Source organism: Labrus mixtus, chromosome 23 (assembly GCF_963584025.1).
Source record: "Labrus mixtus chromosome 23, fLabMix1.1, whole genome shotgun sequence".
Classification (NCBI taxonomy): domain Eukaryota; kingdom Metazoa; phylum Chordata; class Actinopteri; order Labriformes; family Labridae; genus Labrus; species Labrus mixtus.
Window position 1 is genome coordinate 5,074,031 of NC_083634.1, and position 228,435 is coordinate 5,302,465.

General features: G+C 41.4%; 3 protein-coding genes and 1 long non-coding RNA gene across 4 annotated transcripts; all 4 read left to right on the forward strand.

The window, feature by feature from the left end:
* Positions 1-15,028: 15,028 nt before the first annotated feature.
* Positions 15,029-16,287, forward strand: LOC132958906 (L-selectin-like). Its single transcript, XM_061031988.1, has 2 exons — positions 15,029-15,156; positions 15,872-16,287. The coding sequence occupies exons 1-2, from the start codon at positions 15,120-15,122 to the stop codon at positions 16,285-16,287; spliced, it is 453 nt and encodes a 150-aa protein (XP_060887971.1). The 5' UTR covers positions 15,029-15,119.
* A 326-nt stretch (positions 16,288-16,613) lies between these two features.
* LOC132958603 (putative C-type lectin domain family 20 member A) lies at positions 16,614-17,657 on the forward strand. The gene is made up of 3 exons (XM_061031550.1): positions 16,614-16,959; positions 17,094-17,185; positions 17,390-17,657. Exons 1-3 carry the CDS (start codon positions 16,647-16,649, stop codon positions 17,525-17,527), a joined length of 543 nt encoding a protein of 180 aa, XP_060887533.1. The 5' UTR covers positions 16,614-16,646; the 3' UTR covers positions 17,528-17,657.
* Positions 17,658-22,631: 4,974 nt separating this feature from the next.
* LOC132958841 (uncharacterized) lies at positions 22,632-23,448 on the forward strand. Its single transcript, XR_009666843.1, has 3 exons — positions 22,632-22,978; positions 23,105-23,226; positions 23,313-23,448. It is a non-coding gene; the product is annotated as an uncharacterized LOC132958841 (long non-coding RNA).
* A 7,822-nt stretch (positions 23,449-31,270) lies between these two features.
* On the forward strand, positions 31,271-224,202 carry ank2b (ankyrin 2b, neuronal). The gene is made up of 50 exons (XM_061031352.1): positions 31,271-31,949; positions 152,116-152,217; positions 157,487-157,585; positions 159,225-159,323; positions 160,107-160,205; positions 161,738-161,923; positions 169,041-169,139; positions 170,382-170,480; positions 170,753-170,851; positions 171,248-171,445; positions 172,602-172,700; positions 172,938-173,036; positions 173,186-173,284; positions 173,403-173,600; positions 175,668-175,766; positions 176,146-176,244; positions 177,430-177,627; positions 178,341-178,439; positions 178,581-178,679; positions 179,686-179,784; positions 179,878-179,976; positions 180,374-180,446; positions 180,909-180,971; positions 181,606-181,747; positions 182,970-183,054; positions 183,627-183,730; positions 184,163-184,201; positions 186,180-186,404; positions 188,164-188,262; positions 190,400-190,554; positions 190,649-190,860; positions 191,115-191,319; positions 191,412-191,508; positions 191,596-191,824; positions 192,398-192,523; positions 192,618-192,740; positions 193,918-193,950; positions 194,986-195,007; positions 197,870-200,302; positions 200,414-202,471; positions 202,997-203,074; positions 203,190-203,321; positions 203,412-203,561; positions 204,390-204,624; positions 205,063-205,123; positions 220,820-220,903; positions 221,004-221,168; positions 222,068-222,247; positions 222,376-222,467; positions 223,655-224,202. The coding sequence occupies exons 1-50, from the start codon at positions 31,863-31,865 to the stop codon at positions 223,875-223,877; spliced, it is 10,377 nt and encodes a 3,458-aa protein (XP_060887335.1). The 5' UTR covers positions 31,271-31,862; the 3' UTR covers positions 223,878-224,202.
* The last annotated feature ends 4,233 nt before the right edge of the window (positions 224,203-228,435 follow it).

The window sequence follows — 228,435 nt, forward strand, 5'->3', positions numbered from 1 at the left end:
GTACAGCGTGTGCAGTGTGTTCAGCGTGTACAGCGTGTGCAGTGTGTTCAGCGTGTACAGTGTGTGCAGCGTGTGCAGTGTGTTCAGCATGTACAGCGTGTGCAGCATGTACAGTGTGTACAGTGTGTTCAGCATGTACAGCATGTAGACTGAGGCATTGTGGGGAATTATTCTGATTGGCTGCATTGAATCTGACAGGCCTCATTAACGTCAGCCCTTTTGAGCCCTTTGGTTTCAAAAGTACCGAAATTTCTCCGCTCTGCCCTCTGTCGGTGGTCGGATGTTATCACAGATCGGGAGGTGAAATGACGGCATGTCAGATTTCTTATTTCACACTAAAAAAACTAAAATATCAGCTGTGGCTTTCGCTATCTCCAGGATCATTTTTGTGTGGAGGTAAATGAGACACTCTTATTTTCTCTGTAACACGGATAGCTTTGACCACACTTACAGAGACGTTAGAGAAACAAACAAACCGGTCTGAAATCTCTCTGTTTCAAATGAGTGCTTTCGCCCAGCCTCGGTTTAGAAAGATTAAAAACAGGGGCCATTCTTCAGACAGTAAATCAAGAACTGATCAGCGTCGGTCGACAGACAATATGTGTTATATATTTAAAAAACATAGAACCCTGTAAAAATGCAGCCGTTTCGCTGGCTGGTATACAACAGACATGAAGGTAAAAATAGACAATATGAACACAGCCACCAAACCGCAGGTCTACATCTGCACCTGGCCAATCCAAACAGAGAATTCAACCTGTTAGAAACTGTTGGAGCTCGTCCAGTAATTCTCTCCATCGTGTAGTAAATAATAGATTAGAGGGAAGATTTAGAGCAAAGACAGAATGGGTGATGAAGAGAAAGTAGAACAGGATTTTGTGAATTAGATTTAATACCTCTTGGTGTCTTTAACTCTTTCTTTTTGTTTCTCTAGACCAGGGGTGGGCAAACTTTTTGACTCGCGGGCCACAATGGGTTCTAAAATTTGACAGAGGGGCCGGGCCAGGAACAGATGGATGGAGTGTTTGTGTGAACTAATATAAATCACATGTAAAAGCCATTACATGAAAGGATTTGGCCTTTAACAGGTAGCAAAGCATGAATATGCAAGGCTCATTGTACAAATTGATTTCCAAATGCATTCATTTAATTACACTCATTCATGTGTGAAAATATGTCCACAGCAAATGCAAAGTCACAAAGCCAGTTCTTGTCGCTTAGCTCAGGAAATTTGTCGGATTTCCCCATTAACTCGCTGATCTCCTCTTTCAGCTCCCACACTCGTTGAAACACTTTGCCCAAACTTAACCAGCGGACACGAGAGTGGTACAGTAAGTCCTGATGATCCACATCAGTTTCCTCCAGGAACATAATAAACTGACGATGCTGAAGTCCCCTTGCTCGTATAAAGTTAACAAGTTTTACAACTGGATTCACGACATGATTAAGCTGCAATACAGACTTACGCAGAGATTCCTGATGGATGATGCAGTGAAGAAAAATAACATCCTGGTCAGGGTTTTCCTCTTTCACTTTATCCTGGATTCTTTTCAGCAGCCCAACATGTTTTCCAGTTAAATTTGGCGATCCGTCCGTTGTGACATTGGCAAGTTTACTCCAAGGTAGCTTCATTCTCTCGATGACAGCAGACACCTGGTTATACAAGTCCTCTCCTCGCGTTTTTCCATTCAGGGACTCCATGGTCAAAAACTCCTCCGTTATCTCAAAACTGTCATTAATCCCTCGGATAAAAATTAAAGGACACTGAGCAGTGTCTTTTGCGTCATTACTTTCATCCAGCGCTAGTGAATATAACTTAAAGGACTCAGCCTTTTTGTTTAATTCATTGCTATATCTTCGTCAATCAGTTCCACACGGCGAGTCACAGTCCTGCGTGATAAACTGATTTTTTCAAACTGGCCTTGGCTCTCCGGACACAAGAGACCTGCTGTCTCTACCATGCATTCTTTTAAAAACTCGCCTTCAGAGAAAGGCTTGCTAGCCTTTGCTAATTTGGTAGTTGACTCTTGAATCGCAGTTTGTTGGTGAAAAAAATGTTGCTGAGTCTGTAAATTAGCCTTCAACCTCTGAGCCGTAGCCGCCCATTCTTGCGGGGACTGCTTGCTAGCGTAGTTAGCATGCTTCGTTGCAAAGTGACGGCTGATACTGTACTCTTTGAAAACTGCGACAGTTTCTTGGCATATCAGGCATACAGCCTTTGATCGGAATTCAGTGAAAAAATATTCAGTTGTCCACTCCGTATTAAACACTCGGCATTCACTGTCCACTTTTCTTTTCTTTGGTCCGCTCATTTTGACAGAAGGGCTCATACGGGTTCATAGGGCAAAGTGAAAAAGTGAAGAAGGGAATAATACGCCACACTCTGAAGTGCGCCATCTATTGGGGAAACGCGGGCATTACAGGGGAAAACGAACGAGGTTTAATTATAATAAAATTTAATTTAATAATATAATTTGGACAAGTTCGGCGGGCCGGATTAAAAAGCCCAACGGGCCGTAGTTTGCCCATGCCTGCTCTAGACTGTTTCGCTTCCTGTACATGCTGTTTATTGTTTCAATGAGTGCAATCAATTTGTTGAACAAGAGGGTTTAGAGAGACATGTTTTATCTCAGGTCCCAGATGGAGTCAAGGCCTTGAGATTTCACTGCAGCTCTTCCACAGTGTCAGGTTTATATTAGGCTGACATGTGGGCAGGCCTGGGAGATTAATAAACACTCACACAAACATGTCTTCCCTTTGAGAGGAAAAGGTTACACAGTATGCTTTTTAATCAGGCTGGATCAAGACTATTTGTAGCACGGTGCTCTTTGAAATCTTTTGGTAAACAGCCGGTCTAACACATGCACGATTTTCATCTGCCGAATAAAATATGAAGGGTAGAAACCAAAGGTAGCTTTTAAGAGATCAGTTTGTTGATGTTCTTTCTTTGTCTGAGGTTGATGGATGGTTGAAACTAACACAAAGAGAATATATAGCCTTCCATTCAATACCTCCATTGCTTGTCTCAGACCAGAGGCTGAGAGGAAGCCAAGTCATCTTCTACTGTGCATTAAAAAAACCACATTCAGCACAAACGCCGTCCATAAACTATTTGTGCTGTCAGGAAATCAAAAGTAGAGCAATTAGCCTCCCACATGGTTCTTATGTGCCAAAGGAAAGATGTAATCGCTCAAGATATGAAGCTACAACTTTGTCTTAAAGGGAGATTGCTTGATTTGGGAACTACTACCATCTTCTTATTGAGGATAAAACGTAGATAGAAATGCAAAATATACATTCACAGATCTGGCCAACATGTCCTTTCTTTGTGAGGTTTTACATATAACGTAGCTGAAGTTTATAAAGTAAGCATATTTTCAAAAGATGTTGCTGTATACCTTTAACTAGCTCTACTGCTACACTGTCAAACCCATTATCTCCGCAGGTTGTGAAATATTCGCTGTAATAAAATTTGTCATCAAAATCTAGACATGTAAGTTGATTTCCCAAATTGACATCCAATGCATTTCAATTAGAAGATTTTTTTGAGCAGGGAACATGTACGTGGAGCCTACAATGTCCTTTATTCCCCTCCAAAATAGGTAAAATATGTTCTTGGGGTTTACCATCCATGTTTGAAGATAGATAAGTATCTATGGATTTCTATAACTAGTGAAAAAAAAGTTCCAGGTCTGAAAGGTGAAGTCTGTGAGAAAATGAGCCTTCTTCTCAGGTGATTTATTCCCTCAGGAAACATTTTCTAAAGAGTTTATGGTCTCGATCTCTAGTCTTCCTCAATACAGCATGATGTTCATTTTGTAAATGATGGTCCCATTCAGAGTCAAAGAGACCATTCGGTTGGGAGAAGGAATGGGTGGGGCTCCCCGTGATTGACATGTTGCTACCTAGGTTACTCTTAAAATGTAGTTGTAATAAAATACACTCTGTGGACTGTTTACTTTCTATGGGAATACATCCTATCTTTGACGGACAAAATGAGCATCCAAAACATCACAGCTTCTCTCTATTTTTAATGCAGCTTGCTAACCTGGTAAGCACCAATGTTCAGTGGTATCTTGGTGATTGCTAAAACCCTTTGCTCCCCTCCAGCTCCACCCCTTCGTCCAAATATGGCCACTCAGACATTTACTGAATTTCCATTCTGTCTCTTTTACTGTTTGGGTTTGTCAGTATTAAAAAATAATCAATACATTTCTTGAATGCACTCTAACATGATGCTCTACTGTCCTGCACATACTGTTACATCAAACGGGGACGTAACAGCGGCCTACAGACGGGCTCTTCTTGATTGTGTGACTCAAGAAAGCCAAAGAAAGCAAACCTGTGAGTAGAGTTACCGTGTGTCTTTATGTGCTTGAACGCACAGTGATCACAGCTAATCATTATCTCTAACCTCGGCGGGGTTAAGTTTCACTCCTGTTTAACGCTGACACTGGATAACAAAACACAGGGGAGACATATCACCTCCCAGGAGCAATTTGTTCTCTGTGTCTGATTGCTCGGCCTGCTCAGCTGCTAAAGAGGAACTTTTCAGTAAATAAGAGAATTAAACTAAGAGTTATTGCTGGTGTCTACATGGGTTGCAATGTAGTGCTTATATCAATTTAAAAACAAATGAAAGGTTTATTTTTTGGGCTTTTCATGGCTTCATTTTTAGAGATAGGACAAGAGGTAGAATCAGAAATAGAGGAGAGACAATTGGGGAATGACGTGTGGGAAAGGAGCCGCAGGCCGGATTTGATCCCGGGCCGCTTGCTTGGAGGACTATAGCCTCCGTACAAGAGGTGTTGCACTAATCAATAGGCTACCAGCGCCACCGCATTAATCACAAAAGTGTTGTTCCACAGCCCTAAATTAAGTACAAGTGACAGCCCTAACTATGGGTAGGAACTCATGATAACAACCATACACAAGACATAGCCCACAATATGATACAGCTACTCTGTGGTAAACCATATATTGTATGACAATTATTCAACAATAGATGTGATATCTGAATAACTGAATAATATGAATAATGGTACTAACAAGTAAGGTGCAGGATTTATGTATTTAGTCACTGCAATTTGGTGTCAGTTTCACCTCTTATTAGATCCCTAGTGAACAGAAAAGTAGAAAAATATATTTAATATTTGTATTTTTACACAAAAAATTGTCCAGCAAGTAAAAACAAATTTGAAATATTAGTTTTCAGCACCACCCTGTTGATTTATACCATAACATTTTAAAACATTTCTTTAGAAAGGGGGAACCATCAGGTGAGGGGGTCTGGGGGGGATTTATTTCACTGCATTGTGCTCGATTTTATGTGCAAATTTATGTTCTTGTGATTTTGTCTTGTGTACTCTTTTGTGTCTTCTGTTATCTATTTTGGTGTTAAGACACATTATCACATCAATGTTACATACATTTATTTTTATACTTTCATGTTGTATGTAGATTGTTTGTTGGATGTATGAGTTTACTGCTGCCTGAAAAACAAATTACCCTCTCACAGCGACAAGAAAAACAACCTTGATCCTTTTCGGAGGTAAGCATGATTTGACTGTCTGAGATTTGCATATTCATTTGCATAATTAGTGCCTGAAGCACTGACAGTGCGAAGGACCATATTGTAATGCAAGTAATTATTATTCTTTCTCCCTAAACAAACACATTTTTAAAAGCCTGAATGTGCATGAAAACTCAGCAAAATTTGCACGGTCATCGGACCTGGTGAAAAATTTGATATTTTGGTGTATTCATGAACAAAGTTTGCAAATTACCTCAACGGCGCCCACTATTGATTTTTACGAATAGGTTTTTTTGCCTACATACATGAATTATTTTTTACATATTAGAGCAGGCCGAGACCTACAAAAAAGTCAGTAGAAGTCATTGTCTGATGTCAACAGGAAGTCCGCTATGATTTTTTACAACAGGGCTATTCAGTTGGCGGCCCTGGGGCCGGGTCTGGCCCGCGACGTCATTTTTAGTGGCCCTTTAAGAAGTCTTATTTTACTCTTAAAAATGTAGGCTATCACTGTATGTTTTATTTATTTTTTAATTGCCGACGTGTATGATATCCGTATGACCATGTGACAGAGGCACAGATTTTTTTCCCAATTTGTGTGTCTCACCTCATGATGTCTCACCTCATGGTGTCTCAATTATTCTTGTTTATCAATCTCCTGCTCTCGTTCCTGCTTGACGCATGCACTGCTCTCATCTCCGCGGTCTCAACGCACTCATCAGCAGCGCCAGAGATCCGGTTGTTGCTAGCGCCATTCATAATGTCTCTTTCTACTTTAAAAAAATGAAAAGTGGACTCAGAAAACAGACAATTTAAGACCGAATGGACGAAGAAGTATCTCTTTATTTCTGTCTGTATGAGGCCCGTGTGTTTATTATGCAACAAGTGCGTATCGGTGTGCAAGGAATACAACTTGAGAAGACATTTTAAAATGACCCATGCTAACTTTGACACCGTTTTCCCGCTGGGGTCTGATGCTCACCACTAGAAGATATCGGGGCTGACTGCATGTTATGACCAAAGACGTTGCACACTTTTTTGGGGATTACCGAACAAGAGAGAGCTTCATCAGCATCGCTACGAGTAGCATGGCTATTAGGCAAAAAGAAAATGCCATTTACACACGTAGAGACTGTCAAGGAGTGTATGCTTGCATCGATTGAGGAGATGGTAACAGATGAGAAAACTCGAAACAGTTTGATTCAATCAAAAAAATTAAATTATCAGACACTTCAGCCATAAGGAGAGTGGAGGTCCTCGCATTGGACGTCTTCGAGTCTCTTTTGGACAAACTGAGGAAAGCAGAGGTGATGTCGCTAGCTGTGGATGAATCAACGGACAACAGTGATATAGCACAATAGAATAGAATAGAATGTCTTTATTGTCATTATACAATTGTACAACAAAATTATTTGGCTTCACCTTAAAGTGCACACACATGCAAGCATCCACAGCCAAAAACAACAAAAGAAGAAAATAAAAAAAAGGAACTCTCATTCAGGTAAGATGGGCATTGTATGGTAGGAGTTATTTACAGGTGGTAGCATAACAGAATATAAATAGATATTGCAGAAATATAAAATAAATATTGCACAGTATGAAATGTAAAATATTGCAGAAATATAAAAATAAATATATCACAGTATGAAATGTAAGATATTGCAGAAATATAAAATAAATATTGCATATGTGTGGTGAGGGTGGGACGGTCAACGCATGTCCAGGTTTAGTGTGGTTATGGCTCTGGGGAAGAAGCTGTCCTTGAGTCTGTTTGTCCGTGCTCTGACAGACCTGTAGCGTCTGCCAGAGGGCAACATGTCGAACAGATGAAAGCCGGGGTGCGAGCTGTCCTTTACAATGTTTTTTGCTCTGTTCAGGCAGCGGGAGTTATAAATGTCTTTAAGTGAGGGGAGTGTGCAGCCGATGATCTTTTGTGCTGTGTTTATTACTCTCTGAAGCCCCTTTCTGTCTGCTTCAGTGCAGCTGGCGTACCACACTGTGATGCAGTACAGCAGCAGGCTCTCGATGGAAGAGCAGTAGAAGTTCACCAGCAGCTTCTCATTCAGGTTGTTCTTCCTGAGCACTCTCAGGAAGTGCAGGCGCTGCTGTGCCTTCTTGGTGATCTCAGAGATGTTGGGAGTACAGGAGAGGTCAGCAGAGATGAGGGTGCCCAGGAACTTGAAGGTTTGGACCCTCTCTACACAGACACCGTTGATGTGGAGGGGAGCTGGGTCTGCGCAGTGCTTCCTGAAGTCAAAGATGATTTCCTTTGTTTTCGTGGTGTTCAGTGCCAGGTTGTTCACTGAACACCACCTTGTCAACTTCAGGATCTCATCCCTGTATGCAGACTCGTCTCCCCCTGAGATTAGTCCAACCACAGTGGTATCGTCTGCGAACTTGACGATGGTGCTACCGGGGTGGGTTGGGCTACAGTCGTATGTGTAGAGGGAGTACAGTAGTGGGCTCAGCACACATCTTTGTGGAGAGCCGGTGCTGAGTGTGCGGGTGGAGGAGACGTGGGGTCCAAGTTTAACAGTCTGGGGACGGCTCAACGCAGTGTGGAGAGCTATGGCTATGGCGTCCTCTGTGGATCTGTTTACTCTATAAGCAAACTGGTGTGGGTCGAAGGTCTGAGGAAGGCTGGCTTTGATGTGGTGTAAAACCAGCCTCTCAAAGCACTTCACGATGACCGGTGTTAGAGCCACTGGACGGTAGTCGTTGAGGCTGTCCGTGGTTGATTTCAGGCAGGATGGAATGGTGGCTTGTGACAGGGAGAGGTTGAAGATGCAGGTGAAGACTTGTAAGAGCTGGTCTGCACAGGCTTTGAGCACCTTCCCTGGTACTCCGTCTGGGCCAGCTGCCTTCCTGGGGTTTACTGCTCTTAGCACTCACTTCGTGCTCCTGTGAGTGTGACGGTGCTATGTGCTGGTGGAGGCTGAGGTAGTGTGGCTGTGTGGAGCTCAGTTTTCTCAAACCTTGCGAAGAAGCAGTTCAGCTCCTCTGCCAGCGAGGCGTCCGAGTTCCCAGGTGATGTTGCAGCCCCTGAAGTTTGTGATTTGTTGTATGCCTTGCCACACCTGTCGTGGGTTGTTGTCAGAGAGGTGGTCCTCTATCCTCCTCCTGTAGGCCGACTTAGCATCCTTGATTCCTCTCTTCAGGTCGGCTCTAGAAGCACAGTGCTCTATCACCTGACCTGAAGGCAGAGTCGTGGTTTCTAAGCAGCATTCGGACCTGGCTGGTCATCCAGGGTTTCTGGTTGGGAAAAATCCGGATGCTTTTTTCAACAGTGACATTTTTAATGCAGTACTTGATGTAGGTCAGTACTGTCTCTGTGTGTTCTGCCAGGTCCTGATGTTCAAATACATCTCACTGGGTGTTAGCAAAGCAGTCCTGTAGCTGAGAAAGTACATCCTCAGGCCAAGTTGTAACAGTCTTTGTAAGGGGTGTAGTTCTCCTCCTGAGAGGGGTGTATGCCGGGGTAAGGAGCAGAGAGAGGTGGTCTGACTGGCCTAGGTGAGGGAGAGGTATGGCTCTGTATGCGTGCTTGATGTTAGAGTAAACATGATCAAGTGTGTTTGCACCCCTGGTTGGACACTTAACGTGCTGAAAGAATTTCGGGAGAACCGTCTTAAGGTTTGCCTGATTAAAATCCCCAGCTATAATGTGAACTCCATCGGGGTGAGCACGCAGCTGTGTGTTTACTGTGTTTAGCAGGGTGGAGAGAGCTGTGCTAACATTAGCATCCGGAGGTATATATACAGCCGTAACTATCACTACTGTTAGCTCTCTGGGTAAGAAAAATGGTCTGCATTTAACTGACATGAATTCAATGTCGGGGAACAGTATTTATCTATGATTATGCTATTGTTGGACCAGTCGTTCTGTACGTAAATGCAAAGACCCCCTCCTCTGCTCTTACCGGAGTCTTTGTTTCTGTCCCAGCAGTGGAGAGTGCGGCCTGCTAGCTGTACTGCAGCATCGGGGATCCGCGGGTGAAGCCAGGTCTCAGTTATAATCATAACACAGCAGTTACGAACATAGCGATTCCCAGCCATTTGTAGTTCCAGCTCGTCCATCTTGTGAGCCATTGATCTCGCGTTTGTGAGGAACATACTGGGCAGAGGAGGCTTGTGTGGCTGTGTTCTGAGTTTCACCAGAAGGCCTGACCGGCGTCCTCGCTTCTGCTTTCTCTCCCTCCGCTGTCTCCGCCGCCTCCGCCGCCTGCTGGACCTGATAACAATCCACGGAGAGCCCAATGCTCTCGCGATGTCGTCGGGTATATTGTGAGTGCGTTGAAAGTCGCCTGTGATAGGTAACTCGTGCCGAAAACCAATGTCGAGTAAGTCCTAGTGGCTATAGCAGCGATTTGCACAAGTATTCACATAAAACATTAACGATAAACACAGAAAATAGCACAAAAAGGGAGAGCCGTGAGCCGCATCTTGGATCCGTTCCCTGTGTCTGTGTACAATTGTGTATTTATGTCAGATTCTATGACGGTGAATGTTTTCGGTAAGATCTACTTGGATTAATTCCTTTGGAAGGTCAGACGACTGGTGAGATATTGTTTTAAAAAATTATCTCATTCTTTGAAGAGAACAATTTAGACGTGGGACATATTAACATGCTAGTAACGGACGGGGCACCCGCGATGGCGGGCAGGACTCAGGGACTGTCAGCAAGGTTGGCGGTTGTTTCTCCACAGCTGAGATCATTACATAGTTTGATCCACCAAAGTCTTCTGTGTGATAAACTAAGCGGTGAGTTAAAAGAAACCATGGACTCTGTCATGGCAGTAATTAACTTTATTCGTTGTACCTCCAGCTTACAGCACCGCCTTTTCAGACAGTTGTTGACGGACATGTCATCACAATATAATGACTTGCTTACACATAATGACATGAGATGGCTCAGCAAAGGAAACGCATGGAAACGTTTTTGTGAACTCAGAGAGGAGATACTGGTGTTTCTCCGTAATTCAAAGCAGAAAAAGCCAATACTTTTGTGTCTTATGGAGAACGAGGACTTTTGTGCTGCGGTTTGCTTTTTGTGTGACATTTTTCATCACATGAACCACCTTAACACGGAGCTGGAAGGCAGGGATAAAACAGAGATTCAGCTTCTGGAGAGACTTAATGCTTTTCAGAGAAAGCTCTCTCTTTTTTCTGCTGATCTATGTCCAGGCTAAATGCTTAATTTCCCCACACTGTGTAAATCAGGCCTACCTATCACAGAGGCAATGACCAGATTCATAGATGCTTTGAAAATAAACTTTACCTCAAGATTTGAACATTTCAGTATTCCCACAGAGGTAATGACATTTGTGAAGGACACTTTCTGTGTGGATGTCGATGGAGAGTTTGCATTTTATGCAAAGGAACTGGTCACCTCACTGGATGAGGCATCTTTGCAACTTGAACTGATTGACATTCAGTCATCTGATGACCTGCGACAGTCATTCCAGCTGACAGGTTTTCAAAAGTTCTGGACTCATGCAGTGAGCAAGGAGAAATTCCCTCATTCAAGGAGTCTGGCGCTTTTCATTCTCACTATGTTTAACTCAACTTACACATGTGAATCCTCATTCTCACACATGAATGCCATTAAGACTACTAATCGTGCATCACTCACTGCCCAGCATCTGCACCACTGTCTGCACATTGCTCTGACAACCTACACTCCTGACTTCAGAAATTTCTCTCATTAAATGTCGGCTACATGATAAACAACAGTTGTAAGTTATACGTTTTGATATTTGCAGGTTGTTTGTACCAGTTAGAATATTACTGCTGAATCTTTTATATCAATAATGCAATATTATGCACTTAATGTGGCCACTGGTGTGGACAGATTTTTGATAAATAGTGCATTTTAAATACTGAAGGATTTTCCTTGTAAAAAAAACTCTGCTCTGTCATTGTTGGATTTCTATCCATAGTTAGCAACTGCTGGCTGAGCAGACTGTTCTTGGCAGCAGTATTGTTAGTATTTAGGATTAATTTTAGCAGGTTGTTTGTTACAATTTAAATGTTACTCAGGTGCCTTAATATTCACTTAATGTTATATTATGCACGTAATGTAGCCATAGATGTGGCATGGCTCACATGGACTGTTTATTAAGGTGTCTGATGATGCAATATTTGCCTTGATACTTTGCACTTTTATTGTTATAATTGTTTGTGATTCAAAAATGTTTTTGTTGGTAAGATTGAGTGCACTTAAGCCCATGTTGTCTGTTAATGAAATGGCTAAATTTCTAAATGTCTGGTATTGCTCACTCAGATTATTGCTTACGTTGTATGGTCATTTGAATGTAGATATGACTTTTTCATGTTGTGTCATGATGCAATGCAATGTTGCTGTTGTGCATTTAAAAATACAGTATGCACTTTCCAATATGTTGTTCCTAATTGTATTCAAAAAGCTGCTAAAATGATTACCCATATTTGGAGCGATATATCTCAGGCCCCTCATTTAGTATCTGTTTTTGGTATCTGGCCCTCAGTAAAAACTAAATAAATAGCCCTGGTTTACAGGGTACCTGTTTGAAAGCATCTGCCCGAGAGCGTTTATCTGATCAATTCAAGTTTGGTGTCAAATTAAAGTAGACAAGTTGAAGAATAAAAGTTAAAATCATGAGGTTTTGAAATAAGGAGTGGCCGTGGCGTGATGTCAAAGTTTGATGTCGTCTTTGGCATCGTGCCAAAAACAGTAAATGCTTATAACTCTACTATGCAGTGTTCAATCATCACCAAAAAATGCATGCATGACAAAGAGCCCGCCCTGAACACATCCATGATTTAATTTTTTTAATTAGTCACAGCGCCACCTGTTGACAACAGGAGGTCACTCCGTCTGAGCACTGTTTCCTTTGCACTAGCCATTGCTACACTGCTACTTGCTTGTATCTCCCTCAAAATCACTGTTGACCATCAGAAGACCTTCACCATACGACCTTTACAAGCACAAAGGCCTGCGTGAAAAGCTGTTCCCTCACGGACACGTCATTCGCCATCAGACAAAAAAATGTTATTTGAGGGGCTTAAAATTGCTTAACATGGTCGTATACACACAGCACTTCATATACATCATCCCAGTGGCAAAGTCAAACTTTTCTTGTGGGTGAAGTGAGTAGGCGTGGCTAAATGGTTCAGTGGCGCCCCCTTGAAAATTTCAAAAAGGCCTCCCCATAGGGTTTTTTTTCTCCGAAATGCATAAAAATGATTCTGTATATTAAACATGTCAGGACCTACATAAAATTCTGCATTTCATAGGTTCCCTTTTTGAACGAACTTGCCAGAGAGTGTCATCCCATAATGTAAATTCCATTTCTACACATTCAGGAGTGAGTTGTGAGTGCATAAAATACTCTACTCACCATAATATATGTAGCCTACAGTCTAGTGTTTTTTTTTTTTTTTGAAAGATGAACACATCTGTGATCGGGCTGAGTCCAGTGCACAGTCTATTCACAATAAGTCCAGCTTCAGAAAACACTCTCTGCTGACCGTCTCATTTTCTCCTCACTTTTTTCCATATGTCTTCTTCTTTTAAAGCTGACACACCAAGGAGATCGTCGGCCGTCAGTTCTAGTTTGACCATCGGTGAGCGGCCGTCGCCCTAGTTTTAGTTTCTAGCGGTGTGTCCGTCTGCCTTTTTTTGGGCGATTTGACATGTTGAATCGGCGTCGGTGGTCGTTGGGACGAATCTCTCGGCACAGGTTCAGGAAAGCCCCTTAAGCATGCTGCTGTAGTATCCATGCTCTCACTCATTAGTGTGGTTTCTCCTTATTTGTCTTACTTGTCTCTCTTCTTTTCTGTGTTGACCGACAGCGGTGTGAAAATTGTCTTCTCGTATCATAACAACAGACTACCGCCGCCTGCTGACATGGAGAGTTATTTCCTCTCACGCATGCGTGGTGGTTGCCGGTCGGCTGTAGTCTTTGCGGTGTGTTCAAGTGCAACTTTTTGGCCAGGACTTGACCCTGGCCCTGCGACTTGAGGAGCACTGGCGGCTTGTCGGTTCATACATTTTTAATCGATTCAATTCATAACAGCGATTAATCGATTAACGATTAATCATTAACATTCGTAGTTTCTACTTACTTGGTCCATTACATTTCTCCTGACACAATGGAGGTGATCATACTCAACAATTGTCAACAATTTAAATCAAAGGGAAATTCATGCAAACATCGAAGCCAGATGCAAACTATGAGGCTCTGTTTTTCTTAGGAAGCAGAGAAGAAACACTGCACATAAACAACACCTTACATCAGACTTTCTTCTATTTATTTAACATTTTTTATACACTTTTTTTTGATAAACATTTTATAAAGAATATTATCATTATGCTTAAGTTACTGAAACCCCAATTAATCTGGTAAAGAATAGTTTTTTATTGCAACAGTCAAACATGGGAGGGGAGAGATTTTGAGGGAGAGGGGTGTAATGAGATTGGGAGAGGGGAGGTCACATCCTGTCAGTGCATTTCACCCTCTTCCTATGATAGCTGCTCTTTTGCTTTAAATTGTGTTTTCGTTTTACATACACATTTGTTTAAGTACATTTATTTGAGTTACTAAGTTATTATGTCAAATAATCACAGATTTAAGTCACAGATAATTTGGATCATTTGATCAGATCAGGAAATTGAGAAATTATGAAAATATATTTGCTGGCTATAACGCAGCGCTGTTTGACAGTCTGTGTGGAGAAGTTCACAGACTACAGCTGGCTGACGTTACGATCGTTAAGTTATCGATTGTTAAGTTATCGATTGTTAAGTTATCGATTGTTGCTAAAAGCAGACACGGTGGAAGTGAACGGAGAAAAGTTGAACGTACGTTCCCGACTCGGTCCATACGGATAGCGGATATACAGTGTTCCGTTGCACAGTTGCACTACAAGTAAACAGGTGCGCGTGGTGGTTGGCGTTCCGGTGTGTGTTTGCAGCCATGTATGTTGGTGTGTCTATCGTCTCAGCGTGCCCCCGCGATGACCCGTCTGCAGACAGCAGAGGAGCAGGGACAAGAAGCCGCAGCTACATCATACGCGGTTTAGTTTAGTTTTAACATGACTGTTGGGATAAATATTTACCGCCATGAAGTGGATTGCTCGTTGAAGTTAACTCGCCAAACGGAAAATCAAGCCGCATTTAGAGCTTGTGGGTGTCAGCGGAGCGTCCGGAACCAGTCAAAAGAAACGAACAGTCAATCAGCTGCTATCTAGTACAAGCCACATAAATGGATGAGAGGGGAGATGACTACTAGAAGTCAGAGACGTTGTATTTAAGTTTATGTTCTGCTTGTTCAACAGTCGTTTGATGTATTGATATTTTGAACACACATTCAGAGAGGATTTGATTTGCAATTTGAATCGTCTTTTTTTTCTTTTGGTGCTCGTGATTGTCCTTTGGCGCTGGGTAAAACCTCTTTGGGTACTTGGGTCAAAGAATTCTCTATGCAGGAAAAATCCTGTGTCCACAGCTGGGATGAGGAGCTGGTGTTGAATTTCTTTAGATTTGCATATCAGTGTCAGTGATATAAGTAGAGACTGTTGTCGTATTCAGTTCACAGAGCACCACGATGGAGAAGTTCTGGCTGGGTCTCTTGTGTCTCTCAGGTCAGTAAACTCTGTTTAATTATAACTGCTTATTTTGTTACAATCCACAATGTCTTCAGTAATCAAGTGTTTTAAGGGGTTGTCTTTATGATTATATTGGTTGGTCTGAAAAAAATGTTAACCTTAAAAATTCAATAAAAAGCAATATATAAAATAGAATAATATAATAGAAGGCAGTGTACATATTATTTTTAATTTTGTTCGACAGGTGCATCTCCACATAAACAGAGACTTTGCACATTAATAGTTAATAATTTTATCACGATAAAAAATGTCATATCAGTCGATATCGATAATTATCACGATAATTGTCAATCATTATTTCTTTCAAATTTAAAATCTGATTTGAAAGTTGAAGAAACCAGATGGTTAATTATGGTTTAATTATTCTTTATTGTCGGGGAGCTGGAAATACTGATACGACAGTTTGCTGCTGGGGAGTCGCACTTACTGGCCTGCTGCTTACTGAGGGTCCACACCATAGACTGTTTATATTATTTACAATACGGTCCACACTAACACTCGTTTGGGACGTTTGGTCATTTCTTTCCTTCGGTGTGTTATAACGGGTCAGGTTTGTGGTGTCACCGTTTTAGCTGCACTTGTCTTCGGCACAGTTAACAGAGCACTTTACTCTGTTTTTTTGTCGCGCAGGCCTAGGTGCAGCAAAGCACCTGTTTATTTACTCTTTACTGTATGTGTGTTCTCCTCACAGGCTGGAACATCTCCTCATGCCTTCCCTCTCAGTACCACTATGTAGCTGAGCCTATGACTTGGACTGAAGCTCAGACCTACTGCAGAGAGACGTACACAGACCTTGCCACTGTTGAAAACATTGAAGAAATGGATCAACTTCTCTCCACAGTTCCATCTCTGCTTGATGAACATTTTGTCTGGATCGGCCTGTACAGTAAAATCGAGTGGAAATGGTCAGACGGCTACACAGAGAGTGGGGCTGATTATAGGAACTGGTCCCCTGCAGAACCCAACTTTTACGGACGTGAATTCTGTGCTGTAATTGGAGATAGTGGAACATTGTTCGATGACTTCTGCTCTCAGAGATATTATGTTATGTGTTACACAGGTAAGAGAGCAAGAAACAAGGGGCATGTCCAGGCTGTTTTGCTTTGATTGGCCCAACTTGGGCGCTGATTTATGAAGGAGTGGAATTAAGTTTTAGTGCACGCACACAGTAATAATAGGGTCGGTAATCTTCTAGTTAAAACATATACAGTCCATCAAAACTTTGATAGAGGACATACTGGCTGCTGCGTTGTTGTCAGAGAAGCCAGCACTTCAACATAGCATGTTTCCTTAATGTCTGATCATATAGTAAGGTCATTTAATGATTTAATTCATTATATATCTCACATATCTTTCTTTCAAAGAGGTTTAGTGAACATTTTACTTGGATTAATCATTTCCTTTTTTTTCTAACTCTAACTGCAGGGACACAACAGGATCCTGAGTTTGTCTTTGTCAATGAAAGAATGTCTTGGTCCGATGCTCAGAAGCACTGCAGGGAGAACTTCATAGACCTGGCCACTGTGAGGAACTTCAATGACACCAAGAAGTTCCTGAGCTGGCTGCCAAAAAGACTTGTGGTATGGATTGGTTTGTACAGAGATCCTGACATTAACTGGTCTAATGGGAGTCTCTCCACATACACATACTGGAAAGGCAGTTCAACTCCATTAGGCTCCATGAGCGTGGTTTGTGGAGCTGCGGAGATGCCAACATCAGGAAAATGGATTTTGTCTGACTGCGAAACTAAACTCCCGTTCGTTTGCTACAGCCCTCCATGTAAGTGATAAACTGACTTTCACTTGAACAAAGAGATTGTAGAATTAGATGATTATAATTTATGCTACACTGTCATTAATTGTAATGAAGCAGTAACTCAACAGCACAGTTTCTTCTTTATTTCTGCATGACAGCAAAACAGCAGGTGATAAAGCTCAGGATGAAGCCAGAGGACTCCACTGTGGATCTGAATGACCCTGCTGTGAAAGCAGACATACTGAAAAAGGTGAGTCTCCAAACTTTTTTTAGTAAACTTGAATTGCTTGACCAAGTGAGTGATGGGGGAATTTCTGTCTTCATTTGTGTGTTTGTTTGTTTGTTTGACTGTGTTTCTATCCTGTTAGCCTGCCAGGTGAAACTAATGCAAGCTCCCAGCAACAATACAGATTTAAGAACATGTTTAGAAATTGTTTCCATATGTATCTTTCAGCTCCAGGACAGGCTGAAGGAGAAAGGACTGAGTGGAGTCACCCTGAAGTGGAAAGAGCAGCCTGATGGGAAAGTTTTCCACAAGGAAGAAAAATGTTCTCAGAAGAAAAACGATGAAAACTTTAAGCTCTGCACATGAAATGTACCCGTGTTTAGCTGCACAGTAATGTGTGTTATCAATGTTGGATGATGATTCTATCTGAGACGTGCATTACAATAAGTGACTAAGGCATTCAGTGTGATAAATAATTATTTAAAAAGTGTATTGTAACTTTAACCCTTATCAATATCAGCGTTAGTGTGTCATTAATTTGTATTGCCATGAATAGATATACCTGCTTACAGTTACCAATGGGGGAAAGGGGATACAGGATTGATTATAATCTGGATCTGTTATAATCTGTGTTCTTAAAAAACTGTGTAATGTTATAAGATTTGTGTTTGTTTAGAAGACTGTTTACTTTAAAGTGAATCTCTGGCTTGCATGAGGAGGAGAGACGGTAAATGAACAGCTGTTAGATAGTACACTCATCTTGACACAATGCTCTGATTTATGTTGTGACATTAATGCTTTTTAGCTGACATCTGTCTCTGGAATTTGGGGATGTTGTGTAAGAGGGAGGCACCAAGCAGGTAAACATGAGGAGAGGCTTGTTGTCCATGTGCCGGGACATTAAAGGCACTTTTTAAGATTTTGGTTGAAACTGTCTTTAGGTCCTGACAGAAATTAAAAATTAATGTACTCTGAAAAAGGAACGAAGAAAATCCGTCATCATCTCATATCGGTCGGCCCGTACTTTCTATCATTATGCAGTATAATGAGGAGGGTATTCAGGGTAAAGTCATAGTTAATGACCTTTAAGTTATAGACTATGGTCATATAGAGGAAGTTCTGTTTGTGCATGTGATTGTAATTCATGCCTGTGTGTGTGAGAGAAGCATTTCTCTGAATAACAAAGGGAAAAATAAAGTGTATCAAATGAAAAAAATTCATTAAAATATATCATATAACTTATTTTCATCAGTGTGATGTCCCACTGTCATCTTCTTCTTTGGCCAATTATTGATTAATCAATTAACTTCCTACCATTTGTTAAGAGAGGACAGCTCTGTCTATGTCAGGGAATTACAAAGAATAGATCGATAGATCTTTAGGTCCTGACAGAAATCTCAAAATTAATGTGCTCTGAAAAAGGATCAAAGAAAATCCATCATCATCTCATATCGGTCGGCCCGTACTTTCTATCATTACGCAGTATAATGAGGAGGGTATTCAGGGTAAAGTCATAGTTAATGACCTTCAAGCTATAGACTATGGTCATATAGAGGAAGTTACTAATAAGCACTTCATAATGACTAATAAGCAGCCAGTATGCTACTAATTAGCATGCTAATAGACAATTAATAAATTAGGAATATTTTGACCTCAATTTTATTTTATTTTACAAAACCACATTCTGTGACATAAGAGTCACACATAAGAGTTTTTATCAGAGTTCAAGTATGTGGTAGAATTAATTAAAAGCTACTTAAAATAAGATGGTTGATCACATGATAACATTTTCTATAACACAGTTCTGTTTCAAATACACGCATCACTTAGACACCAAAATATATATTTACACAGTTCCACCTTCAGGTAAAAATGTAAATCTTCATTTGTAGACTTGTCATCTGTTCCATTGTGTAGACCTGTTGACGTCTTTGCATCCACTGAGCTATTGTTGGTGGTTTTGTGTGTCCGTCCAGTTCACACCATAGACTGTAAATATTAATAGACGAAGTCTGAGTGACATGACCCGTCTTTTTCAGAAGGGGGCTTTTGAGTCTCATTGATCTCCATGCTGGAAATCCTGACCCTTTCTGAATAGTCACAGTTCAGTATGCAGTACGTACAAATTGAATGAATCAATTAATCATCTCAATTTGAGGAGAAAAAGATGGCGACCAGGCCATTTTTCGCATAATGCCAAAAACTTATTTTTCTTGTTCCCCATGGAGACGATGGAACTTAAACAAGCCAGGGCCCGTTTCCGTGTGTGGAGGGTTCATTTAAAAAGCCTGGTTGTTGAAGTTTCGTCACAGATGTATTAATAAGTAATTTTAAAATATATTCAGAGATGATTGAGGAATGTTTTCTCCTCAGTCATGTTGTGTTCAGACAGTCTGAAACGCTCCGTCTCCTCCCAACATGATGTGTCTGCTCCTCTCTCCTCCACACGCGTTATCTGTAAGAGAACATGTTTATCCTGACAGGAAGTTCACACCTGTGTATTTAGTGGTTCTTTCTCGCGCTAGAGTTTATAAAGGCACTCTCGTTTGGGCATGCGTAATGACGCTGGGAGCTCTGTGGCACATCTGGGAACTTTTTACCACAGCTTATAGCTTATTGCAAACTAAAGGTAAGTGGGCTCCTGTTAGAAACTCCACAGTGTCCCATCAGAGAGAAGCGTGGGGTCAAACATGATGTAATGTGAGAGGATGTTCTGATTATATTTGATGAAGGTGAAAATACATTGTCATTGTTTTATTTATCTGATTGATGTACTAGATGTTTCTTATGTCTCTTCACTGCTGTTTTTTATTTGATGGACTCATAGCCCACTCTTTTTTGTAATCCATCTGGTTAATTGAGTGTAGTTATGGGAAAACGAGTAAAATTGATCAATTAGATCTGTAAGCCTAATGTTTCTGTCTGTTTAATGGAAATACAAATTTTAACTTTTTGATGTTTGTCCTTCCTCAGGTGGTGCAGATCAGCCTGCTGCTTCTGCTGGAGCTCCTACTCCTACTCCTGAAGATACTCCTTCAGCAGCTCCTCCTGCTGCTGCTGTTCTTGCTGCGCCTCCTGTCGCTCTTCCTGCTTATCCCTTTGCTTATCCTCCTGCTCATCCTCACCTGTATCCTCCTGCTCATCCTCACCTGTATCCTCCTGCTCATCCTCACCTGTATCCTCCTGCTCATCCTCACCTCTATCCTCCTGCTCATCCTCACCTCTATCCTCCTGCTCATCCTCACCTGTATCCTCCTGCTCATCCTCACCTCTATCCTCTTGCTCCTCCTCACCTCTATCCTCCTGCTCCTCCTCACCTCTATCCTCCTGCTCATCCTCACCTCTATCCTCCTGCTCCTCCTCACCTCTATCCTCCTGCTCATCCTCACCTCTATCCTCCTGCTCCTCCTCACCTCTATCCTCCTGCTCATCCTCACCTCTATCCTCTTGCTCCTCCTCACCTCTATCCTCCTGCTCCTCCTCACCTCTATCCTCCTGCTCCTCCTCACCTCTATCCTCCTGCTCCTCCTCACCTCTATCCTCCTGCTCCTCCTCACCTCTATCCTCCTGCTCATCCTCACCTCTATCCTCTTGCTCCTCCTCACCTCTATCCTCCTGCTCCTCCTCACCTCTATCCTCCTGCTCATCCTTGTGCTCACCATCCAGCTTTCTCTCCCTCCTTCCCTCGGGCTGATCTTAGCTCTGCTCATGCTGATCCTGCTCTTCCTCACCCTGACCTCGTTTTCCCTCACCTTGACCCCGACCCTGCTCTGCCTAACCCTGATCCGCCTATTGCTGCTGCTGAACCTTACCCTCAACCCACTCCTCCTTTTGCTAGTGGTGGCCCTCTTTTTGCTCGTGCTGACCCTGACCCCGCTTTGCCTGACCCTGCTTTGCCTGACCCCGCTTTGCCTGACCCCGCTTTGCCTGACCCTGACCCTGACCCTGACCCCGCTTTGCCTGACCCTGCTTTGCCTGGCCCTGACCCTGCTTTGCCTGACCCCGCTTTGCCTGACCCTGCTTTGCCTGGCCCTGACCCTGCTTTGCCTGACCCCGCTTTGCCTGACCCTGCTTTGCCTGGCCCTGACCCTGCTTTGCCTGGCCCTGACCCTGCTTTGCCTGGCCCTGACCCTCTTTTCGCTCATGTTGACCCTGAAGCTCTCATTGAGCTTCGTAAGCTAATCGAGTTCCTTGAAATGCATCTTTATCGGCGTCGTGATGAAGACGAGGAGTCTGAGCCCTACAGTGACCATTCACAGTCCATGGATGAAGATGATGAAGATGATGAGGAGGCGGAGTCTGGCAGCAACTTTTCACAGTCCATGGATGAGGAAGACGAGGAGGAGAAAAGAAGATTCCCAAAGAAGCTTTTGCGTCTGGCTGGGCTTTAAAACCCTGAGTAGCATCTTGCACCAGGAGCATTTCTTTCTTTCTTGATGGCAGGGACAACGGACCCTTTTTTATTATGTTTGCCTTTGCGTCTGGCTGGGCAGACTAACCCAGGGGAAGTCTTTGCGTCTCGCAGAGCTGTCAATATCCCAGGTAGCGTCTTGCACCGGGTCTTTATTGGACTACCACTTTTCTTTTTTTAGCACGAGGGCTGGATTGACTTTTCTTGGATCCTGAGGACCGCTCTTTGCGTCTGGCTGGGGCGGCGATGCCTTAGGTAGCTCTTGCGTCTGGCAGGGCTGTCGACGCCTCGTGCATTCAACAGGACAGGAACCTTCAGTGTAGACGTGTGGACAGAAGACAGAAGACGGACCAAAAATCTGCAAAAACTAACAAATCAACAGAGGATATATTGGACGAGCTCCTCTAAGTCATGCAGTGTGGACAGAAAAGGTAAGTATGGAGCTCTGGTTCAGCTCAGTCTGTAGAGCAGACGCCTCAAATACGGAGACCACAGTCCTCGACACACTGGTCCCTGGTTTGACTCCCGAGCTTGCCACTCGCTCTTACAAAACATTACCTCTCTTTATCCAAAAAAATACTGTTTAAGAAGAGAAGGTAGGTATGAGCCTCTGGATCAGTAATGTCTCTTATTTAAATATTCAAAGTCTGTCTTGCTAACCACTCTGTGTGTCATTTTGTCTTTGATCGAACTCCATCTCTTGAGCTGCTCCTCGTCGCTAAGGACGAGGAAGGTAAGTACCAGTTTTCAGATCGTGGGTTGATCTTCGATACAGCTTTTCCATCACTGGTATCAGGATCCAAACACTAAACCTGCTTCTTACATGTTAAATCATATTAATTTACTAAGATGATTTATCTGTCTTACTAACCTTTTATATCTCTCTCTCTCTCTCTCTAACACATGAGCTGCTGTGAAAAAGGTACGTACGAGCGTCTGACAGAGAAAAGACTCCAGTGTCGTTAACCGTCTCTAGACCTCGTGTTTAGGGTGTGAACTCTGCCTTGTTTTAATCCTCAAACAAAGACGGCTTTGGATTTTTTTACTTTTAGACCGATGGAGTTCCGATCTGTGTCTGATTTATGAGGCTGTTACTGTGATTGGATGATAATCATCCTCCTTCAAATACAAACCTTCGCTTTGTTGTGAACTTAATTTAACTTTTTCAACTGACTCTTAAGAGGCTGTTGACTCACCTTTATGTCAAACTCAGCCTCTTCACTTCACAGCTCGAGGACGAAGAAGGAAGAAGACGAAGGTGAATGTGACCTTGATTCATTATTATCACATTTTTAATCACATTAATCTGTCTTCATCCTCGTGGTATTATTATTCATCTTACTAACCATCTTGTGTCTCTCCTCTTGTCCTACTCGGCCGCCTGTAGGATCAGAGGACCAGTCGAGGTGAGTGTCAGCTTCTCATCGAGTGTTTTTATAAAGACAGGGACACAAATTCATTATCCAATCATATTAAAGATACATGTTATACTGACTATTCTTTTGTTCTCTTCTCTGACTCCATCTCCTCAGCTGCTGCCCTTCACTGCAGGTGACGACGATCCAATAGGATCCGAGGACAGCAGGTGCAGAACATTCAGAGTTTCCATGAAGAAGAAGTGTTGAGATCCGACCTGCAGGAGGAGCAGACAGAGGTAACGACAATGACAATATAACTTCAGGAATAATCCAGAGACCATGCATCTCACTCTCTCTGTTGGACTCTGTGTTTGTTTTACAGACTCATCGTTCCTGCAGGACATCCAGGGTTACCGCGACGACAATGAAACAAACGGCAACTGCAGAGCGGATCATTTTTAGAGCGACGACCACAATACGAGCTGCAGAGAGAAACTGAGCTGTGTTTTCATCGTCAAGGTAAGTCCCAGTTTATAAAAGTAACACAAAGAGCAACGTTAACATGTGATGCAGATATGTCTCATTATAGACCATCAACTTTTTCTTTTAGCATAATCAAAGTATTTTTTCTGTTTCATGGGGAAGGACTGCCGATTCATTTGTGACCAAACCTGGGACCCTTCAGAGAGAAGATATCAACCAATCAGCATCCAGCTTCTGTTTCAACCAACCTTCTGAAAACATCTGGTTTGGTGTTACATTCAATAAAACCTGCAGACGTGCAAAGAAAGATTATGAATTTGGAGTTTTCTTAGACTTTAAGTAATTTTGGGTTGAAGCATTCAGTTTATTATAAAAGCTTCAAAGTTTATTTGGTTTATTACCGCGTTACAGACATTGTGTTGGATCTGAACTCACCTTTAAAATCATCAAAGACAAATAATCAAACTCTCTAATATGTTATTCTTTAAAGAAAGTTCAAATAAATATCTGTTAGAACTTAAATAGTCTGAGATGATTTATCTGAAGTTTATTAAACTCAATTAGAGTGAAACTGTCATCTTGATGTTGGATGTCTGGATGCAGTTAACTAAAACGACCACTAGGTGGTGCTGCTGCTGCAGAGATAACAGCTGATTCTAAGGAGCTGCGGAGGTTTGACCTTTGACCAGATGGTGCTGCAGAGAGGTGACCCAGAGGGGGGAGAGCACGTGTCGGGTATCTCTTCAATCTCTGTTAAATAACTGCATAAGAGTGATGCAGTGATTTCTTCTCTCCTGACATCTTTCCCCAGAGTCAGAGTAAGTCATATCATACTCTGTATACATTATGATCAAACATTTTTGGCCGATCTATTCCACAATCTTTCCATTTTTCCCCTCATTATTACTGCACAAATGGAGCCCTGGTGTACAGCGCCCCCTGCAGGACAAACCATTTTAGATCAATGTGCGTGGTCATATGTGCACCGCATACATGCAAACCTTTTCTGGCTTCAGAAATCCCTGTTTTGAGTTATTGTAGCGAGCTGTCTCGACGTATTAAACTGCTAATCGAACAAAGCAGTCAGATGTTCTGCTAAGATCCTCTGTTGGAGGAGTTTGGTTCAACGTGTGATTGTCTGTGACCTGTCTCTGATGTGTTTCAAACCAGCTTATAGTCCCTCTGACTGCACGTAAAAAATAATCTGCACCTTCATTTATGTTATATTCCTGCATGGCGTCTGTGTATGTCTGTACTGCAAACTCATTGTCCTCTGTGTCAATGTCAGAGCAGGCAGGAAGGTGACAGAGTGATTGACAGCTCCGTCTGTTCCTTTGACTGAGACATTTTTCCATCGAGCCGCACAGTCTGCACTGACAATGAACACACACACACACACACACACACACACACACACACACACACACACACACACACACACACTGTTCATGACGTCAGAGGAGGCTCGTTTCAGACAACAGGCTGTGATTGGCCGTCTGGAGGTTGTAGGTGTGGTCAAAGGAACATGAATGGATTCTGAGCAAAGGTGTTTGGGGTGTGTTCGAATTGTCCCTCCTATCTCCTTTCACTATCCACTTGACCTTAACCCCAGAAGCATTTAAGTGGCGGCCATGATAAGAGCCGTTCGAATTCTCTAAAAGTTAAGGAAAGGTGGGTCAGTGTTTCCTTTATAACCTCCTTTAGCATAGGATACACCGGACCATCCTTTACGAAAGGAGATGAGATATGACGGCCCACAATTCTTTGCGGCCGCAACATTTAGAGCGAGTCACACATCCGACCGTTCACGAACATTAACGATGACTGTAAAGGGGCTCAGCTCACATAAGGGATAAAAAGATAAGAGACATTTTTATCAGATGATGTTTTATTCAACATATTTCATTCACTTAAGAATGCTTTGTGCAGTTGTACATTTGTATGCTGAAAACATTATGTGTAGGTTATATCTTACATAAATGTAACAATTCATTTCATACAATCATATTTATGTTGATTTATGGTGGACAGGAAGCTGATGGTTTCACTTTTCTTACTTGTAGCCTGGTAGCCTATATTAATTTATTTCAATCCCAACCTTGTGGTATTAAGGATTATTTCACTGGTATGAAGGCACAGGGGAAAGTTTTTTAGATGCGTTTTTTGTAGTCCATTTTCGGAACATTGTAGTTTCAACACGGCAGACCCACGTCATTAACCTCCTCCGGCCCGTCGCATTTAATGACGTCGCCTAGTGGAAAATGTGGTCGGATTGTCAGAGCAACGAGATCGCCTTTCCCTAAGTCCTTTATGAATTCTCCTAACATCTTTCCTTAACCTCATGACGTTTTCCCCAGGGTTAAGGTAAAGTGGATAGTGAAAGGAGATAGGAGGGACAATTCGAACGCACCCTTGGTCATAGCATGGAGACCAGACACAAAGATGGTGACCATTAAGTCCGATAAGACCCGATTACCTGAGACATGTCACAGCGTGATAAACACCTGCAGCCTGATTTCTTCTATGAACGTGTCTCGACTCTCTGACTTGAATGATGTTGTTGAAATAGTGTTTCTCCTCACCTGATCTTATAGAGAAATCTCTTCACCTTTTGGATTCTATTAAAACTAAATCTTAATCATTATACTTTATACGAAACAGAAAATTTAATTAACTGCTAATAATAATACAATTTATTTAAAGGAAGAATGTGCAACATGTTACGCAAATGATAAATCCAGTCTCTCCTGTGTAAATGTGTCTCTGAGTCATGACTGTCTACAATGAGTGAGAAGCTTGAGTCCCGCTGGCTGTGTTGTTGTCAGAGCCGTGTTTACATGGACGGGACGGCCAGCTCCTCCCCTTGAGTTTAAAAGCTGTTTTATGGCCCTGACACACCAAGGAGACCATCGGCGTTGGTCCGTCTGTGAGCAGTCGCCCCCCTACTTTTTGAAGTGTGTCCAGCTCCGTCGCTACCCGTCTGCCCCAGTTGGCCTTTTTTTGGCTGATTCCACATTTTGAATTGGCGTGATCCGTCGCCGGCGAGGTTGGGGGTAGGAATCTCTCTGATTGGCTGTTCAGCTAAGCGAAACAGGTGAGCTAGTGCACGAGAAGAAATACGGAAGCGCCTCTTCTATTCTTGTTCCACTAATAAAAGACCAAGGGCTGACAACGCCAGCGCCATTTTCAACTTTCTATCAGACATGATTCTCCATTAGAAGTTCCTTTATTAGTGTTGTAGAGTGTTGAGCGACAGCGGTGAGAAAATTGTCTTCTCGTATCACAACAACGGTTAATTTATCCACGTCTTCTTCCGGTTTCCCCTTTTTGGAATGACGATTACAGACTACTGCCGCCTGCTGGCATGGAGAGTTATTTCCGCAGAACGTACATGGTGGTTGTCCGTTGCCTGTAGTCTTTGCGGTGTGTTCAAGTGCAACTTTTTGGCCAAGACGTGAGGCGACGCCACAGGCGACCTTCGTCGCCACTAGTTCTTTGCCGTCTGCTTGGTGTATCAGGGTCTTAAGTCAAGGACTGGAGAAAAGAAGAAGAACATACTCACTGCTTATTTTGATGTCACGTAATAATTTTTTGATCACGGTCATTCCGTGTCAATGTATGTGAAAAGGGAAGCTACGAGCTAACTAAAGAGCGCTAACATTAGCATGCTAACAAAACAATTCAGGACACAGGTGATTGCAGCTCGAGCAAAGGACAATTTTATCCACGGCTTACTATTAATGGTGCTTAATTACGGTGCGTTCTTATTCATAATTCCTTTATGTGAATGTGAGTGGAGGGGGGTTGGAGGTGTGTCTCTGGAGGAGAGCGGAGGCTTCAGTATGGAGGTGTGGCCAAACAGCAGTTTGTTTTGGTTTCATGCTGGTGCTCAAGGGCGACATCTACTGGATCAAAAAGTTGCACATTCTTCCTTTTAAAGGCGTCTTTCATCAAGCAGCACCTTATTAATGTATTAATAAATAATTTAATTATTCAAGCCAAAATGTTTCCTCGTCTTTTTTGTTGATGGAGGGTTAAGTTTGTGACTCATTTAAGACAAACTGAAGTGAGCCCTCCGTCTGACACGCACACACACACACACACACACACACACACACACACACACACACACACACACACAGTAAAATGGATGTTTGACGTCACATCAGCAGTTAGTCACTCTGCCTGCAGACAAACACAGAGAAGCCTCATAAAGGACGTTTCTGCATGAAAAGATGTGAAAGACTTCAGCGGGCACAAGACAGTTACATAAACACGGTTTAGTTCTTTTTTGGTCACAGGCAGACACCGTACCTGACATTCTCAGAGGTTACAGGTGACGGCTCAGCGGTGGTGTGCCCCAGGGGACGTGATGTGTGAGATAAACATGTCACTGATTCACACCGCTCTCACCCCGGGCACTGCTGGAGTCTCAATTTGGTTTTATTTATGAATAGAAATAGAATCCAAGCAACAATAATCATCCAGCACTGGACTTAAAAGTTTGAGTGGTAGGGTAGGCTTGAGCTTTGATTTTAAAATGTGCCGGCTGGATTTATCTCTTAGACAAGGCCTTAGGCAAACATGAACAAAATAATGTTTGTTGTTTTCTAAACTGGAGACTCATTTTATGTTAAGCCTGCAGCAGCATAACTAGGAGCTGGTCTATACCTGCAACAGCCCCTAACTATAAGATTTAACAAAAAGGAAAGTTCTATTCTAGTCTATTCTTAAAAGTACAGAGTGTGTCTGCCTCCTGGACCCTGACCGGTAGATGATTCCAAACGAGAGGGGTCTAAAACCCAAAAGCTCTACCTCCCATAGTACATTTAGAGACTGTAGGAACCTGGCCTGCAAAACAAAAGCACTTTGAGTTTTGAGTCAACAGCGCCTTTCTGAAAAGTTTAAAGATTTTCAACTTGAGTGCTCGGAGCGGCCGCACACAAACGGCAGAGCAAAAGACGCTGGGTGCTGCGCTTTTCATCCAGCTTTCTGCTGCGAACGCCCTCTACCCATTGAAAACAACTGGACAAAACAATGGTGAATAAAAGAAAATCTCCTTATTTATATATGTTGACAATCGTTTACAAAACAACTACTAAAAATAAATACATTAAATTGAAATCAGTTCACTTGAAAGTGAAAACAACAATGGCTGAGATGATTCAACAGACTCTCTGCGTGATGTTTTACAGTGTATGAATCTCAAACTCGGTATTCTCCGAGCAGTAAAACACATAAACAGAGCAGTGAGTTGTTGTTGTTTCTCCCTGGGAGGCTACTGCCGTCCTAATGCTGAAGGTTTTCACCCAGCTGTGATTGTCTCTGACAGGTGAACTGAGTCATTCCTGCACAACGCTAAAATAACCTCCGTGCACGCTCACACAAATAACCACACACAAACATCCTCGACTGGACTTAACCTTTGGATTCTGGTTGGTCTGAGCTGATCCATCAGTCTCTCATTAACAAGGTTTGAGACATTTAAACCCCTGATCCTACTCCACTCAGAAATATTACATCATCCATCTGGCTCGCTTTGCTTCCTGAATCCCTGATTGAATCAAAAACCCCACCCGCCGACCGCTGGGTGTGTGTGTGTGTGTGTGTGTGTGTGTTAAAGTTCAGGAACAAAAGGACGTCTTGTCTGCTCCAAAGCTGGATTTTTCTGACCTTTTTTTGATTGTTGGGGCCATTAAAGGTCAACAGGATCATGATCTATTTTCTACATTTCAATATTTAAGCTAATTCTGACATGCCTTCAATCTGCAATTTATAAAATGTCCAGCAGGTGGCAACTCCATCTGTGATTATATTGAAGTCTATAGCCATTTTTATAGTGGCTGATCTGGTTGTTCACACATGCACCTCATAGCGGGAGAGTCTATGGCCGTGCACCAATCACAGGATATAAACGTCACCACCACTGATTATATACTGCTGCTTCCTCACAACAGCTCACTCTAACTTTGTGCGGAAAAAATACTCTGAGAAACTCCGTCTGAATGAAAACTGTGGCTGTTTGCGTTCACACATGCAGCTCAACCCAAACATTTTGGGACACTTTCAATGCACGTGCACATTAAGACAATTACTGACAAGATGTTCTACCATTATCTATCGTTTCAAAGTGCAATTTACTTTCTGATGTCAACGAGGAAAAATCAATCCAAGATTTCATCCTCTTAAGGTTCTTGTTCAGTCACTCTGTCCATCGTTTTTGTTGTCTTCACCTCAAGGTCAAGGCCAAGGTCATACATACTTGGCCAAGACGGGTAAATTGTCATGTTTTCCAAAAGGACTTTCTGCCTGAAAGCTGAACGTATTTCTCACAGTGAATTGTAGATACATAACCAAAGCAAAATTCGAGATAAAAGGCGGGAATGAAATATGTATTTTTCTTGTTCTTCATTCGTAGGTAGTGTGATGTTGAAGCAGTTATTTTGAGGCAAAATGGGAACATAATGTTGCTTTAATTGGTTTTGATAACTTAATTTGAAGCTGACTGATTGCTTAATTGACCTTCAACAAACACCTTCCAATTATCTTCTTCTAATCCTTTAGATCTCATTTACAGAGACGACATGATTCAGGGTCGTTTCGTACAAATTTAAACACAAACACGTCTCCTGTCTTTACTTTGGGGGGTACAAGAAAGCCCCCTCTCCTTCTCGTCTGTTCTGGGGTCACTCAGAGGGGCAGTCAGTGTCACCTCCCTTAACCAGTTTAACCAATCATCTAGAACCAGCTGGGACACCCCCCCCCCCCCCCTTCCCCCCCTCCCTTTACTCTCAGCATCACACCCCCTCCTCAGCATCCCCTGTGACAAATCGGATAGCTGAGTGAAGGTCCCCTCTCTTCTCTTGGTACCCCAACCCCCACGAAACAGGCCCCCATCCCCCACAGACTTCTGCAGGCGTTGTAATAAGCAGGTGTATTTGATATGATCAGTTAAGGCTTGTTTCTTTTTTTGGTGGTGGGTTTTTTTTGGAAAAAGCATCAGACAAGCATGCGTCAGCGTGCAGAAGTGTAAACCGTCATGTTGTCATAGTTTTATAAGTGGGCGTTCAAACAGAAGCAGGGGGCCGAGGATGCTGCAGGGAGTTTGACTGTGGACGTGCACATTTTCACACATTTTCTCTCTCTCAAATCTGTGAGACCTGACATGATGAGAACAACAAGTGCAACATATTCCAAAAGTATTTACTCCCCCTGATGACTACAAACACACAATAACGTGCAGTGAACCACCAATGAGGTATCTGCCCCTTTAAAAAATCAGGTATCCCTTTAAAAACCCAACGTTTTGGTGCCGTTAATCTCCGTTCAAGGGGGGTCTGGATTTTAATCTGAGGAGTGTTCTGGTTTCTGTTTGGTGTATGTTTCTAGTCTAAACTTTAAGGTGTATGCAGGTAAAAACAGTCTGCATGGAGAGGAAGAAAGCATGCAGAACACAATCCGCCGTGATGACATCCAGGCTCCAATCAGCAGTAATCTGACAATCGTTTATTTATCTCAATACACAGATATCTGCATCCAAGTAGAGCTAACAATCCTGTCCCTTATACTTTGATTGTATGTGTTTCAAAATGCAGAAAAAGGCATCATTCTTCTCAATAAGGTCTACATGTTGGTATGTTAATTTACAGTGCAGTTTGTGTTTCATGTTTGGAAGCTGTTGTAATTGGTTATCATCACAACATGAGACCAACAGTATATCAAAGTTGACTTTCACTGCATGTTCAGTTAATACTGGCATTAGACATGACCCGGTCTGAGGTCATCTTAACATCTAACCACATTGGTGGACAGCTGGGTCTACAGTGAACATATTGTGGCGACAACATGGGATTATGTTCTGTCATGCCAGTGAAATGTCGCACTGAGCTGGAAGAAAAGAGGCATGCTGTATGAGAGGGTGTGCTGGAGGAAGAAGAGCAGCAACCCAGATTCATGAAGACACAGAAACACACACACTGAAGAAGGAGAGAGGAGAGAGATGTCAGGGAATATGAGACTCTTCTTTTGCAGCTCCAGAGCTCAGTGAAGTGGGACGAAGTCAAAGCCAGAGAGGACAGTGTGACACAGAAGGAGAGAGAGAGTGTGTGTGTGTGTCTCTCTCTCTCTCTGTGTGTGTGTGTGTGTGTGTGTGTGTGTGTGTGTGTGTGTGTGTGTGTGTGTGTGTGGAAAAGTGAGTGAGAGACCCGGGGAAAACGTCATCTGCCCAGACTGGACTACCGGACTGCGAGCATACGAGCACCGTCCGGAGGAGGAGGAAGGACAGTGGCTCCACTGTGTAGCCGGACAGAGAGTCACTGTGCTCGGACAGCAAAGCGTTGCTGTAACCGGTCCTCTCTCTTAGCGGCAGCGGGGCTGAATGCTGGAGGACACCGCGGAAAGTGACACGAAGAGCAGGCTGTTAATGAGTGATTGACGGCGGGGGGAGAACATGGATACTTCTCCGGTCACCCCAGCGTCGCTAGAAGGAGGGACACCTTCACCCATGGAGAATGAGGGGCCCGCTACAACCCGACAGGTAAACACACACACACACACACACACACACACACACACACACACACACACACACACACACACACACACACACACACACACACACACACTTCTGTGCCCCGATTGCATGCCCGATAACGTGCCTTTCACGCATGTCGAAAAAAAACATCACCGAACCTCATTTGAAAATGTACTAATTTAAGACTTACTCGGGCTTCCGCCAAGTAACATGCGTGCAACGTCATGATATCAGACATAGATGGATTCAGCGAAACCTGCCCTTTAATTCGGTAGTAATTTCATAGTTTATTGAACTCTCAATTTTAAATAAAATACAAATTGGGTATCGTCTTTTCGAGTAGCCGCGCGCCACAAAGTAAACAGTGACGGTGTTTATCGAGCCGTATGACGGACCATAAAAGTTAAGATTTTATTAAAATGAGAGAAAATCTGTTCATACAGTACACGCCGAATTATACACAACCCCTAAAGACACATGCTAGCTTATAAGTCAGTGAATGTCGATTACGTACGTTCACTACTGACTGAGGAAAGGTGAATCTATGAGAAGTTTGAATGGAGTTTGGTTTGACCTACTCTCGCTGCTGCCACTCGTGTTTCTACGTCGTATTTGATGTTTAAGAGCTGGAGGATAGTTTGTCCCATAAAGAGACTACATGCTGTAGGCTTCTGTAGCTGGGAAGGCGTTTCCCTGAATTTGACACTTGCACTGCTTTTCATCCACAGCCAGAGATGGTCTGTGTATGAAGATGATTTCCCCTGTGTACTGTTAAATAACCCCTGCCTTGTAGTTACAGCATGTTTTCCCTTCAGTGCTTGCAAAGTCCTTATTTTTGCATATTTGAATCATAGTTCTGCACACGTTGAGCTAAAAATGAGATCCATTTCCCTTTCTGCAGCCTGCCAAGCTGCAGGTTATGGTGCTTGTGAATGAGTCATACTCGGCACAGCCAACATGTGCGTCTGTCAGATAGTATTGAACGCTCTGACACTCATATTTGACAGTGGGCAGCATGTTGTCTCTGCAAAGGTGATTGTGTTTACAGCCTGCTTCACACACGGAGGCCTTCACAACAGGTGTAGGGCGGTATCAGTGTCACCAGTCTGGCAGCTCTGAGGTCCTAATGTGTACTCATGGCTGGAGTGACAGGAATGCAAAGTCAATGCCAGGTTAGACTGCTTGTTCTCAGACCCACTTACAGGGAGCAGGAGCGAAAGAGAGAAATGATCTGCAGCTGCATTTTCAATTTGGAGGATTTTAATACCCAGAAAGTCAGTAGCATGTTAATGAGTATCCTGTCTCTCCTGTTATGTGTTAACAACCCTTTGCTTAGGGAATAAAGAATTACGGCCGGCCACTTTAAGCGCCATTTTTATGAGGAGCCTTTTATCAGGTCATGCAGGATGTACTATCACCCCAAGTAACCCACTACAAGGTCACCTTACACGTTCTGTAAATGTGCAATTTTAATTAACTTGACAGATTTGAAACTGTATTCCTGGGCAAAATCAAAGTGATTAGATTTGCAGTCCGACCGATATATCTGACAACTGAGATATCGAAATATGAAATGGATATGGGCATGTAACAGATTGATCTGTATCGGCATTATGTTTTTTAAGATATGCAAAACTATCAGAACAGAACAGAGGCGAAGTGATTTAGAAATGGTGTCACCATGCAGAATGTCTTGCAGACGGTGCTCATGTCTCATAAGCTCTTTTCAGACTTTGTTCAAGGTGCATTGTTTACGCCCCTGTGACGTCTCAGAGGCATAATTGTGGGAATTGAAGTGATTCCATATCTGTGCCGTCATCGGAGGTATAGTACCAGTAGGTGAGTCTGGATACACGGAGCCAGCAGTGCTGTGTCTGATTGTTTGAGTGTGTGTGAATGTGGAACTCCCGCTGTGTCTTCCACAACGTCGTAATGCAATGTGAATTCACAGACTGGGACACCAAAAGTACGCCATGACAGAATAAATGAATGATTGAAAGTCCAAAGACGTAGTGATGGCGGAGCTTCATTGCGCTGCTGTTTCAGAATCACAATCTGAAAACAACTAGATTATAATCCTCTCTGTCTGCAGCACTTGTTGTAGCAAACACCAGAGTTTTATACTGTTTAATAAAGTTATATAACTTAGAACGTAGCCTATTGAAAACATTTGCATATCGATTTTGTTGGAGAAATAGGTGTACAAAAGTGCTTAAAATATCAGTGCTAAGACTCTGACTTTTGCACCAGTCAAGCTCCCTTATAAACTCTCTGTCGCTGTTTTTTTTCAGTGTAAATAATTTGTGTTGGATGCATCGGTTCAACATCGGTATCGACCTAAATCGGCCTAGTTGACAGATATCTGCAAATAATGTGACATGAAGCGATGTCAGTAGCCGATGTTTATATGTTGTGCCAAATCAATTTCATGCTGACATCTAGTACACCTCACTACGGATTCAGAGAAGAGGTTTTATATTGGGTGGAGGAAGTCACCTGTGGGACAACCTCTGACTTGTCTTCATTGTCAAACTCGAGGTGGTATTGTTGGAGTCCTACACCTAAAGAAGTCATGAAACGAACATCGGTATCGGTGCATCTCTAGTTGGATGTTTGTCCTGACATTTCATTGGATTGATCGGTGCAGTGATGGAGACTTAAAGAAACGCTGTAGCTGCAGCCCTTTGCAATTAGCCCGGTGAACTCATGGATAGAAAATGTGGCCAATTTTTAGATTCATGTGCTGAAGATTAAATTCTTTGTTCTGTGAGTAGTCACACTCCATCAGAACGCTTCAGGCACTAACTATTTCACAAAGACACCTGGATGAACTCTGCTTTTCTCCCCTTTGTTCCTCTGTGCTTCCTCACAGTATAACAGCTGAATATCTGCAGGTCACTATCGGACTCTGACAGAGCGGAGGTTTGCACACAATGTAAATGTTGTGTAGAGCAGTGGTTCTCAACTGGTGGGTCGGAACCAAAAATGGGTCGCGGAGCCTTTTTTTTTCAGTGTGTCGCAAACGTGTGCTAGGAAATAATAGTTGTGTCCAAAAGTTTATGGAGAGCTTTTTAAACATGCTGGTTGTTTTCTGTATCTTTGTCTATCATGTTTGGTGCCATCGTGGTCCAAACCTCCACTTTTCAAAAAATTAAGTACATCTAATTGTTTGAAAAATATCTAAATTTTGGGTCGAGATTTATCAGTAAGGGGTCTAGCCTCAGGACCCACCACCAAATCCTTAATAAGCAACCCATGACCCAAATTTTGGATATTTTTCAACCTATATTTGTTTTATAAAAGAAATGGTGCAGTTTGTACCTTAGACTGTACGAAACATTTAACTGAACAAAGAAATGAAACAAAACTAACATGTTTTAAATATAGATTTTTAGACTTTTGACACTTTTTTTTTCCCCAGGCACACTTTTGCAACCCACTGCAAACGACTCCACGACCCACTGTTGGGTCCAGAGCCACCAGTTGAGAACCCCTGGTGTATGTAGAGGGTTTCAGAGGTGTCCTTTTAAGTCGTGTTTTGGACGTTACAGTGAAGATGGAAAAGGCTGAGCAACAGAGATGAGGACTATCTCTGTCATGTTGAACCTTTTTATCAGTTGACCTGTGTTTTCTTTTCAACCATCATGAAGAACTGCATCTTTATCGACCTGTGGTTATGATATCGACACTGTGGTTATGTGGTTTGAATCCGTCTTTGCACTTTTTCTTCTGGTCCAAGAATAACCTGAGCATCTAAACGGTGTACACGAGTCTGAATATAAAACAGGACAATCTACCTGTTTACTCGTCATGGCTGTTTGCTCAAAGATAACAACCTGAAAGACTTCAATAATCGACATTTGATTGATGAAGTCATCAGAGTCAGCTCCTTGAAGGTCTATCAGGGTGAAGCCACTAATCATGAGAAGCAAATTGGTTCTTTGAAAGCCGGCCGTTCAAAGGACTCTGCTTGAAAGGTTTCCCCTTCCAGTCTGTGTTTATACAGATTTTACATAAACTGAGAGTGGAACCTTTTACTGCAAAAGCCATATAATAAAATATTGAAGGTTTATGTGACCTTGCAACGTCTGGTTCATGCTGTTGTTACTTCTGTTTTGTTCTTGGATTTCACTGCGTCATAACTTGAGATCTGATCGAGTTTTTTGCTTTCATGTCTCAAATCAAGTGAAGCTTTCAGGCTTTAGATTCTTCATAAATTACTCTGTGTTTGTGTTTACAGCAGCAAATATCAGAAAAATCAACAACTACTCCTGAGCAAACAAGGGTGTAGACAATGCAGTTTCAGTTTGAGAAAACAGGTTTTAAGTGAATTAAAATGCTTCCTCCAAATGTGTTTAGACCTCAGTGAACACCCCGATGTCCCTTTAAATATGATACAGGTTTTAAGAAGCAAGTCTTTACTAGCTCTGCCATCTATCGCTCTAAAAATCTTTGATTTTATATAATTCTGTTAATCCTAACAGAAGGAAAGTAATGCCAGTTGATGTCAAAACAAAGGTAGTAGAAAACCATCTATCATCGTTGTTTTTCTCTCTTCTCTCCTCTCGTCCTTCATGAAAATGAGGGAGTAGGTGGAGGTAGAGCGATAGCCTAGAGACCGGCAGGGGTAAGTGCTAGACCCAATCAGTGCATCTCATCTTAGCCCTCGTTCTAAGATCTCTCGACAGACTTTTCTGTGGTCTATGTTTAAACCAGGAATGGTGGCATTTTGGTTGTGGGGGCCATTGGGCGCCATGTGGTAGTATCAGCTTTGTCACTACCTGGAGCTTGCGTGTACGGAGCCTGGGTCTTTGGAAAGTGACAATGCTGTTTTGGCTGTGACAGCCATGTGGGACAGGTGATAAGATATGGAAACTGTGTGTGTGTGTGTGTGTGTGTGTGTGTGTGTGTGTGTATGGTGGGCGGTGAGAACCAGAAATGCGGGGGGACGAAGGGAGGATTTCCACTTGACAACCCCGGTGATGTCCTGGCTCTTGCCGCCTATCGGTCTTCTTCACGGTTGAATTGTGGGGGCCGAGAGGGACCATGTGGTAGGGTAGGTAGTATCAACGTTGTCACTACCTGGAGCTAGCATGTACGGAGAGCCTGGGTCTGTGATAGCAACTAATGGCCATAGGGAAGGTTATGTAACTTATGAGTATAGGATATAGAGGCATGACTGGAGTGAGGGGTGTCTTCACTGAACACTTATCCTTTCATTGGGGCACAAATATGTTGTGTTTGTTTCAGACTGTACAAAGCTTCATGTTCATGAACTTGTAGATTTAGTTGGATTCTGCATCGTGTCATATTCTTAAAGAGAAAGATGATGTGAGCTCTCATAAGTAAGCTCGTTTCAGCTGCTGTCTCTTTAAGACGCCCCTCCCCTCTTCTGTCTTGTCTTCTGATTGGCCAGCTCTCTGGAAGCCTTCTGGGGGGCAGAACGCTGCAGGGCTGCCAGGGGAGGGCTGCTCTCTAGAGCTCGGAGAAGAGAGTCTATTCAAGAGGTTTCACCGGCTTACGTAGAGGCTTGAAGTCGTCTGGTGAATTTCTTTGTTTCGTATCCTAGGTGATTATCAGAACAAGCTGTTTGGCGCCCTCTGCAGACTCATTGTGGGATTACTCCAACAAACGTTTACCTCATGATCTGAAACTCTGCCCACGTTTAGTTTGAGCATCCAGCATTGTAAAACCAAATGTGAGTTTGAAAATGGGGATCAGTATAGTAGGTGAACTTAAAGCATATTCCATCAAACTAATTCAATACATTTGATCATCTGATATTTCTACATATGGAGGCTTTAAGACTCCATTCAAACAGGAAGCCTTTGACGTCCTCGAGGGCTCACGGCCAAGAAGATCAAATGAGTTTCTTCCCTTCGTTTCACCTCAGAAGCTTGTATCTAAAACAGACATGAGATCCTGTTCACAGCTTTCAGTGCTTCTATGTCTGGATGTGTGAAAGGGGAGAGATGAACACGGCAAGGAAAAAAGAGTGTGAGGCTGTGATGACGGACGGGGCAGCAAGAGGGGGGTGAAGGCGTAGTTTGCCATCTACTTTGCTCCTGCAGAGGAGGACATCTGCCACTCGATCTTTTTTTTCTGTCTGAGCCAAGGTCAGACTGAGACCGAAACATATGAGATCTGTGATTCTGAAAGAGAGGGAGACAAGGGAGGAAACAGAAAGAGGGAGGAGAGAAATGCAGTCCGATGGTTGTAATCAATTAAAGGATGTTAATGTGAGAGTCACTAAGGCAGCACATAGGGTTTTATGTTTCCTCCTTTGCAGCTCGGGGAGAAAAAAGGATGGATGGGGAGAGGTTGAATTAGGGTTTGAGTTTAAGATATGTTAGTGGGTTCAAATCCAGAGCAGAGAGATTTATTTGTGAGGAAAATGCAACCACACAATGCAACTTCAGAGTGTATTTTTTATTACTCTGTGATTTATATTTGCATCTTTTGGATCAATCAAGCAGATCGTCTAATTTAGTATTCTGTGATCTGTCCCATATGTTGCAGGTCACTCTTCATTTAGTAATAACCACACAGTTTCCTGCACGATGGGCGATTGTTACAAACATTTCAGGTTTGCTTTCCCTTTGATCTCCAAATGATGGTTTCTGATTACCACTCTTCAGACCTCAGTGATGATTGAACCTTAAAAGGGTGCAGCCGTCTCCTCCGCTGTGACGCTTCACCGAGGTGTTTTTGTTTGATTGACAGGACGGACTAGTGTCTGAGATTTGAATTAAGAAAAACACATGGCTGAACACTGCAGGCCTGCCAGAGGGGGCTGCTCTCCAGTGCTGGGAGAAGAGAGCCTAGAGGTTTCCACAGTGTCTATATGTTTACTGCTTGTACCTACACAGCAAGCTGCCTGAGAATATTACATTTATTGTAATGGAAAAGACGGTTATTCAGAAAGCTAGCACAAGCTAACCGCCTGTCCAACAGAAGGCAGGCCAACGCCACGTCCACGGGTAAAAGCCAACACAAGGTTCATCTCGTTTTGGAATGAGCTTTCGCCTCACTATGATTACATTTTCTTTTCTTTGTCCAATCACTGAAGTTGGTCAGCTCCTACACTCACCTGCACGCTGTCATTGGCTGGAGGAAACACACCAGCTCCCCAACCAGAGATGTCCTAAGTCGACCAAAAAAAAACTGAACAGTAAAATCCAGTCAGAGGACAGAGTCTCTGCAGACACAGTCACCACCACACATGTACGGAGGCCCAGAAGGGACGATGGAGCAGCTTCACTTTTGTTTAAGTCTGTATTTTAGTCTCAGGGAAAATCTACTGACTCTGTCTCAAAGTATCACAGAGGCATCATGCTGCAAAGTTTGGGCACCAAAAGTTAAAATCTGTCAAACCCATGCAACGCTTTGTGAATCGACGGAGCTTTAGCGCCATCAGTCACTTGACAGTTGTCATTTGACGCAAGAATCAAAACGTGGCGGTTCATTTGAGGGACACGAGCTTCAGAGCTTCGGTATCGTTTGCCCATCACATTTCAACATCTTCAGAGCCTTTGGCTGCTCATGCACACACACACACACACACACACACACACACACACACACACACACACACACACACACACACACACGATGGTTTGTGCTTTAACTTGTTGTGTTACTGTGTGTTTCAGAGAAAAGAAATCCATTTTTAAGAGTTTTGGAGTTGATACATTTCTGATAGCGTTAAGCTTGTGAGAGCTAATAGTGGTGAGCTCAAAGCTGCCTGTGAAACTGGAATGACATGGCAGCCTATTTTTGATGCCAGAGAGGTCCTCCAGTTACAAAAATCCTGTTTTCTGAAAGCCAACCAGGGTGTCAATGCAGAAAAAACTATTATTCTCCCTTTTCGCTTTTGTAAGTGAACCAGTCAAAACAAACACCAATGCTATCGTAAACATATTGACTTCTCTACAAAGCGTATTTGGCAGAGATGGAGGTATGAGGTGTGTGTGTGTGTGTGTGTGTGTGTGTGTGTGTGTGTGTGTGTGTGTGTGTGTGTGTGTGTGTGTGTGTGTGTGTGTGTGTGTGTGTGTGTGTGTGTGTGTGTGTGTGTGTGTGTGTGTGTGTGTGTGTGTGTGTGTGTGTGTGTGTGTGTGTGTGTGTGTGTGTGTGTGTGTGTGCCAGTCCCTGTGACTCATCACCTGGAGTGTTATCACAAAGATCTCAATCTCTGAGAGCTGAGCAGAGTCTCTTCCTTATCACAGTTTCTCCATCAAACCTCTCGTTTCCACGAAAACAAATGACCTTGTTGAGAAAAGCAATTATAACTCTGCAGGAAATAAAAAATGTGATGCCTATTTATTTTTGCTCTTGGCTTTGTATTTGCACTGCAGCACAGAAACTGGTGGTTGGTTTAGACCATCTCTGTCTCTGGAGGAGCGGTAGTGAAGGGGTCACAGTGGGTATACGTGGCTTCATCCTCTGCACTCACACCACCCAGCATCCCTCTTGCTCTCTCTGCCTCCACCTTGCAGGACATGACTGAGCACTTTCCCAGCAGAGCAGACACTTAAGATTATGTAAGGTTAGCACGCTGTTCATGGCATTACATATGGGAATAATCGGATTAAGCATTTATGGCGTATTCTTAAAAGGTATTCTTTCAGTTTTTAGTCATCGTGTTCAAAGCAGAATAACCAGAGCGGTATGTTTCTTATATTTTCTTTGTTACAAACGTACAAAGTATTCTCTCATGAACAAAGTAAGCATGTACTGTAATACGTTACTGAAGCAATAAATGAATCCTGCTTGAAAGGTCATAGTGCATCAATTCTAAAAAAATAAGGTGGGCTGTACAGATTTTTAGTCAATAGTATGAAAACTGAGGCCGTTTTCACACCTATAGATCGTTTGCTTTGGTCTGAATCATGGACTAATTTGTTCCATTTTTCGTAATTACCTCAAGTTTTTTACCACCGTGTTTACACAGGGACATTTACACGCGGACCAAAATGTGTAATAATTGAGGAAATGCTCTTTGATTGGTCGGAATTTCGTGCAGGAAAAACCTGAAGTAAACAAATACCATTTTCACACTTGCAGAAATCTCCTGAAAAACTCAGGATAGTAACCAGAGGAGCTGTATGTGAACGCAAACAGCCAAATGTTTTGTTCATACTTCAACTGGAGTTTCTCCTGCCAGACCCCATTTCGATTCTGTAACATCTGCATCGATACATGTATTTTCAAGGAGCACATGACGATATATTGCCATATTGATTTTTTGCGCACAGCCCTATTATCATGACAGTTCAGGAGAAGGTGCACATTAATCCCCATCCACGATTGATGCTGCTGTTTTAGTGAAAGGCTAACAATCCTACCCATAATGCACTGTGCAACCGGCTACAGTTTAAGCCAAAAAAGCACAATGCTTCCTGATGTTAGGTCAGACCCAGGTCCATTCATGTTCTACAAATGAACCGCATCAGAGTCCGATAATAAGCAGATCAAGACCCACTTTTTAAGAGGTCTCAGTACGGTTGTTTGGTCTGCACCAGGGTTTGATTGACAGCTTTCATACCAGCACAAACAAATCACAAAAACTTGGCAAACGTACTCGAGCTCTTTTGAACTGAACCAAACAGGTCAGGTGTGAAAACGCCCTTAGTATAACCGTTTAGTAGAGAACAGAACCTTGTATAAAATCAGACTCCAGATAGTAAGCTTGTGAGATTGTTGTTCAAAGTCTAGACCGTTCACTGACATGATCTGAACATGTATCTATTAGGCTTGATATAGAAAGAAGAAATCTGTTTTTTAACATTAGAAATTAGCCAACAGTATAATTACAATTACATAACTTACTAAACATCCAAAGAACACAGCCACGCTTAAGAAGGAAGCTCACAGACATGTCTGCAGGTTCTAAGGTGAAAAGTTTCAAATCATGCAGCGGGATTAGATTTCTTAAACGCTAAATCCTCAGTAATTCTTTCCATTGAAGGTGCAGAGCAGCCTGAAGGCAGCCTGCCAAAGTTCAGATCTGACCTGAGAGAGACAGAGTCAAAAAGAGCTGAGATCTGCTCTGTGGTTATTTCTCATGGTATCAAGAGCAAAGCACAGCAATAAAATGTTTCACGTTTTGGATCCACCTACAAATGTTGGCTGACAGAATTCATCAGATGTCTGTAAAATCTCATTCATCACCGTGCCCACCAGCTGCAACAAACAAACACGTCTTTTATTCAGACAACTCGGTCAATAACCCACACATCAGTGCAACAGAGAGGGGGGGGGGGAGTTTTTTCACTTCAGGGTCAAGCTGCATTTGTGAGGAAGTTTAAAAGGTTTAAGTTCACCTAAATTAAATAAAATGTTAAAATATCAAGTGTTGGCTCTATGAGCTGTATCAAATATCTTTAAAGCTGCATGAAAGCATCAGTCACATTCAGAAAAAACCTCCTTATTTATCTGATATACTGGTGTCAGTAAAAACACTCATTTCAGCCTCTGCTGTCCCTTTAAGGCCCCCCTCCCCACGTGCCCACTTTCTTCTGATTGGCTAGCTCTCTGGAAGCTTTCCGGGGGGCAGAACACTGCAGGGCTGCCAGGGGAGGGCTGCTCTCCAGTGCTGGGAGAAGAGAGTCTATGTAAGAGGTTTCAGCGGCTTACGTAGAGGCTTGAAGACGTCTGGTGAAATTCTCGGTTTCATCTCGGGGAACAATGGCGTGATTTACGAAACAAGCCGTTTAACGCCCTCTGCGGAGTCATCCTGGAGTTACTCCAGCAGAAGTATACCTCGTAATCCGAAACTTTGTCCACATTTAGTTTGGACATCCAGCATTGTAACACTAGATGTGAGTTTGAAATTGGAGATCAGCAGAATAGGTCAATTTTAAATCTCCTTCATAGAGATGAGATTGACACCATGAAAATGAACACAGAGAATAAATCAACTGAGAAGAGGGCTCTTCTTCGCATAGACCTCCTTAAAATTAAACTTCTTTTTGCGAATCAGAACGAGTGGAGTCGCCCCCTGCTGGTCAGGTTCAAGGCACCTCTGTATTGGCCCTGGTCCATGTCTTATGCAGTCAATGAAAAATATGTTGCTTGACTCAATATTATGAAAAAGATTTCATATTTGCATTGAAGCTTAAATTATAAACTGTGTGTTTGCTTTCTGGCCTGTTCAGTAATCACTCAGTAATCAGATGTTATTCAGTCACTCTGGTGTGTGTGTGTGTGTGTGTGTGTGTGTGTGTGTGTGTGTGTGTGTGTGTGTGTGTGTGTGTGTGGATTATTGGCAGGTTCATACCACACAGATGTGTCGCTCATCCGGCAGTAGACAGCTCACTTTGCTGTGTCATGCTGCTGTTTGGACAGCACTCATAAATCTGTCTCTTTCAGTTATGTCGTTACATTTTTTAAATGATAGTTAATCTCCTCCCCCTTTTCCTCTGCACATATTCTCTTTGTTGCTTCTCCTGATTTGAACTCTCGCTCTCTTTCGCTGAGTTCTTTAATAAGCAAACATAATGTCTCTTTCTCTTCTTTCCATCACAAAATCCCATTACATGCTCCTTCTGCAGACTCATGGGCTAATGACAAATCAACCGCGAGTGTGGTGGCAGCTTCAGGACAGCAGAATGAAGATCATTAGCCGGACAAAAAGCTTTATATTTATATTTGTTCACTCACTTCTCAATTTGAAAAATGAGATCAGGTTACTGTAACACCTTTTACAAAACACCTACAGTACACTGCCTGTAAAATACTCCACTCTGACTGAATGTCTCCTCACGTATTAGATCTGTATTTCTATTTTAAGATTCATACGACATCACAGCCGCAACCAAAGAAACAAAGATGTTTTGATTTCTGGGACATGTCAGAGTCAGTCTTCTATTTTTTGCCTCATTAGTGGAGAAGCCTAAAGCCTTGTTGAACTCAAATTCTTACTTGTGTGAGTTTGATTTAGGGAAAATCTGTGTTTATTCTTGTTGGACCTGCAAAATATGACCCCCTCCCAGATACATCAGAAAACAAGACCACCGTCATGTCAGGGTTCTTCACATCATCCTGAGTCCATCACAGCTCAGAGAATGTCACCTCTTTCTGTAGGAACTATGACGGGATGTACTTCACCGCTGCTTCCAGGGAGCTTTTAGTTTATCTTTGAAAGGCCACATGCTGCTGCAGCAGAGTGTTGTGATTTCAGTTCATAGTATAAATAGTATTGTCCACTCGTGGTCTTGGGCTGTATGAAGAAGTCCATTTGGAGAGCAAAAGAGGCGGAAAGCACCATCCGTAAAGCGCTCCTGCCCACCGGTGCTCATCAAATGACAATTCAATTCAAGCCTTTAAAGCGATATCTATGAATGCCAACAAGGGCAATCTCGCTGCAACGACCCAAACCATTTTGTTAACCCTAACTCTCTTCTTCACTTTTTCCCTTTATAATAAACTGTCTCGAGGAGCGCCCCTACCGGCCCGGACCACTTCTTTTGGGGATGGCTGAAACGTTTTTTTTTTTTTTGTTTTTTTTTGTTGCTATTTTCTGTTTTTGTGTGTTTATTATTTTTGGGGCTTTTTTGCCTTTATTTGATAGGACAGTGGATAGAGTAGGAAACAGCAGAGAGTGGGGAATGACATGCTGGAAAGGGGCTACAGGCAGGACTTGAACCAGTGCCGCCCACTTAGAGGACTATAGCCTCCTAAAGGGGGCGCGCCCTTACCCCTATGCCATCTGCCACCCAAAATTTTAAGTGGTCTCACAAGAATCACTGATGAAACAAATTACAGGAAAACAATGAGAAGTTATGAACTATGGGTCCCTGATGTGATAAGGCAGAATTTTAACTTGTCCAAGCGGGTCAGCGGAACTTACACTTAGCTAGCCCAGAGTCTTTCAATCCTGTGTTCTGGCCAGCGAGCCGGTGATGATGAGCCCTGCTGTGTTTTTTTTTATTTGGCATCATTATATTTGCAGCCAGTTTGCTGTTCATGGAGTTGTTTCGCCTTATCACAACACATTCTTTCAGCATGTTTCCATTGCTTCATTTGTTTTGGACATTTGCATGTTTTTGAATTTACAGATCGTTTCTAATGCAAATGGTTTTGGCAATTGAAGAGTGATTTCCCTTTTGGTCTTGTGTACAGTAGATTTGCATGCAAGTGCAACTAATAATCATCTCCATAATGTTTTTTTCTCTTAAACAACTATAAACAAATGAAGCCACAGAACAGGAAGTGTGGGCTTGAGGTCCTTTATCGCTGACTGCTGGCTGTGCTGGAAAGTTGCCCATCACTCCCAGAGCCATGTATCACAGTCACGCAAAAGCAGACAGGTTCCAAAAGTAGTCTTGTGGATACAAGCTACAACTAGAGTGAGGAAAAAAGGTTGCTTTAATGATGGTTAGTGTTCTTGAGCTCACACTGTGCTTGTTCTGTCCTTGGAGTTGTGCACAAGCCCAACAGTTCAGTGGATTATAACAAATCCTGGTTAACACCCTGGATCTGGAGTGATAAGGACAGGGGCATTCATGTTCACGTGTCTCATCTTACCTCAACCTTGTTTTCCAACATTGGTGAAATGTGCGTTTAGCTTTGTTCTCCTTAGACGCTCTCTGACTCCTTTTGATGTGAATCTGAAGGCGCTGACAGCACCTTAGTGCAGATGTGGGCTCATAGAGACTTTTCAGACCCGCTGCAGTTGCTGGGTGGTGGGCATGTGTCACATTGGTCGCATGCCTTCACTCGGCCTCCTGCAGAGCTTCATGAAGTCACTGTGTGTGTGTGTGTGTGTGTGTGTGTGTGTGTGTGTGTGTGTGTGTGTGTGTGTGTGTGTGTGTGTGTGTGTGTGTGTGTGTGTGTGTGTGTGTGTGTGTGTGTGTGTGTGTGTGTGTGTGTGTGTGTGTGTGTGTGTGTGTGTGTGATGACTTTACATTAACAAGCAGGACATTTAAAGTGCAAAGAGGCACACAGCAAGGACAGAAGAAGGTGCAAACTTGAGGCTCCTTTCGATATGTCCGAGTGTGTCTGTGTGTATCTGAGTGTGTGTATTAGCAGGGTGAATAGCAGGCAGTGTGTGCAGAGACAGTCAGCAGCCTCCAGAGGACAAAGCACCACTTGTGTTCAGACAGAAGAAGGCGGATTTTAAGGAGCCTTTTCCCAAAAAAACACAATTGTCCACTTTACCAGACAGCTCGTCTTCACTTCTTTCAGGGTCTTTTGAGTCTCCGGCCTTTAAAGAGCCCATATTATGCCCTTTTTGGGGTTCGTATATTTAATCTATGTACCTACTTTTGTACGGTCACAATAGCTAAAGTCCGAAAAAAGTGTGTTTTCATGTACTGCTCCTCCTTGCTCCCTCTACGCTCTGAGTCCGTCAGCTATTGGTCAGTTGCTCAGCACGGTTCTCGGAAATGTCCCGCCTCTTTTACCATATTGGGAATGCAGCCACTGGCTCCGTCCAAGGGGAGCATAAACATTAGCACCTTAGCACTACTGTGCTACCGCAGGCTCCGGCATATCGTGGGCGTGCTACAGAAGTTAACGGGCGTGCAACATGAGCTGCTGGGCTTGCCACAACGAGCCAATGGGCTGAGATCAGTGATCTCACACTGACAATGATGTCGGACTGACAAATTTTTATCGAGGGGGGCTAGAACCGAGCGTTACATGCGGCTAATGCTACAGCTAACAGGAGGACGTAGGAGAAGCCGTGTTTCCACAGACTTTGAATTTTTGCACATAGATGTGCCTAAACATGCACAGGACACTTGGAAAACACACTAAAGCGCATATAAAACCAGAAAAAGCATAATATGGGACCTTTAAACTGCCCCATCCTGCCCCATGTCTAGAGCCAGGCCAGGGGTCTCATTTATAAAAGAGTGGGCACAAAATGATTCAGATTTAATGTTCCCTTTATAAATCACGATCCACCTGGAAATGTGCGCACATAGATTAGTCCCATGTTCCGCCCTCTACACGCCCACATTCAACCATAAACGGTCAATGGAAAGCAGCTCGTGAATGAAAATACATACAAACGAGGGGGCAGATCAAAGGTTTCCAGCGCTGGATCCCGGCCAAACCCGGAAGTTTCGACAAAGAAACGAAATTTTCTGACCCAGAAACGGAGGAGTTTGTGAATGAAGTGGAGGATAAAATTGACATATGGGTAGTTTGCTGCAGCAGGAGGATCACAAACTGAAGAAAAATCAGAGAATGACACCACATCGCTGCTGCATTCACCCTGTCCTATGTGCCAAAACATCCACCGTTCATCATTACGCACGAGTATATCTGCAATGTTTACATGTTAACGGGACCCACACTGACTTCTTCATATTGTCAGAGTGCTCACGTCAGTCAGCAGTCTGTCTCACTCTATCATATTATTAATAAAAAGTTTGATCAACGAACAGAAACGTTTGATTGCTGGCCACATTTTATTCGTGGGAAACTCCGGCTGCTCTGTGACTAATTATGAGGATATATAGACCTAATGATCGTGTCAGAGATGACCTGACTTAATGTCCACACTTGAATCATTTACAGAATAAATACGTGCAGCTGATGAAGACGTGCTGAGTATGGAGGAGGCGAAATGTGTGAAGCCACCGCCGTGTCTCTGTGCGCTCTGTGCGTCTTGACGCAGGCATCTTTATTAAAACTAAAAACCACACTTGATGATAAATGCACGATATTGAAAGATATTAATGAAAACTGGAGGCTCTATGGTCTTTGTGTTAGTCTAATGTTTAACTCTAATCAGTGATTACATTAGTGTTCAAGTCCAGTCCTCTGAGGTCCGTCCAGGATAATGAAGGCGAGACGGCGCTGATGCAATATGTATGGGGCGGACTTTTATTTTGTTTTTTATTTTATGTTTATATATTGTGATAATGAAAGTTACTTTCGGCTCACTACATGCGCGATTATAGCCTAAATAAAACCATCGGTTTGAATGATTATGATGACGTGGATCTGTCAGTAAAGTTTGATATTTAGTGAAATAAATTGTGGAAGAGGCATCAATATGTATCTGCTGGCTTCAATTCACCACTTCACCGTCTGTGTCGCCAATTTCCCATGCTTCCAAAATGTACGTAAGCCTGGGTCAGAGTTTGCTTACCGGTGCGCACATTTTACCGTCAGGTTTGTTTTTATAGAATACAATAGAATAATAATAATAACCCAGTTTCAGACCCCGTTTTGTGCGTATGCAAAGGTTCTAAATGAGACCCCTGAAACTGTATATTGTCAATTTAAACGCCACTATTCCTGCGTTCTGATTGGCTAGGGGGCGGGGCTAATTAATTCAGAGGTCAGTTAACCTGCTCGAGCGGTCAGCAACGAACGAAAACCGAAGAAAAAGAAGTTGAGAAATTCAACCAAAAAATGTAGTTTTAAGGAGAAAAGTGAGTTTAAAAGTTATTTAACCTGTAAAATCTAAATTTTAAACGAGCGAAACCAGCTGAAAACAGTGTGTGTGTGAGTGTGTATCTAACGGCTGTACCTAGGGTAGTTAGCATCAGGTTAGCTAGCCTAGCTAGCTGTCAACGGGACATTCTCAGCAGTCATGATGGACTCTGTGAAGTCTGGATTAAACCTGGTACCTGTTGGATGGAGGGAGGACGAAGACTTTTCTTGTTGGTCTACCACGGTCAGGCATCTATGTAAGTGAACCACGATTACATTTGTTTCACTTTAAGTAAAGTCGCTCTGACTGTTTCGGTCACCATGTTCCTCACTATTGATTAAAAAAAAACACCAGACTCCATTTACAAAACCTGTGATTTTTGCCTCGCAGATCACATGTCTTGCTGGTCTACCGCTGCTGCCATCCACGAGTCAGTTTGTGTTATTGTGTTTCACAAATACTTAGTTTATTCTGAACTAGCTTTTTGATACAAGAGACCAACAATAACTCAGACAAACTTACCAATGAGACAGCTGAAGGTGAGCTAGTATAGAGATGTTAAATTAAGGTTTTTGTCAATGGAGTCTGGTGGCTGAAGAAAGAGCAATCTAACAGCGGTTCCTGGTTATAAAGATAATCTTCCTCTTTTACTAAAAAGCAAATTAATTTATTAAATGTTGTCAGACATTTTCAATTACAATATTAGCCTGTCAATAGCAAAAAAACAAATTTCCAGAATCAACCAAGTTTGTGTATAAGCTGTTCTTTTTGTCACCCTTAGCGTATAACCTTACATTTCCTAAGTATTATTTATTTTCTTGTTTTGGCTTTTTGGAGCAAACTTTCTAACCGAAGCAGACAGATAGGTATTATAACAAAACCATTAAACACTGACAGCTCCAAGAGGACCACTCAGGATCTGATGCATTCATATTGAGCTGTAACTAACTTCAAATCTAATGCTGATGCTTTATAAGCCTCTGATGCATTTGGTGTGGTGGAAAATGAAACTTCCCGTGGAATCCCTCGCAGTGTTTCAGTGTTTACCACAGAATGACACTGTACCTGGGTGGTGGAGTTGGAGGGGGAGGATATTAGATCAGGTTAGATCTTAATACTTCATGTATTTATTGCTGCTCCTCTCTTCACACACTCCCGCACTCGAGATCACATCACCCCTGTCCTTCATGACCTCCACTGGCTCCCCATCCCCCAGCGTATCCACTTCAAACTCCTCATCATCACCTACAAAGCCCTCCACAACCTGGCTCCCCCCTACCTGTCCGAGCTCCTCCACCGACACACTCCCACCCGCACTCTCAGGTCTGCGGATGCAAACCTCATGTCCCCCCCCTGCAGGACCAACCTTCGGTCCTGGGGGGACAGGGCCTTCTCCATTGCAGCTCCCACCCTCTGGAACTCTCTCCCTAAAAACATCAGAGACTCCCCCAGACTCACTTCCTACAAGAAATCCCTAAAAACTCATCTTTTCATCACTGCCTACAACCACTGACTCTCATCCTCTTCCCTTGACACTATTTCTATTTTGTATTGTTCTCTTAGTTTTTGCTTTGTTTTTTTTGTTGTTTCCTGTCAAAGCGTCTTTGAGTATTTAGAAAAGCGCTATATAAATCTAATTTATTATTATTATTGTGCTTGTTTTAGTTTGTGTTACACACACACTTGCAAGTCTCTTTTGTGGATGTATTTATTGTGTGTTTCTGCTCTTTTGACAGTGTTCCTCAGCTGCATGTTTCTTAAGCATTACTCCAGTTTTTTTATGTTTCACTGATGTTCCGTTATTTCATCAGGTGAGCCGCATGTGTGGAGGTTTTTTAATGATGAGCAGGACAGAATCGACAGCAAGCAGCTGAAGAAAATATTTCAGAGAGTCTTAAGTGAGAGTTTACAATTACAGTTTAGGAAAAGATAAATATGCAATGTCTTTGGCGATTAGACTGTCATGCAATCAGAGGGGTAGTGAGGCCGACAGCAGAATAGGATTACCCCCCTGATGGAGTCCAGACCCTGGTGGTGGTGATGGGGATAGGCAAATCCAGGATGTGATGAGAAGTGGATTTCTGAGCCTGTATCTTAACTCCGCTGAGCTGGCGATCGTACTGAAATGACAACCTGACTGCTGAAGAGAGAGAACCGATTTTAAAGTTTGACGGCAGCAGGATGATTTGTTGAATCAGGGTTGGATTATTACTTAAAGAGTAAACACCCAAAATCAGCTGATCACCAGAGAAGGGAGACGGAGGAAGTGGTAGAGAGGGAGGGACCAAAAATGGAGGGACTTAGTTGAATGAAGAAAATTGAATGAATGTGTGAGAGAATAAAACCAGTCTTCCTGCTTGAATTTACGCTGAACTCCATTAAAACAACAGCATAATGAGCTTCAGTTTTCGCACGAGATGTAGCACCTCAGTCAGTTAGGGTGTTTACGGGAGGGACATACCTGCCACTCTCTCTCTCTCTCTGTCTCTCTTTCACTCTCTCCAGCTTGCTATAGCTCGCGGTGGCGATTACGGTAAATAGGCTGTGGATAAAAGAGAGGTTCGAAACTATACTTGGGCGGCCATAATTATACCTGGTGGGACCGCGTATCGTCTGTGCTTAAGACACTGCATCGTACAGGACTCTCTTAAACTAACATAACAGTTAAGAGTGAAGTGTCAGCCCCCCTCTTTTAGCCCCTTTCTTCAAAAGCTCAGCCCTCGATGCTCTTACTTGAGCCTGAAGCTTAATCTGAAAGTGTAAGCCTCTTGAGTTTTCATTTGTCTGTGGGATTTCTTTTATGGCACGCGATAAACAAATATCACTAATGAACACTAGGAGTTGCAGCTCATATTTTCTCACATCAGTGTTGTAAGCTCTTTGTAGTAAAAGTGAAAATTAAAGTGAAGCTTTAAAGCAGTAAAACCTCTTTTTATTCAGTCTAGATTAAAGTTTCTGGTTTGGATCCTGATTTTAGTCTTTAATAGGTCTCAAGATTAATGCATACCCTCTCTCGCTCTCTCTCTCTCTCTCTCTAGAAAAACAGGTCTATTCAAAACAGAATCTAAATAAAGGTTTTTTTTATCATCTGACCTGCAGCTATCTGAGAGGTCAGTGGAAGTGCCTCCCTGTCAGAACGGAGGCTCAGGAAACAGCAGACGTGATGTATGTACAAAAGAAGCTATATTTGAATACACGTTTAGTTTGGTTTGTTTTTCTTCCTGGAATGAGAAATGAGAAACAACAAAAGAGGAGCAATGCAGTATGTTGCTTTTGTAGTTTTAGTATTCTATATGGTTCACTCACAGTCACAAGACTCGTCCTCTGATAGTAAAGATGTGAGGTGCATTGAAACTGAAAGCTGCATGGCTATATTTAGATTTGAGCCTGGAGACAGTTTAAGCTGCAGTGTATAAATGTTTTATGTAAAAACCACAACATTTACCATATTTAAAGCCCCCCACTCCAGCCAGTTATTAAAATAATTTTAGCAATGTAGATGCAAACACTCCCATGGTGCTTCGAGCTCCCACAGGTAACCAATCTGTCTGACAAGAAACTCTGTAAATAACAGAGAATTCAGGCAAGAAAGGTAACCAGAAAATATGTGATTCATAAGAATTGATCGAGTTTATACACAATCAGAGAATTAAGTTGTGTTTATTTATTGTAGTCAGGGAGTTTGGGGATCCAGAAACACTCTAATGAAGTCCATCAACTTAAACCTCAGAGGATAAGTGACATTAGGTCAGTAAAATAATGTTTTTTCAGCTCTATCAGTTTGAAATTCCTCTGAAAACAAGTGTCATTTTAGGCTGTTGTTAGTCTTTGAGTCCTCATTGTGGATGAACGGCTGTACCGTAGATGCTGGAGGGTTGATGTGATCGACAGAGACGCTTTGAAGCTGTTTGTTTTGAAAATGAAATGAATTAATGTCACTCAGGACATGGCACGTCTTCTAAATTTGTAGTCTGATATGTCCATTCCTGTTAGTGTGAATACAAAGTGACACTTTCTCTCCCTTATGTCGGCACCCTCTAAAGGTCAAACAGTGTCATCTCACACACTCTGCTGTGTTTTGACTGATAGTGTGGCTGCTGGCTCGCAGTAGAGGAATTGAGATGGTGCTGTTGATTTTCTCCATGGCCTCCTGATCCACTACACTAAATATAAGAGAGGTGTTTTGATACCTGAAGGATGCTGAAGGAGGATAAAATGTAATCCTTTACCTTGTTCTTCTGCATTGTATGCCCCAACCATTGTACCATAATCTGATTTCCCATAAACTGGATGGCTGGAGCTGTTGGTCTGCATATAAATCCAAATGAGCTCAAGATTATAGGGGCCATTTCCAAGTTAGCAAACATTACCTTTCTTTCTTGTAAGTGACTGAAGGGGAGCAACCTGGCTTTCATTGTTGGTGTTCTGTAAATTAGAACCATTTAGTGTGGCCAGGAATTTGGAGGACAATTCTGCACATACACAGCTGCAACACTACCCACTGTCCCCTCTCATCCATCTCTGTCACATCAATCAGAGCTATTAACCTCCCTCCCACTCTGAGCTGTCAGTGAAGGGGGATTGACGCTCCGCAGACCTTGAGGTGAAGGTTGTTGTGGGTTTGAACCCCCATTACGGCTGCTACTCTGTATGCCGTACACCACACGGAGGATCAATAGCACTGATGAGGGGCCTGTCCTGTCGGCAGGATGCTGCATAAGCACAGAGATGAGACACATGCAGTTTGTTCAGGGTTCTCTCTGAACTGAAAGTTGGTTCAAATCAGACCTGGAGGCGAGAAAACAAAGAATTTAAAAAGTAGAAGAATCTGTCAATAGGTTTACTCTTTTCATCACACGCATGCACACTGGATTCATCTTGAGTTTGCATGCAGACATCAGTGAGACTGCGTGTGTGTGTGGGTAACTTTGTAGGAAATGTTTTAAATTTCTGCAGATTGAGTGCATAGAAGAATTTCTTTGAGGATTTCATGCTTCCTATCCCCTCTTTATTGTTTCACTGTCCAAGGTATTGGAAGTATGTTTTGTTTAGTGCCTAACAGCTAGAATGAGTAAATCATTCTGGAGATGAAAGGAACAGTATGAGAATTATATTTTGTGGAGGTGTAGGTTATCGTGACATTTTGTAATGCAGGATTGAGGGATGTCTGTTAGCGAGCACGGAGAAGTTTTTAATACTCCTTAACTAAACTAAACTTTTAAATGGTTCAAATAAAAGACCCCTTTTGAAGTGCACCATGGTTCTTACATTTAAATTTGATTATGAGTAAAACGACACCGCTTGCTCGTTACCTTTAAAGTAGGACTAATGCGCTCCCGCAGCCAGCCTGGTCTGTGTCGCTATGTTTCCCAGCACACCTTGCAATACACAATGAATGGGATGAATTTTCAATCGCTTGCAGTGTGTGATGGTGGCGGCTGCACTCTCAGTAATGATGGCGCGTGTGTCTGCATTTTATTCTGGTATATTTGTCTATAAGACGCAGCACACTTTTTCTAGAGAATTAGTGATGAACTTGTTTAGGAGATTTAATAATATACACTGACTTTCAGTTTTAAAATCCACAAATAAGGACTCTTGATTCTCTTCTGGATCTGACATCACTGAAACATTTTCAGCATTTTTCAGAACAATGTGTTAAAAACACATTTCTATGACTTCAGCTCATAAAATGTGACACATCTCACCCCAGAGAGAGAGAGGCTGTATGTGGGTGAGGTCGAATGAGCCTCCCTCTGAGGTGGACTGACCCAAGAAACTTTAATTCTATCTACTTTAATTCTTTCATTACACTGCATTACATGCCTGCAATGTAATTAATCAATTACACATGGTTGGATTAAATAAAAAGAATAATAAAGAAACGGCATCTACGAAGGGAAGGGAAGTTGGGGACTGAATTCTCGGTTTTGCAGCTTTTCTTGATAAAGCGTCTCAGGCTTGGAGCTGCTGGTGCTCTAATCCCACGATGGAATATTCTGAGCAGAAATTAGATTAGCATTTTAGTAGCGCTAATCCAGGCCAGGTTTTGGCTCGAGGCTTAGCCTGGGTGCTGCTGCAGAGCTGGATGTACGGTGAAGATGACTCAAACACACAATCAGTAACAGTTGGGTGGAGGCCAAATGTTACTTTATCAGGACTGAGCTGGATTTTTTTTTCTTCCTTTGTGCTTCATTTAATGTGTCCACCCTAAAATGTGCTCACTGCAACAATCTGTTATGTCATTCGGACGCTGGAAGCAAGGGAGAGGCTAACAATGATTTGATTTTATTTCCATAGTGGCTGCTCCATTGGGTGTTTTCCCTCTGATGGATTTATTTGATTTGCTTATTGCATCATTGTTTTGGGATTTTCTGTATTTTTAAAAATCCTAAACACTGGCACTGCGATCGGTAAAAAACCCTTGTACTTAAAAAATGAATTAAAATGTGACTGTAGCATTGGCAGCAAATCATCTTAAAAGTAAGATTAAAACCAGGGATGCCCCGATCCATCGGTTCAACATCGGTATCGGCGGATATCGGCTCTGTTGACAGACATCGGCACATCTGCAAATAATGTGGCATGAACTGATGTCAGTAGCCGATGTTTATTTGCTGTGCCAAATTAATTTAATGCCGACATCTAGTACACCTCACTACTGATTCAGAGAAGAGGTTTTTTATTGGGCGGATGAATACATTACGATAAAATTGGGGCATTGTGGGAAACAATCATCTGTATCTGTAATCGGCTCAATAATTATTTCTAAGTTCGGTATTGGCATAGGCCCTGATTTACCCATATTTTTACCTTATTAAAAAACATTTAACCCATTTTAGAGTGTTTCATGGCTACATGTCAGAGATAACTTGTTGCTTTTGAGACAAGAAGAATTTTGGTGGGCAATTATTTTTTGATTGGCAATGGCAAGTAAATATATTTGAGTAAGCTATAGATTCCTATTAAAGGTAACTGCTAGAAATTGTTTTTTAGTTGTAGGACAGTTGTTATCATCGTGCATATGATTTGAACTAATCCAGTTTCCTTTCTTCTCCACAACTGGAACTTTAATCAGGACCTTGATGTTAAAAACAAACAAACACACTTAAAATTGCAAGCAAATTTTCATCTTTAAGTTCTTATCTGTTTGCTGACCAAGTTTTAGGTGGATTGGCTGGAAGTGTTCAGTCATATCTGACCTCTGTTTAGGACAAACAAACAAAAATGTTGAGAAGAACTGAAAATTTAAAACTTACAGTTCAGTTAACTTACAGTTCATGGCATGCCTACCGATTTTTTTTGTATATCTTTCTGAAACCTATAGGAAGAGCTTGTGTTGTTTTTGCTTTCGAATCAATGTCACACCACACAGAAGATCTTAAAAAAAGATTTTTATCACTTTGCATCCTTGTACAAAGTTTCAGGATTTGCAGGTACCTTTAGCCTCTTAAAAAATGTGACTCACTTCTCTAAAAATGAGGACTATCAGATACTATCAATTCAAGGCTTAAATCTCATTAACTACACAGCTCAAAGTTTGTAATGTCTTCTGCAAATAACGGCAAACATACGCACCGGTACATATCTCATTGAAACAGGATTTCAGTACATTTTATGTTCCCATCTCATCTTGTTAATCGATCTGTCCTATGTTCCTCTGTGTTTACATGCTGACACGGGGCTGATTTTAAACATCTTGACATCAGGACATTTGCTTGTTTTCAATACCTCCTGAGCTGATGCAGCTTAAAAGCTACCGTTCCTTTTATTGGAAGACTCTTTTTCTTTCTACACTCGTCTTTTGCCTCCATACACACACCTCATCTTTGTCCCTCGTCTGTCTGCACCGATTCACAGGCTGATGTGAAGCTGTACTGTTTGTGTACCCGGAGGCCATGTTGTTTGTTTGTTTTCTCTCTTCATGTTAAATCAGCTCAGACACTCATCTCTGGTTCTTCTCTGTGTTTCTGTGTTTGCGGCTGTTTGCTCAAACTGATGTCATGGTTTGGACGAATGAGCAAAAGCTAATTAGCTTTAAATAAACTCAACTACAATTCACTTTATTTAAGAAAGAGAGAGGTCGAAAGTGCCACATGTCCCTGTTTCGCTCTTTTTTTCTTTACTGGTTTAAACTGTGCAGTTAGTTTGAAATCTGCATTTTCATTATTCTCAGAAGTTCATTTCTGTGAGTTTTTTTTTACTTCATGTATTCATATAGTTAAATATCATGTGGGATATGTTAATGTGGAATTTAAGTACCGTAAAATCCAGAATATAAGTCGCACCAGTAAATAAGATGCAGTCTGATTTTGGAGGTCTGTCCACCCTGCATAAAGATTTTTTTTGTGTTCTGCAAAGTCCACAATGTGCAGTTTCTGTACATCTGTGTAGCTCTGTTAGTCAGGTCTGTTTTTCCCTTTGTGGAGTTTGCACTCCTACTAGCTACACTACGGTAGTTGAGCTCTCAGCCTGTAGTGAAAGTTGTGAAGTACAGACCCCACAGCCCGCGAGTCATACTGCCCACCTCCGCTGTCACTCGTGACCTAATGAGGGAGAAAATATTCACCCCGCCACCCATCGTACTGCGCGTTCTGCCCGCTCGCCTCATAGACTGTAAATATTACGTTCGCCTGCCTGGGAGCTGGAGTCTGACGTCACTTTCCTGCGTCGTTCACTTTGCCATTTCATTTTATGAGAACTTTTTAGCACGGCAAGTTTGAAAACGAAAAGCCAAAGACCTTTTAGTTGTCATTTGAATGATGTCATACAATATGCAAACATATCCAGTAAACTGGATGACTGAATATTCATTTTAAATATAGGTCAAATAATGCACCTATAATCTGAAAATTAAAAAGTGTTTCTGTTACTGTACTTTCATTTAAAAATTAGCTTTTTCATTTGAATTATGATACAAATTTAGCGGGGCATTTTTTGAAAATGATAAAGCAAAGTTCATTTTCTTCTTCGTTTTAATTTAGTGAAAGAATGTGCATTTTTGAAGTTGAAAACTAAAATTCAAATTAGATAAATTAATCATCATTTTATTTTTGAGTCAAATAATACACTCATATTCTGAAAATTAAAAAGCATTTCTGTTAATGCATTTGAATTTTCAAATTAGCTTTATCATTTGAATTTTGATCACTAATCGCTTCCATACCTAACAGTCTCTAATTAGTAATGTGTCTGTTTCACCACGTATAGTTTTGCTAAGTGCTACATTTGCATTTAATTGAACCTGCCATCATCTGTAAAACCTTTTAAAATTGTATTTGTTCACATAAGTTTGCCACACCCAGGCCACCGTAGTCTGACAGTGGTAAGGTGAAGATGTGCTAGCTCCCTGATTGCAGGGAACTCTATTCCATTTAGCTCTGTCACAGCACAGATAGTGTGTGTGTGTGTGTTTGTGTGTTTGTGTGTTCTCATGTAAATGCAGACATGGGTGTATGAGTATGTGCTGTGTAGTGTTTACTCTCTTTTAATAGTGCATGAGATACTTCAGTAGTAAGTTAGGTTTTTTGCAGAGTTTGTCATTGACCTCACATTTGTGTTAACATCCTTTTTATAATAACAGAGATCTGTGGACCCGATCTTTGGACCTGGTCCTGACTCTGGATGATTTCCCAGAGAGAGACAGATTGTTGGATAAAAACACCAAATGTCTCTCTCACTTCTCTCCTGATTTTGGTGCTTTTATTTAAGGGTGGAGACACTTTCTGTTAATTTTTTGGAGTGTGTTAACATTACAAATAAACACATTTTTAGGGAAAATATGTTTACTCAGTATCAGGGTTTCACTTCTTAGAAAGTGGGAAATGAGAACCATATGTCTTTGTCATGCCTGACATTTCTTTGGTCTGACTCTGTTCTGCTGTTTTCAGTTGCTCTGTTTGAACAAATAGAGCCTCACTGGGCTGAGAGAAAACATCTTTTTACTGTTTCAGAAGCTCTGTCTCTCAGCAGAGACATGAATCCAGTCTGAAACTGTACAGATGCTGCCTGAATTCAAAATTGGGAAGGGTTTTACTTTCCTGCGGTATGAGCCAGGCTTTAGTGACAACAGATAATCATATTTTCAGCTCTCAGTTTTTGCCTTGAAGAGACGTTATCATACGACCTCTATCAACAAGGTCAAACAGAAACCACAGTCTCCTTCTCAGTCTGCTGCTCTCTGCACCATCGTAGACCTCAGCCCCATTATATCTCAACACCTCCACTTAGTCCTGACAGAAGCATTATCTCAGTGTTTTATTATGGCTGTCACGTCTAAGGCGTGAAAAAAGGTGAAATATAGCATGACTTTACCTGAGCTATGAAAGGAGAAATGTAATGTCGGCTCAGGTTGGTTTGTCCCTACAACTCCAGGAAAAAATAAGAAACAAAATTTGTATTATTATTTGCATTAGTCTGCAACATAATTTCATCTGCTTACATTAGCATAGGACGTACTAGCAAAGTGTCTTACATAGGCCTGGAAGTCTTTGGGTGTCTCACGTTTCGATTCGATTTCAATTCTTGGGGTCACGATTCGATTCAAAATCTATTTTTTTGATTTAAAACGATTCATGATTCATGATTCAAAGTCTATTTTTGAATTAGTACATACTCCAGAATCTACTCCAGTCATCTGTGAGACTGGCTGAATTTCTTGTTGCTCCATTTGGCTTTCTACTGAGTTAAAAAGCTAGCCTTAGCACTTAGCAGGGAGTGACTGATTAGCAAACAATTTTTTGCACAATTTTTTGCACAATGCACAATGTACAGCTTTAAAGCGTACCTGCAGATTGCCTCGTTTCAAATGATTTGTATTGACAAGTGCAAACAGGTGTCTATTAGCCTCTTTGCATTGACTTTCTGTCATAATAATGCTATGCTAAAAGATAAAGAGTGCTCCGCTTTTTGACTTAGTCCACTAAGGAATTGAATTCAGTGCAGTCCCATTCATAACTACACTGCTAGTTCACTGCTAACGTTAGCATGCTGATCTGCTGAACTAAGATGGTGAACAAAGTCAACATTATACATTTGATAAGTTTATCAAACTGTTTGCAAGAATGTTTTCGACTTCTTTTGCTTTGGGGACAGTTGTGCCAATTCATAACATCTCTGCAGCTTTTCATGCAACTGCAATGTGTTGTCCACATTTTCCTGTAAACTTGTATTCAATTGCACCCCCTCTTCAATGCAGTCTCTTAGTGTTTTCTGTTAACTTTGATCTAAACCTTAATCAGTCTTTTACAACCTCAAGAGTATTTTTTGTAGCTGTGTGTCCCTTTCGATGCTCTCGTGTTGAATTAAAGATCCCATATTATGCCTTTTTTGGGGTTCGTATATTTAATCTATGTACCTACTAAAGTATGTTCACAATAGCTAAAGTTTGAAAAAAGTGTCTGTTTTCATGTACTGCCGCTCCATGCACCTGCTCGCTTCTGACTTTCTCTCTAAGGCTCTGAAGTGCCCACGTTCAGAGTCCCCACGTGTGCCAAGTCTGATCTGATTGGTCGGCCTGTCGGCTCTGCCGTAATTGGTCAGTCGCTCAGCACGGTTCTCGGAAATGTCCCGCCCCTTTTACCATATTGGGAATGCAGCCACTGGCTCCGTCCAAGGGGAGCATAAACATTAGCACCTTAGCACTACTGTGCTACTGCAGGCTACGGCATATCGTGGGCGTGCTACAGAAATTAACGGGCGTGCAACATGAGCTGCTGGGCTTGCCACAACGAGCCAATGGGCTTAGATCAGTGATCTCACACTGACAAGACGTCACACTGGCAAATTATTTTCGAGGGGGGCTAGAACCGAGCGTTACATGCAACTAATGCTGCAGCTAACAGGAGGACGTAGGAGAAGCCGTGTTTACGCAGACTTTGAATTTTTGCAAATAGATGTGCCTAAACATGCACAGCACACTTGGAAAACACACTAAAGCGCATATAAAACCAGAAAAAGCATAATATGACCCCTTTAAAGAGTAGAAAGGTTTGTAGAGGGGAAACAGCAGAGAGAGACGGGAGCCTCTGTCAGAACATTGCCTTCATTAACCTGCTATAGTAACACCTTGTACCTTCATCCTTTAGGACTTAAATTAATACAGCTGCTGTAATAATGAAGCATCTACAAGAGCAGAGCTTTGTGTGCTGGAGACCTGTCTCTGTTCTAGCATGACATAGTTTAAAGCTGACTGTCGCAGTTAATGGCAAGGGAGATTTAGTGTTTAGTATTTGCGTGTAGTGATAAAGTTTTCAGCCTGGTTGGAGGAAGTCAAGCACTGTAAAAAATTATCTTTATTTATGTCACTGGGAGCCTGGTTCCACAATCCTGTTTGTCAATGAACCAAAGAGGCTGTGGGGTATATGGCATCAACATTTCTGAGCAGAGGCAGCCAGACGTGTGTGAAATAATCTGTGTCAATTCAGAGCTGCAGTTTTTCTCTCCTGAGAAAGTGTTGTGTTGCTGTAAACTTTTTTTCAACCCTTTTTAAAATGCAGCTCTAACATCTGTTGTTGTCGAGTCCTGTTTGAGCGTCTGCCTCCATCGGAGCACGCAGCTTGTTAGTGTGCACTTCAGACGAAGATTTGGTCCCATTTTCACCACCTTTTGTTGTGCCAATCATTGTATTGAGATTATTATGTGCTTACATTGAAGAGAAGGCCTTTAAGCAAATCTTGTAAGCTTGTGAAGATGTCAATTTCAATGTTTATCCCCTGAATAGAGCCTGTCAATGTTTTTGGTACCAAAGTTATTCGTTTTTTGGCATGCTATTGGACAAGCCGGTGCCAAAAAATCATCATTAACTCAGAGATACAAAAGCTGATGCAGTCAAGTTTGAGTAGAAATGGAAATGGACCATTTTTAATGAAAATTGACCAATAATTTTGCACCGATTTAACTAATTCTAGTCCCGATAACTTCTCTGCTCAGTTGTACGTCTGCTACATGAGCTGCAGAAACTGCTAAGAGTTTTATAATCTATCCAGTCAGAGAACACTCTTTCAGACAAACTACTTGATGACTCTATTTCTAAATCACACAGAGGATTTTCTGCATTATAAGTACTTTTATAAAGTCTTCCCATTTGCTCATTTTGGTAAACATGCCTATGAAAATGTCTCTGTGCCCATCCACCTTTTAATGACCTCAGTGAGTTCAGGACAAACACTCACAGAGACAGAGCTTCAGGTGTTGTTTTCTTTTAGCGAATCTGCTCTAATCTCAGCAACACACCACCACCACTGCCTAAAGCTGTTCTGCAGCCTGAATCATACTGTCCATTAATTAGTCATTGACTTTGTTTAGTTCTTTGTAGAACTCTAAAATAGTAATGACTATAAAAGAAGGAATGAGCTTTAAACACCTCCTCTACCACTAAATTAGTAGGTCACACTCTTAGCTCTCAGGGCTGTTCTGTGAGGGTATTATTTCCAGAAAGGAATAATATCCAGGTTTAACAGCACTGCGATGATGGAAATAATGATGGTGGAGTTTCTGGTGAAGAGTTGCCTCTTTGGTGCCGTTTTAAGGAAGTCATTAAACCTCAAGAGGTGCAGATGTCTGTCGAAGGCTGGGGAAATTTGACCACATTCACCATTCACTTTAGGAGAAAGAGAGAGACAGAGAAAAGGCCAGTCAATGGGAAACACTTTATTATTTGGAAACAATTCATATACTGTAAAAATACAACATGTTGGGTCCTGTAGTCTTGTATGTTGAAACTAGACGCTGAGTTGCTCAGATGTCTGTTGGAAAATAGTAGAAACACATAACAAGTCATCCAGCAGCGGGCTCACAATGTAAGGAGTGCTGACGGACACATGTCAAGTTGGAGTTGTATAGTTTTAAACATGTCTTCTACATATAAAAAAAAAAAAAGAATTCTGCTTTCTCTCCCCTTGTGTCCCTTCTTTCTTTGTAATAACAAATATCAACATTACCCTTGAAATTAAAATAATATCAGTTAGTTCGTTCACAATAAAGACCCAGAACAAGACGAGGATATGGTCACTTCTGGTTCGAAAAACCAAGATGGTGACTGCAATTTGGCAAATATGCTGAGCTCAATGCTTCTTTAATCTAATTCACATATTGTGTACAGTTGGAAGTTAAGATGATGCTGCTATAGCTGAAAAATATTCTGCTCAGGTTTCTTAAATCTTTGTTCAGTGAAACCCCTACAAACTGTGGTTTACAGTTTCCACATAGATCAATATTAAAAAATCATACTGAAGTTAAGTTGAACATAAACAACAGCATCAATAAGTATCTACTAATGCGTTCTCAGACTTTATATGTCAGTATGAATAAAACTGATGTATCGATGTTGGAGTGTCAAAACTCAGCATTGCCGCCTTGCTATTGTTTAAGAAAATGAAGGAAGTCATTCATTACTGCAAAGTTGTTTCCAAGGATCTCCAAAGTATGAACTTGTAACCCACAGAAGAGCCATCTCTTCTTCAGTCAAAGTGATAACAGAAAACTCTCCGGAGAGCACTTCTGTTTAAAGGTCACAGATCGCTTTCCCTTTGCTGTACTGCATCCACATGTAGATGACTTTTATATCTGTAGGAGACATCTTCTCCCCAGAGGAAGCTGTCCTTGTTTTCATGTTGTCAGAGAAACAAAACACTCTAAAAATACAGACTGTGTGACAGTGGGCTCTTACTTTTCTTTCTGTATTTCTTTGTTGTTTAAAGATTTTGTGGGGCTATTATGATTTTATTTGAAAGGAAAGGGGATAAAGTAGGAAATCAGGAAGAAAGAGCGGGGGATGACATATGGAAATTAGCCAGGGGTCGGACTTGAACCACCAGCTGTGCCACCAGTTTAGAGGACTACGGCCTTCGTACATGGGCTGCGACCTACAGTATCTGCTAGGCCAACCAGCACCTCTATCTTTACTGTTCTATGTAGTTAAGATGTGGCTCCACAACACTAAGTCAGTCATGTAGCAACATTTAATCTTATTCTTTATTTTTCCAGTCATCGTCTATCACACACTTGCTCTGTCTCACTACTTTAATCCTGGATGTCCTGAGAAGCTTCTGCCCTAATTCCCTGGATGTCAAACTGTCTTTGGTGTGTGTGTTCATGTGTGTGTGTTTATTTTCTCTCAACTGTAAGGGAACATTCAGGATGGAAAAAAAAGCCTCTGTCCTTTTTTGTTAAAGCTGTCCTTTTTTTTAAGCTGTCGCTTTTTTTTACTCTGAGCTGTCTGTCCTTAAAGCCAGTGAGTCACATCCTTTCTCCTCTTTCTCCAGCCCTCCCTTTCAGTTCTTGACAGTCTGGTACCTAATGTTGATGTTCCTACAACAAAATCGTTCTTTTGAAATATCCCTGGCCAAGGTGTTTGATTTTTATTTATTCCTGAAATCTTTCAACATGCAACATAGATATTACAAAGTCTATGTGGAAAGTATCAATGGACACATTATTAACACGTCTCTCAGACATCAAAAGCCGACATTTATTTCTATAAGAGGAAATATATGATCTGTCAGGTCTAGTGTAGTAACGTAAAAGTTTCAGCTTCAGCTCAGTGTAGAAACAAAACAGCGTGGCTCCAACCATTGATGTTTTTCTGTTTCTTCAATGAAGACCTTCAAAGGATCCAGATTCTCTCCCCCTCAGCTCGACTAAATAACTTTTTGTTTTGCACCTCTTTTCCTTACTCTCTCTCTCTCTTTAGAATCTGAGCTCTATGTAGCAGACCATCTATCACGTCAGGGAAGTAAAGGCTGAAAGAAACAAAGGCAGCACACAGTCAGTATAGAACCCTTGTCACCTTTGACTTGTGTGTTGATGCCACTGCTGTCGTCTCTCAGCGCACTGCTGTGTGGAGGAGTATGTGTGATTAGACAAAAACAACTACTTGAATGTTTTGTTGTATGTGTGTGGGGTTTATATCCTGACCACATACTTTCTTGGTAGCCATAGTTACATACAGTATATCTTTTACTAACTCTCTTTGTTGATCAAAGAAGTTCACTGACTGGCTGCAAGCTAGAGGCTCCAGGCTACGTTAGCCGTCACTAGCATAACAAATAATAACACAGCACAGGCTGTTCCAATTCAGTCATCATGATTACACAAATCAAAATACTAAAATCAAATACTATCGGGCTGCTTTTGCTCAGTCGGTAGAGTTGTCTCTCAACATCAAGGGTGGGGGTTCGATCCCCAGCTCCTGCAGCCACATGTCCGATGTGTCCTGGGTAAGACACTTAACCCCCAGTTGCTCCTTCTGCTTTGTCGGTGGCGTATGAATGGGATTAGTTACTTCTGATGGTCACTTTACACAGCAGCCTCTACCATGAGTGTGTGAATGTGTAGGTGTGACCTGTGGTGTAAAAGATCTTTGAATAATCATCAGACTAGAAAAGCGCTATACAAGCTCAAGTTAATTTCCCATTTATAATCGACACCCAAGTCTAGTTAACACAACCTAATTTGAATCAGAGTCTAAAGGGGTTTAAAACGATGTAAGAAGCTACCTTGAAACTGCTGTTAAAGGATATCTCAAAACTTAAGCTAAGGAAACCTTAAAATGCACTGAGGTATACCTTTAGATAGACTGCAAGGGTATCTTGAAAGGGATAAGGTTATATTGAAACAGGTACTAAAGGGTTCCTCAAATACAGAAGCATAAGGGTGCTTTGTTACAGCCACTAAAGGTTACCTTGATAACGATATGAAAGAGTACCTTAAAACAGGTGCTTAACAGACGCTACTCACTTTTAACTCATCATTTAAACCAATAGTTTTTATCAGAGGATGTTTTGCACAGCATGACACTCATGAAACTCTGATATGCATTGAGGGTAATATGGGCACAAGGTGTTGACAAACAGGAACATATTGTGGGATTGTTACAATTAATGGATTATCCAAGAACTAAGCTTTGCATTTTAAGGTAATTTGCAACTGTCTAATTATCACAAATGCAATTTAACACACCTCTCAGCCCTTTTACGACTGTATTGTGTTTGCTTTATTAGCTCCATTTACAACTTTGAGATTTTTTTTAAGCCAATGTAGGCAAGACTGTAATTGCAAACTCAACATGACACAATTTTTTTTATGTATTGCCTTGTAACGCCTTGTACTTCTGCAGCTTTTCATAGCAGACATTTGCGTGCACAGATGAAGTTATGAAATCAAACCATCACAGAGCTTAAATCTCTCCTGTAGGAGCGAATCCCTAAAGTTTATACCTCCTTATTTTATGGAACAACATTTCCCTGAGAACATGCTTCTTTATTCTCTTTGATGTGGCTCCATGAGGACATTGTGTATTCTTATTGGTCTATTATACATGAGCCTTCCTTCTCCAATATCTCACTGTTCCCGAAACCAAAAGGCTTTATGTGGGGGAAAAAAAGTGGAGAGAAAAACATTTAGAGAAATAAAAAGACATTTTCTCACAGGACAAAATGTATCAAGAACCATCAGATAGGTGGAAGAACAAGGGCTTAATGAAGTTTCACGTGAACAAAATGCATTAAAGCGCTTCAACTTGTTTTCAATGCCCCTTTTCCCCTTGGAAAAAAGTTACAAGGGGTAGTGGAGAAATCTTCCTCTACAGAATGGGAAGACCCTTCAAGATCCTGTCATGTCATAAGAGCAAACAGACATGACAAGGTTACGGGATAGGAATCTTTTTTTTTTTTTTAAGATTTATTTTTGGGCTTTTTGGGCCTTATTTGAGCGATAGGACAGTGGAAAGAGTCAGAGAGGGACGACATGCAGGAAAGGAGCCACAGGTCAGATTTGAACCTGCTTGGAAGACTACAGCTTCCATACATGGGGCGCGCGCACTAACCACTGCGCCACCAGCGCCCCTATGGGATAGGAATCTTAGGAGATTTCATATAACACTTGTGTGCCTCTGAAGAATCTCTGTTTAAATGAACCCCTAACACTTCACCCTAAACTCACATTAGCATTAGCTTGTAACTTAGGGTTTTGTAAACCTGTCACCCCTCTCCTGCTCCACCCTCTTATCCAAATATGGTAATTTCTTGCTCTCAGTTCAGGAACCTCAACATCCATTTCTAATATTATCAGTTTTCTAATTTTTTATTTTATTCAAAGGCGTCCAATGTCGTTCTAAATCCTTACAAGTCATTTTTCTAGCAGTTTTCACAGTTTGTTGACTGCAAAGGGAATTTCAGGAGGACTGCCCCTGAAATGCTCCTGATCTGGTTGTTCACACTTTCACCTCACAGCAGGAGACTATTCCGGCTGTAGGAATGGGAGGGGCGGGGTGTCTCTATACGCCTCTATAAAGAGAATATCAGCCTTTATATCAATGCTATGTGTAGTTTGAGAGAATCACAATATCCACAAAAGAGAGGAGAAGAACATACTGGAGAGCGTGCACAGAGACCATAACGGGTGCGTGCAGACAGTCTATTTGCACCGATCACAGGATATAAAATTCAGCACCCCCTCCCACTCGCTCGAGGTGAATTCTCCTGATTATATCCTGCTGCGTTCTCACATCAGCTCACTCTGACTTGCTGCGTAAAAAATTCTCAGGGACTGGCAGGAGAAACTCCGGATAAAGTCTGAGTGAAAAATGCAGGTTTTTTTAGGAGTTTTGTGCAAGTGTTAAAGCACTTTATGAGATGAGATGTTCCTGTTACACACGAGGCCTTTGTAGTCTTTAATCAAATAACTGGTGTTCGATATGATTAAAAAGTATTTTCTTTAAGTCTGCACACATCATGTCTGTTTATAATTCCATTGTCTGTCTCTTTCTTTCCTTTAAAGTAGTGTGGAGCTTCAGACACACCAGCTCATTGCAGTATTACTATACTCACACTGTCCAGTTCGACAGTCGGTGAATTCTCTGAAAGCAGATTATTGCTTTCACAAATGATATTAAGCCTCTCCTTGCAGTGTACACACCCTCTCCAGTGATATACAGTAGGACTACTTCTGCACTCCATGTTGCAATATTCAGGGACCTGCTTATGTCGTTGTTGACACAGACCTTTAGCTGCTTATTCTGCTCTGCATTTATGTGTGGTCTATTAAGAACCGTAAAATTTGTCATAAGACACACTTTTAATACCTATTTTTTAATTAAATAATTGGCTGCATCCTATATACCAGTGCATATACCAGTGGAAAATGCTGATACATGTGCCGTCAAGTGTTGCAGCCATCACCCACTGCACTGCGATTGAAAATTTGCCCCCATTCATTGTGTATTGCAAGCTGTGGATACATGGCAATGGGAGAAGGCTGGCAGCACCACTTTATTACCATCTTCTCTTCCATATTTGGTCATAATCATGCCTTTAAAGAAAACGGTGGTATTCTGTTAAGTACATAAAGCTTCTGTCGTGCGGGTTTGACTGAAAGACTTCTCAATTTAAGAAAGCAAGTGACCAGTGGAGGTGGACAGCACGACTCGTGGACCGTGGGTCGGTACCTCACAACCGTAGGACGAGAGCTCAACTACAGTACTGTAGCTAATAGGAGTGCAAACGCCACAAAGTGAAATCAGAGGGTTCTCAAAGACAGCTGTACAGAAACTGCAGGTTGTGAGCACAGAGGCAATCATCACGCAGGAAGACAGTTTAAACCTTTTTTTCCTCTGGGAGAACCCAAAACAGACGGTGTCTTACATACCGGTGTGACTTATATTCTGGATTTTACAATCAATCCTTTTTACATCAAGCTAAACTTGAAAACATAAAAATAGCTGTTCTTACGAGGGGTAGTAAAAACTAGAAAAAGGCAAGAGTATTGTAACCCCATATCACATGCAAAGGGTTAAGATAAATCCTCTTATTCTCCTGAATTTTAAAATGTTAATGATTTCTTTCTATCTTTTGCTCTTTTTCAGGTAAGTTGACATGGATTTGTACAGACCAGAAGCCTGACAGTAGGTAACATGTAACCTTGATGTCTCAGCTTCTTCAGCGACTTTAGTCCCGGTGGCTTTATGTCTGTTCTCTTTGCTGGGTTCTCACATTTTCCTGATCGATACATTGTTGTTTCTGGTCTTTACTTAGGAAGCAGAGCCTGTCTCCTCTGATTATTTGTTTTGATGCCGTGACAGAAACCATCAGTGCAGATAGATTTTATGATCTGAGAGGGGACTTTCATATTGCTTCCCATCTGAGTCATACATTTGTCTTTGTTTCTGCTCACACTTCACACACCTGAAGTTTGATTTTGTGATCTCAGATATATTTGAGATGGGTTTTCAGAATAATACTTGGTGTAAATCTCAGTCTCTCCTCTTGTTTGTGTTGTTCTACGGTGAATTACTGAACATTGTGTGTCTGTTATACTGAGAAGTTGTGTCTTGAGAGGCCCGTGGACTTGGACTGAATGTTACAGACTCTATAAAACACATCATGTTAAACGTTACTCTGGCAATTGTCAAGCTGAAGTCTTGAGCTTTCTAACTCTGCGTAAGATCCTAATGCAACATGCAGGAGTAAAAACTTGTGCTGCGAATGGAGGAATAAACAATGTCATGTTATAAGGTTAAGTTGGAAACATAGAGACCTTAAAGCTGAGTAATCAGAGGAAATGGATTCATAGGTACGTCTAATTACAGAAAATCTGATAATGAATCTGAAAATGTTGATCTATTCAGGTAATGTTTGTGTCTAAAATCACAAACATTTCTCTGCTTTCTGACCTTGTGGCAGTAAATTGAAATTTCAGTCCCAAGACACCCTTATGATCTAATTAATTGATTTATCATTCTATTATAAATTCATAATTTGAATCACAGCATGTTGAATCCAAAGGCCTGCATGTCTTTGAGACTGAAGCTGAGGAAACACACATAGATCTGTTTTGTGTACGTCCAATGTGTGCACAACATCCTGCTCTCTAATGAAAATCAATGGTGACTGAGAGCTGTCTGTGTTTGTTAAAAACAATCAATGGATCCTGAACAACACATACACACTGTGTGTGTGTGTGTGTGTGTGTGTGTGTGTGTGTGTGTGTGTGTGTGTGTGTGTGTGTGTGTGTGTGTGTGTGTGTGTGTGTGTGTGTGTGTGTGTGTGTGTGTGTGTGTGTGTGTGTGTGTGTGTGTGTGTGTGTGTGTGTGTGTGTGTGTGTGTGTGTGTGTTCCCTTGAGGAAAGCTGTTAAGCAGATGCATTAATTTCTTATGAAGATGCCCTCAGAGAGCCGTGATATGTTTGAATGTGTGTGTGTTTAATATTGTGACTATCCATAATTCATTTGATTATAAATACCTTGCTGAGATAATAACTCACACAGATGACCTCACACTTCCTATATGATGTGATTTGATCCTTTTAAGTCAGTATTTAAATGACTGTGTCAATATGGATGAATTATATGTCATGATAGTTTTAATGATCTTCTCTACTTATTTCTCAGAGTAATTATTATACTCAGATTGTCACTCCGCTGCAGTAATAAAGTTACTTAATGTATAGTTTTTAGTGATGTGCCAGTATTGTCTCTTATCCCCCCCTCTCTCTTTTTAGAGCAAGGCAAAAAGTCTGATCCTCTAGCTACTAACTACTGCCCTCTAGCTGCAGCTCAGGTTTTAACTCCTGAAGTTAAAAGGAATTTTTAGGATAAAGGTAAACAAAAAAATGAGTGTCTACAATTCTACAATTCACTTAGCAGGCGCTTTTATCCAAAGCGATGTACATCAGAAAGTAAGTACAACACAAGCAAGGATCTAGGAAAAAGGGAATGTCAGTAAGAGCAAACGATCAGCTTTGAGTCTGATTGGACACACAGGTGCTGACAGGAAGTGACCAGAGGCAAAGCACAACATTGACAGCAGTTCTTGAGCGCTCTAATCAGTATAGAAACCATCTTATAAGTCGTCGTTATCAAACAAAAACCATCGTCACAAGCATCATCATCATCAATAATATCAAGATGCATAGACGTAAAAGTAAACAAACTAAATACTTGAGAGTTACAGATAATGACGAAAAAGTATTTTTTCTTTTTAATTTCTGTATGTTTACACCTCACATCTCTTTAGAAAAAGAAGTATGTGCACATGCACGACGTGCATTACAAACTCACACCGCCAACTACTGGCCTGGCATTTATACTACAGTGTTTAGTGGTTTTTCTTCGGATCTGTGTGTATTGAAAAACATTGTCGTCTGAACATGGAACTTTTTTGAAAACGCAAATGGCAATCTAATCCATTTTCCGTAGATCGTTCACAGCCTACGTTTCGCTAATCATTTTGCAAACTTTGTAGATTTTCAGTGCAAGGCTTTTCAATATTTCCATCACCTTCAAAGTACCTCTGCAATCTCTGTTAAAAAATAATCAGTATCAGTGGTATAAAAATGCTGCAGCTGAGTTGTATTGGCTTTCAAACTCTCTCCACAATGAGTGTGAAAATGTGTTTTTAACGTATTCTGTGAAGGTTCATGTTGGCACCAGGACACCTGATTTTTATCCTTTCCCCCATTTTTATTATTACAGCTGTTGGAAGTCATGGCTAAGTTATTGACGCTGATGATCTTTACAAATTCAGTGATGCAGAGTTGCAGTATTAATATTGCAGGCATTCTCATAGCTCATGTGAAGTAACCTGCACTTTCCCTCGAGCTCTTGTGTTTCTACTTCAACTGAGTCAAAGGTGATCTTACAGTGACTCTATCTGTCTGAACACACACTCTCAAACACACACTCACACTCTCTAAGCATGCAGTAGATATCTGCTGCACACTTTTATTTATAGCAAACTGTCAGCAGGGTTATTTTAGACGAGGACAGTGAATGTCTCTCCTGTAGCTCCTCTGCGTGTGTCTTTGTGCATGTGTGTGTTTGTCTTTGATGAATCACTTTGACACATTAGCGAGTCATGTGAGCTGCTGCCAGGAATAATACTGAACTCTCACGGAGGTGTGAATACTGTAGAGGTCGGGAGAGGGAGAGGACACTGGACACAATGGAGTCATTTTCAAAGCTCTTTAGAGATTTAGAGATTGATATTCCTCTTCAAGTAACTGCCTAACTTAATGTGTAAGCCGTTTCACCAGGCTTTAGTCACATGCAAAGTAACCATGGCCATGTAATGTTAGAAAACATCCTCAAGAGGGCGCCATTCACCAGTTAAGAGTAGTTGCAACGTTGAGACGACCTGCTTTATGTGACATGTAAATGAGAAATGTATTTTCTTCATTTCACTTACTGGAGGAGATTGAACATTTTCATTAACCTCTCAAGTATCTATTGTGCAAAAATAACAAAAAAACAAACATGCAGAGCACGTACAAATAACTTCAGACTAAGTTTCCTAACAGCTCATTTAAATCAACCTGGTAATTTATGACTATAGTTATTTTATTTGTGTTGCCTTGAGCCAATGTAGTTTGATTAAATCTGATTTACAGATTAAATACAACAAAAGTGATTTCATTTTATGTTTTTTTCACACTGTACCCCTCCTATTTAAACCTGTTAACGAGGGCAGAGAGGAGATATTAAACTAAGAAGTATATCCGTAGAAGCTGAACATAAATCTTCCAACTTTGGCCTGAAAAAGTGTATTCATGTGGGATGCAATATCTCGTAGTAGAAGACTATTTTTAGGAAAAAAGCTTTCAGGGGCTTGAATGGAATAATGATTACACCTATAATGTTCTTAAATATAAAGACATTCAGAGATGTTCACCCCTCCATAGACTTATATATTGTACCTTACTTATGTAATATGATATACATATTTGGTCGATACTCCTTGCCTTGAAGTACCCCCCCCCCCCCTGTTTAAAACTAGGCCAGCATTTGCTCGTTCTCTTTTCATTTCTGCTCCTGAAGATGTTTTACACACGTCTGGGGATGGAGGTGGGCGGGGCCAGGGGCTAACGAGAAACAAGATTAACAAGCACAGAACAGGAAATAATAGATATCTATAAGGAATTGGTCTCCAGTGAATTTTTCTCCGTCTCATGGCGGTAAGATAAGATTGGATTAATTTTAAAGCAACATTTTGGACCCGAAATTAACAGCATGAATGCAGTTCCACACAGCTACTCATGGTGTTTGTATTCTGACCATGTGTGTGCATCTTTAATGACTCTGAATCATCGTAGTCTGCGGCCCCGCCTGTCTTTGTCGTCTCCACATCAGCCTTCCTCTAGCCCCCACGTCTCCATTGGTATTTTTCAGTCCAGCGTTTCCCCTTTGCCCTGTTGCCTTGACAACAGACAGACACCTAGGCGAGGTGTTTCCTTGGAGACGGGACAGATGAGGGTTTCCCCGCCCCTCTGGTCTGACAGCTTGACTGTGTTTCTCCACCTGTGAAATCAGATTGAGATGATAAATACAAAAACCTGAGGCTGTTTCTTTTTATATCCTCAGCATTCAGACAAACTGCTCTGAGTCTATTTGTTCAAGATGAGTACTCGGGTAGTTTAAATGCAGCCCAAGGTTCACATGTTTTTGGCTTCCTTGGTAGAGATCATATTTACGAGCACACTGGTTGGAAGGCAGATTGTGGATTTGGATTTAAGGACTTGAAGGGTTGAGGATTAAGAGAATCGTCTCCTCGTTTATTCTTTCTCTTAAAGTCTTAAAGCATCAGTCACATAACAGGCAACAAGCTGTCAGTCACATTTCTGCATCGAAGAAAAGCAACTTGTCATGTTTGAATTTCAGAAATTGAGAAAAATAGCCATCTAGATGATTAAAAAAGGTCTAGAAAGGAACTGGGAAGTCATATTATTTTCTGCAGAAGAAAGGAAAAAGGACTGCACACTGTTCAGCTCTCGTAATTGGGCAATTTTGTATTTTATTTAACCTACAAAATCTTGACATGGCTTTTTAACCTCAGGCCTTTCTGCAGTTTGTTCATTTCATGCTGTGCACCTGAATGTCTTCTGCCTGGATGTGTGCACTCTAGTTTTCTTTAAGTCTTATTATTTTAAAGATGGATGAGGGAGAGATGGACAAACAACATCTTTGAGGAGTAGTCTGACTTTTACCTGGGTAAAAGCTGAGTCCCTTTCCTTAGCCCTGTCTGTCCCTTCAACACAGCCCCGCATTACTCCATCAGCTGCTGAGCGAAGAAAAACTATGCTTCTGGTGAAGCTGCATATTTGTTCCACACAAAGGCCCTGGAGACATGGTGTCACACTAGCCGGAGGGAAATGAATGCAGCCAAGACAAAAGAACTTACTATCTGCACTAAACAAGATCTCAAAACCGAGCCAGTTTCACTCGACGGCCAACTTGTTGAAACTGTGGAAAACTTTAAATACCTTGGCACAGTTCTGGACAGCCAGCTTAGCTTCTCTGAAAATATAAAGAATATTTCCAAGAAATGCTCGGAGCGGCTTTATCTCCTTCGAAAAACTCAGTTTTTTTCAAATTTGTTGTTGAGTGTGTCTTAACTGTCGATCCTCCTGCTTGTAACGGTCACTTGAACTGTAGATCTAAGAATAAACTCTCTAAGATTGTGTCAACGACAGGCATAAAAGTGGGAAAACCACAAAAACCTTTGTCTCAATTATTTACTGATAGGACAAGGAAGAAAGCGAGGAGTATCCTAGCAGATAATTCCCATCCTCTCTTCTGAAAGTTTGAGCCTCTAAGCTCAGGGAGGCACTATAAAGTCCCTCTGGCAATTTACAATGACCCTAACAATAAACATCCTTAATCTCACAACATGCATGATGAGATGTAAACCATGATCTGAACTGTTGTGTACATGTGCAATAGCTGCTCTGTTTGTCTGTGTTACTGACTGCCTGGACGTTTTTATAAGAGCAAAAGATTTATTCTATTCTGTTAACTTGTGAATCAGCAGTAAATTCTTCTTGTGGATTGTTACAGTTAGTGTCTGATCTGTACTGGTCAGCTCGAGCTCTCTCACACACTGACTTTAAAGTTAATGATGTCCTTTACAAGTCATTGGCTCTAATTAGGCTCTGCACTAAACTGAAGCAGTCATGGAAACAGATTTTTATCACTTCCTCCTTTAGCTCCGCTTGCACAGTATATACCTTTGACAGGTCATTATTACAGGAGAGCGATTGGGAAAGGGTGGCAGTGCCTTTGGGGAATGGCTCTTTTAATGAACTTTTCCTTGTTTATTTCAGTTCCTTCTCCCCTCCTCTTTCCTTTTAAAAAAATCCTCTTACAAACATCCAGCCTGTTTGATCTCCATCACTGAAAACCAGCAGCTACCACTGTGCCATCAAAAGCATCTCTGTGGTTGCTATGGTTATTCACTTAGATACAATTACTATAGCAACACTGTTTCCGAGTGCCGAGGAGGAAGTGGCTCAGCAGGAGTGAAGGTGGAGACACACATATACACAACAAAGGTACACACACACACAACACACTTTGGTGGATGTTGTTCGGGGTAAAAGGGTTATTTTAGGTGAAAAGAAAGAAATGACCTCTCTCTTTGTCAAATTGAATTATTTGCTACAAACATGATATGTGTTGTGTTATGATAACTTGCAAAAGTCATTCTTAAACACCAATTTGCATGGCTTTTGCTTAGACGTCAACCAAAATAACATGCTACAAGAACAAAACAAACAAACAAAATTAACATGTGTATTATTATATATCTTCTAATTCTTCTTTAGAGAAAACATTTATGAGCCATCTTTTGGGCGTACAATATCAGAATAAATCTGTGTCCCTGCAGTGTCCTCATTTGACCCCATTCAATCAAAACCTTTAAATATGATTTACAGCTGGGTATCATTATCGTCCCCGTCTCCTTTATATTCTGAGATGGATCGATAGATGGCCTATCTGACCTTGTGTCATCAGTCACTGCTGCCTGTTCTGCAGAATCACAGGCTGGATCAGATGTAACACCATCATGTTATGGATCTGTCTGTTAGCTTGATCGATCCCTCATCAGAGCTTTATTTAGCCACCGTCCTGTGCAGGTCATTAGCAGAGTGTCCATAGCCTCATTAGACCCTGCAGCCTGTAGTGATACTGCCTCACTTAGGTCTCAGTGTGATTGGGTGTGTCAGTGTGGTACTGTATGCTGTATATTACTGGGCTGCAGTATTTACTGTAGTTACTCTGAGGACCATGATGATCAAACTATTAATAATTAAAATTCTGCCACCTCTTCTTCTTCTTCTTCTTCTTCTTCTTCTTCTTCTTCTTCCCTACTTAGCTGAGGGTCCATGCATTTTGAAAACTAACAGTAGAGGGGGCACATAAACATTGATAGTCTTATTTTGGTACTCATGACCACCAAACGATCTGTGATCAATCTGTCATATTTGCCATCTTGGGAGAGTTAACATGTTGATACAGGAGAATATCCTAAGTCAATTTTCTCCGATTCAAGGTTATGGCTTCTTCTTTTCTGTCCCATGATTCCCCCTCGCCCTCCCTCCATTTAATCCCCCATCACCCCTCCCTTGATTACCCCCCTACCCACTAATAAAATATTCAGAGAGCCTGGCGCTCGGCCAGATGCCCCTCTCTCCCCTCCTCATGGCAGGCGGCCAGCTGACAGGGCACGTGGCTCTCTGAGGGGCACCGAGGGGACACAAAGAGCAGGTTGGGCTTTGAAATGCAGAACAGATGATGTTTTCCTGTTTGTAATGAAGCCAGTTACTTTTAGTTAGTTTCATTTCATTTAAAATACAGCCATAAACATGTCCTTAGGTGCTACTCCTTTATATCAGCTAACTAAATATCAATGAATTACATCTTTCACAAGATCAAGATCTCTTTAGGATCTGTCCATTCAGGACTCAAAAATATCTGCTGAGCTTCTTCTTCTTTCTGCCAGTTGTCACAAAAATTACGTGATTCAATCTATATTTTCAGCGGCCTTAATTGTAAATTAAGTGCTACCATTTGTCATAATCATTGTTCCTACACACTGCTACACAGTAGTTCGGTTTAAGTAAGGCAAACATTAAAATATTAGCATTTATCATAAAATCTGGCTTGTTTTAAAAGTAGCACATTTATTTATACAGCAACTTTAAAAAAAAAAAAGAAGGTAATTCATAGTACTATGCAGTGTGCATAAATGTATACGTCCTTAAATAATCAGGTCCTCCAAAAACATTAATATTGCATCTAAAAGACCATAAAAGCAAACCAACACAAATAAATTGCAATGAAACTAGAGAGGAAAGACAGACAGAACCCAAATCAAAAGTTAGGATAATTAAAATAGGTGGAAGTTTTGTATCAACTTGATTTGAAAGCTGTGGAAAACGTGAATGTTTTAAGTTATCTTGCTTCACCATTATTGCTAACTTACCGTAGAGAGCGTTCTTGTTCTGATGTAAATAAGATTGATTCGAGTTAACTATGAACATGGATTGCATTGAATTTGAATGTGAATAGTTCTGATAATAGTTCTAAACTTGCTAACAGCACTTGAAACATACGTTACAAAGTGCCTCATGAGTCAATACAAAGAGAATAATTCTGCAACACTTTGGGCTGCACTGGGTAATTACATTGCAGTTTATAAGTAACCCTCAACACACAAATGCATTTTAATACAAAAGCCCTGTGATAAATCCTCCGCTCAGTTTTTGTTGAAATAATGTAGAGACATTTTATTTATATCTCAGAAGGTAGAACACAGTAGTCTGCACAGACCCTTAACCCTAACACTTTTTTCTCTCTCCTCTAGTGAGCAGTAGTTTAATTTCTCAAATGTTTGCACATCTTATTGCATCGACTTGTTCTTAAGGTTCTTTAAAAATGAAGTTTGATGATTGATAGATATAAAGGCTGCACATTTTATACAAATACAGTGCAATCTTATTGGAATGTCCTCTAAAATCCACGTTAAATTCACACTTTTGCATTTGCAACCTTACATGAATGCGTCTCTTGCAGCTGTATAGATTCTTAACTCAACATCATGTCCTTGTGAATGTAATTCCTTGTAAGACTGAGCCGTGTGAAATGGAAAACTCTGGATTTTCAGGGCCGGTAATGGTTTGAGGCCCCGGGGTTATTTGCCCCACTTGCCCTTTGGGTAATCCACACTTGTGCATAATTAGGGTCTTTCCTGAAAGCTTATCCCCCCGTTGTTTAAAAAAACAAAAGCCCTTAGTATTACTTGAGGAGAAGAACAGAAGCTCAATCTCACCTTAAATCTAGCTAGCCGAGGAACTGAGCGATGGTCTTTCTATAAAACTCTGAATCTCTCTCCTGCCTGATCTGCCTCTGGTCTCGTTAAAGTGACAGTTAACAACTCTGAGCCGTTTGCTGCTAAATCACTCTGATGGGACTGAGAAGCCTTTATACGTGTATGTGTGTGTGAGACAGGAGGCGTTCAGTGTCTCTGAGGAATGTGGGAGTTCCTTTTGTCTTGCTGTGTATTTGTGTGTCAGGCCAGGTCAGTGTCACTGCCGTCCTGTGTGTGTGGATGTGTGTGGATGTTCCTGTTCTTAGAAAGACTTTGAAAAGACGTTTTCTTCGTCAGGTCATAAAGTTAGGAATTTGGGGTTCTCCTTTTCTGTTTCAATTAAAAAGTGGAACAAAGAATTCCCTTGTTTCTGGCTTTATTACACAGTTGTCATGCATGGACCCACACAATCACACACATACAAAACACACACTCAGGCAGATGTGTATACTTGTTTAAGCTAAGCACGGAGGTTATAAGCCATAGTGGTTATTGTTGGTGGTTGAACTCCAGTTTCATTTTGTAGTACATGTGGTCGACCTTTAGAAGTGGGAGACATAGATGTACCCACCTTTCAAAGCAAACAACACACATGCACGTACTACACAGCGCACAAAGCTTCAAAGCTGCGATACACAATACATCAATGACTCACCAGTATGGAGCTGCTGGTTTGTGAGCAGGAGCCGGTTTTGATTTGAGTCTATTAGGCTGAATGCAACGGAAGAATTTACACTTTGCCTTCATCTTTCAGAGACTGTAGAATTGATTCCTACGGTAAAGTAATTAGTCCCTAACTTAAAGGGGAATTTCAGTACTTTTGGACCTGAATCCAAATTTCACATATAATGAGGTCTTAATGTCTAATGTATACAAAACATTTTTGAATTTCTTAGCAAGTTGCTTCAAACGGACTGGCTGCAAGAAAATGCACCAAGCCAAAGAACGCTGCTGTGTTTGTCGCTCAAAGATTTTTATTCCCTGCTGCAGGCTGAAACAGTTCCCCAAACTGATCCTATCAGACATCTAGACCCCAACATATGGAGAAACAGGGCCCAGGTTTAGAATAAAAAGTTTCCTTTAGGTTCTGGGCTGAAAATCTCTACTAAAGAGGGACGTCTTTTCTGATAGACAACCTACAGTGGATAGAAAGCACAAATAAACCTAAGTCAGCCAACTGCAGTAGACACTGTCAGCTTTTTTTTATCTTGTTTTTCTCCTGTATCAACTCCTCTCTCTGTCAAAATGAAAGATCAGGACAATCGAATGTAATACAGAAGCTGAATGGCCTTGAAATACAGAAGTCTGATTATTGCTAAGCGTTAAGGCTGTACTTTTATCTGATGTCTGAAGTGATGTAATGTCATGTATTTTATGGTTGGCTACATGGATTGTGCTGTTCTGTGTCCAAACATCACCCAGAGGGGAATTTAAACGCTGACTGTGTCTCATTAGAAAATAATTGTGTTGCTTGCTCGGACAAATTGCCGTTGTAAAATGTTTAACGACTGGTCCTGAGCTGTGTTTGCAAAATAAAATCTATTTCACTTATTGTAGAGTTTGAGGAATCTCACCAAAAACATTCAAGTCATGGGTCAATTTGGTGTGTTTTCTGTCATGGATCGGGAGATTTAGTTTGACAAAAAGTGCAGATCTGTAAGCTTGCATTGTTTTAATAGCTCAGTGGTTAGCTTCTGCTTTGGGGCAGTATTAAGAGATTTATATCTTTAATATCAGCACAAGGAAACTCTAGATCTCTCCTCTGACACAAACAGGACTGTTGAAGCATTTTAATTAGCTTGTCATCCACAGTGACCTCATGCCTGCTGGAGCCCTTTGGCTTCTCACAAGTTGTATTTTTTTCCCAGTAACATCACCATCTGATGAATTGACCTCCCAGATAAAGACTGTATTGTTTATGCGACATTTTGAATGATGCCTGGTGAATCAGACACAAAGGAGGTTGGGGTTTCTTCCATGTTGTGGTAATTACGTAACTTACATTCTTATGTAAGTGTTTGCAGGACGACCTTTGAAACATAACAGGTCAAAGATTACCTACAATCGCAGAGAGAACTCCCATGATTCCCCGCTACGACGTCATCTTTTGTTATTGCAGAATTGATTGAGAGCCCCCTGGTGGAATCTCCATACCGTAATATCCGGAACATAAGTAGCACCGGTATATAAGACGCAGTCCGTCTTTGGAGCTCTTGCAGAGGAAAAAGGGTTTCTATATCATTATTCATAATTTTAAAAAAAGCGTGTGCAAGTCATTTCAATACTACTTGAATTTATTTTCATTTTAAATTAATTCACAAACAACGCACACATAGCGTACCGCTACATAACGTCAAGTATTTTCCGACATGTCGGGTGCAACATTTGAAAGAAAAAAAAAAACATTGCCTGTCATCACTTCAAATGTAAACTCAGACCAACTCTCTACCTTGATCCAAACTATTTTACAAATGATTTTCATCAATAAATTATATGAAGCAACCATCAAAGCCATACAATAGGCTACAGTTTATTAAGAGATACCGGTAGTCATTAAATGAATTTGTCCGTCAGACATTTAACGGCAGGGTAAAAACATTTCCACAATACTTCCGTAACATTACAGTATTTTCAAATTCTTTACCAAAGAAAAGTGCAACACAGAGCTTCAGCTAATTAAAAACACCACATTACAGTTACTGCAATTTAATTTAACTTAATTAGGCTAATTGAACTACAAAAAAGCTCCAACACAACATTTAACATTGTCTATAGGCCTACATTGAACAGTCCTACGGATAATGGCAAAGCCAATGTTTTTTGTCACAAATATATTGACTTATTACAGAAAAACGATGATTTGCAAAAGCATCATCCTCTGTGCCATCAAGCTTGTTAGAAATTGAGCACTTCAAGAATGCCCATGTAATAACCTCTGCCGGAATGTCATCCCAACTGTCTTTGATCCACCTGCACACAGTGGCCAGTGAAGGTCTCTTCAGATTCCCCTGAGGTGTGAACGAGTGACCATCCGATGCAAGCCAGTCCACCCATTTTTGCCTGATCCGATCTTTAAAAGGCTTATTCACTCCTACGTCCAGACGCTGCAAAATTCCGGTCATCCTGCCGGGAATGATGGCCACATCTGTGTTTAAAACCTTCAGCTGTTTGTGCACAGATTCATGTAAATGACCCCTGAACGAATCCATCACCATAATTTCCCTTTTCTTTAAAAGTGCACCCGGTCTTCTCCCCCAGACGGCTTTTATCCAGTCGATCATGCCCTTAAAAAAAATTAGGAATTTAAAAGGCGCAACTTAAATGATTACCATAGGCTATAGTAGTTTGAGCATTAACAAAACACATTAACAACACTTCCATTTTCTCTTCGTAGTCCTTAGGCATCTTTTGCAAAATACGAGTTCTTCTACGAAGTGAAAGTGACTTTCTTTTCATGAATCGGTTGCACCAGCTAATTGAGCCACTAAAATGAATCACTTGGCCACTTCAATCGCTTTAATGCGAATCATGTTTTTTGATACAGGGATCAGATTGTTTCTTTGGTCGGCAATCCATTCCGCAACAGCATCCTCCACCCTTGGCCACGAACATGTTCTCCCTCTGTTGGCCTTCTTCTTTCTGTCCATGGCCTCAAGTTTAGCCTTGTCTCGCCGCCAGTACAGAACCATTTTCTCATTTACAATGAAATGTCTCCCTGCGTGACAATTTCCACTACGTTCAGCGAGATCCTCAACGTGCAGTTTCTGTGCTGCTGTACAGAAACTAGATCTTTCTAGTTTTACCGGTATTTGTTTTCAACACTTTGTACAGCGCTAGCTAGGCACAGTAGTGTAACTGTGAGGGTAGCGGCAGCACTGACTGTCATGGCGGCACATGACGAAGCTTCAGCTAGATTAGAGCGCCACCTCCTGGATAAAATACAGCATCACAATTCAATACCTCACTCAGCTATTTAATACTGGTAGATTGGTGGCACCGGTGTATAATACGCAGCACACTTTTTAGATGAAAAAATAGGTCTTAAAAGTGCATCTTATACACCGGATTTTACGGTAATGTATCTTTAACTGGGTTAGGTCTTCTAATAAAAGGTTAATCATTAAGTACCATTAAATAAAATACATTTTGAAATGGATGAAGGATGAATACTAAACACTAGATATTTTTCTTCGACATTCACTTCTTACAGACATTTATACAGACATTTAGTATGAATATTGTAGAATAGTGGATGTATTTAGGGGGCCGCTGCCGGGTCATATTTGGCTGATTTGAAGGGGCCAGTGTGGGCCAGACATGGGCCAGTGCCAGGGCAGATCTTTTGTCCCAGTCCAGCCCTGGGAATATGTGAGTAGTGAGGTATATATGTTTTTAAAATAAACAATAACAAAAATGGTGATTAATAATCGTGATTATCATTTTGGGCACAAATCGTGGAGCCCTACATTCAAGTGTACTGCCAAACAAAAGCAGCGACAGAGACGATTTCTAGGAAGCATCTTACAGCAGAAAAATGTGTTATTTTCTTAAAAGTGTCAGTTTTATGTTTTTGTTTTTTAGATATGTAAACATGAATACAATCAATAGCATATGAAAACATAAACAAACATGGCTGAATATAAAACCCATAGACAATTGATAGAAATACTTCTAACAAGAACTCTGATGTAAAAAAATACACTTAAAATTAAAAAATAAACTAAAATGATCCAATGCAAAACTTTACTGTCAATATTAAGACTTTAAAAAAAGAAGAAAAAACAACAACATCGCACAGATATCATGAGTTTTAGAGGGACCTGCTATTTCCACTCCGTTAATCTCTTGCATTAAAAAATAATCGTACTGACGTCTGGTACCAGTGCTTGACTCTGACAGCATGATGACCATTTCTTCTTTTGTTTCTTTGATGTTTCCCTGAAGTACAAGTGGCCCTGTCACAAGGTCTTCAAGTCCACTTTTAGAATAAATAAGTAGCAGCTTAAAGAAGACCAGATCTGTTCTGTCTTCAATGATGTCTTCTTCAGAGGGATGAGATGATACAGATACCGAGAGACCGAGTGAGTCTAGGGGTAAAGTGAAGTGAAGGAAGATGTAAATGTGAAATCTGTTGCACAGTACTGCAACAGATGGTGTCGGGCTAATAAGGTGTCTAATTAACATATCCACCTGTGTCTGATGATAATGACAGGCTCTTGTTTGGTCTGCTTGGGTCTGGTCAGGAAAACTGATTTGAAGCAAGTCAACACATGAACAGGAATATATCTCCCCATATGCACACCTCACGCTGTCATCTTCATCCTCTGATTTCTCTTCATCTGTTCCTGACTTCACCTGGCAGAGAAAAGCAACATGGGATCATATTTCTTTTTAATCTTTTGGCAATTTTGGATGGAAAAAACTCAGTGTTCAAAGGCCTAAAGATTGTTATTCTAAGTGTCTGATGACATTAGGGAAAGGACCTTTTCTGTTTAAGAGCAAGAATCTTGTTTACCACAGAAACAGACATATCATCACTTGCATAAATCTACCAGACTCCAATGACAAGAACAAAATGTTCACCTTGCAGATCACATGAGTTGCTGATCTACCACTGCTGCGATCAGTTTCATTTTTCTGGTTTATTTTCTGTTTCTTTGTTATGATGACAATGACAACAAGGCTGGGTTACTGAGGCTTGAAGCAGAAGAGCAGAAAGTGGAAATCTGGACCTCAGTAAGCGCTTACAGAAGGGGGTCTTTCCTTGCTTGCCCAGAGCCAAAAATCCACAAGAAATCCACCATGGTTCTGCAAAATGATCATCAACAGCAACTAATATTAGAGTGGCTACTACATGTATCTTAAAATTTCAGTCTGGCTACTTTGTAAAGGATTATGTCAGACTTACCCCCCCCCCCCCCCCCCCCCCCCCCCCCCCCCCCACTCACTTAAGGATATTAACCCAACAAGTTGAAGATATAAGGGGGTGGAGTAGTCCTGAAGGGCTTTAATGGTAAGATATGAAATTCTCCTGTTTGCAGAGGTGTGAAGCTTGTGTCACTACACTGATATGAAACAGAGGGCAGCATGTTCTGGATCCTCCTCTTCAGATTCAGTCAATGAACGTCCACACAGTGAGGATTACACACCAGACACACTCAGCAAATCCACACCGCCCTGTCAGTCTTTGTTGTCTGAAGGCAGCCAGCTCTTAAATCCATGTGTAAAGCGCCCCCCCCCCCCCCCCCCCCCACACACACACACACACACACACACACACACACACACACACACACACACCACGTACACCACTACATACACACACAGGGGCAGCTTCATGAGTTCCTTTGAAAAGCATTGATTGCTGTATCTTAATGATGGCCTCTGGCTGTTGGCTAACATCATAGCAGATTGAAGCAGCGTCTCTTTAATAGTGATGAATAATTGAGATATTTATTGTTCATATTTTGCAATCAGTATCTCATCCTTTGCTCACATCTGCACTGTAAAACACATCCAACATTTTCCTCTTGTTCACAACAGTTGTAAATCACCTCAGTGCTGTATTACCTGTTGTTCAAGCGGCCTCTGTTAATCCCAGTCTGGCTGTGTTCCCTGTGAGGCTGACGAGAGGGATTCTTGTTTGGTAGCTGAGGTCACCTGCTCATTCTGTGGTCGCTTCCTGTCAATTTCCGACAGGTTCAGAGACCTCCTTCACCTAGTGTTTCAAACAGGCTTCAACCTCCGGTTATTCAAACTGAAGCCAATGGCTGAAGTGCAGAAACATGCAGTTGCTCAAGTGTTGACTTGAGGCTGATTGCAAAAGCAAAGAAAACCCCCTCAGATCCCACATGAAAATGTTCATGTTTACAGCCTTATGCAAAAACTGTTTTGGCCTCTATAGCTTAGTTTTTTATTTTGTTGAAAACAATAACTCACAGTTTTTATTATGCAAGGCGGAGAGTTTTGCATAATTAGGAATAATAATAACTGACTGATACAGGTGGGCAATGTGATTTATATGCTAGTTATATTGCCAGTTTCCTGGTTCTGCCATATTCTCTGCTGGATCGTGTACAAGAAAAACCATGGCGACTCAAACTGAGGGTATTATGTTGGAGTTGGAGCTGATTGAAATTGAGCAGCAGTTGATTATACATAAATTATTAGCTTCTAGCGTTCTTCCTTCTGCAGAATTTTGAAAATGGCAGCAATACCAGAAATGTTTTAAATTAAGGAAATAAGATGCTTACCATCAGAGCAATCACAGGGCTTGCTTTCTGCGTCATTTTGACTTGTGAGGAGCACATCAGGCTTAGTGCGTAGGCTTCTGCGTAGGTAAATGCGACGCAAACCTACAGCTTATAGATAGTCACAGGATAAGGTAATATCTGCGATATTGGAGAAGCTGATGAATCGGTCGGGTGCTAATTTTTTCATCTTTTTTTTTACAGTTTGATTTTCTTCTATTTCTTTACACTCTCAAAGTGTGGGATAAATATCTGATCCCATTTTTGTTTCATGTTTCACCACTTGTTAAATGTCATATTCGAATCCTTTTCTGCTCTGTGGTTTGGTTGTAAAGGCTGTCAAACGAAAAGCATGTGCAAAACACACTGGCACACACACATGTGGCTGCTGTGTGTGTGTGTGTGTGTGTGTGTGTGTGTGTGTGTGTGTGTGTGTGTGTGTGTGTGTGTGTGTGTGTGTGTGTGTGTGTGTGTGTGTGTGTGTGTGTGTGTGTGTGTGTGTGTGTGTGTGTGTGTGTGTGTGTGTGTGTGTGTGTGTGTGTGTGTGTGTGTGTGTGGCGACTATTTTGGTTCTCCAACGAGGGTTACCAGATAAACACTGGTGGCAGCTGCTGCCATAGCAACACCATTGTGCGCCCTCCCCGACCACTCCCCCTCCCTTTTCCCCCTCCTCCTCCCTCTCCACCCGGCTCGCTTGCTCGCCCCTCCACACATTCAGTCAGAGTGTGAGGAGCAGAGAGGAGGAGAGAGGTCGGCTCGCTCTGCTTCACTTCAGGAGGCATAAAAAAAGAGGAAGTCAATAGAAAAGAAAGAAAGAGGAGGAATTAACCGGAGGGAGACGTGTTTGTTTTTGAGGGGGGAAAATGAGTGAGGACAACCACTCCCACTACAGACTGGACCCCAGCGACCGCCTCAACGGGCTGGGACAGAGGAGAAAGAGACCCAAGAAGGTAAATGAACAGATGGAGCCACATGGAGCAGAGGGTCAGGGAGCAGGTGGAGAGAAGTGGAGTGTGTGTTTGTCATCTTTTATTTCTTTTTATTTAAAGGTGTTTTTCTGAAGCTTCATTCCAGCTAATTGTGTTTCCAGTTCTCTCTCCATCTCCATACTCACCCCTGGAGTAAACCCCCCCTCCCCCCCGAGGGAGCGCTCCATCTCTGCTGATTCCACCTTTTTTCCCCTGATGATGGATCACTCCTGTGCTCCCCTTGCTCTCTCCCTCTTCTTCCTCTTCTCCCTCTTCTCCCTCTTTTTCTTCTTCCACTGCCTCTTCTCTCCATGTGTCTTTCTTGTTGTGTCTTTGTGTGTGTTGTTATTGTTGTGAACACTTAAATGTACTGAGTAGTAGGAGGAGGCTGCTCTCGCACGCTGACAGGGTGGGTCCCTGCTCCGCTTCGCTCTGCTCTTTGTTGTTGTGGACGCTGTTGCACACACATCTCAGGAGATTTCTGTGATTACAGTCTCAGCCTCAGTAATATTTGAAGTAATTTCTACATTTGTAAAAGAATATTTCTGTTTTGTTGTGTTAGTTCCCTGACCTCAATCATGAGCTCACACACGCCCATCAGCTTCTTTGGCTGCTGTCAATGAAGGCACAGATTTAAAGACATGGCATTTTAGGAATATCATGAGCTGTCATTATCCATACAAGCAAGCTTATTACAGAAATATTAATTAATAATGACTATTACTACATTATCATTTATTCTATAATCAACTCTTAGCCATAAATATCCACCCTTTGGTTCAAAACATTGTCACTTCTGGCTCCAGAAAAAGCAACATGATGATGCAAAACTCAAAAGCCAGAAAGCCTCACAAACCAACGGGTGGATTAAAGATGGCTGCATCCACTTCTTTTACAGCCTACGCTCAGTCTGTTTCATGTTCATTATTTAAAAAAATCTAAGGATTTTGTTTGTGTGACAAAACATCCTTTTCTCGATTTTATCAAACTGAAACTTAAAAAAAATCAGAAGTTGAGACTCGGAAATCCAGAATCAACCAGTCATTGAGACAAGTTCATAGTAAAGTGGATAATTTTGAGCGCTTAATACCATATTTTACACAACCATTGTCGGCTAAAGGTGCTCAACAGATGTATGGCTATTTGGAATATTTATATTCTAATTAGCTTTCCAATCATCAGTTCACTTATCTATAACAACTAGCACAACTTAAAATCTGTTCTCCTTTTATTGGACTAACCTACTCCATAAATTAGCTTCTCATTTTTTTCCATTTCCACCTTAACAAGCATTTATTTTGTCGAGCACTTTGGTCAAGATTTGGTTGTTTGGTGGCACCGGTAGCCTTGTGATTAGTGCCACATGTGGTAAGGCTTTGGTCCGAATCCGACCTGTGGCTCCTTTCCTGCATGTCATTTCCCCCCTCTTTCTCTCTGCCAGATTTCTCTATCCACTGTCCTATCTCTAAATGAAGGCATAAACAGGTTTGGTTGATATAAAGGTGGTTGAACATGCTTGGTTTACGTTAGAGAGCGATCGGAGAGATTACAAGAGACTCTTCTCCAACTATCTACTTTTTACCTGAAGAAAAATTATTCTGATTGCATCACCAAAAATGATTAAAATGATTTGTGCCTGTGACGGTTTGACTGACCACTATTCTCCTCTTAGGCTGGACTCAGAAATCCAGATTGAGACCTGATTGCATTTCTGTGTTCTCCGTTTGTGGTTGTTTTAGGGAATTGATGATTATTAAAGGAGACAGCTCTGCTTGTTCGTCCACATCAGGATCAGGATTTTTTTTAACCAAAATAGTGATCTAGGGATGTCCATCAAGCTTTCCTGTCAAATTCAGTGCTGTCATGCTCAGATGGCTGACAGTCTCTGAGCCATGTTTTCTTGCACTTGACTTCCCTCAAAAATCCTCAAACTATTTATATCTCACTACTCATACACCCGGAGTATCATGAACTATACTTTTATGTTCGAACACTGGAGTTTTGACCACTTCCCCCCCGAAGAATGAGACTAAATAACAGAAAACCAAACACAGTAGCAATTAGCATACAGACACGCCTCCATTGATGATAGAGCGGAGTTCCTGCTGCCAGAGGGCGTGTCTGCTTCCTTAATGGGCTGGAAAAACATTAAGAACCAGCTCATCAAAACTGAACCTGAGGATATGTTTATGTTAACTAGCTTTATAACTGGCTAGCATGTAAAGAAACAATAAGCATTTACATACAACATTAACCACAAAGATCTCCTCAGTTTGCTTCCTTTCTGCCCAATGGCTCTTCCCTCCTATTCTGCTATTGGAAGTATTACAGTCGGTCAAGTTTGCAGCCAATCAAGACTATGGCTTCATGGTAAAGCCATTGGATAAGAATGAAGTTTCAGTTGTTTGCAAGCTTCAAAGAAACGCAGCTAATCCCACCTCGAGTTATACTGCCAAATGTTTAAAGGGACAAAATAGTCTCAAGGAAGCGGCATCACTTCACTCACCTTTAGCTGGTTATGAAACAGACTGAAACTAATACAGGTGTCACATGACCTACAATAGCAAATGAAATCGAGGACAAGGTTGGTCATTTCTGTGAAGTTATTTTATCATGCTTGCTACTGTCGCCACAGGGTAGGTGTGAGACGAGGCTATTTACAGCACGCTGTTGAAACAGCCTTTGTTTCCATTTTCCACTGAAGAGATTCAGTTATCATTACGGTTTTACTTTGTTATTTTTATGTCAGAAAATATGATGTGCAGGACAAGATAATAAATAAGAGACACCACTTTGTGTTTAGGGGTCGCCAATATGAACCAAACGTTCCTCACAGGAGCTTTAACTGCATGATTTGGGTGAGATTTATGGACTGCATTTAAAAAGTGAATGCTGCCACTCTGAACTAACAAGCTAGTCTAACTATTCATTCGCATACGGCGCAGAGGAGTGGGAAACATTGCCATGGTAACAGCAAGCTCCACTAATCAAAGACATCACTGTGACACTCTACGGTTGTGGATTGTGTAGTTCTTTTCCCCGATAATGCAAATAAACCATGTTTTTCTTATAACAAGGTTGATATCATACCAACTTGTGTCTCCTACAGGAGCATATATACCGAATATATATATATTTATTTATTTATTTATTTATTTTTAAAGATTTTTGGGGGGCTTTTTGTGCCCTTATTGTAGGGATAGGATAGTGGATAGAGTCGGAAATCAGGGAAAGAAGTCATTTAAGGATACCTTTCCGATAGAAAAGGACAACTGTCATAACAAACACTGGAAAACACTGACCATCGTTTCACACTCAGGTAGCTCGTGGTAAGTCTAGCTTGGATGGTAATGACATTAAGGGAGCTATGCACAGACTAGTTCCCATAAACAGTACTACTGGAACATGGACTGATCAGTCTATTATCATGCTTCGCTGTCTACTGCAAATACTTCCTGTACTTTGACCATTATTACTGACTCTGTAGCTATAAATCTCTATTATTAGTTTGTCTCTTTCCATTTCTTTCTTTCTGCATCTCCCTCTATCCCACTTTCTAAGCCCAACACAGTTTCAGCAGATGGCTGTTAATCATGAGTCTGGTTCTGCTCGAGGTTTCTGCCTCTTAAAAGGAAGTTGTTTCTTACCACTGTGACTTTGTTAAGTGTTGCATAGTGCTCATGATGGATTAATGTCGGGTCTTTGTAGATAATATAACATAGAGTGATGTCTTACCTGCTCCTTTGTAAAGTGTCTTGTGATAACATTTGTTATGAATGGCACTTTACAGATAAGGATTGATTGATTGATTGATTGATTGACAGTCTGTGGTCAGATTTTCACTTTTTTTCTCTTATTGGTTAGTCTGTAAAATATCAAACCAATGCTGCAAGTACAACATATAAAACTGCTTTTGTACTCTACCTGTGCTGCCGCATTTTATACAGCAGAACAAAAGCATAAAGGAAGAAAAAGAGAATCCAAAGCAGGCAGGTGTCCTCGTCAGTATTGCTGAATCTACAAATTAAATTGTTGTTGGAAGCAGAGGCGAAGCATTTGGCAGCAGGGGGCCGTTCAGAATCAATGCATGAATTATTGATACGCTCCCTCCCCCCATGCTTAGACACACATACACAAAGACAGATTCACACCCTCCTGGTGACCTATGGGAGCTGATCTGTGCAGAGTCAGGTGTTGTGCTTTAAATGTCATCCATGTCGGACACAAACGCACACTGCAGTCGATGTTTGGAGCTGGAGAAAGTCGTTTTAATACAGCGTGTTCTTGGCTCTTTGATGGAAGCTCTAAGCACTTTAATCTTCCACAGCCTCAATTAAAACTCCCCCCTCTCACTGATCCAGAGGAGGGGGTTAAACACAGCTGACTGTATCCATACAGCTTGGTTGTTTTTTTTTGTTGGTACAGTTACATTGAAGCTGAGGGAGACTGTGGTGGTGATGAAGAGGCAGGTTTCATTTTCTGATGAGCGCAGGAGGGTTTCAGGTTCATGGCGTTCTGCCCTGCAGGGTAAGACACTTTGGGAAGTCAGAGTGGTGTTTGTTTCTTCCGACAGGATTTCAACCCCTTTGCTTTAGTGACTCAGCCATTTCTAATTTGGAAAAAGAAGTTGAATCATCAGGATTTGCTGGCCTGACTCGCTTGTCCCTTGTATTCGTTTCAAAAGATGTCTGTCAGTAATTTACAGTCACTTGTTATTCATGATGAAATATTGTACCATTAATATCACAAAGCATGTATTTACTGTATTTCTAAACTAGTTTAAAAGATGAAAATTTAAGAACTATTTGAACATGCTGTTTCTTAATGTTATAGAGCAATAAGAGCAGGTGCTTTAAAAAGTATTTGGCACAAGAAAAATCATTGGCTTAGTCGGTAAAAATGTTGGAAAACTTTCACATTAGACATTAAAAACATGAATGAATTATATTTAATTGTTGGCATCCCATATTAAAAGGGAATGTTCCAGCTTTGCCACTTTTCAAGGGTCATCTGAAGCTGTGGCTCAGAACAAATGAGATCTTTGAGCATGTCTAAAAATCCATTTTTAATTATGCCTACAAACATACATCTGTGTATTCAACCCCAGTGCAATAGTATGAGCATACACGTGCCTGTGTACAAACTGTGCAATCACACCAGCACTTTAACGGTACAGGCTCCAGGGCAAATGTGCAATCTACACCAATACCTCAAAATCACGTCCAATACTCAGAGACATTAAGCATTTAACTCTAAAGGTCACTTTATCCCGGTTTGTTTAGGTGGGTTACAGTTATGTCCCTATTTTAAATAAATAAATAAAATGTTGGCAGCAAAGTGATGTAGAAGTCTTGATAATCTGGCAAAGCAATATGGGAACATATTTTGCATGAAAAAAAACAAAGTGGCAAGAAAGACAAAAAAAATCCAAAGCAATTGGATGTACAAAAGAAAGTGTTGGCAAGCAAACAAAAAATATTGTAAGAACATAATGAAAAACATTGGTTTTGAATGTTAGAAATAATTATTTTCAAATGTTAAAAATGTTGCCATTGGGTCTGATATTGAAACTGGATATTGTAATTATGGTTGTAGACAACAGACGAGAATCTTTGCTGATAAATGTTGTCAACATTGTGCAGTGTGCAGAAGTTTGTCTGCATTTTAAGTTAATAAAAAAATAAGAAATTACCCAATATTGGGGGCCTAGGACTTGCTATTTTGTAGCTGTGGAATTGAAACAGGTAGAGATAATATTTGATAATTACTAGTATCAGATCAAAGTTTAAAATTTGAGTAAAGTAAAAGGAAACTCTTGCCCTTCAGTCGCTCTGCAGATAGATGTCTGTGTTCTCAGAGAAGGACATTAGACGTTCAAATTCTAATTCAATGGACTCCTTCCCTCAGACAGACGTGCGTTGAAATGTCAGTCCTTTGCACTAAAATAAATTTGCCTTAAGTGATTTGTGTGCTCGACAGTACTTTCTTTGGATTTTGCTTGACAGAAGTAGTCCATTAAATTATAAATTAAAATTCTAGGATTGTATATCAACCTGCCATGCCTCAAACACTTGTGATCATTGGATACATTCATGAACTAAACTTTCTTTGCAGAGTTACATTTTGTCGCCCTGAATACTCCGATATGAGAGCAGATCACGTTATAGCCACATCCATCCTAATCCTATGTACTGTGTGATTAAAATTGTATTAAACCCACTCCCAGATGATGCTCTATAATTATCTCATGACTCATATCTGATCAGTCAGTTAATAAAGGCCAATTTCCTCTGCTGTCTACACAGGAGACCCGGCGCCCACCATGCCGGGCAAACTGTCAAAATACAAACTCTTTCACAACACAGTGAGATAGAGAAACACCTCCTGGGGGGCTGTTGGAAATCCTGCTATCACACATCGCATTAGGAACACAAATACAACTTTTATTGACTTTTTTTTTCATCTATCACACTTGCTCACTGCTTGGGTTTCCTCTCTGCTCTGAAGAATATGGAAATATAAATAGAAACACATGGATTTTTCCCAGGAGAAGACCCAAGTGGGTTACCGAAATAGGAATTGTTTTTGGTAAAATGCATCACTGACGTGCTGAATAAAAAGTTATGCACATGAAATCTCTGTTTATAAGAGTGAATGATTCCTGATTCTCTACATTTGGTGGCAGATGGTTTGCTTTGTGAACTAAAATGTCACTTTTCAGGGCTCCCAGTGTAGCTGGCAGTGAGCGTTAAATGACTGGAGTCCAAGACTTCTGTGCGTTGCCTTTTTTACATTCTGACTAGAAACTTGAGCCGCAGATTTAGTTGGTTTTGAGAAACAACATCTTAAGAGTGGATTGTTAGCTTCACTTGCATCATGCAGGTGTCTGTTTATCGTGATTAATTCAAACTAAATTATTATCGGATGACTGTCAGTGGTTTCCAGGATTTCGTTTGCTGATGGTTTCTAACAGTTTAAATCTTCACACAGACTGTTTTAAATGTTTGATTTAACTGATGCAGACTTTTTATGTCTAACATAAACCTTCTCTTGTTAATATATCTGTTGATAGGTTTAGTGCATGTATGAAGGGGGCCTTAGTTTTCAGAACAGTAAATAGGCTGTTTGACATGACTTACCTGAGCATGTTTTTGTTCCCTGCAGGATGAACCCTGTTGATTTATGTGACTGTAGACCTTTGTTTAACTACTCTCTTCGGATAGATGTTCACATACCTCAAACACTTGTTGAGCTGAACAAATAGCAAAATCATGAATTTGTTGTTTTGTCCATCTAACTCTGGAGCATTTCTTAAAACACAGAAGCACCTTGGGGCTGGTTGAGACTTCTTATTGCTTTTAAAGATAGATGTGTAGACGGGGGTCAGAGGAGGTGGAAACAGAGAAAGTCAATCCTAATAGGGCAACTTTTATCGACCAACGTGACACAATTACTTCCTGCTGTCTGCTCTGATTCGTCAGGAAATAACTCAAAGGAAAAAAGAGGGAGTAACAAGAGTGTGTAGATTATGTGGGGATGGTTGTGATTGTGACTCGGCTCAAGAAAAGAGAAAGAAACTCAAATCTGTTTCATGTTTGTGTTCATAGACTGAACAGAAAATCTTCAGCCTCTGCAGTTTTAGTGCTGAGGCAAGGGATGCTGGGAGAATTAGGATTAGGTTTAGGTTATGGTCAGGGTTGAGATTATGCAGGCTGTGTGTGTGTGTGTGTGTGTCTGTGTGTGTGTGTGTGTGTGTGTGTGTGTGTGTGTGTGTGTGCGTGTGTGTGTGTGTGTGTGTGTGTGTGTGTGTGTGTGTGTGTGTCTGTGTGTGTGTGTGTCTGTGTGTGTGTGTGTGTGTGTCTGCATGTGCATTCATTTTATCTATGAGTATCTTTTCTTAATTTTCTCCAGTATCATATTACACTGAGTGTGTTTCCACACCTGCTGTGTTTGACCCGTCCATGCTGCCTCCTTTCTTTTTTTTTTGGACGTCCGACAACATCACAGATGGTGTGTGAGGATGACACCCAGACATCACCATAACGACCAGCAGCCTTGCCGCCAAAAAAGAAAAACCTTTTAGCTGAAAACATCTGAGGGGACATCTCAGCTCCAGCAGCAGATTCTCTCATCAAGATTTTGATTCTTGTCTGGAGAGTCAAAATTCTATTCAGCTCTTTAGTAATCTTTTTACTGTTGTCGTACTAAATATTCTTCTGGGACTTTTTTATTTGTATCGATCTATTCTTTGTAATTCCCTGACATAGACAGAGCTGTCCTCTCTTGACAAATGGTAGGAGAGTAAGGAATATTTAATCATTTCGGCTGACTGGTGGCAATGAAATTACATTTTGATATGACAGAATGTCCAAAAGTTTAGTCTAATCAGGACATCTTAAAACAATGCTGACATGTTGTTAAATTCAAAACATGTGAAATTTAATTTTTAATAGTCATAACCTGTTTCCAGATGGCTTTAGTTTAATTACAGATATCAATAACTCATTTAATCTGTGAAAATCATTTCTGCTTGTCAAAATATATATATTTTTAACATTTTAAAACTCAAATTTTAATATTTTTATGTTCAATTTTGACAAGTTACAAATAACCACTTTTTGAAGAGTCAAAGCTCTTTTACAGATATTTTTCATCCTTTCAGTTATAAAGATATCATTTTTTTTACTTTCAGGAATAAAATTTACAGAAAATAGTTCAACATATTAAAGGTATTTGAAGTTACACTCTCACAATTTACTCATTTTCAATTAGTTTAATTATTGGATGCTTACAGAGTACTCCATTGTTCTGAAATTTTAGTTGTCAACTACGGCCCGGCCGATATGGGACTTTTGGGGCCGATATTGATATTAGGGAGAAAAACAATCTGATACCGATATATCGGCCGATACATTTCCTAGCTCTAGTTAAACACATTATTGCGTTGATCCCTCCAATGCAGTTCTCAAACACTTGTGGAAAAGATGCACAGCATAACGAAAACCAGATGGTCACTTAACTGGACGGTAACTGTGTATGTATGTGCATCACAACTTGACACTCTTAAGAGTGATGATGCTCGTTGTAATCCATACAGCGCCCTCTGCTGGTGAACGAAAACTGCTAGTTTAATACAAGAAACTCAAAGTAAATGCTATTTGACTGGTGAATAGATCTAGTAATATCGGCACACATCTGGGATTAAATTAGCCGATACTGATAGTCACTTGATATGCTAATATCGGCCGGCAGATATTATCAGCTGGCTTTAACGATTAATGGGTCGGCTCTAGTGCACACAAAAATTGCAAGTTTAAGTAAGAAACAGCTTAATTTGAGGCACAGTGACTATTTCTTACATACGCTTAAAAATTGGATATTGATTTTATTTCATGGACCAGAATAAAGATTATTATGATGTAGCTCAGAGTTCTGTAGGTTTTGTAATAACCGCTTCCTGATGGATATAGAGTGAAAGGTTTGAATGTTCCCTCCTAGCTGAAGTTTCAGTGCTCAGTCTTACGCTCAGCAGGCATCCCCTCTCTCTCTCTCTCTCTCTTTCTCTTATGGACCCACAGATTCAATGATTTATTGATGAGAGGAGCTATCCATTAGTAATGCCTGGGGACTCAGGGTGGCATGTGGATCAATGGAGCATCTCTGGTTCAGATGATGCGAGGCGTTTTGGGAAAGTCTGAGGATTTTGGCCTCAGTGAGAGGTCACACAGCTGAACACCATGGATACTTCTGTTTGGTGTCACTTTCAAAAATTTCCTCAGGGAAGTTCTCCATCGATTTAACACTCAGAATCATGAACTTGATCGTCTTGCAGGCTGCTTTCCTGACACATTGAGCATCTCAGCTTGTACCCAAAACACCTTTTTCCATAAAGGTTCTGGAAACATTTTGCTTTCAAAAGACGAAAATGTACATTGATGTCGATTAATTAGATTGTATTTCTTCTTTCACCTTTTTTACATTCTACATAATTTTCCCTAGCTGTTTTTTATTTTATTGTCGCTGTCTTTTTTATATTTCTTCCATGAGCAGCCGCATCTCCAAATCTCACAGCCCCCTCTTCCTCCGTTCAGATTTTCGCATCTCCTCTAGTTTTTTTCTCTGTCTGTTTCCTCTGGCTTGTTTCCATGGCACCTGTGGCCTACATCCTGTCTGCAGATAGAGACTTTTTTATGAATGTATCAAAAGAGAGGAAGATAACAAATACCCTTCTTAGGTAAAGGGATTTTTTTTCCAACTGTGTGGACATGCATGATGTGCACATTTGAGCTGTTTTCTAAAACTGACCATTTTTTAAAGTATGATTTTGGTGTTTTGACTCAAAACTTTAAATTGGCAAAGAATAAAGAAGTGTTAGGGCTAGGCAAAATATCAATAGGGCGCTTATGATACGGATGAGGGCAACTTTAACTGAAGTTAATTGGCCAAAGAAGAAGATGACAGTGAGACATCACACCGATGAAAATAAGTTATATGATGAATTTAATTATTTTTTTTCATTTGATACACTTTATTTTTCCCTTTGTTATTCAGAGAAATGCTTCTCTCACACACACAGGCATGAATTACAATCACATGCACAAACAGAACTTCCTCTATATGACCATAGTCTATAACTTAAAGGTCATTAACTATGACTTTACCCTGAATACCCTCCTCATTATACTGCATAATGATAGAAAGTACGGGCCGACCGATATGGGATGATGACGGATTTTCTTTGTTCCTTTTTCAGAGTACATTAATTTTTAATTTCTGTCAGGACCTAAAGACAGTTTCAAACAAAATCTTAAAAAGTGCCCTGCCTTTAATGTCCCGGCACATGGACAACAAGCCTCTCCTCATGTTTACCTGCTTGGTGCCTCCCTCTTACACAACATCCCCAAATTCCAGAGACAGATGTCAGCTAAAAAGCATTAATGTCACAACATAAATCAGAGCATTGTGTCAAGATGAGTGTACTATCTAACAGCTGTTCATTTACCGTCTCTCCTCCTCATGCAAGCCAGAGATTCACTTTAAAGTAAACAGTCTTCTAAACAAACACAAATCTTATAACATTACACAGTTTTTTAAGAACACAGATTATAACAGATCCAGATTATAATCAATCCTGTATCCCCTTTCCCCCATTGGTAACTGTAAGCAGGTATATCTATTCATGGCAATACAAATTAATGACACACTAACGCTGAAGGGCTAATTTCCCAGCAACAGGAACAAAAACATTTCAGGGGTCACTTAAGGGGTCACAAACTTTAAAAAGTGTAAATGTTTTTAAATAATTATTTATCACACTGAATGCCTTAGTCACTTATTGTAATGCATGTCTCAGATAGAATCATCATCCAACATTGATAACACACATTACTGTGCAGCTAAACACGGGTACATTTCATGTGCAGAGCTTAAAGTTTTCATCGTTTTTCTTCTGAGAACATTTTTCTTCCATGTAGAAAACTTTCCCATCATGCTGCTCTTTCCACTTCAGGGTGACTCCACTCAGTCCTTTCTCCTTCAGCCTGTTCTGGAGCTGAAAGATACATATGGAAACAATTTCTAAACATGTTCTTAAATCTGTATTGTTGCTGGGAGCTTGCATTAGTTTCACCTGGCAGGCTAACAGGATAGAAACACAGTCAAACAAACAAACACACAAATGAAGACAGAAATTCCCCCATCACTCACTTGGTCAAGCAATTCAAGTTTACTAAAAAAAGTTTGGAGACTCACCTTTTTCAGTATGTCTGCTTTCACAGCAGGGTCATTCAGATCCACAGTGGAGTCCTCTGGCTTCATCCTGAGCTTTATCACCTGCTGTGTTGCTGTCATGCAGAAATTCTACAATCTCTTTGTTCAAGTGAAAGTCAGTTTATCACTTACATGGAGGGCTGTAGCAAACGAACGGGAGTTTAGTTTCGCAGTCAGACAAAATCCATCTTCCTGATGTCGGCATCTCCGCAGCTCCACAAACCACGCTCATGGAGCCTAATGGAGTTGAACTGCCTTTCCAGTATGTGTATGTGGAGGGACTCCCATTAGACCAGTTAATGTCAGGATCTCTGTACAAACCAATCCATACCAAGTCTCCTTTTTGCAGCCAGCTCAGGATCTTCTTGGTGTCATTGAAGTTCCTCACAGTGGCCAGGTCTATGAAGTTCTCCCTGCAGTGCTTCTGAGCATCGGACCAAGACATGCTTTCATTGACAAAGACAAACTCAGGATCCTGTTGTGTCCCTGCAGTTAGAGTTAGAAAAAAAAGGAAATGATTGATCCAAGTAAAATGTTCACTAAACCTCTTTGAAAGAAAGATATGTGAGATATATAATGAATTAAATCGTTAAATGACCTTACTATATGATCAGACATTAAGGAAACATGCTATGTTGAAGTGCTGGCTTCTCTGACAACAACGCAGCAGCCAGTATGTCCTCTATCAAAGTTTTGATGGACTGTATATGTTTTAACCAGAAGATTACCGACCCTATTATTACTGTGTGCGTGCACTAAAACTTAATTCCACTCCTTCATAAATCAGCGCCCAAGTTGGGCCAATCAAAGCAAAACAGCCTGGACATGCCCCTTGTTTCTTGCTCTCTTACCTGTGTAACACATAAAAGTACGTCTGTCAGAGCAGAAGTAATCGAACAATGTTCCACTATCTCCAAATAGAGCACAGAATTCACGTCCGTAAAAGTTGGGTTCTGCAGGGTGCCAGTTCCTATAATCAGCCCCACTCTCTGTGTAGCCGTCTGACCATTTCCACTCGATTTTACTGTACAGGCCGATCCAGACAAAATGTTTATCAAGCAGAGATGGAACTGTGGAGAGAAGTTGATCCATTTCTTCAATGTTTTCAACAGTGGCAAGGTCTGTGTACGTCTCTCTGCAGTAGGTCTGAGCTTCAGTCCAAGTCATAGGCTCAGCTACATAGTGGTACTGAGAGGGAAGGCATGAGGAGATGTTCCAGCCTGTGAGGAGAACACACATACAGTAAAGAGTAAATAAACAGTTGCTTTGCTGCACCTAGGCCTGGGCGATAAAACAATAACGATAATTATCGCGATATAATTTTTGTCAATATAAATATGAAAAATGTAAGATAAAATTTCCCGATATGAAAGAGAAGAAGAAAAAGACGATGAACAGCCAATCATGTTGCAGGGATAGGGACGTAGGCGGGCTTACAGATGTTAGGAGTGGAATGAAAACACAGCTGAAATAAGCGATAGAGACCCTGAAGAAAACAGGAGAGAGCAGGAGAAAACATCGTCGACAAGAAAGGCCGCTCAATTTCTGGAGTTTAGAGACAGTTTGGATAGTTTACAGACCGACAAAAAACAGAGTAAAGTGCTCTGTTAACTGTGCCGAAGACAAGTGCAGCTAAAACGGTGACACCACAAACCTGACCCGTTATAACACACCGAAGGAAAGAAATGACCAAACGTCCCAAACGAGTGTTAGTGTGGACCGTATTGTAAATAATATAAACAGTCTATGGTGTGGACCCTCAGTAAGCAGCGGGCCAGTAAGTGCGACTCCCCAGCAGCAAACTGTCGTATCAGTATTTCCAGCTCCCAGACAATAAAGAATAATTAAACCATAATTAACCATCTGGTTTCTTCAACTTTCAAATCAGCTTTTAAATTTGAAAGAAATAATGATTGACAATTATCGTGATAATTATCGATATCGACTGATATAAAATTATTTGTCATATCGCCCAGGCCTAGCTGCACCTACAAAATGATTTATATAAAGCTGCTTTACCAAACTATTAATGTGCAAAGTCTCTCTGTTTATGTGGCGATGCACCTGTCGAACAAAATTAAAAATAATATGTACACTGCCTTCTATTATATTATTCTATTTTATATATTGCTTTTTATTGAATTTTTAAGGTTAACATTTTTTTCAGACCAACCAATATAATCATAAAGACAACCCCTTAAAACACTTGATTACTGAAGACATTGTGGATTGTAACAAAATAAGCAGTTATAATTAAACAGAGTTTACTGACCTGAGAGACACAAGAGACCCAGCCAGAACTTCTCCATCATGGTGCTCTGTGAACTGAATATGACAACAGTCTCTACTTATATCACTGACACTGATATGCAAATCTAAAGAAATTCAACACCAGCTCCTCATCCCAGCTGTGGACACAGGGTTTTTCCTGCATAGAGAATTCTTTGACCCAAGTACCCAAAGAGGTTTTACCCAGCGCCAAAGGACAATCACGAGCACCAAAAGAAAAAAAGACGATTCAAATTGCAAATCAAATCCTCTCTGAATGTGTGTTCAAAATATCAATACATCAAACGACTGTTGAACAAGCAGAACATAAACTTAAATACAACGTCTCTGACTTCTAGTAGTCATCTCCCCTCTCATCCATTTATGTGGCTTGTACTAGATAGCAGCTGATTGACTGTTCGTTTCTTTTGACTGGTTCCGGACGCTCCGCTGACACCCACAAGCTCTAAATGCGGTTTGATTTTCCGTTTGGCGAGTTAACTTCAACGAGCAATCCACTTCATGGCGGTAAATATTTATCCCAACAGTCATGTTAAAACTATACTAAACCGCGTATGATGTAGCTGCGGCTTCTTGTCCCTGCTCCTCTGCTGTCTGCAGACGGGTCATCGCGGGGGCACGCTGAGACGAGAGACACACCAACATACATGGCTGCAAACACACACCGGAACGCCAACCACCACGCGCACCTGTTTACTTGTAGTGCAACTGTGCAACGGAACACTGTATATCCGCTATCCGTATGGACCGAGTCGGGAACGTACGTTCAACTTTTCTCCGTTCACTTCCACCGTGTCTGCTTTTAGCAACAATCGATAACTTAACAATCGATAACTTAACGATCGTAACGTCAGCCAGCTGTAGTCTGTGAACTTCTCCACACAGACTGTCAAACAGCGCTGCGTTATAGCCAGCAAATATATTTTCATAATTTCTCAATTTCCTGATCTGATCAAATGATCCAAATTATCTGTGACTTAAATCTGTGATTATTTGACATAATAACTTAGTAACTCAAATAAATGTACTTAAACAAATGTGTATGTAAAACGAAAACACAATTTAAAGCAAAAGAGCAGCTATCATAGGAAGAGGGTGAAATGCACTGACAGGATGTGATCTCCCCTCTCCCAATCTCATTACACCCCTCTCCCTCAAAATCTCTCCCCTCCCATGTTTGACTGTTGCAATAAAAAACTATTCTTTACCAGATTAATTGGGGTTTCAGTAACTTAAGCATAATGATAATATTCTTTATAAAATGGTCAGAAATAAGAGGAAATGCACAGATTTCTGTCAAATAAGGTAATAAAGACTCATAGACTATACTGTAATACGTGGGTCGACCGTTTACTACAGCGTGCATAGTCACCCCCCAAAGGTCCATTCTGAGCCAGGAGAAACCCTGACTTTTGCTCATTTTAAAGTTGATGAACCAAGTTCATCCGTTCTTTTAGACCTGGATCGGTAAATGTGATACACAAATGAACTAATGGCCTGGTTGTAAAAGTTATGACCTGATTTATAGATACTTTGTAAGTTGTTCTGCATACTTTCCTCAACGTTGCCACTTGGAGAAATAATCAACTTTATTTTAACTCTCACTCATACATAAGGGTATAAAAAATGTTAAATAAATAGAAGAAAGTCTGATGTAAGGGGTTGTTTATGTGCAGTGTTTCTTCTCTGATTCCTAAGAAAAACAGAGCCTCATAGTTTGCATCTGGCTTCGATGTTTGCATGAATTTCCCTTTGATCTAAATTGTTGACAATTGTTGAGTATTATCACCTCCATTGTGTCAGGAGAAATGTAATGGACCAAGTAAGTAGAAACTACGAATGTTAATGATTAATCGTTAATCGATTAATCGCTGTTATGAATTTAATCGATTAAAAATGTATGAACCGACAAGCCGCCAGTGCTCCTCAAGTCGCAGGGCCAGGGTCAAGTCCTGGCCAAAAAGTTGCACTTGAACACACCGCAAAGACTACAGCCGACCGGCAACCACCACATACGTTCTGCGCATGCGTGAGAGGAAACAACTCTCCATGTCAGCAGGCGGCGGTAGTCTGTTGTTATGATACGAGAAGACAATTTTCACACCGCTGTCGGTCAACACAGAAAAGAAGAGAGACAAGTAAGACAAATAAGGAGAAACCACACTAATGAGTGAGAGCATGGATACTACAGCAGCATGCTCAAGGGGCTTTCCTGAACCTGTGCCGAGAGAATCGTCCCAACGACCACCGACGCCGATTCAACATGTCAAATCGCCCAAAAAAAGGCAGACGGACACACCGCTAGAAACTAAAACTAGGGCGACGGCCGCTCACCGATGGTCAAACTAGAACTGAAGGCCGACGATCTCCTTGGTGTGTCAGGGCTTTAAAAGAAGAAGCCGTATGGAAAAAAGTTAGGAGAAAATGAGACGGTCAGCAGAGAGTGTTTTCTGAAGCTGGACTTATTGTGAATAGACTGTGCACTGGACTCAGCCCGATCACAGATGTGTTCATCTTTCAAAAAAAAAAAACACTAGACTGTAGGCTACATATATTATGGTGAGTAGAGTATTTTATGCACTCACAACTCACTCCTGAATGTGTAGAAATGTTCATTTGCCTACAAAACAGAATAATTAAGTGTATTGAAGAGGCTCAAATGGTTTTATTCTGTATTCATACAGAACTGTATGTTGATTTTCTGTGTTGAATGAAGTCATTTCTTGGAATTTACATTATGGGATGACACTCTCGGGCAAGTTCGTTCAAAAAGGGAACCTATGAAATGCAGAATTTTATGTAGGTCCTGACATGTTTAATATACAGAATCATTTTCATGCATTTTGGAGAAAAAGGCTTGTTTCCTAATGATTAGCTGTGATCACTGTGCGTTCAAGCACATAAAGACACACGGTAACTCTACTCACAGGTTTGCTTTCTTTGGCTTTCTTGAGTCACACAATCAAGAAGAGCCCGTCTGTAGGCCGCTGTTACGTCCCCGTTTGATGTAACAGTATGTGCAGGACAGTAGAGCATCATGTTAGAGTGCATTCAAGAAATGTATTGATTATTTTTTAATACTGACAAACCCAAACAATAAAAGAGACAGAATGGAAATTCAGTAAATGTCTGAGTGGCCATATTTGGACGAAGGGGTGGAGCTGGAGGGGAGCAAGATACCACTGAACATTGGTGCTTACCAGGTTAGCAAGCTGCATTAAAAATAGAGAGAAGCTGTGATGTTTTGGATGCTCATTTTGTCCGTCAAAGATAGGATGTATTTCCATAGAAAGTAAACAGTCCACAGAGTGTATTTTATTACAACCAAATTTTAAGAGTAACCTAGGTAGCAACATGTCAATCACGGGGAGCTCCACCCTTTCCTTCTCCCAACCGAATGGTCTCTTTGACTCTGAATGGGACCATCATTTACAAAATGAACATCATGCTGTATTGAGGAAGACTAGAGATCGAGACCATAAACTCTTTAGAAAATGTTTCCTGAGGGAATAAATCACCTGAGAAGAAGGCTCATTTTCTTACAGACTTCACCTTTCAGACCTGGAACTTTTTTTTCACTAGTTATAGAAATCCATAGATACTTATCTATCTTCAAACATGGATGGTAAACCCCAAGAACATATTTTACCTATTTTGGAGGGGAATAAAGGACATTGTAGGCTCCACGTACATGTTCCCTGCACAAAAAAATCTTCTAATTGAAATGCATTGGATGTCAATTTGGGAAATCAACTTACATGTCTAGATTTTGATGACAAATTTTATTACAGTGAATATTTCACAACCTGCGGAGATAATGGGTTTGACAGTGTAGCAGTAGAGCTAGTTAAAGGTATACAGCAACATCTTTTGAAAATATGCTTACTTTATAAACTTCAGCTACGTTATATGTAAAACCTCACAAAGAAAGGACATGTTGGCCAGATCTGTGAATGTATATTTTGCATTTCTATCTACGTTTTATCCTCAATAAGAAGATGGTAGTAGTTCCCAAATCAAGCAATCTCCCTTTAAGACAAAGTTGTAGCTTCATATCTTGAGCGATTACATCTTTCCTTTGGCACATAAGAACCATGTGGGAGGCTAATTGCTCTACTTTTGATTTCCTGACAGCACAAATAGTTTATGGACGGCGTTTGTGCTGAATGTGTTTTTTTTAATGCACAGTAGAAGATGACTTAGCTTCCTCTCAGCCTCTGGTCTGAGACAAGCAATGGAGGTATTGAATGGAAGGCTATATATTCTCTTTGTGTTAGTTTCAACCATCCATCAACCTCAGACAAAGAAAGAACATCAACAAACTGATCTCTTAAAAGCTACCTTTGGTTTCTACCCTTCATATTTTAGACGGCAGATGAAAATCGTGCATGTGTTAGACCGGCTGTTTACCAAAAGATTTCAAAGAGCACCGTGCTACAAATAGCCTTGATCCAGCCTGATTAAAAAGCATACTGTGTAACCTTTTCCTCTCAAAGGGAAGACAGGTTTGTGTGAGTGTTTATTAATCTCCCAGGCCTGCCTACATGTCAGCCTAATATAAACCTGACACTGTGGAAGAGCTGCAGATTTACAGTATTATCTCGCCTCCGTCCAATGAAATCTCAAGGCCTTGACTCCGTCTGGCACCTGAGATAAAACATGTCTCTCTAAACCCTCTTGTTCAACAAATTGATTGCACTCATTGAAACAATAAACAGCATGTACAGGAAGCGAAACAGTCTAGAGAAACAAAAAAAGAGTTAAAGACACCAAGAGGTATTAAATCTAATTCACAAAATCCTGTTCTACTTTCTCTTCATCACCCATTCTGTCTTTGCTCTAAATCTTCCCTCTAATCTCTTATTTACTACACGATGGAGAGAATTACTGGACGAGCTCCAACAGTTTCTAACAGGTTGAATTCTCTGTTTGGATTGGCCAGGTGCAGATGTAGACCTGCGGTTTGGTGGCTGTGTTCATATTGTCTATTTTTACCTTCATGTCTGTTGTATACCAGCCAGCGAAACAGCTGCATTTTTACAGGGTTCTATGTTTTTTAAATATATAACACATATTGTCTGTCAACCGACGCTGATCAGTTCTTGATTTACTGTCTGAAGAATGGCCCCTGTGTTTAATGTTTTTAAACCGAGGCTGGGTGAAAGCACTCATTTGAAACAGAGATTTCAGACCGGATGACCTTCTCCTGTAAATATCCAGGCGGAAATATTTGTTGTTTGTTTCTATGACGTCTCTGTAAGTGTGGTCAAAGCTATCCGTGTTACAGAGAAAATAAGAGTGTCTCACTTTGCCTCCACACAAAAATGATCCTGGAGATAGCGAAAGCCACAGCTGATATTTTAGTTTTTTTAGTGTGAAATAAGAAATCTGACATGCCGTCATTTCACCTCCCGATCTGTGATAACATCCGACCACCGACAGCAGGCAGAGCGGAGAAATTTCAGTACTTTTGAAACCAAAGGGCTCAAAAGGGCTGACGTTAATGAGGCCTGTCAGATTCAATGCAGCCAATCAGAATAATTCCCCACAATGCCTCAGTCTATACATATGGCAGGCTGCTAACATACCATCTGGGCTCTGTTTACAGAGGGTTTGCAGAGGTCAGTTCTACTGTTTCTAAATGAGCTAAAGTTAGGTTTGAGTTGCTGTGGACAATTCTGAAGTATGTTGCAGCAAGGCCTTTATCCTTCTCTTAATGGAAACGGTCAGCTAAGTGCTGCTCGATTTACTTGATGGGTCATTTTGAACAATTGTTAAGTAATTCAATTTTGATGACTCAAGTTAGAGAGTTTTTCTGCACAATACTGATTCGATTCATCCAAGAGGAAAACCCAAAGAGCTACACTCCTCTTTTACAGCAGAAACTAAGGGCGTTTTCACATCAGGCATCAGGCTGCCTAAAAAAACAAAGTTCGATATTTATTAATCCAGTTCAGACATGCTACGACTCAACTAGGAGCAGTATCGGGTCCAATATTGGGCCTGAAATTGTCTAGTGTGTAACCAGCCTTACATGACCCTTAATCTAAGATTTTATAGATGCTATTTATATGAAGCATTTGAAGAAGCTTGAAGAAATTACTCTATAATCAGCAAAAATAACAATGTAGACGTATTTGTAATGTAGAAATGTGTGAACAACAAAAGTTGCTCTCTGCTCATGAAAATGAAGATATATATATTTTTTAACTTACAAACTTTTTGCTGAGGTTGTAAAAATTCTAGGACCATGAAGCCATTGAAAATACTCAAAATATAGATTTTACAATAAGAAAAAAATTCAAATGTAGGGACGTGTGAACTTTTTCGACCACAGGGTTTAAAGATTAAGTAGTTAAATAATTAAAAACATGATGTTGTCCTTTACATTCATTGTATCTGGAATCCTAAGCCCAGGCTTTGTGCCTCAAGTATTACAAATCCATGAATAAAGACACTCAGAGAACAGAGAAGAAAGAGGTTATTACCCAGAAGGCCTCCTTGATATATCCACTCACTGAATCAGCCTGTGACTGCCTGTGGATGTGAGCATTTGACCTCCGCCTCACTACAAACTGCAGGTATGAAGACAACACAACGCCCACCCCCCCCCCCCCAAATACCCCTAAACCCCCACCCTCCCTTTATCAAAAGATTTCATTTGGAGACTCTAACCTCCCCCCAACTCCCTGATTGAAGATTGACCTTTCTGTGGAGGCTGAGGGGTTCACTGGGGATTTGTTCGGATTTCATGCGGTGTGTGTGTATCTGATTTTTTTATTGGACTTGGCCTGCCTTTAAAGGACTGTTCTGCTTTGGTCCCACATTCTGGACTTTCCATTCTTTCATTATTTGCAGGGTTTTTAACTGAATCACGAAACCTCAGGCTCTCCTGCTGAAGTTGCTTGTTAGCTGTTAGTGTTGGCAGGTGCATACATGTGTGTCTTGTTACCCGCCCAAGCCTGGACGGATCACTTCAAAGGCCTCGTCGTCTCGTTGGCCCGGGGCTGACAGCTCAGGTGTACCGATAAACAATCAAGGAGGATTTAGAGAGAGTGTGTGAGAGCTCTCCTGCCCGAAGTCTTCCTCGAAGATTTGATAAAAATAGAATTATGGGAATTTTCCTGCCATGCTTTGATATACGGCTGTCAGGAGATTAAAACTGTCTCCTGAGTGGAACAGACCCGTTCAATAGGTTCAACTGAACATGTTTTGGTTTCTGGATTTTATTCTGGGGAAAAATGTTCTCAAAACATCTATTTTTGTATGTCAGCCACACTTCTGACATATTTATAATCTGCACGGGGAAATTTGTCCAATATAAGAGCGATAACCTAAATAGAAATGCAGACTTCAACTTGGTTTTCTAGCTCTAGTTGGACAAACGTGTGTAGAAAAACCACGCTGTCAGGTTAAAGGAGGCCTTGACAACCTGTTGAAACCTGGCGACGTGTTTGTGAGCGATTGATGCAGAAGTACCAATCATGACTTTTTTTCTTTGGCCTAGTCTTGCTTTCTCCTAATCTTCCGATTAATCCCTCACATCAGCTCCCTCTGCTTCTCCATCTCAATGTTTTTTTTTTACTTTCCCTTTTTTCCCCTGCCTCCTCCCTCCTCTCTCCTCCCACCTCCCACCTCCCCCTGCTGTCCATCTGTGTGTTTGGAGCCATGAAGCCTTAATGACAGTCGAGCCCACAGTGGTCGAGCTAATCCCGTTAGCTCAGCTCTGTATTGGGGTCCACTCACTGTGCCTCACCACCAGCATCACCCTTTTGTTTCTGATAATCCCATTGGCGTGTGAAGGCGTCTGTGCAGATGCAACTCAATATTTTTCTCGCCCTTTATGTACACATGAACTGTCACACACACACACACACACACACACACACACACATACAGACACAGACATACATGACAGGATATCCTGTTGAGGCTGCTGGTGTGGAGTAAAACCTGATTCTTCCCTCTTGTGGATTAAGGATGCTTGAGTGACACCTCTGGCTGTGTGACATGATAAAGTAAGACTGTGACAGAGGATGAGTTATGTTCAAATCCAGATAGATTTTCTTCTTTTTTAAACACACTCTGTCAGTCAGTCAGTCAGTCAGTCAGTCATTCAGTCATGTTGGTGGTGTCCCTGACAAGTGTTTTGTGGATTTTATTCTGATCTTGTCAATCACAACACTGATATTAAGACATGACTATCCTTTTTTTGGGACCACATATTGGACTTTTCAGTGACTGGGCTTTGCCAGATACATTGGAGAATTTTAAAATCCATTTTGCGTAAGTTTAATTAAAGTTTATTTGGCCGAAGCTTATGCTAGTGTTTCTGCTTTAAACAAAAAAGTAATGATTAAAAACAAATTGTGATTGGACCATTTGATAAAATGAACATTGTTGCCATCTTTAATCCGTATTTTAACTACTGATATCGGTTATAAAGATGCCTGTAATTCTATCAAGATTCAAGCTACATAAGGAAGCATTTTTAGCCACGTAGCCATCTATATTTAAAGAAAATATAGACTTTTTTCTATCGCACTGTATTATGCAATCAAGTTAAAGACTGTCTACTATTCACATGATTCCCTCAAAAAGGCGGTAAAAAGGTCACACTAAAGAACACAGCCTTTACTGGTCTTCAAGGTCAGCCCTGGCTCTTAACAGAACACGTTGTTAAGCAAACAGAAACTGTGAAGCTAATAGCTTAGCTATCCCTCTGGATTTTACAGCAGAACATGCTTTCCCACTTACTTAAAGGGGAAAGGGACCCAGATGAGAGCCCTGGGGAACACCAGATCTACTGGCTTGTGGTGAAGACAGTTGTCCAAGTGTGAAGTTGTAGACAGTCTATGTAGAAGATTACAACAACTATTACATTTCTTATGTCATCTGGGAGTTCATGGTGTTGATCAGAAATGTATATTTATTTTGTTTTCAGGCAGTCTTTGAGAGCCTTATCAGGTATGGAATCACAGCAGTCTGTGCAGTTAAAAACCAAACTGATTCGATTAATTCAGAATGCATGGTAATTCGGGTTAATTAGTGATGTTGAATGTTTTCTTTTTATGACTGCAGCATGGTTGAAGGGCCCAAGACCAATTTCTCACTTTGGTAGACAATAAAGTTCATCTTGAATCTTGAGGTGGTGACACAGGGTGAAGATAATGCTGAATCTAACCCACTAGGCCAGGATTGAGGCACATTTTTTACATGCCAGATTACTAAAGATCCTATTTATTATAAAAATGTAGTAATATGAGAGCAAGATGCAATGTATGAGAGCAAGGACTCTCACAGACCTACATGTTAAAATATATTCTGCAATGCAAAACCTGTCTCCCAACAAGCATGATGTGTTGTATGTGAAATGAACTTCATTCTAACCATTTGAAACAAAATTAAAAATCAGTGGGACTTTTGCTGAAAAGTTTAACTGAAATCATCATTAGGTTTGCCTTGGACAACTTTTTGGCATTTGAAAGCCCATTGAGGCAAGAACACCGAAAGTCAAAGTCAGAAACACACAATGGCTTCAAACATGCAGCATTACCCCTGGTTCATTTAGTAGCTAAGTAGGAACTCTAAGTACTAGAAAATCCTTCTTCTACAGCGTCTTGGCAGCAGTACTGAGTGTTTTCGAGTCACATTGTTTGGCATTTTGACCACATTCCAGAGTTCTTACGAGTCACAAGGTTAAATTCATAGGAAGCGCCTGGCCTGGGAGGAATTAAAGACCCCGCTTAGAAATGACAAGGCCCATCATACATGTGAGAGCGGCTCTGGAGACATGACAGCTCAGTGAGCAGCTAAAGGCCAGACTATTCATCTGAACAGAAAGATGTCCTTGTTACGCAAGACCTTCGGCTGCACCTCGTGTTCCTGACGCCCATTGCTTCTCAGAAGTGACACAGAGGAAACAGAGAGACAAGGCAGCGCTGTCAGCGGTATCTTGGAGATCTTTGTTGATGTTTTGGTCGCTGCGTTTGTTCAGATAAAAGAGTCGGATGAGAATTTAATGAAATACAAAGAGAGGTTCAGAGGATGAGAGGTCTGGTGAGGAGTCTCCACAGCCGGAGGTCATAGACGGTCTAATTGGTCTGACTGACGCGGTCCATTTGGGGCTTGTCTTATTTTCCACATTAACAGCTTGATTTATAATCCAAGATTGCCCCTCCAATGCTGCTTCATTAGTGTGTATTACACTAGTGGATCATTTAACTTCCAGTCTAATTGACTTTCTAAATCCAGACTTTATCTATGATACAGCATGCTCCACATAGAGTGATGTTTGGAGATATTCTGAGCACAAGATTATATTCAAGCACAAACTTTATTATCTGTGCAATTCTGTTATTGTCTACGGTAACATTCCCCTGCAAACCCCTGTGCAGTAAAATACCCAAAATTGAATTCATATTGCCCTAAATGACAACAAACCTTATCTCATGACTCTTCACAAAATGAGCAGGTCTAGAATGTACACGTTGTGTTTATCCAGCTCTGCATCGGTCTGTAAACCTTTCTGCGTTCTAACCTCTCTCCATTTTTCAAAAGCATCTCCAATATTTATCCCAGCGTCCAGCGTCTTTTTCCGAGTGCTCCACCTTTTCCTTTGAGTTGAAAATCTTTCAATTTTCAGGAAGGCAATCTGTGACGTCTTTTCCAAATGTGATATTCCCCGTATTTATGCCGCTTACGGATCAGTCTTGTACCCACATCCTGTTTGCGTCATCTCTGCTGGAGTAAAAACGATCTCAAATATAAAACATACCGTAAAAAGCAACAGAGCAGTGTCGGTCATACAGCGAATGTTGTCAACAGACTGTTGTCATAGAGACAGGACGGATGTGCAGCGCTTTTATCCTCAGTGCACAAACGCTTCATAAAAGAGCCACCGAGCGCACAGCCAGCGCTTTTCTGCCCGGAGAAAGCGCCATGTGGACACAGGGCCCTACTTGCCCTCAATTTAGACACAAATGTAATTCCATACATTCTAGTCATTAGGGACTGCTAGACTAGAATTAATGTGTTTCTTGTTTCCATTTACTTAATGGAGATTCACATTACCTCCCTCATACATAAATCTACCTTTATCTAAAGAACATGCGGTGTAGGATCCATCGAGGCGTTAGAGTTTTAATCAAGGATTCATTCTCCATCGGTGTAATAATTCACAAAGAGCTGGCAGGTAATAGAAAAATGGGGATTGGATGCAGAAGTAATCTCATTGGTTATTCCCTTTTTTTATTTCTTCTATCTGAATCAATATTAAGTCACCTTTGACCCCTCGTCCTGTCAAACACATCATATTTACCTTGCTCTGACGCACACACGGTCCCTGCCTCCATCATGCATCCTTCACCTGCCATTCACATCTTCAGCTTGTTTTAACCCCTTCAGTGCTGCTTCACCCCCGTCACAGGAGTTTAAAAAAAGTGTGTTTTTTTCACCAAGAGCTGCTAAGCCACACCCTCACACAGTGAATGGAAATGTGTTCTTGTGATGTGTAATAAAACCAGCAGCCCCGACACCCATCTCCAGTGTCCTCGGGCTGTGGTGAATAATCACCATCCCACCCCCCTTTAGCTCCTCACCCACCTCCCCCCGTTAGCCTCCATCCATAATTCAGCACCCCATCGAGGGTTATGGTGTGTATGTGTGCGCATAAACGTACCTGAGCATCACCTCTGTGTGTTGTCTGTTTCCATGTTCATGTGTTGGACATGTACACTGAGATCGTATGTGGAAAAGTGTGTGTAAACAATGTGTGTGTGTGTGTGTGTGTGTGAAAACAGGCTGTAAAGGGGGGTTGTAGTGGTCAAATGTCAGCTTCCCGCTGTAACATAACAGGTGACCTAAAGGAGTAGACGGTTTATACATTTTACCTTTGACATCCCCCTAAAAAATACCTCACTCACATATTAGCTGGAATTTATTTTCTTTTGTTTTTTTAATCTTTATTTAAAACATTCACAAATTGTGCAGACATGTTCTGAACAGGTTTACAAAATAAATTATAAAATTAAAGATTCAAACATAAATTAAGGATTAACAAATTAAGAGAAATACAGACATGTAACATTCAACAACACAGAATTCAAAAATTATTTTAAAAAAAAAAAATGTTTAGGAAGGACCCAAATCAGGAAGAGTACCTGAGGCTTGTGCACATTTCTAGTAATGCTGCTTCAGCTCTAGCAGCCCCTGCTGGCAGATGCTTGTTACTACAAAAATAAAACAACATAATTATTCCTTTTTATGAAACACTTCAAAATCCAAGTAATAAAGTAATGTCTCCCAGAGGCAGCAAAATAGAACGGGAAGGTTTTTAAATCATAAAGTTTGAAGAAAAATAGATATCCAAACCATGAAGGAAAAATTTTTATATTACTGATTTTAATAAATAAAATAAAATAAAGTTAATGTTGTTACAAGGATGATGACCCAGTTGCTGATTAATAAAAAGTATTTAATCAAACAAAGAGTCAAAAGGCAGATTAAGGTAACGCTTTAAGAGTCCAACTCAAAATTGAAAATGCACACTGGTAACACCGTGCAATCAAACACAGGTGAGACTCACAAGACACAGGTGAGAACAATGAGGGCAAACACAAAGGAAAAAAACACACAAAGGCAGGAAGCAAAGCTAGATGTGAAACACAGGAGGTTAAAACGACACAAATATAACAGGAAACACTTAAAACCAAACATGTGAATATTATAATCAAGGCAGGTAACGAGATAAATAAATAATAATCAGACCAAGATAATACATGACAAAAGTACAGTATGAACTGATATACACCCTCCAATACATTAAAAAATAAAATCTTCTGCCCTCCCCATCACATGTAAATTGCCTCTGAAGGAAGTGGGATCAAATATTTTGTTTAAGTTTGGACATGAAACTGCTTTTATATTTGTATCACCGATTTAATCTTTCAATTGTCTCAGCTATAAACAGATATAACTCTTACACATCATTATATCAGGAGCATCTTCATTCCTGTGAACATGTAGCGATTACATTATCACCTTAAGTATGACTGTAACAGCAGCTGCTCACTAAGCATATGGTGTGCACACATCTGACCTATACATTCACATGATGATGTTGATTATAAGGATGTTGGATGAAGTGTGGATGAGTCAGCCAGATGTTCCCTCTTAGACCTAGATCTAATGTGCAGAAGAGACTCATCCTTTAATATGGCAGTCAGGTATTTTCAAAATAATGCTCATCAGTGTGATGCTAAAATTCTGATAGATTAATAACTTATCTGATCTTTTTGAGCTTTAGTTTTATTTATTGTGCATGCAGGAATGGTAGAAAAGTAGTGATGCATGGCCAGGTACCAGAACCATTTTTGTCCCTGATGCTTGGTTGTAACTCCAGATGCAGCCATGAGAGCAGATGATGCAACAAACCTCATAAACCGAATAAATCCTCAGAGGCAGGACGAGTGGGTTTTGATTAACAGGTTGGATCAACGCTAATCTGTTCCCTAGATATGAAAGAGAGGTTAAGAGCCTGCCCTCAGGCTGGTGTTTTGGCATTCAAATTCAAAGCGACAGATCGGAAAGATAAGTTTGATTCTAAATTTAGGAAACATTTCCCACGTGTTTTTACATACCGTATATATGTGGCTTCTTTAAACCCATAGTATGTCAATTCTGCCGCCAAGGGCCTCTCAATCAAAACAAGAAGAAAAGATGACATCGAGGCCATGGAGAAATTTTGGGAGTGATTCTCCCTGGTACTTCAGTCAAACTCCTGCACACTCTAAATTGCAAGAATACGTTGGCAACACATGAAAGTGTTTATGAAATTCACTCATTGCTCTCTCTCTATTTCATCCTTTTTTTTGGTTCTGATGTTGTTTTTTAAGCTTTGGGTTTATAATAATGATAATTAAAAATGACAGCGCTTGTGTCGTTCTAAAACACATGGTATCAACAAAAAGTATCTTGTAAATCTTCAAAACCTTAGTACTTTTCCATGAACTGTGTTTGATTTCCCAGCTCAAGAAAACATTGTAGAAATGTGTCCATCTTTTCAGAAAGTTCTGAAAAATAAGTCCAAACATAAAGGGCAGAAACACAAACAGAAGAGACAGAGCCACAGGTTGTATCACCACGTCACCTGTGTGTGTGTGTGTGTGAGAGTGTGTGAGAGTGTGTGAGAGTGTGTGAGAGTGTCGGCGTGTGTGTGAGAGTGTGTGAGAGTATGTGAGAGTGTCGGCGTGTGTGTGTGTGTGTGTTCATGTGTACACTCTGGCTCGTCCCTCCTCTATTGTGTCTTTATTACACCCATCTGATTCTAGGTCAGTAGAAAAGTCTTCTCTATTTTTGTCCACATAATCCCCTCTAAGAATGGACACACCCCTCAGCGTTCACGCGTCTGTGTGAGTGTGTGTGTGTATGTGTATTTGCGTGCGTGCATGTTGAACGCTGTCTGTTAATTCCTCCAGCACTTTACACACTAATCCACTCACTGTCGGCAAACTGTCCTGGACTCTTCCCCCTTTTCCCATTCCAGACATACACACACACACGTTACACACTTCCATCGTGGTTTGGACAGTCATTCACACATTGGATATATTTCACCCTGGGGTGTTGTGGCCTCTTTGGGAGCACCCATGAGCGCAGGCATGGTGGTAGGAGCAACAGGCCAGGTAAGCTTCAATCAGCAGTTCAGCCTCAGGTGCTCACTAACAGCAAATCAATTTACAGATCCACTCTGAGCTCTGTTGTGCTGTCGTCATGTCTCAAGAACTGTAATGCACCGGATGCATTCTCAGTTTTCAACTTTCTTTAATGAAAATCTTGTGATTTCAGTTGCTTGGATACCAGTTTTTAGCACTGATATCATACAAAAGATCATAAACATGTAACTCTGCAGAGTATCAACCTGTTGCATGCGACGACTCTCCTAATCAATGCATTTCTGATTTGTCATCATTGCTCTTTCCTTTTCATTAATGTACTTGTAAAAACGTATTTGAAATTGATGCAGATTAAGTGCAAAGTTTTGTGTCAAAGAGATGGAAATGCATTTGTTCAGGACAAAGTAGAATCTCTTGTTGTAAAATTTGGTGTCAATTTTTATCCAGGATGAACTCTGAAAAATTGGGCCATTGCCAAATTTTGCATTTGACAAATTCAGTTTAATTATGCTGAACACAAGATGGTTTGAGTCATTGAGAATGGAAATGGTGGCTTTATGCATATCCACAAGCATAACTGCTTCTATTTGCACATGTTTTCTTCATGAATGACAGAAGAGATTTATCCCCCTCAGACTTTTTTTACTGTCACAGTTAGTTTGGTCTGCATTTGAGTCGTTTCACTGAGATGTGCAGCCTCTTTGTTTGCACTTTTGATGCTGAACATTTCTCTCCATGTGGCCTGTCCAGGTCTTAAATTAAATCTGTCAGCTGGGAGAGTGTTGACTTTTTGCTGTGGTTTCTCCCCTCTCTCTCTCTCTCTCGCTCTGAGGGAAACTACTCTGTTCTTCCTGGGTTTCTAACCCCTAATCCCCCCATAACCAGGATTCTCTGCTCCATCTTTTCACACTGGATTAAAATCTGAAAGACTCATCAGGCCGTGAGGCTAGTTAAGCGGGTCTTTGCACCAGTGTGAAGCACTTGATTTAAAGTGGTGCTCATAAAACATCATAAAACCAATGTGACTGAATGCTAATTATCATAATCCCCTTAGACAGTTCCAAATTATTGTGGAGAGGAGTGCTTTAAGAGACAAGACTGTAGTACACTTCTGAATGTAAAGTAGTTCCTGGTCACTTCATGATTTTATTTTTATGCACAGTACATGTTTTACACAAAGAGGTCGATTAATCAGTGATGAGTAGCACTATTCAGTTCGTGTGGGAAAAACATTGTAATAGTAGCAGACTATGAAGTAAGAATCATAAGATGAACCTTAATGTGCCTCTATGTAAACTTCAAATGGCTTGCCTTAGTGCATCACATTGACCCAAACACAAAAACCTCTACTACTGTGTGTGTGCGTACAGTAAGTTAGAGGCGGTCCGATTAATCGGCCAGCCGCTAATATCGGCCGATATTAGCTTATCCAGTGACTCTCGGTATCTGCTAATTTTATCTCAGATGTGTGCCGATATGACTAGATTTATTCACCAGTCAAATAGCATTTCATTTGAGTTTCATTGTATTACACTAACAGTTCTCTTTCACCAGCAGAGGGCGCTATATGGACTACAACAAGCATCATCACTCTCCAGAGTGTCAAGCAGTGATGCATGTTCATGCAGTTACTTCCCAGATGAGTGACCATCTTGTCTTCATTATATCTTTTCCACAAGTGTTTGATAACTGCATTTGAGGGATAAACTCAATAAATGTGTATATCTTTATCTATTGCTAAAGATTGAACAGATCTAAGAAAGATATCGGCCGACATATCGGTATCTTGATTTTTTAAATTTCGGCTCGGTCCTAAAAATAACATCGGTCAGGCCCTACAGTAAATATGGAGGGGTGTTCTTTATTCAAGTTTAATTATTTGCACTCAGAGTTATAATGTCGGATTAGAGCAGAAACTGGGGCGTTGTAAAGTTGTGTGTGTGTGTGTGTCTGTCTGTCTGTGTCTGTCTGTGTGTGTCTGTGTGTGTGTGTGTGTGCTTGAATATGAATAATGCGTGAAGCAGCGATGGATGATGTCATCAAGGCCTCAGGGGAATTCTGGGGTGGTTCATTTGGCTCGGTTGGGCGTGGTGCTGATAAATTGACTCCCCCTCTCTCTCTCTCTCTCTCTCTCTCTGGTACTCACTCGCCCCTTTTGTGTCCACTATCAGCAGAGATGGAGACACCTGATTGTTCACTTCAAGACATTCAGATCCATCTTTTCCATCACACACACACAAAAACACAAAACCTCTTTTTGTGTGTCAGTGTGTGAGCTCATTTGGTGAAGAAAAGATTGTACTAATGAAACCCAAGGGACTCTGTTATCCAGTGTGTACACACACACACACACACACACACACACACACACACACACACACACATCCCATGGAGAGCTTTCTCCCTACCTCCCTTTGCTTCCCTGTCGCCGTTGACTCCTCCTCTCACTCTTGTTGCTAGGCAATGGGTGATGGAAAGCAACCACTGTGTTGGGAGTGTTACTATGAGGAAGCTGAGGAAATGATTGGTTGTAAACACACTATGATTGCTAGGCTCTAATGCTTCCCAATATGTCGCCAGAAAAACAGAACAGTTGAAAATGCACAATTTATTGCAGTGAATAAAGGCCCTTCAAGAATAATAACAACTTTTTAATTCTCATTTAGAGCCTGTGTACTTGATTCCAGGAATATAATAATGTATTTACAACTATTCCATGAGGATGCTATTTAAAATATTTCATCAAACTCTCTGTTTAAGTATATTTTGAATCAATTTTGCATACTTTTCTTTAGAACCAGAAAGTTGAATGAACCAGTCCGGGTGGAAGAGGGCAAATCAAGGTTCAACTTGTAGCCCATTTACTCTTTACTGTGTAACAACCTTATCATGTTGGTTTCTCCACTGCGTAAACAAAGCCTCAAGTTTGGCATTTGATCATATTTGGAGGAGAGGGTGGAGCAAGAGAGGAGCAGGGTTGGCAAAAGCTAAGCTATCAAAGCTCGACAATTTACAGTACATCCATGGCTTATTCATTAGCTGCTAATCTACTAAATTTGTGTTTTTCCACAAAGGAAGTTGTTTATTTCTGTTGTAAAAAAGGACATTTTAACAAGGGGCCTAATGGAGATTCTCGTTATTTGGCTCCCCTACTTCTCTCTGCATGCTGTAAATGTCTTTCTTAGAATTTGGTCTGGTGACGGTATAACAGATAATTGTCTTTAAGAAGTAGGTCATATTGAGGCATCAGTGATTACTTCAGACTGTTAAAAACTTAATGTTAAAAGTAACAATATTGAATGTAAACATTTGTACTTACTAGTTATCTGATTTTAAAGTTGACCTTTTCTGCTCATCCCCATTTCAAAATTAGCATTTAGTGTTACAATGATGGATGCCTATTATACCAAACGTGGGTAGAGTTTCAGATCATGAGGTAAACGTATGTTGAACAGCTTGTTCTGCAAATCACACAATAGTTCCCGGATATGAAACAAGAATTTCACCAGACGGCTTCAAGCCTCTACGTAAGCTGGTGAAACCTCTTACATAGACTCTCTTCTCCCAGCACTGACTGATTGGCCACTACAAAGAGCTGGCCAATCAGAAGAGAGTGGGCACATGGGGAGGGGGTTCTTAAAGAGACAGCAGCAGAAACGAACCGTTTCAGACAGAGGCTGAAATGAGGGTTTTAACAGACGTCAGTATCAGATCAATAAGGAGGTTTATGAGCTGCAGATCATACAAAGCTGCTCTGTAGGATTCACAGACTGACAACATGAAAGGTAAACAAGAGGAGAATATGAGGTGATCTTTAAATTGATCCGAATGTCTTAACCTAGATGCACGTGTGTTAGGAAACAACGTGATTTGTTTAAAAGAATGCTAAAACATTGATCTTTAAAACTTAAAGAAAAAGGAAGGAATCTGGATTTAAGAGCATCTCACCTGAAACGGAAGAGTCAGGGCATAAACTCCCCCCCCCCCCCCATTAAGAGCATGGTTATAATTGAGTACAGTTTAGTTAAGCTCATGAACATCTAATGAAAGCCTCTTTCAGCTGGATTGTGGAGGCTGAAGCGTAAGATTACACTGATTTACATGACGAGTCAAACTGGAACATTAATCTGGTTTTAAGAGTTTGCTGGTTTCTGGCTGGAAATTACACCTAACGTGAAGTATTATAAACCTCTAAAATATCTCCGCTCTCATCATCTGTGTCATCAACACTAGAGGGATTAATTGTGTCACATAATAACTGACACATTCATGTTATTATGGTCGGCTCTGTAACATGAAGCCAGGTCAGACTGATCTCTATCCATACCTCGGGTTCAATCAGACGACATGGAGAAGTGTTAAAGAGCTCAGTGCTGCAGATGCTAACTGGCTAGCGACACACTGACACACATTACAGCTCAATCTGAGCAGCATTTGGCTGTTGTGACAGAGACAATAAATTAAAGACCCTCCCCACAGGGCCCCTGAACGAGACACATGCATGCATACAAGTAAACATATGCACAACCTACCCACCCCCAATAGTGTTGATTCCCCCGTGCTCACATGTCAGAGGTGAAGGATTGTGTTTGAGTGGTTTTGAGGAGCAGGACATCACACAGACGCACGCTCTACATGTGACATATGTTTGTAATCACTTAAAAATGCAGATTGTGACAGAAAAAAAAGCTTGGCTGTATTAATGGATGTGTTAATAATGATGCATGTTAGAGCTGGAGAGGCTAAGGCGTGGTCAGGTGCCTCTTTGTCTGCTCTTCACCCGAGGGACCCCCTCTCTGAAAGCGGGTCCCTCTGGGATGTTTGTGTGTTGTGTGTGGGGTCTTTCCGTCTGGTGTGAACATAAGAAAACACCTCAAGGTGCAGACATGTTGTCTTTCAATCATTTACAGCATTGCATGAGAGTGAGACCAGGGCAATCTTTAAAGAATGATTCAAGTAAAAGTCAAATTTTTGCATCGGTTTTATTACCGTAATTCCTCACAGTGAGTTCACTGGTTATGGGAGCATTTTAAAATCAGAAATAATTGTAGAGCGCCACCTCAAAATGTCTGTTTTAAGTAGAAAGAATAAAGGATCTTGCTTTAATACAATATATTTCTCTTTTGGGATTCCTTTGATAATGATGTAAGAAACATAGCAATTCAAATCAAAGCCTGTCCATTATATCCTGGTCAATAACTTTTGTCCGGCGGAGTAGATGCTCTGAAAGTTTGCATTTTTGAAAATTAGATGATTATCATCCAGGTGATGATCAATCGAAAGTTTGATCCAAAGGCAGCTGGACTTGGTTGAAGATCTTAAAGACGTCTCCTCCGTTGGCTGAGTCTGAGTCGTTGACCTAGTTTTGTCTAGAGTCCTTAACTCCCCCAGTCATCTGTGGGTCATTGGGGTCACATGATCCAAGGTGGGATTTGGGACTTCAGTTGTTTTGAGAGGGAGTTCAAAACAGCATTGTAGGTTGCTGATACAGTAGATGGTGTCTCAGACTGCCACCCCTATTAATGGTTGGTTTTTCCACCCCGACTATTGAGTGGTGTCACTCATTCAAACTACAAAAAACACAGACTGAGGGTTAGAGAGGCCACTTTTCAAGGAATGTTTTGCTTCTTCTTTTTTTACCTCAGAAAATAACTTTCTGCAGTGAATGTTGTTGCAAATGCAATCTTGATATCTGGGCTCTATAGCCTAATATTGTACAACAAACATGTCATGTTATGAATCTGCATGTTTTAAAGGATGTCATATATCTAATAGACTCTCTCTGTTTCCTTCTCTTTTAGGTAAGTTCAAATGGCTGGGTGTGACGTTTGGACCTGGGCGTGGTATAGGTATTGTTGAGCTGTGTGTTGGGCTGTTTTTCTTTGGTGTCCCTGCTTCAGGACACAGCTGCGTCTGCTCCTGATTGTTTTATTGATTTTTAACACTTGGATGGGCACATATTCAGCTGAGGAGTAAAAGCTGTGTGTGCTTGTATGTGTGCAATGAACAATAACAAGCAATACATGAAGACAACCAGATTCCTGTTTTTTCTCAATTAGTAATTGTGCAGTTCTCTGTAAGAAAGTGGAAAATAAGGAAACGCTGTGAGCTCAGGATAGAAGTCTGTTATTGTACTTTGGGTTTGGACTTTTGTTTTTAGTTTTCTCTTGTGTCCTGCAGCACACATGGCCTGTTAACACTGTGACATGTTTCCTGCTAATCATCTCTTTTGGCTCTATGGCTCCCAGCCTCCTCTGAACCAATTACCTGATCTAACTATCCCTGAGCCCGCAGGCTCTGAGGTCAGGCTGTGTCATGGCCTCAGGCTGGGATGAGCATTTGCATGTTTTTTTGCTTCTTAGTCCAGTTTGGAGGATTGTTAGGAATGTGAGAGCAGCTGGAGGTTCTTTAATCTCTGAGACCCTCAGCAGATTAATTATATAATACACTTCCTCTCTGCTGGGGAAGATCTGGACTGGATTAGAAACCAGGCAGATTTGGGGACACCTGCTTTTTTTCTTCTTCTACAGAAGGACCTGATTCCTTAAAAAGGACTACTGTTTTTAAAAAAAACCTGGACTGAAGTCTCAGAGGTCCCCGAACATGTCTTTGAAGGTTCTTGCTAAAAATCCACCTGATCCTGTATTTGATCATGTCTATAAACCCCTCTATTTCAGCCCTGCTCAGAACAGGCTGTTTCTGTGTCTGTACCTTTAAATGTAAATGAGCTGTTTCTGACCACGTCCCTCTTGCTCGGGCTTTCTCTTACCATGCCCAATGAATTATGGTGGAAAAGGTAGACTCAGAGGGCAGAACAAACACCTAGCTGTGGGAGTGATAAGAGGTAGTACTTCCACATGACGTCATGAAGGGAACATCTCCAAACGGCCTGTTTCAGCACACATTTTCTGAAAAGTGGAGCAGGCAACATTTTCTCATCATTGGGGGGTTTGTTGACAGACTAGAGACATATTAGTGTTAGAAAAACATGGTGAAGTGTATGTTGTACAATATGTGTCCTTTTAAATGTTCTAGTTTTTACCATGTTCAAGCTCAGACTGTTATTTTAAGTCTGATATTAACAATATAGAAATGATCCCTACAGTGATGGACATTTTTGTAAAAGTGAAGGATGCTGTTTACCTTAAGCAGCACTTTAATCGGTCTATTCAAACCCACCAAACTTCATGGATAAAATCAGACATTTTACCATCCAATACAAGAAGGCTGCTTGTCTACAGCCTTGGGTTGTTGGATTTGTTTGGTTAAGTATGTCATTGCATAAAAGTATAGTGTTGAATCTAAGCTAACAGTCAGACAACATCACAAGCAAACTTTTCCCCGAGGCAGAAGTGGACCAACAACAGCCTCGTTCTTGTTTGGTCAATGGAGTCTGGTGGCTTGAAAGGAAGTCTTGTACTGGCTGTTTTTTGTTTAAAAGCTTTGCTTATGTTTTCAAACACTTACAATAAGAATCTCCCACTGCCAGTGACAATATCTTGATGTTTTAACAGACAACTTTAAAAGAGTATGGCTGAGGTTTAAAAATACTCCAGACTCTCTTTTACTCAGTTGTCCTTTTCATAGAACAGAATCCTGGGAACTCCTTAGGTACCATATTTTTTATTTTTTATTGACAAAATCACTTTGTCAATAAAATGCAATGCAGCAGCCGCTTGACTTCATTGCTTCTGCATCGCTGCTATAAATCACCTTTTATTGCCACTGTTTGTTTATAGAGTGACTCTGAATGGGTTGTAAGATTAATGGTCGTTCCCCGTCTATAATCAGTTTTAGAAATACATTGTAAGAGGCAAAACCAGGCAAGGTGCTTGTTGTAAACACGCCATATGCAAACTACTGATGCCTCTGTTCCAACCCCGTAAATGTGATATAGCTACCAAAGGATGTGTGTGTTAAGCTGTTTTACATGGATATCCACCGTAATGGGTCCCTTTAGTTCATTATTCAGGTATCAAAGTATCTTTTTGTGCGTTCACACTTGCATAAAACTCCTGAAAAACTCCTGATATTTTCAGGATGAGCTGCATGTGTGAACACAAACAGCCATATTTTTCACTCAGATTTATCCAGAGTTTCTCCTCCCAGCCCCCGAGTATTTTTTTCTGCAGAAAGTCAGAGTGAGCTGATGTGAGAACGCAGCCAGATATGATCAAGGGAATTCAGCTCGAGCGAGTGGGAGGGGGTTGTGACCTTTATTCCTTGCGATCAGTACATCACCATTGACATTATGCAACCCCCTAACCATAAAGCCCCGACCAGTATGATCTTTGTGCACATAATGAACCTCCTACATTATGTTTTCTGTTCTCCAGTATGTTCTTCTCCACTCTTTTGTTGATGTTGTGATTCTGTTGAACTACACATAGCATTGTTAAAGGCGAATATTCTCATTATAGTTGTTAAGGAGGATTTGACTCTTAAATTCTCTTAAGTTTTCAGGAGCACATAATGTGAAAACGGCTCTCCATAAGGGAAAAAACTCGACCGCCCATTTGGCTCCAGCAGGAGGCAGGGAAAAGAACAAATATTTTGGGTTCATTTTTATAATAATGAGTATAATGATAACGTGGTGTGTTTAGAAATAGACTTCTCATTTTCTATCCTTATTGAAATCATAGACGTTTCCCTGAAGGCTTACACTATTTTTTTTTTTTTTTTTTTTTTTTTTTTCCCTATACTGCTTCTCCTGTTCATTTTCCTTGTTTGCTGCTTTTGTCCTGCTCCTGTACACAGCTGTGGTTGAATATTCTCCCTTTTGTCTTTACTTGTAATGTCGGGCCAGGCCAGTAGGTGGCACCATGGTGTTTGCAAAGAAAACTGGGTGAGGCCATGGCAGAGATAAACATGGCAGTCGATGTCTTCAGGGAGTGTTGAGCGAGGATTTTATAGATGGTGGGTTTTATTTGATGCTAAAGGTAGCATGTGATGCACTGTTGGGTTGTGTGTGTTCTTTGTGGGAATAGATAATGGTTGGCTTTGTAGATTGTGTTTTTTTTTTCTTCATCTTTTTGTATTAATACATTACTGCTACATTTCTCTTTGTTGCCCTTTCTCTTCATGAGACTTTTTAGCAACAAAAGCACTAGTTGTTGTTGAACCCATTTGGTTTGATTAGCTACCCTTTAGTGAGGCTGTAAAAACATGGACCATTTTTGTGATTTCAGCACCATGGACAGCGATTGTGTGGAGCATTGCTGTAGTTTTCAACGCTTTCATCTCTATGTAAGATGTTTAATGAAAAAGGGGGAGGAGGACTGTGACATATGACCATGGAGTGGTATCGTAACAAATACATTAGCTACCTTAGAAAATAGAGCCACAAACAGTCTCACTACATCCATACAATACAAAACTAAAAGACAGTCAGCGTGTACACCAAGATCGGTACCTTTTCAAATTACATCAAAAAAGACAAAGAAATATATCACTAAGTCCCTTTCTTATGAAGGGTACAGAGAACCTTAACATTATAAAGAAAATGGGATATAGCATAATGGGATGTGTAAAGGCTGGAAAAGTAATCATAACACCATCAAAAACACAACACACAGCACCACAGCCTCCAGTTAAAAAGAGGTACAATACTTAGTGTGTGGTGTAACACATCAATAACAACATTTCAAATGAAATCTGTTGGGAACAGAAATATCTGCCTGACCCACAAAACACTTTAGGCTTTATTAAACATCTTTTCTCGCCCATATCCTCCTGAAAATTGAACAAAAATCCTCAATTAAGGTCTCATGGGGCACCGGAAGCGTAGTGGTTAGTGTACAGTGTACGCCTCATGTACAGAGGCCATGGTTCTCCAGGCTGGCGGTGCAGGATTCGAATCCAACCTGTGGCTCCTCTCCCATATGTCATATCTCACTCTCTCTCTCCCCCTGAATTCTGACACTATCCACTGTCCTATCTTTAAATAATTTAAATAAAAGCTCAAGAATAAATAAAAAAAATATATGTTTACATCTAACAATTAAATAATTTTACATTCCTTTTTGCAAGTAAAACTACATACTTAAGGATTAATTGAAATGTGGAATAAAATCATGACACAATTTGGCAAGTTTTATTAGGAATAAGTGTAGTATTTTTTAAATGTCATATATTTGGAGTCGGATACAAACTCATCGCCAGAGAAGTTACAAAGATCTTGTGTCCTGTGCAGTTATACTTCTTTTTTTATTCTAGAAGCTAAAAAGGTGTAAACATGTGCCTGAGAAATATGTGTTTTTCTGTGTGTATTTATGTGACTGTGTTTGCTCCTGAGCTGTGAAACCTCCCAGCCACTGATACGGACTGTACCATTCCACACTTGCTAAAAGGGGGAGGATGGAGTGAAGTCTTTCTCCCCTCTGACTTCTGTAAAAGTGGTACCTCCCGCTGTTCTTTTTCTCCAAAGGACAGTGGCTGATGCTTCCGCGTCCTGTCTCCCCCACCCACACATGTATCGTTTCCTCTAACCCCTCCCTCACACCGGCTTTCTATAATCCCAAAACCCCCCCTCACCCTGCCTCCCCTTGCTGCTACCCGATGAGTGGGGATGTCATGTATTTGAAGAGTCCAAATCAGAGGGTTCCCAGAGCATCTGCTGCTACCTCGACACAGGGAGAGGCGGAGCTCTTTTCCTGACTCTCTGCCTTTTGATTGGTCTGCTAAGCTTACCTCTCGTTGGCGTGTACCGGCCCACCCCTGCTGTCTCTCCATCCCTGCCTCAGATGCAGTTATCCAGGCAGCAGGGAGGGAGCTGTACAGACACTCTGTGCATGTATGAGGAGATCTGCTGGGTTAGAGGAGCGGAGTCTATCCTCTGACGGTTCGTCCTTGGGCTCAGTCACCTGGCGAGATTATCGAGGCTTGATTCTGCAAATGAAGCACGCGCTCTGAGAGGACTTCTGAGTTTAGTTTTCTTCGTGTGGGAACAGTGATAGAGCAGTCATGGCTCACGCCGCGGCTCACATTAAGAAGGCCAGGTCCGAGATGGATCAGCCTCCGGACCTGAAGGCTCTGGAGAAAGCCCGAGAGAGGAGGAGGCGTTCCCGGGAACGTGCTGAACGCAAGCGCAAGGTACTCGGCTTTTGGAACCACCCTCCCATCCAACAAATGAACCATTTGTGTGATCAACGAACCTGCTCGCTTGATCGTACTTACTGTCATCACTCCACCTTCACATCAACGTCAAGAGTCACCTCAGCCTCACTCGACTTGTTCAGAGTTTGTGAAGGAGAAACGACCATCCAAGTCGACCCATGTTTTTAATTTGACCATTTCCATCTTCATGAAATCATTCCCCCCCTAATCACATCATCCCTTCGTCTGGTAAAGATACTGGTTACTTCATCGCACTTCCAGTCATCCTTTCATATTTTATTCATCATTTTAACGTCATGTCGCCTTCCCCAGACTTTATCAGACTCACCCTGAACTGTATCAGAGTTCACAAAACAGATCTGGACTATCTGTGTCTTCATTGTTACTGTTTCCATCTCCGATTCATTTCCATCTGGTGTTAGTCCCCACCCATCAAATCACCCTTTCTAGTTCTGTGTGACCAAGACACTGGCTATTGTTTTTCATGTCATCCCTCCATCTTTTATTCATCATTAAAGTGTCTCTTCACCTTCACCCCTCTGTTATTGAGCACTGCGGAGGAGTTTACGAAGCAGATACCCTTGTCTTTATTTGTAATATTTCCATCTCCACCCTTGAGGCGTATTCATCAATTATTGTAAAAGACTGAATATACAGCAAACTGTGTTCTGTGATCTTCAACCCATTATCACACATGAAAACAGAAGAAAGCTCTGATTCTAACAGAACATTTGCCTTAATTAAGCACTCTGCCTGCTCCCTGATTAGTTTTCATCTTCCTCATTCTGTCACCACCTTCCTGACACGTTATTACAAATGACCTCTGCACGAATCATCAGTCACTCAAATCAGTGTTGTCGTCTCCTCGCTCTAACCTTCCCTGCGTGGGCTCCATCATTACACACTCTTTGTACAGTAAAAATTCCAACAAACACCTTGTCTCCCTGTCTGTGTGTACCTACGCAGATCTGTCTCTGGTGCATTGCCGGGCTGGGCAGTGTGTTTTCACTCTGTTTGCTCTTGAACAGACACATCCTGCAGCTGCTGGGGGTTTTTTTATTGGTAAGGTGTGCAGCTGAAGGTGCTGTATCTCTGCGAGCGGTTGTTTTACAGTGAAGCTTTTTGCCATGTTAGGGAGAGGAGACTCTGTGCAGGATTACAGTACGTGACGCTTGTTGACAGCACAGCAGTGATTCTTGACAGCTTTGTGAGGAAAGTCATGTGTCACTAAGCAATGTAATTACTGTACATGCCAGTACATTTTGTTCTGAAAATGTTTTTTCTTTCATGTCTTTACTCATGTAAAGTGTAAAAATGTAATCGATATACCAAATTACCAGACATTCGGAGGCGTCAGCTTGCATCACTGGAAAGTGTGAAATGGAAATAGAGGATGACAAACAGAGAGTCCCTGCAGCAAAACTTGCAATCTTGAACTTACAATACCCTCAATGCTGCACATTCCTTGGTCATGGCTGCTTTATCCATATTTATACAATAGCATAATAAAAATGCATTGCTGCTGCAATTCCTGTTCCTTGTGTCCGCACTACCTCAGCATGTTAGAGTGCTAAAAAGAAGACTTTGGAAATATTGTTTTTAATATAAACCTCTGAGGTTGTGTTTTAGTGTGTTCGGGCAGAAAAAGAGACTTTCAGAAACTTTAATGCAGGCACACAGACCTGCTTCCTCATTATGACCCATCAGTTACAATCGAGGAAATCCGTTTAAATTAAATGAGGAAGAAACTTCTGCGTGGTTACGTTTGCAGGAATTGAGGCCAAAAAACCCCCAAAATGAAGGAAAATGACACCTTTGTTTTATTGCCTCAAATTTAGATTGCTAAAGAGATTTAGCAATATTTGCTGTAAATGGACAATATGTCAAATGCACTTGGTTTCTTAAATATACAACATTGTCCACTTGGCTAGGTCTGTCACTTCCTACCTGAGTTTCTGACAAACTAAGGTCAGACTAGTTTGTCTTGTCCTCTCTGGTTTGTCTTGTCCCCCTCTTTTGACTTGATATCGGCCTGGACTAAAATGAATTCAACAAGGACGACTTCTTACCGCAGCTGCTAACCCTGTTGTTTCTGCTAACTGTAGTATTGCAGCTTATATCTTCATATTGTAATACTTTGACTGCCTACATAGCGAGAAGGGAAGCTTTTATTCCCCTGCCATGTCATTATTTAGCAGCAAACTAACATCAACATTAAAGCTGCATTAGAGTCCTGACCTATGCAGCTGTTTTATGGAGAGCTGTTGTTCTGTTTTACTGTTTCCTCCGTCTCTTCCCCCCCTTCACCGCTGATATTATTGACTGAACTCCAAGAGATTATCACATGGGATTATTGGTGTGCCCTCTCTCTCTCTCTCTCTGTCTCAACACACACATATAAACACACCTAAAAGTGATTAATAGATTCAATTTAGTGGATTGTCCAGAAAGCACCGGAGGGCAGACATTCAGATGACGACGGCACGCACACCGCTGTCAGCCGACCGGTCCTGATGGCAAACTATTAACCCCGCATACACAGAACCTGATGGCTGTCAGACGGCCTGAAACGTGTTGTTATGAAATGCTAAAACACATCTTGGACAGAATATTGGATTTTCTCTCAAACGCGTCATCATGGATGCAGAGATTATATAACAAAGGAAGAGAAAAAGCATCTTTTCTAAACATGGTTCAACATCCATTACATGCTGAGGGATCATGTTAAGACACAAGCCGTGCGTTTAAGTGCTGCATGTGAGGATTTTCACTTTATAGCTGCAGTACAATGATGATGATTTGTGTTGGTATTGTGACATGAATCTTAGTATGTAGGCTAAAACAACAGAAAAGCCACTGAACAAGGGATGTATCAGTTCAACATCTGTATCGGCCCTGTGGACAGACACCGGCTCATCGGAGAATGATGTCAGTAGCCGGTGTTTATCTGTTGTGTCGTATAAATTTAATGCTAACACCTAGTTCACATAACAACCGATTAGGAGAAGTTTTTTTATCGGGAAGAGGAAGCCACCAGTCGGACAAACTCTGAGATGTTTCATGGTCAAACATTTGAGAAAAAGTTTGCATTGTGGGAGTCTTAAAACATATGAAGTCATGAAAAACCAAAAGTATCGCTAAGAGGCAGATTTTCACAACCGATGCATCTCTACATAAAACTCGGCAATAGAAACCGTCGGCTTATGCCTACAGTTGTTTTTGTAATTTCTCAAGTGCTCCATAAAACATGACATTGTACAACATCAGCTGCAAGGTTGATATTGTTAATAAACCATTACGATAGAAGCACCGGTATTCGTTTTAAGATTTCAAAATACAAAAATTTTTCTCTCTTCAAAGTGTTCTAAAAAAACATCAATTGACCTGAAACGATCCTGAATGCACACATACACAAATTCAGAATTGTTTAAACCACTAGAAATGATTACAACTCCGTTCATCACAGTGTGCATATCTAACAATTAGGGCTGGGAATCTTTGCGTGTCTCACGATTCGATTTTGATTGATTCATGATTCAAAGTCTATTTTTGAATAAGTACATACTTTAGGATCTACTCCAGTAATCTGTGAGACTGGCTGGATTTCTTGTTGCTCCATTTTGCATTCTACTGAGTTAAAGGGCTAGCATTAGCATTTAGCAGGGAGTGACTGATTAGGGAAAAATAAGCTTTACCTTTATTCTTGTCCGGTTATGAGGAGTCAGGGCACAATTAGAGAGATCACAGATCATGACAGGAGAGTTTGTCAAATGTTCACTTGTTCCTATCATCAAACACCTCAGAGTCGAGTCGTGGTTGTGTATTTCACCACCAACAGTCACTCCACTACGGCTCATTGAGACTCATAAATCAGGGGCGAGTAAAGTATTTAAAGAAACATTTACGATCTGTGAATGAATCAAACGCTCACTCTTTGTTAAACTGCGTCCTGAGGGAGAAGGATTCATTTGGAACAAACTTGTAGCCTCACGTCAGAATATATCTCCATGAAACTCTCTCCTTGTTGTTTTTATGAGCTGAACTAAAAAAGGCGTAGCAGATAATAACATGCAGTTTTATTCTAATGACTCTATGTAAACTGTTGTACTTTGGGTTAGTTCAGCCTATGTGTGTCCATAAGACTCAATGTGCAGTAAGTAAACGTAGAAAAAAAGATTTGGTCCACAGCCTCTCGACTCCATCTGTGTTTTTGGCCTCTAACACGACCACAGGACACAAGGAAACAGCTGATACTCTGCACACTCTGCAGCAGTCATGTGAAATGTGTCCATGCTGGCACTCTTAGCTTGCTGGTTATCTCGCACATTGTTACCCTATTTCATTTTGATCTTTAGTCCAAACCCTCTCTGTTCATGTGATTGTTATTCACCTCACACCTTTTCTCATTATCAGACGGATCTTCAACATGACTTTGTATTCTGCATTTGAACTCTCCTTGTGTCTCTCTCTGCTTTTACTTTCACTTCCACCATCACTGCAGTACAGCCCTGACAGGTGCACCTACCCTAACTCCTCTGCAGGTATAATACTCTCTGAATCACAGAGTGGTTATCTCTTTAGCTCAAACATGTTCCTTGTCACACTTCCACTTCACGCCCCCTCTTTCCCCTCACTCTCTCTCTCTCTCTCTCCTGTCTACCTGAAACAAGCCGACCAAAACAAATGTATCCCACCGTCTTTTTCTCTTTCCTTTTGTAAGGTTAGGTATGACATTGACATTAAGAACCTGACTCTTAACTGGCAGAAACCTGTCAAACTGCAGTGTTTACATTTGCGTTGGTTGATTTATTTTCATTTAAAGAAGCAATATTAAACGTTATAAAGAAGGATCAACACGTTCTTCTTTTTCAGGGCAAATGAAAGTAGAAATCATGAAGTCTGTAAAGGCTGCATTGTACTGTAAGGCTCTGTGTTTACAGACAGCATCTTTGTGCTGGAAGCGCTCACGACCTCCGTTTCAGAGCGCTTCTCACCAGCACTCATTGTTGCTAGGTTACGAAAGTTAACTTCTGCTTCCCTTGGTGTTGTCCGTTAGGTGTGTTCTCGATAGCTCAGTGTGATTAATATTTGCTTTAATTCAAGAAAATGTCACCAAGAAAAGATGAAAATGATTTAAAGTAGTTGTGTCCTGACATCAGCTCTGCACCTGGAAACTGTTCCATCGAAAAGACGAGTCGGACTAGCGTCTCCTCCTTCTCCGCCATTATTGTTGGCAAAGCTGATATCAGATGTCCCACCACTTCTTGATTTTGATTGGTCAGTGAGGAGGAAGTGATATTGACGACAGTGGCGCTGTTCGGAACGTTGAACTGTTTTCAACCTCGAGTGCTGTGAAATAGCTGACGCTGAGATGGTCTCAGTGGTCAGGAGGCGCTGTCTGTGGACACAGGCCCTTGTCCTTTGGGGCAAATTCTAGTGATACATAGACGTTCATCAAAATGTCTTATTGTCCTGACAGGCTCAGATTATTAACTAAGTTTCTGGCTTTACAAGAAGTTGCAGACAAACATTTATTATAAAAGAGAGAGTTGCCTTTTCTAAGCCATAACAGCAAATTGAAAACTCCCTTAAAGCGCCAGGTCCCATTCAAACAAAAGTAGTTATTCTACCTAGCAGGAAACAGTATGTGAGTTGCTCCTCTTGCGCTTGTTGGTTTGTGTAACTGTGTTGACTTTGGTGTTGTAAACAGCTTGGTCAGATCTTGTAAAATGTTTCTAACACACTATGCAACAAACTAACAAGTTGATGCATCTGTAGACAAGCAACTCCCGTGTTCTGTGACTCTCTTAACCGCATGTCTTCCAAGCAGCCCAGGTTCACGTCCAACATGTGACTCCTTTCTCGCATGTCGTTCCCGCTCTCTATCCCGATTTCCGTCTCCATCCACTCTCCTATCAAACAAAGGCAGAAAAACAAAACAAAATGGGAAAATCTGACTACTCCATCATAAATATGCCAATTGAAATGCATTCGTTAACTTCCACTCATGAGCAACTCTTTAGCGATCCATCCAATGAAAGCACAGTGATTAGCAGAGCTTCATGTGATATTATGCTAGCATTTCATTTCTCTCCAAATTCATAGTCTGAAAGCTGCGTCTGCACAAGGTCATAAGAAGTACCTTTGATTACAAATCTTAATTAACAAATCAGTGAAGGTATATTTTTTGTGTATGTCGTAGTAAAATGTGTTTCAGTGTTTGAGTAAGACAATGACGGCTTTGTTCCTCTGCAGTGTTTTTTCTCTCTACATGACAATTATGTCTGTAACTTTGTCACCCAGAGGCCGTCGCGTTGACAACACTGCCAGCTGTTCAACTTACAAACTTCTCTTACAAACTTGTTTGGCTCTCACATTTCATACTTAATTACCCGATCGACTCGCCCAGAGGAGTCGTTCTGAAGCTGCTGCCAAAGTCTAATTGAAATGAATTGAACGATTACATAATCCCCCCCCTCTTTCATCTACCCCTCCCTGCTCTTTCCCTTTCTCTGGCTCTTTTCTTTTCCTTTCTGTCTCTATCTCTAAATCATAACAGGAGATTGCTCGTGTAATGCTAATCCGCCGTCAGGCCCTTGATGCAGAAATAATCCATTTGCCATTTTGGTCATGGCTGTTTTCAGGGTCATTTGTGTCTGCCGGAGCATTTCAGTCTTAACCTTTTCAAAGTATTAGTTGTTTGGTTCTCAGTACATGGACCTCTGCTGGAATAATATTTAGAGCTTCTGTCTGTTAATTTAGTTTGCAGATTTCATGCAAATTGAAATATAAAAGTGATTCATAATGGATTTTGTAAACAATTTATGACGGAGACATTTTCCTCTGCAGATAAAAAGGATGTAGAGGGACAGAAATGATTCTGTGAAAAAGCTTTCCCAGGTGCACCATCGCTCTGTGTGTGTGACTCATTATAGCAGTTTTTGTCCGAGAGGGTACTCTGTCTCTGCACAGCTTTTTATCTCGTTCCAGTACGTAGGCAGTATTTACTGAGAGGGAGACGCACGATGAAACGATGTGTAAAGTACTTTTTGGGACACAGTGTTTAATAATTTGCCATTGTCCTGACTGCTGTGTGACAATGTGTACTCACATTTGTCACAATGACGTGATCTTTAAACTGGGGAGAAGAATTTCAGTTTTCATCGAGTTTGACTACTACGTCATCTTTAACTCATACTTGCAGTCAGAAATGTAGCACAGGCAGAACTCGCTTCACAGCGTTGCTGGAATGCCTTTAGGTGTAAGGTATGGACGTATGGAGGTCAGCATATTCTGTTAATGCGTCTGATATTGACGTCATTTACGTATCGATATCAGACTGACGGCGCTGATCCACGTCACTGAACAAGAAAGATGGTTGGGCGCTTTAAAGATTCTCAGCTCGCACAGTCTCACTTTGAAGATGTTCAGACTGAATTGTGTCCACAAATCGTCTCCATGACAACATTTAGACCATATGGAACAGTTCCTTCTATATGATTGAAAGTACAATTCCAACACTTCATTTTAAAATGTTTAATTTGAAAAACCTGACAGTTGTTGCTGCTTCTTGTTTGTATGTGGAACCAGCACTATGCAAATGCAATGTTGGATTGGTGCATATCGAGATGTAACAGCTGTTTTTGGAGAAAAAAAATCAAATCTCTATCTTTAACAAAAAGGTCTCTCTCTGTGGGGATCCTTACTTTAATGTTGTCAGACACTGAGAATAACAATCTGAGCCTGTCGGTGACAAAAACAAGAAATTTTAGTGTGTTCACATTTCATCCATTTGTCCACTTACTGAGCATTTTCATTACTGCTTCTTCTTTTCAGTCATTTGTATGTCTAAGTATATGAAAAGAGGACCTGTGTTTTTAACACATTGGATTTCCCCTTTACTGACGTCCCTCTTTTATTGCGTGTGTAAACATTTTGGCAAAAAGCATGCTTTCTTTTTCCATCTGTGTTGGTTTGGCTGCTCTTCTGACCCTTCCACCCCCCCACATCCAGAGCATTACATTATTTAGCGTTCCTGCTGGCAGAGCCGCTCTCCTGTCTGTTTTTATGTTTAATCTGAAGCCACAGCTGGCTGCTCAGCCAATGCAATTTAGAGTGAAATGTTTGTGGACGGGATGGTAATCACTGCCTCCCCCCTCTCACCTCCTCTCCATCCATCTATGGATCTATGTTCTGATCCTCTGAAGATTTAGACCAAATGTTTGTACACTCTGACAAGTACCAAAAAGTATTTGCTCGGAACAAAAAACCTCTTTGTATGACTGAGAAAAAGAGGTTACTCTCAGTTATGCTGTCAAACTAGAGCAGGTTTGGATTTTAAGGTAAAATATCAAACTCATATTCTAAATGAGAAAATCTCCTCTTTACTCAATGCAGCTCAATGATGCCCCCCACTGCAAAATCTCCCTAAAGCCTCCAACACACACACACACACACACACTCCCCACTGATGCTACGTGGATGTTGAGCATGCACCACTGCTTGATGCTGAACTGGGATTGGCAAAATCCTGGATTAGAGCATTTATAATCTGGTTGCTGTGGCGCTGTGGGACCCTGCAGCTCACGAGAGATACCAATTCTGTCAGTAAAAGAGAGAGAACACACTAAACATGCAAAGTATATGAGTATCATGGAAGTGTATTCATCTTAAGTCAAGCAGGAGTTTGTATCTTGCAGTTTCAGTGCCCCCTGTTTTCTTTTTGCAGCATGCTTGGCTTTCTTCCACGAGTTTAAAACAATCTGCACGTATTCTTTGACACTTAGTTTATCAATGCAGCCTGTCAGACACACTGTCCTCGTGTTGTTGTGGTTAAAAGTTGGACGTGCAGTTCAGTCCCGCAGATGATTGTGTGGCTCAGTTATGCAAGGGGGAAAGATCACCCAAAGGAGCTTAGCCTGAAAGCAAACTCCTCCTGGAAAAAAAAAGCGAACCGACTAAACATCTTTTCGCAGAAGTCAAGATTTAGCTACTTTACGTCCTGATGGACCACACTCACTTTTTGGAAACTCTGCCCTTGGAGGCATTTCTGGCTTTAGTACAGTGCTATCAGAAACTCAAGAGATATCCAGCCATATAATACATAAATAATATGGTTCTGAGACACTCCAGTGCTTTGGAGGGCAATGACATTGTTTCCTGTGCGTTTTGGTGTCTGTCTTTAGCCTTTGGAAAACCTATTGCCTGTATTGTTTGGTTGTATCTAAATAAAGAGACTTCGTAAAAATATGGATGGTCATTAAAACTTGGCTGAAACAACAAACCTAGTGGTGGCTTTAGACTTCTTCGTCTTACTGTTTGCCTCTGGGAACCTAATTTATCTTTTTTTTGCACTTCATTGTTTACAGTCATTTGCCAGGTCTGTCTTCAAGAGGAGAAACAGTGGCTTTCACAACACAGCATTGTGCAGATTTGTCGCTAAAAATCCAGATCCTCGCCTACAGATTGTACATTTTTAAAAAGACAGCGCCAAGGAGTGAGAGGCGATAATTTGAATTCAGTGTTGCCGCATCTGTACTGTCTGAGTGACATGGTGCCCAGAGGTGTGATATTAGTGTTACTACCTGGAGACTGTGTGTGTGTGTGTGTGTGTGTGTGTGTGTGTGTGTGTGTGTGTGTGTGTGTGTGTGTGTGTGTGTGTTCATATCCATACATCATTCCTTCATCGAGATATCATCCTTCCTTTTTGGCCATCATTCTCTTCTGTTTTCTCTTCTCAGAGCTCTTCTTCTTCTCTCACACAGCTCTGTGGGTGTTTTGTGGCTATTTTAGGCAGGTTCATCGTCCCTCCGCACAAACTCACACACTCACACACACACACACACACACACACACACACACACACACACACACACACACACTTACCAGTTTCTCCTCTGTGTGAGCTTTTGGAGATGCTAGGGTTGCAGCGCTTCGTAAAATGTTAGAGTCACGGCAATTCAATTAAACGGGGCAGGAGAGGAGGCTCGCTGACATTAATTTAACTCACTGGATCCGATCCAAGCACCGACATCGTTACCTACAAATTTGCTTGTGTGTGAGTGTGTGTGTGTGTTTTCTGATTACTCACTATTTGTCCTTCAGCCTGTCATGAAATGACAAATGAATTAATTTAGAAGCTAATAACTTGAGAAATTGAAACCTAATCAACACTGATTTTGACTTTTTGTATTTGGTAAATATGTCCTCATCACAGCAGGAGCATGACTTAACAACTGAATACAAATTATATTTATGTTGCACCTTTAAAAACATAGTAAGTAAAAACATAACACTCAGAAGGCAATAAAAAACAAACCAATGGAATAGCTGAAAATGTTTAATTTAGGATAAAGTTAGGATAAGATGGTTGAGGGGTTATGAGAGGATGAGGGAGTCAGGATACTCTGGCATGTAAACGCCTTAACCAAGTTTCTAACAACTGCCGACTACCTGCACAGGCGCGGCCTCAGCCAAGTGACTTATCAGCAAAACAAACATGGCGGCAGCAACAATCTGGGACAGCACAATAATAAAAAAAAATTATATATATATATAAGATAAATCACAAGAGGAAACGGAGGGCATGTGTTAACAGAACTTGCTGGTGGAAAGTATAGAGAAAAATAAGATGTGACCGTAAACCATGGTGGACTTGGGAGAGCAGCTGGTTGTTCCTCAGCGGGGAGTCTGCAGTGCTCCTTTCCGATTGGTCATACTGGTTTTTAAAGAGGCTGCAGGACTACAACTGTTGCTTTTTAATTCTACAACATCTGGCCCATCAGACCAGCCAATTCCAGACAGACAGTAAAGCACCAGTTTAGTGTGGTTTGACTTTTATATTCAGGGTCACAATCATCAAAGGTCAACTCTTACATCATTGAATTTACTAATGTGTGCATCCTGACAACAACCAGCTCTGCAGCTTATTTAAGTCTAAAACCCCTCTGTTCGACATGTCAGTCCTATTTTTAGAAAAGACACCCGACCTGTCACTCCTCGGTCGCGTCTCATATTCTCATAGTCTCAAAGTCACTCTTACTTAGGTCTGACACAGTAGGAGACTTTTCCTGCAGGTCTCTTGTTCTGTAGCCGAAGACAAATCCATGCATAAACCTTTTTCCAAATCTGCGTTTCCATAGCAACCTGGCCTCCAACTTCTATAATTCATGTCTATTTTCACAGCAGTTGTGTTCAACAGTAGCCGTTCTCGTATGGATGCTGTACAAATCTCTGCTTTAGACTGAGCGTACTTATGTGTGTAATACTGATTAATACATCTACATGTGGCAGGGATGTGCTTCATATAGCGTGTCAAGTATTAAATCCCTGATTTGTCTTTGCTTGGATAACTTAGTAAAGCTCATGCTGCATATAAAATCTGCACTCACTGTTTGCTCTTATGTCTGATTTGATGTTCTTAATTTTAAGTATTTTGAGATGTAAATGACTAATCGCCGAATAAAAACTTTTTGGTATTGCTCCAGTAATTAATTTAAGCAAGCAGCCATGAAAAGGGCTGGAATGGCTGCAGCATAATCTGCCAGCATTATAAATACATCAACTCAGAGTTTAGTTGTTTTCCTTCAGGCTCAGATTGTTACTTTAGGTCCCTGACAACATAAAGCTCAGACTCCCTGCAGAGATAGACCTTTTTTGATGAGAGTTAAGATCAGAAGCAGACTTAACATCGCCTTCTTCCAGATTAAAATGACAAAAACAGACATTTAAATTTACAGGACACGGGAGTAGCTGGTCCAAAACATCCTAAACTAATAAGCAAGTTGGATATTTTGTTTATTCAATTTGCTTGAGACAAAATAACACAAACCGATTGATGCAGGAGTAGATCAGCAACTTCTGAGTTCTGTAAGCTAAAATAACCGTTTCTGTCAATGGAGTCTGGTGTCTACATAGTGTTTTATTGTTTTCTGGTATCAAAAAAAGCCTCTTAGGGTGCATTCACACCTGAGCTGTGTGGCTGGGTTTGGGGTGCTGTGAATGCTTAAACAAACTCTGGTGCGGACCAAACATGAAAACTAGGGTCTCGGTTCGCTTCCATGTACACCAGAGTTCGGTTGGCCATAGGTGAACATGCAATCCAAACCAAAGTGTGGCTAATGTTAGCATTGCTAACAACACCAGCCTTCAGTCCTCCTTGCTTGTTAATGTCCACATGACTGTGCTTAATGTGGTTACACATCAGTCGATATGCAAGTTTAACCTGACACAGCCGACATATAACTTAATCTCCATTTTATGAATCAAACTAATGACAAACTGCGCCGTGCTATGGGGTGCCATTCTTTCACTGTCCTGTTGTTTACTCTCAGGTCATATTGCAACATTAGGGTGGATGGCAGCAGCCACTGACCGGAGCTGCAGCCCCAACTAGTGACCAGTGGCTACTGTACACAACATTTAACAGGCTTTGGTGTGCTTCACTGAGTGCAGTGTGAAAGCAAACCGACCAAATGAAAAAGTGCTCAGAGTCTATCGAACTTGTGAAGCGAACCTTACTCTCTAAGAAAAATAACCTTATCTGCAAAATTCCTCTCAATAATGATAGTTATATGATTTATTTTGAACTAAAATAAAACATAAATTGTGCTAAACTCTGAGCTGGGTTCTCTTAGCCTTTAGCTCCTACCCTCCAATCCCCTCCATTTTCAACCTAAAACATCTCTCCTCTCTTTGCCCTGCCTATAAATCCTGTCTTCCTGCTCTTGTTTACAAACTGTCACATTTCCCCCCACAGCAGGAACACAAAACAGTACAAGTAGCTTTACCCGAGGCCCCTCCTCCTCCCGCAGCCAGTGAGCCATATGGCCGATCGCAGATTAAAACCATTTGTTGTCTCCGCCTGCCCCACCCCGTGGATTACAGACCCGCGGAGGAGGAGGAGGAGGAGGAGGGGGGGGGGGGATGATTTCATTTGCGTATGAAGTCATGACTCTTCTCTTTAGACTTGGGATGAGCCAAAGAAAACATATTGCTCACCTGTACAGGTTCAGGCTTGACTTTTGGCTCGTTAAACCACACACACGCACACGCACACACACACACAGACACACACATGCAAACATTGCCTCATCCCTCTGCAAGCCTAATAGGATGAGTGTTTGGGCAGATGATGGCTGTTTTAAGGGGCAATTGAATGAGACGTTAAGTGAATTACATCCAGCGGGAAGGTTAATGAAACTAAAAATGCTGAAAGGTGAAGGAGCAGTTGAAGACAATGTCAGATTGTGGACGTTTTAACTTGTGATTGAGCTAAGATAAACTGAAATGGTATATATGAGTGAGTGGTTGTGAATTTCTGACAGCTCGTTGCAAAGTGAGCCAGCATTTAAGTCATAATCCAAATGAAAGCTAATCAGTGCGAATATTTCCAAATGTAAAAAGAATTATGAAGAGCAAATAACACATGCCTCATACCTTAAAACCAATAAAGCATTCAAGCTAACATTCTTCAGATACTGTTTGCAGATCGATTTTGTTCCAACCTAACTGCAGCTGAGGGACCAGTGTTTCTGCGTATGTGCATGTATATATGATGCTGCTATGAAACATGACCTGCCTTCAACCCTCTATTGCTCCAATGACCTGCTATTTTCTTAAGAAAGCAGGTCAGTCCTCTCTCCTTACACCTGCAGGAGAGAACCAGAGCCCCACCAGTTTACAGCTGGAGGTCTTATACAGCCCAACTTAAAGGCTCAGGTCATATCTTTTCTTTCATACCGTTTTATCACTTCTTCCCTCATCGTTTGGCTGACTAATTTATTCTAAGTCGTTTTTAGCGATATTTTTAAAGGTCACATATTATGCGAGATACGCTTCAACATGTTTTTCTAGGATTATAAGTGTTTCTAGTCTGTCTACAAACCCCCCAATGATGAGAAAAGTCCATCCTCTCCATCTTTTGCCTGCTCCACTTTTCAGTAAATGTGTGCTCAAACAGGCCGTTTGGAGATTTTCCCTTCATGACATCACAAAGGGCAGTAACCCCTTCCTCAGAGAAAGCCCCGAGCCCTTCCAGAGAGGGGGCGTGGTCAGACACAGCTCATTTACATATTTAAAGGTACAGACACAGAAACAGCCTGTTCTGATCAGGGCTGAAATAGAGGGGTTTATAGACATGATGAAATACAGGATCAGAGTGGATTTAGAACAAGAAACTTCACACACATGTTTTGGAAAGCTCTTGTTGAAAAGGAGGATTTTATGTGACCTTTAAGAAGTAACACATATTTTCCATTTTTGCTTGTTGTGGTTATTCAAGCTTGTTGCTGTAAACGTGATCATCATGTGGCTGCTTACTCAGTTTGTATTCATTCATTCATAGAAAACTCCAAAGCTGCTTTCTCATGTGCGCTCTGTGAATCTCAACAATGACGGGCCTTTCTCCCCACGCTCACATATTCAGTGAATGAGAATTGTTGGTTGATATGTTACACAGAGAGAGTATTGTGTGACCTAGAAGGCTGAAAGTCATCGGTGACTTTAGCCTCTTTGCTGTCATCAGAGAAGGATAAGAACACAGGGTGAATACAAACAAACATCTAAAGGGGGTTACCCAAACAAGGACTTGATGTCTGAAGCTTCTATTAAACTGAACACTATTAATTCTGTCAACTGATCAATGGCCGTGAAAAGGTCTGTGTCACTTTAATTTGCATTCAGTCCAACAGGATCAATAACGCTGTGCTCGGGGCTCCAGTCTGACACAGATCTGCATTAACACAACACCTTTCTGCTGCTGCTGAACTGTTCATGACACGAGGTCCAGTGATGCCCACAGAAACTCATGCAACGACGAGGGCTGTCGCAGTGAAGGAATCCCTCCTGCGGTGATCCAGGGTGGCAGGCGGTATGCGGTGTTATCGCGATTCAAATTTGTATTTGAATCAGGAGTTGGCAGCAATAAAATCTGTCCTGCAAAATTATTTTGGTCATGCCTTTTATGTATTTCATTATTTTCTAAACAACAACGCCAAGACAATCAGTGACAGACACAAAACATCCCCGCCATGGAACAGTGTGTGAGCAGCTCTGCAGACAGTAGACAGCACCTGGTGCTGAAACAAAGCGCCTGGTGCTGAAACAAAGCACCATCAGGCAGCAGCGATTATCACCAGAAATCCCTTCCTCTTTAACTTTTGCCTACAAAAAAAAGCGCAGCTCAGTTCATCTTCTACAAACCTGTACAGTGGCTACATAATACAAAACATTACGAGAGAGAGAGCTGAGCTTGCATTTCCTTTAAGCTTGCATCAAACAACTTTTTTGTTAGTGGACTAGTCATCGATTATGGAAACGATTAATTGACTATTGAGGTTTTGCACAATTACTTTCATGGCTCTTATTTAGTTATCAGCGTCTAAATTGAACATCACTCTGTCAAATGCAGAGGTCATTAAAAACATATTTCTGCCCTAGCTTTAAACATATTAAGTGTTGATATAAGACAGATCATTTTGTTTTAAAAGAGCCTTGATTCTGTAGTATTATGGTCAGAGTTTGCTCCACTGTTTAGTGGTAGGATTTGAGAAGTCAATAAAAAGATGAAGTGTTGGAGGTGAAGATGAAGCACATGAGCAGGTGTTCAGGAAGCATGCATGTTAAAAATGTGGATATCTTTTCAGTCTGGGAGAAGGCATTTAGGGAAAAGGTAACCTGCACCCATGTGACCTTTTCCTAAATGCCTTCACCCAGACTGAAAAGGTTACCAAAAATATCTGCATTTGGTGTGCAGCAGATGCTAATTTCCAACCCTGACAAACACACACAACTAGCTCTCTCTCACACACAAGTAGCTCTACTTCTCTCATCTAATCGGTGCGACAAGGTAAAATCATTCAAAGCAATGTCCATTTTTCTTCAATTTTCTTTCAGTACTTGCAGCATACTCTATATGTTGCACTGTACAGCTCTGTGTGTGGTCCAGTCAGAGTTGTCTATAATGGTATTTTTTTGAATAAAAACATTAAAATCTTGTTCACAAGAGGCTCAACATGTCTTGCCCTTGTTTTCAGATATTTAATCATACCTATGACAGCATGTTGCATTTCATATTAGCTCTAATTATTAGCTCTTAAAGGCTGTTTATTATGCCATACTTAGTGTGTCTGTGTTGCCCCTCCCCCCTCCTTTTTTGGCCTACTGCCATATGCAGACCACCCTCTCTCTGCATGCATAACTGAGCTGGTGGGTGTAAAAATAGTTTGGGTTGGGGGAGTGGGGAGGGGGTGTCAGTCAATGGTCAGAGCTTGCACTGTGCTGGTGACAAGACACACAACTCTAGTTGAGTGGTGAGACCGGTCCTGGAGCTCTGAGACTGAGGGGTAGTAGTGAGGACTGGCCTGGACCGAGGGGTTCGCCCCCCCTGGATGGAAGCCTTGAATTTAGGGGGAGGGGAGGGAGTGGAAGTGGATTATCAGAGTGATTAGAGATCCTTTACGTTCTAATAGGATATACTTGTAAACCTTGCATCATGGGAAATGCTGCCATGTGTAAGGTGTGTGGCTCAGAGAAGGGCCTGAGGACCAACGGGAGTCTGTCTAACCTGGACCAGAACACTTGGCCCGACTACTACTGTGAGGAACACTTTCCTGTGCAGCCTCCATTGATGCTGGTAAGAGACCGGACATGCAGGGAGGTGCAGCAGAATCTTTCAGGATGCTCCTGCAGAGCTGTTTTTAGGAGTGTTTTAGGGGATTTCGCAGATGGGAAGGTTTAAAGTCAGATGTTCTTTTAAGCGGAAACTTTGAGGCAAGTGGAAGAAAGTGTCAGGTCTTGCTTTTAAATCCTCAGCTATTTTTGTTTTATTCTCCATTTGAATGACAGTACCTGCAAATGACACGCTGCTAAACTTGCATGCACAACTTCTCATATTAGACACCTTTGCATGTAGCTGATAGATTCTTCTTTTTCCAGTGACAGCATCTGTAAAGTTCTTTGGACTTAAAAGATTCAGGTGTTTAAGCTGTTTGAGGAGCCTGTGTGTGTGTTAGTGTTTTGGTCTGTGTGTGTGTGGGACAGGGCGGGGTGTTGGTACCTCTCCTCTCCCTTTAAAGGCCGGTGTGACATTTTTGTTCCTAAAGTGTCCGTGCACAGCAGCATGTGGACTCTGGTGGCTAATTTGAAAAGAGATGTAATGACTTTCGCAGCATGCCGCCGCTGCAGGGAATATGAGGGGGAAAAAATTACAAATGAGGTCTGCTGCTGAATGTTAATGAGCAAGTGCAATATACATAAAATATTAGAGCCAGAAATATATTGGTTAATGCACATTTTCCCTCCAAAACCCTGAATTATGTTGCCTTTAGGCCTCCATTATATTTGAAAAAACATGCAATGTGTGATTAAATTGTTCAATATTGCGATAATGATATTCACAGGTATAAAAGTAAATTTCAAAGAGCATCTAAAGCAAATGGAAGTATCTGGTCGTCTGCTAATAAGATCTTTTGACACCTGAACTTCTGAACCTGAAGACCTAAAAAGTTGTGTTGTATATTTGACTGATGTTAGTCAGTGGCTGACATAGGAGGGTCCAGACGGCCCTAATTGGTCCGTGTGTAGGAGGAGGTGTTGGTGGTGACCTGACAGCCTGCAGTAACCCCATTCAGCTGAACTTCTGTTATCTGATGGATGAAAGAGAGACGATGTGAGGATAAACATGAGGAAAGTCTGTGACACAGCAAACAAAGCTGGACTTGAGTCACGCATGCAGTTATGTTAGCTTGTTTTTGTTATTGTTATCATCACAGCAATTTTTTTGCCCTTTTTGCCCTTCCACAGATAAGAAAAACTGAGAAACAGATTTAAAATGTAACTTTCCTAATCACTATTTACTGTCTGTGTTGTAGATATTCTGCTGGGATCTCCTCTAAATTAGCATCCAAACCACTTGATGATTAAGCGAGGGGTTTGGTTGAAGTCATCAACTCATTCACTCCTTCCTGCTCACATACTGTATGGTTAGATTTATGTAGATAACTACATGATTTCAAAGAATCAGACTCTAGAAGTCTAATTATTTCCTTCTTTCAATGCATAATAGAACCTGCTCTGTTCACTACTACTTCAGATGCATTGTGGAAAACTTTGAGTCTGCTAGATAGGGTTCATGAATCCCAAAAAAACAAAACTATATTGCCACCAAATACTCTCTAAGGTGCATGACATAGTGAGTGGTGCATGAATTAGGACACAGCCTCGGTCTATTCTGGAGGCTGCTGCATCTTGACCCTTGATCCTTGCCCCCCCTCTATCACTGATCTACAGTTGTCATGTGCCACTTTAAAGTTTTCATCTTTCATTTAAGTTATAGTAATTAAAGGCACATTAAGAGGGGAGTTATTCAAGATGCATTTCTTACTATTTTTATTTAAGTTTTGGTAAATTGACTAGAGCTTGTGTAGCGCCTTCTAGTCTTGTGACTACTCAACGCACTTTTACACCGCAGGTCACACCTACACATTCACACCCTGATGGTAGAGGTTGCTGTGTAAAGTGTCCATCAGTATTAATTTACACCTGTTCACAGTAAGTGTCTTGCCCAAGGACACATTGGACATGTGGCTGAAGGAGCTGGGGATCAAACCCCTGACCTATGGTTGAGAGACGACCGACTACCACTGGGACACAGCCCATTGTAATATAAAAAATAGCATTGCCACATTCAACCCCAACAAAATTTCCCTTTTGCTCCTTACTAAGCTTTTAAGTATAGTTCATACTTTAGATGTCTGCTTTATCATTAAGTCGTACCAAAGGACAGATGATTGTGTCTTTGTGTCTGTTCTCTGTCAGATAAAAATACTTAATATTTGTTACATAATATTTTTTACTGTTTATGTTTAGAAGACCTGACAGTACACACAGCTGCACTGGAGCAGTTTTATCAAACCCCCAGCTATCTTTATTTATCGCTAACTAACGATCCTCCTGGTCCATTACTGATGTACTGTATGCTGATAGGTCCACAGGGACAGCTCTGATTGGCTGGGAACAGCCCGAGGCCATTTGCAAGTCTTCTTTGAAGGCTGGATTAAACGTATGCAGGTCAGCTGACATCGATCAGAATATCAATAAAGGGAATGACAACACAGGGAGGGTGCTTGTGATGAGTATACACCAGGATCTTCCTTTAGTCCTAGTTATGTCGGGTTGAGCTCAATGAATGGTCTGTTTCTGTCTGTTTAACTTACAAACATTCAACTAATTTTCAAGTGTTAGTAGATGGACAAAGTTCCCTTTTGCTTTTCATATGGACACGCAAAGTAGTTTTTTTCTGTTTTGAAGTGCCTGTTTTATGGTAGCAGTAATTGTTTGTTTTAATTGTCCCATTATTGTCAGCTTCAAGAAACCCTTAAGATGCTGTTTCAAGGTAGCATTTAGAAACTGTTTCTATGTACCCTTTTGTGTTGTATCAAGGAAGCCTTTGGTATCACTATCTGTACAGTTGCTATTTAGCCTTTGTATGAAGTACTGTTGAAAGTCTGTGTACTAGAATCCTCTTGTATTCGTTTAAAGGTACCCATATGTCTCTGATCTTAAACGTCCAATGCAGCCAGTATGTCCTCCTAAGTTTAGATCCTGAATGGTCTGCAGTTGTTTTTTATCAGAGAAGGTAGGCGGTTTTAAGTCACCCCCACACAGATGACTCTTGGTTTGCCAGGCAAACAGCATACCAACAGGTGTTGCAGCGATGGAAGCTGGCAAGCACATTGGTTCAGATATTTCTGATTCTACCGGATATAAAAAGCCTCTGCATGTTTCTAATAAGATGGAGATAGGTTGAACGCATAAAGTTTTACAGACCGATGCAGAGCTGGCTAAACACTGAAGCTTCAGTGTCCACGACATGGCAACCTGCGTACACATCGACTGTAGTGAGGAGGGGGAAGGGTAAAATGCTAGGTGTCAGAGTAAAATATTGCTTCTTGAAGGTTTCCTTGCATAGTCAATTTCAAGGTATCTATTGGCAGCTTCACTTCACTTTAAGCTGCTTTTTCGAGCTACCCTTAAGCTTCTTTTTTAAGGTGTTCTTCCTTTCTGGTAACCATTTGGTAACGTTGAAAATGTCTGATTTTTTTTGTGCAGGCCTCCAGAGTTCTTTTTAAAGTTTAGATAAGTCAATGAATGTTTGACTTGGAATACAAAGTCAATGTTGACCTTTTTGTTTAACATGGTACAAAAATCTTGATGTCCTACGTAGGAAGTCCTATGTTTTTCATGCCGTGGCTCCTAGCAACCAGCTAAAACAGACTTTATCAGTGTTTTTGTTACTTAACCTGACCTCCTACAGGATATAAGATTCAAGGTTTTTCTCTGATTGTCTAAATTGGCTGCTGATGTGTCAAAATTAGCTTACAAGTACATGGGTAATGCCGTATAAAAAAATGCACTTTTAGTGGAAAAGAAAAGTCTCCTGAAGGATTTGATCATATCACTGGTAATGCTGTGGGGTGAAAACCTATTTATAGTGTTTTATTTTTCTACATGTTGTTTTTTGTAGCTCTTATGGCTATTGGATGCCTTGATTGAAGTGCTGTCATAATCTTTAAACTGCGGGTGTGTTCATGGATTAATCTGTGCACGGCAACCCAAAGGAGCTTTTAGTATCAGAAACACACTCACAAACGGAGCCGGCACCGAAGGGAGAAGTGCTGTTGCTAGTAAACACAGATAGTGTTATTCTGTCCTGACAGCTAGGATCAGAATGTGCTCCTTCAATCAGACAAACAAGGACACATCTATCAGTGTCTTATTCCTGCTCTCATGTTGGCCAGACGTCTTTCACAACTGTTAGAAATGGTTACCTTTGGAATACATCACCACAAACTATTGAGCGATAAAATAGACCTACCTTAAAGTTATTTGGTAGAAGTGATGGGAGCAAGGGCTAACCATTTGTGTGCTTTAAGACACATTATCACTTTTGAAAATAGATTTAGTCTACAGTGTTGTAGTACTCTTTAAAGGTCTCTGCCTCATCTCGAAATCGAAAGCATTTTTACTTGATCTTGTCCGGGTCTCAGACTGGACGGGCTTCGGATTTTAAATCAAGACCGGTCAAGACCACCATTGATTGGCTATTTTTCCAAGTCCTTGTTGTGATTAGAAGGAAAACACCCCTTATTTAAAAGAACAAATTACTTCAAATCATTCGTAGTTAGATTTTTATCCCCTGGTTATGGCTGCAACCTTCCAGGTGTTACGGTCTGAGTGACACGCCTCCTGCACAAAAGATAATGATTTTTCAATTATATTTATGGTCTTGGGCTTGTCTCGGTCTCGCCCTGCCTTGGTCTCGGCTCGGTCTTGATCCCTAAATGCCTTGGTCTTGTCTGGGTCTCGGAGCTCTCCGGTCTCGGGTATGTCTTGGTCTCGGTTAGTGTGGTCTTGACTACAAAACTAGTCAGTGTGAAAGCTTCATTTGTCGTTTGGAGAATAGACTGTACATATTAATGGAGGAAGCCTGAGTGACATCACCCATCTGTTCCTGCAGGGGGTGCTGGAGTCCTATCGATAGCGGTGGCCATACTGGAAATGCTTTCTCAACCTAACTTTCAGTAAACCCAACGACAGCCTGAGAGATGGAGCTGGGGCGGGGATTTTTGAACCAGGATGTAAACATGTACATTTCTGCTGTAAAAACTGGCTTTTTTGAATGGGTGTGTATGTGACTTCCTGTGCTTCTGCAGCCAGCCTCAAGTGGACACTTAAAGAATTGAAGGATTTTGTAATTCTGCATTAGCTTCATTTTTCCACACCGGAGGTTGCCGCTTGGTTTGAAGCAGACGCTCACGGTTATGGAACGTTGAGTGACTCTTGTGTTATTGTTCATACCTTTTCTCTCACCACTCTTCCTTTTATATAATTAAACAACTAATCAGAACTGAACTGCGCAGTGATGAATACTAAGACATTAATCAGCATAAGAACTGACTTTAACAACAGAAACCAGGTTTGAGAAAACATTTATTTGACATGTATTTTGATTTTAGAGTTTGATCTATGTACCATCTGTTCTCATGGAGGAGGCGGGGCTTATGACCTTTACTGTAGCCAATCAGTTCCAAATGTTTTGGCTTCACTTTCAGAGAGCCGTCATGTCGTCCATCTTTTTGTACACCGTTTATGGTTAAATAATCAAACTTGGGATGAATATAAGTTATTGTGTGAAGCTAGAACTTGCTAGTAAAATGTGGCTAACTTGCCAAAAAGTGCATTAGCAAACAAGCTACAGAGAAAAGTTAAAATTGTCTGTCAGGCTTGTTGCTTAAGAATCGGTAAATGCTGGGTTGGAGAAAGGGAATTAGCATTCGTCTATGTTTGTGTTCCTGTCTGGTCTATAAAAAGTCTCTTAAAAGTTAATCCGACATCTGAGAATATAACCCTGATGGTATGGTGCACTGCTGTTTTAACAGACAGATCAAAAGGAAATAACACCTTCATGCTTGCTGTGCTTACTTTGCTAGTTCCACTGACAGACATTCTTGTTGTCATGGTTACATCAAGAAAGGGGTTGTGCTTGTCTTGGTGGTAAATGGGAGCGGAGGATGCTCCCAGCGTGGGCACTGGTGTTTCTGTGTGTGTGTGTGTGTGTGTGTGTGTGTGTGTGTGTGTGTGTGTGTGTGTGTGTGTGTGCAGGGGTTAGGGGGGACTGGTTTGCATTATTGATAAAGCCCCTCTCTCTCCTCGGATGATGATGTCGACTTTGTAAATGAATGTTTGATGTAATGTGTCGGTGGAGGAGCTGTAGGACTGTGCTTTGTCACGCTTGGCAGGTTTGATTGAGTCATGAAGTGACGTGTCTAGACACGACCTCAAACAGAAGCAGGGATAGATTGTTATAAAGCAAGACGTAAACAAATACAAGCAGATATGACCCAGACAGTGATATACTGTAGGAGTTTTTTTTGGGAGTTTTTGTTTTTCATTTTACCCAAAGAGGAATTCTGTTTTGTTTTTTTCTAAATTATTTTGGGGCCTAAATGACTTATAGGTCCAATTTTATTAGTAGAATTGCCACAGAAAATGACTTTAAAACCATGGATATGGGCTTTGATGGCTGAATTTGATTTGCCACTGACAGGGTCACATAAAATAAACTGAAAACATCTAGGACTGGGCGATAACGATAATTAACAAATGTTGGATACAAGTTTGATAGATTTAAACATGTAATTAAACCACCCAAACATTGGGGCAAGAGGGGCACAAATGCTCCTTAAACGCTAGCTTCCACCCAGCATTAAAGAGAAGAAGAAAAAAGACAGGGTGAGAACAGCCAAACCCTTTCAGCGATATACCTTTTTGTTAAAAAGTGAGAGGCTATTTTGATCTGAAAAATGCCCTCACTCTCTTTCAAAAGCCACCAGACTCCGTTGACAAAAGCAATCATCTTACCTCACAGCACAAGGGAGTTGCTGATCTACCCCTGTCCTAGTCTGTCTAGTCTGGTTGTTTGTTCATGCTATTGTGTGATAGCGTTGAGTGGATCCAATATTATAAATGTGTTAAACAAAGAACACAAACACTTAAGTCAGTGATTACATTTTCTTTATTCAAAGCTACCAACGCAGTTTAGAAAAATAGGGATTTTACGTCACAGAAGACGTGATTGTCTTGCCTCCTGATGCCATGACAGCTATTTTGAGTGAGTTATTGTGCGCCTTGATGTCCATACAAATCCATCGCAATGATGGCATCATCCGACCAGTCATCACCGTGATCTACAGGTTAAATTGACAGTTTTTGTCAATAAAGTCAGGCACCCTTAAAGTATGAAACTGTCTGTTTTGGTTGGGCATCTTACCCTCTTATGAAAGATCTTACCTATTAGACATGAGTTGTGTTGGGTAGTTAAAATGCTCTCAATACTACTATGAGTCTGCAATACGAATGAAAAGCACATCTTGGGGACTTACTTTGATCTGGTTAAAAAATGCCCCGAAAGATGACAGGGTACAGATGCAGCCTGGTCAGCTTGTTTTGAGGCTGAGGTTATGTGCAGGAGCAATTACGAAAGTTTTGATAGGTTTGTCGTTAAGACCCAAATAAGTGAAAACAAAGCAAATGTTTAAAACGATATAACATCTCCCTCAGACTACCTGTTTTCATCTTAGAAATGTTTAAAAGTGGAGAAAGAAGCAGAAAATCTGTGTCCTTCTTTCTTGACTCAGCTTCCTTTATTTTCTTTATATTTTTATTCCTTTACATGTTATATTGCAGATTCATCCCTGACATGACCTTCATGTAACTGTGTGCGTTCATAAAGCTGTTTTTCTAAAGTGAAATCATTCGTCCAATCAAAGTGAGTGACGGACTGACTAAGCTTCTTAAAAACCAGGAGTTATGAAACTATTCCTGTGGGACGACGGCTGCAACAATTCATCCTTTCTCTCTAACGATCAGTGTACTTTTCATTCAAAAGACCCACTTGTCTGCGAATCGTGATGGTCAAAGTGTTACCATGGCAACCAGCCAGTCGCAGGGAGGTTGATGAGGTCAAGGTCTTGCATAATGTGTGACTCTCTGGAGGGAATATAAGGATATCATCAGACAGGCTTTATGATGGTAATGGCTGCTTTGTGCGGCACAGTTAGAAAACAAAGCTAACACTGTAAGAACATGTATGATGCTGTAGGAACCAGTTTCCCAGGACTCTCTCCCCCCCCCCCCCCCCCCCCCCCCCCCCCATTCTGCAGGACTAACCAATCAATCCTGTGGGGACAGGGCCTTCTCCATTGCCACTCCCACACTTTGTTTGGTGAAGGGTATTTCCAGTTCCTGACATGTGCTAAACACAGGACAAAAAGTGATATGTGTTATTTTTTCAAGAGTTGATGCGTGTCACTACCATGAAGCACAGCGGTGACATTTGCGGTTATGATCCGTGTAAACTTGTAATTTGCAGAGACGCTGCCAGTGTTTATCGCCCTTTACAGCTGTGACCTCAGTTCTTCCAGTTCAAGGAATCAGACCTTAAAGTGTGATAGAAAAATTTGACTAGAAAGGAGCCAGAATGAGATTTAAAAGACTGATGTTGGATGCATTTCTCTGCATGCAAAAGAGAAAGTTTAGCCTAGCTTAGCACAAAGACTGGAAACAAGGGGAAACTGCTAGCCTTGTCCAACCAAAACCTTAAGTTATTGTTATGTTGCAGTATGATTGTATTCCCTATTAAAATAATGTTCAAATTAATTATAACAATAAGTTTGGAAGGGTCTCCGAGCTGCCCCTGGGCCTCCTTTTATTGTAGCGCTGCCATGCAAATCTGCTCATTTTGTCCAAAGATAAATACGTCTTTAGCCAAATCAAAGGTTCAGTGAATCTCAGGTGTCAGAGCTTCCTCTAACACACCAACAAGGATTCTGTAGAGCTTCTTTCTTACTTTTTTTTTTAGTTATTTTTTGGGGGTGTTGACTATTTATCACATGGGCAACAAAGGGGTTGAAAAGGGGAACTGCATAAAACAAAGGTCAGGGTTTCCTTTTTCAAACCAGCTTCATGTCTGCCTTTTTAAAATATTTGCAAAAGTTGTCAACTGTTTACTGTAAACCAGAAAAAATGTCTTCATGTACACATGGTGGGCTTACATTTGACCAAACATGAACATACGTGCTGTCCTTCGAGTTGATCTTGATCTTGTGACAGAGTTGCAGAAAACTCCAGCAGCAGTGAGTCTGATGCAGTGCAGTTCTCTGCAGCAGCCAGACAGCCGCTGACTGCAGGTCATCCAGAAACATCACACCTGCACTGTTTGTACGTGTCTGAAGGAGACATCAGTGCCGCAGAGTCACTGCTCGGTTACACATCATCAGTTCTGCAAAACAGTCCTCTGGTCTCTGCAGGCAGTTTGCACGTTGCCTCTAATGTCTGTCAACACTGAAAAAGCTTACTTGTGAAGATTTAAGGTAAACTATGACCTTGACGCTAATATTAGACCATCCCTCGGCTTAAAACAAACAGAGCAGCTGCTAAAGTGTCGACCAGCAGGGCAGCGATTCACCACGATTATGATATGGTGCTACAGTATTTGTGTATCAGACCTTTGACCTCCCTGTGGATGGAGTAGCGCAGCTTGAATGCAGTAAAAATAAGCATCACAGTGTTTTTTTTTCTGCAGGACGAGCAAAGCGCTGGGAGCTCTGAACACGTTGTGAGCAAGCCAGGATTTCGCTTTAGTGAAGAGGAAAAATGCTGAATCATTGCGCCTCCTTAGAGCTCTGGTCTGCTTCCAAATGCAGCTCAGTCAGCATCCAAAAACAGACAGGGGACAAAGCTCGGACACACACATTATTGTGCATCAGGGAACCAAAAACATTTCTTATTATGACTGCACAATTACTGCAGATGATGATTTATTGTGGTGTTCAAATTAAGCCCTTTTAAGAATATAATTACTCCTTTAAACTCAAACATGTCTCCATAAAGCTGCATACATTGACAGTAATGTTCATGTTCATTGGATTTTTCAGAAAAGGATTTTTGGGAAAGAATGTTTGACGTTTTGTAGACAGATTATAAAAATGTACTTCTCCTTTTTCTCTTCCAGTCGGACAGTAACACCAGTTTCCTGCGAGCAGCGAGGGCAGGAAACATAGACAAGGTTTTGGAATATCTGAAAGGAGGAGTGGACATCAGCACCTGCAATCAGGTAAGAGAAACAAAACATGAGGACCGTCACAGCTCTCACACTCTTTATGGCTGCACAATAGGAAAAATAACACTTTTTGTTGGAAGTGGGGGTTGACAATATGAAGCACAAAACATCAAAAACAATGCAGCAAGACAAACAAGACCAGACCAATATCCCAGAGTCTGTTGCCCTCGTTCATGTAAAATGTTCGTGTAAAATCCAGAATATAAATCTCACTTGTATACAAGACGCAGTCTGTTGTTGGGGTCTCCCAGAGAGAATTAAGGTTGAAACTATCTTTCTGTGTGAAGATTCTTGGTTTCATATCGGGGAACTTTCGCGTGATTTGCAGGATAAGCTGTTTAGCGCCCTCTGCAGACTTATCCTGGGATTACTCCAACATACGTTTTCCTCATGATCTGAAACTTTGCCCACGTTTAGTTTTTGCATCCAGTATTAGTAACACTAAATGTGAGTTTGAAAATGTGCATCAGCATAATAGTTCAGCCTAAACTCACAGGTTATGTTAGTCTATTGCTCTCTTTACTGTGTTGCATAACATCCACAGGATTCATTATTCAAACAGGTGCTAATATGCTCCTGTTGTCCATCTATTACTTTTATTATGAATGTGGTTCTCCATTCGACATTCCTGCAGGGGAGAGGACTGTGTTAGATCTTTATTTAGGCCTCATCATTATCTAGTCTCCTCTAAGACCTATTAGCATTCCAGCCATGAATGAGGGGGAGGGGGAGGGGGAGGGGGAGGGGGGTCCCAGCCTGGTAACAGTCATAACGACCATCCTGGTAAACAGAAGTCACATGGAGTGGAAATGTAAGATTTGCTGACGACTCTGCAGCGGTGTGTGGAGACTTTATTTGTTATCAGCTGTTGTAGTGGGAACGATGTTGGCTTTCATCATCAGTCTTCAGGCTATTGAAGATATTTGAAGTTCTTGAGTTTATACATGTTTCTCTCACGCTGTTTTTCTGTCTAAACTGTCTAAGCAGGATTTGAAATGGCTAGCAAAAGAGCCAACCAGTTGAATCCCACACTAAATCATGTTACTGATTTAAACTTATAGCAACACAATGTAACTTGATCACCTTAGAATAGTAGTGTTAAAAGTCCATTAACTAGGGGGGTAGCATCCCTGCCATCCACAATGCTACCTGATCGGCTGTTTACTGAACTATGTAACTTTGGCAGCCCATGGATATCATGACAACAGTTGAATACACACACATATACTCTTACTACACATATACTCTTAATCCGGTAGCATAACTGTATCTTGTCAGTCAACATTGTTCTCAGCTTCTCACAGCGTCGTTGTCAGCTTGTCAACAGATGCAGGCTGTGTAAGAGGGGTAGGCATAACAGCGCTCTGTGTGTCTTACGGCAGTGCAGTTGCACTCAGGGACCTTTTTCCAAATTCCTACATATTGTTGCTTTAACCCTTAGTGACAGGTGTAGTTGATTTTGGAGTATATCACAGTCCTGACAAAAATCATGTTTGTATGAGCATGACATATATGCAAAATTGTGATAGAAGATCTCAGAGTTAACTGAAATGATCAATGATGATTACCAGTGTTGTTGCAGGGTGGGCGCAAGAATGAGAAATGAACCGTTACTCAAAAAAAAAGGGTCTGTTTGTAACACTGAACTGGACCCTCTTGACATGGAAAGTCAGGTGGTTATTGATGTTTGACCCTGAAAAAACACGCGCGCGCGCACACACACACACACACACACACACACACTGCATGATGTTCAAACATATCACTCACATTGTCAGAAAAGTAGAGAACATCAGTCAGAGCTGCACACGTCAAACCACTGGAGAGCTCGATGACTCCATTACTGTGATGGAGTGCTAGCGATGGTCCAACTAGTTAATTGTCGAGCTTTTAGTAACCTGTCTCATCCTCTTTTTGATTTATGGCGGATTGCATCTGTTGCTGTTTTCCTGCACACAGTAAAAACCCAGCTGAAACTTGAGTGGATGATACTACTTGCACTACAAACTGAAACCAGAAAACATCCAGTGATTTTTCATTGGCGCCATATTGAACTCAAGTCATAAAAGCAGCATCAACTTCATATCCCTGGCAAATACAGGTTTTAGGTTCAGGTCAACACAACGTTTGCTATGTGATTCACAATACATTCCTGTCTTGCAAAAGTTGTCAACTGTCCCCCCCACTGAAGTTTGGGGGGATAAATAGCTTGTTAATATACTTCATACCTCAAATATTGTTCAAATTCAAACACATCATGTCAGTGTTTCCCGCAGTAGCTGGCTTAGGTGCAACAGGCTGTAATATGAAATGCTTGACACAGTATCTGAGACCCCCCATCTGGGACATCAACTTTACCAGAAAAGTGAAATAAATTTCTTCTGTGAATAACAAGTTTGCTGTGATTTACAGTCACATTCTTTGTCTCATATAAGCAGACAGACACAGTTTGAAACCAGCCGGTAGACATAGTGGAGGTCTTAGCATTGAAAAAACTGATTATTTTCTCAGGAAGTGGTTGAGACCAAAACTGGGCTAGAAGTTTCCACAAACCTGGCTCCAACTTCATGTGTAAAGCTTATGTCGCTCTGTCACCTCTGGAACTGTACAAATGTACATCAGTTTGAGATGATTGTTATTGCCAACATGATGATTATTTAGGCAGGTTATATAATATATTTTGTTTTTTCTTCTCTCCCAACGAGGCTGGATAATGGGATAATTTTGCTCCATTATCTTTGGATGACATGCAGGAAGCTGATCAATTAGGGAGGACGGAGTTTACCTCATTTAATGAAGAAGAAAAAGAGCAGCAGATATTATTCAGCAGCATGCTAATTGTTGATAATCCTCATAATTTCCTTGAAAAATGAGAGAGACTTTATTCAAAGATACTAATGGGCATCAGTGTTTTACTTTGCACTGATGTTAATTATTTCTGGATAACATAAAACACTGGGGAGCTGGTATGTACTCTGATTAGCCATAACCGCCTCGCTCCCCTGAGACGACGCCAACCCTGCTAAATGAGATTTTCTCTGCATCACATTTGCATTGCTTTAAAAATTGCCGGTGTTATAGATCTAACGTATCATTGGGAACCTTCTCCTCAGTGACTGAGCTCATGTGGGCTGACAGAATGAGGTAACAGATATTATGGATGGAGGAGTGGGCTGACAATGGCATGGTGCATGATGAAGTGGTGATTGGTTTCCTGGAGGTGATGGAGGGGCACGTTGGACGTTGGATGAATTCAGCACCTCAGGGTTTAGGCAGGCCTGGAGGCAGTGTATTATGTTCAGTGTGTACAACAAAGAAAACAGAAATGTTGTTTGACATACAGAGGAAACGTTAATTCATAAATTACAGCACATTTGAAGTTTGGGATAAAGGAACTGTATACAAGTCTGATTATTAATCAGTTTAAAGTCTACAAAAATACAGAGTATCATCACTCAGCCTTCAGATGAACAGTAGTGAGTGTTCATTATGTAGTACATTTGGGTTTAACTCTGGGTTTAATGAGGCCTGCTGGTGCATGAACATGTCAACTGATCCAAAAACAGCAGAACTCAGCTGGACTACATATTAAGCTCTGCTACCAAACAGATGCCTCCTGCCAGCTGCAGCTAACCTCCGGGCCACACACACTGGAGAACAGTCAGATTATTTTTAGGAAGAGCACTCACGCTCTTTGGGATCCCACAGGGAGCCTCTGTAGGGACCCCAGGAGTCCAGTGCGACCAAACGGCCTCAGGGTGCTGCGTGATGCAGGATAGGCAGTCACGGAGGAAATTACTTATCGACTCAGCGGCTCTTTTTAAACCGCATTGTAAAGCTGGTGCTGCTGAAAGGGTTATTGAATCAGAGCTGGGTCATCTGGAAGAGGAGAGGGGGTAGCTAACCTCAAATTCACCTCCGTCCCTCTGCTTAAAGACTTTAAAGGAGAAACGCTTAAAAACGCTTGAATAAATCCTTTGCAAAACATAAGCAGAACCAGAGGACCCAAAGACAGAGACTAGCTAGCATTCACCCGCTACTGACTCTGATTTTTTTTTTCTCTGAATTGTTGTGCTCAGAACTAAAGAAAGGTAAAGATGTTGTTTCCAGCCATTCAGCTTACAAAATCTTAACTTCTTTTTAAAAGGTTGTGTTGCATGTTAAGCTGGATCTGTATTAAAAAATCTAGAGTATGCATTTCTTTTTCTGCAGTGACTTCTCGAAGATTAAACGAAAGCTCACCATCTTGGGCTGTCAGTGTCTCACTTCACCGGGTGCTCTGCACGTAAACAAACAGAGGCACATCCGATCTGCTAACGTTCTTTAATGGCCTGCATATTTGGCCACAGCATTGAAGAGTCGGTGGTGCAGATATCAGGTGTACACTCATTTAGATTCAACTTGCGTCAATGAGCATCTGCCTCCAGCACCATGACCGGGGTTTGTGACAGCAGCAGTGTCTTCTGTGTGTTACATTTTACATGCAGGGACACACTGACTGCATGCACAACAGTCAGTTCTGTGACCGCTGAAGGTGATGTCAGACAGACTCATATTGTGAATTATTCATGAAAACCATAAAACTGGCAGAAATGTGGCAGCACGACGAGCTTCGTGTCCTGCAATGTGTCTGCTGCTCACGCACACATCGTATTGTTAAAACGATATATGGTTCAGCCTTTCCTCTTAGTGCCTATGTTTGAGTTGCAGTCCACTAGATTCTGATCTTCTACTCTCACTTGGTGTTTTGAGTCACCTCTCAGCTGATCAAACCGGTCACACCTCCTCCCTGCCAACTGAGCAGCACATGACACTCAACAGTCCCAACCAGATATTTATAGAGGACAAGAGGGATTTATAAATTAAACTAGAAACCCCCATATTGATGTGTTGTCTTTGTGATCACACATCGGGTCTAACGACATTGATATTTGAATCATATGGATGATAACAACTCCTTAGATTGTAAAATAAAAGGAGGTTTCTTGACCTGCACGCACACACACATACAACTATTTATATCTTCATCCCCAGGACTGGCTCTGCTCCACAGCAGCATAACATGGCACAACTTCTAACATGACTGTGATAGCTAGCTTTGATATTTCAGTCTGTGACTCCACATTTAAGAGTGAAGGGAGTGAAGGCAGGTCCGGTTAGTTATGGATGATGAAGAGGTAATCTCTGGGTTTGTTTCTTGTTGATTTTTAGGTTGTCGTACTTTTTAATGACCTCACATTTTTTTACTTCCCCCCCCCCCCAGAATGGTCTCAATGCTCTTCACCTGGCAGCAAAGGAGGGACACTTGGACCTGGTCCAGGAGCTCCTGGATAGAGGGGCAGCAGTGGATTCAGCAACAAAGGTAGGTTACCTCGACAGGAAGTAACTGGAAACCCTTTATGTTGAAGCGCCGCACAGCTCATAACATTTGGTATAATAAGTTAACCAGAGATCTTTTTTTCTTTTATTGTAAATATAGTTACTTTACAAACGTTACAAGATTAAAAAAAAAAAAAAAAACACTTGAGGCTCTTGGTGGAAAACGTATCACTGAGACTCCTCTCCTTTGCCATGTAGTCATTATTTATGTAAGTATTATTGAAAATGACTATTCTGATATAATTCCAATAATAGAATGAAGCGGAATTGTCCAAGGCATGTGCTAATGCTAACAACGCTAACAATCCCGCAATGCAGCCTGATTGCAAAAAGTTTTTCGCTCCACCTCTCAGCCAGGAACAAAAAGGGGGAGATTCACAGCTCTCTGGACTCTTTGTTTGCTTTTTGTCTTTAGAGTTAAGTTGGTCACTCAGGTGTGGGAGTTGACTTTTTATTGTGTGTTTGCAGCAAAATCATCCTGTATAAATGGATGCTAAATGAAGAAGAAGAAAAGAGCGACACTTCATTTCTCAATTTTGACATAATTTGGTAATATGCCTTTATTAAAGAGTTAGGATGGTGAATAGACTCCGAAACCAGGGAGAGAGAGAATGGGGGCTGACATGCAGGAAAGGAGTCAGAGGTTTGATTTAAACCCCGACTACCTGTTTTCGAGGACTGTAGCCTCAGTACATGGGATGTGCTAACTTACCACTCGAATACCGTTGCCCCAAAATAAATAAAGTTTAAGCTTGACATCAGTCATTGAGGAAACAAGCTTCTACAGACGATGTTGAGGAGAGGGTGTCGCACTACAGAAAAGTGATATGTGGATAGTAGAGTGGTAAACATGGGGGGGGGGCTGATTCTTGAGCAATGCTGAGCAGTCCAGACTAATTTCTGATCAAGTTTCTTTGGGTGCCAATAGCCTTGTGGTTATGTTACGCCCCTTGTACTGAGGATTGAGTCCGACCTCAGGCCTTTGCTGCAAGTCATCTCCCCACTCTCTCCTCCCAACGTCTCCTGTCTCTCATCAGCTGTCCGATCTAATTAAGGGAAAAAAAGTTTCTGATGTGGGGGCAATTTCTGGTGTTGCTATAAACTTCACAACCATTACAACAGAAGAGCTTTGATATACCTGGTAATTTAAGAGTGCATTTTTGATTGGAGAATTAAACTGTTCAAACAATTTAGGAACGAGGAAAGATGTCATATGAGTAGTTCATCAGTTTACAAGTTACTATGGGTTTAAATTAATTACACACTAGACTCAATCCTTGAAGAACAAATCTAGATTATTTCATAAGAGCTCATTCACAAGTTGTTGTGGCCTGGTAACTGGGTACATACTATGAAAGATGATCAGAGGAATCAAACATAAGATTATCTGAAGCACAGATTTGAGATTCTACTTGCAACCACAATTTTAGATTGGTAATCATTCTCCTAGATATTTGTCAGAGCTAGTCATTATTGCAGATCATCTATCAACTTCACTGCAGGTATCATCACTGAGTGGGATCACTTGGGAACACTTCTGACATGAAGTGTGGCATCTTTTTTTGTTGTTTTGTAAAGAAATGCATTTTCTCAGTGTGCTTCTGTGTTTTCTCTTCCTCCAGAAAGGAAACACAGCTCTTCACATAGCCTCTCTAGCCGGTCAGGCTGAAGTGGTAAAGACCCTGGTGAAACGAGGAGCTGACATCAACGCACAGTCCCAGGTGAGTCACTTGCCCTCAGGTGCTGAAGCTGTTTGATGCTTTCAGTCTTTATATCAGTTAATTCTAAGGGTGTTTTCACACCTTTAGTTTGTTTGCTCTGGTCTGAATCATGGACCAATTTGTTCCATTGTTGCACAAGTTTGGTCTGTGTTTACATGGGGACATTTACTAGCGGACCAAAATGTGTGGTCCGTGAGGAAAATGCTCTCTGATTGGTCAAAATTTCTTGCAAGAAAAACCCTAACAACGAGTCGTTGAGTCCTGCCTGGCTCTGGCTGCTCCAAAGATGATTTCCAAATTCAATATTGACAGACAACGACACTGATTGATGTTGGCTCTGGATGTCGGTTTTCAAATTGTTTGCATCACTGTAGTCAACAATACAGTTTGAAAATGAGGCGCAACTGCAGCTCAGAAATGATATGTAGATCTACTGGAGTCCATGAAGCCGCTTATCAAGACAGTTCAGGAAAAGGCGCTGCGCACATTAATCGTCCTGAACCAGGACCTGCTCTTCCACCCGAACTGTTTCAGAGGATCCATCAGGTCTGCCTGTGGTCTTTAACACATGTTGATGAACAGAGAGGGCCCAGGGTGGTTTCTTCCAGCAGTTTGGTCGGATCGAAGTCGGTTCATGTTCTTAATACAAACAAACCTCACCACAGTCCGGGAAAATAAAGCGGCCAGAGACCTACTTCAGTCTCAGTACGGTGTTCTGTGTAGTAGATGTTTACCTTTTTTCTGCATTGTAGTTTATTGGTACCTTCTTGTGTTTTTCTGCAGAATGGGTTCACTCCTCTGTACATGGCGGCTCAGGAGAATCACATGGATGTGGTGCGATATCTGCTTGAGAATGGAGGAAACCAGAGCACGGCTACAGAGGTGAGATGACTTCACTGCTTCGTAAATACAGTATTCATTTATTTACATTTCACTGGTACATGTAAGGGATAATGTCATGAAAAAGTGGAGTCTGCAGACAACACGTCTATTTCCTGATAATGGACACCCTGTTGGGCAGTGGACAACTTGTACCATGATCCAGTATTTATGTTTTCATTAGCTATGCATTCAAAATATAAAGTTTTTCAGGATCCATATTTCAGTTTACTTGGTAACACCTGACAGTTTGACTAATATTTGAAACAATGATTACCATACCTTTTAGATTTAAAAAAAAAATGCAAAGTTTGTTTACTTCTCTTATCTCAGATACGACCTGGCAACCACCACATAGAAATATATTTACATTTTTTTAACGCAGCTACTTAGCAGCTGTCCATTGTCAGGAATAAATGGACTCCCCTCAGCCAATCAAAATCAAACTTTCACCCAGACCATAGTACAAATGAAGAACTCAGCACCATGATGATTATGGAAGTGTGTCTTTATAAATCAAACAAGATGACAAATATGTGTTAGTGATGCCATGAATAACCAGGGTACCACCAAAATGATGACAATGTGTCCTCAGGGAAACATGAATTTCTGCACCAAATTTCAGCCAATCCAGAAGTGTCAGGAAATGACATCATGTTTGATTAATGTCAACATGCTGGTGGCGATAGTAAAATTGGTGTGGTGCCTCCAAAGCCATTAGGACACATCATCTGGGAATCTACATGTCTGCAAAATCTGTTATAGCGATACATCCTGTATGATTGAGAAGTGTATTTGAAAGTGGTTTACTGTCCAGGGGAACCAAGACACAACATGATAAGTGATCCTCGCTCTTTCCACTCCCAAGACAGACAGCAGCACAGGCCGACTTCAGATTTAACACAACAGTTTATTTGTGTGAGCAGAGCAGAGCCCAAAACAACTCACTACTAAAGCCAGAACCTTTCTGTACATAGAAAATAAAGTAAACCAATAAGAATGTCCTTCCCTAGTCTCCTAAACAATACAACAGGTGAAAAAAACAAAAAGGGCTGAGCAGTGTGCTATATTTACAGTGCTTCAATTTACAAACTCTTTTTAAAAATCAGTCGATCTTTCTATTAGCACATCAACAAACTTCTTAGTGTGCAGTAATCAGCAACAAGAACTGTCCCGGCACAATACCAAAAGTTGTTAGAGATTCAAGTGTCACGCTGGCTGTGTCGGGATGTGGCCGACGAAGGGGGGAGGAGGCTGCAGCAGCTGAGATTTTAAAAGCTGTGTTGTGGTGGTTCGACCAATCCAGTCGCAGCAATCGTATTTGCTCTCTCCAGTTAGCTGAAGCATCTGCATCACCACCTGATCCACCGAGACATAAGAATACCGTTAAGACAGAGTAACTGGGTACTTAATTTGTCCAGAGTAGAAACTTTCAGGGACATTTCACTAGAGAGCTCCACAGTGTTGCCCTGGAGAATCCCATTAAGACTTTTCAATCCTCTTCACTTTCTTTTCCTCTTCCTCTTTGCTCACAGGATGGCTTCACCCCTCTGGCCATCGCCCTCCAGCAGGGCCACAACCAGGTGGTGTCTGTGCTACTGGAGAACGACACTAAAGGAAAGGTCCGGCTTCCTGCTCTGCACATCGCCGCACGCAAGGACGACACCAAGTCAGCCGCCCTGCTGCTTCAGAACGACCACAACGCTGATGTCCAGTCGAAGGTACGGGGATAACGCAGCTTGAGACGGGTGGTTTAAGCATGTGTGGTGTGAGCTAATGTGGTGCTACATGATTGTGCAAATGTGTCTGTACTGTGGTTATTATGGTCTTTGATGAAGTCAATGGATTGTGTGAGCTTCTGGTGATATTTGAGGTGAAGTTAAAGTTAAAGCAAACTTATTCTGGGATTCAGCCATTGAGTTATAGTCATTGGATGGGTTTACCTTGTTTACATCAGCGGTTAAATCTACATCTGGAAATCAACAATTTGATCTCGTTACATCTAGTCTTCATGATGACAGGTCTCATTTTTCTTCCTCACGATGCAAAGCAGACAGTAGGCAGAAAATCAGGCATCCTACAATAACATGTTACAGTCCCATGGTGTGGACTTGTTAGGAGTGGGTTGAGCTGCATTTGTTGTAATGACATTACTGCATGTGCTAATGACGTTAGCACATGCAGTAATGACGTTTTAACCCACAGTGATGATCCCTCGGCTCGTTGTTTTCCTCCCCAATTAGAGGTTTTAAATTTCTATGCACAAATGTAAAGTGTGGGGAAATTATTCAACCCATGGTTTTTGTAATTCAAGCCAGGGTGATGAGATCTCTTCATGCTGGGATTATATATCTTTCCATGGTTGTGATATTTCTACCCATGTCACCCGCTAATTGGCATTGTACAATTTTCATTTGTTCAGGTAAGCAGCTAAAGGTGTGCAAGACCAATTTAATTAGAGAGAACATAAATGTATAGTTTTGTATAGCGCCGAACAGCACCGCACCAAACCAAACTGAACCATCATCAAAGCTTCAATATGTTAATTTGTTGAGCTCAAGTAGAATCAGCCTTCATGTTAGCACCATGCTAATGACTAAAGCAATTAATATCCAAAAGAAATTCAGCAAAAACAGCAAGTTGCAGCATGCCATTGTTTGTCTTTTTAGGCGGGATTCAGTTAGCTTTAGCGTTGCTCACAGCTGCTAACTAGCAAGCTGACTAACAAGTGAAGAATGCTAGAAGAGCTTTGGGGTAATAATGCATAAAAACCATGTTGTATTCACTCAAAGCAAGGGCCTACTTAACATGGCACTTTTTTACAACCCCTGAACCTGAGTTTATCTCAACACTCAAACTGCTGTAAGCTGACAACACATGGATCAACTTACATACATTACTCTCGTCAATCACAAACCTGCCAGACTTTGTCAGATACATACAAAACTTACTGAGGCAACCTCTTCTTCTCCAGATGCAAATAACAACAGATGTAAACCGGGTCAATCCCCAGGATATTGATGTATGATTCAGTGTTTAACAAGAGAACGCTAATTGTTGTGATGTACTTCTTCTCTGAACTTGTAAAGCTTTGTAAAGTGTGTGTCGTGTCTCCATCTGTGTGTCTTTTCATCTCTGCCTCTCTCTCCCTCCCTCTGTCTCACTCAGTGTGTTTCTGCCTATCACGTCACTCCTGGTCCTGCCACTAACCAAGTCTCTCCCTCTTTTTCCCCCCTCTCTGTGTCTCTTTAAATGCTTCCTCTCACACACTTCCCTCCATCATCCCCTCCTCCTCCTCCTCCTCCTCCTCCTCCTCCTCCTCCTCCTCCTTCTTCCTCCTCGCTGCACCGGTGTCTAAGTGTAGCACTGTCCACTGCATGGAGTGTGCCACTGTCTGCAGGTTGTATGGTGCTGATATTTACAGCTGCATGCAACCAATGGGAGGGTGGATGTTGTATTTAAGATTGCTTTTTGACCATCTGAAAGGGATGGGAGGGGTTGAAGTGTTGATATGCTGTTGATGAGAATTTAGTTTTACATCTCTTGATGTAATAAAACAAATTTCAGGACCATTTTTCAGTTGCATAAAGGTTGTTGAAACTGGTTATTCCTGAAATTTAAACCTGGGTCTCTTTTGTGTGCACATTTTGTTGTCTAAATGACTAATAGATACAACATGCTTTGCTTTAGTAGGCGCACAACAGCTGAAATGCAAGTTTAATTATAAAGCACCATTCATACATGGAGCTTTTCAAATCGCTGAACAGAGTTACAAAGAGAAAATGAATGCATCAAAGAATTGCAAAAGTTAGACTCCACAATACATCACATAGACCGATATGGATTCTTCAGACCAATACCGATATCAATATTTGGGAGAAAAAAATCGGCCGATATCTTTCTCAGATCTATGCTCAATCTGTAACGATAGATATAGATATTTATTGTGTTGATACCTCAGATGCAGTTATCAAACACTTGTGGAAAAGATTTATAATGAAGAAAAGATGGTCGCTCAACTGGAAAGTAACTGAGCATCACAGCTTGACACTCTAATCCATATAGCGCCCTCTGCTGGTGAAAGAGAACTGCTAGCCAATACTGATAGTCACTTGATATGCTGATATCAGACGATATTATCGGATGGCCTATGAATCGGTCGGGCTCTACATTACATATAATATAAAAGTAAATATGAGATCAATAAACATGTAGATAAAATGAGATTATATTAGAGGAATAAGGTCAAAGAAGATAAGAAGTTATTTTAACTTGTACATGACAGTAGCTGCTTGTCTTCATGACTTGGATTGGTTAGTTTGTTTGTGTTATTGTGTGACTTTGATGTTTTGGGTTATATCCAACCCAAAACAAAAATAAATTGTACTCTACAATAACATGAAAAACTTGGCAACTGAGGCAGCTATAGACAAGCACTCCAGTGTTCTGTGGCGTTCAATTCTGCTTTTGTCAACGGAGTCTGGCCACCAAAACTATCAGTTTGACCTTGCAGAACAGGGAGGGTGCTGCAGGTCTTTTTTTCTCTTTTCATTTGTGTGGTTAATTCTAACTATTGTATGAAGTCAGGAAACTACACAAAACAAACAGAAAGAAGTAGACCAGCAACTCCCACGTTCTGCAAGCAAAATGAGTATGGAGTCTGGTGGATTGACAGAAAGTGGTCTTATAGCTGTTTCTGGTTAAAGAAATCCTCTGACACTTTAACCATCAGCTCCGTCTCAGTAGACGTCCTTGTATTCATGTTTTATATATTGGCTATCTACTGAAGCAACCGCAGAACCTTTTGTGTCTTTTAGCCATTTGGACAAAAAATATGTAAAGATACGGCCCAGGTTTGTTACCACTGGAACTACCCTGTAAGTGATGTGGCTGGAGTGATCATTATTTACTGCACAGCTTCTCTCCTTTCCTATACGTTAAAACAAACCTCTCTACCCACCACGTTGTATATATATAGACAAGGCACCATTTATATTGTTGCGTAATAAAACAGCAGAAGCAGTCAGAGTAGATGTATTCATGTAGGAGGCCAGCTGATGTGATGCAGCTCTGCTCGATATGAGTCATAAGAAGAAGTCCAGAGGAAGATCAGCCATAACCAGCAGCTTGTAGAGTCCTCAAAGCACATGTGAAGTGCACAGTTCTGAACATATAACTCAGGAAAGAAGTTCAGTAGAGCTCAACAGTGGCCGCCCACTTCTTCAAATCCTCCATTATCATTTTAGAAGATCCTCATATCAACCATTTTAATCATGAAACTGAGCCAACCAGCTACACGGTTACGCATAACTATAGTAGATTGGATTCAGCGCCAAAAGATGATTGAACAATGGAGAAAAAGGCAAAGGTACAAGACAAGTGAATGTAATTAATCTGAGAGCGAAGGAACTACACATCCCACAATCCACTGCAATTCCATCAAGACCCGTAATGATATGTAGTTTAGCGCACTTTTTAAAAAAGGTTAACAGACCTTCTTTCAAACAGCCTAAGTTTGAGGGGGTGGTAAACATTTCCATGGTAACAGTGGGCTCCACCAATCAGAGACGTCGCTGTGTCACTCTAGGATTGTGGGTAGTGTAGTCCGACGGAATACCCAAAATAGCCAATTAGTGTGTGCAGACCGGGAAGCGTAATCAATCGGATGTTGCGTACTTTTACAGCTAACAGACATAAACACAACTGAGCCCCGAGTCAAAATATTGAAGAAGAAGAAGAAGAGCAGTTTGTGGAATTACAGCAACAACACCAGAGCCTTTATAAAGTCTCATGAAGTAAAACACAGTAGGTCAGGACAGCCAGCTGACAATGACGATCATCCACCATATTTGTATTTCTCCTGAAGTCACGTTTGATCATACGAGCGAGAACTCGTGTCTGTGGAATGACCACTGTGAAATCCTCACTACAAACGGTCTCGCGGTCTGTCTGATTCTTAGTGTGTGCGTTCGGAGGATTATAATGTTGAAAATCGGTTGATTTCAACAAGTCTGCTCTCCCACATTTTTAAAATCAGTCGTCAGCAAAAAAACATTTCCTCCATTAAACTGATGTCAGATCGAAGAATTAAAAAAATGACTTGTTTCATCTCTAAAGACATCAGGCTTTCAGATTCAAGTGTCACTCCAGCCAGGTCACTTAAAATGTCTCCCCTCTGAGCGGCGGTGCCTCCTCTGAGCGGCGGTGCCCCCTCTGAGCGGTGGTGCCTCCTCTGAGCGGCTCCGCCCCCTCTGAGCGGCGGTGCCTCCTCTGAGCGGTGGTGCCTCCTCTGAGCGGCTCCGCCCCCTCTGAGCGGTGGTGCCTCCTCTGAGCGGCGGTGCCTCCTCTGAGCAGCGGTGCCTCAGCCGTCAGTGCAGTAATGTGTTTAACGGATGTTTCCCTCCCTCATTCCTCCTGCTTCAGATGATGGTCAATAGGACTACTGAGGTATAAACACGCTCCTTTTCATTCTTCACAGATTAAAGTCCCGTTTGTTTCTACTTTTGTTTCTGTCACTTCCACAGCACTGCATGGAGTAAAAAATCACCATGTTGGTTTATTTCACTGTTTCATTTTTTTGGTTTTGGTTTAGTAAGGTGTCGACATGCACGGCTGACGTGAATGGCCGAGCTCATGCTGCGTGTCTGCTTATCTGTTATTCTTTGATTCATGCTGTTTGTTTTCATTTAATCTTTACAGTTTTTATTTATTCTGTTACCAGTTTGTTTATGTGACCTTTAATGGAAACATTTAGAAATATCTTAAAACAACATCCTTATTAAGCTGTGTGGTTCACTCCTTTATTTCTGATTGTGTTTTTAATTCTGAGAAGTTTTCAATGGATGAAATCACAATAACAATGAATGTAGAAAGTCTGTTTGTTCGTCTTGTTATGTTGTCTGACGTGCTGCATGTTGTTGTTGTTTTTAAAATGCACTATGAAAATAAGATTGGAAAATGACTAATTATAACAGAATCCTGCAAACAATACCACCTATCTATCTATGATCTATGGAAACCCAGTGCTGCCCAAATTAAAATCAGTAAATAAAATATGATTTCATCAGTTTGAAATCATATTTCCTTCTGTGTGTCGAAGATAAAATCTGAAACTGTCTGAGGAAAAGAGACAAACAAAACAAGTTTCATCCTTAAGTGCCGTCTTTAAAAACACACTGATTATTCATTAAACAGTAAGTGTGTGAATCACCAGAGGCCCAAGATACAATATTATCACGATACTTGACTCGTGCTACAATAATATTGTGATTTGAAACATTTTGCGATATGCTGAGAATTGCAATACAATATATGACAATTAAGCTTTTTGAACTGCATATTATGTCCACAAAATTTAAATAAATCAAGGACGCTTTTGTCAAATAATTCTCAGTTTATTTATCTCACTTTAATATTTTTATTTCTACACAACGGGAGTCGAGCCCACAGACCGACCAACACTGTGATTAAAGTAGAACCTGTAAAAGGCTGCATGCACCTCACAAACTGAACTGTAAACTATTTCAGTTTAAACAAACTTAACTGGACACAAACATGTTCAACCCCTTCAGCAATTAAAATGTAAAAAAGCATATTTGCCACTAATATATTCAAAGTATCGTTACTTGGCGACCATGAGATGATGTGATAACGGCATACTGAATCGATTTTTTTCCCCCACCTCCAATAATCCGTCACTCATTACTCTGATTTCTTAAATTATATTTCTGCACGAACAATGCATTCATAGACAACGTCTAGAATTAACTCTGACTCCTGTAGGTTTCAACATAAAAAATTAAAACAAATAAAATCAACTTAAATACATCTCCTACAAAGTTCTTTCACAATGTTTTTTTTGATTTGGCAGTCCTGGTTTTCCATCCTTAACAGAGCTAACAAAGTGTTTGAAACGCATGACTCATCATATAAATCTGCACATGATTCCACTCTTGAACTATCTCTGACAGCGCTAATCAGTAATGGCATGAGAAGCTTGTAAGATTTAAGGAAACGTTAAAAAAAAAAACGACTTGGCCTTAATTAGCATGTTTGCATCTCTGGGCTCCGTTACTTTGCAACCATTCTGAGCTTTTGACTGTGTAAAGTTTTTGAAACCATCACGTTGGTCACTGTATTCTTCACACTTTTATAAACAAACTTTCTCACGTTAAATCGGACCACACTTACAGAACGGCAAGGTAAGGCAAGAATTTCACAACTCCTCACACCTGCTCTGCCAATCTCTCTAACTTCTCTCATGTACTTCTCTCATTTCTAACTCTTGGTTCTTCTCTGATGTACAGTTAGCATAGTGCACTTTGGTGTTAAAGTACCCTCCTCCTGACACTTTGAGTTGTTCTCTATTATTTGTATTTTTTGGGGGTTTTGGGTACCTAATGTTGTTCGTCCATCTACATGTTAATCTTGATGACGATCTGTGTGTGCTGTACATCTATTTTTGATTTCCTTCTTTTCATTTTTTTTAAATTTCCTTTGAAGCCGGAGAAAGGCCTTCGTTTTACTTTCTGTGGTTGAAAACATGCATGGAGGTGATGTGAGTGTCTGAGTGTGTATCTTTTGGGGGTTGTGTGTCTGTGGGTGCAACTTAACCCTGACATTTAAAGAATTATGATTTCCATTTTTCTTTCCTTTCTAACTTGTTTGTTATTTTTATTTTGTTCACCTGTGATGCTTAATGCGACTGCTGCATGCTGGGAAGACAAAAGATCAGGAGAGTCAATAGAAGAGGTCCAGTGACAGGATGTGAAGGCTTGTTGTCTGACCTCTCTCCTCTTCTCTGTGTGTCCGTCTGTCTCCTGCCTCTCTGTCTTTCAGAGTGGATTCACCCCGCTGCATATCGCTGCCCACTACGGCAACGTCAATGTGGCCACGCTCCTGCTGAACCGAGGGGCGGCGGTCGACTTCACGGCAAGGGTACGTAACAAAACGACTGAATAATCACTGAGGGCGCACTCACACTATAGGCAAAGTTGTCCTGTACTGATCATAAGCACGATTGATAATAATCTATACATTTGGAAATCTTTACAATATTCTGTGTTAAAATGGCTCTTAAAATACTGACACTTCAGTAAAACAGATGCTATGGCGTCCTGTGAATTAGATGCCAGATTGTACCTTAATAGAGATGCTTAAGGATCTTAAAAAGACTTAAAGAGTTGTAGGCCCCAAATGGGGTGAATTTTTGAGTTTCCTCCATGTAGTGCCTACCTGAAGTGTTTGTGTACTAGAGACAGGGTGCTAAAACACAGTAGCTGAAATGCTAACAAGCTGCTCATCCCCAACACTTCCTTGGGACTCAATGAGGAGTACATTAATCCTTAATATAAACTAGTCGCCAACTTCCATGCAGAGACATTGATGATGTGAGTTACTTAAAAAAAACACTTCTATCGGATGTTATCTCGGTTATTTACCAGTTATTGACATTTTAAATTGTTGCATTGGAAACACCGACCATGCAGACAGAAAAACAGAGAAATGCTCCAAAGCAAAAAGCTTATTTACATGCCAACAAAATGCAGTTGAATGGATAATATCATCAGTGATATCTGAATCTTGTGAAGTAAATATAAAAGACAAACCCAGGGGGAGTCGTTTTGTTTGAAATTTCTCTTCTGGCCTTTCAGACGCATGTTGGGTCCCTTTAATCGATATCAGCCAGAATACAAATTCAGATCGCCTATTTTTAGCTGTGTGAGGAGCGAGTTTAAAAATAGCTTTTTCATCATGTTGTACTCTGCACCAAAGAATTAAAACATGGTAAAAACACACCTCACTCACACACACATGCAGAGTGTATGTAGAACAGAAACATCTCTCCATGGATTACATGTGTGGCAGAAAGAGTCTGCAGAGATCTGAAATCTTATGTGATCAAGAGGTTTTTGAAAATGCTCCTGTAGTCAGAGACGACTGCAGGTCTTACTTGTTCAAGTCAATGTTTTTGATAAATGTAAGAATCTTTAACAGGCATAGGACACAAAGGTGATGATTAGATTCTTCACCAACAAACATATTTGAAATGGGATTGTTTTTGTGTTTTAAAACATCATCACTGTATATTAAATCAGTATACTTTTAGTGAACACTTGCAATTAAAATATAAATATGTATTGAAGTCATTAGAAGAGATATGTGACTCCTCTCCTGCAGAATGGGATCACTCCTCTTCACGTGGCGTCCAAACGAGGAAACACAAACATGGTGGGTCTCCTACTGGACCGAGGATCCCAGATTGACGCTAAAACACGGGTGAGTGTCATAACAAAAAAAATCATCCCAAACATGAGCAGCTCATTATCGTCATCTCCATGAGTGATGACAGATGTGAACGTGAGCTTAACGCTGTTGTTTTCAGCTCAGCTCAGCTCAGCGGGTCAGAGGATTAAAATGGGTATCACTGCACTTTCTGGCCTCAGCTGGCTGTTATTATCGTGTGTTTTAGCGAGCAGGACTGTCAGGTTATTAGCTGATTTCATAACACTTCTGCATGTAGACAATGACAGCTGACGTTTCCTCTGCAGGATGGTCTGACTCCTCTTCACTGTGCGGCTCGGAGCGGGCATGATGGGTCTGTGGAGCTGCTGCTGGAGAAAGGAGCGCCGATGCTGGCCAGGACCAAGGTGTGTTACCCGTCTGTTCACCCTCTGGATTTAAAGATACAGGAGCCTGTCTATATGTCGCTGCAATGATTCAGAGCAACAACCCTGAAGTTAGCTCCTGAGTTGAGGGAAACTTTACCCGCACTGAATGTCAGAAATCCATTTTCTTTGCTCCTCAAACTTGAGTCTCTATTGGCTGCTGAGCAAGGAAGCTAAACCATCCAAACACACACAAGCAGAGAGAGCAGAAAATACAGCAAGCTGCAAGCTCTGTTGCTTTAAGTTTGGCATTGTAGGAAAAAAAAAACCACTTGGTTATAATTTTAGCATTCTCAGATGATATGATGGTCAGCAGTTTAACAGTCATTTGATCATAGACCTCCATCATCAGTAAATAACCTCTTCATCACATTTCAGAACGGGCTGTCTCCTCTTCACATGGCGGCTCAAGGCGACCACGTGGAATGTGTCAAACACCTGCTGCAGCATAAGGCTCCTGTTGATGATGTCACACTGGATTACCTGACAGCGCTGCACGTGGCGGCTCACTGCGGTCACTACAAAGTCACCAAACTGCTGCTGGACAAGAGGGCCAACCCCAACGCCAGGGCGCTGGTACGATGAAAAGATGTGTCTTACAATCAGTCTGTGGAAACTCAGGAGGATGAGATATAGTCAATGGAAGATTCAGAGCGTTTTCACATTAGGCACCATTGTTTCGTACCGCGCCCGAGCACAATCACTCCTCACTCCCGTGCTGGTCAGCGTTCACCTTAGTAACATCGTTCTGTGCCTGAGTACACTTGAGTATGTACACAGACCGATACAGCAGGCGACACTATGCACATAGTTGGTTTACAAATCCCCCAAAAAGCAGAAATATAAAGAAGCAACCATGGCAACCACTCGCGTCCTGAGTCCATCAGAGACCGCCTCTTCAAGCAGACTCAGGCAAAGTACCTGAGTACAGTACGTTTGGGTTCACACTGATTAAATGAACAGGACTTTGGGGTCAAGGGTACTTGGATCTGGGCCCAGATCCCTAATGTGAAACCCCCCTTAGTGGGCTTTATAACCGCTGTGAATTATTATTTATTATGTTTTTGGGTTAACAAGGTTCCTTTGTTTTTTCTTAATAAGGGTCTAACTGAGAAATATTTAATCGTTTCTGACATTTTTCTCGGAAGAGCTCCTAAAGAGAAAGACCTTTTGTTAAGGTAGATTTGATCTCACCAGAAAATGCCGTCACAACACTTTCTTCAGAGCCATCAAAGTGCATTGACAAAAACAGTGATTTGACCCACAGAACAGGGAAGTTGCTGCTCTGAATGGATTGGTTCACTTTTTTTACATTGTTGTGCCATCAGCTGTAACAGTTCTAAAACCCAAAGTCAAACAAAAACACAAAAACAGAACCAGGAACTCCTGGGTTCCACTTTCTATCAATGGAGTCTGGAGACACTGAAGAGAGATCTAACAGCGGATTCTGGTTAAAAATATGCATCTTAGTTTTTTTCTGGAGGGATTCTTCTGTTATGTTTTTAGGCACTTAGATTGAAAAGTGAGCCTGTCAGTGACAAAAACAAGAACTTTTAGTGGACGTGCTAAGATCTGGCAAATTTGCATTAAAAGTGTCAGAAGTTATAAACCTTTCATGACTGCAGGCTCATGAAATCTACAGTCAATTAGACCCTGAAAATACCTCAATACCTCTTTCAATCCTGTTTTTTTTTTTTTTATGTTTGTTCATTATTCTGTCTGTCCTTCACAGAACGGCTTCACTCCTCTGCACATAGCCTGTAAGAAGAACCGAGTGAAAGTGATGGAGCTGCTGGTCAAATATGGAGCCTCTATTCAGGCGATAACTGAGGTACGGAGCAGCGCATCATCGTTTCTCTGAAACAATATTCAGGGTCTTTTCTTTGTTTGTTTTTGTATAGTGTTTGTAAAGTGTGTCGCCACACTCTGACTCTTAAAATAAAAGCGTGTGGTGGTCAGAATTTACTCGGACATCATGTACGACTTTTGCATATTCACTGAATGAGAACCTGTGATTATGTAACACATTTATATCCAACTCCTCTTTGACCTCCTGTTCTGTGTCCAGTCTGGTTTGACTCCCATCCACGTAGCCGCCTTCATGGGTCACCTGAACATCGTCCTGCTGCTGCTGCAGAACGGAGCCTCGCCGGACGTCAGCAATATTGTGAGTGATGGGTAAACAGGCCAATCAGGAAGAGAGAGAGAGAGAGTGTAGCTGACTTAAAAAGTTTGAGATATTACAGTCAGCTACTTAAGATATATGCAAACTTCTGTGAAATGTGTGTGTCCACTGACCATGTGTTGTGTGTACAGCGTGGAGAAACGGCGTTACACATGGCGGCCCGGGCAGGTCAGGTGGAGGTGGTGAGATGTCTGCTGAGGAACGGAGCCATGGTGGATGCTAGAGCACGGGTAAGACCACAGTAACCTATATTAGCATACCAGGTAGAACAGTTTGATTTACGTCCATGCAGAATGGTGATTTTTGTAATAAAAACTGTTAAATCTTCTCCCTCACTGTCTCGCTCAGGAGGACCAGACTCCGCTCCACATCGCCTCCCGTCTGGGTAAAACTGAGATTGTTCAGCTGCTCCTGCAGCACATGGCTCACCCTGATGCAGCCACAACAAACGGCTACACCCCCCTGCACATCTCCGCCCGGGAGGGGCAGGTAGAGACAGCATCTGTCCTGCTGGAGGCCGGAGCTTCACACTCACTGGCCACAAAGGTGGGTGGAGGAGACACATTTTGTCTTTTGATTTAACCACTTGCACACCAGGGGCGCCTGATGGTTTCCTGAGCTACATGTACAGAAAGATGTAGTTCTTGAAGCAGGCAGCCCCAGCTCCATTTCTTGAAAACAGAGCTGGCCAATCAGAGGAAAGTGGGCATGCGGGGAGGGGGGGCCTTAAAGAGACAGCAGCTGAAATGAACCGTTTCAGGAAGAGGCTGATTTGACTGACGCCAGTATCAGATATATAAGAAGGTTTTTGAGCTACACATCTACACTACTCGATAGGTGTCCCAGTGAGTTTAATAGATCTCCTTTAAGATCCGAAAAGTACCAGCAGTGTGTCCTGTGATGGAAAAAAAGCATACAGTGGAAATATTGTCAGGTCTGTTATTCGAGCAGAATGGCTCGTTTTGTTGTCTTACAGCCGACTTCTTGTCCAAAATGACTCAAATTCATCATCATTATTGACTCTTCATTAACCTGGACCCATGTTCATATACCAAGATGTTTTTATTGTGGAGCTGCCAACCGCTTCTGGAATTAAAACAAGGAGTATTTAGGGGGTTGTTGCATGATGTACACTTTAAAAAAATAGGCTGTTAGATCAACTGTGACTATCCTCCTATAGCGTCACATAAAGAGGTTAAAGTCAGACTGTTTGAGCAGGTCTCTGTCTGTTTGACCCACTTCTGATGAATGATTGATGAGTCTGTATGGCTGACCTCTGCCGAATGTAACATGAAGGCTGAACGCGGTCAAGTGATTTATCCTCCTGGTCATATCATGGAGATGTTTACAGAGAGGAAGCAGCACCGTCATACCTTCACTTTACATCCAGAGCACCTTTTAATTTATTCATACTGCATTAAAGGAGACACAAAGCCATTTCTGAGGCCGTGTTCTCGTCATGGCTCGCTGGTTCTCCTCTTAATGTCTCATTTCTTGTTTCTCTCTGGGGGATGAAGGGTGTGGCCGTCCTTGGGGAAACAAATCAGGAAAATGTGTTTTCATGCACGCTCTCCATCAATCCGAGCACTTTCACGATTTTCCTTATCCTTCAGTTGCTTTATTTTTTCCCACATCTCTGCCTAAATAAAGCCTCCTCTTTCTCCTCTTCATCCCATCACCTCTAACACCAGATTTAATCCCGCTTTGACAAACAAAGGATTGCTCTCTCTCTCTCTGAGCAGGGTTGGGTCATAAACACACGATGGTCATGTGGTTTCTGACAGCTCCAGTACGCATGACAAAATGGTAGAAGTGCCCCCTCTGCTGGTATAACTGTGTCACTTTAAGGACCTTATCATAGATGTGTGGTTTAAGGTTGCATATTATTGCATCAGCATGACAACAAGGTGGAGGCGACAGAAACAATGGATGGCATATTTGCATTTTGTAAACATTGATAATATAATATTTAGTTATGAGTCCTCGATCAGCCAATATGATTGTGTTTTTGCACGACTTTGTGGTTTTACAAGATGAGTTTTAAATCCATGCAACACAAAAAAGACATAGCCATCAAAAGAGGTAGAAAAGCCACCACCGTGTTCTGACTTGATTTATAACTGGGGTTTTTTATGCTGTATAGAATAATATGGTCAATCTCTGTAGGGAGAATGCAGAAACGTATTACTCATTTAAACATCATTGTTTGTAAAAAATATGACACATGGCTGAGATGAAACCTGTAGAAAGGTCGGCTGTGGCTCACTGGTAGTCAGTCGTTTCTTAACCAGAATGTCACGGGATTGATCCCCGCTCCTGCAGCCGCATGTCAGATGTATCCTCGGGTAAGACACTTGACCCCAAGTTGCTCCCGCTGCTTTGTCAGCAGGGTGTGAATGGGGTTAGCTAATTCTGATGGACTCTTTACTCAGCAGCCTCTACCATCAGTGTGTGAATGTGTATAGGTGTAACCTGTGGTGTAAAAGAGCTTTGAGACAAGAAAAGCGCTTTACAAGCTCAAGTCCATTTACCATTTACTGTAAAGCTATCCCATTGTTATTGTCTTAAAGGATTCTTCTTGATCTCCCTTCTCTGATTTTCTTCTCTCCACAGAAAGGTTTTACTCCTCTGCATGTGGCCGCTAAGTACGGGAGCCTGGATGTAGCCAAACTTCTGCTGCAGCGTCACGCTCCGCCTGATTCTGCGGGGAAGGTATTTATTGAAGAAGTCAAGCTTTGAAAGAGTCTAAAGTTCTCTATATCTTTAAACGCAGTGTATAAGATCCTGCAGAGTTTTTAAATCTAAGTGGTTTGTTCCTGTTTTCTGTGTGGAGGTTATGTTGACTACAGGAGCACTGGTAAGCTAGTCTGAATACAATAAACCATTACTCTGATTAAGCAACATTTAACAGAAGCCTCCCTGTCCATCTTCTCATCATCCCTCCAGGTTTCTCCTCTATTAAAACGATAACTGATCTCACCCTGCAGTATTCTCACGATAACTCTTCCTGTTCATGTGATGAGGTTTTAATAGCTTGTTGCTGCACTAACTGCTCTTTAATCTTCACTCGCTCACCATCCCTCCCTCACAGAACGGCCTCACCCCGCTCCATGTCGCAGCACATTATGATAACCAGAAGGTGGCGCTCCTGCTTCTGGACAAAGGAGCGTCCCCGCACACTATGGCCAAGGTGAGAGAGCCTGCACTGACTCAGCCCTCCCTTCATACTCTCTGCTGGAGAAAATGAGATGGCTGAGGTTGAAATTTAATTTAGTAGGGTGTAGGGTGATGCTTTGTATCTTGTGTGCACAGATTATTATCCATAGGTAATCAGTGTGAAAAAGTTTATTTTTCTATTTGGACCAATTTAGTATCTCTTACAATCAATTACTCACTCTTGGGCAAAGTCAGAAAACATGATAGTATCTTTAGGAAACAGTCTTTGGGAACAAGTGATTGCTGTTCAGCAAACAAAATAATATTTTTTACTTTTAGAAACAAGTTAGGGCCCATGTCCACCAGCATCTTTTTTTATTTGTTTTCAATGAGGTAAGAGCGTTCGCAGCAGCATGCTGCTGCCTGGAGAAAAAGTGCAGTGCCCAGCTTTTGTTTTTCTCAGTGCTCCGCCTTAAAGTGCAGCCGCTCTAAGCGCTCCGAATTGAAAATCTTTCAACTTTTCAGAAAAGTGCTGTTGATGTCACCGGCGCTCTTTTCCAAAATATATGATATTCCCCGTATTTTTCCCTCCTGTGTCAGTCATACGGTCATACAGCGTGTCAGTCATACAGCGACCGTTGTCAAAAGACTGTTGTCAAAGAGACAAGGCAGATATGCAGAGCTTTTATTCTCAGTGCAAAAATGCTTCAAGTTTCTACCAAGAGGGACCAACTTTGTATCGAGAGCTAAAAACTACAATCCTGTGGGAACCATTACTGAAGTAAAAATATTCATCGTGTTGTGCAGACAAGATGATTCTTTTGAGTGAGTATCTTTTGGAAAAGTTTATATCCGACACACACACAAGAGATGATAATCTTTTGGAATCAATTAAGTAACTCGTAGAAAAAAATACTTGTAATCTTGTGCACCCTAAGAGATCCTTTGGGAACAAGTTAGTATGAAGAGAGTAGACGTTTTTGTCCCACCCCAAAATATGAATGCAGTTGAACCACCAGCAAGCTACTACTGGATTCATGTTTGCTATAAACGTACCTCAGTTTAGATTTCTAAGGTTCAGTACATCCCTTACTCAGCTCGTCTCTTTGTTTAAAAATAACAAAAGAAAACGTTACTTAAATAGGGACAAATGTTACATTTTTCACGAGCAAGTGTTCTTAAATAAACATTCTTTCTCTCTCCTCACCTGTCGCATCAGAACGGCTACACCCCTCTCCACATCGCCGCCAAGAAGAACCAGATGGAAATCGCGACGGTGCTGCTGCAGTACGGAGCCGAGACCAACATCCTGACCAAGCAGGGCGTCACCCCGCTCCACCTGGCCTCTCAGGAGGGACACGCCGACATGGCCGCCCTGCTCATCAGCAAGGAGGCGCAGATCAACGTCGCCACCAAGGTACTATTACTGAGTAATAATATGTCAACAACACGAGATCATCACAAGAGGAATTAGAGGAAAATATGTTTTTTCCTGAAATGATATCGAGATTTTACTGGAAGAGCCGCTGTAATTATACCACTAATATGAAATAGCATGATTAGTTTAGAATTCCAGTTTGTATGACTGAGATGGTGTACTGGAAAAATCTAAGAGTCTCAGTGCTTAATAGTACACAAGCAACCATCCAAATCAAAATTAATTAATCAGTGGGGCGCGGATGGACTAGCGGTTAGGTCAGGCTATAGTCCTCAAAGCGGGCAGCACCTGCGGCTCCTTTCCCGCATGTCATTCCCCTCCCACTCTCTCTCTCTCTCTCACCCTGGTTTCCTACTTTATCCTCTGTCCTTTCAAAATAAAAGCATAAAAATAATAAGAAAACATATTTCATCACTAAATCAATAAAGTAATGATAGTTTAATGTAAGCTTCTGTTTTAAGGGAATATTTGTATCTAGCTTACAATGTCAGAAGAAGAGAGAGAGAGAGAAAGAGAGAGAGCTTCAGCCTGGAGTGACTCTATGTATGTAGTGACTGTTGTGTGTGTGTGTGTGTGTGTGTGTGTGTGTGTGTGTGTGTGTGTGTGTGTGTGTGTGTGTGTGTGTGTGTGTGTGTGTGTGTGTGTGTGTGTGTGTGTGTGTGTGTGTGTGTGTGTGTGTGTTCTTCCTGCAGAGCGGCCTCACTGCTCTCCATCTGGCAGCTCAGGAGGATAAAGTGTCCGTCGCAGAGATTCTTGCCAGGAACGGAGCCAACCTCGACCAGCAGACCAAAGTACCATCCTGCATTCTTTTCTTTCTTTCACCTTCTGGTTATAAGATAATCCGACTCTGCTGAATACAGTTTATTTACTGTGTTTAAGAGTTTATTCATAACGGGAGATTTTCTATAACGGATTCTCTTTTGTGTTTGCAGTTGGGATACACCCCGTTAATTGTAGCATGTCACTATGGAAACGCCAAGATGGTCAGCTTTCTGCTTCAGACCGGAGCCAGTGTTAATGCAAAGACGAAGGTACGGACGCTGATAATTATTATCACTGTGATCTTTATTCAACCAGTACTTCCTGTTACATCCACTGTTTGATATTTGTGTAATATTAACTACTTTTTATAAAACGCTGCTTTTTAAACGTGAAGCCTCATTTCAGTAATACTGAATCTTTCTCTTTAAACCAGATCTTTTCAATGGTCTATAAAAGGTCACATACTCTCCTCCTCTTAAACCAGTTTAAATAAGTCTCAGAGCTCCTCAAAACATGTGTGTGAAGTTTCTTGTTCTAAATCCACTCTGATCCTGTATTTGATCATGTCTATAAACCCCTCTATTTCAGCCCTGCTCAGAACAGGCTGTTTCTGTGTCTGTACCTTTAAATGTAAATGAGCTGTGTCTGACCACGCCCCCTCTCTAGAAGGGCTTGGGTGTACTCTGGCTTTCTCGCTCCATGTCCTATTGTTTACAGTGAGAAGGCAGACTCAGAGGGCAGAACAAACACCTAGCTGTGGGAGTGTCACCCACCTGGGGGAGGGGTTACTGCCCTTTGTGATGTCATGAAGGGAAAATCTCCAAACTTCCTGTTCGAGCACACATTTTCTGAAAAGTTGAGCAGGCAGAAGATGGAGAGGATGGACTTTTCTCATCATTGGGGGGTTTGTAGACGGACTAGAAACACATATTAGTGTTAGAGAAACATGGTGAAGTGGATTTTTACATAATATGTGACCTTTAAGATATTCTCATGTTCTGGAGACATGGTTTTCTCCATCTTACTGCTCAGAAGTACTCTGTGTTTAAATCAACAATTGCCTGTATCAATTGCAATATCTGTAACATCAAGAAACTTCCTCTATGTGGAAGAGAAAAGCATGTTCTAATGTTCTTGTCATAAACAATTTAATTAAACACATTTCACGTTGGCAGCAGCAGCAGCTGTATTTCAGCGTCTTTTAGAATCAATCTTTGGTAAGATTTTATTTTTGTCATCGTCTTAACTTTATTAATTTGAATCTTCCCACCACAGAACGGATACACACCCCTCCACCAGGCAGCGCAGCAAGGAAACACACACATCATCAACGTACTGCTGCAGAACGGCGCCAAGCCCAACGCTATCACTGTGGTACGTAAACACACACACACACACTTACTGTATAAACTGAACACACACACACACATATGGACACACACTCATTCGCTGTGTTCTCTCATCCAGAATGGTAACACCGCTCTGGGCATCGCTCGGCGGCTCGGTTACATCTCCGTGGTCGACACGCTGAGGGTCGTCACTGAAGAGATCATCACCACGACAACGGTACCAAACACACACACACCTGAAAGTCTCGAGTTATATTCAATGAAACTCCCGTTTTGTTCTCAAGTTAAAGGTGATTTTTATGTGACGGGATGAAATGTATTTCTGACAGTTGAACTTATGGATAACGTTTTTTTTACATTTATTTATCCAGATGAGTCTTGTTGAGATCATCACAACACATGGGACTATTACTGAACAACAGTGTCAGCGTTTTTTTTAACTAAATAAACTGTTAGGGCCATATTTTAAAAAAACAATAGTAACATGAACACAGGATTTTTCAGTAAACGCACGAGTCCAAGTCGAGTCCGAGTCCTGAAAATCCGTCTGTGAGTCGGTCTCTACAACACCGACTGCTATCTAGAGTCTAATCTGTTTCCTGTTTGGTTGCCAGACGGTGACGGAGAAGCACAAGCTGAACGTGCCGGAGACCATGACTGAAGTGCTGGATGTGTCTGATGAAGAGGGTGAGTCACGTCACAACACAACCTGTCAACGTTAACCCACAATGCAACACTCCAACAGACAGATATCAGTCATCAACGCAGAGCTTTAAGTGGAGTTAATGTTTGAGTCATCTGGCTGCTCACAGAAGCAGCTCATAGTTTGTGCTGATGTGACTGTGGGCTAGCAAGTTAGCCGTAGTTATTTTAGTTTATACTCTGTATTCTGCTGCAAAAAAATTAGTTTGGTTGACAACTGGCCTAAAACTTCTTAAGGTACTCTTACAAACTGAGCAACAAGTCCAGCCTGAAACCAATATGTTCATGGATCTTTGCTCTTTTTATCTTATTATGACTTAGAAAAACACATTAGCTTCCCTCACATTCTGTTTTTTGTCCCTTTGAGAACGTTTCAGAGATCTCTTTTTACCATAAGTAGATTGTTCAGGAGGTACAGTAGTGAGTTTCTGTGCTGTCCACCCACAGTGTTGAGAGCCATTGATGATGATGATGATGATGTTATGTCAGACGACCCGATGGAGGAGGAAGGTATTCAGCACGAGGCTTTGTGTGAAGACTTGCTGTGCTGATCTGAAGAGGAGCTGTGTGTTGTGTGTTTTGCACGATGAATGAGCCTGTGGTCACGGCTAACACTAACTCCAGTCTGATGCTTTGAGCCAGTAAAGGGAGGAACAATACAAAAAAACAGCCTACCATGAACTGTGAAGCTTACTAATGGTCATGTTATATCTTGTACTGTTAGTAATTAAATACTTAATACTGGTTTGAAGAAGAGTTATGTCGATAAAGCCAGGTTATCCGTTTATGATCCGACGGTCAGCCCGACGGTCAGCCCGAGACTCAAATAAAATTCATGCCATAAATCACTTGAGAAAGCAAGTCAATGCCTGGTTTGTTTGTGGTGGTGTTTATATAACTATATGAGCAAGATTACTAACTGAATGACATATTAAGAGTTTTTCAGATGTGCTTCATTTCCAGTTACTCTTCCTTCTTTATGGTATCCAGAAAAGGAATGCCATCAGAACACCTCTGTCTCACTACAATATGGATTTCACCCTTTAGTTTGTCTTCTCAGTCTACTGTAAAGATTAACGGTTTAAGGTTTACGTTGGAATCAAAGTCCTACATTAACCTCCTCTGCTCTGTCTGCTCGCTCCAGGTGATGACACGATGACAGGTGATGGAGGAGAGTACCTGAGGGCCGAGGACCTGCGAGAGCTCGGAGATGACTCGCTTCCCGGACAGTACATGGATGGAATGAACTACCTCCGCTTCAGCCTGGAGGGGGGACGCACTGACAGGTACGCATCGCTCTACAACTAATCATCTTATCAACTTACGGCCCTGACACACCAAGGAGAGCGTCGGCCGCCTGTCCTAGTTGGACCTTCAGTTAGCGGTCGTCGTCCTAGTTTTTGCGGCACCCGTCTGCCTTTTTCGCCCAGTTCCACATGTTGAATTGACGTCGGTGAGAGGACTCTCTCTGATTGGGTGTTGGGAGGTTTCATTTCTCTCCAGCTCTCTCAGGTTCAGTAAAGCCCCTTGAGCATGCCGCTGTAGTCTCCATGCTTTCAGCCATTAGTGCAGTTTCTCCTTATTTGTCTTCTTTTCTTTTTCCACTAAAAGACCAAGAGCTGACAACACCAGCGCCATTTTCAACTTTTTATCAGACATTATTCTCCATTAGTAGACTACCTATAATACGAGTGGTGAGCAACAGCGGTGTGAAAATTGTCTTCTCGTATCATAACAACGGACTATCACCCCCTGCTGGCATGGAGAGTTAATTCCTCTCACGCATGAGCAGAACGTACGTGGTGGTTGGCAGTCAGCTGTAGTCTTTGCGGTGTGTTCAAGTGCAACTTTTTGGCCAAGACAAAAGGCGTCATGAGGCGACATGAATATGCTTGGTGTGTCAGTGCCTTTAAAGCCAATAAAACACCACAACGCTTGTTCAGTTTGCTCGGTACACTCGTTAAAATGTTGTATGCATGACGTTCATATATCATAAATGAACCAGTTAACTTTCCATGGTGACCCTTTTTCTGTTTAACGATTGTTTCTACTTGCTCTAACTTAAACCTGAATCAGTGTGTGTGCATCTCTATGACATCTTTCAACTAACTCTCCTGTGTTCTATATGTGTTTGTGTGTGTTTGTGTGTGTGCAACCTCTCCTGTTCATTCTTCATCGTCGGTCTCCCCTGTCATGCCTTCATAGTCGAATGCAAAGGTATGTGCTGACGCTGGCCTCATGTGTGGCCTTTTAACTGTCGGGCACTCCTGAAAGTAACCTCCCATAAGTCTCCTGTTGACCGGCTCCTGAGCGCAGGCTTACTCTGTGTTTCCTGTAATGTTTACATACATATTAACAGAAGTACAGTAGTCAGTAGATTAGCATAACTTTTAGCAAAGTGTAAGAAGTGTGTGAATCAATGCTAGCCTTGATGCTGTCAATTTTGAATTTCAGAAATGTTTTCCTGTCTGTTTATATTAAGAGCAGTTTTCTTTTTCTCTCCTCCAGTTCCGACCGGTCGTTCACACCCACCCACCACAGCTACTACTCCCCCAAACATGATGGGATCATGGACGAGATACTCAACTGTCAGGTACACAACATCAACGATACTCACTATTAAAGCCGGGGGAAGAATACACCTCGAATTAGAAGTTGAACATCTCTGAAATGTTGTTTGTATCATTGATTTACTATCCTTAAAGGAAGAATGTGCGACTTTTTTGATCCAGTAGATGTCGCCCTTGAGCACCACTCTCCTCCAGCGACACACCTCCAACCCCCCAAACCCCCTCCACTCAAGTTCGCACTAGGGAGTCCGGCTGGAGCTGCACCTGTGTCCTACATTGTTGTGTTAGCAGGCTAATGTTAGCGCTCTTTAGCTAGCTCGTAGCTTCACATTGCATGTAACCTGACACAGAATGAAAGTACTAGGGGAGGTGCCAGCTGTCCCGTCCATATAAACACGGCTCTGACAACAACACAGCCAGCGGGACTCGATCTTCTCACTCATTGTAGACAGTCATGACTCAGAGACACATTTACACAGGAGAGACTGGATTTCTGATTTATTTATGTTTAAGATGTTGAACATTCTTCCTTTAAGCACCACTGAGAAGTTATTGTTCTTTATGTCAATAACGAGAGGTTTCTTGTTTTATTCAGGTTTCTTCACTTGGCAGAGAGAACGAGAGGGATTCGTACCGCCTGAGTTGGGGCACAGAGAACCTGGACAACATCGCTTTGTCCTCCAGCCCCATTCACTCTGGGTAGGTGCTGACACATGAAGAACAATAAATATACAAAGAAAAGGTCTAAATAAGGATGCTTACATACACTGAAGCATCTTTTAAATTCAAAAACATGCATTAACAATCTCTCAAATCAATCAGCGGCCTCAAAGCTGCTATAAAATACTTAACTTTAATAAGCATTTTAAGTATTTTAACAGCTGTAATCCCAAACCAGTGTTACAACCATCTGTTTTATAGAGAAGCAGTGGAGTGTTTTCTCCAAAATGTACAAAGAATCAGCAGTAATCATCTCTTTTACATCGGCAGGATAATATGTTGTATTCTTTTTTTATTCTGATTATCTCACCTCTGCTGTTTTTTCTCCTCCGGGCTCTTCTTCCTCTCCTCTGAATTCTTCCTACCTGACTTTCGATTTGTCTCTGTCTGATGTGGTTTTGTTGTTTTTAGCCAATCCTCTCCGTGCCATGATCATGGAGACCACAGCAGGTGACCTTCTGCACCTTGGTTTAATCACTTCTCCTCCTCCTCGTCCTCATCTTCATCACTCTCTTCCTCCCCTCACAGTGTGCTCTCCTGGTGGAGAGGTGTTTATGTCACTGTCCTCTTCAGACATCGCCTCACTACCTCAGCTTTACAATGTGTCCAGTCACTTTAATCAGACTTAAATAGTCGAGATATCAAACTCAGTGTCTCGTTCTGAGTCCATGAGGCTCTCTTATAAATACAGTATGTCGGGGTCTAAATGACTGATAGGTATTAAAGGTTTTTAAACTGCTCCAGTGGAAACTTAAAATAACCATCTGAGCCTGTCAGGAACAACAACTTTTAGTGGACGCACTCTGATTGGGATTATTGGCCGTGAAGTTATTTTGCAGCCATTCCTGCCTCTGTGTTTGCTGCTGGTTGAAGCGATCTGCTGGAGCAATTCTCAAAAACTTTAAGTACATTTGAGTCATTTCAAAGCCAGTGTATGTAAAATTAAAATGTGTAACATCTGGGCACAAAGAAAGGCGAGGTGGTGTATGATGAGGACATGTTTGTGGATTTCATACAACGTGAACTGTGTACTTTCACTAACATACCCACTCTTTCATGTTTGCCTTGAGAATAAGTTTACTTATAGCTATAAAGTATTTTCATATGTTCGATTGAAGTAAACCACTGGGGTATTTTTCAGCAGTTTGAGGACATCATCGTGGCCTAGTATTAGTTTTTTTTGCTCATGTTGCTGAACTCATTAACACATGTTTTTATGTCTGTGTGTTTTAAAAGCTGTGATGTTTTGCTTAAAGGAAGAATGTGCGAGAAGCTTGAGTCCTCCCCTTGTGTATAAAAGCTGTTTTAGTCAAGGACTAGAGAGAAGAAGAAGAACATACTCACTGATTATTTGGATGTTACGTTAGCGTTTTTATATCACGGTCATTCTGTGTCAGTTTATGTGCAATATGAAGCTACAAGCTAACTAAAGAGCGCTAACATTAGCATGCTAACACAACAACGCACGACTCAGGCAACTGCAGCTTGAGCAAAGTACAAGTTAGTCCACTGCTTGTGCTTAATGGTGCTTAATTATGGTGCGTTCTAATTGATACCTCCTTTGAGAGAGGGGTTGGAGGTGTGTCTCTGGAGGAGAGCGGAGGCTTCAGAATAGCCGAGGTGTGGCCAAATAGCAGTTTGTTTTGGTTTCATGCTGGTGCTCTAGGGCGACATCTACTGGATCAGAAAGTCGCACATTCTTCCGTTAACTGAGACGAGGTTTAGATCACATCAGAACTGGGCATCGTATCAAGTTGTAATATCACCTCATCACACCCACACACCCCCCCTCATTGGAAGTGTGTGATCTCATGTACATACAGTATTTTCCACTTTGCATGGGGGGCTGGGGGGTGAGGTCAAAGAGTTTCACATTATGAAGACATAAAGGTTAATGCAACTTGGAAAAATTGTACGGAAACCATAATGTGATGAGAATTTAGACACTAAACCTGCAAAGCGAATCCAGTAGACCTGTGTTTGCATGGCTTTGAAGACCTTTAAGTTATAGGTTTTATTATGTGTGTATGTTTTACAGCCCTAACTGTAATATATAAATATACATGAAAAACAAATTAGCCTTAAAGCACTTTTTTTTTACATATTACATAGAATAATATACAAAGGCTAATATGAGCTAATGTTAGCCAGTTTATGTAAAACATTGCTGTAATTAAAAGTGGGTATAGCCAGCATGATTAGCAGCTTTTGAAGCCGTGAGCATGGCATTTTGACTGCCACCATCTTGGTTTTTGGTTGTTAGCAAGCGCTACATTATCAGTCATTGCTCATGCTAGCTTGGTTGGCAAAATGTGAGTCTAACAAAAAAAAGGTCTACCAAGTTGCTGTGTCTTGGTGTCTTTATTCTCGTCACCTAATTATTAGATGTTCTTGGTCAAGTTGAATTAATTTGTGGAAATCTCCGCAGCTTCCTGGTCAGCTTCATGGTGGATGCCAGGGGCGGAGCCATGCGTGGTTGCCGGCACAACGGCCTACGCATCATCATCCCTCCAAGGAAGTGCAGCGCTCCCACACGGGTGACGTGTCGACTGGTGAAGAGGCACCGCCTGGCCACCATGCCGCCCATGGTGGAGGGGGAGGGTCTGGCCAGCAGGATCATCGAGGTGGGGCCGTCTGGAGCTCAGTTCCTCGGGTAAGACTGCAGGGAGGGATGATGGAGTGAAGGAATGATTTTAAAGTAGCAAAAACATTCAGAAACTTCATGAAGGTGCGATTACTCTTTTTGAGCAGGTTTGGATATTTTATGCAAATTACCTTTAAATTTCAGCCGCAAAACTTAAAGTTGCATCTTTTTTGTAAAGATGTGTTCAGACAAGAAAAGTGAAGCAACTTTTGTTATACATCCCAGCTACAAGCAAAGTCAATGTGTACATCCAAGTCGCATTTTCACAATACCAGAATTTGAAATCTAATTGCTAAATTCCTCATAGTCCGTGCTCACTGCGTTTCGTCAGCACCCCCCTTTTTGCTCTGTCGAACGGCATGTGCCCTGTTTCACTGGGACCTTGTACTAACCCGAGCTAACAGGTCATCAAACTGGGACCTGATCCTGATCCTAGCTAACGGGTCTCAAAGAGCTGGAAGCAGCAGGAAAGTTCAGACACACCGCCGTTATAAAACCGAACACGATGAGGCAGGATGGACCTTTTTTCAGGGATTGTGTTTCTCAAAATTAAAAGAATTTGTACTTTTCACTTTTGTCTGAACACAGCTTTATAAGGAACAGAAAAACATGAAGAAGTCTGCCCCACAGTACACGCTTCCTCCTTAAATCCCTTTTACTGAGAAGCTTTCAACTTGCTGCCCTTTTTTCTTTCTGATTAATTTAACCTCTGCCTCTGCCGTACTAAACCTGTTTCTGTATCTGCTCTTGCTTCTTCTCCCAGCGCCAGGGTTCTGTGAATCTTTGCTCTTCAGCATGCCTTGTTTTCTTTCATAACAGCTGCTGTCTAACCTGATCCCTAACCCTCTACAGAGAAGCTTTTTTCTTATTAACTCCACCTGCAGAATACTGCACCATGATTGGTTTGATATGTGTCCTCACAGTGTGCCCTCTAGTGGTTAAGTTTGAGGCAGTATGCGTTTAAGCAGAAGTTAAGAGCTCGCTTAATATTTAGTTATTTAAAGAAGACAGGAGCCCTAAGTCGACATGCAGCCGTACATTTTACTGAACTCTGTTTTCCTGTGATAAGAAGTCATTTCCAGATGTTTGCTCAAGATCTCAACTTATTTATTTCATTATCTCTGGATAACAACACTACTTTTCCTCTGATTATGAGATAACTTCTGGGTTTGCCAGATATGAGAGCAGTTATCAGGTCAACAGGTGTTGCAGCGATGGAAGCGCGCAAGAGAAGTGGTTCAGATAGAAGTGATTGTACCCGACCTAAAAAGCCTCTGCATGTTTCTAATAAGCTCCACGAGCAGAAACGTGCTCAAACTAGGATCAATATTGGAGATGCTTTTGAAAAATGGAGGTTAGAACACAGAAAGGTTTACAGACCCATGCAGAGCTGGATAAACACTGAAGCTTCAGTGTCCACCACATGGTGACCTGTGTGAGCATCGACTCTGGAGAGGACAGGGCGAGGGGAGACAGCTCTCTACAATGTTTAGAATTTGGACTGCAGTACCCATTTTAAACACTAGGCGTCAAAGTTACATATTCCTCCTTTAACGCTTATATTCAAAGAATAAAATCCCTGAGGTATTTTAGTTATCTATTTTAAATGTTCCCACACTGACATTCAGCTTAAAATGACCACACTGTTTATGACCTCACTCAACTGTTTTACACGTTCCCAAAAGTTCCTGTTTTTCTTTTTTTGCACCAACAAAAACATGACGTGTCCTCTTTTCTTCCTCACTGCTGCGTTTGGACGATCACACAGTAAACTCCACCTCCCAAATGCACCCCCGCCTCTTAATGAGGGGGAGAGTTTGGTTAGCAGAATCCTGCAGCTCGGCCCGCCGGGGACAAAATTCCTGGGGTAGGGTGGAGATAAAAATTTATGGTTATGCATATGAAACAATCCATGGATGCCGATCTTATTTCTTCCATTCACAAACAAAACCCTTCATTCGCATGTGCTTTTGATTTCCAGTGTCTTGTACCCCGCCGAGACATCCCATGTTTCCACCTTGTTTTGAATCCCTCTTTTCTGCTTAGCCTCTTCCATTTCTGTGTTTTTGTTTTCAGTGGTTTTCTTGAGAGATATGTCTTAGATCACGTGTTTTATTGAATTTATGTGTGAAATCTCAAAGTTTTTGTGGCCTGTGAGGAGCTAAGGAACTTAGTAAAGTTTGACTGCATACTGCGGCTCTGCATGGAGCTGTTTTATTTGATCGACCCTTAGTTTACCTCAATGATCGATCCAATACCTGTCACTGACTTTCATGAGTTATGAAGAGTCTTTTGGCTTTCAGCAGGAAAATGCTCAGGAAGTGATCTGGCACCTCTCCAGCTACCAGACCAATTTTCTAGATTTGGACCGCACTGGGATTTGAACCGGCGACCCTCTGGTACCCAACCCAAAACCATACAGACTGAGCTTCTGCCGCCCAATAATTCAACAAATATCAACATTAAAAAACTTATCTCAGTATAAAATCTGATCAATAAAGTCACAGTTATTTGTGATGTGCGATTAAGTTGAGGACAGAAGCAGTTCTATATACATGTAGCCCTGTTTCCACAAAGCGGTCCGGTTTGGCTCAGTGCGGTTTTGATACGGTAAACAAGGATCTGGCTTGCGCTTCCACAGCCAACCGTACCCTTACTTGGTAAGCAGAGTGTAAGCCAGATAGTGTTAGCAATGTCAGCTACGTAATAGCATGACATATCAGCATCGGACAATGTAGCCCGCCAAGGAATTCAACGAAGAAGAAGAACAGTAAACAAAGGGCGACAATGGAGGACGTCCAGCAGAGGTCTGCACCTCTGATGTCGTCCATGCGGCGGAGCTACGCACTGACATTAGTGTGTTACTGTTAAAAATGACCAAAACAAACAAACAAATATAACGAGGCCACAGAACCCTTGAAATATCACATGTAAATGTCAGAAGTTATATTGAATAGTCACGTCTGTCCCTTGTTGTATCGTACTTGTTGCATGCCTCTTATAGATTGTGTTTTTTTCACATCAGGTAAGTCTTTAAGAGAATGTTTCATGTTCAATATAATAAATCTAGAGTTCAAGATTTTTTAAACATAGGCCCTACTTTTTAACAAATTTGGGGTCTCAATTACTAAAAGGTTAGAAGTTGTTTGATTGGTCCAGTCGATTGCTTCTGCTGGCAGGAATGAACCAGGCATACAACCATATGTACCCACACACAAGTGTTTGCACACACCCGAATGGCAATAAGAAATGCATACTAAAACTACTATCAATTAAGATTGATGCACACGATTGGTTTTTAGGATCCATTTTCTCACTTCATGGGGGGAAAAAAATAAACATTTCTGCAGATTTTAAAATCTGTGGGGAGCTTGTTCCACTCCCTTTTGGCCTAAAAACTGCATTTCCCCTCTCGGGATTAATAAAGGATAAATTATTATTATTATTATTATTATTATTAAAGGAAAAGCAGATTGTACGAACAAAGTACCTCATTTTGGAGTGTCACACTGCCCCCTAGAGGTTGAACAGTGGCACTGCTCATGTGTTCAGAACAGGGTGGAACAAATCCCTTAAGGGCATTATTTTGAATTATCGTAAATACTTATTGGACTGATAAATTTGTAATCAACGTTTGTGGTATTTTATGTTACTTAAGTTTGTTTGAGAGTCTAATTATATCACAAAGAACACAATCAAACAAACTAGAAACTCTGAGATTCTGCGGGGGGAAATTACAGCTGTTGTCAGATGTGTCTGCTGGCATGCAACCTTTACAGCATGTTTAACAGCTGTAGGTTGGTCGAAGCAATCTACTGAAGAAATCCCAAAACATTTTGTACTGATGAATCATTTACACCCCAAATTACTCAAAAACTAGGGCTTACTTTTTCCATTCAGGTCAATTACATCCACATCATGTCCTTAGGCCCTTAAAACACACTGATACCACCCGTGGCATTCAGTACTTATTAACCCGTACGTCTTGGCCTCTGACCCTCCAGTCCTGTGATCGTGGAGATCCCACACTTCGCTGCCTTGCGAGGTAAAGAGAGAGAGCTGGTCATCCTGAGGAGCGAGACCGGAGAGAGCTGGAAGGAGCATCACTGTGAGCACACACAGGAGGAGCTCAACCAGATCCTCAACGGCATGGACGAGGGTCAGTCTCTGATGACCAAGTCGTATTAAACATGTTCTTTTATTCCTACATGAACGTCCCTGACACTTGTCCTTTTCTGACCCCCTTACATCAGAGCTGGACTCACCAGAGGAGCTGGAGAGGAAGCGCATTTGCCGCATCATCACTAGAGATTTCCCACAATACTTTGCGGTGGTGTCACGCGTCAAGCAGGACAGTAACCTGATTGGTCCCGAAGGAGGCATCCTGAGCAGCACTGTTGTTCCCCAAGTACAGGCCGTGTTTCCTGAGGGGGCGCTCACCAAGAGGATCAGGGTCGGACTACAGGTAATAGCAAGGAGTCGTATGTGGAATACAAGTCAAAGGTTAAATGCGGTTCACTGTGATGACGATGCGTCCAATGGGGAACATGAATATTGGGACATTTCTCTCATGCCGGTGGATACACTCCAAACTAAATCCCTCTAAATGAATGTTCCTTTCATGCCATGTGTATGAAAGTTTCCTTCCCAGGGAAGACAGTACCCCTGTGTCAGATGTATTGATGATAAGAACTAAAAAGAAATGATCTTCTCTCTCAGACCCAGCCGGTGAATGTGGATGTAGTGAGGAAGATCCTCGGGAACAAGGCCACCTTCAGCCCCATCGTCACCCTCGAGCCCCGCAGGAGGAAGTTCCATAAACCCATCACCATGACCATCCCCGTCCCCAAGAGCAACTCTGACCCCGTCCTCAACGGCTTCGGAGGGGACACGCCCACTTTACGACTCCTCTGTAGTATCACAGGTGAGAAGACGGGCGCTGAAATCTGTTCATAGATCAGCCGGACTCGTGTTTACATTGTTGTGGGTTCATTTGGGGATTGTGTGCATTCACAGGTGGAACCACGCCGGCTCAATGGGAGGACATAACAGGAACCACTCCGTTAACGTTCATCAATGACTGTGTTTCCTTCACCACCAATGTTTCTGCACGGTAACACAAAAAACAAAACAGACTCCTTCACTCAGAGTCATCTGCCAACAAAGAAATAACACTTCTGTTGTTGTTATTTTCTTACAGATTCTGGCTCATAGACTGTCGACAAGTCCAGGAATCTGTCAACTTCTCCACCCAGGTGTATCGGGAGATCATCTGCGTCCCCTACATGGCAAAGTTCGTCATTTTTGCAAAGACCCACGATCCCATCGAGGCACGCCTGCGCTGCTTCTGCATGACGGACGACAAGATCGACAAGACCCTGGAGCAGCAGGAGAACTTCACAGAGGTGGCCCGCAGCCGAGACGTAGAGGTGAGGAAGAAGAGTGGAGGAGGAGGAGGAGGAAAAAGGACTCAGATTCTTAATTGTCCCACAAGGGGACATTTGCGTTGCAGCAGGAGCACACAGAAGACAAGAAACACAAGCACAACATCACCATGAAACATAAACAACAAATGATAAACAACTCATTCTAAAAATCAGACGGCACAACAAAATATAAAACCAAATAAAACATGATAAAACATCACAATAAAATCAGTGAAGAGCTCTTACCAAAATGGGAATTCCTACCAAGTAGAAGGAGAAGGACAAGTGGAGAATGCTGAATAAAAATGTTTAATACGTAAAAGATTTTTTCGTCCGGTGTTGGAATAAAATCACGAGAGCTCTGCTGGACTTCTGGCAAAGAAGAGTCATCTTAGATCTTAGTAAAAAATATCAGAATTAGGCAGTATCATTTATGAAGGCTTTATTCAACTGTAATATTAACGTTTTTTAAGAAGGATTCACAGTTGCTCAAAGGTTATTAAGATTTATGACTTGATGTTGAATGGTTACGTTGGTTGTGTGTTTGATGGTTTTTGTTTTTGTTATATTTCCCAGGTCCTGGAAGGCAAACCCATCTATGCAGACTGCTTTGGAAACCTTGTTCCCCTCACCAAAAGTGGCCAACACCATCTCTTCAGCTTCTTCGCCTTTAAGGAGAACAGACTCGCACTCTTCATCAAAGTGAGCCCTTAGCTTCTTCCTTTCGTTGTGTTCAATGTGCGATTCCTCCTGATGAACATTTACTGACGAGCGCTGCACTTTTCATCTGCTGCAGATCAGAGACAACACTCAGGAGCCGTGTGGCCGTCTGTCGTTCATGAAAGAACCCAGAAACTACAGGTCACTCGCACAAAACGCCATCTGTAACCTCAACATCACACTCCCATCATACTGCAAGGTAAGAGGACAGTACTGTGGTGAGAAGAGGATATCTCACTAGTGGCAGTTTGTACATTTCATTTAACACTAAAAGCACAGCAATAAAATACTTTAAATATTGATATAAGCTCATTTTCCCTTCACTGCTCTAATACATTCTAATCTCAAGCCTTGATTGTTTTCTTACATGGTGCTTCATTGCATCATTTCTTATTTGCTACATAAATGTTTGACAGCCAATGTAGCTAAACATGCTAATTTGATGATTGATGATGATTAGTGATTAGTGATTAGTGATGGTTGACGACCTCCCCCGTTAGCCCACCTCGAGGATGTGCAAGGAAACGTCTCAGGCTTTTTGCTTTGAATCACATCAGACGAATCTTAAAATCAGTGATTAATGCATCCTGCATAATGTGTTTAGAAAAGTTGAGTGTACATTTAAACTCTGCATTATGTGCAAAAGATACGAGACACACCCATATCCCATCAGGGGTGGATTGAAGTTTCTTTGACGGAGGTGGCCCAACTGGGTCTCTGAATTATCCAGGTGTGACTGGAAGTTTGTGTGCACATGTACACACACGAGTGAATAGCATTTCTTTACACTATCTATATCTACTTATTATATCTAGAGTATCTTAGGAGGTTATATTCCTGTGTATGATATCTTATGAGCTTAATGCTTTAAGGACTCAAAGAAAAGATGTTTGTCCAAGTCACAATTCTTAAAACTTATCAAAGGAGAAGTAGCACTTTGAAATGTAATGGAAGCTACAAGCAGCCTGATGTATCCCCCATTTGACGAGGCAAATAACCAAGTTCTTGAGTCAGCACTTTGTGGACTATCAAGGTTCCCAGGGGTCCAGGCCACCCCTGACCACCTCCTGGATCAGTCCCCTTCTATCCCCATCTACCAGCCTGAATGTCAAACTATCTGATTTTTTTAATGAGCATGCAGAATCTGAGTAGCAGATATTTTGGGGGGTTTAAACCTTTAAAACATCACATTTTGTTTTAGCCTAACAAGCTGAATCTTAAAGACCACTCTCTTCCCCTGAAATCACACTGACTTGTTGTCTCTGTTTTGTAACCACACATTGCTCCGTTGTCTTTCTTGCCTCCCTTTTAATGTTGCTAAATGTTGTTTCTATCTGTACACTTTTCTGCTTCTCGCTGCTTTTTGCTCCCAAAAGGATTCAGATTCAGACCAAGAGCAAGAGGAAGAGGTAAAAGTAGCCACCGCTTCTCCCCCTCTACTAACTAGCTCTGCTGACATTCCCTGTCTGCTGTTTTCTTATCAGGACTAATTTAACATGTTCATATGGAGGCTTTGAAGGAACAAGGAGGGGAGGTGCTTTCAAGTTGATCCTGAGATACTGATGCAAGATCTTAAATCTGTGAATATATTTCAAACTTTATTGAGTTCAGTCAATTATAGGATACTTTTTAAGACAAGAGGGTCTCTGTAGACTAAATGTTGTGTTTGAATGTCTCTCCCTTATGTTAAAAAAAACATGCCAACTGGTTCCCTGCGGCCCATCTCAAAAGTCAATTTAGTGAATCTAATCTCTGCCCTGGGTTTTTGTACTCCTCCATTATTGAGTCTTTAGTGACTGTGACTTAAAGCAGGAATTCAACTGAATGTAATACTGCGAGATCATGCAAAAGTTTCTCAAAATCATGCAAAAGTTGCTCAGGGTCTTGCAAAAGTTTCTAAGTATGCTGCAAATGTTTCGCAAGATTTTACATTACTTTCTCGGGATCTGACAAAAGTTTTGCAGCGTCTGATTTTGCAAAAGTTGCTCAGGATCTTACAAATGTTTCTCAGGGTCTTGCAGAAGTTTAGCAGGGTCTTTTAAAAGTCTCTCAGGATCTTGCTAAAGTTGCTTGGGGTCTTGCAAAGTATCTCAGTATGTTGCAAAAGTTTAGCAAGATCTCGCACAAGTCTCTCTGGATCTTGAAATGTTTCTCACAATCATGCAAAAGTTTCTCCAGATCAACTTGAATCTCCTCCGTGTCCCTTATCGGGCCTCTGTATGTTCACAAGTTATTAAATGTTAAATATTTTAGATATGTAGTTTATGTTATAGAGTGTGACTTGTCAGTGGTGTGGCTCATTTTTGCCGTCATTTTATTTGTTTTATTTTTTGGTAATTTTTTCCAAAGTAGCAGTTTTTCCTAGTTTTAGAATATGTTACACTTACAGGACAACAGTAAATAACACATGTGACTAACTGATACATTTCTTAATGTTTTCACAGGTCAGCAGGACGCAAGAGAAATGTAAGACATTTTAACCTCTTTAATTTCCTTCATAACATGAAAACAGCTGCTGTTTTATTGTAACACTGTATCTGCATGTCTTTAGTAACCAGACTAATATATGTGATATAAATGGCAGAGGAATAACTAGACTGACATTGCCAGCTTAGCACTTAATTGAATAACAGACCACATAGATCTTATCAAAGCCTTTTAAGCTTTATGTATTTTTGTCTTTTTGTCAAAAAGGCCTTACCTGCATCCCTCCATGTCCATGTTCTGTTTCTGACGAGGCTTAAACTTCACTCTTACTTTCTTTTCTTTTTTCTTTTTTTCTGATCACACCTGCCTCCGCATCTTCGGTTTAATTCTTTCCCCTTCACAATTTGAGATCGGAAATATGGAGAAAGACTTAGACATCTACGTATGTACAGGAAAAATGATGTCATTCATACTGTGGTGATGTCTCTGTGACAGTGGCGTCTGATTTAGTGCTGGCCGTACGCTAGCTGTAGCCCTAACGTAGTCACAGTGTCATTTCCGTTATCATGATCCTTGCACCAGTTGGGTAGAAAAGTAGCTCCTAACAAAGTTGGGTTAAGTAACAAACATCGTCATAGAACAAAAGTGAGGAATGAGTGCAAGTCAGTGTAGTTACTGATTTAGAGTTTTTAAATATGTCAGGTTTTAACTGTGGTGAGTGCTGCGTTATTGTGATATAAGATTTTGCAACAAACATTACAAAAGTCTGAATTTAAGAAAAAGTGATGCTTTCTTACACAGCATGTGAGCACTTTACCTGTTGGGTGAAGGCTGGAGTATAATGGCAATTCTTTCACATTATTTAATGCAATTTCATGAAGCTTAATCAGATACCCTCAGATTAATTGGTGCCAATTTAGTAGTAGAAAAAGTTTTTTCAGGAGACAAATGTTGCAAACACAGGTAGACAAAAAAACAGAGTAATGCCTTATTTACTTTTATAAATCACACTTCATATGCAATACTGAACAATGTTATCGCACATTGCATATTCTTGTTATATCCTGCAGGCCTAATTGTGACCTCGAATCAAAATTCAAATCAAAATGCAGAAATTGGAGAATTAACACCCGTAGTCGCTACTCCAAACTCTAGCAGCTAGTAGAGAAATGAGAGCCGCTTGAGATGAAATGAGAAACCAATGCAAAGTAGCTGATACAACCTTCCTCTTCAGTCCTAATCCTGCTGTGTCCTGTAGTTTGTGCTACGCTTTGGCGGGAAAATGCTACAACCATGGGTCACCCAAATTTAAAACGTTAGTTGCTCATTCCCATTTTGCTTACACGGTTTCTGAAACTGGATGCCTGTGATTTCACAAGCACTTAGTTCCAGAAGATAAGAGGCCAAAATATTAGTATCCTATCTTTAGCCGTAACCCTAATGGTAGTGTAATGGTAACCCTTCCCTTTCTTGACACATTGATTTGGTCATGTAGTATAATGGAAAAAAGGCTCAAATTTATTTGAAGTTAAAAGTAAAGAAACCTAATCTACACTGTGAGAGAAATTTCTTCCAAAATATGTGTATTGCTAGTTCTCTGAAGAAGTAGAAACTTTGCTGTTATGAGTCAAAAACCCTTTTTACTAAATGCAGCATGGAGAGAAGACATTACAGAAGTTCTCTCCAGACAGTCAGACTCATACTGCCTTTTATATAGAAACCATCAAACAACAATAGACAAATTCTTCAAATGCAATCCCATTGTCTCATACAGTAGGAAGCCAAAGGGACAGTCAGGAAGTCACTGATTAAAATACAGGATGTTTCACACCTCTGCTCTCAGCTACTTCTGTTTCAAATATCAGTTTAGTCAAAATTCCCTTACAACATGGGTAAGATGTTATAGATGAAAAAAAGTTCTATGTAACAGACATAGGACACGTCCATTTACTGTTACTGATACTTATGGTGTATGGCGTCGCAGCATCTTATGTAGACGGACCAATAACCCACCACACGACTGGATGAACACGTATTAGATGGCGGATCCTCAAATAAGGGTTTTAGTCCATAAGCATAACCTTCCCCTCACTCTTCTACCACCACCTGACCATCAGCCCTTCCCTTTGCTTTGCATGGAAATAACTTGGCTTACATAAACATGTGTGTGTGTGTATGATTGTACGTCTGAGTGTTTCATGTCTTGTTAATGAGAGTTGATTTGTTTTGATGTTGGTGTGCTGACTTTTTTTATTCTTTCCATACGCTGTTTACTCGTGTTTTTTTTGTTATCTCAGTTTTCATTTCAGATAATAAAAGACTAAACGGAAGCCGGAGGGAATTAAAATGTTGTCCCTTTCTGTCACATTAAAGAGATCTTCCTTAAGTCTGCTTTCTCTAGAATGAAAAGCATGGCATCTCATCGTGTTCTGTAAAAGTTATCACTGGCTTTCTTTGATAGACACAGTCGCATTCTTAGTTGTTTTCCAAATCCATTTTTTGCCTGCTACCAAGCAATCTTGAGATGTTTCTTTTTTGTTGTTTGTATTTCTGTTTGTAATGCCGTTTATAGTCTGTGTCGTTTTTGTGTATTTTATTTTTGTTTCATAGTTTTGACTTTTGAGTGTGGGTGCGTTGAGTGTACAAGCAAGTTATTTCCTGCTCATATCATTTCCCATCAGCATTATTTAGACTTTGCTTTTCCACACTTCCCCAAAAGACATGAAAGTATAAGCCCCAATCCTCTGCTATCCTGATGTAGAAACCTGCTGTAAATGTGTTGCCCTATAATCCCTGCAGTGTGTTCCAATCTTGTCCTGACCACACTCTCCAATGTCTGTCTCCTTTGATTTGAATTTTTGATTTTCTTTACTCCTTACTTGTTCTTCTTCCGTATGGAAGATGAAGAGACGGAGACATCAGTCCTGAAATCAGAGCTGATCCGAGAACCAGACCTCCTATCCGACGTGTCAGAGATGAAACAGGATTTGATTAAAATGACGGCCATCTTGACCGCAGACTCGACAGAGAAATCCTCTTCTTTAAGAGGGTGTGGTCTAGAGGCTGAGGATGTTTCCGGAGAGCCGTTAGAAATAATGGAGAAGGACTTAGAGAAAGTCAAAGAGGACCTAGAGAAAGTCAGTGAGATACTGAGGAGCGGAACGTATGAGGGTGAAGCTGCAGCGGAGTTAGCAAAAGCAGCTAGAATGGCAGAGGAGTGGGTTCTCCTCTCAGACAGCGAGATAGAGGAGGCCAAAAGGATGGCAAAATTAGAAACTCAAGAGCCTGTCTTACGGGAGACTAGAACAAACAGAGGGGCTCCCAGGCCTAAAGCCATAAAGGACAGTGGTGACCTTAAAGAATACCTCCTGGATGCACCGGTCAGCTCCAAAACAAAAGCTAAAAAAGAGCCAGCTGCTCAAGAAAAATTCACCGATGTTGTTCTCCGCAAAGGTGCAAAACCAACCACTCCAACCAAAGCGCAGGACAAAACTGCTGCTGGTGATGTTAAAAAGCCAGTCAGGAGAAAGGGAAAAGACCAGGTAGAGGAGTCGACAGATGCAGGTGCTCTGCTTAGTGTGCCTACAGCCCCTTCCCCAGCATCACCTGTATCCCCGGTGGTTGAAGAAACTCCCATTGGGTCAATAAAGGACAAAGTCAAAGCCTTACAACAAAAAGTAGAGGCAGAGCAAAAGAGCAAAAAAGTCACTGGAAGCAAGCCTTCACAATTGCCTGTTATAAGCAAACCTTCTCCAAAAGCCAAAGAAAGCCCTAAATCAAAACAGGGCCCGCCTAAATCCCCCAAAGCTGAATCTGAAAAACTTGAGGAGACCATGTCAGTTAAGGAACTCATGCAAGCCTTCCAGACGGGGCAGGACCCCTCAAAGAGAAAATCTGGGTTATTTGAGCTCAAGTCATCCACAACGTCAAAATCAGAGAAAACAACTAAATCAGAAACCATCCAGTCAAAATCATCAGCCAAAGCTGCAACCTCACGAGTCTCTCAAGAACGAGAAGTGTCTTTGGATTCCAAACCTCGCAAGAAAGCCGCTGAGGCCACTCAGCAGGACAAAGAGAAAGAAACCAAACCAGTTGCTGGCACCCATTCAGAGCTAACTGAAACTGTAGACTTTGGAAATAGTGGCCTTGATGATAGCTCTGACAGCTCCAAACATGAGGGTGTGGCAGAGACACTAAGTGCCAGTTCAGGAGATGCAACCCCTCAAATGAGCTCCGAGGACAGTTTCAAACACGAGGGTCTTGCTACTCCAAGCACGAGCCCAGAAAGTCTTTGCCTTTCTCCAAAAACTGGACAGCAGTCGTCTATAACATCTGAAACAGTCAAAAAAGAGAGTAAAGAGACAGAGCAGTCTGCAGACTCTGGTGTAGGGACCACTGGTGACCAACTCTCTACAGAATTGGCCCTCCCTGCCTCTTCCAGCGAGGCTGCTGAAGACCACGCTACAAGTGAGTCTATTTCTGTTAGGAGGAGTGAGCCTAAGCCAGCCAAACCTCAAAAGCTTACAAAGAGAGTTTCAGAGACTGTAGAAACGTTTCTTAGCGATGACGACAGCCCTGTTCGTCAGCTAGAATTGCCTTTAGTTGGTTCTTTAACCTCGTTATCCTCTTTTCAGCGTCATGATAGCTTAGAGCTGGCTTTAAAGCAGGACTCCGATGCCCTCAGTCCATTAGCTGACGACTCTTTGACAATAAGCCACAGAGACTCTCTAGATGGTAGTCCTCTCATGGACGAAAACTCCTCCCATAAATCCCCAGACTCCATTGAACCTAGCCCAACCAGGGAATCCCCCCCTCATGACTCATTAGAGAGCAGCCCTGTAGAGCAAAAAAGCCACCCATCCTTCCCATCAGCTCTAGGTCCATCTAGTGAACACTCTAGCCATCCAGAGCCTTCCAAAGCTACAGAGTTCCCCCAAGATGCTTTGCGTGGTAGGCTGCTCCGAGACCATGAGCCTAGTGCTGATGATGACAGTTGTGAGCAGATGTCTCAGATGACAAGTTCGGGTAAGAGTCCCCTCTCTCCTGACACTCCTAGTTCTGAAGAGGTAAGTTATGACGTAAACCCCAATCCCCCAGACCATTCATTCCTAACTGTTCCATCCACATCGGCTGTCATCCCCGAAGACCCAGAAGAAGAGGAGACATCAGACAGCTATGAAGCTCAGAGAAAAATTACTCCAGAGGAGGAAATGTTTAAGATGGCAGCCAAAATAAAAACATTTGATGAAATGGAACAAGACGCAAGGAGCAAAAAGAACTCTAGAAAAGATGCCAAAATAGGGGATGACAGCTATGAAAAGTTAGACTCCACAAGTGAGAAGCTTTCACAAAGTGAATGTGGGCTCAATAGACCCACTGAGGATTCAAAGTTAGCTCTTTTTGTTGATCCTCATAATAAAGTACAACCTCCCTCTCCTTTTTCAGCAGGTTTGCATGAAGGATCCCACAGCAAAGAGGTCAAGAGCACAACAACAGCCAATGTAACTTCAGAGGGATCTGACTCTGTCTCAGACCAGCATCATTCAAAGTCAAATCTGGAAACTTCACCGGAACAAAGTGTCCCACAGTCTGTAAAATCTGATAAAGACAGCACTGCGAAAAAGGCTGCTGCAACGTCAAGCGCTTCTAATAGGACTGATGAGCAAAAGGAGGAGAGTTTGAGGAAGTTTAAAGAAACCAAAGGAGATGATAAGGATGGTCAAGAGTCAGATGGTAGCAATCGGCAGACCGGTGTGCTAAAACAAGGCAATAATGTAACAGATGAAGTGAAAGGAGATAAAAAGGGGCCCACAGGAGCGCCAGAGGCTGGACACAGTGCAACTGGTGCCTTGACTCAAACAACAGAAAAGTTCAAACCGGAGGTGTGTATCTATGACGACACAGAAGAGGATGATGAGGGAATAGAGCCTCCGAGAACTGAATCAAAAGGAGTCACTGCACGAGCAGACACCGACTCGTGGTCAGCCATGAGGGAGGACGACGCCACGTTTGAAGCTCGTGTTAAAGAAGAGGAACAGAAAATACTAAATCTGGTAGTGGACCGTCAGTCTCTGCAAACAACTCCAGACACAACACCTGGTAGAACTCCAACAGAAGAAAGCACACCCACCAGTGAGCCCAACCCTTTCCTGTTTCAGGAGGGGAAGCTCTTTGAAATGACCCGAAGTGGTGCTATAGACATGACTAAGAGGAGCTACGAAGAAGAGGGTGCTGGTTTTGCCTTTTTCCAATTAGGGGAACAGCCTGTAGAGGAGCCTCCTTTAGAAGAGGCCAGGCAAGAAAGTATAGGAGCAGCAGCAGAACCTGAAGTTGGCCTCAATCTAACATTAGAGATTAAAACTGATGAGCCTGAGAAACCAAAAGAAAAAAATGATTCTCAGCTTCAGTCCCCACCTGAAGGTGACCAGCAAACCTCTAAATCTGATACCTCCAAATCTAAAATCCCTAAAATGGGCATAGCAGCTTCAGCCAAACCTACAAAGAAAGATCAGACATCCCCTGAAAGTCTAGAAGCTAAAAAAGAGAAAAAGGTCAATGAAACAAGCTTAGATTTAGACACAAGTTCCCCTGACCAGCTGATAACAAATGTACAGACAGCAGAAACAACAGTCACTAGATCAGTTTACCCTGAGCAAGGACAGGAGTCCTCTGATTCATCCCCAGAGGAACCACAGTCAGTGATAGAAGCCCCAAAAAACACAGGAAAGTCCAAACAAAATGCTTCCAGTAGTGTTAAAAAGGCCCCTGTCAAAACACCCGCTAAATCTGCTCCTCAAAGTCGGGGTAAATCCTCAATCCCCTCTCCATCCCATTCAACCCCCTCTTCAACCACTCTCAGAAAAGAGCCCTCTTTCACTTCAGAATCTAAATCTAGAATTCCCGTCAAGGCTAGCGCTCCAAAGCCTGACTCAAATGTCAGACGTGCTGAATCCACTCAGGACAAAAAGCTGAAGGTCCCTGTCAAAAAGGATCCAAGAAGAAAATCTGAGACAGATGCAGGTCCCTCTGTTGATGTCAAAACCAAGACATCTTCTCCCAAAGCCAAGAGCTTCTGTGAGGGAGAGTCTACCAGGCCGTCTGCTAAAAAAGAGGGTCGCCCATTGAGCGCAGAGTCAGCAAAATCTAAAAGCTTCCAGTCCAGGTTGCCAGTTCGAGGAAAAAGCGGTCAGACATCTCCTCTGACGACGCCGACTAAAGAGAAAGTCGAGCCACAAAAACAGTCCATTGAATGCTTCGAAGAGATAGCCGACGAAGCGGCAAAACTTGTGGCGAGGTTGGCACAGGCAGAGACAGAACGGGAAGCTGCAGCGGCCATCTCAGACGATGAGAGCAGTCTCATTGATACGTCAATCATAGAAAGAGAAACTTTCCCTGAGATGCAGTTCCCTCCCTCAGGAGACGTCTTTCCCATTAGACCACTGTGGGACGACCCTGTTGAGACACAGATGCAGCGAATCCCAGACGATAAAGTCCAAAGTCAAGGTATCCCCCCAGTTTAAGGGGCCATTCTCTATTTCTTTAGCCTCATTAGCACACTGTAGCTGTAAAGGTGCTGCCTCTCTGTCTCTTGTAGTTCAGTCCCATTGTAGTTGAAGAATCCATGTGGTTGTCTCACTTGAGCTGTGTTTGTGTTCGTAATGACGTCTCTCTTTCCTTCTATGTGTGCTGAAAGTCTCAAGATTGACTTAAAGGCTTTATGGAAGTTGTAAAAACAACTAATGACTGAAAACAAGGATTAAAGAGTAAACAATTAGTCAAACAATCCAATGTAATGTCATTACATCTCTAGTGAAACTGTTGTAAATTTCCTAATAACTATGGCCTTGTACGGTTTATTAAAAGCCTCTTCAACGCCAAGTTAATTCAAGCCTTAACCTGGCTTGAATTGAACTATTTGCACTTGTAGAATAAGAAAGCCAGTGAGGACTTTATTATTTTTGTGAATGTGCCTTGATTTGTTCTGCCTTGCGGCGCTGACCGCTCATGGCTGTCTGGTGGTATTTGCAGTAGATCCACAGGATGAAGCAGAGAGAAAAGAGCAACGGTTGGCCATTATAGCCGACCATCTGGGCTTCAGTTGGACAGGTGAGTCACACCTTGATGCCAGTGATCAAGCTATCGAAACATTTTTCCAGGCCCCTAAAAAACCACATTGTATCTGAGGTCTATCTTTGTTATGATATCTCATTTGTCCAAACAGAGCTGGCACGAGAACTGGAGTTTAGTGAGGAGAGAATTAACCTGGTAAGGATTCAAAACCCCAACTCTCTTCAAGACCAAAGCCACGCCCTTTTGAAACTTTGGGCAGAGAGGGAGGGAAAGCACTCCGAAGGTAAGAGATAATAGCGTACGTTTAAACAAGAGCAAAGAAGAAGCTCATATTCCAAACTGAAACTTTTTTTTTTTTTTTTTGTGTCATCAGAGACGACGCTGATCAAAAGACTGACTAAGATCAACCGAATGGACATAGTTCACCTCATTGAGACCAAGATCAACAAGTCCCATCAAGACGAGACGTCATCACATACCTATGCAGAAATAGAGAGGACCATAGCTCTGGATCATAGTGAAGGTGTTTAATCTACCATAAAACTTCAGATTAAAGCCGATCCCAGTGAAACTCCTAGTGCCTTCTTCAAGGCGAGTGTGGCTGCAGGTCTTCTCAACCTGCACCCAAATAGTTACCTGGATAAAACAATAGTCCCTGAATTCTACGTGTTGTCAAGCTTGCAGAACAAAAATAAAGAGAAGAAGCAGGAAGACACTTCCAAAATTTAGCTTAACGAGAACAATGGACAGGAAGGACTTAAGATGGAGATAAAGGTTGAATTAAAGTCTGTCATGCAGAATTGTAATGCTATACCATCTGCGTTAGAAAAACTAAGATATCTTGGTGACGACATCTCTGCAAAACACTAATTGGTGATTATGTATAGAAGTCTCTCTCTTTCTCTCTGTCTCTCAGTGCAGCAGGTTGTCTCCTGTACCAAATAAAGGCAGGATGTTGCGTTCCCCGAGATTGTTAGGGGATGAGGGGAGTAACAATAAAATAAAACCCAGGGAAAAGAAGGACAAATTAATTATACAAAAACGTTTTAAATGATTTATTAACAAACTGAAGACAAATGTTCAACACAAAACAAGCTTCTTCTACAAAACACAAAAGAGATGCCAATTTTATCTCAAGTAAAAGCCAGAAACTAACAAGCAAGATACTGTACATCTTAACAGTAAGGCCTCAATCAAAACACACTCCTTCCACAGAAGGATCACACTACAGGCTTTAGTTGAAATGTTGTGGTAATGAAAACTTGAAGAAGACTAGTGATCAAATTTTATGTGTATGTAAAAAATTGTAACTAATCCCTTTCCTATCAAATTAATCCGTACCTTTTGTCAGGTTTCTCTGCCCTTCATGAAGACATTGACAGCCCAAGACCAGGCAGGCGCACTGAGGCCACACGAAGGAGTCCGGGCTCTGGACAAGACGTTCCCATGGTGTCGGCAGAGGAACTTTCCTGCAGTTTGTCATCACTTCACGAGACAACGGGACGATCAGAGGTGGATTCCACAGCAAGAGGCCTTCTGAGAAACACACAGAAAGAGAAACTACAGAAAGAGATGGAGACAGCATAGTAAGTGTTGCAGAACATTTAATATTTGTCAACCCATTTCAGCTGTTTTTCTTTAATCTGCAACAATGGACCAGTGTCTATACTCCTAGACCATTGACAGTATATAAAGATGGATGACACCTCTCCAGCTCCCCCCATTGCACAATAGTGTAGCCAAAATACCCACTGCAATGAGCGCTGACATTATACTGGTGATGTAATTCAAGTCAGAATAGTCTCAATAAAGAGTCTGTCGCAGTATTGACATCCCGCCCCTTCCTCTCACCTCAAAAAGTGAAGACATTTTAAAGTTTCTGTTGGACCTACTTTGTGTTAATTGGCTAAAATGTGTATTGTGTACATTGCTGGAAGAAGAAATGTACTGATTATATAAAATATTAACCAACTTCTGCTCCATTTTTAATTAATGGAGAGCGATTTCTTTGTTTGTTTTTACAGCTCATCAGAAAGAGTGTACGAGGAAGTGGCAGACACGGTACACACAGGCAGTTTCAAACAAGTAAGTCCTTTTTTCACATTGTACCGCACCTCCCCCTACAACCTCCGATCCCATGTGATAGACCCTGTGTACAAAGGGGGACCAAAGTTAGGTGCCCAGATTACCCCACCTCCTTACCCCAGTGTTGAACCATGTGATGATGAGGGGGCAGCTGGCTATGAGGGGGCGGAGTGGGAAGAGGAGTGGAGCTTGGAGTGTCTACAACCCAGCCACTCTGAATACGATGCTCATTATTTGTCACCAGAGCCTTGGCGAGAGTTAGCCAATAGATCTCGAACGGGTGTGTGCGAGAGTCGACCGCTGTCTTTGATTGATTTTGAAGAAAGCTTGATCGAGTGTGATCAAGCCGAGCAAGACTTCAGGAAACTCTCTATGGAGTTCATGGGAACCAGTGAGGTCTCAGAAAAGACTTCAACAAGCGAACAAAGGCTTCAGACTTCTGTGTCTTCTTCTGGTGATGTTGATACAATGACAGAGTCCATGAACACCAAACAAATGTCCGGACAACACATGGACGAAGTTTCTCGGCGACTCTACAAAGTCCTCTATGGATATGATGTTGACCAGGTGGATTCGGAGAGTGAAAATGTATCTGTAGATCCAATGTTTTCATCCCCTGAAGAAGCGATGCAATTTGAAGTCAAGAGGGGTGAAGACAACTCGATGCTTCAGATTGATGTTGACAAAGACATTCCAATTCAAAAAACAGAATTTGTGTTCTCAACCACCTTTGATCAGGTGTCACATGACTCAACTTTTGCGCTCATAGATGTTCAATCAGCAGATGATGCTGTGCCTGTTGAGTGTAGCTTTGAAAAAATGCAGTCCCAAAGAAAGGATGAAGCTGAAAATGTGGTTGTAGTGTCTATAGAGTCTACACAAGACATTAGAAAAAACAGATACGGGTCCTGTTTGCCAGAATCTTCTTCTGAAACCATTTGTGTGATTCATAGCTTAGTTCATGATCGTTCATCTTCACCTGAATCTGTGTCTTCAGTAAATGAGATGAATTTTCTTGCCCCTGACTCTCCGATTCCTCAGTTTAGACCCTTGTCTCCCCTACCACCTCCGGCTTTTCTTTGGGAAACTTGTGATGTTGGGGCTTCTTTCCAACCATTACTCAGTGCACATGCTGTAGGCACCTCTCTGCTGTTAACGACCGAAGCAGAGGAACGGCCGTTGACACCAATGGTTTCAAACAAAAGACCGTTTGGAAGGCCGCTATCACTAAGTAGTGATTATAGTGGTGAAAGATCAATCTCCCCTCAATCGTTAACTTTTGACATAGACGACAGAGCGTTATCACCTGAGTCAGTCATTATGGAAACAGTGCAGTGGTTTTTTACGTCTTCTGAGCATTCATTATCTGATTTCCATGAGATAAGACAATCATCTTTTGAATCTTTTGAGACAGACACAGACTATTATCAGCTTCAAACAAACCTCTCTATCCCAGATTTTGGGCAGATCTCCGAATCTCGACCAACATCCCCAGAATCTGTGGCATCTATAAACCAATACAAAGCATTGTCACCCGATTCCCCTATACCTGAATTCACTCCCAACTTGGCAGACTTGGCAATATCTATGATAGGTGAGGAATCTGCTTCCCCTGAATCAGTGTTCTCTGATGTAGAATACGGCTCCATGTCTCCAGAATCACTGAATCATGAAGACAGAGCTTTATCGCCTCCTTCAGTTGCATCTGAAGATGAATATGAATCTGTTTTACCGGTTTTTGAACATAAAACACCCTTACTTCAAACAGCTGAATCTGCAGAGGTATTGTTCGGTTTGTTACCTGCTGACCTTTCAACAAAATCGACTGATACATCAGAAACTGATACAGAGAACAAACCAATAAAACAAGAGGAATCATTATCTGATTTTGATGATGATTGGGTCTTCATATCCTCATCTGATATTGAAGAAAACCCACTTTTACCCCAATCAGTACCTGACAATAACTTGCCTTCACAGCCAGCAACATTGGATACTAGAGCATCTTCCCCTGAATCAGAAAAACAAAACAAGTGTGTGTCCCCAGATTTTCCCATACCCAAATATAAACCATCCGTGCATCAGACTGTTTTTATAAATCAACAATCAGCATCACAAGAACCAATGTTGTTAGACACAGAAAATGAGGCTGTATCTTACATTGAGAGTAAGCCTTTATCTCTGGATTCTTATACTTCTGCTGGTGAGCATGAGCCATTGCATTATAATATAAATACAGTACCTCTTGAAAAGGAGGTGACACAAGAACTAACAGAAGCAACAGTATGCACTGAAAAGCATTTAGAAACAAAAACAAATGTAGTGTCTGGTTTAGAAAAGTCAAGAGTTGAAGAAGAAAACTCAACCTGTGTTTTGTTAAATTTGGAAGTAAGCCGTATCAAAAAGAATAAAAAAGAACCTCCAAAGACATCAATGGTACCTTATAACAGTCCGACTGACCACAAACTCATTACAACACAAGCAGAAGCTGAGGTTTTGTCAGGGGATTTAATCAGAGAAGAATTATCCCATGAGTTGTGTGATGAGGGACCATCAAAGGAAGAAATTCACAGATGTAAAACTAGCAAAGCAAAATCTTATAAAAAGAAAAAATCAAAGAAATCAGTCAAAAATGAACATGAGCAGAATGTAACACCACCCCAAACAGAACCATCTGACTTTACAACAAAAACATATGAAGAGACAAAAGAATCTCATAAAGATACCCCTACATTTTTGTCTCCAGAAACTGTACCTGAAGATATACAGTCCTCAGTTTCTATTCAACATGAGATACCTTTTTCCATACCAGAATGTTCAGTGCCAGGCTACAGTTTAACATACGATGCAGAACTTTGGAAGCTCATCTCTCAAATTCGGGACCCGCAGTATGTTGGAGAAACATTTGTGAGTAAGACAGGAATTTTTCAGTTTGATGGAACAAAGACAGAGTCTCATCAATCAGAAGAGGAAGCTACAGATTTACAATCAGAATATTACCAAAGATCACTGACACCAGATTTTGAGGCAGAATATCGACCAATGTCACCGCAATCACTGTTGGGGCTGTATGCATCTCGACCAGAGTCCGCCAACTCAGGGAGATCTGTAGATAGTCGGCAAGCTTTAACACCAGATTCCCCTATTCCTCAGTACTTTACCTCTGTCTCTGAACACATTTACCACAGATCAGTGTCAACAGAGTCAGTATTGTCGGATCTGGAGACTGATTTGGACATGATACATCATAATGATGAAAGACCAGCATCTCCTGATTCAGTAGCATCTGTAAACATGTACAGAACACTCTCACCAGACTCACCTATTCCTGAGTTTAGACTCTCTTTACAAGAGCCAGTTGTAATATCTCGATTGGATCGGTCTTCATCACTTCAGTCAGTAACATCTGATGTGGAACATGAGTCTGTCTCTGCTTTATTATTCGATGACAACAGACCATCATCCCCAGGGTCCATTGATGAAAACCGGCCACTTTCTCCTGAGTCACCGATTCCTGTGTTTGGACAGGCTTTGTCCAAGTTTTCAGTTTGTCCAACAGAGGAAAGGTCTTCATCTCCTGTTTCAGTTTGTTCTGATTTAGAATATGTGGAGATGTCTCTCTCACAACAGTCTGCTGATTTGAGACCATCTTCTCCTGATTCAGCAGTCTGTGCAGATGAGTACAGAGGCGGGCCACCAATACCAGAATTCAAAACGGCTATAACGGAGTCAGTGGCCTTTAGTTCTCGAAGTTCTTCTTCTCCTGAGTCTGCGGTTTCTGATGATAAAGATACAAAATCAAGTGTAGACATTTGCAAGCAGAGACCTGACTTACCAGAATCAAAAGCATCAGAGAGGCCATTGGTTGGTGGTAATCAACCCGCACCCCTAAAGGCAATAAGAGTGCCAGTGTACAGGCTTGTTTATGATGCTGAGCTTTGGAAGCTCATTTCTCAAATACGTGATCCTCAATATGTTGGGGAGACATTTTCAAGCAAAACTGGAGTTTTTGAGTATGCTGGAACAAGAATAGAGTATGTTCTGGAGGATTCAGATGTGAGAAAGGGGGAGTTAGAGGATGGTGTGAAGATCAATGCTTCAGATTCACCCGGTTCAGATGTTCTACAAGCAATGCCAGCAAAGATTGAGGAAGAAATGCAATCAGCTGCTGGTGCAACATATAGAGCAAACAAGCTGATGAGTCAAATATATGACCCTCATTATGTAGGAGATGCTGTTCTAGGAATAAGTGAAGTGTTGGAAAATTTTGAGACCGGCAAAGAACATGTTCGCCTTGCTCATGATGCAGAAGAGACAGGTAGGCCAATTTCACCTGACTCTGAGGCAGAATATATTCCACTACCACCAGAGGACCTGAAGTTACTGAGTACTCTGAGTAGGTCTGATTCCCAAGAGACAGGGGCATCTATTGATGAGAACAGACCTTTAAGTCCAGACTCACCCATTGCCCAATTTGCTGTCTTAATTCCTGAACCTCTTGTTGGACACCACAGTGCCCCATCTTCTGAACCTGAATCAGATTCAGAACTTGACCAATTTGATGTTGCTATATCTATTGAGTCAAGGTTATCATCTCCTGAATCAGAAGCGTCTTTGAGTAAACATAGACCCCTCTCTCCTGACTCACCAGTTCCTGACTTTGGGCCAGAGTTACAGAACCCTCTTACTTCAGTTGTTGGATATCGTTCATCTTCACCTGAGTCCGTTGCCTCAGATCTCGAGGATTCATCAGGATTTCTTCTCTCAGAATTTGGCGTTCAAGAGAGACCAGCTTCTCCTGATTCTGTGTCATCAGAAGTTAACTTAAGGACACTCTCACCAGAATCAGAGATAGAATTTAGGCCCATGTCACCTGAGTCACTGATGATAACATCAGCATTAAGAACATCATCTCCTGATTCAACAACATCAGTTAACGAGTTTAGGACTTTATCCGCAGATTCTCCTGTACCACAGTTTGGGCAACACGTAGAATCAACCTGGTTTGTATCTGTTAGCGGGTCTTCATCGCCATTGTCTGTATTATCAGAGGCTGAATTGGATGAACTGGACATTAAATCTGTTGAGGTGCAGGAGAGATACTTCATACCTGATTCTGAAGTTGAGTTCAGAGCACTTTCACCTGACTCACCCATACCTGAATTCTTACAGGATGTACTTTATCCAACTATTCCAACTGTTGAATACCAATCCACTTCACCGGACTCAGTTTGTTATTCAGATATAGACTATAAAGACGAATCTTTTGTATTAGTAACTGATGATCAAAGACATTTGTCACCAGATTCATCAGTATTTGGAGATGAATATGGAACACTGCCACCAGATTCACCAGTACCTCAATTTATAGCAAAAGAAGTGGAGCGTTTTCCATCTTTTGTTGGTTTTAGGTCATCATCCCCTGTATCAGTGACGTCAGATGTCGAGTATGCACCTTTGATTAGTTCTCCACTTGACACTGAAGGTAGAGCAGATTCTCCAGAGTCTTTAGAACTTGAAAGTGAAGAGAGACCTCTGTCACCTGATTCTGAACCAGAGTATAGGCCTTGCTCACCCTCATCTCTTATGTTTATGTCAAACTTCAGGTCATCCTCTCCTGAATCAACCAGCTCTCTGAATCAATTTAGAGCTCTTTCACCAGACTCCCCAGTACCACAGTTTAGACAGGAATTACAAGAGTCCTTAAGCTACAGTCAAGGATATAGATCCTCTTCACCTGAGTCTGTCTGTTCAGATTTGGAAGTGGAACAAGACCTACCTTCTTCCATGTTATTTGAGGAACGAGCATCATCTCCTGAATCATCAGCATCTCTAAGTAAATCCAGACTTTCTCCTGATTCACCAGTACCAGACTACAGACAGGCTTTGCTAGAAATACATCCAGTGTTTAATGCTTACAGATCATCTTCACCTGAATCAGATGCCTCAGAAAGCGAGTACGAGTCTCTAATTTCAGACATGTTTGAATTTGAGGAAAGAGCAGAATCATGTCAATCAGCAGTGTCCGATTTTAGATGTTTGTCTCCTGACTCTCCGCTACCTGAGTATACCATGGGTTTACCCACTGTGGAAAACATAAGGTATAGATCCACATCACCTGAACAAGAATATGTAGATGAGGATTTAGAGACAGATCTCTGTATCCCTTGGCTTTTTGAGGACAGAGCAGCATCTCCAGATTCAGCTGCATCCAATGAAGGCTTTAGACCCCTCTCCCCGGACTCACCCATTCCTGATTTTACACGGGGACTGCATGATTCCTCAATTTCTCACATTGTCTTCCGGTCTTCTTCATCTGAGTCAGTTTTGTCAGATTTGGATATGGAAATTGAGATGTCTGTCCAAGGAGTCCAAGAAGACAGAGCCTCTTCTCCAGAGTCTTTAGAACTTGAAAGTGAAGAGAGACCTCTGTCACCTGATTCTGAACCAGAGTATAGGCCTTGCTCACCCACATCTCTTATGTTTATGTCAAACTTCAGGTCATCCTCTTCTGAATCAACCAGCTCTCTGAATCAATTTAGAGCTCTTTCACCAGACTCCCCAGTACCACAGTTTAGACAGGAATTACAAGAGTCCTTAAGTTACAGTCAAGGATATAGATCCTCTTCACCTGAGTCTGTCTGTTCAGATTTGGAAGTGGAACAAGACCTACCTTCGTCCATGTTATTTGAGGAACGAACGTCATCTCCTGAATCATCAGCATCTCTGAACAAATGCAGACTTTCTCCTGATTCACCAGTACCAGACTACAGACAGACTTTGCTAGAGATACATCCAGTGTTTAATGCTTACAGATCATCTTCACCTGAATCAGATGCCTCAGAAAGCGAGTACGAGTCTCTAATTTCAGACATGTTTGAATTTGAGGAAAGAGCAGAATCATGTCAATCAGGAGTGTCCGATTTTAGATGTCTGTCTCCTGACTCTCCGCTACCTGAGTATACCATGGGTTTACCCACTGTGGAAAACATAAGGTATAGAGCCACATCACCTGAACAAGAATATGTAGATGATGATTTAGAGACAGATCTTTGTATCCCTTGGCTTTTTGAGGACAGAGCAGCATCTCCAGATTCAGCTGCATCCAATGAAGACTTTAGACCCCTCTCCCCGGACTCACCCATTCCTGATTTTACACGGGGACTGCATGATTCCACAATTTCTCACATTGTCTTCCGGTCTTCTTCATTGGAGTCAGTTTTGTCAGATTTGGATATTGAAATTGAGATGTCTGTACAAGGAGTCCAAGAAGACAGAGCCTCTTCTCCTGAGTCTTTAGCATCTCTAAGTAAATCCAGACTTTCTCCTGATTCACCTGTACCAGATTTCAGACAGGCTTGGCTAGAAATACATCCAGTTTCTAATGCTTACAGATCATCTTCACCTGAATCAGATGCCTCAGAAAGCGAGTACGAGTCTCTAATTTCAGACATGTTTGATTTTGAGGAAAGAGCAGAATCCTGTCAATCAGGAGTGTGCGATTTTAGAAGTTTGTCTCCTGACTCTCCGCTACCTGAGTTTTCCTTGAGTTTACCCACTGTGGTAAATGTAAAGTATGGAGCCACATCACCTGAATCGGAGTATGTAGATGATGATTTAGAGACAGATCTCTGTATCCCTTGGCTTTTTGAGGACAGAGCAGCATCTCCAGATTCAGCTGCATCCAATGAAGACTTTAGACCCCTCTCCCCGGACTCACCCATTCCTGATTTTACACGGGGACTGCATGATTCCTCAATTTCTCACATTGTCTTCCGGTCTTCTTCATCTGAGTCAGTTTTGTCAGATTTGGATATGGAAATTGAGATGTCTGTCCAAGGATTCCTAGAAGACAGAGCCTCTTCTCCAGAGTCTTTAGAACTTGAAAGTGAAGCGAGACCTCTGTCACCTGATTCTGAACCAGAGTATAGGCCTTGCTCACCCTCATCTCTTATGTTTATGTCAAACTTCAGGTCATCCTCTCCTGAATCAACCAGCTCTCTGAATCAATTTAGAGCTCTTTCACCAGACTCCCCAGTACCACAGTTTAGACAGGAATTACAAGAGTCCTTAAGCTACAGTCAAGGATATAGATCCTCTTCACCTGAGTCTGTCTGTTCAGATTTGGCAGTGGAACAAGACCTACCTTTGTCCATGTTATTTGAGGAACGAGCATCATCTCCTGAATCATCAGCATCTCTGAACAAATGCAAACTGGCTCCTGATTCACCAGTACCAGACTACAGACAGGCTTTGCTAGAGATACATCCAGTGTTTAATGCTTACAGATCATCGTCACCTGAATCAGATGCCTCAGAAAGCGAGTACGAGTCTCTAATTTCAGACATGTTTGAATTTGAGGAAAGAGCAGAATCATGTCAATCAGGAGTGTCCGATTGTAGATGTCTGTCTCCTGACTCTCCACTACCTGAGTATACCATGGGTTTACCCACTGTGGAAAACATAAGGTATAGATCCACATCACCTGAACAAGAATATGTAGATGAGGATTTAGAGACAGATCTCTGTATCCCTTGGCTTTTTGAGAACAGAGCAGCATCTCCAGATTCAGCTGCATCCAATGAAGACTTTAGACCCCTCTCACCGGACTCACCCATTCCTGATTTTACACGGGGACTGCATGATTCCACAATTTCTCCCATTGTCTTCCGGTCTTCTTCATCTGAGTCAGTTTTGTCAGATTTGGATATGGAAATTGAGATGTCTGTCCAAGGAGTCCAAGAAGACAGAGCCTCTTCTCCAGAGTCTTTAGCATCTCTGAGTAAATCCAGACTTTCTCCTGATTCACCAGTACCAGACTTCAGACAGGCTTGGCTAGAAATACATCCAGTTTCTAATGCTTACAGAACATCTTCAACTGAATCAGGATCTTTGGAATTAGAATATGATGAGGATTTAGAGACAGATCTGTGTATCCCTTGGCTTTTTGAGAGCAGAGCAGCTTCTCCAGGTTCATATGTCTCAATTGAAGAGTTTAGACCTCTTTCACCAGACTCACCCATTCCTGAATTTACACAGGGACTGCATGGTTCCACCATGTCTCACATGGCTTTCAGGTCTTATTCCCTTGAATCAGATTCCTCTGAAATAGAATTTGATCTTTTGATTTCCCATATGTTTAAATTTGAGGAAAGAGCAGAATCCCACCAATCAGGTGCATCTGATTCTTATCATAGGTGTTTGTCTCCTGACTCTCCACTACCAGAGTATACTCTGAGTATATCTACCATGGAAAGGGTAATGCATCGATCCACATCCCCTGTATCAGATTATATGGATGAGGATGTAGAGACAGATTTGTGTATCCCCTGGCTTTTTGAGGACAGAGCAGCATCTCCAGGTTCAACTGTCTCCAATGAAGAGCTTAGACGCCTTTCGCCAGACTCACCCATTCCTGAATTTTCACAGGGACAACTTAATTTCACCATGTCTCACATGTGCTCAAGGTCCTCGTCCTCTGAGTCCGTGTTGTCAGATATGGAAATGGATTCATCGTTCCCAACATTCTTTGAAAACAGACCTTCATCTCCTGATTCACTAGCATCAAATAGACTTTCACCTGATTCACCTATACCTGACTTTATTCAGCCAATTTTTGAACAACCTCAAGCTATTTTTGGATGTAGATCAGCATCACCAGAGTCCACATGTTCAGATATAGAATACATTGTTCTTAGTCTGGGTTCACTAGATTATGACAATAGACTCTCTTCACCTGGCTCAAAAGCATCTGGAGATGAGTATCAGGCTTTGTCACCAGACTCACCCATACCTGATTACACACCTAAAAATGTAATTGTGAATATTGGGTTTAGATCACTATCTCCTGAATCCATTGAATCTGATATTGAGTACGCTTTGAGTGATTTTCTGATGTCCATGAATTATACTTGTGATGATAGACCAGATTCTCCTGAATCAGTAGGATCAGAAGTACCAGAGAGGCCATTATCAGTTGAATCTCTACCAGAATACAGACCATTGTCACCTGCAGCGTTGATGTTACTGAGAGGCATCAGATCGGTATCTCCAGAATCAACTCAATCACTAGACGAGCACAAGAGGTTATCTCCAGACTCGCCTCTCCCTTGGTTTGCACAAAATGTTCTTGAGATAACGAAATATGAAACACACGATGGGTGTTTGTCCCCAGAATCAATATTTTCAGATATGGAATGTGGTTCAGACTCATATGACGTGGAAATCACAGACATTAGACCACTATCACCTCAGTCCGAGAGATCAGATGATGAATCTAAACCTCTGACCCCGGAATCACCAATACCTGATTATACAAGGGCATTTGTGGAAAATATAATGACTCTTTATAGAGATTTGTCACCTGGTGAATCTTTTGATTCAGATGATTTGTCCCAAACTGTGGAACCATTCTGTGCAGAAGACAGGCCAGCATCACCAGAGTCTGTAGAATCAGATAAGGAAATATTACAGTTGGTATCTAAATCGTCAGTAACTGAATTAAAAGTTCAAACTGCAAATGAGGTCACCACCGCTAGCACAATTGTATCAACAGCAGCTGCACCTACATCAGAGGAATCAGTCATCATGGTCACCGAGTATAATCTTATTCATGACGCAGAGCTATGGAAGCTGATATCCCAAGTACGTGATCCTCAGTATGTAGGGGAAACATATGCAAGTAAAACAGGATTTATGCAGTTTATTGGCAGCAGTATAGATTATACTTCTAAGGATGAACCAGATATTGAATTCAAAGATATAAATGAGCAAGTTACGTATGCAACAGTGCCACCACCTTCAGAGGTGACAGATCCATTTACTATAACAGAAACAGATTCAGTTGACATTCTTTGCACCTCTAGTCCTGAAGTCAAATCCAATAAACCTGCTCCAGAGTCACCTCCACCAATGATTGAACACATTGTGTCTTTAGGGGATGCTCCATACAGGCAGGCCGAGTACACATTTGAAGAACTTGCCCCTGATGCACAAACAAGTTCTGATGATGATTGGGTGGTTGTATCCGTTTCTGATGCAGTGGATGACGGTGTATGCTATTCACCAGATTCTCTGATAGAGTATAGACCCATGTCCCCTAACTCAGTCTTGGTGTTAGAAGCAAGAGCATCATCTCCTGAATCTGTAACGTCAGTCAATGAGTTAAGGCAACTCTCTCCAGATTCCCCCTTACCTCAATTTACAACGGAATTACCAGAATACGTAACGTTCCTGAGATCATCTTCATCTTCACCTGCAACTGTTGCATCAGATATAGAATATATGCCAAATGTAGACTATATGCCATTTGGAAATGTTGAATCTCTCAATAGAGCATCATCCCCAGAATCTATGCCTGAGTTCAGTGAGAACAGATCATTGTCTCCAGACTCTCCAATCCCTCAGTTTCCAGTATCATTGGAAGAGTACACCACAAAACATAGGTCATCATCACCTGAATCAATGGATTCAGATTCAGAGTGCGAGCTAATGGTCACATCATCGAGAGCTGCTGAGATCGACAGACCATCTTCACCAGAATCCTCCATCAATGAGTTCAGACATCTGTTGCCTGACTCTCCAGTACCTGAGTTCATGAGGATATTATCTTCATATTTTATGGATGCTACTTTTGTTGAGAGATCATCTACACCAGTGTCTTTTACATCCGACTCTGAGTTTGTTGCTCTACCGATTGATTGTTGGATTGATGACAGCCCGAGGCCACTGAGCCCTCAAAGTGTTGATTCAGAGTATGAGTTAGGCTTTAGCTCTGAGAGAAGTGATACGTTCCTCTCTAAACCAGAACCTTTGAGTCAAATGATGCCTCCTTTATTGCCTGATCAGTCGTCATCATTACATAACGTAAAGCCAATGGCTTTGGCACCACCACTATTTCAAACTGGTGGGACAGATTTGAAGGAAGGTCCAGTAAATCCTGACTGGCAAAAAATGACCGGACCACAACCGGATGTTTTGTCATACAATGAAAGCACACCTCATGGCTCAACGGTGGAAAGTATCTCATCTTTAAAAACTGCTGTTTGGGAAGAAGACCTTCCTCTGAAGCTATCAGAAGTTGAAAATGCAAAAAGAAAGGAAAAGAAAACCCTACACACCAATGCTGGAGGACTTCAGAGCAAGAATGACCCAGAAAGGGTAAGACTGAGAGCATGGCATTCAAGAAAAGACTCACTCGTGTGGGATGAATTCTTTTAACATGTCACCTGGATGATGGAAATAACTCAGTTTGTCTCGTTGAACTAATAACAAAACGGATTGCAGTTAATGTCTCAAACTTTGGAATTTAATTTAACCAGAATGTGTTGGTTATGTTAAAATATGCATTGCTTTCCTCACTTCTGATTTGTTTGTATTATGCTCACATGTTTTTAAAGTTGCCTGTAATGTCTTCAAATATATTGTTCTTAACCCCATGAGATGTTGGCTGGATGGGAATTATTTGTCATTGCTGCTAACCCAGTGGGACGTTGAAGTCTTTCTAATGGTGTTAGCCAATAAATGTTTTTATTACATTAACTTATTTAGATCATGTTGATATTTGCTTACAGGCTCCAGGAGAATCACAGTTTCAAACAGAAAATGAGGCACAAACCAATCTGTTGTCTGCTACAACAGAAGCACAAGATACCTGTAAATTCGACAATAACTCGTACACAACCCACAGAACTATAACTCCAGTTCTACCAATAACTCCAGTTCTACCAACATCGGAGCAGCCATCAAGCGAAGTATCGGACATTTCAGAGGTGTTCTCCGACTGGGAACTGTCCACCAAGATAGCGGAGTCCAGTGAGCTCTTTTCACCCATGTCCACTCAGTTTTTGGTGCCACCAGACTATGAAGCAGTATTTTCAGGACATCAAACCTTGAGAGTTTCTGAATGCAGCCAAGCCTCCTTAAATGATTTGAGCCCGTTGTCTCCCGTGTTCAGTGACTCAATTTCAGCTGAGGTCACGAGTGAAGCCAAAGACGAGTCTGAGAACCCTGAAGACTTTGAGTATTCCCCAGGCTTTAAGAAAGTTCTCTCAGAATTTGAGAAAACCGTCTCTGAATTTGAATCAGACAATTCTAAGGGACTACCAAGTAAAGGATCAGTATCTCCACAACTTTCTGAGTCTGATGTGGAATTCTTTGACTGTAGACAAGCCATGTCTGATTTCTCTGACCCGGAGGATATAAAACTTGCTCATGAGATTACCTATCATATCTCTGAACCCCCATCTCCATTGCCTGGGAGTAGCCTTGATCTGAGCCTCCTGAAGGATAACCCTCAGTTAGCTGCTCACCCTTTCCTCCGAGTAGAAGATTGCAAACGCTTCTCTTCTGGCAGTGAAAGTCTTGGCGAATTTGCGTACGATTCAGAAGGTTCACGGGAGGGACGAGCAGAGGGGGACTTCCCTGTGTGTGAGGAACTTCCCTCCAGAGATCAGGCAGGGTATTACGATGATGATGACTTCCTGGGAAGGGTAAGAAGTCGAGCATGGGCACAGTGCTGCACTGGCTGGTGTCTTGCCTGGCCAGGTTGGTTGCTGTGGTGCTGCATTCAGGACTGACAGAAAAATCACACAAATGTGCACTGTATTGACTAAACATGGCTGATGGATGCTTTTGTGTGCATGAGTGGCTAAACTCAAGAAAATAACAGAAATTTAACAACTGCAATGAGTTGCTGTTTTGAATAGTACATAACCAGTGAGTGAAAAGTCTGGTTTTGACATTGGTGGTCTGATATTTTGGCAGTTCCTCACTTAAATCCGCATTGATGACAAGTTGAAACTTCTTTAAGAACCAATAACCCTTTAATTTTTTGGTCACATCTGCACCGGTTTGCATTCCTTGATTGATTTCTGCTTGTTGGTTTTCCAAACAGTGTGCGAAATACCCTTTGACAAAATTTAGCTGCTATGTAAAGGAACATTCTGGTACATTTCAACCTCCGTAATGTAGACATTGTGACTCTAACGGCCTTGCTAACTTTGCCCTTGCAGTTTCTGTTTTAAAGTTTTGGGGACGCCATGTTGGTTAACTGTAAGGGAGTATGCCAGGGCATTTTTTGTCTCCCATCCAGAGTTGTGCAAACCAGTCATGCACCAAAAAAGCTGAACACTGTTGCAAATGCATAACTCTCCAAATCCCAACAAGATCAATAATCAAACATATTTAAAGCTGGCTGAAGGGATTTTTGTTTGAAAGCTAATTTTTGTCCAATCATAGCCAAGGGAACCAATCTTGCATTCAACCAAAGCTCCCTAATATGTGATTCTACTACTAATATAATTTGAACTACAATGGTTCCAATATCAAGAGCTTGTCCCTTGCCTTCAGATGATGCATGTTTGAAAGCCAGAAGAATAATTGGCACATGTACGTCGTTTAGCTACTGCAGTTTTCATTGGCTGTCCGTGCACAATGATTTGCTCTCCTTCACTTTTCCACTTCAGTATATACTAGGCGTGTAACAGACTGTGTGTTCGTCCCGACCCTCACTGTACAGACGTCATGGTTCGAGACAGGCATGAGTGGTGAAAAAAGGCAGTCACACAGGACGGTATCCACACTCCGATCCAGGTTGCTAACAGCTATTAAACGACAAACGCAGAAGAAGAAGCAGACACAAAACAACACAAGAAGAAGAAGAGTAATAAAGCAAACTGGCTGACCCCTAGAATACACAGATCCAGATTTTAATTTAGTGTAATATTAAACACTTTCCTGTATTTCGTGCACTGGTTCCCATCCTTGCATGTTTATTTTATTTGAAAATGTTTGCATCACCTGTGCCTTCTCTTCATCTCACTTCACTGTTGTGTACAACCATACTTTTTTTATTCCTGTTATTTTATTCCATTCGTCCATACATGTAACTTTTAATAAATTAAAAACATCAAAGTGAGGTAAAGGGAAAAGAAGGAACAGCGTGCTGTGTGCAGGAGTGTGCTGAGGTTTATAATTCTGTGCACACCTGATGTGCTGACCCATGCTGGTTGTGTGCTGTCTCCCAGGAGATAGAGGAGGAGCTAGGGTTTCTGTCCTCTGATAGCTCAGAGGAGGAGGTGCTGACCACCAGGGTGGTCCGACGCAGAGTTATCATCCAGGTAAACAAGCATGTAGCAGCCTGGTGCAGTGTGGAGGGATGCTGGGTTAATGGGAAGCTGTGGTTTTGGTTTGGATTTGACTTCCTTCATAGTATTAAGTTTCCTCTTACATTTGCTGTAACAGAAGTCTTTTTCTAAACTGTTTATTTACATATTTTGTTCAGCTTTTTCCTGCTGCATTTCTTGTTTCTTTTAAAGAAACAATAAAAACTTCTATTAGAAAATTAAAGCCACGATGGGTAGAATGTTTGTTTTTTATTAGTGTCACCCCCTGGTGGTATTATAAAGAAACACAATGGTCAACCGCAACGCAGGACACTGAATATCACAAGAATAATTTAATCTTTTCTCTTTTTTTTGTTTTACAAAATAAATCTTTGAAATCAGTGATTTCATTCAAATTCTACCAATAGTGGCTTTAACGCAGACCGTAGGTTTGGTGTTTGTGCTCGTTCTGAGGTGATTTCAAGTTATCATTTGTTGCTTCAAACTTATTTTCAGCTGCAACCGATTAGTGTTCTCATTGTGTTAACTTTTTAACTGATTTGAGTTTGTGTTTTGTGTTTTTTTTGTACAGGCGGATAATCTCCCAGACATCCCACTACAGACCGTCACAGAAGAGAAGTATACAGACGAGCACGGGAACATGGTCGTGAAGAAGGTGAGGGGACACTCACACCTCAGCAGCATGAACATATCAATACTGACACTTTGAATCAGTTCAGACCGGTTCACATGCTCCTTTTGTGTTTGTCCTCCAGATCACGCGGAAGGTGATTCATAAGTATGTGTCAGCTGACGGCATGGAGACGCAGGAAGTGACCATAGAGGGCTCTCGCCAGGAGTCGGTGCAGATCGAGGAGGGGGACACCGTCTCCAGAGTGGTGAAGAGAACGGTGCTCCGCAGTGAGGGAGACCAGAAAGAGGTCAGTGACAACTACAAACTGCTTTTAGAGTTGTTGTAGTAGTTTGTTTTTTTAACCGCTCGGGAGTGTCTGCATGAAGCGTTTGTGCCCTGAGAAGAAAAGGACTGCACGTCTGTCCTGTCTCTATGACAACAGTACTTTTTGCTGAATGTTTTATATTTGAGATCGTTTTTTACCCAATCAGACACGGAGCAAGACACGATCCACAGGAGACTAAAATACGGGGAATATCATACATTTTGAAGAGAGCGCCAGTGACATCAACAACGCCTTTCTTAAAATTTGAAAGACTTTCAACTTGAGCACTCAGAGAGGCCGCACAAAAACAGCAAAGCGCTTGTAAAAAAAATAAAAAAAGACAATGGACCTTTGCTTTTCATCCAGGCACCCGCTTTCTGCTGCAAACGCTCTCTACCTTTTGAAAACAACTGAAAAAAGACGCTGGTGGACATGGGGCCTTAGATGACATGTTTTCAGAAAGATTATTGTATTTATTGTTGACGGTTTTTCTCTATAGTGTATTCAGTAAGAAATACACTGCACTCAAAAAACAACTAACATTTCTCATTTAAATCAACGGGGCTTCTTTTACAACTTCAGAGTGCAGAAAATGTCGTCTTATAGGTAGAAAAACCATCTGTAAAACCAGAAACTAGAGCTGCAAGGACGACCTGGAATGAGACTGAGAATATAAATGATTTAATCATCATTTATGAACAGGAGTCAGATTGAACAGTGTCCCTGCATGTTGCTGGCCTAAGGCTTAAGGGAATGCCAGTAATTCTGAAGATATCTTGCCAAGAGAAGAAAAACGCTCTCTTGAATTTGCCCTTATTGTGCTAAATAAACATTAAGTACACTTTTCATAATGAAGGCACATCTCACCATCTTCTCTACAGTTGACCTTCTCGGAGCCCCGCGCAGCCACAGCATCAGAATTTGAGGCTGAGCCAGTGCAAGGTCGAAAGGTCAGCAAGGTTGTCAAGACAACCGTGGTGAGAGGCGAGAGGATGGAGAAGCAGACGGGAGACCCCTCACTGGCTGCAGATCTCCCCTCAGCCCGGGAGGACTTTGAGAAGGTCAGTGTGTTCCACCAAGAGACAGGAAATGAGAAATGACTCCATCATGGGCATCTGTAAAAAGGAGTTTTTAAAAGTGTTGAGCAGGTTTTCTGATCCCTCTCTCTTCCCCCCGTTCTCCATCCCAGGCGTTGAGCTATGCTGGAGGTTTTGGGAAAGTGCTCGTGCCTCATGTAGTAGAGAAAGAGATTGTGCAGGACGACGGTTCTGTGGTCAAAAGGTTGGACAGCAGCATGAGAGTGTGCAGGAATGAAAAAACAAGGAAACTGCTGGTTCACTAAGTGAATAGAAGCATAGAAGCATGCTGTGATTGCACTTCTAACACCTGATGATAGTTTTAAAACTTTGATTAAGACTTTAAATATCGCTAAAGGAAAGTTACACATCTACCTTTGTCTGGTATTTTCACTGATTAGGACAGAAGTTTTTGCAACACTTAACATCCTTTTTGCTTATATCTGCGGAGCAACAATACTGCCAGACACAACCTGAACTTTACAAACTCTTTCAAGACTATTTAAAATGTTTATAAACTTCTGAAGAATCGGAGTGAATGTGTTTGCTTTAAGCCCATTAATGTCAACGAACCTGAGAAACAATGGTGTCCTCAACAGTGTCATTCAAGCATCCACCACTGGAGGGCACCAAAGTCTAACACATTTTCATTTTGAGGCTTTAATTCTGCTCTGAGGAAAAGAACGTGTGCATCCCCCTGATTGGCCGTGTAACTGTATAATTTAGTCCGTTATAACGATGTTTTTGGTTTTGTTTGATGCCTAACATGACGTAGAGATGAAGAATGTGGAAATATAATATTTACAAAACTGACAGCAAAGATCGACAAAACACTGTAAATAAAGCTCAGGTTGAAGAACAGTAGGTAAGCTTTCAGAATGAAATGTAAACAACTAAAAATAGTTTTAACTCTGTGTTTGTAGAGTTTGAAATAATTTATTCTATATTTATCCTACTGATAAGTTACACAACCTGCCCACTGGGCATGATCAAATACAGGATCAGAGTGGATTTAGAACAAATTCACAGACGTGTTTTGAGGAGCTCTGAGACTTATTTAAACTGGTTGAAGAGGAGGAGAATAGGTGACCTTTGAATATCAGTGTCAAAACCATCTTATCATTTGGCATTGGAGTCATATTTTATTACAGTTGTAAATATGGAACATAATATATCATGTAACAAACCGTTTCAATCCTGAAATATGACTGGTGTTTTTACACTTCATCTTTGTATTTTATACATTAATGGAATGATAAAACTCTATTAAATATAATGACTTAGTTTTCATATTGACTACTCAAGATTTATAAGACATTCAACCTCAGCCAGTGACGAGTGTCCGAGTTATCTTGAATAACGTTTAACACTTTTTGTTTCTTGTTCCCTCAGAAGCCAAATGCGTAAGTCTCGGACCCAGAAGAGGACTGTGGTGAGGGATGCCCAAGGGAAGCATGTGCACCTGGAGCTTCTGGACGACACCCCGGACGCCCTGCAGCCCGACGCCCTGCAGCAGCACCTGCACCGACTTCTCCAACACTACTGTGAGGATGACCAGGAGGAGGAGGAGGAGGAGGAGGAGGAGGAGGAGGAGGAGGAGGAGTTCTTTGACTGAGCCGCTGCTCCTTACATCTTCCACTGAAGCCTTTGGTGTTGTCCGCTGCCTCTGATCCAGATGTTCCCCTTCTTGTTGTCCTCGCTGATCACTGGATTTCTCTTTTTTCGTTCAATAACAGAACAGTGTTTCTATGCTTTTCCTCCACGTCGTGTTTCTTTTGCTCTTTTTGTGACCAAAGATAGCACCCTTCTTTTTTTGTCGAATGATGTTTTTTTGTTTTTTTTACCTTCTGGCTGCTTGTGGTTGTATTTACGGTACGACGCACCAAAGGTTGATCAAAGTCAAAGAGGGCATCTCGGACGTTTCACCTCACGCACGGGCCTCTTCTTGAAGAACTCTTGTACACATTTGTAAATAGACGAGATGAAGAAGAAAAAATCACGCTTGGACTGTGTTGGGGAAAAAAAGTCCAAAAAAGTTCAAAGCATTTAATACATTAGCCCACCTACACCTGCTGTACATGCACCGATTCAGCTGGAGAATGGCCACCGAACAGATGAGATTAATGTTACAAAGGAATCTGGAAGAGTGAATGTGTGTATCCTCATGGACTCCTTAAACATTCAAACATCACCCTGCTGATCTGTTTACACACCTCTCGTCTTCCCACCATGCACCTGCCCCTTACTTTTATTTATGTCCTTCTTTGTGGTGTGTGTCGTGTGTTCACATTTGATCTGTCGCAGAGCTGCCGTCTCTGTGCTCGTGTATATACGGTGTGTCTATAGAGAGAGAAAGAAAGTAGTAATGACTGTTTTGATGCAGACCAAGCACTTACCCCCCCCCCCCCCCCCCCCCCCCACTCGTAGCTCCACCCTCACCTGTGCTGCTTCTCCTCACCTCAAACTGAAGCTCACACACACTCCCTCCATCTTTAACGGATAACTCTGAATTAACTCAACAAATCCCATGTGGAGAACCAAAACAACAATCCATCTAAACTTCTAACCTGATATATATCTTTTCCCTGCACCAGATTCCAACTACGGCCATTAGCTCTGATGACCTGCTCATGGTTGGAATCTCAAATTATGTTTTTTCATTGCACTAATGCATTTTAGATAAAAGAAATGCAAATAATCATACAACTCATTCACTCATCTTTGATTCATCAGCAACCCTAAGACAACGGGAAGTGAAATTCAAGCGCTCTTATTTCCAGTTAAACATATTTAAGAACTATTAAGGCTAATGTTAGCGTTTAATCAATCGCAGTAGATATTAGGAATATTTAACTTACTATCTCACATTGAAGTGTTTCAACAAATACCCGGCTAACCGTTATTATACAATAACATACATTATTTTGGTTCCCTCATTGAAGTCTCAGTAACCAACCTAAGCATGTATGCTAAATGAAAAGCTACTGTTAGCATTCAGCCGTATCCTCGCTAACATTAACTCGACTAGCCTTGAATTATAGAGCATCTTTTCCAATTCAAATTCAAAAAACTTTTTGTCCCCGGGAGGCGACGTAGAGCATGAAGATAAAACACGGAGCAGCAATGGCAAGGTCGACTGAAAATATAAATTGAAATACAAAATAGATCAAGTAGACAAAAGAAATCAGTGGAAAGTGATCGTGCTAACAGCGGGAGACATTTTAAATTGCAACAAAGAATTACATTTTTTTTTATATTTTTAATTATAAACATGTCAGAAATAAATGAATACAAGTTGAATCAGACAAAGTTTTAAGTGATTAAGCTCTGAATAAAAGAAAATATAAAAAAACATGGCAGAAAATCATAAAATGACTCCAAAATAAAAACGTACATATGTAACCCTTTATTTTAGAGAGTCCTTCAAGAGCTGGCCAAGACAGCAGCGTCAAAGTTCCAGACAGAGAACAAAAGATAGACAATAAAGAGATATTACATCAATCAACAAATCAGAAGCGTTAAGCAGAGAAACATGAGCATAGTCGTCAAATCATCCTTCATCCTGGTCTTTAAATCTACCAAGCTAACCCTCTTAGCCGTGTACTGTTTAATGGTGTTTTAACATTAAATAGAAAAGGCTTGAGTTCCTAGTTAATGTTGATGTCAGCTAGCTTAAAGTAAAGCTCATTATAAGCTCTTCAGGTTCCACCAGCTGAAGTCACGAGAGCTTTAGTAAGCATGAAACAGTCAATGTAGCATTTTACAAACTCCAAGCTAACACTAGTCTCACAACCTGGGATGAAAAAGGCGTAAATTCCTAGCTAACAGTAGCTAATAGCAATGTTTGATGTAAACTCAGGAAGTTTCTGCAGCTATGTCACAAGCTAGCACGAGCTAAATGAAGCATAAATCTGATTTCAACAGCAGACTGTTTAAAAAAGTGTTTCTACTGTTTCTACATAGATACAGAATGCTAAGTTAATGCTAACATTATTATCTAAATGTTTCCAAAAACTTACATTAGCTTTCTACCTCCTGGCTAGCTTACATTTCTATTTAACCTGAGCTAACACTAATGTATGTTAGCTTTATTAGAAATTACCGTTAGCTGGGAATTGTGTAAAGATGACCTTTCATGCTGATCTCCATTTTCAAACTCTCATATAGCGGTTGAATGCTAACATTATACATTATATCTAAACTGTCATAAAGTAGCAAACCTGAGTTTAACAACCCATTTTTTCATGACTAACTAGTTAAATCCTACTGATCTGTGGACTTTGCATTGTTGGTTTTGGTTCTTTTTATGGGGTTTGTTGACTTTTATAAAATGAAGCATAACACCAGACGTATCCTTATCAGACACCTCATTACATAAACATGCTCTGCTTTAAAATACTGTTGTTGATTTTTACATTTTCTGTCTCGTTATCTCTGCTATCAAACCATCAACACATCCACTGAAAGTCCAGAAAATGTCTCCAGTTATAACACGCACACTTCCTTATTTATTTATAGCCGTCCATTTGTGATCCGTGTTTAACTCCAGCTGCTGACGCTGAGAGACGTGTGTTTGAGTGTGTTTGTGTGTTTGAATGTGTTTTAAAAGCTTCAAAACAAATGATTTATTTTCTCTTTTTTTTTTTTTTGGTTGCCATGGCAGACAAACCGGATTTGATCGAATCGTTGTACAGACTGAATAAGTACGTTTGGTGTTCATCTACAGCTGAGAATTTATGTCACAAGACGATCCTCACGCTGCCGTTTTGTTTGATCCGATGGAAGAATAAAAGAAACGTCATTGATTTGATAAATCAGCATCTTGTTTCCATTGTGATAACAATATATACATATTAACAGTGCGAGTATCTATGCGGGCATGTACGACTTTATCAAATGATTACTAAAATAAAAACATGAACCTGAAACGCTAACCAGGCATAGCAGCTGCAGTGTGTACATGGCAGAACAATAAAACTGTTCATGTGTTAAAAGTGGAGTGGTGTTGTTATTTCTCCTCACAGAAGCTGAAAGGACTCTGAAGATAATCAGTGTCAACATGGACTTTTTTCCTCACAGTTTTCATTTACATGCAGAAGTTTGAGGAGTGCCTACAGGTGGATGCTGGGGTGGTGGAGCTGAGTGCAGGTCAGAGCAAAGAGGGAGCGAAGGGAAACCTTGCAGCTTAAATAGAGCAGTGGAAGGAGGTGTTGTCAGGTGATTGAGAATGAAACATGTCAAGTGTGAAATCTGTGCAGCTCCAGGTGACTGCCTAAACTACCTTGCAGGTGTCGCCCCGTTTGAGACCAGTGAAGGACAGCTGAAGAAAAAAATGTGGAGGTTATTTTTCCACAAATTTAACCACAAACTCTCAACAAAGCTAAACAAGGTGATAAAACAGGTTCAGGTGCAACCTGAAGTCAGAACAATTACAAGGACAGCAGGGAGAAGGGCGCTTAGTGGTTTCATCAACCACTTCGCAACAGGTGAGTTATTTACTGATTAACACAAACTGTTAAGAAACCTGCATAAAAACACATACATATGAACACATGTAAACATATATACATGAATACATATGTACATGCATACATACGTACATGTCAAAGAAAACGACATACATACACCTATGTCGGATACACTGCATGCACACCTATGTCAAAAGAATCCACATAAATGCATTAATGGTCCAAAAATTGAAAAAAAAAAAACATCGAATTTTTGAAAAAAACGACATACGTCGAAATTTCTGAAAAAGTGACATCTTCCAAATTTGATAAAAACCACATGCACACCTATGTCGAAAGAATCCACATAAATGCATTAATGGTCCAAAAACAACATCGACATTTTTGAAATAAGAGTTTCATAAAAGAGTTCTTAGTTCCTGGGGTGCGGAACCAATAAAAAAAAGAGGGAGGGTTCCAACAGATCCTTGCACAGCAACGCCTATAGATACAGACAACCACACTCACATTCACGGGCAATTAAAGAGTCACCAGTTAACCTAACCCAGCATGTCTTTGGACTGTGGGAAGAAGCCGGAGTACCCGGAGAGAACCCACACATGAACGGAGAGAACATGCAAACTCCACACAGAGATGCTCCTGTCAGACGGGGATTCAAACCAGGAACCTCCTCATTGTGAGGCAACAGAGCTAATCGCTGACCCA

Bases quoted from the DNA above. Each gene is read 5' to 3' on its own strand.
- ank2b (XM_061031352.1), top strand. From the start codon at position 31,863: ATGGATACTTCTCCGGTCACCCCAGCGTCGCTAGAAGGAGGGACACCT. The intron at 159,324-160,106 runs GTGAGTCACTTG...GTTTTTCTGCAG, and splicing joins ACATCAACGCACAGTCCCAG to AATGGGTTCACTCCTCTGTA. The intron at 160,206-161,737 runs GTGAGATGACTT...CTTTGCTCACAG, and splicing joins ACCAGAGCACGGCTACAGAG to GATGGCTTCACCCCTCTGGC.
- LOC132958603 (XM_061031550.1), top strand. From the start codon at position 16,647: ATGTCTTGGTCCGATGCTCAGAAGCACTGCAGGGAGAACTTCATAGAC. The intron at 16,960-17,093 runs GTAAGTGATAAA...TCTGCATGACAG, and splicing joins CGTTTGCTACAGCCCTCCAT to CAAAACAGCAGGTGATAAAG. The intron at 17,186-17,389 runs GTGAGTCTCCAA...TGTATCTTTCAG, and splicing joins AAGCAGACATACTGAAAAAG to CTCCAGGACAGGCTGAAGGA.
- LOC132958906 (XM_061031988.1), top strand. From the start codon at position 15,120: ATGGAGAAGTTCTGGCTGGGTCTCTTGTGTCTCTCAG. The intron at 15,157-15,871 runs GTCAGTAAACTC...TTCTCCTCACAG, and splicing joins GGGTCTCTTGTGTCTCTCAG to GCTGGAACATCTCCTCATGC.